Below are 288,358 nucleotides of genomic sequence, written 5' to 3'. Positions count from 1 at the left end.
TTCACAAACACACTCCAGCTGTTGTTAATGATTGTAATTTGTCTCACTCAGTGGTGACATGATCGTGAGATTGATTAGCATTTTTGAGTTAAGTGTATTCAGCTTAACACTCAAAAGCTCCTGCTTTCACATGTAGAAGTTACAGTTTGCAATCTCCCTATGTCAGGTCCTGCTGAGGGATGAAGCATGTAAACCTTTCGCAAACTTTGCCATAGCACAAGTCAGTCAAAGGCATATTAATGGGTGATTGGATGTCTGGTCATCTTAATAAACATTGGAATGAGTGGAGCAGAATTGAGTGAGTGATTACTGGGAGCTGTCTTATGCCTCTGAATGCATGTTGGATCAGCACATGGCACTCATTGGACCTATTTTGAACAAGATTGAATAATGTGGATCAAATGAGCAGGAAGCGTGATTTATATCATGATTGCCATGTATGAATTACACAATACATGCCTATCTTGGAGCCCTTAAGAGCCCAGGTTGTTGCACCAGAAGTAGCCAAAAGTCCAACACATCCCACGCTTTTCATGTCAGTGCTTTGAAAGCACCAGCATGTACAGATCCCAGCTGTGCTCTTTGACCCTCCGCATTACACCATTATGAAACACAGCTTTGACTCAGAAATAATAATAATTTTCTGCCACCTTTCTTTCCTCTTTACTACAAAAGGATTGTGTTTTGCTGGAAATCATTCTCTACAATTTTAGATTTTAAGGCATAAGCACATTCAAATTATAACTTGGCTATGTCATTGAAATATCAGAATGATAAACAAATTTCTTATAGGGCTAAGCAAATTTTTTAAATTCTGTAACAAGTAATTAAATTTTACAGAAACATACAGGTGAACAAAGAACACTGTCTCGCAATTTATTTAAAAACCAAGAGAACTGCAGATGCTGGAGATCAGAAACACAACAGAAGTTGCCCAAAATATTAACTGATTTCTCTCCACAGATTCTGCCAGACCTGCTGCGTGTTTCCAGTAATTTCTGTTTTTGTTTTTCACAATTTATTTGTCTAACGTTCAATTTCACACTAAAAATCAGGACATGGATGAACATACCCCCATTATATGATGAACTAACTTGCCATTTAGTTCATTTGTTGTTCTTGTTTTGTGTAAATTGGTTGTTGTGTTGTCTACATAACAAGTGACTGCATTTCAAAAGGTTTTTGAAATAGATAGCTGGGAAGCACATCAGGCATCCTAAGGAAATGTGATATAACCACAAGCTCCTTCTTTCTTTGTAGCATAGCATGAATACAATACAAGTATATTTGGCATTCAGCTATTGAATTTGGCTTTATCCTTTGGAATAAGGATTACAATATCCTCCTAAGTTTGTCACTCAATTCCAACTCATTTAATTTCCTGAAGGTTCGGTGGCATTTTTTCTTGAATCCCCCAAAATTGCCAAGGCAATAGATTATATAAAATCTATTAATATAGATATATAGGTAAGGTGGAGAGCTATGAAGAGTAACAACACCAAAAATAGATTAATTTTCAATGTTATGAGGCAATGAACAAGCATATGTATGGACAGACTCAGAAAGTAACTGAAGAATCTGATCTAGTCAAAGTCACCCTGCAATACTGATCTCAGTAGTTTTGGGCCATATTTTTCAATTTGACCGCTGCTCCTTTATGAGTACAGTGTGATGTGTACTGTGTAGTTGTTCAATTGTTCAGGATTTGATGAGGAGTCTGGTTACCAGTCTATGTTCCCTGTGCTTGATCAGCTAAGCCTGATTGGTGACTGAAAAGATAAGTAAAAGACACAGAAGCTTCTAGAAACTGAGCTGGACAGCACTTTAGACCTTTGGTAAAACTCTGTAGTTTTTGTCACCGTAGAAACTAGTGTAATCTCTGCGCGATTTTGCGATTAGTAAAATATATGATTTATAATTAGGAGAAGGTTCCTCATATTTGAAAGAAACACCCATAACGTTTCTTTTGGTATAATTAAATTTTTATTCATAGGATGAGATCATTGCTGGCTAAATCAACATTTATCACCCAGAGCACAGTTAAGAGTCAACCACATTGCTGTGGATCTGGAATCATATTTCGGTCAGACTACATAAGGATGGCAGTTTCCTTCCTTAAAAAGGACATTAGTGAACTAGATGGGTTTTTCCTGACAATTGATTTGCAGTCATCGTTAGACTCTCTGGATTTTTGTTGAATTCAGGTTCCTCTATCTGGCGTGGCAGGATTTGAACCCAGGTTCTCCAGGACATGAGGAGAAGGTGAGGACTGCAGATGCTGGAGATCAGAGTTGAAGAGTTAGGTGCTCAAAAATCACAGCTGGTCAGGCAGCACCCCGGGAGCTGGAGAATCGATGTTTCGAGCATAAGCTCTTCTCCAGGGCATTAGCTGGGTTTTCCAACTAACAGTCCAGTGGTTACAGCACTAGGCAGTTGCCTACCCACAGTTTGCAATTTGGTTTGGAGGAAGAATGCAGAATGGATGTTTCAGGATTTGAAAGAACCAGGAACAACACAAAAAAAATTGTAAGAATAAAAAAAACTTTGATGTCATCAAATTGGGCTCTGGGTAGTGAACACTGTGACTTGACTTAGGTGTAATTTGCTGTCACCAATCGTCTTCACCAAATATTTTCTAATATAACCTGCAACTAGTGGGAACTGAACCTAAATGTCCTGTCCCAGAGGTAGGGTCACTACCACTACACCACAAGAGCCTTAAAGATGTTTTAATCAACCCGTTCTGAGACATTACGACACACCGCTGGAGCAGGAGGGTATTGAACTTAGGTCTTCTGGTTCAGAGGCAAGGACACTAACCATAGAAACCCCCCTCTTTTCTATGCTGAGTCTGAGGGCCTCTTTAATTATCAGTAGTACAGGATAATCCACTGGAGAGTCTGACCAAGAAGGGGGCATTTGCTTCACATAACAAGTTGTAGTTGATTGCATGATAGCAGTAGGTACAGATAGGATTAACTAGTTTGATATGTTCACATATATCAGAGCCTTGTCTGTCTTCATCAGGACTTTTTGTTAAACTGCTCAATTTTCCACCCATCTGAGTGATGGTCAGCAGATCATGTGGAACCCAATGCAACCAGAACATTAAATTTTCAGAACAATTATCTTATACAACTGGCCTATAAAATTTACCTTGTACCAGGGAACACAGGTTTCCAGGGACAAATGGGTAATCATTAGGTCCAGCACTGTAATGTTGTATTAATACATAGGTATATGTCAATTGTAACCTTCAGTGGGAAATTGCAGTGATTATAAAAACAGATGGGTGTCAACCAAAACTCATTTGATCCCCCATACATCTAGTTAAGACATAACTGTAATAGTAAATCTAAGCTAAAATCTGCAACAAAACAGGCATACAAAATAAGTGAAAAAAAAAATGTTCAAACTGTCCAATCCTGGTCTCTATAATTAGTGAAAATTAGTAGGTGACTGACCTAACAAGGGGTTGCCAATATGTCCACTGGGGAGATGGTGGTTAAATGGGATTATAATCTGGTAACCTAAAGTAATGCTTGAGGGACCGGGGTCAAATCCAGCTGGAGGACTTTAAATCTGATTAATAAAGCTGTGAAACTGAAGATTAATCTCCGTTATAGTGATAATGACCAATTGTTGTAGAAACCTATCTAGTTCTTGAACATCCTTTAGGGAAGGAAATCTGTTGTCATGCTTGATCTAGCCTACATGTGAGTCCAGACCCACAGTAAGGTAGTTGAATCTAAAATTACCCTATTCAATCCTTCCATTAAAGGACAACTGGGCAATAAATGCTGGTTTTGTCAGTGACATCTACAGCCCATGAAAAAAAAAGGAAAATATAATTTTTTTTTAATCCATAAGATGAGGGCATTGCTGGCTGTGGGTATCATTGCCAAGGCTATCCGTCCCTTGTCACTCTTGAGGAGGTGGCACTGAGACACATTCTTGAACTGATATCTTTCACAAGGGCATCACTGATCAGGAAGGGAATCCTTGGTAGTTCTTTTTTCTCTTGCTCGTATCATCCTATTGAGGTCAACACTTTGAATACAGACCAGATTCAAACCTGGGGTGAACAGTTGACTTATGCATCAAAGTATAGTTATTCCAACTAAAAATAGACAACAGCATTGTAGTGGGAAAAAACAAGTTTTAAAGATGTGTGTTTCTTGTTAAGGTGAAGATTTTCTTCTGTTTGCAATTATTTCATACGATGATGGCTTCAAATTATGAAAAATCTCATGTACATCACTTAAGTATCATAATTCAAACAAATGGTTTTGTGTATTAATTTGACTGTTTATTGCAAGTACCATAATGCTCTCTCTTCTTCCCCAATTAAAGTACTGGAGACAGTGAACATGTCACTTTGAGATCTGAGCGAGAGCAAATGCATGGCTGTCACAACATGGAAGTTTACAAATTCCACCCAAAACACTTTATTTACTGTGGGATAAACCTTTTACATACTGGCCCACCTTGACTTGGCACGTATCTATCACATTGTAACCATTATGTTGACACCAATAGCTTAAAGGAAGTGACTATGGAGGTAATGGACGCATTGGTAATAAGCTTCCAAGATTCGGGCAAAGTCCCAGACAATTGGAAAATTGCCAAAGTCACACCTGCCATCAAAAAGGGAGGAGGTCAAACACTGATTAACTATAAGCCAATTAATTTAACATCTGTCACTAAGACTCTATTAGAAAGCATTACTAGTGCAGCATTTAGAAATACTAAATCATGCAGAGTCAACATGGCTTCATGAAGGAAAAATCATATCTGACAAATTTATTAGAATTCTTTCAGGAGCTAACAAGCAGGATAAATTAAGGAGAAACCAATTAATACAATATATTGAATTTCCAAAAGGCATTCGATAATGTACTGCACGTTAGGCTAATGAACCAGACGAGTTTATAGTGTTGGAGATAGTATATTACCTTAGACAGAGGATTGGCTAGCTAACAGAAAACAGTGACTTGTGATATTGGGGACATTTCCAGAATGGAAACCCATAACTAGCAGTGCTGAGGCAACAATTATTTACAATGTATTTTAATGATTTGGATGATGGAAGTAGATGCCACAAATACAGGTGGGAAGGTATGTAATGAGGATGACACAGAATAAAGAGGGGGATAGAAAGAATAAGTGAGAAAACAAATCTTGGGAAATGGTGTATAAATGGGGAACAGTGAGGATGTGCACACTGACAAAAAAGGACAGAAGTTGAATATTATTTAAATGGAGAAAGATTGCAAGACATGACAGCACAGAGGGATCCTGCGTGCATGAATCAGAAAAAGCTAGGTATTCAAGTATTACAGGTAACAGTGAAGATAAATGGCCTTTATTTCAAAGAGAATGCTGTATACAAAATTGGAGACTTTGCTAAAACTATGTAAGTAACTAGTCAGACCACATCTACAATACGGTGTACAATATTGGTCCCCTTATCTGAGGAAAGATAGATTAGCATTGCAGGCAGTACAGAATCATTTGGTTGATTCCAAAAATGGAAGGATTTTCTTATGAGGAGAGATTGAGTAGGTTGAGCCTGTACACTTTGGAGTTTAGAAGAATGAGAGGAGACCCTGAAACATAAGATTCTAGTGGGCGGCACGGTGGCACAGTGGTTAGCACTGCTGCCTCACAGCGCCAGAGACCCGGGTTCAATTCCCGCCTCAGGCGACTGACTGTGTGGAGTTTGCACGTTCTCCCCGTGTCTGCGTGGGTTTCCTCCGGGTGCTCCGGTTTTCTCCCACAGTCCAAAGATGTGCAGGTCAGGTAAATTGGCCACGCTAAATTGCCCGTAGTGTTAGGTAAGGAGTAAATGTAGGGGTATGGGTGGGTTGCGCTTCGGTGGGGCAGTGTGGACTTGTTGGGCCGAAGGGCCTGTTTCCACACTGTAAGTAATCTAAGTAATCTAATCTAATCTAAAGGGGCTTGACAGGGTAGCTGCAGAGAGGTTGTTTTCCCCTTGTGGGAGAATCAGGATCTCAGAATAAGGGGTCACCCATTTAAGAAGGAGATGAGGAGGAATTGTTTTCTTTTGGAATGTAATCAACCTATGTAAACTGTTACCTCACAATTGTTGGGTTTACTATGTTCAAGGTTGAGACAGACAGAATTTTAATCAGTAAGGGAATCAAGGGTTATAAGAATAAGGCAGGAAAGTGGAGTTGAGGATTGTCCAGTCTATGCCTATGCCTATGGTCTTAGCTACCTCCATCTATTTGGACATTTTTTTGATAAATGTCAGTGCCTGTGCCATTCTTCATTTATTTTCTGCTCATCCGTGCTATCACCTGGAAGCATGGAGTCATTGTAGAAGTGTGCTGACAAACCGTAGCCATCTCTCCTGCACTTGTTTCAAAATCACGATGTCAGGAAACAGGCTATGGACCTTGACAACATTCTGGCAACTGAAGACCATGAGCTCCAAAATATGCTACACCCCTAGCTAAGCTGTTCCAATATAGCTACTATATTGGCATCTACTCAACATTGTGGAAATCTACCCAGGTATGTCCTGTTGACAAAAAAAAACAGGACAAATCCAACACGGCCAATTGATGCTCCATCAGTATACTTTCAATCATCAGTGAAATGACGGCTAAGGTCAACAACATAAGACCATAAGATTATAGGAGCAGAATTAGGTCAATTAGCCCATCAGGTGATTGATCATGGGTGACTGATCATGGGTGATAGGTTTCTCAACTTCATTCTCCTGCCTTCTCTGCTTTATCTCCCTCCTAACAAAGCACATACCTATCTCTCTCACAAGCGATTTGGCTGCCACAGCCTTCTGCAGCAATGAATTCCATAGACTAACCACTCTCTGGCTGAAGAAATTCTTCTTCATCTCAGTTCTAAAGGGTTGAACCTTCATTCTGTACCCTTGGGACCCAGTCTCTCCTACTTGTGGAAACATCTTCTCCACGTCCACTATATCCAAGCCTCTGAGTATTTTGCAGGTTACAATCAGATATCCCCTTATCTGACTAAACTCTATTGAGTACAGCAAAACAAAGACAGAAAATTATTTTACAATGACAAGAACCAGACACTTTTCCCTCAAACCCAGAGACTGTACATTACGAAAGCAAATTGAAAAATGCACTCAAGTTCAAAAGTTGCCATTGTTGAGAACTGGAGTCAACAACTAAACAGGTGTGGTCTCAGGTTTAAAATCAATTACCTCAGAGACTCTAAGAATGCAAAATACTATTAAACTACACAGCCTTCATTTTCCCTGTTTTATTTCTTTAATAACTATGTGGTTATTATTATGTCTCGTGGCCAGTATACCTTTAAGAGACATGCTCATGATATTGTCACTGTGTCATGGCATATAACGTGAGCATATAAAGATCTCATACTCGATCTTACTCGCAGTCATAGAATCAAAGAGATATACAGCACAGAAATAGACCTTTCGGTCCATGCTGACCAGATATCCCAACCCAATCTAGCCCCACTTGCCAGCGCCCGGCCCATATCCCTCCAAACCCTTCCTATTCATATACCCATCCAGATACCTTTTAAATGTTGCAATTGAAATAGCTGCCATCACTTCCTCTGGCAGCTCTTTCCATACACGTACCACCCTCAGAGAGAAAATTGCCCCTTAGGTCTCTTATATCTTTCCCCTTTCACCCTTTTGTTCTGGATTCTCCCACCCCATGGAACAGATTTTGTCTATTTATCCTATCCATGCCCCTCATGATTTTATAAGCCTCTGATGTTCCAAGGAAAGCAGCCCTAGCCTATTTAACCTCTCCCTATAGCTCAAATCCTCCAACTCTGGCAACATTCTTGTAAACCTTTTTGGAACCATTTCAAGTTTCACAACATCCTTCCAATAGGAAGGAGACCAGAATTGCACGCAATATTCCAGAAATGGCTTAACTAATGTCCTGTAGAGCAGCAACATGACCTCCCAACTCCTGTACTCAATACTCTGACCAGCAAAGGAAAGCATACCAAACGCCTTCTTCACAATCCTATCTACCCTCGACTCCATTTTCAAGGAGCTTTTAGCATGACACCCTACTTTGAATATGTGTTTCCTTGTAATAATTAATAATTGATATTAACACACTTCAGGATTTGAAAGCTGTAATGTTTGTGTATAATAGTTAGCAGTAATAAATATCTATTTGATTAGCATTGCTTCATGCACTCAGATAACCTGCTGGAGGTAAACGTATGTGTTGCGCTTGTAACTACTTTTGTTTCCCCCTCAGGGTTAGTCGATAACACAATCCTTTATCTTTCATTTAAAATTACCTGGTAATGGGCTCCTTGATTTTGATGGTTTTGATTTTTTAACTGAAATGTTTTAGCTGCATGGTAAAGAAGTAGTAAAATATTGATTGTGATTGACCTAAAGGGGAGCCAACATAACCGATTCTCACCTGGAGGGAATTATGCCCTTGCAAAAGAATCCAGTTTACAGTTTTGATTTTGTGAAGAATTAAAATTAGTGGAAACACTCAACGCAGATTAATGCACTTGGAAGGTTGGGCTAGTTTTGCATATGGGACTAAATTTTAGTATGACATTTTTATTTAACAACTACAAAGTGCTGCAGAAAATCAGATTGCACAGAGTCTAATTTGTGTTTGAAATTTTGCATTTGGCTTTGTACCAGTTGTAGTTTTCAGACGAATTTTGGTAAAACATTCTGCTCAACCAGGTAGAAATTCCAGGACATAAATTTCAAGCATTGGACACCTTACTTCAGGATGTCAAGTCTGAGAAACAACGCAGAGGAGATCTCAGGAATAAGGGGCTTCCATTTGGAAGGTGGATGTGAGCCACTGAGGCTCTTTTCATTACATGGATAAAGGCTTAGATGAATCTGAGAGAGCTGTGAAAGATTATCATGAATTTTGATTAAAAAGTTGTGAAAGGCTATTTCTATTAGAAAGTGAGTTAGTAACTAAATTGGCTGATTTTCTTTGGAGCACAAAACAATTTTGCACCGTTCTACTTTAATGTCCTATAACCTTTTTTTTTAAATGAATGAAAACAGGTAGAGGCATTGCCATGGTGGCAAAGTCACAGATGTAATAATCTAGAACTCCAAGTTAATGTCCGAGGGTCATGTCCAAATATAATCATGCCTGACGGTGAAAGTTGAATTCAATAAAAATCTGGACTGAAAAAGCTTGTCTAATGGCAACAATGTAACCCCTGTCAATCATTGCAAAAACTCATCTATTTCACCAATAACCTTCAGGAAGGAAATCTGCTGGCCTATGTGGCTTCAGTTCCACAGCAACATGATTGATTCTTAACTACCCCTTAGGAAATTACAGAGGGGCAAGAAATGCTGGCTGAGCCAGTGATATCCACAACCCATGATTTAGAGAATGCACATTTGTTTTCTGAATGTATACTATATTTTTCAACATACAAAGGAATTTCAAACAATTTTGATGTGGAGGTGCTGGTGTTGGACAGGGGTGGACAAAGTTAAAAAAAAAAATCACACCACACCAGGTTATAGTCCAAGTTTATTTGGAAAAACTAGCTTTCAGAGCGCTGCTCCTTCATCGAGTAGCGGTGGAACAGGATCATAAGACACAGAATTAATAGCAAAAGATTACTGAGTCATGCAACTGAAATGAAAAATTGAACAAACTTAGTTTGCTGTTAAGTCTTCCACCTTTTAGAATGAGTTGCAGGTTTTGGTTCATTAAAACGTAAATCCCAGAACTTCTTTTAACTCACATTCGAGACAATTTAAGGTTTTATAAAAAAAGGTGACATCTGTATTTCCTGAAAATAGAACCAGTCTGTCTCAGGATTGCAATACAGATAGACTCTAACTTTACACCATTAATGCATTGTATGAGTTGAGACGTCACTTTTTTAAAAAAAAAACTTAAATTATCTCGAGAATGTGTCTTAAGAAAAGTTATGGGATTTACATTTTAATGAACCAAAACCTGCAACCCATTCTAAAAGATGATAGACTTAACAGCAATCTAGGTTTGTTCACGGTACAATTGCAACATTTAAGAGGCATTTGGATGGGTATATGAATAAGAAGGGTTTGGAGGGATATAGGCCGGGTGCTGGCAGGTGGGATTAGATTGGGTTAGGATATCTGGTTGGCATGGACGGGTTGGACCGAAGGGTCTGTTTCCATGCTGTACATCTCTATGACTCTACATCATTTCAGTTGCATAACACTAATCTTTTACTATAAATTCTGTGTCTTATGATCCTGTTCCACAGCTACTTGATGAAAGAGCAGCACTCCAAAAACTAGTGCTTGCAAATAAACCTGCTGGACTATAACCTGGTGTTGTGTGGTTTTTAAACTTGAAACAATTTTGGAACTGACTCCAATGGAAAAAATATAAAGCTCATTCCCTATGAAGGGCTTATGCCTGAAACATTGATTCTCCTGCTCCTCAGATGCTGCCTGACCAGCTGTGCCTTTCAAGCACCACACTCTTTGACAAAGAATATAAGAAGAAAGACAACTCATGTAGCCTCACGGATATCATCACTGCTGCCTGGTTATTACTACACGGTTCCTGATACCCTTAAGTCATTACATTGTTAATTCAGTCCTCAGAGGCATCTCTCAGTTATCAAGAGACTAAACGTTTTGCTCTTTTAGCTCAGTCAATGTATTGAGTCAATTGTAGACTATTCTATAATATATACTCTATTAAAATATGGGGAGCATCAATTAGCTCTTGGCTGGACAGTTAGTTTGCAATATAAAATAAGGCCAACCATGTGGGCTCAATTTCCACACCAGCTGAGGGATGAACCTCCCTCCTTCTCAAACTGGTTCCTCACCTGAGGTGTTGGTGACTGTTACGAAGGGAAGGTTAACACCCCTCTGATAACTGAAGCACTCAGAAAGCTCACCTCACCTTGTTAATCTGATAAAAGAAATGTGAAGAGTGATATAACTTACCTTTTACCCTCAATCTGTTATAAGAGGTGTGGTGAGATGAAATGAAATCCGCTCACGCACTCTATAATTAACAAGTAACTATTTATTTATCTAACTCCAACAATGAACAAGTTAGCAGAATTACTAACAAACTAAACAATCTCTCTCTAACTACCTATTCCCAAATACAAGTTTCTAATAGTATGCTCTTCCAATAACACAGGTCCCACTTATATAAATACAAGTAATAAGAAAACAATAAATTAAAATTTAGTTTGTCAAAGTTCACTCAGTGTTTTCTTGAACTTTCTGTATCATCTTCCTCTGTCCAACATACCTTCTTAGTCATTTTCTGGTGTCAAGAATATTATCCAAGAGTGCCATACATCTTTATAAATAGATTGTGCTTTTATTGTTTTTTTTTCCTGAGAGCTGGAAAGTCCTTACCTCTTCAGATGGCAGTTGACTCTCTCTCAATTTTCAAAATGCCCACTTCGTTTATATCCTCGATGACCTATTAATTTCTTTACAATCAGATTGGTTGCTGGTAGTCAAAACCATCAAGGTCTGAATGTGATAGGTTTTCAGTATCTTAGGGCTCAGCTTAAATTAATTGGCTGACTCAAGCTAGTTACGAAAACAACAAAACATGCCTAAAGTTTTCCAAACACACAGCCAATTGTTATATATTTCCATTTTAGAATTGTTTGTGTATCAACAGCTGTTTGCAGACCCATTTTTAAAAAATCTCCAAGCTTTGAAAAGCACGTATTCTCTCAAAGGGACCACACACTCTTTCCTTCTATCATTTAAACAAACAATTTCTAGCTTCCTGCCTTCCACTTCACAAGTACTCTACACAAATTCATAACAGTGACCTCAGGTTAAAGTGCCACCAGTCATTTGTCTCCAATGAGAGAACAGTAATTGTCTAGTAGGACAATGATGACTTTATTATATATTATAATTAATGGAGATTGGAGGAGTGAGGCATTGAGTTAGAGGGTCAGCCATGATCATATTGAATGGTGAAGTAGGTTCAAAGGGCCAAATGGCCAGCTCCTGATCCTCTTTTGTACGTTTCTATTCTCGCCTTCCTGAAAACTCCAGGAAGTTACATCTTTACGATTTCAGTCAGATCTTTCGGGTCTCCCAAAGCAAGAAGGTTTGGCCTCTTTTTAACCAGTTTCAGGCAGTTCTATGCTCCCTGTTACCTTAGCTATTAGTCCTCAGTATTTCCAACCTCCTGATGTTTCTGTCAAATTTCTACATATCTTTCATTGCAGAACTCATTCTCCTTGGCATTGCAAAGTTAGATCTTGTGACAATTGTGTCATTGCTAGCATGTTTGACCTATAAACATGCACAGATTAAGAACATAAATCCTTCCTGCGTTCAGGAACAAGTAATTATACGTCAGGTCACACAGCACTGTTCAATCACAATTGTCACAGATGCCTAAGATTCTTGTAAAATTCTCTCATTACACTCTAATTTGGCTCACACCCAAAATATGCTGAAGAAAGTTTTTTATTTCATTACATGCAACTTGGAAGAGTTTAGTGTTGAAAAAGAAACTGGCCAATTGTCGTTGTTTGAAATGTGAATCCTATTTTTAAAAATGGACAGATATGGTGGGGGCATCTAGGTTTTGCATTGATGCACAGCTTATGATGCCAATTTTCTGGTGAGGCCTCAACTAGAGTATTGTGTTCAATTCTGGGCAGAATACCAAGGATGTGAGGCTTCAGAGTGGGTGCAAAATAGGATTGCCCAGATGGTACCAGGGATCTAAATTGTTCTGCTTAGAGCAGAGAGAGTTAAGGGGATACTTTATAGTGATGTTCCAAATGGTTTTGATAGAGCAGAGTAAGTAAGGAGAGATTGATGGAACTAGAGAATGCACTTGTCAGGTAATTGACAATAGAATTACCATATTGGAACAGTTAATTAGTAATAGCTGCTATTTCTATCATTCTGTTAAATTTTCTAGTAGAGTTAAGTTATTCTAACTCCTTCTTTCTTTTGTTGTATTTTAAACCATAGTGTTTGAATAAATTGTGGTTTGCTTAACGTGGAGTAGTCTGATCAATTGAATTACATCTGGAACACAGCACCTAACATGTACTTTTAAAATAAGAAAAAATGAGGGTGTCAGCTACCTTCTTAAGTTATTTTGAGGGGATCCAGCTTGATCCATAATACACCCAATGAGTGAATGTTTCCTGCATCATCTCACTTGTTTAAAAGCTAATAGCCACCACACACTGCAGCAGAGACGAACTTCAGAAAACAGAGGAGAACCACCTATACAACGTATTCAAGAAGAACGGATATTCAAATAATGCAGTGCGCAGATTCCTCAAGAACAAACCATGACAAACCACAGACCAAACACAGCCAGAAACCCTAACCACCTTACCATACATCAAAGAAGTTTCAGAAATGACAGCCAGACTACTGAGACCCCTTGGAATCCTAGTAGCACACAAACCCACCAACACTCTCAAACAAAAACTAACAAACTTAAAAGACCCAGTACAACCCATGGACAAAACCAACGTCATCGACAAAATTCCATGCAAGGACTGCCACAAACACTACGTAGGACAAACAGGAAGAAAGCCACCCGGATACACGAACACCAGTGAGCCACAAATTGACAGGACCCTCTCTCCCCCGTAGCCCTACACGGATGAAAAAAACCACCATTTCGACTGGGACAACACATCTATCCTGGGACAGGCTAAGCAAAGACATGCCAGAGAATTCCTAGAGGCCTGGCACTCCAACCACAACGCCATAAACAAACGCATTGATCTAGATGCCATCTATCAACCCCTCAGAAAATGAACAGGAAATGACATCACCACAAACCCCAGGAACCCCATCCAGGAGAAAGATATAAATAGAAAGCAGGAGACACTTCGCTTTGCTTCACTTGGAGGTCGCCACTGATGATGTTACCGAGCCAGGTAATGAAACGTCTGGATATCAAACCTACAGCTCAGCGAGCAAACCTACACCCTAAACCTCAACCTGAGCTACAAACCTTCACAAACCTTGCAAATCTCAGTTATTGAATATTATTCAGCCTATTGATTTCTGAATATGTTGGGACAAAGTGTTGAGTCATCAAATAGCAGCTAATTGAGTGAACACCAAATGGCTTGGTGTGACTTTTAAATGCTTAACTTTAAAAATATAACAATAGAAAATGCTGGACTGCGCGGCATAGTTGGTAAGTGAGAGAGATCAACATTGATAAAAACAGAAAGCTCTGGAAATACTTGCAAATTTAAGCAGCATCTGTGAAGAGGGAAACAGAGTTAAGGTTTAAGGTCTGTGTCCTTTAATCAAAATAGGCCATATCGCCAGGTTGGATGGGACCCTAACTCAGATAATGACTTACTTTCCACTCTCTCCCATTATATTCTGCTATTTTTGAGCACTTTTTTAAAATAGATATTTTTATTAGAAATTTAACATTTTTACAAGTTTACAAAAATAAACAAAACTCTCAAATACAAACATTGATATACAATTAAATCAAATATACAATAGCCAAAATTTAACAAAAGAAAAAAATACCGAAAAAGAAAAAAATACAAAACTCAACTGTCTACTAATCTAACCTACAACTAACCAGAGTGTATATTTCAGTCTCTTACATGCTTGGAATGTGTTAACATCAGATGTAATAAAACCCATATTCGTGCGGGATTTCTCTCCTAAGGGGCCCCAGACCAGCCAGGTTTGTAATCTCAATTAAATAAAAGCCCTTGTTAGGATAGCCGAAATATCTGTATTTATGTAATTCAAGAAGGGCTGCCACATTTGATAAAATAATTCGGTCTTTTGGTGCACCATATTTGTAAGAAAGTCAAGGGGAATACATTCCATAATTAATCTGTGCCAATTTGAAAGTCCAGGGGGGCCCTCAGCCACCCAGTTCACCAAAATATTTTTCCTTGCACAGAAAGAGAGAATAGAAAATCATCTCTTCCCGTACATGTCCAGGGAGGGAAAGTTTGAAAAGCCCAAAAGGAGAGATACAGGGTCCACTTTAATTTCCGTTCCTAAAATTTCTGTCAGGGTACTTGCTACTTTAGTCCAATATCTACTGATCTTATGACAGGTCCATAGGCAATGTACAAGAGTGCCCACCTCTATTTTACATTTGGGACACATTGGAGATGCTCCTGCCTTAAATTTTGCCAATCGAACTGGTGCTATATGGGCCGTATGAAGTATCTTCAGCTGGATAGCCTGGGTTTTGAGCACTTATGGTTTTCATTCTCATATGAAAATACCAAATGACTGCACAGGTTAATGCAACAGTAGGCTGTCAGCAACAGAACTGATAGGTGAGTAATTTTACTTTCTGCTTTATGATCTCCAGTTCAAAGTAAACAGTGTGGAAGCAGTCTTAAGGCATGGCAAGACAGCTCAGCAGTGTGGAATGCCTGTTCTTAAAACCAGGCAGACAGAATGGGAATGGGTGACCTAGTTGGTCTAGAGAGGCAGATATTGGGGAAGTCCCCTGAACCCATCTCATTCATTAGCCTCTATTTTGAATATCAGTGAGGGCAATGGGCTCATTAGAGGATTGTAGAGACAGCCATGTTCATGGCATAAAAGTGCTCATCTGCATAGTTGGGGTAGGAGAAAGAAGTGTATAAAGAAGATAGTGGTAGGTGAACCAATAGTTAGGGGAACAGACAATCCTGTGTGTATCACTCTAGGTAAGACACCAGGGTGGTATATTATCTCCCCGGTGACAGGGTCAAAGATGTCAGGGCATTTTTCTGGTGGAGGATCATGAGCCAGAGTTGGCATCAATAATATTGGTAGGGGGGATGAGGACCTAAGAGTACAATTTAAGGAGGTAGGCAAGAGCCTGAAAAGTAAGGCCTCTAAGGCAGTAGTCTCAGAATTGCTGTCTGTACCACACGCTCATGAGCATAGAAATAAGATTAAGTGAATTAACTTGTGGTTGGAGAGAGTTTGCAGGAGGGAGGGCTTTCAACCTCTAGGACCCTGGGAGCTGAATAAGCAGGACAGATTTAGCAGAACTGGGACTAATAACCTCATAGGGAGATTTGCAAGTGCTGTTGGGGAGACTATAGAGTAGCTTTTCAGGTGGGTGGGAACCTAAGAGGGAATTCAGATAGAATAAAAATAAAGCTGATTATGGAAAGTACAAAAGCTGTAAGTGAAAGTGGAAATCAGAAGAAGCAAACCCGACAATCAAACAGTGTCATATTATAGAATGAAAGAAAAGAATTAAAAACACTCTATCTGAATGCAAGCAGTGTTTATAACAAGATAGATGAATTGATGGCACCAGTAAAGAAAAAAAGAAGTTCTATTTTGAAGATGTGGCTACAAGGTGAACAAAACTGAGAACTGAATATTATGGGTATTCGACATTTAAGAGGGAAAAGCAATAACGAAAAGGGAGTGGGTGGTGCTGATTATATGGGGTGGTAGAAGTTATTAGGAAGAGGGGATCTCTGAATGGAAGAAGAAATTGTAGAATCTGGTGGAGCTAAGAAACAGCGAGAGATAATGAACATTGGTAGGAGTTGTTTTTGGTGTGGGAATGCAGGGCATGGTACAAATCAGGAAATTGGAAGTGTTTATAGTCATGACAATGCAATAATCATTGGTAAATTCAATCTATATATAGACTGGGTAAAGCTAATGTGGTGGATGAAGAATTCCTGGAATGTGCTTGAGATAATCTTTGGAGCAATGTGTTCAGGAACCAAGTAAGACATTGACTATTTTAGATCTAATATTATATAATGAGAAATGGCTCATCAATAATCTTGTAAAACACACTTAAGGGAATAGTGACCATAATATGGTAGAATTTTCTGTTAAGCTTGATAAAGGTGGAGTTCAATTTGAAATTATGGTGCTAAATCTAAACAAGGGTAATTATCAAAAGAAAAACACATTCAAAGATTTAATAATAGATAAGCAATAGATGGTATTTAAGTAAGTAATGCTTGCCTTTCAGAAAACATAACTCGTTTAAGGCAGAAATGCCTAACAGGAAAGAAATGTACTATGGCTAACAAGAAGATAGTATTAGGTAAAAGGAGGTACCTTATAAAGTTCATCCACAAATTGTAAACCTGAGGCTTGGGAGAATTTTAAAATCCTGCAAAGGTGGTCCAAGAAATTGATCAAGAAGGAGAGAGTAAAATATGAATGCAAGATAGCAAAAAACACAAAAATAGTTTGTAAAAAGGAATAGGTGGGTAAACACAAATATGGGCTGAGGCAGGAGAATTGATATTAAGAAATTGTGAGAGTACTGAAGGAGGTGCATGCAGAGATAATGGATGCATTGGTGATCATTTCTCAACATTTTATTAATTCTGTAAGTTTTAAATGCAACCCCACTGTTTAAGAACAGAGGAAGAGTAAAAATGGAAAACTACAGAGCTATTAGCCTGACAACAGTAGTAGGGAAAATATTGGGATCTATTATAGAGGATGCGATCATGGATATCTAGAAAATAATTGTCTGATAGAACAGAATCAACTTGGATTTAGGAAGCTGAAATCATATTTACTAATCTGTAGGGGTTTATGAAGATGTCACTAACAGAGTCAATAAGGGATAACTGGTGGATGTCGTGTATTTGGATTGTTGGAAGGCTTTTGATAAGGTTCAACACAGGAGGTTGGTACACAAAAGTAAAGCCTATGGGGTTGGGGCTAATATATGAGCATGAATTGAGGATTAGTTAACCATCAGAAAGCACACAGTGGGAATAAATGGATCACTCTCAGATTGTCAGACTGTGATGAGTGGGGTTTCACATGGATCAGTGCTTGGGCTCCAGCTGTTCAAAATCTCCATCAATGATTTAGATGTGGAGGCTAATTGGATTATTTCCAAGTTTGCAGATTGGACAAATTTAGTGGGAATGTGAGGAGGATGCTAAAACACTTCAAGGGGATTTAGGCAGACTGAGTGTGTGGACACGAGCATGGAGGTGGAACATAATCTGGTTAAATGTGAGGTTATTGAATTTGGTAGGAGGAGGATTGATGGTGCAGAGTATTTATTAAATGGTGAGAGATTGAAAAGTATTGATGTCCAAAGGGACCTAGGTGAATTGGTTTATAAGTCACTGAAAGTTAGCAGGCAGGTACTGTAAGCAATTCAGAAGGCACACAGTATGCTCACTTTATTGCAAAAGGATTCGAGTAGAGGATCAAATAAACCTTGCTTTAGTTGTAAAGAACACCGGTGAAACTGCACCTGGAGTATTTTGAACTGTTCTGGTCCCCTTGTCGAGAGAAGGATTAACTTGACAAACAGTAAGTGCAACAGAGGTTCACTAGATGGATTCCCGCGATGGTGGGACTTCTCTGTGAGGAGGTTAGGTCTGTATTCTCAAGATGTTAGAAGAATGAGACGTGATCTCTTAGAAACTTAGAATCATAGAATCCCTACAGTGTGAATCAGGTCATTTGGCCCATCAGGTCCACACCGACTCTCTGAAAAACATCCCACCCAGACCCACCTCCCTACCCTATCCCTATAATTCTGCATTTCCCATGGCTAACCTACATAGCCTGTGCATCCGTGGGCCCTAGAGGCAATTTAACATGGCCAATCCACCTAACTTGTACATCTTTGGACAGTGGGAGGAAATTGAAGCACCTGGAGGAAACTCACACAGACACAGGGAGAATGTACAAACTTTACATAGGTAGTCACTCGAGGATGGAATCGAACCTGGGTCCCTGGTGCTGTGAGGCAGCAGTGCTAACCACTGAGCAGCTAACAAATTCTAAAAGTGATAGTCTGAATCGATGAAGAAAGGATGTTTCCCCTGGCTGTGATGTTTAGAACTGTCTCAGAATAAAAGGGAGGATATAACAGACTGAAATGAGGAGGAACATTTCCCCCAAGGCTGTAGAAGCTCAATAATTAAAAACTTTCCAGACAGAGATCGATAGATTTCTAGTTACTAATGGCATTAACAGAGATGTGGATAGCACAGGAATATGGTGTTGAGATAGACAATCATCCATGATCTAGACAGAGCAGACTTGAGCGACTGAATGGACTCCTCTTGCTCCTATGTTCCTTATCCATCTGTGAAGTCAAAGCATTGTTCCAGTACGGCAGAGCAAGCCTATGATTGCTGAGCATTTAGCAGTCTTAATTGTGCTTAATTACAATTGAACCCAATTATAATAACATAGTGACCACACAACAATGATCTTGTCACACATAGGCAGAGAAATTCAACTCCATGGGGTCCATTTGTTGGCTGAAAATTTAGAGATTAGAGAGAGGAATCCAACCTCCTCCAGAAGTGCACTGGTTGCTAACTTGGATCGGCATTGTTCTGAGAGAGACAATTGGCACACATAAGTCCATGAGACATAGGAGCAGAATGCTCCATGATTCAATAAGATCAGTGCTGATCTGATAATCCTCAACTTCATTTTCCTGCTTTATCCTTGTAAGCCTTGCTTCCCTTTACTGATTACAAATCTGTCTCAGCGTTGACTAACTACACTGAACACAACCTTGACAGCCTTCTGTCATAAATACTTTCATAGATGAACAACCACCTGAGAGATAACGTTTCTCCTCATCTTTGTCTTAAATGTGCAACTCCTTTACTCTGAGTGTAAAGGAGTTACTCTCCTTTACCCTGTGGTCCTAGACTCGCCCACAAGGGGAATCAGCCTTTCCTCATCTACCCTGTCAAGTCCTCTAAGAGCCTCATTTGTTCAATAAGGTCAACTCTCATTCTTCTAAACTCCAATGAGTAGAAGCTCAAACTAGCCAACCTCTCTTCATGAACAAACCCCTCCAAATCCAGACTCATCTCTGTGACTCTTTTCTGGACTCCCTCCAATGGCAACATATTGTTCCTTAGATTTGAAGACCAAAACTGTTGATATCATTGAAGGTATAGTCTGACTCATGCCTTGTATACTTTTAGTAAGATTTCCCTATTTTTATAATCTGTTTTCTCTGAAATAAAGGCCAACATTTCATTTGCCTTCCCTGTTACCTGATGATCTTGGATGCTAGATTTTTGGGATTTATGTGTAATAACTCCTCAAATTTCAACTATACAGGACATTAGTGAGGCCAGTTTTGAAATACTGTGTACAATTCTGGTCACTCTGCTATAGGAAGGATGTTGTCAAACTTGAGAGGGTGCAGAAAAGATCTCTAAGGATGTTGTTGGGATTGGAGGGTTTGAGCTGTAGGGAGGGCTGAATAGGCTGGGGCTTCTTCCTCTGGATTGTTGGAGACTGAGGGTGACCTTGTAGAGGTTTGTAAAATCATGACGGACATGGCTGAGGTGAATAGCCAAGGTATTTTCCCCAGGATGGAGGAGACCAAAACCAGAGAGATGGGTTTAAGAGGGGAAAGATTTCAAAAAGACCTGAGGGGTAACTTTTTCCTGCCGAGGGTGGTGTGAGTATGGAATGAGTTGCCAGAGGAAGTGGTGGACACTAGTACAAAAACAGCATTTAAAAGGCATCTGGATAGGTATATGAAAAGGAAGGGTTGAGAGGGATATGGGCCAAATGCTGGCAAATGGGACTAGGTCAGATTGGGATGCCTGGTTGGTGTGGATGAGTTGGACTGAGTGGTCTGGTTCCATGCTGTATGACGCAATAACTCTAAATCCCTCTGTGTCGCAGCTTTCAGAAGTCTTTCTCCACTTAAATAATATTCAACTTCTCTATTCTTTCGGCATAAACTCACATTTTCCCATCTTCTATTTCATCTGCCATGTTTTTACTCTCTCACTTAACCAGTCTACATCCCTCAGTAGACTCTTTGTGTCACCCTCATGACTTGCTTTCCCATCTATTTTTATGTCATCCACAAACTTGTCTTTAGTACGTTGACTTTTCTCACCCAAGCCATCTATATACATTGTAAATAATTGTGGGACCCAGCACTGACCCCTGTGACACTACACTAGTTTTAGATTGCCATCCTGAAAATGCCCCTCGATTCCAACTCTCTGTCTTCTATTAGCTAGCCAGTCTTCTATCCATGCTAATATACATCCCCGACACCATGGGCTCTTATCATATTAAACAGCCTAATTGTACTATCTTATTGAATGCCTTTTGGAAATCAAAATATAGAATGATTTATTACTGTAACTTGCATTTTACAGTGAATAATACAGTAAACTACAGTCCAGCACCATTTTAAACAGTTTAAGAATAAAAAGAGTAAATGGTATAACTGAAATAGAATCCTCCACCACCTTGCTACTTGCACCGGACACACCAATATAGGAGTCGCCACACTTTAGGTGCCAGCTGGCCCACATCACCGTTGCAATGGAGTCCCATGCTGAATCCATACTCCCTCCTCAACCAGGAGTCCACTGCCAAAGCTGCCTGATTGGTAACCAGGACACCCTGCTCTCAGCCTACTGCAACCGCAGCTAGGAATTCCCAGCTCCACGACAGCCCTTGATGACACCAGGAGCCCCTGCTCTGGGCGTATCATGCTATAGCCGCTGCTGTTGCTGCCTTACCAGGGCCAGGAGTCCCCACTCTGGGCCTACTGCGACCAGGAGTGCCTGGCTCAGAGTCCCATACCAGCCACAGGTGTTGCCTTGCTGATGCCACCGTCTTGAAGAGTCTGCTGCTGGTACCAATCTCAATGAGGAGGCATGTCTGCTAACGCTGATAGGAGGCTGTTTTATATGATATCTACTGGCTCCCCTCTATTTAGCATGCTTCTTAATTCCTCAAACAATTCTAATAAAACTGCCAGTTGTAAGATTTATTAGCAATTGATTATCAACAAGGTAGATTTTGTGTGTCATATCCTGCCCAATTGTTTCAGTTCTTCATGATCTAGTCTTTATTTATTGAAAACCTCAATGGTCATGTCACCTGCAAGATGTTCAGCAGGTTGATTAATTAGTCTGCTTTCACAGACTCCTCCCTCTCCTTACTTATGGTCTTCTGACCTTTCCTCGCCTTCGTTTCTCATCCTGCCTTCTCTGCTCTCCATCCCCATCCATTGGTGGTATGATGGCTCAGTGGTTAGCATTACTGCCTCACAGGACCAGGGGCCCAGGTTTGATTCTAGCCTCAGGTGACTGTCTGTTATGGAGTTTGCACATTCTCCCTGTGTCTGTGGGGTTGTCTCTGGGTGCTCCGGTTTCCTCCCACAATACAAAGATGCTCAGGTTAGGTGAATTGGCCATGCTAAATTGTCCATACTGTTCAGGGATGTGTAGATTAGGTGCATTACTCAAGGGTAAATGTAGAGGAATGGTTTTGGGTGGGATACTCTGTGAAGGGTCAGTGTGGACTTGTTGGGCTGACAGGTCTGTTTCCACACTATAGGGATTCTAAGATTTTTCTCCCATCCCCTCACTCCCCACCATAATCCCTGTGACCCCATTCTGTGACCCCAACTCATAACTCAGAACAGAACTCTAAGTCAGCTGACCAAAAATCTGGTTAGAATATTAGCTTGCTGCCAACAGGGGCCATGTCAACTGGACCTTAGCCCAATCTCTTAGGGTGAATCTTACATTCATACAGTCCATTGCTCAGCTAAAACCAACACTCCCAAAATTTATGCGAGCCTGTGATATTGTGTCATAAGCATCTCTGAGGAGCTGTGTTCCCTCCATGATTTATAATGCTCAGTATAGAAACAAGATATGCACAATATCCAGGCTTGGGCTGACAAGTGGCAAGTAACACTCATGCCACATAGGCTATGACCATCACCAATAAGAGACAATCTAACCACCACTCCTTGACATTCAATGGCGTTTCCATCATTGAATCCCTCACTATCAACTTCCTGAGGGTTATCATTAACCAGAATCTCAACTGGACTCACCAACAATGGCTGAAAATGTGTTGCTGGAAAAGCGCAACAGGTCAGGCAGCATCCAGGGAGCAGGAGAATCGAGGTTTCGGGCATGAGCCCCTCACCAACAATGGCTACAAGAGCAGATTAGAAGTTAGGAATACTGCAGTGAGTAACTCACATCCTGACTCCCCAAGGCCTGTCCACAATCTACAAGTCACAAGCAATGGGGCGCTTCCTACTTGCCTTGATAAGTGCAGCCCAACAACACTCAAGAGGATTGACACCATCCAGGACAAAGCAGCCCACTTCACTGGTACTAAATCCACAAACTTCCACTCCCTCCACCACTGAAGCTCAATAGCAGCAGTGCATGCTATCTACAAGATGCACTACAGAAATTCACCAAAGATCCTCAGACAGCACCTTCCAAACCCACAACCACTTCCATCTAGAAAGACAAGTGTAGCAGAAATGTGGGAACATCATCACCTTCAAGTTCCTCTCCAAGCGGCACGGTGGCACAGTGGTTAGCACTGCTGCCTCACAGCGCCAGAGACTCCGGGTTCAATTCCCGCCTCAGGCGACTGACTGTGTGGAGTTTGCACGTTCTCCCCGTGTCTGCGTGGGTTTCCTCCGGGTGCTCCGGTTTCCTCCCACAGTCCAAAGATGTGCAGGTCAGGTGAATTGGCCATGCTAAATTGCCCGTAGTGTTAGGTAAGGGGTAAATGTAGATGTAGGGGTATGGGTGGGTTGCGCTTCAGCGGGAGCGGTGTGGACTTGTTGGGCCGAAGGGCCTGTTTCCACACTGTAAGTAATCTAATCTAATCTAAAGCCACTCACTAAACCTGCCTCTGCAAAGTGTTTGGCTTAATGGCAGCATACTGTTAGTGGAGAGAACCATTTGTGGGCTTACTGAACAGAGGCAGCTTGAGGCAGGTTGCTTCATCTGTTGCTCAAACTCTTGATTCACGTCCTTTGACGACAGAAATAAGTAATAAATGATTCTCTTTCAGTTATACCATTTTACTCTTTCTATTTTTAAACTGTTCAAAATGGTGCTGGATTGTGGAAAAAAGTGGAAGCCTTTCTCTGTATGTTACTGTTTTATTCACTGTAAAATGTACAGATTATTGACAGAAATTGTTGTGTTCAATGTTGAGTCCAGAATGTTGTGAAATGCTCAGTTGTAGGCTGTGGTGCTGTTCCTTGGGTTTGCATTGTATTTGTTGGAACATTGTAGGCCAAGGACAAAGATGGCAGTGTGTGTGCAAATTGGAGAATTCACAAGCTCTGAGGCAATCTTGCAGGAGTGTCCTGAGCGGTCATCTAATCTGCTGAACCCAAACTGGTGGGAGCAAAACAACCCTAACTTTTCCAACTTCTCTCCGTAACTGAACATCTCCAACCCTGGTCACATTGGGGGCAGATTTCTTCTCCAGCCTTCGCATGAAATAGAAAGAAACACATCACCTTATGAATAAAGCAACATTGCAGAAAGATTGTCTAGTAAGCTCAATATAAACCACAAGCATCTCCATTAAAGGTTTGTGAATAATTCATATGGGCATAAATTATGTTTTTAAAATAAATCAGGTTCTTATTTGTTTATTGAAATGCATTGAAACTATTTATGTTAATGGAATATTAATAAGGCTACAGTATAAAAGTTCTACAGATGTCAAGCCCATGCATAAAATCACCTTGCAAAGACAGCAAAGTACAAGTGGCTATGTAAAGCTGGTTAATCAGCAACAGCCCCTCAGCTTGGCTTTTTCTCCTGGTTTTATAATCCACGCTGCCAAAGTCAGTCTATCAGTATTACACTTGCTGCATTCTTACCTCAAGGCTAACTAATGAAGGCCCATTTGTTTGCACACTTTGTCCTCCCTCATATCCCATTTTCCGTGGATTCATAGCAAGATTGGACACCCCTCATGTCACAGTCATGACCATCCCTGTGTTGCTCTTTATTTTTTGGCTGAGTGTAAATGTTGCTGACAAGATCAGCATTTTACCTGATGTCTAACATCCCTTAAACTGAATGGCTTATTAAAATTGGATATTAGATCAATTAAAAGAGCAGTTAACAATTAACCAGTGCTCCCAAAATTTATGCTGAGCCTGTGATGCTGTGTTATATGCAGCTGTGGGGAGTTACAATCGTTCCATCCTTTGTAATCCACAGTATCAGAATTAAACAACAGCATCACAGCGCAAAAGGGTGTCAATCAGCAAGTCATGCCCCTGCCAGTGCACTCTCCAAGAGGAATTGAGCTAGTAATGCTTCCCCACAGTCCTCTGTTGTTGTTTTCTCTTCAGACAATTTCCTTTGAATGCCTCAATTAATCCTGCCTCCACAATGGCTTAACGGCAGCATCCTGCTAGTGGAGAAAACCACTTGTGCTGTTGGTCTGGAGTCGTGTGGTCATCAGATTTCCTTCCCTGAAAAACATTAGTGAACCAGATGGGTTTTTACAATGATTGACAGTTTTCAAGTCCATTTCAGGATATAGTTGAAGAGCTTCAGGGTAGAGGAGATGATCTGGGAGTTGCACCAATTCCAGACTTGTTAATTCATTGAAGTAAATTCCAGTAGCAGCTGTGCTGGGATTTGAACCCATGACCTCACGCATTAACCCAGACAGTGGGATTACTAGGCCAGAGACACTACCACTATACCAACATCTCTCTCTGGACTGTTAGACAGACCATTGCTGGGAAAATCAGACTGCCGGCACATGGGAGAGCTCAGCTCAGTTTCAACCAGAGTTTCATGTCAAGGACCATTGGTGGGAGCCACTTGAGATTTCTGGTGCTTGTTCCCCAGTGGCAGGAAATGAAAGCATCTTGTGAGGTTTAGCTTTCTGCTTCCATGGGCATGTTTCCAGACTCTGAAGCTGCTTTTACAGCCACATTTTATTTGAGAAAGTTAAGTTGACTGTATCCATCCACTTTGGCCTGATGACTACACTTTACAAAATGACCTTTGTAAATGATCATCTTGTTTCAGAATCTGAGAATTGTGGATTGAAAAGCTTTAACACGTAATCTAGATGGACACTCCAATGCAGTACCTGGGGAGTGCTAGAGATGAGATGTTAAACTAAGGCTGTCCTCCCAGTTGGGAGTAAAAGATCCCGTGGAATTATTCAATGAAAAAGCAAGGGATTTTTCCTTAGTGTCTCACTCATTATCTATCCCTCAGACACCATTAAAGCTACAGATGATTTCATCAATTATCATATTACTGTTTGTTGCAGCTTGCTACGCATGACTTCACAGTTTATTTCTGATGTTACAACAGTGATTACCATAAAGCACTTCAACAGCAATTATAAGTGCTTCATTCATTCAGAAGTACTTCAAATATTTAGAAGTACTTCAACTACAAGACTTGATCAGTTGTACTATAAACACACGCTAACATAGTTTTCAGAATGTACTACTCAAAGAAACGCCTCTTAAGAGTACAAACAGATGGCCCCTACGTGTATGTGCTCTTCCAAAGGGATATCTTGATAGGCACTTTGTTTTTTTAGTGCTTTACCATTTTTAAACGCAGGACAGTGACACCAAACCACCTGATCCCCAATTTACTTTGCTCTTGAGATAAGGGTTAACACTGTGAGACATAGTCAATACAAAAGCACCAAGTCCTGGGCTACCGCAACGATTTGTTTACTCCACAGACACTTGGAAGCCTAAAATGCCTGGCACTCAATAACTTGGCTCTTGTGTACATTTACGCCTGTGGGCTCTTGTTTCTGAGCCACAAGGTTGTAGATTCAATTCCTGCTCCAGAGTTTCAGCACAAAAATCCAGGCTGACTCCTCCTGTATGAGGGAGCACTGTATGAAGTGTTGGCTTTGAAGTGAAAATTAAAATGAAGCCCCATCTACTTGCCTGGGAACGATCCCATTTTATTACTTCAGAGATGAGCAGCAGAGTTCAAAGCAATGGGTTGTCCAACTGTCCAGAGAGAGATGTTGGTATCGTGGTAGTGTCTCTGGCCTAGTAATCCCAATTCTATCTATTTGTCTGGGAAAGATCCCATTGTGTAATTTCAGAGACAAGCTGCAGAGCTATCCTATTAATACCTTAGTAAAGTTCTAGCTGATGTTACTACCAGACAAGTCGCTTCCCAAACTGACATCTACCTCAGTACACCAAATTTATTTGTTCAACTAACTTGGTCATCTCCCACTGAAACATAAGCACGACAGCCTGCAGATTTGATTTTAACAATAAAGTGGAAGTTTAATTCACAAAAGAAATGAAGATTTGGTAGGACAAACCAAACTACTTGTGTATAACACAATTTGAAAGATTTCAAAACAAAATCCCATCTATTCCCAACATCATCACTTCACAGTCCTCAACTATCAGAGAGTTCCTTTTTCTGTCACATCTATAGATTTGACTCAACCATTCCTTTCAATTCCTGATCTTGAGAGCTCAATAGTTCTCTTTTCTTGATTATTCACAAAGCATAGAATGTTGGCCTTTTCACAAGGGAGTTTGATTGAATAGTGAGAGAGTGGTATTCCAGATGTATAGGTCCTTGGCCAGACCACATTTGAAATGATAGGCACTGAATCTCATGCAAGAAAGGGTACACAACACATTTCTGTCAGGTAAGGGGAGCATCTTGTATTCCTGATAGAAGTATATAACATTATGAGAGGAATGGAATGGATGGATATTTGGAGTCTCTTTTCCAGAGTGAAAATTCCAAACAGCAGGGGGCATAGACTAAAGGTGAGAGATGAAAAGTTTAAAGGAGGTGTGCGAGGGAAGTTTTTTACACAGAGGATGGTAGGTGCCTGGAACGTGCTGATGGGGAAGTGGAAGAAGCAGATACAATAACAAAGTTTAAGAGGCCTTTAGACAGACAAGTGAACAGGCAGAGAATAGAGGGTTACAGACCACGTGCAGATAGATTAGTTTCGAATGGCATCATGATGCGCACAGACAGGGCTTGTTCCTGTGCTGTATTGCTCTATGTTCTACCTTCTTAAAAACTTTGAGCAAATAACCTAATGGACTCTGTAGTGCTGAGATGTGCTACACTGTTGGAGATGAGATGCAAAGCCAAGACCAGTGATTTTTTTGTTGTTGTTGCATTTGTGGGCATTTCCTATTGATCCTTTTTACAAATCTGCCGAGGATGTAAAGTTGGAGACCAGGAAAACTCTGCGTTTGACCAACAGCCTCTGCCGGAATATATTGCTCTCGTCAGGAAACTGGATTGAAACTTTAGATTGACTGGGACAAGGTATGCCAACACTGTTTTTCTAGTGATGTCTCCAGCAAGGGCGACACGGTGGCACAGTGGTTAGCACTGCTGCCTCACAGCGCCAGAGACCTGGGTTCAATTCCCACCTCAGGTGACTGATTGTGTGGAGTTTGCACATTCTCCCCGTGTCTGCGTGGGTTTCCTCCGGGTGCTCCAGTTTCCTCCCACAGTCCAAAGATGTGCAGGTCAGGTGAATTGGCCATGCTAAATTTCCCATAGTGTTAGGTAAGGGGTAAATGTAGGGGTATGGGTGGGTTGTGCTTCGGTGGGGCGGTGTGGACTTGTTGGGCCAAAGGGCCTGTTTCCACACTGTAAGTAATCTAATCTAATTCTGTAGATAGTAGGCAGTGACCTTGCCCACCATTGCATGGCTTACTGGCATTTATGTCCTGGTTCAAATGAAGAGCAGACACATGGGAGATGTGCCAAGGACATCTGCACCATAAAATAGGACTGAGCAGGAAACAGAATGAGGTGCTGACCAAACGATTGAGAGAAATCCAAAAGAAAGCAAGCAAGAGAAAGAGAGAGAGAAAGTGAGAAAATGAAAGAGAGAAGGTATGAAAAAGACAAAGAGAGAGAGTGAGGGAGAAAGAAAAACAAATTGGGCACTCATTTGACCCTTGGACACAGCCATTTCTGTAGGTTTTGAAGGATAGTCACTATTACAAAGTTAAAAGTACATGTTATAATATTATAACATGTACATATTACAACAGTCTGGACATCCTCTGAGCCTCAGCTGTCACTGAAAATTCTCCGAACGGTCAAGACATATGACATGAAATATTTAAAGGCAGGTATATGTTAATGGTAATATGTTACAATTGATGATATACGCAATAATGCAACTCTATCGAGATCCAGAACAGAAGAATTGTACTGGGGTGCTGTCAACAGCACTCTTTTAATGAGAATGTGAGTAAAGCATTTAAGAAATTACTGTGTATCTGACAACAGTTACTTTTAGAGGATCAGAGAATCTGTATAGGTGGAAGGAGGCCATTCTGCCTATCCAGTCCACACCAATCCTCTGAAGAGCATCCCACCCAGACCCACCTCATCCCTGTAATCCTGAATTTCCGATGGTTAATCCACCTCACCTGCATATTCCTGGACACTATGGTCTATTTAGCATGACCAATACACCTAACCAGCACATCTTTGGACTGTAGGAGGAAACCAGAGCTCCCAGAAGAAACCCACACAGACATTTTAGAAATCTGGAAAAAAGAATCTTATGAGGAGTGTGAAGCTGATGCTGATTGTTAGGGGAAAGGTCTGTCTGGTTAATTAATCCCCCTGAGGCAAAGGAATTTGCTATCTTCACTAGGTCTGGCCGAGGTGGGAGTCAAGACCCACACCAATGAGGCTAGTTGTTAACTGTCCAGGAAATGAAATGGGGTCCTCAGTTCAAACACTCAAGCATTCTAAGAATGTGCAAATTCTGCACAGACAGTGGAGTGAAGCAGCAGTGCTGATCACTGAGCCATTGTACCACTCTAAGTTAAAAGTGAAACCAGATATAGCACACTCAGATTATGAGCAGTTTAGCTGATGAAAGCAAGAGTGCATTACAGACAGCCAACACCAAGGACAGGGGCAGAATCCATGAAGGTGGAACAATACAGAACTGAGTCCATGGAAGTAGCACAATCCATGTTGATAGTAATACAATATTAGCATAAATCAGGAAGCTCAGTAAATATGAAAGGGAGAAAAGACTAGAAGGGTGCTGGGAAGGTTGGATGAAGAGGTGTGGCAGGATATTCACTTGGAGCATAAACTCCGGCAGAATGGCTGTATCTGTGTTCTAGATTCAACATGATTTCATAAAACATCAAAAATGTGAAATTTTATGAAGAATGTATGTTGCAACATAATCTGAGGAAAGATCTAATTTGAAGGACAATGTTTCAATGATTTAGTTAATTTTCCTCGTTAATACTTTTTTGTGCTGTCATTCAACATAACTGACTACATTTTTCTCCTAGAGATGTGTTAATTGTGCTAGGGTATCATTGACTTGTACATAACTGAGTAAAATCTGAAAAAAACACAAGGAATATAGAATTTCTCGACAAAATCACTGAAGTCCATAAAAGCTAGGAGATTGAATGGTGACCTTATAGAGGTTTACAAGATCATGACAGGCATCGATAAGGTGAATGATAAAGGTCTTTTCTCTAGGGTGGGGGATTTCAAAACTAGGGGCATATTTTTAAGGTGAGAGGAGAAAGATTTAAAAAGGACATGAGGGGCAACTTCATGTGGAAGGAACTGCCAGAGGAAGTGGTGGATGCAGGTATAGTTATAACGTTTAAAAGACATTCGGACAAGTATATGAATGGAAAAGGCTTGGAAGGATATGGGCTAAATGCAAGTAGGGGGGACTAGTTTAGTTTGGGATTACGGTCGGCATGGACAGGTTGGACTGAAGACTGCTCTCAATGTATATGACTCTGTAAAAAATGTAGGAATTCGGAGCTCATTTGGCCCATTGAACCTACTCTGTTAGTCAATAAGACCATGACTGATCTGTTTGTGGCCTAATTTCCACTTTCCTGCATACTCCCATAATCTTAACAAAAATTGTCTAGTTTAGCCTTGAATAAATTTAATGGCCCAGCCACAAATACTCTCAGTGGAAGAGAATTCCGAATGATTTTCTGAGAGAAGCGATCTCCCTTCGTCTCCATTTAAAAGGACGCCCCTTACTTTGAAACAGCACCTCCTAGTTCGAGATTCTCCTGTGAGGGGAAACATCCTGTCAGCATCTATCCTGTCAAGGGTTATTTCAATAAGGTCACACCTTAGTTTGTCAAACTGCAATGATACAGATCCAACTAGTCAACCTTTTCTTGTTAGCAACTTCCTTTCCTCAGGAATCAGCTGATAGTGAGCCCTTTGTAACTGTCCCTAACGCAAGTATTTCCCTCCTTGTATTATCCAGGTCACATTTCACAATCCCAGTAGTCACATGATACTACAATAATGGAATTGCTGACCAAACATTGTAATCAAATGCTATCAGTCTACAACATAACTGAAAATGACATGAGAAAACTCTAATGATGGAGAGGCTTGGGAACTATAGGTCTAAAGTCATGTTTTTCTTTCCCAGTACATGTCACGTTTCATATTACACATATGGTGTATCACAAAATGTTTCTTACTGAAAGAAATTTTTCCAAGTTTTATTTGACTGAATCAATACTAACTTCTTCCATTAACTCCTTTGGGTGTCTGCTCATAGATTAGGCACTCCCACAGTGACATATTGTTTCCACATCTTTGTTGCATGGTTATATATCTCTTAACATATAGCTATTTGTAAATTCAAATGTAAAATTTAACAAACCAGATTTACTTCAGCAAACTAAAAGCACTCAGGTTAAAAAGCAAAACTTGCAAATGCTGATTGGCTTAGCTTGCAGGAATTAAGAAAGTTCATTTTTTTGTTTATTATAGGACTGTTTTTGGGACTGTTACATTGTTGCATTGGGAATGAAAAACCTCATTCATGGATGGAGATAATTTTGTATTTGTTGCGACTACAGCATTCACAGAGGACTTCAGCATTGCTCGGACAAGACAGCCAGATGATGATAGTTAACAGTAATAACAAAACAATGAAAACTATTTTTTTTAAACCAATGAAATACTGCTTTAAGTAAGGGGCAAGTCTGAGACTAACAAAAGCAAATTCTTCATGACACAAATAGTAGTTAATACAAAGACAGATGAAAGAGTACAGGAGATGTTCTTGGATTCATTTAAAAACCAATTGGATTTTGTAATGCTAAGACTATGGTTTATTGTAGCATAATGGAGAGAAGCCGAGTTTAATGGCCTATCTTATACATAATTATCTTGCAATCATTTCATTAACAGTAGAATCCTTTTTATTGCTGTAAGTGTTAGTCAATAGTTCAACACAACCAGGCAGTGATATGTGGAATTGGATGATTTGGAAATGCTCACATTCCCTGCAATTAGCCCTACCCCAGCTCAGGACAACACTCTCACAGACCTGCAAAGGACCTCTACTGTTCTTCATCCACAGAAGAATCCATACACTAAACAACAGTTCTTCTTAGCTTTATCAGAAACTAAAGACAGTAAGTACCAAAAAATGACTTGCTGCGCTTTTCCAGCAACACATTTTCAGCAAATGCCTATCTATCCCTAAAATCTTGAACACTCTTATGTAACCACTCCAGCTGATGGTCATGTCAGATCCTAGAATGAAATCTAGCTTAATGAACCATATTTTATTTTTGTTTTTAATCAGGTTATCCTTCACTAATCTTGAACACACTTGTGTTACGATTCCAACTGATGTTTTTACTGGATGCAACAGATTCTAGACAGCAATCTGGCTTGATGAACCCATATTTTATTTTTGTTTTTAATGAAATGATCCTTTGGTGAAACACAAAATGCAACACTGTAGAATTGGTTTTAAGAGACAAGAAAGTTTATTATGCAAAAAAAGGATAAAATACAATAAATTAAACTTTTTATATATTTAACAACACATTGAAAGACTTTAGAGCATACAGTAAAATAGAATCTCATTAAACTCAACAACACTCCTTTATAATTTTCATATCAGAGAGACTTACTTTCATTTTCATAAAAAGAGAGCTCAGTTTAAATATGAATTCAATTCTCTTTCTTGAGAATCTGGTGTTCTTTTCCTGGATCCTTCAGATAGTTGAGCCTATACTTTCTCAGTTTCAAATAACATCTTCAGGGTTTTAGCCAAACACTTCTGGTCTGGAACATTTACACTAAACTCCTTACACTGAGGTGACCGCTTTCTTAATAATTCCACAACTACCTTTTTTATCTCAGGAGAAACTGTTTTACAAATCTAGGTTCAGCTAAGAATTCTGCAAACTGCCCTGAACTGGAAAGAAAAAGATTTTCCCAAAGCATGTATACTTTCTTTGAGCTTGCCCCTAATAAAAATCCAGAATCTTTCACCTGAAAGCTTAATACATTATATATCTTACAATAAGATATCCTTTATTCTGTACTCGAAACCTCTCACTTTGAAGGAGAGTTTACCTTTTTCACTGCCTGCTGCAATTAGAACTCTATTAAGTCACCTCTCAACCTTCTTTTCTCTAACAAGAACAGCCTCAAGGCCCTTAGCCTTTCCTCGTAAGACATTCCTTCCATACCAGGCAACATCCTAATAAATCTCCTCTGCACCCTTTCCAAAGCTTCCACATCCTTCTTATAATGCGGTGACCAGAACTGTACACAATACTCCAAGTGTGGCCATACGAGAGCTTTGTACAGCTGCAGCATAACTTCCTGGTTCCAGAACTCAATCCCTCTATTAATAAAGGCCAAAACACTGTGTGCCTTCTTAACAACCCTGTCAATCTGGGTGGCAACTTTCAGGGATCTGTGTACATGGACACGGAGATCTCTCTGCTCATCTGCACTCCCAAGAATCCTACCATTAGCTCAGTACTTTGCATTCTGATTACTCCATCCAAAGTGTATCACCTCACACTTGTCCTCATTAAACTCCATTTGCCACCTCTCAGCCCAGCTCTGCAGCCTATCTATGTCTCTCTGCAACCTACTATATCCTTCGTCACTATCCACAACTTCACCGACCTTAGTGTCGTCCGCAAATTTACTAAACCACCCTTCTAAGCCCTCATCCAGGTCATTTATAAAAATGATGGACCCAACACTGACCCTTGCGGTATGCCGCTAGTAACTGGACACCAAGATGAACATGTTCCATCAACTGCAACCCTCTGTTTTCTTTCAGCAAGCCAATTACTGATCCAAACTGCTATGTCTCCCACAATCCCATTCCTCCGCATTTTGTGTAATAGCCTACTGTGGGGAACCTTATCGAACGTCTTGCTGAAATCCATATACACCACATCAACCGGTTTGCTCTCATCTACCTGTTTGGTCACTTTGTCAAAAAACTCAATAAGATTCGTTAAGCACGACCTACCCTTTACAAAACCGTGCTGACTGTCCGTGATCAGATTATTCTTTTCTAGATGGTTATAAATCCGATCTCTTCTAACCTTTTCCAACACTTTACCAACAACTGAAGTGAGACTCACTGGTCTGTAATTACCAGGGTTGTCTCCACTACCCTTTTTGAACAAGGGAACCACATTTGCTCTCCTCCAGTCTTCAGGCACTATTCCTGTAGAAAATGATGATTTGAAGATCAATGCCAAAGGCTCGGCAATCTCTTCCCTTGCTTCCCAGAGGATCCTAGGTTAGATCCCATCCAGCCCAGGGGACTTGTCTATTTTCACACTCTGCAGTATTTCTAATACCTCTTCCTTGTGAACCTCAATCTCTTCTAGTCTAGATGCAAGTATCTCTGTATCTTCCTCGCCAACATTCTCATTTTCTATAGTGAACACTGTCGAAAAATATTTATTTAGTACTTCCCCATCTCCTCTGACTCCACAAACAACTTGCCACTATTATCCTTGATTGGCCCTAATTTAACTCTCAGCATTCTTTTATTCCTGACATACCTATGGAAAGCCTTAGGGTTAACCCTGATCCTATCCGCCAACAACTTCTCATGTCTCCTCCTGGCTCTTCTGAGCTCTCTTTTTAGGTCTTTCCTGACTTCCTTGTAACCCTCAGGCGCCCTAACTGAGTTTTCACATTTTGTCCTAACATAAGCCTTCTTCTTCTTCTTGACCAGGGATTCCACTTCCTTAGTAAACCACGGCTCAGGCGTTCTATATCTTCCTCCCTGCCTGACAGGTACATACTTATCTAGGACACACAGGAGCTTTTCCTTGAATAAGCTCCACATTTTTAATGTGCTCATCCCCTGCAGTTTCCTTCCCCATTCTACACTTCCTAAATCTTTCCTCATTGCATCGTAATTTCCCTTCCCCCAGCTGTAACTTTTGCTCGGTGGAGTACACCTATCCCTTTCCATCACTAAAGTAAACCTGACAGAATTATAATCGCTGTCCCCAAAGTGCTCACCTACTTCCAAATCTAACACCTGGCCAGGCTCATTACCCAGTACTAAATCTAAAGTGGCTTCGCCCCTTGTCGGCTGTCCACATACTGTGTCAGGAAGCCCTCCTGCACACACAGGACAAAAACTGACCCATCTATAGTAGTGATCCCAGTCAATATTTGGATAGTTGAAGTCCCCCATGACAACTACCCTGCCTCTCACTCCTATCGAGAATCATCTTTGCTATCCTTTGCACGTTAACTTCCAGCGATTGGTGCATGAGGACACCCAGGTCTTGTTGAACATTCCCCTCTCTCAATTTATAGCTGTTCAAATAATAATCTGCCTTCCCATTTTCACTAGCAAAGTGGATAACCCTCACATTTATTGACATTATACTGCATCTGCCATGCATTTGCCCACCATGCATCATCCTGTCTGAACCAAACTGCAACATCTCTGCATCCTCCTTACAGCTCACTGCTCCATCCAACTGTGTGTCATTCACAGAAGGAACTCTTAGTAAACAGGTTTGAGTCTGCACGTAGGTTTTTCAGGAGCATGCCCTTGAGTATTTTTATTCAATGGTTCAGTTCTGAAGGCTGGCTCTGCAAGCAACATTTCTTTTCAGCATCTGCCGTGACGATGTTAATTAGATGTTCATATTTTCATAGATATGAACTGTTACGGTCTCTTATAGTCCCTTTAAATAATTTTAGACTTTGCATAATTCATTTAAGAGAGGGTGCTGGTGAGGAATAATTATTTTGCCCTTCACTATATTTTGCATTAAATATACTACAGCAATAGTTTTCAGCTGAGTGGAGAGAGGTGTGATTACGGATGTAGGTTAATGGAGATATAGTTACTAATTGCACGCAGATCGAGGTCTCAGAGAAAGCTTACACAATGAGACCTCATTTCAACTCAATTAAATTGATTTTCTCTCATTTTAATTCAGTATAAGTCTCGATGTAATAAGGCTGCATTTAAATAAACATAATAGAGTAACTGGGCATCCCTTTAACATACTCAGTCAAATCATTGATCTCATGCAAACCAGGGAAAACACAGAATAATGATCAATGTAATATTACTAGACAATAAACATGAGCTGTGATATCTCATGCAATGTGGAGGGAAATAAATCTCAATATCATTTGCTGTTAAGATTCAATGACACAGTACTTCATCTGTTCTGGTCACACAGCTCAATCTTTCTTTCCCATGTGGCCCTTTCAAACAAAAAAAAAACAACAGTAAGTCATGTTAGGTTCTAGAGGATTGCACAATGTGAGCATTTTCCAAGGAATTAAAGCAAATCTGAGGTCGAGACAGATAAACCGTTCAACAAGTTACCAGCTTGGAACAAACTGCAAATTGTGAACTGTCTTACTTTTGGTATTCAAAGTGTCAAAAATTATGAAAGAGGTTTAAATGCAGTGATGAAGGAGAAACTAGCTGCACTGACAGGAGGATCAGTAACCAGAGAAAAGGTAGAGACCTAGAAAATTAAGAACAGGCCATTCAGCCCTTCAAGCCTTCTCTGCCATTCAATATCATCGTGGATAATTGTCTAACTCAGTAGCCTCTTTCTGTTTTCTCCCCATACCTGTTGATCCCTTTAGCCCTAAGAACTATATTTAACTCCTTTTTGAAAGCATTTAATGCTTTGGCCTCAACCACATCTTGTGGCAGTGAATTCCACAGGCTCACCACTCACTGGGTGAACACCTTTCCTTTCACCTTACTTTTCAAGTTTGGGCAGCGGGAGCAGAGAGCGGAAGAAGCAGTGCCTGCTGGGAAAGTAAGGGTTTCAATAAAGGGACCTACCATCGTGTGCCAGTGGCCTTTTCGTGTTTGGGCGGTGGGAGCAGAGAGCGGAAGAAGTAGAGCCTGCTGGGAAGGTAAGTGATTGTTTTTTAAGTGAGTGCAATCTAAACCCGAGATCCTACCCCGTAGGCCTCCTTCCTGTCCACCTCCTCTAACCTCAATAAGAGTCTGTAGACTCGATAAATTTTTAAGGTTTTCTCTTTTTTTTCTCTTCCTTTGTTTGGTCCTGTGTGGGCTTTCAGAGTAGCAGGGTATGGATGTTAGGGCAGTTGCATGTTCCTCCTGCAGAATGTAGCGAGTAAGAGACACTTCACATGTCTCTGCCGACTACATCTGCGGGAAGTGCACCCAATTCCAGCTCTCGAAAACCGAGTTAGGGAACTGGAGCTGGAGCTGGATGAACTTCAGATCATCCAGGAGGCTGAGGGAGAAATTGAGAGGATGTACAGGGAGGTGGTCACTCCTCAGACACAGGATAAGGACAGCTGGGTTACTGTCAGGGGGAGGAAAGGGAGCCAATAGACAGAGCAAGAATCACATGTGGCCTTTCCCCTCAGCAATAAGTATATCATTTTGGATACTGTTAGTGGGGAGAGCCTACCAGGGGTAAGCCATAGTAGTCAGGTCTCTGGCACTGAGCCTGGCACTGTGGCTCAGAAGGGAAGTGGGGAGAATAGAAAAGTGCTAGTGATAAGGGATTCAACAATTAGATGTATAGACGGGATTTTGTGGTCAGGAATGGGACTCCTGGAAGGTACATTGCCTCCCAGGTGCCAGGGTCCGGGATGTCGCCGATCAGGTTTACAAGATTCTGAAGGGGAAGGGTGAGCAGCCAGAAATTGTGGTACATGTTGGCACCAATGACATTACCAGGAAAGAGATTGAGGATCTGAAAGGTGACTACAGGGAGCTAAGATAGAAGCTAAAAAGCAGGACAAGTAGAGTAGTGATCTCAGGTTTGTTATCGGTACCACAAGATAGTGAGGTGAGGAACAGTTAGTGAGTGCAGCTTAACACATGGCTTTGCGGCTGGTGTAGGAGGGAGGGCTTCAGATACCTAGACCATTGGGATGTCTTCAGGGGAAGGTGGGACATGTATATGAAGGACAGGTTGCACCTGAACTGGAGGAGTACAAATGTCCTGGGTGGGAGATTTGCTCGTGTGATTCGGGAGGGTTTAAACTAGTTTGGCAGGGGGGTGGAATCAGAGCTACATATCTGAGGTGGGGGGGAGGTAGTTGTAGATGAGGCAGTGACAGAATGGAGTGATGAACTTAGAACATGGATCAGTACTGGGGACTATGATGTTGTGGCCATAAAGGACTTGTGGGTTTCACAGGGGCAAGAATGGTTGCTAGATATTCCAGGGTTTAGAAAATTTAAAAAGAACAGGGAGGGGGATAAAAGAGGAAGGGTGTAGCATTGCTAATTAGAGAGTGCATCACAACTATAGAAATGAAGGTTGTTGAGCAAGATTTGTCTACTGAGTCAGTATAGGTGAAAGTTAGGAAGCATAGGAGCAGCCACCTCATGGGGGTTTTCTACAGACCCTCAATAGAAGTAGAGAGCTTGAAGATCTCACAGGCTGGTAGATTTTGGAGAAGTGCAGACATAGCAGGTTGTTGTTATGGGTGACTTCAACCTCCTCAGTGCACATGGTTTGGATAGAGCCATTTTTGTCAGGTGTGTTCAGGAGGGTTTCCTTACTCAGTATGTAGATAGACCGATGAGGGGAGAGGCCATTTTGGATTTAGTGCTGGGCAATGAGTCAGGGCAAGTGTCAGATCTCGCGGTGGGAGGACACTTTGGTGGCAGTGACCACAACTGCCTCACATTTACCATAGACATGGAGAGGGAAAGAAGAGGTTACTATGGGAAAATATTTAATTCGGGAAAAGGAAATTATGGCACTATCAGACAGGAGTTGGGAAGTCCAGATTGGGAGCAACTGTTTCACAGAAAGGACACAACAGATATGTGGAGACTGTTTAAGGAGCAGTTGTTGCGAGTGATGCATAAAGTTGTTCGTCTGAGACAGGTAAGAAGGGGTAAGATTAAGGAGCCTTGGATGATGAGAATAGGGGAGCTTCTTGTCAAAAGGAAGAAGGCAGCTTACGTAAGGTGGAGGAAGCAAGGATCTAGTACAGCTTTAGAGGATTACAGGCTTGCTCGGAAGGAGCTCAAAAATGGACTGAGGAGAGCTAGGAGGGGACATGAAAAAGGCTTGGCAGGAAGGATTAGGGAGAACCCAAAGGCATTTCACTCATAAGTGAGGAATATGAGAATGATCAGGGAGAAGGTAGGGCCAGAAAATGTGTTGCTGGAAAAGCGCAGCAGGTCAGGCAGCATCCAAGGAGCAGGAGAATCGATGTTTCGGGCATGAGCCCTTCTTCAGAAGATAGGGCCAGTCAGGGATAGCTAGGGAACTTGTGCGTGGAGTCTGAGCAGATAGGGGAAGTTCTAAATGAGTTTTTTGCTTCAGTTTTCACTAAGGAAAGGGACCTTATTGTGAATGAGAACTTTGAGGAGCTAGGATGCAGGCTTGACCAGATTGAGATTGTGGAAGTTGATGTGCTGGAAATTTTGGCAAACATTAAGAATGGTAAGTGTCCCGGGGCCAGACCAGATTTATCCTAGGTTATCCAGGAAGCAAGAAACGAGGTTGCTAAGCCACTGGCGAAGATCTTTCCTTCCTCACTCTCCACGGGAGTCGTACCGGAGGATTGGAAGGAGGCAAATGTTGTTCCTCTTTTCAAGGAGGGGAATAGGGAAATCCCTGGCAATTACAGACCAGTCAGTCTTACATCTATGATCAGCAAGATTTTGGAAAGAATTCTGAGGGATAGGATTTATAAGAAAGAACAAAGAACAAAGAAAATTTACAGCCCAGGAACAGGCTCTTCGGCCCTCCAAGCCTGAGCTGATCCAAATGTACTGTCTAAACCTGTCAGTCAATTCCTAAGCATCTGTATCCCTCTACTCCCCACCTACTCATGCATCTGTGCAGACGCATCTTAAATGAATCTACCGTGCCTGCCTCTACCAGCTCTACTGGCAACGTATTCCAAACGCCCACCACCCTATGCGTGAAGTATTTGTCACGTGTATCCCCCTTAAACTTTCCACCTCTCACCTTGAAAGCATGACCTCTGGTTATTGAATCCTTCACCCTGGGAAAAAGCTTGTCTCTATCCACTCTGTCTATACCCTTCATGATTTTGTAAACCTCAATCAGGTCCCCCCTCAATCTCCTTTTTTCTAGTGAAAATAGACATAACCTACTCAACCTCTCTTCATAGCCAGCACCTTCCATACCAGGCAACATCCTCATAAACCTTCTCTGCACCCTCTCCAAAGTGTCCACATCCTTTTGGTAATGTGGTAACCAGAACTGTACACAGTATTCTAAATGCAGCCGAACTAATGTCTTCTACAATTTTATCATGACTTGCCAGCTTTTATACTCAATACTCCATCCAATGAAGGCAAGCATACTATATGCCTTCTTGACCACTCTATCCACCTGTGCAGCAACCTTCAGGATACAATGGACTTGCACTCCCAGATCTCTCTGCCCATCAACTTTTCCCAAGGCTCTTCCATTCATTGTATAATTCACTCGAGAATTAGGCTTGCCTAAGTGCATCACCTCACATTTATGACTATTTGGAAAAACATAGCCTGATTAAAGGCAGTCAGCATGCCTTTGTGAGGGGCAGGTCATGCCTCACAAACCTTATTGAGTTCTTTGAGGAGGTGACAAGAGAGATTGACGAAGTTTGGGCAGTGGATGTGGTGAATATGGACTTCAGCAGGGCATTTGATAAGGTTCCCCATGGTAGGCTCATTCATAAAGTCAGGAGGTATGGGATACAGGGAGATTTGGCTGTCTGGATTCAGAATTGGTTGGCTGAGAGAAGGCAGAGAGTGGTTGTATTTGAAAAGTATTCTGCCTGGAGGTCAGTGGTGAGTGGCGTCCTGCAGGGCTCTGTTCTTGAAGGTTGTAGCTTCAAGTTCCACTTGAGACATTTGAGCACAGAAATCTAGGTTGACACTCCAGTGCACCAATGAGGGAGTATTGATGTATGTGAAGGTTTGCTGCATATGAATTAGCTGCCACATTACCTACTATACAAAGTGGAGACATGTCAAAAGCGGTTGTAAAGCTATTCAGAATGCCCTGAGGTGGTGAAAGGCCTATATGGGTGCACTCTCGCTTTTGTCCTTCCCCATAGCCTTGCAGTAATTCTTTTCTCTGCAAGTGTTTATTGATTTTTCAAGTGTGTTCCTGATAATAACTTTTATTTATTTTATGAAGTGTTTTCTATGTTACATTTTGTGGGCTTACAGATCAGATTTACACTTATACATTGGGGAGATTGTAGAGTGGTAGCAATGGTAGAATTCGAATTCAATTATGAAATCTGGAATTGAAAGCTTGTCTCAGGAATGGTGACCATGACGACCATTATCCATTGTTGAACAACAAGTTGTTGGGGTTTGAATGCCATAATGGCAGAAGGTGAAATTTGAATTTGATGAAAATCTCGAATTTTAAGAAAAGCTATTCTAACGGTGACCATGTTACCATCAGTGATTGTCATAATAACCCATCTTTCACAAATAACCTTTTGGGAAAGGAATCAGCTGTCCTTATCTGGTCTGGCCTACATGTGACTCCAGATCCATATTAATATTTTAGACTCTTAACTGCCCTCTGAAATGGCTGAGCAAATCACTCATTTCAAGAACAATTTAAGAAGGGTAATAAATGATGACCTTACCAACGATATCAACATCCATTGAAAGAATTAAAAAAAACACAAATATAAATTTACAGTAAATGAAACTGATATCAGTATATATAAACAAAGCAAACACTGGAATTAGTTAATATCTCAACAGCGGGTCAAGTACAAATAATTTATTTCCAATGACCACACTTGTAATATCCTTGACTCCTGGTCCCATCCTAAAAGCAAATTAGCTTGCATGTACGCATAACCTTTAATGTACTGAAATCTCCCAAGAGGTCATTTCTTTCACAGGGGTATGTTTAAGCATTTTTAAGGCAGAAGTGGTTAGGTTGTTGATAAGCAAAGGGGTGAAAGATTACAGAGGTAGGAATGAGATGAGATTGAAGTCAGACTAGTCAGGATTGTATTGAATGGTGGGACAGGCTTGAAAGGCCGAATGGTGTACTTCCAATCCAAATTGACATGGGGTGGCACAGTGGCTCAGTGCTTAGCAAAGCTGCCTCACGGTGCCAGGAACCTGGGTTTGATTTCAGCCTCAGGCGACTGTTTGTGTGGAGTTTGCACATTCTCCCCGTGTCTGCGTGGATTTCCTCCAGATGCTCTGGTTTCCTTCCACAATCCAAAGATGTGCAGGTCAGGTGAATTGGCCATGCTAAATTGCCCATAGCATTCAGGGATGTGTAGGTTAGCTGCATTAGTCAGGGGTAAATATAGGGTAGCAGGATGGGTTTGGTTCGGTTACTCTTTGGAAGGTCGGTGTGGACTTGTTGGGCCGAAGGACCACACTGTAGGGATTCTATGATGATAAATGTACATATCTATGCTGATGTGTATCAAACAAATCGCGAACATATAAGGAGATGTTGGGACGATTAACAAAGGCTTGGTCAAATAGGTCGCTTCAAGAAATATCTTAAAAGAAAGTGTGATGAAGAATCAGAGAGGTTGAGGGAGGGAATGACATATTTTAAGCCCATGACAGTTGAAGGCACAGCTGCCAATGGTGGAAAGGAGACATTAGGCATGTGGAGGAGACCAGATTAAAATGCAAAGATTTTGAAGATTGAGAGGTAAGGAGGCAGTTACAGAAATGAGCAGCAGCCATAATGGAAGGATTTGCAAACAAGGATGAGACCAGAAGGTAAATATAGCTGAGTCCAGGAATGATAAATGAATGGGGCCTTGTTGTTTTTCATTCATGTGATGTGGGTATCACTGGCTGGGCCAGTATTGATCTCCCATCTCTAACTGTCCTGGAGTAGATGGTGATGAGTTGCCTTCTTGAACCACTGCAGTCAACATTGTTTAGATACATCCACAATAGTTCCAAGGAGGGAATTCCATGAATTTGATGCAGTGATAACAAAGGAATAGTGATACAATTCCATGTCAGGATAGTTTGCGACTTGGAGGAGAACTCATAGGTGGTAGTGTCCCCATGCATCTGCTGCTCTTGTCTTTTTTGGTGGTCGAGGTTCAGGGGATGCTGTTAAAGGAGCATTGATGGATTGTTGTGGCGTTTCTTGTCGATGGTACGTACTGCTGATAAAGTACCTTAATGGTGGATGAGTGAATACTGAAGATGTGGACAGGATGCCAGTCAAGTGGGCTGCATTGTCCTGGATGGTGTCAAGCTTCTTGAGTGTTGTTGGAGCTGCACCTATCCAAGCAAGTAGGGTGTCTTCTATCACACTCCTGACTTGTGCCTTGTAGATGGTGGGCAGGGTTTGAGGAGTTGGGAGGTGAATAATGTCCAGTCTCTGATCTGTTATTTTGACTTAGGATTAGAAATCTACATAAGCATAAATCATCTGATTTTTCACAACTTCTATATTTCTCTGTCATTTGAAATGGGGAAATCTACCACAAATAGTATATATGCTGTTGACACGTAAGCTTGCTCAATACCTTGTGCATTTAGACCAAAGTTAGGAAGTTCCAGGATTTGTAGCCAGTGGATGTTAAGGAACAGTGTCAGGATAGTGTGTAGCTTTGGGGAAACCTGCAGATGGTGATGTTACCATGCATCTGTTGACCTTTATCCTTCTAGATGGTTGTGAGTTTGGGAAGTGCTGGTGGACGAGCATTGGTGAGTTACTGCAGTGCATCTTGTCGATGGTACACACTGCTGCTACTATGTGTCAGTGGTGAAGGGAATGGATTTTGAGCGTACTGGGTTGGGTGCCAATTAAGTGGGCTGCTTAGTTCTTATTAGAGCTGCACTCATCCAGGCGGATATCCCTTCAGCCTCTGACCTGTGTTTTTTGGACAAGTTTTGGGGAGACAGGCTGTAAGTTAATTGCCACAGAATTTCTAGCCTCTTGCCAGCTCTTGTAGCCACTGTATTTATGTGGTCAGTCTGGTTCAGTGTTTGGTCAATGATAACCACCAGCTTGTTTCTAATGGGGCTCCATCAATGGTTGTACAATCCCACGTCTGGTCATATAATAGGGGCAAGGCCATTGCTGAAATAACTGAAGATCGTTGGACGTAGGACACTACTCTGAGGAACTCCTGTAGTGATGTCCTGCAACTGCAATGATTGACCTCCAGCTCCACAATCAATTCCCTTTGTATAATTGCAACAGTGGAGAGCTTGCTTCCAATTTCCATTTATTTCAGTTTTGCTACAGTTCCTTGATGCAATACTCATTCAAATGCTACCCTGATGTCAAGGACTCTAACTCTTAACTCACTTTTGGAGCTCAGTTATATTATCCCTATTGGGATCAAGGCTGCAATGAGATTGAGAGTTGAATGGTCCTTGTAGAAACCAAATGGACAATCAGTAAGCAGGTTATTCCTCTGCAAGTGCTGCTTGACGGAATTGTTGATGAACATTTATTTTGCATTCCTAATGATTGAGCTTGAATAGGGGGGCAATAATTGACTGTGTTGGATTTGTCCTGATTTTTGTGCATAAGGAAAAAATGGACAATTTTCCACATTGTCAGGTAGATGCTAGCGCTGTAGGTGTATTTGAACAGCATGGATGGGGCTGCAGCTAATTCTGGAGCCCAAGTCTTCACTGCTGTTGCTGGAATGTTATCGGGGCCTGTAGCCTTTGCAGTGCCACTGTGCCTTTCCAAATGACACTGAAGTTGCAGTTTATTCAAGCAAATGGACAATACAAGTATGTACAACTTGTGCAGAATACTATCAGGTTAAGACATGAGGTGATCAATCTGAGCTTCGGCATTTCTGTTCTGTCACTGGGTTCCTGACCCAGGACTACTTCCATGAATGTTGATCCTGGGTCTCACCAGCGTTCAATGTTTTGGCTGGGGTTAAATTTTATTTCTAAGATCCACCCTTGGTGCACATTTATCTTCAGCTGACACATTTCCACATACTTCTGTTGCCATCACCTCCAGATGTTTCTAGGACAAGTTCCTGTTTCCATTGTTCAATGATTTTGTCATGCCAACCTAACTCTAACCTTCCTAACACTGACCTTAACACTAATCCTATCAGGGTTTCAATACATTGTCAGAGCCCAGTTCCTGCTTCTTGCACATTTGGCATGACTTCACAAAAATTGATCAAATTACCCACAATTCCTATATCTTGTTATATTATTCAAGTCCTTGAGTCCACAATGTCCAGTGTATCCAGCCATTTCTTGATATCACATGGAGTGAATCGGGTTGGCTGAGGCCTGGATTCTGAACTATTGGAGACTTCTGGAGGTTGAGATGGATCATCCACTCAGCACTTCAGGTTGATAATGGGTTTGAATGCTTCTGCCTCCTTTTTTTGCATTGATACACTGGGCTTCCCCCATTATCAAAGATGTGGATATTTGTGGTACTTCCTCTAGTGAGTTATTTACATGCCCCAGCATCATTCATGACTTGATGTGGCAGGACTGCAGAGCTGAGATCTGATCGATTGGTTTAGGATTGCTTAGCCTGGTCTAATACATGCTGCTTCAGCTGTTTGGCATACAAATAATTCTGTGTTGACACTCATATTTAGCTATGCTCAGTGCTGCTCTTGGCATGACCTCTGCATTTTTCATTTAACCAGGCTTGATCTCCTGTTTGATAGTAACTGTAGAGTGACAGGCCATGAGGTTGTAGATTGTGTTGGAATTGTAGGTTGTGTACGTTTTTTTCTCTTGTTAATGCCCTCACCATTTTCTGCAGACCTTATTTAACAACTATGCCCTCTAGGACTCAGTCAGTCAGTGGTGTAGCCAAGCAACACATGGTGGTAGACACTGAAGTCCCCATTCAGAGTACATTCTGTGCCCTTGCTGCCCTCAATGTTTCCTCCAAGTCCTGATCAACATGGAGGAGTTCTGATTCATCAGCCAAGCAGTTAGGGGTGTTCGATGGTAATCAGCAGGAGGTTTCCTTGCCAATGTTTGACATGATGCCATGAGATTTAATTGGTTATGGAGTTAATGTTGAGGGTCTGTAGGGTGACCTACCCCTGACTGTATACCACAGTCCACAGTGCTGCCACCTCTGCTTTGTTCCTCTGCTGGTGGGATAGGACACATCCAGGGATGGTAATGGTGGTGTCTAGGACTTTGTCTGTAAGGTATGATTTGGTGATAATGACTCTGTCAGGCTGTTGCTTGATTGGTCTGTGGGAGAACTGTTCCATTTTGTTACAAGCCCTCAGATGTTATGAAGGAGGACTTTGCAAGGTTAACAGAGTTGTGTTTGCTGTTATCCTTTCCAGGGTCAATGCCTGGTGACCCAACTGGTTTCAATCCTTTGTAGCAGTTTGGTTGGTTTACTTGACCTTTGGAGAGTTAGGAGGCAACCACATTGCTGTGCAATGGGGTCACATGTTGGACAGACTGGGTTAGGGTGGCAGATTTCCTTCCCTAAAGAACAGGTTTTCCCTGACAATTGACGATGGATTCATGGTCATCAATACATTCTTAATTCCAGTTTTTTATTGAATTCAAATTCCACCATCTGCCGTGGCAGGATTCAAACCTAATCTCTACAACATTACCTTGGACTCTGGATTAATAGTGTAGCTATAAGACCATAACGTGATTGTCTCCCTGTTTTTCTGACAAAGAATAAAATAGTGCCAGGGGATCTTTTCCATCCACTCAAACAGTCATAGGGGGATACTCATTTAATCTGAAAGATGTTGCTTCTGATGGTACAGCATTCCCTCAGGACTGTATTGGAGTGTCAGTCCTGGTGTTTGTGATGAAATGGAAACTGAACCCATGGAAGACGGAAGCTATTTAGTCAATTTTAGCTCATCCCTCCAAAATCCCAGCTGGTCTCCTGTTTAAATCAACTTACTGTTCCAACCTCTGATTCTATCTCTTGACCATGTGTGTGTAGAAAGCTCTAGCATGACTCTTAAAACTGCTCTGACTTGGCACATATGTCCAGATCATGCAGTTAACTTCCAGGTAATTTTGCACATATACTTGTTTGATTCTGTTTGAGGAGACAGCTAATTTTAAGGCTCCAAAGCAGCAGGGGGGTCATTGATGTTTCCTCGTGGATTTGAACATGCGAACATATATCCAATCATTCGTATGGTTAAAAGGTTTTTTTCTTGTTACGATGTGTTCACTTCAAAGTTTAGCACCTCCAGCATGTTCCTGACTTTCTTTCCCTGGTCTCCTCTGCAGTACTTACAACATTGGACCAATTCCTTTGTGACTCATTGGCCAGAACACTGCACTGTTTAATCGTGATTTCTTTTGACTTGTGTTCTATCGCTGTAGTGCTAATGTTTATCATTGATCATGTTGACTGTTGCTCTGGAGTGGTTGGACATGTTGGTGTAGAAATTTGATAAGGCAATGTCCATTTTATAGGCATGAAATAGGTGTCTAAGTGCCCAATATAGCAAACTTCAAAGAACAAAGAAAATTTACAGCCCAGGAACAGGACCTTCAGCCCTCCAAGCCTGTGCCAATCCAAATCCACTGTCTAAACCTATTGCCCAATTCCTAAGCATCGGTATGCCTCCGCTCCCCACCTACTCATGCAGCTGTCTGGACGCACCTTAAATGAATCTAACGTGCCTGTCTCTACTACCTCTTGGCAACATGTTCCAGGTATCTACCACCCTCTGTTTAAAGTATTTTCCGTGTGTATCCCCCTTAAATTTTCTCCTCTCACCTTGAACACGAGACCCTTCGTTATTGAATCCCTCACCCTGGGAAAAAAAGCTTATCTCTATCCACCCTGTCTGTACCCTTCATGATTTTGTAGACCTCAATCAGGTCCCCCCTCAATCTCTTTTTTTCAAATGAAAACAATCCTAACCTATTCAACCTCTCTTCATAGCTAGCACCTTCCGTAGCAGATAGCATGTGCACTCCAATTCACGATGGTAGTCCCTTACCCACTATACTTGATTCGGTTCCGTTACATTAGTCTGACCTGAATTCCGAATTATTGACAAGCTTCATTCTCACTTCACATTAAGGGCCCTGATCTCCATTTTGTTCCTGTGAAATTGGTTTGCCTCAAAGTCTGAATCCCCATGTGATAAACTCACTCAACAACTCATGGTGCCAACAGTGAGAGAGGGCTATTTGGCAAAGGGAAAAATAATTAATAACATTGATGCATTCAAATGTAAGTTTATGGTTGGTTTGCATATTTTAAGCTGTTGGAGAACTGGCCACTTGATTTCTGCTCTGATGGTTTCTGTTGTGGTTAGACTTGTTTTCACTACAGTTGTATGACTGATATGGGAGGTCTGGAAGATCTGCCTTTTAAATTTAGACTTAGACTTAGATTTTATTGTCACATGTACTCAAGTACAGAAGTACAGTGAAAAATTTATAAGTCACCACACATGATGCCATCTTAGGTATAAAGGTACCAAAGTACAAAAAAAGCTTATTTACTAAGTAGTAAAAGAGAGAAACAAAGTTAAAAAGTTAAGCATTACAGACCATCAGAATAAGTAGAAAAATAAAGAAATAAGGTAATAGCTAACATTAAAGTCCTTCTTAATATAAAGTAGAAAAATAAAATAATAAGTTCAAAGTTTTCGGCTGGAGGATGAAGGAAAGTACACAGTAAGGCAACTAGAGGGCAGGGACATCTGAATAAGTTGGAGGTAGTGGGCATGGAAAGTAATGTTCAGGAGACCGTATCTGTAGAGGGGTCTTCACCCAGGTTCAACATTATGAAGGAGCTCAGTTTGAGGAGTCTTCACCACTATTGTGGCTCTATATGTGAATTAAAGCTATTGCTCAGGGAATGGACAACACTGTCAGTGGCTTCTGAGGATACCAGAGCCCTTAACTTCCATGCCACGTGCGGTACCTATATGCACAATTCCACTAGGGAGGGAGTTCTAGCAGTTGATCCAGTGACACTGAAGGAACAGTGATATATTTCCAATTCAGGACGGTGAGTGGTATCTGCTGGGGACATTGGGTGCAACATTAATACTGTTTGACGGATAAACATTGGTCAGATCTCCAGAATAAACTCCCTTGTTTGTCTTGAAACAGTGTTATAAGTTTTCTTTTACATCTAGGTGCATCACAGTGTGGTTTGGCAATTGCTCTTTCCAAGATCTCAAGAAACTACAGAGAGAATCATGAACCCAGCCCAATCCATCACGCACACCATCTATTAACCCCCTCAAACTTCCTGTTGACCCAGGAAAGCAACCAACATAATCAAACACCTCTCCCACCTTGGTCATACTCTCTTCCACCCTCTTCCATCAAGCAGAAGATATAAAAGCTTGAATACACATACAAACAGATTCAAGATCAGCTTTTTCCCACTGTCATCAGACTTTTGAACAGATTTCTCAAATGTTAATTGATTAGATTAGATTACATTATAGTGTGGAAACAGGCCCTTCGGCCCAACAAGTCCACACCAACCCACCGAAGCACAACCCACCCATACATTTACCCCTTACCTAACACTACAGGCAATTTAGCATGGCCAATTCACCTGACCTGCACATCTTTGGACTGTTGGAGGAACCCGGAGCACCCAGAGGAAACCCACACAGACATGGGGAGAATGTGCAAACTCCACACAGTCAGTCGCCTGAGGCGGGAATTGAACCCGGGTCGCTGGCGCTGTGAGGGAACAATGCTAACCACTGTGCCACCATGTCTGATCGGTCTCTCTGCACCTTCTCTGCAGCTGTAACATTCTATTCTGCAGCTGTAACATTCTATTCTGCAGCTGTAACATTCTATTCTGCAGCTATAACATTCTATTCTGCAGCTGTAACATCCTATTCTGCATTCTGTTCTGCTACCCCGATGCACTTTGTATAATACAATCTGCCTGTATAGCACACAAAACAACAACTTTCATTGTAGCTCATTACATGTGACAGCAATAAATCAATCGATCAATCAATACATTTACCTGAAAGGATGGATGGTTTAGGATCTCATCAAAAAATAATACAATGTTCCCTCAGTTATGAATGGACTAATTTTAGATTTTGTGCCTGAATTATGTATATTTCGGTATTAAATAATTATTAGTTTCAATTAAAATCCAACTTTAATTCAGTAGAGCAGGGTCAGATTACCTACCCAGGAAAATACTTGGCCTATTGTCCCCTGCTGTCTCTTTGAAAGTGCTATCCCATTTGTCTCATTTCCCTGCATTATCTCCATGACTTTACAAATGCTTCCTTTGCATATGTATACCCAATTTCCAACTTCATATCTATGGTGCAGAATGGAAGAGATCTCGATCAGCAAACATGGGAATAAGCTTATTCCCAGTCAAAGTTCAGTCCTGAAGAAGGGTTATGTCCGAAATGTTGACTCTCTTGCTCCTCAGATGCTGCCTGACCTGCTGTGCTTTTTCCAGCACCATGCTTTATCAAATCTGACTCTCCAGCATCTGCAGACCCTATCACAGGGATAAGCTGCTTGTTCAAAGTCTCCTCAACTACAGCAGTAGCCTATCAGAGGAGAAGGTAGCTCAAGAATATTGAAATCCAGCCCCTCAAAAAATAAACAATCAGTTGATTTTAATACAGCTCGCACATGCCTTCTTGAAGACAATCATTAGTCAAATTTCTTACGCAGAAGTGCACAACACAATTAACCAATCAGAGTTCTCTAACAATACAGCACTTTTTCCCCTGACGTCAAGCCCCTGGTGAGTTGAACTCAATACTGGGAAAAACAAATCAACAGCCAAGTGCCTCTGGCTCTGACTTACTCAACCACTGAAGGGAAAGCTTTGTCTGATTTGGAACTCAGCTTTCAAGCCCAAATTTGTCAGGGATCACCTTCATCCATCTCCAGAATATCACCTACCTCTCCCACTACTGGTTAAAGAACCCTGATGCACCACCAGATCTGCTCAAGGATCAGCTTGTTTAAATGTTGTCCTTTTCAACTCGTGTCCAACAAATCTCAGAAATCATTAACCTTTCCCTCGTTCAGTTTCACAGACGCTGCAGCTCTCCTAAAAAAGCCAGTTTCAGAATCTTTATTTTTACACCATTTCCTGGCACTATGCCCTCTTATTTAAGGATCTTTTATTGAGCATGTGATCATCTGTTTGCTCCCTGTATTCACTAGTGATCACTGAAAGCTGATCTTGTGACTATCACCACCCTACCCTCTAGAATTCTCCACATAAAGCATTTGTCCTCGCTTCTTGCCTTCACAAGACTGTGAATAATCAGCCTTTTTGACTTGCCCGTTGGTTTTTCCATCTCCAACTAAATGCCCTCCCTTGCTATTTGGTGCCTATTTCTATCCAATTAAGCAATCCTAAGTGAGGCGGGTTCTTTAAATAGAAGTTGTTGTTTTTACTGCAACTCCCAATAGTGTTTCATTCCATGGCAACAGAATGGTGTCACTCTGCAGGCCGTACAACATTCAGTCACTTAGTTGCAATCATTTCATGTACTCTATTGTTGAATCTCCAATGCCATTTAGATACTGGAATTAGACAAATTGTCTGCTCTTGATAATTCATGCTCCTGCTGGCTACAATCTGGTCTTAAATCATGCAGTACCGCAAATTGACTGATGAAACTAAAATGACAACATAAAGAAAAATTACAAAACTAAAACACCAATTGTTCAAATTAATCAACATTTTGAATTCATAGAACTAGACAACACCTATAACTCTTGGCAACCTTCCTTTTTTGTAATTTGCTGTCTTAAGTGATAGAACTAACTTATGATGTTATTGTATGTGGTTGGGTGGCTAAACGTAGAACCAAAATAAAGCATATATATCACATAAACAACTAGCACATGTCAATGTCTCACCAACAGCTACTATGAGGAAGCTGTGGCCAAGTGATAATCCCTAGTTTTTCAGGGATCCTTGACTAATGTTTGGGGACATAGGTTACCATAGTAACTGATAAAATTTGAATTCAGTAACATTAAGGCAATCATATATTCTAATGGTGAGCATGCAACTATTGTTAAAAACTGAAATGGCTAACAAATTCCCTTTCGGGAAGAAACCTACCATCTGACTAACATGTGAATCCTACCCACTGAATTGACAAGCCAGTTTGGATAAGGGATGGGCAAAATCTACTGATCTTCAATGAATCAAAAAAATGTAATCGTGAGTTATAAGGTTGTCGGGTTCAAGTGACATTTCCGAGACAGGAGCATATCGTTTAGGCTAGCATATTGAGGAAATATCACACAGAGGGAATGATGGATTTTCAACAAACATTAAACTGTCTGCCTTGTTGTGGCATTACTTAAGCATGTAGATCAGACTGGTGGCCAGCTCAATATTTACCTATCAGCCAACATCACTCAAAGGTTACCTGATTATTATGACATAGCCCTATTTGGGAGCTTGCTGTGTACAAATCGGTTATCATTTTCCTGACAATAAAGTGCTTTGGAATGTTCCTGAGATTGTGAAAACCACATATAAATGGAAGTCCAAGTTTGTGACGATTGCTGGAAAAGAGTAAGTAAACATAACTGCTGTTCCTTAAGTACTGAAAACCAATGTTTGAGACAACACTTACATATCCTGTGTTCAAAAACAAATTCCAATAAACAGAGTGTGAATCAATTAATCCCAACAGCTGTCAATGCAAGAGAAGAATAATTTATACCTTTTAAAGGTGAACTGAAGACTTTGTAAGCTGGCAATTAGGGGAAACAAAATAAATTATCTTTCAAATTGCTGTGTGTGGGTGCTAATGACATTCTGCAGTGTAACTATGAGTATACTATAGTGCAGCAGATGAATTCAGAATTTAACCAATCACTAACCAAAAACAGTGTAGCTGAGGCAAGCATGAAACCATGAGAACTGTCTATGCCAATGCAAATTTCTCAGGCCGCTTTATACTGTACAAATCCAGTGGGGTTAAATGTATGACCTCTTGATCACAATCTGCACCTCCACCCCATCATTGTGTAATCTAATTTACAGAAGAATAATGGGACAAATGAATCATCAGTGCAGCCAGAGAAAACACTGCGCAGGAAGGGGAGATAGTCATCATTGCTGTAAACCAGTAACCTTCCCACTTGTTTTGCATCGATATGGGCCCCCTATTTGTTGAAGAAGAACTGGTCCTATACAATGCCTGAAAGTGGGAATGCTTTTAGAGTCATACAGTCATAGAGATGTACAGATTGGAAACAAACTCTTCAGTCCAACTCGTCCATGCAGACTACATATCCCAAATGAATCTAGTTCCATTTGTCAGCATTTGGCCCATATCCCTCTAAACCCTTCCTAGTCATATACCCAATCAGACATTTTTTAAATGTTGGTGCTGGAAAAGCACAGCCAGTCAGGCAGCATCCAAGGAGCAGGAGTCCCTGATGAAGGGCTTATGCCCGAAATGTCGACTCTCCTGTTACCTGACCTGCTGTGCTTTTCCAGCACCACACTCTTGACTCTGATCTCCAGCATCTGCAGTGCTCACTTTCTCCCACTTTTTAAATGTTGTAGTTGTACCAGCCTCCACCACTTCCTCTGGCAGCTCATTCCATACACACACCACCCTCTGTGTGAAAAGTTCGCCTCTTTAGGTCCCATTTAAATATTTTCCCTCTCACCTTAAACCTAAAAGTTAAAAATCACACAGCACCAGGTTCTAGTCCAACAGGTTTAATTGGAAGCACTAGCTTTTGGAGTGCTGCTCCTTCCTCAGGAGCTCCTTCATCAATCACCTGATGAAGGAGCAGCGCTCCGAAAGCTAGTGCTTCCAATTAAACCTGTTGGACTAGAACCTGGTGCTGTGTGATTTTTAACTTTGTACACCCCAGTCCAACACCGGCATCTCCAAATCATGACCTTAAACCTATGTCTTCTAGTTTTGGACTCCTCCACCCTGGAGAAAAGACCAATTCATGCCTCTCATGATTTTATATACCTCTGTAAGGTACCCCTCAGCCTCCGACACTCCAGGGAAAACAGCCTCAGTCTATTTAACCTCTTCCAAGAGCTCAAACCCTGGCATTAGTTCATAATTACCTCCAGAATTCTGAAAATCTGCCTCCTCTGTAGAGATCCACACCAAATTTCCTTTATGTCTAACTAGTCAAAACTAAAGGAGTCTTTTGTCCAGAACTTCCTTGGACCCACATCTGCTCCACTGCTGTGTCTACGTTGGACATATGTTGCTAATAAGGTAACTGTTATGGCTCATTTAGGAGCTCTACCAACTCTGGCTCAAAAGATCTGAGCACATAATCCAGGTCGACATGTCAGTGCAATACCAAAAGGGGGCTGCACTGTTGGGTGCCATCTTTCAGATGAAACATTAATCTTATGTTCTGTCTAGCCTCCTGGGTAAATTTAAATATATTTGGAATTAGTTTGAAGAAGATCAGGGTATCCTGGTCAATATTTATGCTTTAAATGTATCAATAACACAGACCTAACAGGCCATTATTTCGATGCTGTTTATGGGACCTAGCTTCATGCAGACTGCTGTGTTTCCTCCATTACAATAGTGACTACAGTTCTGTTTCCTTTCTTTGTAAACGTGGTGTAAGTAAGCGTTTTCACACTTATTTGTACCCTGCAATGCATTTAGAACATCGCACCCCAAGACATCTTTAGCATTTTCACAAACATTTCAAGGTCGGGTAGCCATTGTCCCAGAGTTGTTTAGAGAGAAACAACTGGTGCAGAGTTTAACCTGAGGGTCATCACATGTCAGGTGAGGGGCAAAGTTGAGAAGGCAGGACCATCATGGCATACGAATTGATCTCATGCTGTTGTCATCGCTCTGGATTGCAAACCAGCCATCCAACCAACTGAGCTAACCAATAACCCGTGGATGATGCAAAAAGCCCAGTGAAACCATTTTGCTCATCTCATATTGCCAGGGTGCAATTTCACACGCAGTCTGATTCCATCAATCAGGAATGAATCCTCCTGGAAAACTCAAAGGGAAGTAAAAATAAAGGAAAAAAAACCCTGGGAAATTTCTCTCTGACCCCTGACAGCACTGAGACATTGCCTGTGGAGGTACATTCCTCAATACTCACTCACATTCAGCATGTGGTTGTGTTGGTGGAGTTCAGAGGCTCATTCAGTTACTTTACAAATGCTGTCACTCTGCCAACACCTGTGGATGTGTACTGTAAGCTGCGACTCTAGGATTGGACTCATCAGCAACACAAGGATCCACAGAATTCATGACCAGTGACATTGAATTTGTTGGGTGGATGATCATACTCATTAGCGAAGAATTGCTGCTGCTTACGAATCCTTGCAGTATGAATCCACAGCTGACCCCCACAAAATTTGTCATTCCACAAGAAGTCAAGGCCACGTGAGGAGAATTACCACCTGACATCGAACAAAGTTTTATGGTTATGTAACATCAGGTCATATTCATTGATACTCCCTATTATATTTAAGCACATCTATCCACATTAACCAAACCCAAAGCTTTTATCATTTGATCAACCTCAATTAAATATCATGTAAATCTGTTGGTTTTTAAATTCTAAGGAGAATTGGATGTACTCAGGGATTGACATTTCTAACACGCTAGGCGGAAGTGGGTACTGCAGATGCTGGGGATTAGAGTCAAGATTAGAGTGGTGCGGGAAAAGCACAGCAGGTCAGGCAGCATCTGAGGAGCAGGGAAATTGATGTTTCAGGCAAAAGCCCTTTCATCAGGAATTTCTAATGTGCTGCAGCACCTGCAGAGTAGCCCTTCCATCATTTGCTTTTTTATTCAGATCACCAGTTCTTGTATACATGCTTGTCCGATCCCTGCTAGGACTTCAATATCATCCTCTAGATAAAGGGAATGAGATTTGAACAAAATATCCCAATATTCCAATATTTCTTATTTGATCCACCTTGTAATATGTCCTAACACTGGTCGCATTGGTGACATTTAGATTAGTTTCCCTACAGTGTGGAAATAGGCCATTTGGCCAACAAGTCCACACTAAACCTCCGAAGAGTAACCCACCCAGAGCCATTCTCCTACCCCCCGACTAATGCACCTAACACTATGGGCAATTTTAGCATGGTTAATTCACCTGACCTTTGGATTGTGGGAGGAAACCACACAGACACGGGGAGAATATGCAAACTTCACACAGGCAGGAATCAAACCTGGGTCCCTGGCGTTGTGAGGCAGCAATGCTAACCACTGAACCACTGTGCTGCCCATTATGCTATAACAGCCCTGTCTTTTTCACACTTAGCACCTGTGAGGATATAACCTTTACCTGTTGGTCCTGCAGACATGCATAATAATTTATTGATGTATGTCAAGTAACATGCTCATGTTGCAACCATCCTCTCTCTATCTCAATCACTGTGAGAGCTGTCTGTAATTTTTTTTTTACTCATGTAAGTACTGAAGCAGCTTGGACCCAAGCAGACCTCTGAGGCATAAGATTCCCACTTCAGGTCTTGGATATAAAACTCAAGGTTGACATCACACTGGATGGGGTACTGTCTTTCAGAAGCGGTATTAACCGAAAATTTAGTCTGACCTCTCAGGAGGATGTATGGCATTACTTCCAAGGGGAGCTGTCTTGGACGATACACTTAACATCATAAAAACAGATTACCTGTCCCTTACATTAAAAGAGTGATGACACTTACAAAATATTTCATTTTCTGTAAGTTTGTGTCCTGCAATTATGAAAACTGCGATACAAATGCAAGTCTTTCTACTGCAAATTGTAATGGCTTAGATTTTGTGATGATGGTGAAACTGAGCACTTACTGTCATTATTCCGCAGAAATTCTTGAGCTCAGACACATGGGGCTGAATCTTATGTTTATTTCTTTAAGCGTTGGTTGGGTTTTTCTCCATGAGGCTTAGCAAGATATCTTACCTTATCTGACGAAAAATGTTTCATGAACTACTTACCCACCCTTCTGGTGTTCCCCTCTCACCCGAATCTATCCCCATTCTACCACTCGCTCTTCCTGGAACAGCATGCCACTCACCAGACAACTGCCAGCATCTCTGACACAAACCAATCAGCAGCCTGTTGCTGGTCGAATCTTCCTTTGTGTACTCCAGGTGCCAGCCCATCTGCAGGCAGCCTCCCCTATTGCTTGAGCAAAGCAGCAGTGTAAACATGACTTCAGTAACATGCCTTTTTAAAAAGTGGAGTAATTCCTTCCTGCTACTTTCCTTTTAAGCCAATCCTTTTCCTACTTCAGTCCAAAATTAAAAGTATAATAAGGTGCAGAGTTTACACCAGAGCCATATTTAAAAGGCCTGTATCAAAGTGCCCTGACTATTCTGTCTGGCAGCAGATAAATAAAATGATATAAATAAATGACGTTGAACAAGGAGAAAGTGGCAACTATGATTCTCCAACAGGGACCTGGAAGTCTTGGTGGTCAGGGAAGAGGGCCATCCTTTATCTGGAGGACCAGCAGAGGGCACCCACACCACTGGGCCCAAGCAGCCTAGTCAGATGTTGCCACCTGGGTCAGTGTGTCCTCCATAGTCTGGAGGACTGGATAGCAGTGCCATGTGATGGTCAGTGAGCATCTTTGCTCCACCAGGCTCAATATCACACGCCTCCCTTTGCCACATCACACTCTGTGACTGTACCCACCTCCCACCAAGGCTCATGCTTTGCCACCCTCACTATTACCTGCAACACTTTCCTCACTTGCTCTCGGTCACTTCCATCAGTGTCCCACATCACTAACCCTTCAAGGTATTTGAGCTGTTGACTCATTCACCCAGGACACCTCACTATCTTTCAACCACCTGCACCAGTGCTAACACCCATTTCGCCTCACTCCAACCCCTCCTTTCTCTCATTCCAAGGGCAAATAACCAATAACTGGGCAGAATGGGTGGAGGGGAGCCTGACATCACAATCTTTATTTTTCTATGAGGACAGAATCCTATTCCTCAAAAGGGAAAACACGGACAACTCCAGCAGCAATGCTGAGTCATCCATATCCCACCAGTATAGATAGAACTTCTGTGGTGAGTAACTCACCTGCTGACTCTCCAAAGCCTGTCCACCATCTATAAGGCACAACTCAGCAGAGTGATGGAATACAGTACTCTCCACTTGCCAGGATGAGTGCAGTCCCAACCACTTGAAGCTGGACACCATCCAGGACATGGCAACTCCTGCTTGATTGGCAGTAAGTCCACAAACATCCACTCCCTTCACAATCAACACCCAGCAGCAGCAGCGTGTACCATCGACAAAATGCACTGCGGAAATTCACCAAAGATCCTCAAACAGCACTTTCTAAACTCACGCCCACTTCCATCTAGAAGGACAAGGGCAGCAGGCACTTGGGAACACCACCGCCTACAAGTTTCCTCCAGGCCACTCACCATCCTGACTTGGAAATACATCGGTGTTCCTTCACTATTATTCGGTCAAAATCCTAGAATTCTCTCCCCAAGGACATTGTGGGTCAACACACAGCACATGGACTGCACTGGTTCAAGAAGCTCTACTACCTTCTCAAAGGCAACTAGGGACAGACAATAATTACTGTCCAGCCAGTGAGTAATGAAGTACCATGGGTAAATAATAAAATAAAGCACTCCTCTTCATTCCACTGTTGTCACAGTCGCCCCTCTCTCAGTATCATTCATTACACATCACTTCTAACCACTGGTCGGCTCATCTTCTATTTGTTTTTATTCACTCATGCTGTGTGGGTGTCACTGGCTAGACCAGCATTTATTGTCTATTCCTAATTACCCAGAGGGCAGTTCAGCATCTGAAATGCCAACACCCCACTTCCTGTCTGGACTGACCTGATGGCGTGAGTGCGGCCTGCCCTGTTGAGTGACCTAACCAGACAACCCTGGAGAAGTGTCCAGAGTGCTGACTGATGTGGTACATGTCACTATATTCTCCCTACCCCGGAACTGGCTGCTATGGAACCACAGGATGGTTGTAGCTTTCTCCCGGACTGCAGAGGCACAGAACCCCACCCCACCCCCGACCAAGAAGATCCTGTCTGGTAGCCAGTCCCCTGGACTGGTATGGGAGATGCCCTGCACTGACTGTGCCAGGACCCCTGACCAGTGGATGCCTCTAACATGAAGACTGCTCCCATTAGATTTAGAGAGCTGGATGCCCACTTGCTGCCCATGCAGTGTGGTTGCTGTGTAGGCTCTTGGCACATTGTGCAGTGTGAGGATTGATGTAGCAGGACACTATACAGCTGAGAAGTGATGAGCAGCAGAGAAGGCTGCCTGGTGAGTGTACTAGCTGGTGTGGAATAGAAGCACAGATACTGTGAACGTGCTAAGTGAGTGAGCACGAGGAGACCAAGTGAGCAGCCTGGTCCAAACTGTGAGCTGGTGACTATCCCTGTAGTGTCTTTCAATGCTATTTATCGGTGCGACCTGAAAGGTGGGTCTCAACTTTGAAAGTGTTCTGTCAATGGATGGGAGAGGTGCCGCAAAGATCCTGAGGCCATGGGTGAGAGGTGCATGCAACTGGTGCTGAAGCATGGTGGGCCAGTAGTGAGCTGAACTCTCCAAGTATCTGCTGTGACCTCCAGATAGAGAACACTTGGTGCCTACTTTACTTGGATAAGTGATAGGACAGGAAGTGGCATATCATGAGGCAGAACATGATATTAAGAAGGCCATTAACAGGCAATAATCCCCCCTCACAGCTGCCTTGATGCTCAAAAAGAGGTTCAAAAAGTTAAAAGATGCCTCAAGTTACTTCTGACATTGAGATAGTCTTTGCTGGACTTACCTTGTGATCTACCACATTTCTCAACATAGTCCATATCATTTAGGCTTCTTTAAGATTCTGCCCATGCAGAATGAGATGGAAATTCAGAAACTGCACTCAGCGAGTGCACAATATATTACTCTCTACTGGGGCTGCTATGTTAGTTGCCACAGATGTCAAACTCTATCACATGGAGAGCCATCATTGCTCTATTGTCAAGCGTGGTAACCTGGGGAAAGTTAGCTCCTTGTTTAATGTGGTATAACTGGCTTTTAACTGAGTAGTAACTTCATTACTACAATCCTTGGATTCCCTCCCTAACAGCAGCTCAACCCACCTTCTTCAGGGCAACTAGGGATAAGCATGAAATGCTGGCCCAATCAGTGATGCGCAGTTTCCATGAATGAATTTTTAAAAATTACAGCCGAACACCTTCATTGTCACTGAAAATCTAATTTTCAATTTGTGGAATGTCAGTTGACAAAAGGAAAAAAAACTTTTTTAATCAGTCTTGATTTTCATTTCTAGCTTCATATAATCATATGTTTATTTTGCTTTCAGCACATTTAAAGGCAAAAAAAACTGCACATACTGGATTCCAAGGTAGACAAGCAGGAGTCTGGAAGAACACAGCCAGCCAGGCAGCATCAGGAGGAAGAAAGGTCAATGTAGTCCTGACGAAGCGTTAAGCCTAAAACGTTGACTTCTCCATCTCCTGATGCTGCCTGGCTTGCGGTGTTCTTCCAGCCCCCTGCTCGTCTAATCTACATATTTCAGAGGTATTGCTGGACTTTAAGTGTAGAATCATAGAGACATATAGCAAGGAAACAGACTCTTCAGTCCAACTAGTCCACGCCGACCATGTGCTCAAACTAAACTAGTCCCACCTGGTTCGTCCCATATTCCTCCAAAACTTGTTTATTCATGAACTTATCCAAATATGTTTTAAATGTTGTAACTGTATCTGCATCCACCAGTTCATTCCACGTGCTAACTATTCTCTGTAAAGAAGTTGCCCTTCATGTCCTTTTTAAATCTTTCTCCTCTCACCTTAAAAGGATGCTTTTTAACCTCAATGAGAATACATAAATTTAATTGGCTGCGATTTGCTTGCCAAGATCACAGTTCCTCTTGCCACTAGATTTAATCAGTTCTTGGAAAAGGCAAAATCATGCCACAGATATATCATTCAGCATGTTATCCTTTGAGGTCAGAGGTGAACTTTTGTGCCTTGTTTCCAATCACAAAATCCAACCAATAGTTACCAGGTTTGCCACTGACACCCACTGCAAGAATAATACTGCATCAAATCTTACCTTTGTTGTATTGAAAGGTTGTCCAATTTGGAAATCCCATTCTCTGCAATAAGGAACTCATGTTTAAACAATCTACTGGAGTCCTTTGAACCAGCAACATGAGCTATGGATGAACTGGTGCTCTTCTTAGGAGTTATTGTAGAAAATTAAAGTTCAAAGACTAGAGGATAAAATATTGGTATTTAGTGGATAACAGGAAACCAAGACGAGACATAAACAGATCTTTTCCTGGTTTGCCTGGCTTGCTGTGTTCTTCCTGCCTCCTGCTTGTCTAATTTGCGTATTTAAGACATAATGTTGGATTTAAAGTATAGAATCATAGAATAATACAGTAATGAAGCAGACTCTTTGGTTCAGCTAATCCACACTGACCATGTGTTCAAACTAAAAATGGTGCGCCACACGGATCAGTGCTGGGAACTCAACTCTTCATAAGTTACATACATGATTTGGATGAAGGACCAGATATTGTTGCCACAGATACTGTTGAGGAGAAAGTGAGGACTGCAGATGCTGGAGATCAGAGTCGAGGGTGTGGTGCTGGAAAAGCACAGTAAGGCAGGCAGCATCCAAAATTTCCTGATGAAGGGCTTATGCCCGAAACATCGATTCTCCTGCTCCTCGGATGTTGCCTGACCTGCTGTGCTTTTCCAGCACCACAGTCTCGACCCACATATACTGTTGACACCAACATAAGAACACAGGTTGTGAACAGGACATAAGGAGGCTACAAAAGGATGGGTTGTGAGTGGTGTGATGATACTGCTCCTTTAACAGGGTATGTTGTCCTTTTTTTCAAGAGGGTTTGTAAAAGGCAGAGGTTCTGATTTGTCTGGGATTAAGGCCTTTGCTAATGGGTAACAGATATTGCCTAAGGCATCAATTAGGGAAAAGGTTTTTAGGTTGTTCAAACAAAACACTTGTACAATGGGAGTGGCCTGTGCTCCCAGTTCAGGGACCTCTTTCTGGTTTGGTTTGGGGTTTTAGCAAGCAGTCTGTTCAAAGCTGCTGGTGAAAGAAAGCTGCTGATAAAAAAGGTCCCCTCATTCAACAGACGTTTCTGGCTGACTCTCTCTAACACCTCTCCTGTGAGAACTTGTGTTTGAACCTACCTTTTTTGCCAAGGGGCGTGGTTATAGGGATGTTGCAGGAAATTGAGACAGTTCCTTTTTGTTAACTTGCAGGGATATCATGTGGGTTGGGTTTTCAAATATATGTTATTCAAAATTCTGTCTTCTTTGGCTAGCATTACATTTGGTTGTGTAGAAATAAATTCCGTTCGACATAAAGCCAAGTGGTTTTACGAGCTGCATCATTCCTGGAATATCCACCTTACATCTGCTGAAAACAACTAAAAATGTTAAGGTCTGGGCTACCTTCTTGACATGTTTTGAAGGGGTCCAGCCTAGTTTACAACAGTGGGCAAACATCTGGTAAGTGGAGCATAATGTGCGATGATGCAAGATTGTCCATTTTGGTATGAAGAATAAAAAAGAAGCATATTACCTCAGTGGAGAGAGAATGTAGAGTTCTAAGATGCAGTGAGATCTGGGTATGCTAGTATACTGGTCTGTCAAGTAAGTAGAGGGAACTGAATACAAAAATGGCAGGTTTTATTTCAGTTATATGGGGCACTAGTGAAACCACAGTCGGAGCATCGTGTACAGTACTAGTCATCCTATTTAAGTAAAGTAATAAATGTATTGGAGGCAGTTCAGAGATGTACCAGCTAATACCTGGAATAGACAGGTTGTCTTAAAGGGGTAAAAACAATGACTGCAGATGCTGGAAAGCTCGTTGGATGCTGCCTGAACTGCTGTGCTCTTCCAGCACCAGGTTGTCTTAAAGTCATGGAGATGTACAGCACCTTTCAGTCCAACTCGTCCTTGCTGACCTAACCTAATTTAGTCCCGTTTGCCAGTACTTCGTCCATATCCCGCTAAATTTTTCCTATTCATATACTCATCCAGATGACTTTTAAATGTTGCAATTGTGCCAGCCTCCACCAGTTCCTTTTCTGATGAGGAAATGTTAAAAAGGCTACGCCCCCACCAATGCCACTCATCTGCATTCTACCGACATGCCCCCTACAGATCCCACTGTCACTATCCCCGCCCCCCAGAACCCTGAGGGGAACACCACACCTGCTCATGACTCCACCCCCATTCCCCCCACCACCACACCCACTCCAGTTACAGGCTCCGCCCCCACTCGCAGCTCCACACCTACACCAGTTCTCAGTCCCCAGCCCTGCCGAATTTTCACCATCCCTCCAGACCTCCCCCTCACTGAGGACGAACGATCAGTCCTCAGCAAAGGACTCACCTTCATCCCCCTCCGCCCACACATCAATGAATTTAATACACGCCGTGACATCAAACACTTTTTCCGCCGCCTCTGCCTCCGAGCTTACTTTCACAATCAGGACTCCCGTCCACTTTCCGAGGACCCCTTCGCTCGCCTCCAACACACTGCATCCACCTGGACACCCTGCACTGGCCTATTACTTGCCCTCGACCTCTTCATTTCCAACTGTCGCCGGAACATTAACCGCCTCAACCTGTCGTCCCCCCTCCCCCACTCCAATCTCTCACCCTCACAACGCGCAGCCCTCCAATCCCTCTGCTCCAATCCCGACCTCACCATCAAACCAGCAGATAAAGGGGGTGCAGTGGTAGTCTGGTGCACTGACCTCTACACCACTGAAGCCAGACGCCAACTCGAGGACACCTCCTCCTACCGTCCCCTTGACCATGACCCCACCCCCCATCACCTCCCAGACTGTACAGAATCTCATCACCTCAGGAGATCACCCACCAACAGCTTCCAACCTCATAGTCCGGGAACCTCACACTGCCCGGTTCTACCTCCTTCCCAAGATCCACAAGCCTGACCACCCTGGCCGACCCATTGTCTCAGCATGCTCCTGCCCCACTGAACTCATCTCTACCTACCTCGACACTGTCCTATCCCCCCAGTCCAGGAACTCCCCACATATGTTTGAGACACCACCCATGCCCTCCACCTCCTCCAAGACTTCCGTTTCCCTGGCCCCCAACGCCTGATCTTCACCATGGATATCCAATCCCTCTACACCTCCATCCGCCATGACCAGGGCCTCCAAGCCCTCTGTTTCTTCCTCTCCCAACGTTCCCAACAGTACCCTTCCACCAACACTCTCATTCGTTTGGCCGAACTGGTCCTCACCCTTAACAATTTCTCCTTCGAATTCTCCTACTTCCTCCAGACCAAAGGGGTAGCCATGGGCACCTTTATGGGCCGCAGCTATGCCTGTCTCTTTGTTGGCTATGTTGAACAGTCTATCTTCCACAGTTACACTGGCACCACTCCCCAACTCTTCCTCCGTTACATTGATGACTGCATTGGTGCCACCTCGTACTCCTGCAAAGAGGTTGAGCAATTCATCAACTTCACCAACACATTCCACCCTGATCTTAAATTTACCTGGACCATCTCTGACACCTCCCTCCCCTTCCTGGACCTCTACATCTCCAGTAATGACGACCACCTTGACACTGACATTTTTTACAAACCCACCAACTCCCACAGCTACCTGGATTACATCTCTTCCCACCCTACCTCTTGCAAAAATACCATCCCGGATTCCCAATTCCTCCGCCTCCGCCGTATCTGCTCCCAGGAGGACCAGTTCCACCACAGAACACACCAGATGGCCTCTTTAGAGACCTCAATTTCCCTTCCCACGTGGTTAAAGGTGCCCTCCAATGCATCTCATCCACATCCTGCACCTTCGCCCTCAGACCTCACCCCTCCAACCATAACAAGGACAGAATGCCCCTGGTGCTCACCTTCCACCCTACCAACCTTCGCATAAACCAAATCATCCGCTGACATTTCCGCCACCTCCAAACGGACCCCACCACCAGGGATATATTTCCCTCCCCACCCCTTTCTGCCTTCCGCAAAGACCGTTCCATCTGTGACTACCTGGTCAGGTCCACGCCTCCCTACAACCCACCCTCCCATCCTGGCACTTTCCCCTGCCACCGCAGGAATTGCAAAACCTGCACCCACACCTCCTCCCTCACCTCCATCCAAGGCCCTAAAAGACCCTTCCACATCCATCAAAGTTTTACCTGCTCATCCACCAATATCATTTATTGTATCCGTTGCTCCCGATACGGTCTCCTCTACATTGGGGAGACTGGACGCCTCCTAGCAGAGTACTTTAGGGAACATCTCTGGGACACCAGCACCAATCAACCACACCGTCCTGTGGCCCAATATCTCAACTCCCCCTCCCACTCTGCCGAGTATATGGAGGTCCTGGGCCTCCTTCACCCGCTGCTCCCTCACAACCAGACGCCTGGAGGAAGAACATCTCATCTTCTGCCTCGGAACACTTCAACCCCAGGGCATCAATGTGGACTTCACCAGTTTCCTCATTTCCCCTTCCCCCACCTCACCCCAGTTCCAAACTTTCAGGTTAGCACTGTCCCCATGACTTGTCCTACCTGCCTATCTTCTTTTCCACCTATCCACTCACCCTCTCCCCGCTCCCGACCTATCACCTTCATCCCCACCCCCACTCAACCATTGTACTCTATGCTACCTTCCCCCACCCTCCTCCCTGACCTATCACCTTCATCCCCTCCCCCACTCACCTATTGTACTCTGTGCTACTTTCTCCCCACCCCCACCCTCCTCTCATTTATCTCTCCACCCTTCAGGCACTCTGCCTGTATTCCTGATGAAAGGCTTTTGCCCGAAATGTCAATTTTCCTGCTCCTCGGATGCTGCCTGAACTGCTGTGCTTTTCCAGCACCACTAATCCAGAATCTGGTTTCCAGCATCAGCAGTCAATGTTTTTACCTACGCTTGTTATCCACTGGAGTTTAAAAGAGAAGGCAGTAATTTGATGGAATCATATAAGATTCTGAAAGGTATTGACAGGGGAGGTGTGGAGAGAAGTCTTCTCTTATGAATGAATCAAGAATTAGGGGTCATGTTTTAAAAATCAGAGGTTACCCATTTAAGACATGTCTGAGGTGAATCTTTTTCTCTCAGTGGGTTGTGAGCCTTTTGTTGGCAAGCAACTGTGGGCCCAAAATTGGACATTCTAAACTGACCCACAGCTGGGGAAATTGGGCCTGACAAAAAATTGGCCAAATTAAATCAAACAGCAGCCAGAGGCTATCGGCCACAGAGAACAATGGAAACTAAGATCAAAGAGATCACAGAGTTCAGGGGGAACCAGTTATAACCAGCCTGAGGTTGTGCATTGGAAAGGTTTCTATTGGAGACTTCCTAGCACCATGATTTCCAGCCAGTGCCTGAGGTCATGCATTTTAGACTTCCTTGCATGTCAACATTGAAGGGTGTTGGTATATTCCCATTGGATGCTTTTAACCCCACTCACTACCCTACTGGCCAGAGGCCACAGAACATTCCATAAGGTCCGGGCTGTTGGAAATAAGAACACACATCTGGACGGCCCCCCCCGCCCCCCTCAGCGAAGACTCAAAGCAAGACTCACGGCAGAAGACCATATTGGCAACCCAAGAATACCCAGGAGAAGATCCGCCCTGACCCGAGAGTCTCAACTATGAGGAAGAGAGCCAGTCCTATGCTGGAGAGGATGGAGATTACAATGATCCTGTTCAAACATATGGAGCATTTTGGATAATATCCTTCCTCAGATGGGTAAAGCAAGATAGAGAATAAATATGGTGGGAATTTTGGAAATGGTGTTTTTACTAAGGAATATTTTGTTAAATAAAAACCAAGCTGAACCGCATACCGAAGTCTATGACCCTTTGCCTGCTTCATTGAGAAGAGCACTTGGGGAAAGTGTTTTTAATTCATAAACGAGTTAAAGTGTTGAAAGTACAGACAACCCACACTCTGGACTTCTCTTCCTGAAAAGATAGTGGAAGAAGAGTTTGTGAAAATTTTTAAAGCAGAGATGAATGGATTCTTGATTGGCAAGGGTTCTTGGGGTTGGATGGTGAAGCGATTCTAATGAGGTCAGTAAGGTGGACCTCATAAAATATGAGTTCCCTGATTGTGGCTGTCAATCTGGTCAAATCAGGTAGTCCTGGCTGACAGATATAAACAGGAGTGTCAGATATCCTGGGAGCCAGCTCTGAGCTAACTGGCCAGTGTCACGTACTATGCACGTGTAAATAAAGGGTGGCTTGGAGATGGAATACTGGCCTTTGTGGAGTTACTTCAGACAGGACTGTGGATTTGAGGTTACAGTCACCATGATCTTATTAAATGGCAAAGCAGACTTGAGGGACTGAATAGCCACCTCCTGCCCCTTGTTTCCACATTTCTAAATACATCCTGGACGTGATAAGTAACTGGACAAAATGAAATGTTAAATCTGACCAAATGACTCGGAATTACAGTCCCAACATCAGGTAGAACAGCAGGCAACTGATGAATTTAAATCATTTTATTGGGAGCAGCTTTTCCACAATATATAAATATATTAACACACATGAAAAATACAACTTCTAAGGCACCCAGAAAAAGTGTTCATACACTAATTACAAAAGCAGTAGACAGTTTGTGTAGGGTTTCTGTCTTGCACGAGTTAGTCATCACACAGATCAGAATTACCTGGTAGTTTATAGAACATTTAGATAATCTTCAGTAAGAAAAAGGGTGCCCACACCAAAAACAGATTGCTAACATTTTTTTAAATAAACACAGCCCCCATTTACTTACAAAAAGTCTTTTTAAAACCCCATTGTGTTCTGCTGTGGGATAAATACATTTAACAAGTTTCTGACAAAACACACAGCCCCTACAGGTTCCGGATGCATTATTGGTCCTTTTAGCGAAGGACATTGTCATCGGAAGTGTCCCATTTTCTTCACAAGTGACACAGATTATCCAAAAACTGAACTTCAGGTTTCCTAGCGGTAGATGCACAATGGTTTTCACACGTCAAATGCTTTGTAATTTGAATAAAATCACAGCTTGGCAAAAAATATTCACAAAATGAACAGCCTTTTTCTAAATTAAAAGTGCGTGAAGGTCCAAACACGGCACAGTTTTGCTTTAAATGAAAAAGCGACAAACTGTGTTTCATAAACATCGAAAACAATAATATATTGGCACAAAGCATTGAGGTGACAGAGGCAGTCAATGTAACACCCAAAACTGCGATTTCGGGACAATGGACTCTCCAGAGAAGCATACCGTCAGGTTTTGGGTAATCATGTATAAAAGAAAGTTCATTGTTTGAAAAAATAGATATTGCCTTGCAGATTTACCATATTTCCGTGATATGGTGTACCAAACTCGTCTACATAGTCACAGAAGCAACTTGAGCAAAGGTGATGATCAAGTGTATTTATGTCTCCACAAAACCACCATACAGTCTACTCCATACTTACAAGGTGTAGATACCAGTGAATATTTAGAAATAAAACACAGCAGTTAATAATGAACACACTTCAGAGTGTTCAACTCCCTTCGACATGCCTTCCGATTTTATGTTAGTAAATACTGTATTTGCGCCAGTACCCACACATAGGCCTTCCTAAGCGAATAGACACCCATGTATTTTTGCACAACTAAATTTAAACCAACAACTATTTAGTGAACTTTTCTCAATTTTAGTGACATAAAAACCATATCTTCTTTGTAACATACTCCTCTGAGTCACTTAACAACAGCACATACACTGTCTGATTCGTGCACTTTCTTTAAATAAATAAGCAATGACAAAGAAATCACTACTATTTTAGAACATGGAATATGACTAATTGACTTTGGACCGTAAACTGGTCTATGACAGCAGTCAACACCAGAAGGTAGGTTTTTGTGGTATTTCGTATTGAAAAAGAACAACCAGAATATTCCTTCTGTACACGTATTGTATTTGGTATACAAACCCTGCTTGTATATTTTATGCTTCAAAATGGAGCCCTATGTGATAGCATCAAAACTGCAGTCACAATTAGCTCCTGCATGGCTGACTTAGGTAGTTGGGATCAATTTAAAAATAAAATGTAGGAATAAACGTTCCCAATAAGATTCTCACTCAGAATCCCAAATGTCTACAAGAAAAATGTTGTGATCCATTAAATCTTAATGTTCATATAGCTGTAAGACAATAAATACGTAAAATCTTCAGTCAACTATCTGGAGATTGAATTTTCTTTTGGAAAATAATTATTTAAAAAGCTACTACATGAAAGCTCACAATTTAATGTTTCTTACCCCCTGTATTTCCTCAAATGTAATGAAAATCTACATCAATGAAAGGCTTTTGTCTCATGAAGCTACCTACAAGCCCCAGTGAAAAGAATAGTCAATTTTCCCCAATTGCTACCCACCCCGGCTCCAGCCCTGCTAACTAAATTAATAACAAACTGAGTCCAAACATACAACCGTGACATGACTCGTCCTTACTTTTGCTGTGGTTCAGGAGTGAAAGGATTATCTACGACTCATTCCTTTAAGTGTTATTCACAAGCACAACATTCTACATAAATTTGGTAAATAGGTCTAGTCAGTTTGAGGTGGGACAATATTAGGAATGTTAAGTACAACAGTAAAAAAAACAAAATCACATGGCATAATTTGAATATGAGCATCAAAATATTTGAAAATGCATGCAGTGATGTTGCATCCAATGTATACCCATTTGGGTAAGTTTGACTGAACATGTCAGTGCTTATCAATGACATTTGCTGGCCTATCTGTTCTGCTTGCAGCACTAAATCCAATTGCTGATGCATTTGCCTTCTTAAAATCAGGTAGATTCCATCAACTCCCTCCACTGACACTGGAATAATGGACAGTAGATTTAAGTCTTACAGTGGCTTCAGACCTCATAGATTTTTTCCTGCAGGTAGCTAAACAGGGAATCTAGTCCTTTTGAGGAACTCCACAGTTGCTTTAACATCTGGCATTCCCTCTCATTCACTTGTTCCAAGGCAGTTTTCAGGAAGCTACGTACCAGACATTTTGATTCTTCAAGGACCTGAAGGTGAAAAGAACAATGCAGGGTCAGCATGGTAAACAACATACCATTCCTCAGCAATTATAACCAAAATCCAAATAAAAAGACTTCTGAAATAAATACCAAAGGAGATAGTTTTTTGACTTGTTGGGTGTAATGACTTGTTAAGAGGAGGCAATGGCCTAGTGGCGCTATGCTGGACCTGTTAATCCAAAGAGGAGAAAGTGAGGACTGCAGATGCTGGAGATCAGAGCTGAAAATGTGTTGCTGGAAAAGCGCAGCAGGTCAGGCAGCATCCAAGGAACAGGAGAGTCGATATTTCGGGCATCAGCCCTTCTGAAGAGCTAGATAATATTCTGGGGTACTGGCTTTGAATCTTGCCACAGCAGATGGTGGAATTTGAGTTCAGTAATCTCTCGAATTAAGAATCTAATGACGACCATGAATCCACTGTCGATTGTTGGAAAAGCGCATCTAGTCACTAATGCCTTTTAGGGAAGGAAACTGCCATCTTTACCAGGTCTAGCCTGAACGTGACTCCAAACTCATAGCGACGTGGTTGTCTCTTAACTGCCCTCTGAGAAATTAGGGATGGGCATTAATCGCTGGCTGAGCCAGCGATACCCACATCCTGTGAATGAGTTAAAAAAAAATAATGTGGTGGATCCCTGTTTCTGATCAAACAGCTGACTTACAATGTCAGTTTTACCCTCGTTTCAAATTTAATTGTCTACTCCAAACTCTTTTCAAAATGGCAGCTATTTCATCAACTCTGAGGTTTGGTTCGAATCCAATCAAACTAGAAGACTACCCTAACACAGATCGTGTGTCAGCAAGCTCATTATGGGTGCAGAATGTTCCTGGCACATGTACAGTTTCCACTAATCTGCTACTTCCAAAAGCCATCAATGCTGCATTTGGAAATCACCCTACTTACTCAAAAGGGGGCCCAACTTAATCCCATAATTCATGGTTGTCTTCATTGCAAGAGGATTTGAGTTCAGGAGTAGGGAGATCCACTGACAGTGATACAGAATCTTTGTGAAACTTTAGCTCGAGTTTTGTGTGCAGTTTTGATTCCCTACTAAAGGAAATACTTTTTACTGAAAGGCTGTGACAAAGGTTTACTTAGGCTGATGATGTAGATGGCAGGACTGTCTTTTGAGCAGAGACTAGTTTAGATGGGCCTATATTCACTACAGTTTAGAAGAATGACTAAGTGTATCAAATTCAAACATGACTGGACATGTAGGAAGGATGTTTTTCCCTGTTTGGGAAGTCTAGAACTATGGGTCACATGGCGTAGGCCAGTGAAGACTGAGATGATGAAACATTTCTTCACTCAAAGGCAGGTCAACCGTGGAATTTACTATTCCAGAAGGCTGTGAAGGCCAGGGCACTGCATTCATGAAAGGGATTGATAAATGCTTTGATAATAAAGACAAATGGGGAGAAAGCAGAATTATGACAACCATACAGAGGCCCAGCGATGATCATATTGAATGGGTGGAACTGGCTTGGATGGTCAAATGGTTGAGTACTGCTCCTAGTTTCAGCTCCAGCACTGCCAAATTCAATCAAATAAGATTGACTCTTTTATCTTTAAAAGCTGCATCAAATTTCTTCAAGTAAATACAGAGATTGGACTCAGCTATTACAGTCTAACCTCAAAGAGTTAGAAAGCTGTGTGTTTCTACCCACACTAGGACTTGAGCGCATAAATGTTGTCCTTTATTCCAATGCAATTAAAAGGGAGTTCTGCATGGGTAGTTCTGCATGGGTAGAGCATTCCATACCCTTACTACTCTCTGAGTAATTTAGAAATTAAAACTGTTTCAGGTGGAAATAAAAAGTTTACCTGCTTTAGGTGTCCTGGACACAAAATAATGCGGAAATCTAATCTGCTCCATTGGTCCACTCTTCTAACAAAGCATTCCTTTGCCATCTTGACCAACATGCATTAAGTAACTAGCTGCTCTGGAATAGATTAACTGGGTGAATTAACTGCACAGAGGCTAGTATCCCGTCACTAAGTCACCCTTTGTTTACTAGTGCACAGTACGCTGGATGTAGCCTGCCGGCTGGGAGTCAGTTCCCCTGAAGTGAAGAGATTCTAAAGTTTGTCTGTGTGTGTGTGGTTAACTTATTTTTCTGGCTAACCAGTTTTAGTGATGTTAGGACATGTCAGGACTTGAACCCAGCCTGTTGGTCCAGGGTTAGGGTCATTACCTCTCAACCAGAAGGGGGCCTATCCTCTGTGCATATATTTTTTTCTTTTTTTGAAAAAACAAACACAAACAAACAATAAAGAAACATCCTCTGTATATACTGGTCAGCCAGGGCATCCAGATTGGCCTGGGTTAACGCCCCCAATCATGGATCTCATTGTCAACAAGATCCACCTGGTTCCAATCACTACACTGGGCATTCAGTTTACATTGTTTATGGGATACTCGCTGTGAAGTGTTTTAGAAATGCTGAGAATGTGAAGAGCACTAATTACAGTACATGCAAGTCTTTTTTCAAGGGTTGTAAATCTCTGAGAAACTAGGTTTTCTTTCAAAGTATAGGCAGATGCTCATTTAAACTTCAAAGAAAATGTTCAACTTAACAATTCTTCTTCAGTTCTTCATGTATTTGCCTGTGAAACCATTTCAAATTCATTTGTGTCTCCTCAGCTGGATAGGTTGGAGGAGGTTAGAACATAGAACATAACAGCGCAGTACAGGCCCTTCGGCCCTCGATGTTGCACCGACCAGTCATACCAATCTGAAGCCCATCTAACCTACATTATTCCATATACGTCCATATGTTTGTCCAATGACGACTTGAATGCACTTAAAGTTGGCGAATCTACTACCGTTGCAGGCAAAGCATTCCATACCCTTACCACTCTCTGAGTAAAAAGAGAAGCTTTGATGAAGGTGCTTAAAATCACAAAGTCTCTGGACAGAGCAGACAGAGGGAAAGTATTTCCATCGGATGAGGGTCTTGAATGAGAAGATTTTGAGTTCAATGACAACAAGAAGAATTGTTTTTTTTTGAACACAGCAACGAGTTATGATCTGGAATGCATTAGGAGTTCAGTAGAGGGAGATTCAATCATGGCTTTTAAACTCTCCAAGCATCTTAAGAGAAAATATTTTCAGGGCAAATAACTGCTGAGCTCAAGTGGTAACACTCTTGCAGTAAATTTGTGGTTTCAAGTCTCTCTCCAGTTCCTGCGGCTGATTCTGATGAGCAGCACCGAGGGAGCCTTTACTGGAGCAGTTATCTTTCAAGTGGGAAGTTAAATCAAGGTTAACTTATTGTAAGTGGATGCACCCATTCCCATGGCACTATTCATCAAATGGAGAGATTTCCTCTATAATGCTTGTTGCCTTGCATAGAGAAAAGGCATAGTTTACTAGCCTAATCCAATGGGAACCCTCTCAGCACGGTCACTCACGAAAAAGCCCATTTAGTTCACTAATTTCTTTAGGGATGGAATCCTACTGTCCTTACCCAGGCTGACCAACATATAACTCTAAACCACACAGCAATGTCGTTGACTCTTAACTGACCTCTGGGCATTTGCCACAGGCAATAAATGCTGGGCCTAGCCCGTATTGCCAACGAGCCCATGAACAAATTCAGAACAAAAAATGACTATGGGCCCTGACCACCTTCTGGTTGCAGTACTAAAAACTTGCTCTCCAGAACTAGCAGTGCCCCTACCTAATCTGATCCAATACAGTTATGACATTCACATCTCCAAAATCATGTGGGGGTTGTTTTAGATGCCCTGTACTCAAAATAATGCGGAAATCCCATCTGCTCCATTTGTAATGTTCAGCAAAGTGGTGGCAGGCATCATCAATGAGTGCTGCCTGCAGTATTTGTGCAGCAATTTGTTGGTCAACAATGCTCAGTTCAGGTTCCAGTATGGCGTTCAGCTCCTGATCTCATTACAACCTTGCATCATACGGGAACAAAAGATTCCAGAAGGGAGGTGAGCAATTTCCTTTGACGTCAAGGCAGCAATTGACCAAGTGGGCACCTAGGAGTCTTAGTAAAGATGAAGTCAATGAGAATCAGGGGTTAATCCTCTACTGGTTAGAGTGGTAACTACCACAAGGTAAGATGCTTGTGGCTGTTGCCGAGGCAAAACATCTCAGTCCTTGGACATTGCTGGAAAGGTTCATTTTTCCAAGTAGCATCTTAGACGCAACTAACTTCAGCTGGTTCATCAATGATGTTTCCTCCATAACAAAATCAGATATGCAGGTGTCCACAGAGAACTGTTCAGTATCATTCACAACTTCTCAGAAACTGAGGCAATATGTGTCCATATACAGAAAGATCTGGACAACATTCAGGCTTGGGTTCACTTGTGGCAAATAACATTGGTGCCCGGAAATAACCACCTTCAATACGAGATAATCTAATCAACTTGCCACGATGTACAACGTCACTACAATCACTGAATGCCCCCGCAATGAATGGCTTGGGCTCACCATTGATCAGAAACTGAACTAGACTAGCCACAATAAATACTGCGGCCGACAAGAGCAGGTCAGAAGCTGGGAATGTCATGGTAAGTAAATTCATCGCTTGACTCCCCAAATGCCTGTCCCACCATCTTTATGTACAAGTCAGGAATGTGATGGAATTCCCTAGAGGAATGTAGGTCTAATAAGACTCAAGAAACATAACACCATACAGAACAAAGCAACACGCTTCACTGACATCCCATCCACCACTTTAAGCATTCATTGCCTCTTATTACTGGCACACAATGGCAGTAGTGCTACAAGATGCACTCACCAAGGGTCCTTCGACAGCACTTTCCAAACTTGCGACCTAGAAGGACAAGGACAGCAGATGCATGAGAACACCACCACCTGCAAGTTCCCTTCCAAGCTGCTCACCATCCTGATTTATAACTACATTAAAAATCACACAACACCAGGTTGTAGTCCAACAGGTTTTTATTGAAGTACTAGCTATCGGAGCACTGATCCTTCATCAACTCCGAAGGCTAGTACTTCCAAATAAAGCTGTTGAGGACTATAACCTGGTGTTGTGTGATTTTTAACTTTGTCCACCCCAATCCAACACCAGCACCTCCACATTATAACTATATTGTCATTCATTCACTATTCCCGTACAGCATTGTGGGTCAACAACACCAGTGGGTCAAGGTAGTTGCTCACTATCACCTTCTCAGGGGCGCAGAAAAACAGATGCAGTGACTGCATCTCATGAATTAATTTTTTAAAATCCTGACTTATCCAGCATGACTGGAAATAGCCACTTGCCTTATTTGCTGCATGTGACATTTTACAACGCATAAAACAGCTGCCTTGAAAAACATGTTGCTGAATCTGAATGCTTTGCTGTAGACCGAAGGTCCTACATTGACACAGGTCATGTGTATGTGCCATGTTTTTCAAACCTGCACTTAGTTTCTAGTTGATGTACTTTTGTGAAAATTAAGCTTGAGCTGATACCCCAGGAAGCCACATAAAGACAGTCAACTTCTGATTACAAGAGCTTCACCCATATATCAACAACACATTGTTATGGATTAAATTACTGAGAGAACATCATAAAATCTGATTAGCTACTTCTAAATTATGAGGCACCCAACAATGTATTTGAGAAAGTTAATTTTCAGCAATTCCTTGATTCTGTGTGATGGCTGGGGCTGATACTTAGCCAGTGCATAGTTAGCATTGACGTGGCAATGCCAACTGGTGAGTGCTGCGTAAGGAAACAGTAATGGAAGGGCATGGTGTTCATGTTACATTGCTTTAGCCCATTCAATTAATGTCTAAGAAAGTTTGTAGGTGGAGACAGAGGCCCACATTTGCACCAGGAAGGAGAGCATATCTGCCATGGTGGAAAATCCAGAAGTTGGTAATCACAAGACATGCCATTGAACCCGGCAGTTCAGTTGCCGGGAGGGTTTGGGGGTGAGACATTTTTCATTTGGGTCCAGATCCCTGAGACTTTTGGCTATTTAAATTATCAAATTACCTCCAATGAAAAATTTGCAGTATATTTGGTATCCTGCAAGGGGCGGGGGAGGGATGGAGTTCAGGGATCTATTGGGGGACAGTAGGTAGATTACCTTTGAGACTTAACTACAGAGCAGGTTGCCTGTAAATGGTGTAGAAGTCTAAATTGTCCAGCTTATCAAAAAGTGTCATCCTGTCAAGAACTGTGCCTAGGTACCTTTGTACCTAAGATGACATTGTACATGGTGCCTTATAAACTCTTCACTGTATTCATTTGAGTACATGTGACAATAAAGCTAATTCAACTCAATTCGTGTCAACCGGTCAAGAAGTCTCAAAATATGTGTTGATGAATGACTTTTTTTCCAATAACATATAACCTATAATATAAAAATGTAATTGTGAGAAACATATTTTTGTTCCCAAGCATATAGGTATGCTCTGGAATTCTTTTGTCTATTCATGGGATATGTGCAATAGATGAAGCAAGAACTTATTGCCCATTCCTAACTGCTCCTGAGAAGCTAGTGGTGATCTGCTTTATTGAGGTGCTACAATCCATTTGGTGTAGGTACACCCATAGTGCTGTCAGGGAGGGGGTTTCAGGATTTTGACCCAATGACAGTGAAGAAATAAAGAGATGCTCCAAGTTAAGCTGGTTAGTGGAATTTCCAGTTGGATATTTTCCCATGCATTGCCTATCCCTCCCCTTCTAGTTGGTGGAGATTGCAGCTTTGGAAAGTGCTATCTAAGGAGCCTTGGTGAATTGTTGCAATGTATCCTATAGATGGTACACACTGCTGTCACTGTGCATTGGTGGTGGAGGAGGTGAGTGCTGAAGATGGTAGTTAGAAAGCCAATCAAGGGAGCCACATTGTTTTGGATGGCATTGAGCTTCTTAAGTGTTGGAGCTGCACACTGGGGTGCTGAATGAGTTGGAACGGTCAGCAAAAGGAGAATGTGGTGGGTGAGAGGTCAACACTAAGTTGTTAGAGGGTCATGAGAAGCCATGGGAAAGGGGGATAAGGTTGCATGGTTTGGCATGGAAATATAGGGAGTTATGTGAGGGTAATTTGAGGAGTGAGGGCTTCAGAAATGTTTTATTTTTCTCCACTTTGAAGAGAAACATATCCTTTTGTATCTCTGGAACACCTTCAATGGAGGTCAGGTAATCTATATAAAACCAGCGTCGGATTTATGTTGCTTGACTGATTTCCCAAAGTATAATTTTCACAATGTAACGCCGAAGTTTAACTGTTTATTCAATATTCGATGATATAAGGTATTAAGCATTTGAGTGAAATGTTTATTCACATAAACGACTTGCTTAAGCAACTTCAATGTACTTTGCATCTTTTACTTCTTTTCCAATAGTGATATCGACAATATACTGGCAACTTCCTTTGCTACCAGACGGCTCCTGATCAATGAAGAGGCAGGATAATAGGTGAGTTGGCATGGAGAAGGGTACGAACACAGTAGGTCAAGCAGCATCAGAGCAGAGTCGACATTTCATGTTCATCAGGGTCCCGAACCAAAACATTGACTCTCCTGTTCCTCTGATGCTGCTGGCCTGCTGTACTTTTTCCAGCTCCACACTCGACTCTGACTTTCCATCATCTGTAGTCCTCAATATCTCCAAGTTGGAGAAGGGACAGGCAAAGGCTGGTAGGTGGGAAGATAAGATTTTGAACTAAGCTGTCTTTGGAGCTAGAAAGACCCATGTGTATGAGAGGCCAAGAATGTTTGATAGATTGGCATAGGGTGCTTGACGGAATCAGGGAGACAGGTAACTGTCAAAGGAAGCATGAGGAGCCATTGTCAGATAAGAAGTATGAATGGGTCTTGGGAAATAAGTAGTTGGCACAGGAAGAATGAAGGGTCAGTGGGTGTGGAGAAGGTCATAAGGTGGTGGGTGCAAGTGCATAGGTTATCATGGATAGGGTACAGGGAGTGAGTGGGTGAGCATGGTGGGGGGGGGGGGTTGATGTTTTCTGATTTCATTTTTATTTTAAATCTTTGAACACAGCACCTCAGGCAACTTCTTTGGCTCTTCCTGCACTGTGCAGCCTAACTCCCCCTTCCCAGACTGAAAATGAGCAATATGGACAGTGGCTTTAAAAGTTGGAGTTCATGGAACCTGAAGGTCTCCTATCTCCAATCCCAGCCCTGGGAATATAAATTGGTTTCTACTCTAGGTTTCGAATGCAGCAAGTAAGTCTCTACCAACTCCATACGATCCCTGGCAATTCAACTGTAGTTGGAATTATTGCTCGCATGCAATAGCCCTTCTAGGTATCTAAAGACAGTGCCTCTTCTGTACATACTCTGTGGTGGTGTATCCCTTCCCTTGAATCACTAGATAGGCCCAAGCTAAAACAAAGAAGAATGAGGGTTGGTGGCAGTAGACTTTCTCAATCAGGAGAGCTGGCAAATACCATTAGCTACCACAGGTGGTCATCGGGAAAAATACTACAACGAAGGCAAATGTCAGTTTATTGGTTGATATCTTATATCGCAATATTTCCAAATTATAAATCAATCTACAGAGGAACCTCGATTATTGGAATGTTGATTATCCAAATTTCAGATTATCTGAACAAGATTGCAAGGTCCTGATGCATGGCTAAACTGTGCTATCCAGCATTTGATTATCCAAACATTCGATTATCCAAACAAAATACTCCTCGCCCATGTTGTTCAGATAACCGAGGTTCCTCTGTACATGTGACTGCACTGTGCTATTTCCAAGATCGATTTGAGCATCAGTGCTCACAGTGGAGAAGGACATGGAACATATAGAATGTGAGGAAATAGATGGTCACACCTTGAAAAATGTCCATATTACAGAGGAGGAAGTGTTGTCTTAAAACACATAAAAGTGGATAAATCATGAGCCTGATATTGGTGGTAGGCAAATGATTGGAGGGAATCCTGAGGGTCAGGATTTACACATATTTGGAAAGGCAAGGACTGGTTAGGGATAGTCAACATGGCTTTGTGCATGGGAAATCATATCTCACGAACTTGATTGACATGATTTGGAGATGCTGGTGTTGGACTGGGGTGTACACAGTTAAAAATCATACAACACTCAGCTATAATCCAACAGGTCTATTTGGAAGCACTAGCTTTCTGAGCGCTACTGCTCAACCACCTGATGAAGGAGCAGCACTCCAAAAGCTAGTGCTTCCAAATAAACCTGTTGGACTATAACCTGGTGTTGTGTGATTTTGAACTTGATTGAGTTTTTTGAAGAAGTAACAAAGAGGATTGATGAAGGCAGAGTGATGGACATGATCTATACGGACTTTAGTAAGGCACTTGACAAGATTTATGACACAAAGCTGGGTGGCAGGGTGAAATGTGAGGAGGATGTTAGGAGAATACAGGGTGACCTGGACAGGCTAGGTAAGTGGTCAGATGCATGGCAGATGCAGTTTAATGTGGATAGATGTGTGGTTATACACTTTGGTGGCAAGAACAGGAAGGCAGATTACTACCTAAATGGAGTCAAGTTAGGTAAAGGGGTAGTACAACGAGGTCTAGGTGTTCTTGTCAATGAAAGCAAGCATGCAGGTACAGCAGGTAGTGAAGAAAGCTCATAGCATGCTGGCCTTCATAACAAGAGGAATTGAGTATAGGAGCAAAGAGGTCCTTCTGCAGCTGTACAGGGCCCTGGTGAGACTGCACCTGGAATATTGTGCGCAGTTTTGGTCTCCAAATTTGAGGAAAGACATTCTGGCTATTGAGGGAGTGCGGCGTAGGTTCACGAGGTCAATTTTCAGAATGGCAGGACTATCTTACGCTGAAAGATTGGAGCGACTGGGCTTGTATACCCTTGAGTTTAGAAGGCTGAGAGGGGATCTGATTGAGACGTATAAGATTATTAAAGAAGTGGACACTTGAGGCAGGAAGCATGTTTCCGATGATGGAAGAGTCCCAAACCAGAGGACGCAGTTTAAAATAAGGGGTAGGCCACTTAGAACAGAATTGAGGAAAAACGTCTTCACCCAGAGAGTGGTGGGTGTATGGAATGCTCTGCCCCAGAAGGCTGTGGAGGCCAAGTCTCTGGATACTTTCAAGAAAGAGTTGGATAGAGCTCTTAAGGATAGTGGAATCAAGGGTTATGGGGATAAGGCAGGAACAAGATTCTGATTGAGGATGATCAGCCATGATCACAATGAATGGTGGTGCTGGCTCGAAGGGCAGAATGGCCTACTCCTACACCTGTTGTCTAATGTCTATTCCTCATGGGAGACCGGTTAGCAAGGTTAGATCTCCTGAAATACAGGGAGAACTAGCCATTTGGATACAGAACTGGCTTGAAGGTAGAAGGTAGTGGTGAAGGGTTGCTTTTCAGACTGGAGGCCTGTGATCAATGGTGTGCCATGAGGATTGGTGCTGGGTCCACTGCTTTTCGTCACTTATATAAATGATGTGGATGTGAACATAGGAAGCATAATTAGTAATTTTGCAGATGACACCAAAATTGGAGTTGTAGTGGACAGCAAAGAAGGTTACCTCAGAGTATGACAGGATCTTGATCAGATGGACCAATGGGCTGAGGAGTAGCAGATGGAGTGTAATTTAAATGCAGGCAATCTGAAGACATATGATGCTCTCTTTGTTTCACGATATAATTTTGGAGCTGTATAATTCATTACATTCTAATCCTCATATCTCTGAATACACTTAGTTACGATTAGCACAGTTAGTTATTACATTAGCATATTATGATAAGCTCTCTCATTACCGTGTATGTGCTGATGTACACTTGCACTGCCTCAATTTTATCAATCTTGCTGTCATTTGCAAGTCCCTCCAGAGATTTATCCTCTTTCTGAAATGTCCTCCAGTCCTACAACGCTTGGAGATTTCTGCTTTTATTATTCTGGCCTCTTGCACATCCCTGATTTTAAACACTCCACTATTAGTGGACATGCCTTAGCTATCTTGGCTGGATACCCTAGAATTTCATTTCCTGAACCTCTTGATCTCTTTACCTTCTCTTCCTTGAAGATGCTGCTTAAAACCTATCCCTTTTCCCTCATTTATCCTTCTGTTTGCTCAAGGTTTTCTTAAATAACGTCAACCGTGATTTCTCTTCACAGATGCTGCCAGACCTGCTGAGTTTTATCAGCAACTTTTGTTTTGTTAAATAACATTCCTTGAAATGTCTTGGGATATTTTACTATATAAACACATGTTATTGTTGCTACTTCACTCGCGTTTCGCTATTAGAAGTCTTTTAGCATCTATTTCAAATGGTCCTAATGCCTTAAATCGACCATTATATAAAAAAAAATCAGAAGATAATTCAACCATATTCACCAGAAGGTCCCTTAGTGGATTACCAGATTGTGTTGAAATGGATGATCTTGACTTTTGAGGAAAGGCTGAGGGACTTGAACTGTTTTCATTAGAGAGAAGAAAGTTGAGAAGAGACTTAATAGAGACATACAAGATGATCAGAGGATTGGATAGGGTGGACAGTGAGAGCCGTTTTCCTTGGATGGTAATGGCGAGCTTGAGGGGACATAGCATTAAATTGAGGGGTGATAGATAGAGGAAAGATGTCGGAGGTAGTTTCTTTACTCAGAGAGTAGTAGGGGCGTAGAATGCCCAGCCTATAACAGTAGTAGACTCGTCAATTTTAAAGGCATTTAAATGGTCATTGGATAAACATATGGATGAAAATGGAATCGTGTACATAGATATAGATGGGCTTCAGATTGGTTTCACAGGTTATTTACAACATCAAAGGCTGAAAGGCCTGTACTGCGTTGTAATGTTCTATGCTCTACGACTAAGTTGTAGTTCAGGACATTGTCTGAGGTATCGTATTCGAGGGAAGTGAAAACTGGCTCATTTCTTGCTTCTGGTCTCGGGTCCAGTGCATGGGATTGTCAAGGCACTTAAATAATCATGATTAACTCTGCTTAGTCTCCATGGCAAAACCACTCACAGTTTAGGTGTCAATGGCCATATTGAGTGAGAGTCAGTGTTTTAACACCTTCAGGAGAAGAAGAAGATCAGTAACACTTGGTTGGAAAAAATACACTTGTGCTCACTGTGGCTTTCCGACAGTTTCAGAGAGGAAATATACAAGAAGGTTTTCCTGAGGCACTGGGTTTGTGGAAAGGCTATTCAGAATTTGCCCAATGCACACAGATTAAGTTTCAGGAGAGGTGAGAATATTGGAAAAAATACAAGCAGTTGAAGTCTGTGCTTTATAGAGTCATACAGATGTACAGTACGGAAACAGACCCTTCAGTCCAACCCGTCCATGCCGACCAGATATCCCAACCCAATCTAGTCCCACCTGCCAGCACCCGGCCCATATCCCTCCAAACCCTTCCTATTCATACACCCTTCCAAATGCCTCTTAAATGTTGCAATTGTACCAGCCTCCACCACTTCCTCTGGCAGCTCATTCCATACACGTAACTACCCTCCGTGTGAAGAAGTTGCCCCTTAGGTCTCTTTTATATCTTTCCCCTCTCACCCTAAACCTATGCCCTCTCGTTCTGGACTCCCTGACCCCAGGGAAAACACTTTGTCTATTTATCCTATCCATGCCCCTCATGACTTTGTAAACCTCTATAAAGTCACTCCTCAGCCTCTGACGCTCCAGGGAAAACAGCCCCAACCTGTTCAGTCTCGCACTATAGCTCAAATCCTCCAACCCTAGCAACATCCTTGTAAATCTTTTCTGAACCCTTTCAAGTTTCACAACATCTTTCCGATAGGAAGAAGACCAGAATTGCATGCAATATTCCAACAGTGGCCTAACCAATGTCCTGTACAGTCGCAACATGACCTCCCAACTGTGGTACTCAATACTCTGACCAATAAAGGAAAGCATACCAAACGCCTTCTTCACTATCCCATCTACCTGTGACTCCACTTTCAAGGAGCTATGAACCTGCACTCCAAGGTCTCTTTGTTCAGCAACACTCCCTTGGACCTTAACATTAAGTGTATAAGACCTGCTAAGATTTGCTTTCCAAAATGCAGCAGCTCGCATTTATCAGAATTAAACTCCATCTGCCACTTCTCAGCCCATTGGCCCATCTGGTCCGGATCCTGTTGTAATCGGAAGGTACCGCTCTTCGTTGTCCACTACACCTGCGATTTTGGTGTCATCTGCAAACTTACTAACTGTACCTCTTATGCTCGCATCCAAATCATTTATGTAAATGGCAAAAAGTAGAGGACCCAGCAGCGATCCTTGTGGCACTCCACTGGTCACAGGCCTCCAGTCTGAAAAACAACCTTTGCACCTACAAATTTCAAGCAAAGACATCTTCTTGTTTGTGACACTGAGACAAAACATTTTGTGTTCAACCCTCTCTAATTTCTAAGTGGATCACTCATTTGTGTTTCTGTTATACAGACTGTAGTATTTCTAAATACCATTTGATGTTCTTGTTCTTGCATAAAAAATAACAATCTTGAAATTCTTTTCAGTCCTGAATTTGACAGAGATTCAAAGACATAATTCCATCCATGTCTGAACAAATTCTTGCACAGTACACCAATAAGACTAAAGATATAGATGGATCAGCACACATTTTCATATAACTTGACAACAGAGCAATAAATGCATCCTTCACCAAGTGTTTTATTGCTTAATCTCGTGTTGTGAGTGCACTGCATTATAAGATATGAAAACCAGTGCAATCAATTCAAAAGCCACCATCAGGGAAATTTGATCTTTGTAAGGAAGCTTTACTCCTTTAATTGAATCAATTTTTAAAGCAAGCTCAAAACATCACATCAGTCTACTTACTATTTGCTTTCAGGTTATTCCTGAGTGACAAGGACAATGGGCAAGGTGGTAGAAATCTCACCCTTCCCCATTCTCTCCTTCCTAAGTGTCACATCTACTTTCTCAGGTTTGCTTCTTATAAATTCTGAGAAGTCACACAACACTAGGTTTCTTGTCTAGCAGGTTTATTTGAAATCACAAGGTTTTGGAGTGTAGCCGGTGAAGTAACAGGGAAGCACCCAGACACAGTATTAATGGGAAGAGGGATCAAGGGCAGAGAGATCAAAAGATCATACAAAGGGTGTGAATGGCATGTCGAATAGTAAGTCTCTGCAGGTGATCAAAAGTGTCAGACGTTATGAGTAAAGGGCTACGCGGAGAATGCGGGTAAGTGGAGTTGAAATGCCCATCAGCCATGATTGAATGGCGGAGTGGACTCGATGGGCCGGATGGCCTTACTTCCACTCCTATGTCTTATGGTCTTATGCCAACAGCTGAATAACAAGCGAAGGGGTGACCTATAATCTGATTGAACGAGGCAGAGAGATAATTGCAAAAAAATTAAAAACAAGGTGGTGCTGGAGACAAACCAAATGACTGGAATAACATGATAACTATAAAAATTGCATACTAAGGGTCTAACCAAACTAGTTAGGTTAAAAATCACACAACACCACGTTATAGTACAACAGGCTTAATTGGAAGCACTAGCTTTCGGAGTGCTGCCCCTTCATCAGGTGATTGTGGAGTTTTATACTCAGTCTTATACTCCTGCACCACCTGATGAAGGAGCAGCGCTCCAAAAGCTAGTGCTTCCAACTAAACCTGTTGCACTCTAATCTGGTGTTGTGTGATTTTTAACTTTGTCCACCCCAGTCCAACACTGGCTCCTCCACGTCATGGCAAACTAATTAAGGTAGAGAGATCATCACAATTTATCAAGGTGATGGTATCAAAACAGGACAGTAAGGAAGATTTTACAGATACAGAAGAGTGCGGTGGAGTCACATGTAGTGCAACATGAACCCAAGATCACTCCACGCACACCATTTGTACGACCTTTTGATTTCTATGCCCTTGATCTCTCTGCCCATAAATTCTGTGTCTGTGTGCTTCTCACTCACCTCACCTGATGAAGGGACTATGATCTGAAAGCTTGTGATTTCAAATAAACCTGTTGGACTATAACCTGGAGTCATGTGATGTCTGATTTTGTCCACCCCAGTCCAACTTTGGCACCTCCACATTAAACATTTTGAATGTGCGCCTATTACTTGACTATCAGGGTAGACAAGCAGGAGGCTGGAAGAACACAGAAAGTCTGGCAGCAGCAGGAGGTGGAGAAGTCGACATTTTGGGTGTAACCCTTCTTTGGGATTGGGGGTGGGTGTAAAGGGAGCTGCAGTTAAAGGGGGCGGTGGGGACTGGATGGTCCCCACCCCTTCGCTTGTTATTCAGCTGGTTGGTCGATGGGAGGGATGAATTCGGTAGCTAGCTGAGAGAAAGGGAAGGGTGGGGAACGGGCTGGGAAAAGAGTGGGGGATGGGCAAGGAGGTTATTTGAAATTAGAGAACTTAATGTTGAGTCCTCTGGGCTATGGCTACCCAAGCGGAAGATGAGGTGTCGTTTCTCCAATATGTGGCAATGCTGGAGCCCAAGGATGGTCATGTCGGAAAGGGAGTGGGAAGAGGAATTAATGTGGATGGTGGCTGGGAGGTGAGTTCGGCCTCTGCGGGCCCAGCTGAGATGCTCGATAAACTGTTCCCTTAGTTTACGTTTGGTCTCCCCAATGTAGAGTAAACCACATCGGGAGCATAGGATATAGTAAACTAGGTTGGAAGAGAGGCAGGTGAACCTCTGTCTCACCTGGAAGGACTGTTTGAGGCCCAGGATGGAGGTGAGGGGGATGGTGTACTGACAGGTTTTGCATCTTTTCTGGTTGCAGGGGAAGGTACCTGGGGGTTCTGAGGGGTTAGGCTTTGAAAGCTTGTGATTTCAAATAAATCTGTGGCACAAACCAAGGATTGTCGAAGGGAATGGTCCTTGTGGAAGGCAGGGAAGGCTGGGAGGGGGAAGATGCTCTTGGTGGTGTCGGTGAGAACAAAGGGTCTCTGTCTTTATTGTATTTGGTGGGGGGGAGGTGTAGCGCAGTGGAACGGGGAATGGAGGTGGTGCGACAGAGGGCTGTTTGGATGGCAGAAGGGGGGAAAAGCACTGTTTGAAATAGGTGGACATTTGGGATGCTTGTGAGTGGAATGTGTCCTCATCCGAGCAGATGTGGCGGAATGGGAGAATGGGATGGAGTTCTTGCAGGACACTGGGTGGCAGGAGGTGTAGTCCAGGTAGTTGTGAGAGTCGTGGGTTTATAATAAATGTCTTTCTGGAGACTGTCACCGGAGATGGAAATGGAATGGTCAAGAAAGGGGAGGGAGGTGTCTGAGATGGGCCAAATGAATTTGGTGGAAGTTGTGGTCGAATTTGATGAACTGCTCCAGATCAGCCTGGGTGCAGGACATTGCACTGATGTAGTCATTGATGTAATGGTGGATGATTTGGGGCACAGTGCCTGTGTAGGTACTAAAGAGGGACTGTTCGATGTAGTCGACAAAGAGGCAGGCGTAGCTGAGGGCCACCGATGTGCAAAACCTGCAGGCACACCATCCCCCTCACCTCCATCCAGGGCCCCAAACAGTCCTTCTAGGTGAGACAGAGATTCACCTGTTTCTCCTCCAACATAGTTTACTACATCAGGTGCTCCGAATGTGGTCTTCTCTACATTGGGGAGACCAAATGTAAATGAAGGGAACATTTCGCTGAATATCTCAGCCGAGCCCATAGGGGCTGACGTGACCTCCCAGTCACTGCACATTTTAATTTCCCTTCCCATCCCTTTCCGACATGACTGTCCTTGGCCTCTTCATTGCCACAATGAACCAAATCGCAAATTGGAGGAACAACACCTCATCTTCCACCTGGGCAGCCTACAGCCCGGAGGACTCAACATTTGAGTTCTCCAATTTCAAATAACCTCCCTTCCCATTTCCCCGATTCCTTTCCCAGCCCCATTCCCCTCCCTTCCATTCCTCTCAGCTACCTATCGAATTCATCCCTCCCATCAGCCAACCAGGTTGACCCTCTGCCTGTCTTCACCTAACCCCAACTCACCACCCTGCCCCTCAAATCCCATTTATCTGCAGCTCCCCTTCCACTCACCCCCCAGTCCAGAAGAAGGGTTACACCCGAAACGCGACTTCTCCACCTCCTGATGCTCCCTGGCTTGTTGCATACTTCCAGCCTCCTGCTTGTCTACCTTAGATTCCAGCATCTGCAGTTTTTTTTGACTCAATTACTTAACTACCAAGCATGGCTGTATATTCATGCAGATATACTGTTGTCTGAATGATGCAGAATATAAAATTGTTGGAACACCAGATAACTTCAGGAAAAGAACAGCCAACTTCAAGATGCATGCTGTCAAAGTGATTTTCCGTAGCTACAGGCTGGGTTATCCCAAAATCTGTATGGAATAAGCAAATGAAGTTCTTATAAATACGTGCCAAAAGCGAGCAGGCACAGGATATCTATGTACCAGTATATTCTAAATTGAGTATTGTTGGGATGAAATATCTTCATTTAATACTATGTGAAAAACTGGAAGGTATTTTATTATGGATACTTTATTATTGATTAAATTGCATTTTTAACCGAGGGATTTAGTCAATAGCTTAATGTGGACTGTGAGGTTTCTGCTGATTACAGAATTTCAAGTAATTTTAGGGAAATAAAAGGTTTATGGTTTTCAATTGCTGGAAATCCTATTTCTGGAAGAGACTGTGGGGTCCTGTCCTGATGGTTGATCTTACAACTCTTTCTGGTATCGATTTCTGTTTCAAAGACCCATGCAGTCAGAAGGAAGGCATCTAAAGCTCACAGTAAACCTTCAAGCATCTCTCAGCTCTTCTGGTTGAAGTAATTGCTAAACTGACAAAGGTTTCCATATTTCTGTACTTTGATTATCTTGCAAACTGTGACCACTCTCCCAAAGACTTGGAACCTGTTCGATTTTCAGCCAAACCAAAACTTGCTTGGAAATCCTTCCATCGGTCTGTGTTTGGCAGCAATTTGATTTTGTTAACAAGAGGTCGGCTCGCTATGGGGTTTCATCAAATTCCAGTCTTTATTTTCAGACGGTCGGCCGATAAAGGCTTGTTTCAATGCATCATTTTTGAAGAACTTTGCTGCATTTTGTATTGTTTATCTCTTTGTGTTGGGATTAAATGGAAATACAGTTCTAATTCTGGATGATATATTAGTTGTTAACCAGCTTCACCACTGGTTTTATGAGTTTGCTTTTGAGTTTACTCAAGAAACCTGATGAAAGTCTTTTTTATTGTGGATAGTAATACCAAAGGGAAGCAACTGGCCATTTTGATGACTGAATCAAAACAGTGACATTAGTGATGTGACTTGATCCTCCTGTCCTATTATCACTCTGTGAGCATATGCGTCAGATTGAAGTATAATATCTGTCTGTTTCTTGTCTGTACAGAAAAGGGCCATGAGAAGCTTGGGATGAACTAGCTTTTACATCGCAACAATTTTTGGTGCATGTGTAAAATTCAAATTGGAATTTGACAATCATAATTTGAAACCAGGAACATAAATCTAAATGTAAACATTGGCTTGTAGATGAGTTATAAATAGTTCATCACAATTTAGCATAAGCCCCAATTCTTTAAGAGGTTGTTTGAGACATTTTGAGAATTTTTAGGAAAGCCTGTCTATTTCTGATTGATATGTTCCCATTAAGGCAGGTAATTGGGATTAATTCTACTTACATCAATTGTGGTGTGTCATCATCATCACCTTTATCATAATTCAGGCCGCGAGGTGACAAATAATTCATGGCTCACTGCACTAATGGATGTTGGCTTTATTAAGTTGAATTGCTGATGTATTACTATTTTTGTGTGTGTTGTAATATTCTATTACAATCTTACTTTTCAAGGGCACATGGATTTTGGGTAATTTTTTGCACAGAACGTCCTTTAGTTGATAAACTGAATTCAAAGGGAAAAGGATATTTAGGTGGTAGTTACAAGGTTGTAACGCAAAGCAGGGATTTGACTAATTATAGTAAATGTCAAGGTGCACCCAGTCTGTCCTATTAAAGTAATTTAATCTGCATTGCGTCCTTGGACATCATACAAATGATTGTCACTTAAATTAAGAAAGTCTATTTCTACTCTGGACAGGTAATTCAGCCAATGTACAAGACTTTCAACTCACTTCTAAAATTAACTCAAATATTGTGTTGGTGACCTTGCACCTGGGTGCTCTTTCTTCAATGCCTTATCTTGTAACTACACCAGCCCAGTATCAGACAGTTAACTGAAATAACATCAGATCATTATAATTCAGTTAGCTGTAACTACACCAGCACATTATAATTCAGTTAGCTGTAACAATACTAGCTCATTATAATTCAGTTGGCTGTAACTACACCAGCCCATTATCAAACAGTTAGCGGTAACAACATCAGCTCATTATAATTCAGTTAGCTGTAACTACACTAGTTCATTACAGACAGTTAGCTGTAACTACACCAGCGCATTATAATTCAGTTAGCTGTAACTACACCAGCTCATTACAGACAGTTAGCTCTAACTTCAACGGGCCATTTTAATTCAGTTAGCTGTAACTACAATAGCTCATTATAATTCAGTTAGAGGTAACTACAACAGCTCATAATAACAGAGTTAGGTGTAACTACACCAGCTTATCATTTAAGTTACCACTAACTACACCAGCTCATTATATTTCAGTTAGATGTAGCTACTATAGCCCACTATTAGACAGTTAGCTGTAAATGTAAACATTCCTGATGAAGGGCTTTTGCCCGAAACGTTGATTTTACTGCTCCTCGGATGCTGCCTGAACTGCTGTGCTCTTCTAGCACCACTAATCCAGAATCGGGTTTCCAGCATCTGCAGTCATTGTTTTTACCTAGTTAGCTGTAAATCCACCAGCCGATTATAAACACAGTTAACTGTAACTACAAAAGCCCAGAATAATTCAGTTAGCTGTAACTACAACAGCTCATTCTAAGACAGTCAGCTGTAACTACACCGACTCATTATGTGACAGTTAGCTCGAAATACAACATCACATTATAATTCATTTAGCTGTGACTACATTGGCCCATTATAAGGCAGTTAGCTGTAACTACATCAGCCAACTTTAAGACAGTTAACTGTAACTACACCAGTCCATTGTAAGACAGTTAGCTGTAACTACACCAGTCCATTGTAAGACAGTTAGCTGTAACTACACCAGCTCTTTACAGAGTTAACTGTAACTATAGCAGCTGATTCTAATTCAGTTAGCTGTAACTACATCAGCCAACTTTAAGACAGTTAGCTATAACAACACTAGCCCATTATCACATAGGTAGCTGTAACTATAACAGCCCATTATAATTTAGATAGCTGTAACAACACCAGCTCATCATAAGACAGTTAGCTATAACTATAACACTGCATTTTAAGATAGTTTCCTGTAACTACACCAGCACTTAGCTGTAACTGCACCAGAACATTATAATTCAGTTAGCTGTAACTACAGCAGCCTATTAGAATACACTTTGCTCTAAATAAAACAGCTCATTATAATTCAGTTAGCTGTAACTACAATAGCTCATGATAACTCAATTAGCTGTAACTACAACAGCTTATTAGAAAACACTTAGCTCAAAATACAACAGCCCATTATACTTCTGTTAGCTGAAACTACACTGGCTCAATATAATTCAGCTAGCTGCAACTACAACAGCTCATTCTCAGAGAGTTAGCTGAAAATACATCAGCTCAATATAAGGCAGTTAGCTGTAACTACACCAGCTCAGTATAATTCAGTTAGCTGTAACTACAACAGCTCATTCTCAGAGTTAGCTGAAAATACATCAGTTCAATATAAGACAGTTAACTGTAACTACACCAGCTCATTATAAGATGGTTAGCTGTAACTACAGCTAACCATTAAAAGACAATTCTCTGTGACTATAGCAGAGCATTATATTAGCTAAAACTAGCCCAGCCCAGTTAGCTGTACCTACACCAGCAGATTATAGCTGTGACTACAGCAATCCATTATAAGACAGTTAGATCTAACTTCAACGGCCCATCTTAATTCAGTTAGATGTAACTACACCAGCTCATTATAATTCAGTTAGATGTAACTATAATAGCCCACTATTAGACACATAGCTGTAACTACACCAGCTCATTTTAAAACAGTTAACTGTAACTGCAACAGCCTATTATAATTCAGTTAATCGTAACTACAACAGCTCATTATAAGACAGTCAGCTGTAACTACACCAGTTCATTACGTGACAGTTAGCTCGAAATACAACATCCCATTATAATTCATTTAGCTGCAACTACACCAGCCCACTATAAGACAGTTAGCTGTAACTTCAACAGCTCATTATAAGACAGTTAGATGTAACCACAACAGCTCATTCTAAGACCGTTAGCTTCACCATTCCATTATATGACAGTTAGCTGGACCTACACCAGCTCATTACAGACAGTTAACTGTGACTATAGCAGCTGAATATAATTCAGTTAGCTGTAACTACAACAGCTCATTATAATTCAGTTAGCTGTCACTACACCAGCCCATTATAATACACCTAGCTGTAACTACACTAGCTTATTATAGTTCAGTTAGCTGGAACTACAGAAACCTATTAGAATACACTTAGCTCGAAATAAAACAGCTCATTATAATTCAGTTAGCTGTAACTACACCAGCTTATTATAGACATTTAGCTGTAACTACACCGCTGATTATAAGACAGTTAGCTGTAACTACACCAGCCCATTATAATACACCTAGCTGTAACTACACTAGCTTATTATAGTTCAGTTAGCTGGAACTACAGAAACCTATTAGAATACACTTAGCTCGAAATAAAACAGCTCATTATAACTCAGTTAGCTGTAACTACACCAGCTTACTATAGACATTTAGCTGTAACTACACCGCTGATTATAAGACAGTTAGCTGTAACTACATCAGCCCATTCTCAGCCAGTCATGACTACTATATAAAAGCAAGCTTTTGAGAATTTTTGATTTTACTTTCACTTGCATATCTCCTAAAGGAGAACTTATTTTACTTTCTTTACACGGAAGTTTTCATAATTCACTCTCACCATCTCCAATCCCTGGTATTATTTCTTGGTTCAATATGCCTGCTGCTGTTATACTTTATCCTCAAGATTTTGCTTTTTGTACTTTCTGTCTCAGTATTAGATGGATCTACATTGCGCCAATTTTATCTTTCTTGTTAGTTCAGCTAATTACAGCCTTATTACAAGGAAATAACAACTAATATCCTCCTATCATTCCCACAGTCTCTCATTCTTGCTCCTTTGAAAAGATATTGCTGGTACTCTGTAAATCCTGCTTTTATAGCTTGTTGTTACTGAGTGGGAAAATATTCTTTTGGCTTATTTTGTTTATGACTCTGGTAAAAAATCTTCCATCAATTTCTTCCATTAAGTCAGTGTTTCTAATTTTTAAGATTTATTCATTTCCAGGACATGGGCATTGCTGGCATGTCTAGCATTTTTTCCCCAGTCCCCACTGCCCTTGGGAATGTAGTGGTGCACCACCTTCTTGAACCTTGGCAGCCTGGTGATGAAGGCACTCCCACTATATTGCTGGTGATGATGAAAGAACAACAATATATCTCCAAGGCTAGATGGTATGTGAAGTGGATTCATACTCAGATTGATCCAATCAATCACTGTCTTTCTTGTCATTTTAATCCAGGGTGAAAGTGATGGGACATTATTTTTGACCACCTTAACGATACTTTCCTTCTGCCCCATTGATCAGCGAAACCTATCCACTCTCTGACCATGACTCCCCTCGGCATTCAGGCTTCCACATTCTCCATACACATCACTTTTCTCTGGATGGGGAATTTCAATAGCTAATTTCAACTTCCTTAGCCTCCTGAGGAGGTAGAGGCACTGCTGTACTTTCTTGACCGTACTGTCAACGTGGGTAGGCCAGGACAGATTATTAGCGATCATCACTCCCAGGAAATTTGTTGGGGAAGGGGGTGAAAATTTGATTTTATTTAAATTGTTCACAAAGACTTTTCATTATCTCTCAGAACACTAATCAGCACCTAATACATTTGACTTTTAATCAAATCCTCTTCAACCTTTTGGATTGACTATTTTGTTCAACACCAAATCAATCCTGGCTCTCTTACAGAAGCTGCATTCAGAAAGCAGAATTTTTTTTCCTTTGCAAACATTTCTTTTCACTTCAAAATCCTCAATGCTGTGTAAAACTCCTGGTCTACCTGAGACCTGCATACCTTTTTCTAGGCTGCAGAGATTCTTCTAACATCTTTCCCGCACCCTCAGCACAGGACGGGTGAGAAGCCATAACCTCACTCCTTTTTCTCCCAGAATCTTAGGACTATGAGTTTTCTAATTTCCATGTACAAGCCTCAAACTTAAAAAAAAATCCACGAGATCTTTACAATCTCAACAGGGTACCATTCATTGGTCGTTCTCTCCCAATTAGCCTGACTCAGTTGGTAGCACTCTAGTCTGAGTCACACAGTTCAATAAAGGTTCATCTATATTGATAGTGGGTCTGTCCTATGAAAATTGAGCAAAATGGTCCTGAATTGTTTGATGTTTCAAAGAATGAGAGGTAATCTCATTTAAACCAAGAAAACTTGATTTGACTTATTACTGTCATGTGTACCGATGTAGAGTTAAAAGTGTTGTCTTACATGCTTTACAGGCAGGTCATACAATACCAGTGCATCAGGTTAACAGAACAGAGTGCAGGATACAGTGTTCGAGCTGCTGAGGAGGTGCACAGAAAGCTTAACATTAACATTAAAGAGGCCCATTCAGAAGTCCGATAACAGCGGGGAAGTAGCTGTTCTTGAATCAGTTTGTACACGAATGTTCATACATTCTGCCCAACAGAACAGGGTGGAAAATAGTATAATCAGGCTGGGAGGGGTCTTTGATTATGTTGGTTGCTTTCCCAAAGTAGGGGGAGTTATAGATGAAGTCAATGGATGGAAGGCTGGTTTGTGTAATGGATTGGGCTGTCTTCACAACTCTCTGTAGTTTCTTATGGCCTTGGGAAGATCAGTTGCCATCCTATCCACCTGCGATAGGATGCTCTCCGTGGTGCGTCCATAAACATTTGTCAGAGACTTTATGGACTCACTACATTTTAGACAGAAGGCAGGAGGTTCAAGCAGCATTTAAACACATTGCTGAGGCTGATATTTCAATAAAGGACTGAGGGAGTGTTACAATACTGACATTGCCATCTTTGAAATGAAATGTGGAAAAGTACCATCTGCCCAGTCAGGTGAATCAAAACTGATCTTGTGGTGTGATTCATTGTTGAGTAGGAAGCTTTCTGATTGTTTATCGATATTTACCCCACCGCTAATTTCATCAAACGTATTTGTGGGACCTTTCTCTGTGCTAACTGGTTGCTGTGTTTGCACAAATAGCAACAGGAAAACAGTCCTCTGTAAATGCTTCGGCCTTGCACATTATCAGGCGCTTTGACAAAAGGGTCAGTTAAGACTCGAAATGTCAGCTCTTTTCTCTCCTTACAGATGCTGCCAGACCTGCTGAGATTTTCCAGCATTTTCTCTTTTGATATCAGGCTTGCTTACTTGGACATAAAGGTAAATCAGAATTGAACCAGTCACTACTCAGGATCAGCTGATGCAAGGTTCAGCTCTTGTTTGGCCTATCAGTGAGGATCTTGTTACTTATAGTTAGCTTTTTAAAATGAATAAAAAGCTTTCCAATTATGGGATCTGCACTTTTTTTAAACAGTTACCAAGGGCCAACCAGGATTTTGTAAACTCAAATTTGCTTGAATGCACCCATCTAAACCATAAAACTGGTTGTTAAAGTGAAAAATAAACTTGCCATTGCACTGCACGATGCCATTTCTTTCACGCGTAACATTACTTCTTGACTAAACGTTGTTGGCCAGAAGACCTGAGACACCAGTCCCCTACTGCAGGCTTCTTGTGCAGTTAACTTTCTCCCACAAAACAGCATTTCATTTGCCTGAAAGAGGAAGATACATTTTTTTAATGTTCGCCCAGAATCTTGCTTTAAAAAAGAACTTCTGCTGCATTTTCATAAAGGCACAACGTTAGTAACGACACACAAATAGTTTCAAGAGGCGCAGTACAAAGTTAGAACACAAGCCTTGAGATTAAAAATTATCGCGAATGTTCACAATCTAAGAATAGAAACAGAAAGAAATGCTTGACTGCTCAGTCCCCATTTTGAAGTAAGGTGCTGGCTCTGTGTTCTGGTATTATTTTTTGATACATCATTTATTCTTCAATACTTTATTCAAATAACCATATCACATACAAGCCTAAGCATGCCTGCCTTCTATTTTAAGGTGGTTCAGAGGCATCACAGCCTAACAACAACAAGGTGAATATTCGCTTTAAATGCCAAGGGCCTGATGTGAATCGTAAGGCTCCTCCTGCTGCTCCCTCCCCATGTCCCCAATCAGAGACCGGTACCTTATACAAAGGAATAGGAAACCAGGACCTATTGGCTTCACCTCCCACCAGACAAGTCAGTGGATACACTGGGGAAGTTGTGTGCATTTGGCTTTGTATATGTTTGGGGTTTCTTTGGAAATGACAGGAAATGACATCACCAACCCAAACATATAAATAGAAAGCAGGAATTATCAGCAGTCCTTCCCCGAAGGCCCACTGAAGATGTTACCTAGTAGGGTGATGAAACATCTGGAAATGAACCTTCCAGCTCAGCGAGCAAACCTACATCCAAGGTATCATGTCACTGGAGAAGCCCTGTATCAAGAGAAGTGCTCAGAGTGTATCAGAGGGGACAAGAGGGGAAGAAAAACAGGTACAGCAGCAAACTGCACACAGTTAGCTTGGTCTCCTGGTGGGCAGATAATCCAATCTGCTGATGCTTCTCCCTTCACTGTTGTTCCTCTCATGTGGACATAAATATTCCCGTGATACTGTTCTGAAACCCTGGTGTCTTGGCCAATATTTACACCCTAAACATCATTACTACTTAGTCATTGCGCATTGTGAAAATTGTTTTTCACATTTCCTTGTATTTCAAAAGCACCCCAATAGTTCTAATGAAAACTCTGAGGTTGTAAAAGGTGCTCGATAGTATCACACCTCACTGAGATTGCGCATTGGCAATCAAGTCCTACTAATCTCAGGGTTTTTATAGAAGTTAAATTTTATTTTATTATTGAAATATGCGGAGTTCCCAATTTACCTGAGTCTGTTTGACAGGTGAAGAGAAAACACTGACCAGCTTTCTGAACTTAACACGGATTAGTACTTTGTACAGAAAATGACATTTAACCATAGGTAAACTATGAACAGTTCGTATAAGTCTACTAGTTAAAACTCTAACCACCTTCTAAAACACCACAATAGACATATACAAACAGGCAAAATAAACTAGTTTCATAAGTGAAGGTACAGGAAAAAACTGGGGAAGCAGATATACAAAGCAATGGGCCAATTTTTGGAAAATGGGATTAGAACAGTTAGGAGGCTATTTTTGACTGGCTGAAATGCCTTTTTCTGTGCTTTATATGACCTCTCTGATGCCATGACTCTAATAGCACTAGTCCTCAAGATTCAATGGAGTTCTCTAGTTCCATAAGCTTTATCTTTGGGTTCTTTCACTTTTTCACATAAGGCACGGACTGACTAGTTCACAAATTACAAAGTCTCTAACTTTCTGGTTAAAAGCAAAAGTTTGCAACAACTGTTGGGATAAAGTAACAATTGGCTTTTTTTGGGCAGTTTACTGGAGATAAAAACACACCATCTCCCCTTCTGGAGGTCTGAGAGCTTCTTTTTGTATCAGCCATACTCACAAGCTGTTCAGCTGCCTACAAGCCAATCAGATAATTGTCATCAGGCTGGTGACCTTTGACATCCACGATTGGTCTAAATTCCTCAAACCAATAATTAATCTGTTGCCGACTGAGTCTCATTCTGTACATGCAACCTCGTGTCGTGCCATCTCTCCTACACCAACCCCCACTGCTTACAAATCAAGAATGTAACTCACAAAGAGTTCCAGTACCTCGCTGTTCAAAATTCCAGCAATTCCTCTGTTGCAAAACAGCCCTTTTCTCAATTTACACCACAGTAAAAAGTAAAAGAAAAATACATGGTTGTTAAAATAAATGCAGATTATTCTTTCTTTTATCTTGAAGTATGGAGATAAGTAGATCAACGACGAGAATTTTTGCTTCAATTTTGCAGGGAGCTATTTTGTAGCTGGAACACTACTTAAGAGACACAGCCTAAAGGCTTTGAGGCAACAGATACAAACTTTGTGGAAGCACTTCTTTGTGGTCAGTAACTTCAACTGGTAACGACACCCAGGAGCGAGCAGCTTTTACAAATTTAAGGTCTTGCCATAATTCTTGGGTAAAGCAGTGCTAATGATTCCTATAAACAATCTAAATGTTTTATATTACAAGGCTATTGTGTATTGTACAATACTTGACAATACAACAGTATGATCTAGCAGTACAACAATACTATCCCTCAGTGATCTGAACTAGAGTTTTGTATGCTTTGCTTTAGCAGTTTTGGCAAGGTCACCAAGATGAAAAGAAACATTTTTGACAGACTTTACATATTCAAATCAATATGATTTGCTTCTCGGTAATAATACAAAATATTAAATACGCTGTGCCTCTTCAAAGCAGAGCATTGTCTTGTTCAATTGAAACTGGATAACTCTTGATGACTAATGAACAGTTATTGTTGGTTTTTTTAGTATCTGACTAGCCTTCTGCTATAAAACTCCACAGATCTTGCTTACATCTCGGTCTCCACACCTTCCAATATTCATTATGAGAAAGGGATTAAAGGTTTTCCAACGATACATCCGAGGTATTGTTTTAATAGGTTTGGGAATTGCTCATAAATCACTGTCCATTATGAACCAACAACGAAGCTTATCAATAAGCATTCTATTCTTGCAAGAATAGTGAATGATTTCAAACACAACACTTTAAACGTAACCAATTTTTCCCCTAAACTCTAATCTGTGAAGAAATAGTCAAAACATCTTGAAATGTGACACTTGCATTTGACCACTTTTTTTTCTGTCAGTTGGGAGTTTGACATATATGGAAGCCACATGCCAAGAGTATTGTCAAACCAGACTACGGTTCATGCTTGCTTGCTGCACACTCTCTCCAGTAAGGAGACAATGCACTTGTGGAAACGGTTGTCTTCATAACAGTCCAGATCAGAGTCTTGTAACCTGCAGCAAAAAAGCCACATGACAGAGGTCTAACACGAAACTAAGTCATGGGAATTTTTAAAAAAATGTTGGCACTGAAATGTTAACCGTAAGGACATAGAGATAGGAACAGGAGTAGGCCCTTCAGTCCCTCAAGCTTACTTCACCATTCAATACAATCATGGCTGGTCTCATCTCAGCCTCAACTCCATTTTTCTGCTCATTCTCCATGACTCTCCAACCCATTACTCATTAAAACTCTGTCGATATCCTCCTTAAATTTACTCAGCACCTCGGCATCCACCACATTCTGAGGTAGGGAATTCCACAGATTCATGACTCTGAGACAAATAATTTCTCCTCAGCTCTGTCTAAATCTGCCACCCCATATCCTACAACCATGACCTTTTGTTCTAGATTTTCCCACATGAGGAAACATCTCCTTCTACATCTACTTTCTCGATGAAGGGCTTTTGCCCGAAACATCGATTCTCCTGCTTCTCGGATGTTGCCTGACGTGCTCTGTTTTTCCAGCACCACACTCTCGACTCTGATCTCCAGCATCTGCAGTCCTCACTTTCTCCTTCTACATCTACTTTGTCAATCCTCTTTAGCATCTTAAATATCTCAATGAGGTCTTCTCTCATTCTTGTAAAGTCCAGAGAGTGTAGGTCGAAACTGTTCAATCCCTCTTTGGAAGAGAATCATTATGTTGAACTTTATTATTTCAAATGATTATTTTCATGAAAAACCTCTTTGTGCTCCAAATGAACCATTCCTAGTGTTATGGCCACAGCGTGGTTATAGATAATGCCTTTCATTCAGGGTAAAGGTTCTATATATTGACAAATATTATTGTCTGATACAATGAACAGTTCTGAATGTGTGGCCAGAATCATTTTATTGGTCAACAGGTGAAAAGATTATCTTATTTCTATGCGCCCTGTTAAAGAGTTTATTTCAAAAGTGACTTTACTGACAAAATTATAGTAAAACAAAGCCAAAAAAGGTCTACAATTCAAAATCAGGTTGATTTTAATTTCGCTTTGTTTTTAAACTGATAACTAAATTCAACACTGACTTTTTACATGTTTACATTTACATTTATATTTACACTGACAAATTACATGTACTACCAGAGACAGTTGGCAATCTGAAAACTGTCTTGTTCAGAAATGCTGAATTTTCATCTTGCTCTCCCGAACAGATATGATTTTTATGCAACTTTTAAAAATGAAATATGTTCTTCTGGTGTAAAGGAAAAGATTGCTGGGCCCTGTTCTAGATTAAAGAATGTTATACATTAGAATGGGCTACCATTGGTAACAATGACCTTTGTCACCCTCCTGTCATTGGAAGCAGACAGGTATGCTGTATATCTGCCGGCTTAGCCAGTATTGCTTTGAACCTATCCTCCGAGGTCCATGCACAGTAGTGACTCCTGGACCCTCTGACTGGTTGTGTGGCTATGCTACCTCAAGGGAACGTTACTTTCAACTGGTATTTATTCCACTTGCACTGGTTGGTCCAATCTCCTTTCCCTCAGCACCTGAAAGGTCTGTACCATGTCAAGATCAAGAGATAATGCAAACGTGAAATAGAGATAAGGCAAGTATTTTGATCAGCTAACTCAAGATCAGAGATTAGGTGGAAACACACAGTAGGTAAAGGCAGTGTGTGCAGAGGGGATAGAGACATTAACACTTCAAAGGTGGACCCTTCACGAAAGCATAAGGTGGGAAACAGTAAGTACACGCATTTTTACAATTAACAAAACAGGTTATTTCCTTAAGCCGAGAACTCACTAGAGCGACTCCCATTATCTGCGGAAAGGTGTACGATGAACATCCAGCAGGCGTCAGACGTATAGTTGCGTATGGAGTTTGGAACCATGCTTTTTCACTGGCCCACACAATGTCACAGAGCGGAAGAATAGAGGCTCCCAGTCCCAGAGCTGGCCCGTTGACTGCTACAACAATGGGTTTCTTAAACTGAATGAAGGCATTCACAAAATCCCTAGAAGAAAAGAGAATGCAGCAAAAAAGAAACAACCATTAGTGAGCAGTAACAGATCGTTCCGGATGAGCTCAGCATTGTTTCTGGTTAGTCTGGGATTGTAGATGCTGACTGCTTCCAGTCAGCCTCACTGCAGTCACCACATTCTCATTTCAGATCAGTAATGAAATGAAAGGGAAGCAATTTTAAACTTCAAACTATATCAACTGCAGACTGGATAAAACACAGAAGCAGGCGATTTGATCCCTCCTATCTATATTTGCTCTTCACAAGAATAACTCAGCTAGTCCAATGCAGTCTTGATGGCACTGCAAATTCTCCCTCTTCAGATGATTATCCAATTCTCTTCAGAAAAGCATGATTGAGCCTGTCTCCACGACACTCTTGAATACTGCGTTCTGAACCCTAACGACTCACGTGTAACAAAAGACTTCTCTCAACTCATCTTGGGTTCTTTTGCTATTTATTTTAAATTGGAGCCCTCTGGTCCATGGGGCACTGATGGGAACAATTTCTCCCCATCTCCTCTGTCCAGATCCCTTGCAATTTTGTGTAACTCTCTCAACCTCCACTTCTCAAGTACAATAGCTGCAGCATCTCCAACCTCAACCCTGGAAACACTTTTGAAAATCCTGTCTACAGCCTTTGGTGCCTTCACTCCATTCCTACAGGATGGCACCCAGAATTAGGCACAACCCAATGGAGGCCAAATCAATGCTTTATATTTAGATTTCCTACAGTGTGGAAATGGGTCCTTCGACCCAAAAGTCCACACCGACCCTCCAAAGAGCAACCCACCCAGACCCATTCCCCTACACTTACCCCTTCACCTAACACTATGGGCAATTTAGCATGGCCAATTCACCTAACCTGCACATTTTTGGATTGTGGGAGGAAACCGGAGCACCCGGAGGAAACCCACGCAGACACGGGGAGAACGTGCAAACTCCACACAGACAGTTGCCTGAGGCGGGAATTGAACCCAAGTCTCTGGCGCTGTGAGGCAGCAGTGCTAATCACTGTGTCACCGTGCCATCTGGGTGGGTTGCTCATCGGAGGGTCAGTGTGGACTTGTTGGGCCAAAGGGCCTGTTTCCACACTGTAGGGGATCTAACCTAAATGTTCGGAACAACTTCCTTTTGTGTCCGACACCACTGTAAAGCTTAGGATTCCATTTGCCTTCCAAACCTTCTGCTGAATCTCCTTTAGCATTGCACCCCTGATTTTATATCATTTCTTCCTATTAAAATATGCCACCTTATACGTCTCTGCACTGAATTTCATCTGCCATGCATGCACTAATTTACCAGATTGTCCCTGTCCTCTTAAAACCTATGATCCCGCTCATGGTTAATCTGTGCAAGTCCAAAAGATGACTGTTCACTATTATTCCGTTCCCTGTCAATCAGACAATCTCCTATCTGTGCTGCCACTATCTCTTTCGTTCCTGGTATTTTCACTTTGCTGACTGACTTGCTATGTGACTACTTATTAAATTCTTTCTTGGAAGTCCATGTACACCACACCAGCCGCTTTATCTTCTTCAACTCTCTCTATCACCTCTCTGAATTGTAAGTGCAATTCAGTTGAACAAACATAACAAAACCACACTGGCTTTCCTGAAATGACTTACCAAGTGATTGATCATTCTGGCCCTGATCATCATAGAGTCATTCAGCCTGGAAACAGACCCTTTGGTCCAGATCGTCCACACTGACCAGGTTTCCCAAACTAAACCAGTCCTATTTGCCTGCGTTTGGCCCATATTGCACTAACCAGTCCATAGTTACTGGGATTATCCTTAACGCCTTTTTTGGATAAAGGCATCAGCTGCTGGGGGTAGCCTGCCAAAGGGAATATCAACTGCTTTGCAAGCATTTAACTAGTATTTGCCTATTTTAGGCTGGAGCTGGGATTTCATTTAAACACACTATGAACATAGCCGGACAGGTGATGTCAAACTGTCCTTTCCCTCATGATCTGAAGAACATGGTAAGTCATTTGGTGGGCGGCACGGTGGCACAGTGGTTAGCACTGCTGCCTCACAGCGCCGGAGACCCGGGTTCAATTCCCGCCTCAGGCGACCGACTGTGTGGAGTTTGCACATTCTCCCCGTGTCTGCGTGGGTTTCCTCCGGGTGCTCCGGTTTCCTCCCACAGTCCAAAGATGTGCAGGTCAGGTGAATTGGCCATGCTAAATTGCCCGTAGTGTTAGGTAAGGGGTCGATGTAGATGTAGGGGTATGGATGGGTACGCTTCAGCGGGGCGGTGTGGACTTGTTGGGCCGAAGGGCCTGTTTCCACACTGTAAGTAATCTAATCTAATCTAAACATGTCAAGAGATAAGGCAAACATGAGACAGAGATATTTTCATCAGTTAACACAAGATGAAAAAATAGAGGGAAGCACACAGCAGGTAAAGGTAGTGCCTGTGGAGATAGCAGAGACATTAACTCTTCAAGGCCGGAGTCTTAATCAAAGCATACACAGATACAGGCGTTTTTACAACTAATGATTAGATTTGACAAAGAACTTTGAGTGAATCCCATTATCTCCTGGATGCTAGCTGAATTACTGTTTACAGCTTGAGCAGCCTCACAGAGTCATAGAGATGTACAGCATGGAAACAGACCCTTCGGTTCAACTCATCCATGCCAACCAGATATAGAGTCATAGAGATGTACAGCACGGAAACAGACACTTCGGTCCAATTCATCCATGCTAATCAGATATTCTAAATCAATTTAGTTCCATTTTCCAGCATTTAGCCCATATCCCTCTAAACCCTTCCTATTCATATACGCATCCAGGTGTCTTTTAAATGTTGTAATTATACCAGTCTCCACCACTTCCTCTAAAACCAACCTCTGCATGAAAAATTTGCTACTTAGGTCCCTTTTACATTTTTGCGATCTCACCTAAACTATGCCCTCTAGTTTTGGACTCCTCCACCTCAAGAAAAAGACCTTGACTATCTGCCCTGTCCATGCCCCTCATGATTTTATAACCCTCTATAAGGTAACCCTTCAGCTCCCGACTCTCTAGGGAAAACAGTTCCAGCCTATTCAGACTCTCCTTATAGCTCAAACTCTCTAACCCTGGCAACATCCTTGTAAATCTTTTCTGAACCCTTTCAAGTTTCACAACATCCCTCCTATAGCAGGGAGACCAGAATTGTGACCAAAAGTGACCTAACTAATGCCCTGTACATGACTTCCCAATTCCTATACTCAGTGCACTGACCAATAAAGCAATCTATCCTATTGACCTCCACTTTCAAGGAACTATGAATCTGAACTCCAAGATCTCTTTCATCAGCAACACTCCCCAAGACCTTCCCATTAAGTGTAGAGAGTTTATGAGCTGGAGTGTGAACTCCAGCAGCTGACAGATCAGAGAGGGTCCTAATTTGAATCCTGCCATGGCAAATGGTTGAAAACGAATCCAAAAAATCTGCAATTAAGAATCTAATGACTGTGAATCCATTGCCAATTGTCGGGAAAAACCCATCTGGTTCACTAAATGTCCTTTACAGAAGGAAACTGCCATCTTTACCTGGTCTGGCCTACATGTGACTCCAGACCCACAGCAATGTGGTTGATTCTCAACTGCCCTCAGGGCAATTAGGGATGGGCAATAAATGCTAGTCTAGCCAAAGATGACCTCATCCTGTGAATGAATATAAAGAAAAATGCTATGGGCTCCTTATTGAGGCTAACTATGCAAATCTGTCTTTTCTCACTGATTAACACCATACCTTCCTGAGGAACATCCTTTATTTTTTCCTTTATACTGCATCCTACTGTGCGGTTACTGTTAGGGGGCCTGTCCACTAGTCCTGCATGTGCTATGAAAATGGAGAAAATTGGTGAAGGCACTATACTTGGATTTCCGGAAGACATCTGTTAAGGTGGCTTTGGTGGAAAATAAAATCTCCCAATGCAGGGGTAACACATTGGTTGGTAATTCCTTTTATCCTACAGGTTGTTAGGAAACTGCCATAACCTTCTTTGGCCCAAGTGTGATTCCAGACCCACATAGTGTGGTTGACCGTTAAGGGCCCTTTGGGCAGTTAGGGATGGCCAATATATGCTGACTCAGCTAGCGAGGTCGGCATCCTGTGCATAAATAATAAAGGAACGCAAACCATGTTTGAGAATTGCTTTTAATAGCTCGAGTTAAATAAAAGATAGGTGGAAAAAAAAATCCTCATTTGGAGTCCATCAGGTAGAACAGATGGGAAGCTTAATTTAGACAGTATACAAAAATGCAGATAATTAAAATGTGCATAATTCAACAAATTTCACCAACAGGATCAACAAAATTGATGACGTAGGAAAAGCCTTGCAGGTTTTGAACCGGTGATGGAAGGCCACGAGTAACTGGCTGTGGATCCTGCTGACACACTTGGCAAAATGTCAATGATCAAATTGGGAGGACACTGAAACACAGGCCAGCTGCTTACTCAGACACAGTGACCTTAACAAATTATACTATAGCCAGAAATTGCATTGACTGAGCATTCTACCTGAAACATTACTCAACCTTCAGATATTGGCTGGCAAACGACTCATTCCCGGGATATTGTATTTCAAATTCGCAGCACTCACAGGGTTTATTTCTTGTCTTTTTTGCTCAGGATTATTGATGATCATATTTCTATATATTAATACACAATAATTAAGAGACTATAGTTTAATATGGTTTCTTACAACCACAAAACTAGGGGGGCAACTTGCGTAAACAGTTGCTGACCAGTTCAATCCTTTGAAAGAATTGGAGTTCCATCCAAGTACAATGATCTAAGTGGCTCTCTCGAGATTTTCCAAAGTCAAAATCTTACTAACTTGTTTCGTAACTTCTGCACTCCACCAGAATAAATAACAGACTCACAGTCACAGAGATGTACAGCATGGAAACAGACCCTTCGGTCCAACTTGTCCATGCCGACCAAATATCCCAACCCAATCTAGTCCCATTTGCTAGCACTTGGCCCATATCCCTCCAAACCTTTCCTATTCATATACTAACCTAGATGCCTTTTAAATGTTGTAATTCGACCAGCCTCCACCACTTCCTCGGGCACCTCATTCCAAAATCCGCACCACCCTCTGCATGAAAAAGTTGCCCCTTCGGTCTGTTTTAAATCCCTCACCCTAAACCTATGCCCTCTAGTTCTGGACTCCCCCACCCCAAGGAAAAGACTTTGTCTATTTATCGTATCCATGCCCCTCATGATTTTATAAACCTGTATAAGGTCACCCCTCAGCCTTCGATGTTCCAGGGAAAACAGGCCCAGCCTATTCAGTCTCTCCCTGTAGCTCAAATCCTCCAATTGCCTTTCCTAACAATGTTACCAACTTCAGTCTCAACATTTCCATTCCTAAGTATTCAATTAGCTCTTTTAAAAGTAGAGGCTCTGAATAAATCAATAAACATTTTCATGGAAGAGACTGGTTCAACTTCCTACCTTTGATGGACTTCCTTCGCCATTCACAGATTTCTGCTCTCTGCGAATGATGAACAGAAAGTGTGCACATGGGTAAATTTTTTGGAATGTTACTAATACATTCCCCCCCCCCCCCACCCTCTTTGGTTTAACGTCCAGCTCCATTTTATGGATATTTTTAGTTAAGCTGTTCAGAGATGTCATGGCACACCACTGGGGCAGGTAGGAACTTGAACCTGGTTTCCAGAAGCAGAGGTAGTGACACAACCACAAGAGTCAGAATTTTCTTTTTACGTTGTGAGCTGAACATGTACATTGAATCCTGGCTGGACATTTATTAAACATTAATCTGTTGAGAAGTGTTATGACATCTCTGGAGGACAAGTGAGACTGGAACATGGACATGCTGGCTCAGATACTAACACTGCACCACAAGACTGTAAGCTCCAATTTATGTCGAGCAACAGAAAGTACAGGACTATATCCCTTTAAGGCTACAAAAGCAACTGCTTCCAAGTAAATTTTGGGTGGGGTGATACAGATAACAAGTAAGAGATTTTCATTCTTATACTTAACGGTTGTAATATCTTTCTTTTGAAGAGTGACTCAGAAAGTTTTGTGTGACTAGAACTACAATGGACAGGAAATGTATGATACATTGTTAATGCAAGACCACCAGGTGATCCTAGCGACAATTAGGTTGAAACAGCTGCATGAGCTGAGGGCAAAATAAATAGCAAAAATTACCCTGAATGGAGTAATGTATTCTGAGTGTTACAAGGTCAAAATAAGTTTTTATTTCTATTCACCCAGGACTCAAAAATAACTAGGAATACAAAATAGCAAATTAAACAAAACAGCGAACAGCCTGAAAAATTATTCAAATTTGCAGATGTTCTGACCTCAAAAATGCATGAAGTAGAAAGTACTGCAACACCAAATACTATAAAGCACTGTCATCCTGTAACTTTATGTGAATTTTGACTTTCTTGATAAAAACCCATATCCTTGAAAAAGAGGACCGTGAAGATAAGAAGCCATTTACTGAGGCTACATACAGCAATTGTGAAATTGGGAAGTGATGGAAACATGCTTATTTACTTGCAGTGGGCAAAGAAAATATTTTTACTGGCCTGTAAATTCCCACAGGAACTGATATTAGTATTATCCTTGGAAGGAAAGTTAAGCCCAAGGAGAGTACACTTTGTTCCAAGTACTCGCTCCCCATTGTGTAAAAAAATAAACAAAATGTTCCTTGACATTTTCGTTAAAAAAAGTCAAGTTTTACAACCAAACGGTTTTGTGTTTCATTGCTGCATTGTGGAAGGTCACTAGGGCTCTGTTAGCTACTGAATTCATCTTAAGACGCTTGTGGGGAACAATGCACGTTTGACCACTCCACGAGGGTATCATGTAAATGCTGTCCCCCTTTTAAATCAAAAAGAAAGTGCTACATGGTTGATTAGTAGTCCTTAAATAATGTCATCCTGCTGAGTCAAAGTCAAAGAAAGCTTTTATCACAATTTAGCAACTCTTCAGTATAGACTTCAAACTTTTTTGTTCTTTATAACTATAATAGAATAATTTTGTTCCACAAATGTTTTCAAAAAATCCTCCTTTTCAGTCATGCTCATTCCTTGCATGAAGTGCCTCACCCACCAGTTTATATAGATAACAACAGTGCTTTGGTGTTAGAAAGAACTGCACTTGTGGAAGTCTTGCAATTATTCCACCACTTTTAAGTTGTTTGACTAACCACACAACGTGTTCTCAAATAGTTGCAGTGGTTCTCTAAAGTTATCCATTTAACAATATTCCATCAAGAAATGCATTCTATGGTGATAAAATGTTATTCTTTTAATTGGACTGATTACAGTTCATTCAGACTCTGGGTGAATAACCACTGTTTCCTCACCACCACCCCCACCCCCACCCCCCACCCCTCCCACCACCACCTCTTCAAAATGGTCCTCTCAAGAAAATAATAGCACGAGCAGATTTACCTGCCAGAATAATTATAACAGTGCCCTCCACTTCCACAATGAACAGGAGCAAGGACTAGTGCAATGTGAAGAAAAAGTCTAACAGAAATACAGATCAATAAAGTCAATCCTGCAGAGTGAAGACAGGTATGGAATCAGGCTAATTTATTCTGGTCAAGTTTTTTTCCTATAGAATTACACAGAATATGCAGCAAGATGTCAACCAGCCCAACCAAGCTGTGTCCCAATTGGTCCTCCTCCCATCCTTTCTCATTTAATTCTATCAACATAATCCTTTATTTGTTCTTCCCTCATTTAATTATTCAGCTCTTTCTGAAACAGAGAGTCATACCGAGTGCAAAGGAAGATGGTTATGATGATTGGAGACCAATCATCTCAGTCCTGCAATGTCATTGCTGGGGTTCCTCAGAGTGCCATTGTAGGGCCAACTATCTTCAGCTCTTTCAGCAACACCTTCTATCCATCATAAAATCAGAAGTGGGAACATGGGTGTTGACTGCACTATTTGTGATTCCTCAGATACTTAAACAGTTTGTGTCCAAATGCAGCAAGACGTGGACAACCTTCAGGCTTAGTGTTGGAAAGCGGCAAGTAATATTTGCATCACACAAAAGGAAGATAATGACCAACTCCAACAACAGACAATCAAATAATCTCCCCCGGAATTCAACGGCATCATCACTGTGGAATCCAGCCCTATCAACATCATACTGGGAGCCATTATTGACCAGAAACTTATCTAGATTAACCAGATTAATATAGTGGCTGCAAGAGCAGGTCAGAAACTGGGGATATGGTGGCAGAGTAAGTTACCTGCTGACTCTCCAAAGCAAGTCAATCGTCTCGAAGACACAAATCAGAAATGTGATAGAATACTATCCACCTATCTGGCTGTGAAATACCAACACTACTCAAAACTCTTCGCACCAGCCAGAACAAAGTAGTCTGTCTGACTGCCATCCCATCCAGCATCTTCCACATTCACTCCCTTCATCACTGAGGTAGAAAAGTAGCAGTGCCTACCATGTGTAAGACACACAACTCCTACTCAGCCAGCAATGTCCACAACTATGATCAGATTAGAATAAAACAGAATTAACAGCAGGAGTATGCTGTTAGTCCCTGACGTCTGCTTCACCATTTGATAAAAGGATCTGATCTGAATGTGGCCTCAACCCACTTTATTAGTAAACTTTTACATTCTGACTCAGGAATTGATCACTGTTTTAGAAATGTTCTATGACCTTGTCGTCACTGTTTTCTGTGGAAGGGAATTCCACTCTGGACCGCACACAGAGAATACACATCTCTGTATTAAGTGAGAAACATTTTATTCTTAAACTGTGTCTCTTGGTTCTAGTTTCTTTGACAAGAGCAAACATGCTGTTAGCATCCCAAGTCCCTTCAGGATCTTACATAACTCTACAAGTTCACCACTTATTCTTCTTCCTAGCCATATCGGATATTAAAGATAGTAAGTACCAAAACCTTTCATGTATTTACCACCACAGTCTGGATTCCTCAACCGTTAAAGATTCTCCTGTTCCTTTGATGCTGCCTGACCTGCTGCGCTTTTCTAGCAACACATTTTTAAGCACTTATTCCTCTGGTCAAACCCATTTAATCTTTCCTCATATCATAAACCTCCCCCTCTCAGCCAAGTGAATCTTCTGTGAGTTTCAAATTTAATAACGTCCTTTCTTAAATAAGTAGACTAAGACTAGTTTAGTTTGGAATTATGGTCGGCATGGCCTGGCTGGACCAAAGGGTCTGTTTCCGTGTTGTAGAATTATGTAGTTTCACTACTGCCCAGTGTAGAATATTTCTACTTTTATATTTCATTCTCCTCGCACTTAAATGAAAACATTCCATATGCTTTCCCTATCACTTGCTGAACCTATCACTGTTTTGTGATGCATACACCTGGATACCCAGATCTCCCGGAGTTCTGCTATCTCCCTTCTTTTAAATCATATACAGTTTTTCTGGTTTCCTGTCCAAATGGATATGTTCATATTTTCCTAAATTATAATCTCATCTGCCAGATTGTTGTCCACTCACCTAACCTAACTACAAATCTTTGCAGACCTGTCATACTCTCTTCACATCTTACTTTCCTAGTTATCCTCGCCTTTTTGGCAAAGTTAACAACTATACATGCAGTCCCTTCTTCCAAGCCACTGACACAGATTGTAAATAGTTGCACACACACAATGCTGCATATGTATTAAAATAAAACAGACATCTGAAACACAACAGAAATTGCTGGGGAAACCTAGAATTTGAATTTGGTTTATTGTCACATGTACTTAAGTACAAAGTGCAGGAGTACAGTGAAAAGTGTACAATGTTGCCATCTTACGTACAAAGTACTTCGGCATAAGTCTTAGGTACTAAAATAAATTATGTATAAAAATAGATAAATGAAGAGAAAAGCTAGAAGTTCTACATTACAGTTCTTCATTGTAAATATTAGGAAGATAAAGGAATAAAGTGAAAAGATAAACATTACATTGCCTCTATAGGCAGCAGTCTCTCCACGTTGTGGGCTCTCCACGTGCGGTCTCACTCACCCAGCAGTTCTGGCAGTATTTATGGAGAGTGAACTGTACCTATAACTCTGCGTGCATACACTGCCTATGATTGGCTGTGAAGAAGGTGATTACAAGGATTCAGTCAACATGTTGGTCTGCTAAGCAACATCTTTTCTCCCCTACTCAAACACTACCTGGATGTTACTACACTGACCCCAGTAGCCATTAAGGGAACTGCAGTGTCCAGCTCTCTTGTGGCAATGAACAAGTTTGGATTTCAGGACAAAACCGCTATTCTTCAGTTAGAGCAGATGTCAGGAATGTGATACTTGTTCTCTGGCCTTGGGGAGTTCACTCGCAAATCTGCCTGGGCTACCCCTCCCATCTTGCTGGCAGCAGACTGATAAAACTCTATGCCACTGCATGAGTTAATCTTGATTGACACTCTCATGACCACACCTTTCCAAAGAATCAAGGAGGCAATGAGGCCAGCAAACATGTGTTTAAAATGAGTTCAAATTTGCCAGATATCCAGTGTTACTGGTACGCCATTGGAACATTGATTCGGGAGAGACTGGCATTCTGAGCTCTGCGCTGGTTTCCCACTGCCAGTTTCACATTGAGGTAAGTGTGGTAGTATGTGTCGGCTAAGCCAGTGTCAGTTCTCAGGCACTGCAACTCAGCACGGCACAGGCTTGAATCCCCTACGTCAGCTTCATTTGCTCAATACCATCCAAAGGGTTATGATGACAATGTAAAAATCCAGTTTGGCATGAATCCATATCAAAAACCTGTCCACCTTTGCCCTAAAAACATTCGACAAGGAAGTCTCAACTGCTTCACTGGGCTGGGAATTCCACAGAATCACAACCCTTCAGGAGATGAAATTCCTTCTCAACTTCTTCTGAAATCACACCATCTTTTGTGGGAGCTTGCTCTGTGCAAAGTAGCAGCCACATTTCCTACATTACAATAACAACTGCACAGCAGAAACTACTTCATTGGCTGAAAAGCATGCTGGGATGCCCTGAGGCCATATAAGTTGCTACATAAATGCAAATCTTTATTTCTGTTGAAAGCAATGGAAATAATTTATTCTTTTTTTTTGGTCGAATATGGTACAGCACTACTTTTGTTGGAGAAAGCTCTTCCTCATTTGTAAGAAGAATAAACATGATAACGTAGGTTAAAGATGACAATGGGGAATTACGTGATCATGAATTTATACCTCATTCACAAATACCTTCTGAATGTCTTTTGAAGGAGGTGGAGGTATGGGAGGAATCAGAATGCAAGTTGTTTCCAGGTATATTTTCACAATTGGCAGTCAAATAAACTTTTAAAACAGAGTCCTTCTGTTCCACAATGATAATGTTAAATTATTGTGCAGCCCTGCAAACCAAATGACAGGGACAGCCATCCAAAACTTCACTACAGTCAATCAGTCATTCTTCGTGGAGGGCAGCGTGGTGGCTCAGTGATTAGCAGTACCAGAGACCCGGGTTCGATTCCACCCTCAGGCAACTTGTCTGTGTGGAGTTTGCACATTCTCCCCAAGTCTGCGTGGTTTTCCTCCGGGTGCTCCGATTTCCTCCCAGAACCCAAAGATGTGAAGAAGGAAAGGCGGGAGTTGGGCTTGGGAAGAAGAAAAAAAAGGGCGGCACGGTGGCACAGTGGTTAGCCCTGCTGCCTCACAGCACCAGAGACGCGGGTTAAATTCCTGCCTCAGACGACTGTGTGGAGTTTGCACATTCTCCCCGTGCCTGTGTGGGTTTCCTCCGGGTGCTCTGGTTTCCTCCCACAGTCCAAAAATGTGCAAGTTAGGTGAATTGGCCATAGTGTTAGGTGAAGGGGTAAATGTAGGGGAATGGGTCTGGGTGGGTTACGCTTCGGCGGGTCGGTGTGGACTTGTTGGGCCGAAGGGCCTGTTTCCACACTGTAAGTAATCTAATCTAAATTGCCTCATTGTGTCCAGGGATGTATAGGTTAAGTAGATTAGTCATGGGAAATGCAGGGTTATGGGGATAGGGTAGGGTGGTGAGTCTGGGTAGACAATAGACAATAGGTGCAGGAGTAGGCCATTCTGCCCTTCGAGCCAGCACCATCATTAATTATGATCACGGCTGATCATCCTCAATCAGTATCCTGTTCCTGCCTTATTTCCATAACCCTTGATTCCGCTATCGTTGAGAGCTCCATCCAACTCTTTCTTAAACAAATTCAGAGACTGGGCCTCCACTGCCTTCTGGGGCAGAGCATTCCACACATCCACCACTCTCTGGGTGAAGACGTTTCTCCTCATCTCTGTCCTAAATGGCCTACCCCTTATTTTGAAGCTGTGACCTCTGGTTCGGAACTCACCCATCAGTGGAAACATATTTCTTGCCTCCAGAGTGTCCAATCCTTTAGGATGCTCTTCAGAGTGTCAGTGCGGACTTGGTGGGCCAAATGGCCTGCTTGCACACTGTAAGGATTTTCTATTATTCTTTCATGGGATGTGGATGTCACTCAGAAGGTGGCATTTCATGGCTATTGCTAATTGACCTTGAACTAATTGGCCTGTGACTTTGTTTCAGATGGTAACTAAGCTCCTGTGAAAGCATGTTCCAAAGCCATGACCACTTCCGCCTACAAGTACAAGGGCAACAGATACATTTGAACACCACCCCCTGCAAGTTCCACTTCAAGCCACTCACTTGGGAATATATCACTGTCCCTTCACAGTTACTGGGTCAACCTCATTGAACTCACTCCCCAAAGGTCGAAGGTAGCTCACCACCACCACCACCACCTCTTCAAAGCTAATAATGGATGTGCAATAAATGCTACTCCCCCCAGCAATTCCTCCACATCACAAATAAGTAAAACTAATGTTTTTGAAATCACATGCTGTCCAAAGTTTGTGAAAAGATTCACAGGAGGGTCCCAAGACTGACAACCAGAAGCGGCAGATTCAAACCACCACAAATGCCGGAGGAAAGATCACAGAAGCGCTTCACAGGAGGCTCCCAAGCACTGAGGATGTCACCTAGACAGGAGACGAAACGTCTGCAACACAAATTCCCAGCTCGGTGAACAGAACCACAATCACATGCTGTCCAAATTTTCTTCTCTAAAGCACACTGGTGATCCAGATCGGGTTTTAAGACAGTCAATGTTAGCATTCATAGTTAGCATTACTGAGACTAGCTTTCAATTCCAGATTCATTATTAAATTGAATTTAAATCCCGCTAGCTCTTGAGGGATATTTGCACCTGTGTCCCCAGAGTTATTCAGTAGCTCACTGTACTGTTTCTGAATGTACAACTTCCAACTTCCCTTGCACAAGTTGGGTTTGATAAAAGAAAAATAGGCAATTGCTATTCTGCTTTTTCGAAAACAGAATGCCAGAGACACTGACCCATTGCAAATCACAAAACTTTGGATTCCAACAAGCCAGATAAAAACAGACAAATAAATCTGTGGAAGCACGAGAAACCATCATTTCTGATTGGTACACACACGTGTGAAACTCTTCAGATGTTTCTGAGATGGTACATCAAAATGCAATTACCTGTTCTGAAGCAAAAACTGCCACCAAATTTTACAACCAGAATCTCTCTGGAATATACAAATGTGTGTATAAGACAATACTCTCCTGAAGACCAGCTGAGACGTTGATCTGGAAGTGGTGCACTAAGTCCTGCAAAAGTGAGTATTCCTGAGAGTAAATTGACAGTGTGATAAAAGTGCCCGATTATGCAGCATTGTAGTGAAGCAGTCTGAGGAAAGTGTGTGACAGGCACCAGCATGGCGAAGCAATCAAGGAAGATTGTCTTACAGGCAGCATCACAGTGAAGCAGTCTGGGAAGAGTGTCCTGCAATCAGCATCATAGTGAAGCAGTCTGGGAAGAGTGTCCTACAGGCCGTATCACTTTGAAGCAGTCTGGAAAAACCTTCCTACAGTGAGCATCATGAAGCAGACTGGGAAGAATGTCCTACAGGCAGCATCACAGTGAAGCAGTCTGGGAAGGGTGTTCTACAGGAAGGTTTTCCCAGACTGCTTCAGAGTGAGGCTGACTGTAGGGCATTCAGCCCAGACTGATTCCCTGTGATGCTACCTGCAGCATACTCTTCCCAGACTGCTTCACTGTGATACTGCCTGTAGAACACCTTTCCCAGACTGCTTCACTGTAATAATGCCTGTAAAACACTTTTCCCAGACTGCTTCACTGTAATACTGCCTGTGAACACTTTTCCCACACAGCTTCACTATAATACTGCCTGTAGAACACTTTTCCCAGACTGCTTCACTGTGATACTGCCTGTAGAACACTTTTCCCAGACTACTTCACTGTAATACTGCCTGTAGAACACTTTCCCCACACCGCTTCATTGTAATACTGCCTGTAGAACACTTTTCCCACACTGCTTCACTGTAATACTGCCTGTGAACACTTTTCCCAGACTGCTTCACTGCGATGCTGACTGCAGGACACAGTGAGGTCTGCAGATGCTGGAGATCGGAGTGGAGAGTGTGTTGCTGGAAAATCATAGCAGGTCAGGCAGCTTCCAAGAAGCAGGAAAATCAACATTATAGGCTGGAGCCCTTCATTGTCCTGCACTTAGCATCATGAAGCAGTCTGGGAAGATTGTCCTTCAGTCAGCATAGTGGTGAAGCAGTCAGGGAAGAGGGCCCTACAGTCAGCATCACAGTGAAGCAGTCTGGGAAGAGTGTCCTACAGTCAGCATCACAGTGAAGCAGTCTGGGAAGTGTTTCCTGCAGGCAACATCATGGTGAAGCAGTCTGGAAAGCTTGACCTGCAGTTGACATTGCAGTGTAGATGTCTGGGAAGAGTGATTTCTGGAGGCTGCATCACATTGAAACAGTCTGGGGAGAATGTCTTGCCATCAGTGTAGCAGTCTGGGAAGAGTGTCTGGCAGGCAGCATCACAGTGAAGAAGTCTGGGAAGGGATTCCTGCAGTCAGCTTAGTGGTGAAGCAGTTAGGGAAGGGGATCCTACAGGCAACATCACAGTGAAGCAGTCCGGGAAGTGTGTCCTACAGGCAGCATCACAGTGAAGCAGTCTGGGAAGAGTGTCCTACAGGCAGCATCACAGTGAAGTGTCTTGCTGGCAGCATCACAAAAAGTCTTTCATTTTATTTACTGATGAGAAACTGCTGTTCGGGATTCTCTGAATCACTCATTGATAAATTTGAAAAGTGTCTTCTCAAGGTGCAAGTAACACGATTACACCCATGATAACCACTGAATTAAATGGCCACAATGTGGCCCTCACAATCTATCCAGTCAAGCTTCAGGTAAATATATACTCCAATATTTAACTTCCATGAGCTATCCAACCTTTAAAAGTCTCTTAGCTTGACAGCTGTACGGGTGTGTGTGTGTGTGAGTGTGTGTGCGCGCAGAGACACACTCTCCCTAATTATAGGTTTAGTCAGAAACTGAGCAGCATTCGTCACTCAGCTGTCATTTGTTGATTTTCAAGATTCAAAGTGTGAAATTCCGGGAGGGGGGCGGTGGTGGAATTATTCCGATGGAAAGTGCTGATCTTCAAACTTTCAGAGGCCTGTCAATACCTTGGATTTGAGGCAAGGTTTCAGAAATGTGCCCAAGGAAAGAAACATAAAACATTGATGGGAAATTCCTTTTCGATACTAGATGATCTTATACCTTCTGAATCCACATCAGTCTTTGAAAGCAATTGATTATGCCCTTTTTTAAAATTCAAAATATCAAATGCATTTACTAAATTATGAATGAGTGAATGAGTGAATAACCTAATAGTTACATAGGTTACAGATTTACAGTAAGAAAACCTTTAACTAATGAATTAATAAAATCAGCGATCATAATCCTACCAGCTAATCGTGGCTCCGATAAATTATTGTTTTAGATCGGGTTTAATAGCTCATTGTAAATGCACTAGTGTATAAAGATTCAACGTTCAAAGCATGAGTTTCAGGGGGATTGTGAGGAAGAAATATTTCGCACTCTGAGTGATGATGAGTTGGAAGTCTCTGTCAATGAGGGTAATGAAAGAGGAGATAAAGGAACCTAAAAGGGAATTAAGGGATTGCAGGAAATAAATTTGCAGGTTTAAACCAGCGAATGGGATTAACTGCATGGTTCTATGAAGAGCATGTCATGTGCTGAATGTCCCCCATAATGACAACAGGATACTTAGAAATGTGTTTCATATTTAACCAAAATACACAGGTCTCACAGAACGTTACAGTTGTCACATCTTGTGAAATTCTTTTATGTCTAAATGGATCTTCCAATCTCCAAAATACAAAGAAATCTCTACTAAATCACAAGATGTTGTAGCCGAAGTAGACTATTCAGCCCATCAAGTATGCGCTCCCATTCAACAAGAACATGGCCAATTTGATAATCTTCAATTCCTCTTTCCTGCCATTTCCTCCCCCGAAACCTTTGATTCCCTTAGTGATTAAACGTCTGTTGATCTCAGCCTTAAAAATACCTAATGACCCAGCCTCACAGCCGTCCGCAGTAAAGAATTCCACAGATTGACTACCCACTGAGAGAGGAAATTCCTCCCCATCCCTCTTAAAAGGGCGATCCCTTAAATTCCTAATTGGAAGTTGTTTTGAAGAATTGTACAGCACAGCATGAGGGCCACATGATGTCCTCTCCGGATTATTCTCTGCCTCAATGGCCCACTTGAAAACCATGTGACAGCTAACTGGTAATTCTGTCTGGAGATTAGCTGAGTTTTAAAGAAATGTCGATCACAATCAGAAAAACAAGAAGATCCATCATTTTAGCAGTAACTTTTCTAAACGCATAGTCGATGTCATTAGGGAGTTTTGAATTTACAGGGTAAAACAAAGGAGCTGTTTATCTCAGCCATCTCCCACCCACCAAGATCCACACGAGTTGAATGATATAGAAAGCCAAAAAAGCACAACAGTATTCTATCTAGTAAGATTTGTTTGGATTTGGATGTAGTATTGGCACTGCAAAGAATCAATAAGTTATACATCTATCCTGGCCGGGTTACATTTTGGAATGCAAAATGATATTAGATTTTCTCCATTGAAAGGCTCTTCCTAAAGAACCCACAGGACATTCTTTCAACACAATGCAACTCAGACTTGTATTAATAAACCGTGACATACTGTGCTATGACATACACTGTCTAATGGATATGGTCCATTGGGATATTCCTGCCTTAAAGACACTGATGTGCTGCCACATAAAGTAATGGAATATAATTAATTGGGTCGAATACTCATAAAATACAAATAGTAACTCGAGATTACCACAATGACTCACAGGGTGAGTAAAATGTAATGCGTAAAAAGAACTAAATGCGATCAATTGATGAATGAACGCCAGGGAGCATGCACGTCATCTTTTTATTTCTGCTTCATTCTTTCATGATTTGGGGTATTGATACAAGGCCAGCATTTGTTCCGTAACTGCCCTTGTACTGAATGTCCTTTAGAGGCAGTTAAGACATTCACATTGCTGTGGTGTGGAGTCACAGGCTTCCTTCTTTCAGGGGCAACACCGAACTAGATGGGTTTTGTCGATGATAATTTTGTGGTCTGCTTTACTGAGATTAGCTCTCGATTGTCATTTCAGTAATAGAATTCAAAATCCACCAGCTGCCATCATGGGATTTGAACTGGTGTCCCCTGGGTCCTTGGATTACCATCACTGTCCTATTGTCATATGAACAATAAATGAATTTAGGGCTCTGAAGCAGGGGTAGGTCCCATGAGCCTGCATGAGCATTCTATATGACCATGGCTTGTCTGACTACTCCACACTCCTTTCTATTCACAATCACCTTTTATATCCTTGCTCATTAAGAATCTAACCACCTCTGCCTTCAAGCTAATCAAATGCACAGCTTCTACAGTCTTTTGAGGAAGAGTTACAAAAACTCCCAAACCTCTGTGAGAAAACAAATTCTCCTCAATTCTGTCCCACATTTCTGAATTTATAAATTGTTGTTTTGAATTATCTTTAGGGCTAGAACATTTTCACTAGCTGTTTTTAATTGTCAGGAACACATGAATAACAAAGGTTCTGGGTCTGTGTTCCCTAAACATCAGAAGATTTATGAGGTTACCAAATTGAGGATTTGACAGGGTGGCTTTTTTGTGGTGGAAGATTCCAGAACAAGGATGCATTACTGAGATCGAACTACACCACTCGGGGGTGATGTCAAGAAGCACATTGTCACACAGGGGGCTGTGGATACAGAGAACTCACCACCTATCCTCCCCTAAAAGCTGCAGAATCTGGGGTCAATTGCGATTAATATGTTTCACTTGGTAAAGATGTTCAGAGGTATAGACAAGGTACAGAACAGAGCTGGATAGATGGAGCTAAGAAACAGATGAGCAATGTCCTGAGAGAACATGTTAGAGGGACAGAAGAACTTTTATAATTTTCATCAGGTTTATTTTACACAGAACTTCTCCAATGTCAATGATTGATTGCGAAGTGTACCTTGTACGAACAGAAATACAATTATTTGTCTTTCAGAATATTTTATTACCCTGCACTTACATGTTCCCAGACGTCTCCTGTGGGGTCAGATTCTGCAACTAATTTTAAATCAATTACACTAGATAGTCTGCCTTTATTAATGACTTAGATGAGGGAGTCGAAGGGTGGGTCAGTAAATTTGCAGATGATACAAAGATAGGTGGAGTTGTGGACAGTGAGGAGGGCTGTTGTCGGCTGCAGAGGGACTTAGATATGATGCAGAGCTGGGCTGAGGAGTGGCAGATGGAGTTCAACCCTGCCAAGTGTGAGGTTGTCCATTTTGGAAGAACAAATAAGAATGCGGAATACAGGGTTAATGGTAGGGTTCTTGGTCAGGTGGAGGAACAGAGGGATCTTGGGGTCTATGTACATAGATCTTTGAAGGTTGCCACTCAGGTGGATAGAGTTTGTAAGAAGGCCTATGGAGTATTATCGTTCATTAGCAGAGGGATTGAATTCAAGAGTCGTGAGGTGATGTTGCAGCTGTACAGGACTTTGGTTAGGCCACATTTGGAGTACTGTGTGCAGTTCTGGTCGTCTCACTTTAGGAAAGATGTGGAAGCTTTGGAGAGGGTGCAGAGAAGATTTACCAGGATGTTGCCTGGAATGGAGAGTAGGTCGTACGAGGATAGGTTGAGAGTTCTCGGCCTTTTCTCGTTGGAACGGCGAAGGATGAGGGGTGACTTGATAGAGGTTTATAAGATGATCAGAGGAATAGATAGAGTAGACAGTCAGAAACTTTTTCCCCGGGTACAACAGAGTGTTACAAGGGGACATAAATTTAAGGTGAAGGGTGGAAGGTATAGGGGAGATGTCAGGGGTGGGTTCTTTACCCAGAGAGTGGTGGGGGCATGGAATGCGCTGCCCGAGGGAGTGGTAGAGTCAGATTCATTGGCGACCTTTAAGCGGCATTTGGATAGGTACATGGATGGGTGCTTAATCTAGGATAGAAGTTCGGCACAACATCGTGGGCCGAAGGGCCTGTTCTGTGCTGTATTGTTCTATGTTCTATGTTCTAAAGGTTGTAATTTGGCATAATCCCAGCTCATTCATCCAGTAGGTATTGTTTGTTCCTCTGCATTTGGGTAGTTCTTAATTGACAACAGTTTTAATGCCTTTGCAACCAATAGGTTTAATGTTTTGACTACTCTGTGTAAAATAGTTCCAGGAAACCATCCTAAATAGTTTGTTCTGCTAGCTCGAATTAGCTTCAAAGGCCTCTGTCCCTTCCAGTCTGTGTAATCTTCCCGAGCCCAAAAAAGGTCCCTACTCTCCACCAACTCCTGTCTCCTGTGCATGCCTGACTTTAATCACCCACGGGTAAAAACAATGACTGCAGATGCTGAAAACCAAATACTGGATTAGTGGTGCTGGAAGAGCACAGCAGTTCAGGCAGCATCCAACGAGCAGCGAAATCGACGTTTCGGGCAAAAGCCCATTCCTGATGAAGGGCTTTTGCCCGAAACGTCGATTTCGCTGCTCGTTGGATGCTGCCTGAACTGCTGTGCTCTTCCAGCACCACTAATCCAGTATTTAATCACCCACTACTGGTGCCCTTGCCTTCAGCTTCCCAAGCTCTGGACATCCCTCTCAAACTCTCATCCTGCTTCTTTAAGGAGCTTCTTAACCCTTAGCTCTGTGGCAAAGCATTTTTTTTCTCACGCATTGCTCATCAAGATTTTGGATTTGTCTTTTCCATACCTCGTTGTTTTTTGTGTCTATAAATGAACTCTCTCAGTTGCAAACTTAAGCCACTCCAGTATTTCTCTTGACGTTTACTGTCGTCCTATCCTCTGATCCTCTTTTCTGAGCTGCTTCCAGGTGAATGTGCCAGATTGTGACAAATCTGGAACAGTACCCAAGGTGTGGTCCGACCAGAGTACAGTACTGTTAGGTTTTGGCACATTGTCCTCTGGTCTGTACTATGATTAGCTTTATTGCTCAGCGTTCTATTTATATATTGCAATGCCTCACCATGATTGTGTTAAGTGCCAAATCTACTAACACTCGTTGACTGCTGCTGCTGTTCTTTAAATGGCCCTTTGGCTTGTACTTTGAGCTGAGGTAAGTGGAATACATGAGGATCCAGGATCCATCCATTGTTCTTTGTCAATGCACTAGTGTCCACCTGGCTGGCAGGTTCAAGGCATCTAAATGCTTCTGCAGAGACTTGATAAATGACGTCAAGAGGTTGCGTCTTGAGTTCAAGCTTCTGCTGAGCTAGTCCTACTTAGTAAGAGTGAATTACTGTGAATGCTGGCGATCTGGAATCACTGAAAAAACCCAGTAGGTCTGGCAACATTCATGGAGAGTGAGAAACAGAGTTAATGTTTCAAATTCCGATGTAAGTCTTTCTCAGTACCACTGCTACTTAGTGCCTTGCCTGCTCACCGGCCATTTTGGAATATTAGTTAAACAAAAAACCCAGGATTCTGCGTCCAAGTAAGCAAGACAATCCATGACGAAAATACGCATAGATTTACTTGCTTGACACAAGCATGGAGCTGGTGGCATGGTGTTAATGTCACTAAACCAGTTATCCAGAGTCTGAGGGTGAACACTCTGAGCATACAGGTTCAAAAAGGGTGATTAAAGTCAGGCATGCACAAAAGACAAGAGTTGGTGGAGAGCCGGGAACCTCTGTGGATTGGAGGATATCACAGAGACCGGGATGGGTAAATCCACAGAGGCTTTTGAAGCTAATGGCAACTGATGGAATTTCAATTCAATTAATTGTTGTGAAATTAAATCTCGTCACCAATGAAACCATGGGAAACCTGCCTTCCTTATATGGTCTGGCCTACAGGTGACTCCAGATGCACAGCAATAGGGCTGACACCTAAATGCCCTCTGAAACAGCCTGCCAAATCACTTCATAAAAGGGCAAGGAGTGACAGGCAAGAAATCCTGGCCTTGGCAACAATGCCCAAGTGCTAAGAAACGAAAAAAGGTTTGGTGATCTGATCAAAGTCTTCAAGATAGTAACAGGAAAATATGGGATAGATAAAAATAAACTATTTGCACTGGTTGGGTATTCTGGAACTAGGGGGCATGGTCTGAGAATTAGGGCCAGACTGTTCAGGAGAAATGTTAGTAAACACTTCCACAAAGGGGGTAGAGGTTTGGAAATCTCTTCTACAAATGGGAGTGGATGCTGGATTAGTTATTAGTTTTAAATTTGAGATCAATAAAGTTTTGTTAAGCAATGGTATTAAAGGTATATTGATCCACAGGCAGGTGTCTGGAGTTAGGCACACATCAACCGTGATCTCACTGAGTGTTAGAACATGCTCATGGGACTGAATGGCCTACTCCTGTTCTTATGTTGGAGGCAAAAGAACTTCAAACGCTGAAATAAAATAGAAAATGCTGCAAATGTATAACAGATCTGTCAAGTGCCTGAAATGTGTGATCACCCTTCTGGGTTTTGACCTGCTGAAAGATGAACCTGCTTTCTCGCTGTTTTGGTTGAAGATTGCAGTATATTGCGTGCTGTATGGTTCAAATCATTTCTGCAACGTGCATGCAGTTCAAATACACAGTCTTTTCACTGTTGACAAAATACCTTATTGATTCTGCAATCCGATTGCTTTCTTTCCTTCTGTCACTGGACAACCTGCCAATTAGGTAGGAATAGTCTAGGCCGCTGCAGAACACGCTCCCTACAGCGCTAAGCAGCAGAAGCTTGCTGTCATCAGCTGAAGCATTACCGAGTGCTCTCCGCACCTCCTTCATAATCTGAAACGACAACAGTAACATGCAACTATTTTCAGCAATAACAGATGGGGAACGGGCAACAAAGCTTTAGAAAACTTCCATTCCTCTGCATCTCTGGCTTTAACAAGGACCCAAGTCTAAGTTGCAGAGTCTGGCTAAACAGTCCTTGAAGCACTGATATTAACAGAGAAAGCTGTTGCGGGCATAAAGCGAGTGGTGGTTGCGGGTGGGGGGGGGGTGCGGGGTCTTAAGATAAATCCATGCTGACTTTCCCAGAAAGTGAATGGAAAACCGAACACCCAATGGAACTCTGCGCTTTATCTGTAAGCCATTTTTCACGCTACATGTGTTTGACATAGGAAATATTTACAGGAGACGTATTAGCTGTCTGTCATCCTGCAGTTATACCATTGGTACTATTTTGCACAGCAAAACCTGGGAGGAAAGCACATCATTTATCGGGTTACTTAGAGCTTTCGAGATCAGTGAGATCTGAAGCTGACAAAATGTATCCGATGGCAAAGGGCAGAAATGTAAGATAGAAATGAATGGAGAGGCCTCAAAAGGGAAAGGTGAAGTTGCCATCAACCTAGCATTGGGTGCCTTACTCGTTGGAGGGAGGACTAGTGGTGGTTTAACCTGAGGGTCACTATGCTTGAGGTGAGGGGAGAGATTGAGAAGGTGAGTCCTTCATGGCAATTTCAAACAGTACACCACTGCACCCACAGAACTGGCATCAATCGGCATCACAAGCCAGCCAGCCAACTGAGCTAACCAATCCTCCAGTAACCTCAAGTGCAAGTGCAAAATGGTCTGGACAAGGAGTTTGACCAAACTGTTCTCAATTGTGCATATTAACGGGGTTTCCCTGTATTTCCATTAAAAGTTACCGCAGTGAAGCAAGGCAACTTTGAGGAAAATCACCTCCAAAATTGGGCCCAGCAGCCAATCTGATTGACATAAATTCTTAATTGAGCAATAGCTACATAAATGCAATGGTTAGGGCTTCCCCAGACAGTCATTAGAATGCGCAGTCATAAGTTTGACACAACGTTGGGAAAAGGTAGCGAGTGATTATTTAAAGTAGAAAGTAAAAACACTGCGGAGAGAAAGCATAGGGCAGTGAATAGTACAACACAGTACAGGCCCTTCGGCCCACGATGTTGTGCCGAGCACTTATCTTAATCTAAGGTCACCCTAACTCCTCAATTTGCTGCCATTACTCCATTCCTATAATTTTCAGAGAACAGTACTGAACATCGCAGTGAGAAAAGACACTTATTTGGGGTTGACAACTGGCTGTGCCCATTTCGTAAAGAAGTTATGTTATTGTATGGTGAAACAGACTACCTGACTGGAGTCTTTGCCTTTATTTGGCAGAACACCCCCACGAGTGCCTACCTGTCTTGTGATTTATTGATTATAGTACAATCCCACATGTGTTGAAATTGGTGCAGAGATAGGGCAAAAAAAAAGACCCATCAGGAGGAGTGAAAGGATGACGTTTAACTCAGACTCATTGCACTGCAATACCAACCGGCTGCTGAGATTTCAGTAGTGCTTACAAATTACGTCATGCTTTACAATAATGTCAACAATATAAGGAAGCTGTCTACTTTAATCTCAAAGAAATTGTGCTGCTCTTGGGACAGCTGTCTAAGCAATGAGTCACATTCTAAATAAAAACCCAGCATGCTTCATTCTTGGTTGTCTCTTAACCTTTGGTTCCCCACTTAATGGACAAAAGGTGTTTCTTATCAGCTATTTTTCTGTCAATTGTTTTCTCATCAATAGTCAAGAACAGCCAAGTAGTGGTTGGTAATTCAAGTATTATCAGAAAAAAGACAACAGTATAAAAATGAATTCAACTATTCATTAATTTTATTAAAGGACCACATTTTATGGCAGTGATATGATCTACATGAGTCATTAAAATGGGGTAATTTTATTTTTATTGTGAGACCCGCAAGGTAAATGATTCAATGACAACATTAATTTATATAGCACCTTTGATGTTGCAAAGTATCCTGAGGTGCTTCACAGAAACTACATGGGATATAGGGTCACATGACCAAATGCTTGGTGGGTTTTAGGGGATATTTGAGAAGAGATACAGGAGAGAGATAAAACGGCAGAAAGTTTTAGGTGAGCAATTTCAGACCTTAGGGCCTCGGCAGCCAAAGATGGCACAATTAAGATTGGGGATGGGCAAAAGGCCAGAATTGGTATCTTTACGACTGACAGAAAAAGCCAATAGTTGTTTACCTACTGTGGAAAGGTTAACTGAGCAGTGTTTATATATTACTAAGGTAATACAGAGTGCTCATGAATACATCGATTCACTCTTAAAATTGCCCAAATACTGCATGAGCTTTAATGAATATACAGCAAAGAGTCCGAAAGAATATATGACTAAATTATTAAGGTCAGCACTTTACGAGTGTTTGCTTTGGGTTAGTACAGTTCAAACCTCTGAAATAGAAGCATGGAAGTTAAACACCACTATTTACTGTGTAATTTCCACACAAAAAAAGCCAAGGAGGAAAAGGAAATTTTGAACAGCAAAAGCATGAATGGTTGGATTGATTATGACATAAAGCTGCCATCCCTCCTCCAAGAGATGCAGCAGGCATAGCAGGACGTCACTGAGATGGTCAATGCAAACTCCCAAATCTACAAGATTCAAGTGGAAGGTGAAGGGCACTCAAGAAATGGCAAATCCAGTGTGACAAGAACTAAAGTAATTGGAGCTGGAGTAGGCTATTCAGCCCCTCGTGCCTACATTCAATAATACATGGCTAATATACTATAGCTGTGACATTTTCCCAAACTATTCCCCCAGTCCCAAAAACTTTAATCCCGAATATGCCCAGCAACGGCAAACAAGGGTCCTCCATGGTAAAGATGCCCAAAGTTTAACAGAATTTGGGTATGCATGACAAATTCTGGCTGAGACAAGACCCAGTGAAATTTTACTTCTATCTTACTTGCACAGGCAAGCCAATAGGAGGGTGCCAACCAATACAATAATGGCCTTGTTTTTCATTCATTTGTGGGATGTTGGTGTTGCTGGCTGGGCCAGCATTTATTGCCCATCCCCAATTGCCCAGAGGGCAGTTCAGCATCAACCACATTGCTGTGGGTCCTTTGTCACAAGTAGGCCAGACCACGCAAGGATATTAGTGAACCAGATGGGTTTTTCCAAAATTCAACAATGGTCAACGTTACACTCACAATTCCAGATTTTTTTTCTATTGAATTCAAATTCTACCATCTGCCATGGTGAGATTTGAATCCAAGTCCCCAGAACATTACCTTGGTCACTGGATTAAGAGTCCAGCAATGACACTACTAGCCATTGCATCCTCTAAGCTTTGAATATTTAGCATGAATGGAGATGGTTGTAAATGAGATAAGTAACATTAACTGCATATATAGAAACATACAACTTAGTGCATACTAGGTGATGTGGGCCTTGATCCTGGTTTCTCATTCAATCATATTATGGGTAATCTGTTTGTGTTTCAAACTCCATGTGTGAGTGGCATGGTGGCTCAGCGCTTAGCACTGTTGCCTCACAATGCCAAGGAACTGGGTTTGATTCCAGTCTTGGACTACTGTCTGTGTGGAGTCTGCACATTTTCCCTGTGTCAGTGTGGGTTTCCTCTGGGTGTTCCAGTTTCCTCCCACAGTCCAAAGATGTGCAGGTTAGGTGAAATGGCCATGCTAAATTGCCCGTAGTGTTGAGGGATATGTAGATTCGGTACATTAGTCAGGGTTTAGAGTAATAGGGTAGGGGAATGGGTCTGAGTGGGTTACTCTTTGGAGAGTCAGTGCGGACTTATTGGGCCGAAGGGCCTGTTTCCACACTGTAGGGATTCTGTGATTCTGATCTGTCCCCTATAACCTTTGATACACTTTCCGAACAAAAATCTAACGATTCAATGACCCTGCCTCCATGCCTTTAACACCACATTTGCACCTTCTGATTTTCCAGCTGGATTCTGTTAATATGAAGAATCTAAAAAACATTAGAAAAAGGACCTTGTTTTTATAATGAGGATAAGATCACCCCATTGCACTTCACATGGTTTCAAGTACTTATTTTATCAAAAGAATGTCATCATGCCATAAACAAACTCATAAATGAGGTAAGCTACCCCATGCTTGTAGATGATGCCTTTGGGTTGAAGAACAAGTTTTATGTTTGAGAGGATTAGTTTTTCTGGTACAGCTGAAATGATTAATTATTCTGAATGGACGATTTACTAGGTTCTTAGTCACAAGAATCTATATCTGAAAGGACAGTCTTAAGTTAAAGTGTGGATCTTAAGTTAAAGTTTGTTTAAAAATGCCTAGGCTGTGATATGATGTGGAGATGCTGGTGTTGGACTGAGGCGGACAAAGTTAAAAATCACATGACACCAGGTTATAGTCCAACAGGTTTATTTGGAAGCACTAGCTTTCAGAGCGTTACTGCTTTGAGTTACCTGATGAAGGAGCAGTGCTCTGAAAGCTAGTACTTCCAAATAAACTTGTTGGACTATAATCTGGTGTTGTGTGGTTTTTCACTTAGGCTGTGATAATGCAGTACTTTCCATGCCACTCCTATGAAACTTCCCATCCCTACTGAGACCCAGTGGACTCTTTAAAGTTTTAAAATACAAACTTAAAATATCAGTTTCAACATGAGTGGAAACAAGACACAAGGAGCTAATAGTCTTCGAAATATTAAATAGTCTTGGAAATATTAAGCAGGTCACTGGTGTTTATAGCAGGAAAACGTATGGAAGAACTTATGAGGGCAATATAATGACAGTAACAAAATGGACAGAAGAGATTGGGATTAGGTGTATTTTGCTGGCTCTGTGTTGCTATTCTGATGTCATTTTTATGTGATTTGGTGGTAGACTGCATAGAATGTAGAGATCAGAGGTAGAACTAGGAACTAGGAGCACAAGTAGGCAATTCAGGCCCTCAAAATTGCTCTACCATTTACTACAATCATGGTTGATCTCATCTCAGCCTCGATTCCATTTTCCTACCTGCTCTCCATAACCCTTCAACTCAGTACTAATTAAAAATCTGTCCATCTCCTCCCAGCATCCACTGCACTCAAGGGTTGTGAACTCCACATAAGAACAATGAAGAGTTGTGAGTAAAACACTGTATGTTATACTGATGCTCAAAATGTGAACTGCAAAGTACCTGAGCACACATGCTGCATTGCATTGTGTGGTGTCTCATCGAAACCTTAGTATATAGAGTCATAGAGATATACAGCATGGAAACAGACACTTCGGTCCAACCCGTCCACGCCGACCAGATAACCCAACCCAATTCAGTCCCACCTGCCAGCGCCCGGCCCATATCCCTCCAAACCCTTCCTATTCATACACCCATCCAAATTCCTCTTAAATGTTGCAATTGTACCAGCCTCCATCACATCCTCTGGCAGCTCATTCCATACACGTACCACCCTCTGTGTGAAAAAGTTGCCCCTTAGGTCTCCTTTATATCTCTCCCCTCTCACCCTAAATCTATGCCCTCTAGTTCTGGGCTCCCTGACCCCCAGGGAAAAGACTTTGTATATTTATCCTATTCATGCCCCTCATAATTTTGTAAACCTCTATACGGTCATCCCTCAGCCTCCAACGCTCCAGGGAAAACAGCCCCAACCTGTTCAGCCTCTCCCTGTAGCTCAGATCCTCCAACCCTGGCAACATCCTTGTAAATCTTTTCTGAACCCTTTAATGTTTCACAATATCTTTCCGATAGGAAGGAGACCAGAACTGCACGCAATATTCCAACAGTGGCCTAACCAATGTCCTGTACAGCCGTAACATGACCTCCCAACTCCTGTACTCAATACTCTGACCAATAAAGGAAAGCATACCAAACGCCTTCTTCATTATCCTATCTACCTGCGGCTCCACTTTCAAGGAGCTATGAACCTGCACTCCCAGGTCTCTTTGTTCAGCAACACTCTCTGTACAAGTTTGTGAAGCATGAAACCTCTTTAAAATCTAATCTGTGTGATTACAACTGATACTTGTATACATAGGTGTTTAAAGTAACAAAACAATTTAAAAAGGTCCCACATAAGCTGCAAAAAACACCATACACAGAAAGGGAAAGGAGAGGAATTATACTGATAGATTGTTCGTGGAAAATGCAATGAATGGGAAGAATGCATTACACTTGATTTGTCCATTATGTTGAATACTTATGTGCCATCATAGTAAAAGAATGGAAATCAGAAGAAAAGACAGCATTTTAGGCAGTGTACAGCACAGTGCAAATGCTCAGCTATTTTGCATAAGTGGAAAGTAAATTTAAATTTGTTTTGGAATTAATTGCTGAGATTTGACATGGCTGGGGCAAGGCTGACATCTGTTGTCAATCCTTCGCTAAGGTCTGGTGATCATGAAGGGTGCTATAAAAATACAAGTCTTTCTTTTCTCAAAACGTGCTCACATCCCATGAATGAAGGACACCTGTAAACATGGAACCATGGGGTTTTCAGCATCAAGCTGTTTTGCCAAGGTTTACAGCATGGAGACAAGCTCTTCCATCTAACATGTCAATGCTGCCTAGTTTTCACAACTAATCTTGTTCCATTTCCCTCTGTTTGGTCCATATCCCTCTATACCTATCCTATCCATGTACCTGTTCAAATGTTTTTTAAATAAGTTAACTTGTACTCACCTCCACCACTACCTCTGGCAGCCTGTTCCAGACACTAACCACACTCTGCGTGAAAGAAATTTCTCCTCTGGACCCTTCTGTATCTCTCCCCACTCACCGAAAACCGATGCTTTCTAGTTTTGGACTCCCCTACCATGGGGAAAGCTGTTAGGTATCTATCTTATCAATGCCGCTCATGATTTATAGAGATCTAAGGCCACCCAGGAGAAAGTGAGGACTGCAGATGCTGGAGAGCAGAGTCGAGAGTATGGTGCTGGAAAAGCACAGCAGGTCAGGCAGCATCCGAGGAGCAGGACAATTGACATTTCGGGCATAAGCCCTTCAGCAGGAATGAGGCTTGTGGGCCAAGGGGGTTGAGAGATAAATAGGAGGGGGTGGGGCTGGGGGGGAAGGTAGCTGAGAATGCAATAGGTAGATGAAGGTGGTGGTGAGAGTGATAGGTCAGAAAGGAGGGTGGAGCGGATAGATGGCAATGATGATAGATAGGTCAAGAGGGTGGTGCCGAGTTGGAGGCTTGGGACTGGGATAAGGTGGGGGGAGGGGAAATGAGGAAACTGGTGGAATCCACATTAATCCCGTGTGGTTGCAAGGTCCTCATTTCCCCTAATTTCCCCTTTCCTCCTAAGGTAACCCGGCCATCCTAGGTATTAATTTCATAAGCACTCTCTGAACTGTTTCAGATGTAGGATTGGTCTGAAAGGAATTTACAGCCACAAATTTTCAAATAACGGTCATCTTAATAACGACCAACTCAGTGCTTGGCCAGTGATGCCCACATCCTATGAGCAAATTTTCAAAGAATGGTGGTAAGATATTTCAACAGATTCCTTGCAAATATGTGTTTCTGCGTTGGTTACAGCAGTCTTGTGTGTGTGCACGTGCATGTGCGAGAGAGAGAGAGAGAAAGCACAGCAGGTCAGGAAGCACCTGAAGAGCAGGACAGTCGATGTTTTGGGCTGATGTTTTCATGCTGATTGCGGTTCATGCCCAGCCAACCCCCTAGGAAGACCAAATTAGGGTCAGCCAATTCTGACACACTCAGCCTCTCAGAAGAAAATGAGGCAGTTGAACGAGGGAAACAAAGAGCATTGCTAAAAGCACATTTAGCATTTCGAAGAATGGAACATGGACCGACAGAACTGGGAATTACTTGGGAGGCAGGCGGGTGGAGGAGTGGGATTATAATTGGGATTTTGAAATTGACAGGGTTCAAGTTGAGGCCTGGACCAGAACTCTTTGGTTCAACAGGAGGCATTAAATAGGGATGGCAGTGACACAATGGGGAATGTCAGTAGATTTCACAATCCAGAACCCCAGGCTGATGTTCTGGGTATGTGGGTTCAAATCCTACCACAGCAGATGGTGCAATTTGAATTTGGTAAAATTAAGAACAAAGAGCTGTCTTAATTGTGACCATTGTTATAAAAGCCCATCCTTCCAATCAGGAAAGGAAATGTGCTGTGCTTGGCCAGTGGTGCCCTCATCCATTGAGTAAATTTTCAAAGACTAGGTGAAAACCTGTCCAGGATGAAAAGTGATAGATTTGGAAAAGAAGTAAGAAAACACGACATCACAGACAGGGTTTAAAGCTTTTGGAAAGCGTATGAAGAAATACAAGTTGATTTGATCTCAGAATCACAGAATCGTTAAATTACAGCATTCTGCCCTGCATCGATTCTGTTCCCTACTGCCAATCTCCTGCCTTTTCCCCAAATCCCTTTTCGGTCAAACTGGACAGGTATCTTGAAGAGGAGCTCATCATCAGGTGAATGGAAGTTGAGAATATCCCACTACCTGGGTTCATAAAACAAACAGTAAATGCGAGGAAATGACTGGAGGAAAAAAAACCCAAACTTTTCAGTGTTTGACTGCTGTGTTCAGATTTCGACATGGCGAAACTGTATTTAGTAAGACTTAATTTATTAGGTTAGATGCTGGCTCTCTGTACACATTCAAAAGGGCACTGGACTAGTTCCAGATTGGGACAGTAACCGCATCATATGAAGAAGTTCACGGTCTTTATAAATAACATGCATGTGATCTGCTGGACCAGTTTCAATCACTGGTGCTGGGCTGGGAAAGGAATGACTCTGAATATTGTCTTCTTTTATTGCTCCTGAATGTTTTCTCCCGCCAGAAAACTGTGTGGGTGGGGAGGAAGAGAGTTTGAGAAGGAGGGAGAGGGCTGGGAGGGGAGAACTCTTTACTTGTGATGCTCCTACTATCACAGTGTGGGACAACCTGATGGTAAGGGTAAAATCACCCCCTTGTTTATTAATTTACTCATTAACATAAAGATGGAAATCAATGAAGTTTATGTTAATTGTGTCTTTTATCTTAACTTATTCAAGAAGCATAGTAATTTGTAGCATTGCGCAGGTCTCTATCCACCCACACTCCCCAACCCTTGCAAAACGGAGATTTGATCACCCATCTATACAGTCATATACTAATTAAAAATAGCGTGTTATGGGCCTTACCTCGGGTGTTAATGAATTGTTGTCTGAAGTTTGGCTAGAGAGCAATATATGTGTAAAACCATCTTGCTTCCTAACAACAATGTCCCTGAAACGATAGTTGCTTTCATTCTGTCGTACACTGCATCTGAGCCGTTTGTCAAATACATAGTCTTCCTTGTCTTCCACAAGCTTCCTCTTCACAGAACATGGCAGGTTAGCTTGTCCATTGGAAATCCCTATTGAAACAGAATGCGGTGAAGTGTCAGTCTGCAAAATGAACAATTCCATTTAGTCAATGAACATTACTGTTAGCAAGCATGGAGCAATCTATTTTTAAAATTATCTCAAAGACGGAGGCATGTTTAACTGAACTGTTTGCAAGTTTGCGTCCTGCTGCTTGCAATAATTAAAAATGTTCATGCAATCTCCCAGTATGTGCACATCAGTGAACACTGTAGGATAAAGACCGGCGTTGCCCTGGGGGAGGGGGAGTGGGGGAGGGGAGAAGCTGAATGACTTGGTGTCATTGTAACACCAATACTTATTACATACCTACTCCGTTTACCAAAGGAGAATCGGCAACTGATCCATCCTCTGCAAAGTCCTGCTCTCCCAGGTCCACATTCACTTCCTGTTGCCTTGAGGTATTGTCAAACTGTAATGCATTTTTGCCATGTCTAGCATCCCCATTCTGAAATGAGTTATCAGTCTTTCTGTAAGGCATAATCTGTACTCCACTCGCAGTTGTTCTGTAATGCACTGTTTTAGTAGCGATGATTTTCTTGGGCTCTCCAGATGTGTGCTTTCCATCCCTCCCTATTGTACCCCGCTTTTGTTTTTGATGTGCATTATTAGTCCGCTTTCTTCGTAATCCTCCACCCTTCCCCTTTGTGGATTCATAGGCTCTCAGTGGAGAAGTTCCATGATTGTCCCTTAAGACCTGTCTTGGGCTATTTCCCCGTTTCCCTGATTTAGTTCGCTTTTCTTTGGAAGCGTTGAGTCCATTAAACTCATCAATAAATTCTTCACAATGCAGGAGGTGATGTTCTGGCTCCCAAGTGTCTTCATTACTTCCATAACCTTTCCATCGTATAAGGTACTCCCATTTCCCTTTTTTATTTTTCCTTTTATCGACAATCTTCTCTACCTATTGGAGAGAAAAGGTGCTGTATCAGTTATTGCCATCATTTCACGTCAACCCTGAGGAGCTTTGTGCAACCTTCCTTGTGTAACTTTCCATACTGCTTAACTAAGCATTGACAATTAACCTTTATCAATCAGAGACAATAATTCACATAGAGGTCTGTCCTCTCCCCAGTAGTTTTCTCTACTGTAGCATAAACAGAAATGTAGATGTGTGTGAGTATACACAAAGGGAAAAAACACTTTTTCACAAGCAAGCTCTGAACCTTCCTTTTCACCACAAGGAAGATTCTTTCCAATTGGTTGGAAGACGTCTGGAATCTGAAATGTCGAACCGAATCTAGCATTTCTCATTTTCATGGGGATGGGCTGTGGTTCAGGCATGTGTGGTTTATGGAGGGAGCTAGCTACATGGATGGCCACCTGCTTCAATTCAAATTGGACTTGGGAATCACAGCTATCTGAAAGTTGAAGTGTGGAGACTGGCACAGGACTGCTCTCAGTGCATTCTGTTTGGACAGTTAGGGTAGCTCCTTGGGAAAGGTAGGTCATCCTCAGGATATCATCTGAAGACAGCTTGAAGAGAGGGGTCAGGACTTCTTTGGGAGGGTAGGGTGTCAGGTATTCTTTGTGGTGGTGGTGGGGTAACTCAAATACCTTTTGGGATCATTAACCGTGCAGCAGATTATGAAGAAAAGGTGCAATAACACTGGAATTACCGACACTGTCAAGAAGTATCGACTCATTTTATAGATGTTTACAAAACTATGAGGGGTATAGATAAGGTGAATGGGGTTATCTTTTCCCCTAGGGTGGAGGAATTCAAGACTAGGGGGCATATTTTTAAGGTGAAAGGAGAAAAGTATAATAAAAGATGAGGGGCAACTTTTTTTGTGTGAAATGAACTTCCAGAAGAAGTGGTGGATGCAGGTGCAGTTACAACGTTGAAAAGGGCCAAGCGCAGGCACGTGGGACTAGTTTAGCTTGGAATTATGGTTGGCATGGACTTATTGGACTGAAGGGTCTGCTTCCATGTTGTATGACTCTACAGCTCTAGGTGTTAAGAGATGTCAAGAGGTGTCCAGAAGTAGCAATAAGTAATTGAAGCAGTGTTAAAGTAGTTAAGCCCAGTCAAACTATGTGTTTTTTTATGAATTGAGTGTTTTTCACAGTATGTGTCCTTTGCAATAAGAAAACAAAGTACTGGAAGTTTATTTTTCTCCAGTGTGGGTCGATATTTGTGAACACCAGTTGAGTTGACAAGGTAGGTGGAGGGAGAAAGGATGGTAGATGGAAGTAGGTGAAAGTAGGCACTAAGTTGGCAGAGGGGGTAGGAGTGGCCATGGATATAGGTCGAGGAGCATGTGGTGTGAGGTGAGGGTGAGGTGTGTCGGGGAATGAGATGGAATCAAGCAGGTATGAAGGTTGGAGGGCTGGAATTGGCCTGACTCCCACTCCAGGCAGATCCCCCAAACAGAGAGTGGGCAGTGCGGCCTGTCATTTTTGGAAGTCAGATAGCCGGAAATTTTCCTGCCTCTGTGCGTCCAACCCAGGAATGACAAAAGGGACAAGAGTTTTTAACTCCAATTGTTCTAAAACATTTCAAGGGCGATGGAATCCCCAGATCTTTTGCTTTTCCTGAAATACCAATAATTTTTTTTTGCCTGCGGTGAGTATTCTTCAAACTCTATCCATACCTCCCTCTTTTGTTTCAATGGACTCTGACTTCCTGCAGAAATGTCATGGCACTATAGCCTTCCCCTCGATGGAAGTCCAAACCCAAACATGAACTTGAGCTCAAAAAACTAGCTCAGCTTCACTCAAAGGCTGAACTCAGAGTGGACCAAACCCTTCATGTACCGTTCACCTTCAAACTCTACTTCCTGCCCATGGCCCTCCTCAACATCGTACATCGCCTGCTGCAAACCACATTTTAGTCACTGACCTCCTCCCTTTCCACTTCAGGAGTAACGTCTTCACTAAGAATGTGGTCAGAACCGTAGGAGTTGAGGCAAACAGAGGAGGGGAAGCGAGATAACCACATTGGACAGAAAAAGAGACGGGAAAATATGTTACTGAGATGAGGTAAACAAAGGTGGGTAGGGGAAGCTCAGATGCAAGGTAAACCCTGATGTGGCATTTGTTTACAGAGAGCAAAGGAGGTTTGCATTATATAGCGCCTTTCATGACCTCAGAATGTCCCAAAACACTGAAGACACTCCATGAAGAGAAGGTGCACCAGTGAAGTGGCTCTTTGGCAGTGGAGACAAGGGTACACCATGCAGAGTTTTGTCATTGTAGAAAGACGTGCACCCTCAATCCAACTCAATGATCCACCCAACCACAATCACACAAGTCTAAATATGAGAACAATGCTACATTCCTCAATTTTATAGTAGATCACCTTAATAAGCACAAATCTAAACAAAGAAAACAAAGCAGCAAATCCAAACCCTTATGTGTCTACAATGGGTTCCAGTTTGTTCAGTGAACATCTCAAAAGGCAGGCCAACTATTTTAACTCTGCCTTCAGGGTGTCACTGTTGCGATGGATTCCTGTTCAGGCCTTGACTCAGTTTGATCGGTACAATTGCTTGTGGGACAGGAATGACTGCGGGCATGGGATGAAAACGGTATTTCCAGAGAGTGACACTGAATCCCATTGGCTCCAGAACCTAAAGTGGTTTTCAATGGAAGGGCAGGGGGAATGGGAAATCCATTCCCTTTGAATTAATTTCCATAAAACCTCTTGAGGAGTTTGCTAAAGGGCTAGGTGGCGACTTTTGAAGCTTCTGAATCTAAGCAGTCTACTGCGTATTGGTACAGCTGTGGGGTTCAAAGCAAGCATAAGTTAAAGACTTATTTTTAATCATACTGCATCATTGTGTCAGGTTCTGTGCTTTGACACTCATTTGTTGATTTGGCCTCTTCTGGTAGTGCATGGAGACTGCTGTCTTATTTGGTTGTCTCCCTTCTCCCTGCAAGACAACAACAGACCCCAGCATGGCTTGCCACTCAAGCACTGCAGTTAGCTCCCAGGTTCTGGTAAATCTCAGTGCTCCGCTATCTTCTTGGAAGGTCTTGCCACTTGTTGAGGGCACTCAACACTTCTTGACAGCTCGTCAATTTGGCAAGTTCCAAGGGATTCGGGCCATTTCTGCACAATTGCCTGCAGTTAACAAACTCAAAGGGCATCAGATTGGCCATGCCTCTTCCTCCGCCCCCTGAAAAGATCTCTCACTCACATCCCCTAAGGGATATCCAAATATCCAGCCTCATGAAAGAAACCTCAACCCCCACCAAAAGGTCTTTAGATTTGAAGATCGCACAGTATGAGTGATAAATGTGTATATGGGATTAGGCTGTGGAGATTATCCAGACCACAAAATGAAATTCAAGCCTATGGTGCTTAAACAAAATACAGATAAATGAGGTTTTTTTAATGCATAGCCATGAGTGAGGTCCAGGAGCTAATATTCACATATGAGAGCAAGAAATGTTTTCTCAGTACACATATCTGTCAGGACAAAGTTAGCAATAACTTGTCAAATCATAAAATCTAATAAACTAACTTGGTTTGAAGGTGACCTAGTGGAGGTTTTCAAGATCACATGAGATTTTGATACCAAGTAGATCAAAGTTCACGTTGATGAGTGAGTCATTAACTAGAGATTCACCTAACCTGCAGATGTTTGGACTGTAGGAGGAAATCCAGGGGAGAACATACAAACTCCACACAGACAGTTGCCTGATGTTTGAATCAAACCCAGGTCCCTGGCGTTGTGAGATAGCAGTGTGAATCACTGAGCCACCATTTTTTCTGAAGATGAAGATGAAAGCTTCTGCAATCAATAATGTTTTGAATAGGAAGACTCTTGAGGATGAGGAATGTACAGGGTGATGGATAAAGTACAACGGTTCTTTCACAGAGCCAGCAAATGGATGGCAGGCTGAATATACGAAACAGAAAATAATATACAGAAGCACAAATAGGCCATTTGGCCGCTTAAAACTGCTCTGCTATTCAAAAGGATCATGGCTAATTTGCACCAAGTCTCAATTCCTGATTTTTTGCCAGCTTGTGCTAACTCTCAACTCCCTACCTCCTCTTGAAATACTTTCAGTGATCTTGCCTCCGCACCTTGCCTTAAAAGAAAAAAACTGCAGTTATAGCAAGGGAGATTCAATCTTGGCCTTCAAAAGGAAATTAGGTGAACGCCACGAGAGGAAACAAAATTGCAGGGCAACAATGAAAGGCCAGGGGGTTGGAAGTAGCTGTGCTGCCCTTGCACAGATGCTACACAGCTGTAACACACCGATAATTTATCTGTGAACTGAAGAGAAAAATGACAGGGGGGAGGGTGACACTAGGCACATGGACACACAAGATGGCTGCTGAGCCATCAGTTGGCCAACTCGACACACAAGATAGCCGCCAGATCACATTATGGAGAGAAACAGCAGAGCAGATATAGACACTGCCTGGGGCCACCAGAATGCCAGCACAATGCACTCACAACCCAGTTGATTCGTTTAAGGCGGGTGGGGGAGATAATACACATGAGTAATGAACACTGCCCGCCGAAGTGTCTGGGTCTAGCCAACATCTCTTATAGAAATGCTAACAGCTTGATACAGACTCAATACAAAATGCCAGAGCTACAGTAATCGTCCTTCTCTGGAAGAGCGATTAACGCCCATAACTACAGCAATGGATTTCCGTGCAGACATTGAAGCTGACAATGTCTACACTGAAACTGACAGTGACCATGCAGAAATTAACAAAGGCTGCGCTGAAACAGACAAAGCCTATCAAAACTATCAACAATTCTGCAATAATTGCCATAAACATACCATGTTACAAAGACAATAATCTCATCACTGACCTAATGTATCACAAGATGTATAAAAGTGTCTTGACATGTGCTCCGGGTTGAGAGAAGACTCCCAGCTGACCACTGTGCTGTTGGTGTCTTTCTCTCCCTAGAGCTCCAGTATTTCCTTGTGCAATAAACTCTGTCAGTGAACCTGATTCTGACTCTGAGAATGGTGTTTTTCCCCACAACAGAACCACACTGTAACAAATTTATCACTGAGGGATAGAATATGAATTAAATGAAGACCTTTCACAGTTTATGTGAGAATAACAAAGGCCACTGATTTTCAGTTTTCGTATAAAAATAGACAATTGCAGAATTCAATTCCTTAAAATACGGGCCATGTAATATAAAATTATCATTTATTCAGTCAATGGTCTTGACAATATAGTGAATGATCCAAAACAAAGACAGAAGTCACTGGAAAAGCTTAGCAGGTCTGACAAGATCTGTGAACAGGAATCAGAGTTAAAGTTTCGGGTTCAGTGACCATTCCTCAGAGTGATCCAATTTCCAGGCAGCACGGTGGCTCAGTGGATAGCCCTGCTGCCCCACAACGCTAGGGACCCGTTGTTTGATTCCAGCCTTGGGTAACTGTCTATGTGAAGTCTGCACATTCTCCAGGTGTCTGTGTGGGTTTCCTCTGGGTGCTCTGGTTTCCCCCCACAATCCAAAGATGTGCAGGTTAGGAGAATTGGCCATGCTTAAATTGCCCATACTGTTGAGAGATGTGTAGGTTAAGTGCATTAGTCAGGGGTTAATGTAGAACAATAGGGTAGGGGAATGTGCCTGGGTAAGTTACTCTTCGGGGGTCAGTGTGGACTTGTTGGGCTGAAGAGCCTGTTTCCACACTCTTATGATTCTATGTGTAAGGAGGCTACAAGGTGCTATAATTTTGTAAGAGATTCCTCAAAACACAAATCCTAATCTTTTCCTTCCCCCTTCAGGGTCCAAAGGATGTTACAGCACAAGGAGAAGACCATTTGGCCTATCATGACTAGCAACCACACTCCCCTCTTTTTCCACAGCCTTGCATTTTTCAGTTCAGTATTTTACATGTTTCAATGAGATATATGATTCTGTTACTTATAATTTTCCTCACAAATGCACTTGGAACAATAACCAAGATTCAATTAACATCATCTATTTACTACTGCTGAGGTTATTTCAAAAGCTGGTAGAACACAACAAATTAAATGATAAATAGATATCCAAACTTACCCCAAAACTGATTCCACACAAGGGCAATTATAAATTGTTCCTGTATTTATTCATGAGCACTACTTCCTCCTTACCCTAAGTAGATCATTTGGTTAAATGGAAATTATATGGCCTGCACTGCAAGAGGAATAAGATCAGCTACAACTTATGGCTGATCTGATAACTAAACAATACAAATAGTGACAGGTTAGAATCTGTTGTTACATAGTTTATTCATCCAAGTGTTAAACTGCATTTGAATTGTTTTGAGTTGTCACTTAATCTGTTGAATCCTAAGAATACAGGATAGATAGCAAGCACTGTAAACTCGCTGATTCCAAAAGCATGTGCACCATTTCCTAAAGTCATAAAACAATTCTATATGCTCAGCAGCCAACCCAAGGTAAAGAAAAGGTGCAGCATTTGCATAGTGTCTTTAGCAATCTCAAAAGTTATTCAGTCAACAACCAAATTAAGCACAGTAAGATCCCATAAACCACAGAGATTAATTAACTTATCTGTTTTTGGTTTTGGCAAAAATATTGGTCAGAAAGCATGTTCCCTCACAGCTTGCAACCTATTACCAGTCTCTCCATCGCAAACATTCCCACAATTTTATTGTATACATTGCATGATCCTGTTGGAGTCAAAAAAGGTACTGATGCCTACTATATATTTTTACACTACAGCATGAAACAAATGTCAGCTAGCTATACTTTGATACATTCAATTCCCTTTTAAAAAGAGCTATAGTTTTTGCTACATCATTGCTTCTGCTAAAATATTCTAGACCTTAAAAATACTGAGTTAAAAAAAAACTCCTAATACTCTCTTCTTTTGATGTAAACTTGAAACAATTTGTTTCCTAGTTGTTGAGTAACCAACACATGTAAGCAAAGATGTATTGATGATTAGTATTAGACAAGTCAGACAGACATCAGGATGGACATGTAAGTTACAGTGTTGTGAAACTAGCTTTCCCATACAAGATGAGGTAGAACATGATAGAAAGGTACAGGTAAAAACAAGGACTGCAGATGCTGGAAACCAGATTCTGGATTAGAGTGGTGCTGGAAAAGCACAGCAGTTCAGGCAGCATCCGAAGAGCAGGACTAGAACTGAAATTCATTCAAGTCAATATCAACTCTTACTTCCATTCTGAAAGGTCACTCTAGATATTAGTGGACATGAAAGCATCAAAGGAAGAGTATTGTTGCCCCATGGACCAGAACTAGTACCATTCTGTTCCTGAAAGATCTTTCTGCCTCTCCTTGCTCACTGTAACTATGACATGCACTGAAAGGACAGAAGATAAGCACTATTTAAAAATATCACTTTCTTGCAAGATCTGACTAGGAGGACAGGGAATTGCTAGTTATGCCTGTGTGGTCACATGATGTGGAGGTGCCGGTGTTGGACTGGCGTGAACAAAGTCAGACGTGACATGACAGCTGGTTACAGACCAGCTCATTTGAAATCACAAGCTTTCGGAGCACTGCCCCTTCGTCAACGAAGTAGCAGTGCTCTGAAAGTTTGTGATTTCAAATAAACCTGTTGGACTATAACCTGGTGTCATTTTACTTCTGACTTTGTGCAGTCACGGGAAAAGGGTTTGATAGATAACAGTCTATCAGAGAGAAAGTAAGGGCTCCAGGTACCAGAAGCATCAATTTCGCCCAGCCAAGGTGTCTCTTGTGTCTCTGCAACCGAGGACTTGGGTTCTAGTGCTACTTATCCATCACATGATGCTGGATGACCAGATTGAGAGAAACTTGAGGTCTCATTGCTGCTCCTAATGTAGATCGGGGTACATACCCAGGCCGTGCCCAGCATCAGTAGCACTAGTGAAGTACTGGCTTCTTTCTTACGCCAATGCCACATTCAACACCTCCACCCCTGCCTCAGGTCTGGGGAAAATATTCAAGGAATGGTAATCTAACCATCCCTGTATACCACCACTTGGGACAGACAGGCCAAGAAAGGTCAACACAAATCACCACGGTTATATTCATAGAGAGACAGGCAGCTAAGCCATAACCACAAGGCCAGTGGATATGAAAAAAATGGCAGAATGCCTGCTGCTTTCACCTCAACAGAAGTGAAACCTTGATCCCTTCGTCAAAACAACACTGAGGGTTATATTCTAGTAATATTACCGAGGATATTAATAATAGTAATATTACTAATGTTAACCTTATGGGTAACCCTGAAAATTACCTCATCTTCAAAACTAGTCCATTAGAGATGTTTATTTCTTTAAGAACAAAATGAGCATGGCCACACTACGAACAACTGATGGAGAAAGAAAGCTCAGAAGGATTTGGTGGTCAAATCACAAAAAGCTAGCATCCAAGTTCAGCATAATAGGGAAGGTGAGTGGAATGTTGGACTTTATTTCAAAAGGGAATGGAGTCTAAAAATAGGGGAGTCTTGCTATTTTTAGACTGCTTTGACTTTTGAAATAAAGGCCAACAAAACTATACAAGGCACGACTGAGACCACACCTAGAATACTGTGAACAGTTCCAGTTGCCTTATTAAAGGACAGCCACATTCGCATTGGAGGCAATCCAGAGAAGGTTCACAAGGTTGGTCCCCAGTATGAAGGGACTGTTTTCTGAGGAGTGGTTCAGTAGGTTGGGCCTGTACTTACTCCAGCTTAGAAGAATGAAAGGTGATCTTATTGAAACATTTAAGATTCTTAGGGGATTTGACAGGGTAGATGCTGAGAGATCCGCTTGTGGAAGAGGCTAGGACCAAGATTGTAATCTCCAAATAAAAGGTGGCCCATTGAATACTGAGTTAAGGAGGAATTTCTTCTCTGAGGGTAGTGAATCTGAGAAATTCTTTACTGCAGAAGGCTATAGACGCTGAGTCATTAAGTATATTCAAGGCCGAGGTAGACAGATTTTTAATCAGTAAGGGATGCACAGGTTACGGGGAATAAGGCAGGAAAGTGGAGCTAAGGATTCTCAGATCAGCCATGATCACTCTAAATGGCAGAGCACTCAATGGATTGGATGGTCTATTTCTAGAATCATAAAATCCTTACAGTGTAGAAACAGGCCAACAAGTCCACACTGACCCTCCAAAGAGTAACCCACCCAGACCTATTCCCCTACCCTATTACTCGACAGTTCCCCCTGACTAATGCACCTAACCTACACATCCATGAACACTATGGTCAAATTAGCATGGCCAATTCAGCAAACCTTCACATCTTTGGACTGTGGGAGGAAACTGGAGCACCCAGAGGGAACACACGCAGACGAGGGGAGAATGTGCAAACTCCACACAAACAGTCACCCGAGGCTGGAATTAAAGCCAGGACCCTCGCTGTGAAGCAGCAGTGCTAACCAATGAGCCACTGTTCCTTATGGTCTGTTTGTGAAACCTGACTATATGTAAATTGGACGCTACAAAACAGGAAGACACTTCAAACACAATCAATTGAATGTGAATTACTTTGAATATAAGATCCTAGTACCCTGACCCTTTGTCCCAACTGTGTTGAACTTCTACATGAACTGACCCTTCCTGCTCCAACCAAATATCTCTCAATTACACTAGTGAGCAAAGATACATCAATCCCAGCCCTGAATTACCACTGCCCACTGGGACACTGAAAGTCAAGCACCCACAATCCTCTGAGAAACAATTTCTCATCATCTCATTCCTAAAACATAAGATAAATGACTCCCAGTTCATGACTTAGACAGGCAAGGAGAGTGGGCAGATGGAACACAGTATGGAAAACATGTGAGATTATGCACTTCGGTGGGAAGAATACAGGTGTAGACTACTTTCTAAATGGGGAAAGGCTTCGGAAATCTGAAGCACGACGGGGCTTAGGAGTCCTAATTGAGGATTCATTTAATGTTAACATTCAGGTTCAGTTGGCAATTAGGAAGCTAATGCAATGCTTGCATTCATTTCAAGAGGCTAGAATTCGAGAACAATGATTTATTGCATAAGACTCTCATCACATCACATTTGGAATATTGTGAGCAGTTTTGGGCCTGCATCTCAAGGAAAGATATGCTGGATGTGGAGGGGATCCAGAGGAAGTTAACAAAAATTATCTCAACTAGTATATGAGGAGCGGTTGAGGACTCTGAGTCTGTACTAAATGGAGTTTCAAAGGATGAGGGGGGTGATTTGATTGAAACTTACAGAACACTGAGAGGCCTTTATAAAGTGGAGAAGATGTTTACACTAGTCGGAGAGACTGGGACCTGAGGGCACAGCCTCAAAGTGAAGGGATGACCCTTTAGAACTGAGATGAGCAGAAATTTCTTCAGCCAGAGGATGGATAGTCCGTGGAATGCATTGCCTCCATAAGCTTCTGTGTAAAGTAATTGAGCGTCCTTAAGACAGAGATAGATAGGTTCTTAATTAGTAAGGGGACTAAAGGTTATGGGGAGAAGGCCGAAGAATAGGGTTGAGAAATATGTCAGTTATGATCGAATGGCAGTGCAGACCCGATGGACTGAGTGGCCTAATTCTGCTTCTATACCTTATGGTCTTCACAGACAGGAGAAAAGTGACTCAGCATTTAGTACGTCAAGCTCTGAGAGTTTCAATTAAGTGATTTCTTAACCTTTTTAGCTCCAGAGAATATTGGTCCATTTTATCAATGAGTTCTCAAATATCAACGCCCTCATGAGTCTCATAAACCCTTCTCTGTACCACTGAAACAAGTCAAGAAAACCCAAGGTACGGTCTCACCAAAGTCTGATAGGAAACAGCTTTGCTTCCCAAATAGGACATTTGTGTGGGATGTAGGAAAAATAGTGTTACTTCTGCAATTCTAATTACTTATACAAAGTAAATGAACTCACACCAGTGTGTAATTGTTTTAGCCAAGAGCTGAGTCAACAAGAATGGAAACTATGTGGAGGAAATACATAATTGTTTTTGTATTAGCTAAAATTGTATGCAAGAATGAAACATGACTGCAAAACAATGGTAGACATTACAGGCGAATAGATAAGATGTTGTGAGGGGAGGAAGTTAAGCTAGATATGCCTGTACAAACAGCAGGTATAAACATGTTCCCCACTTCTACAGAAACACAGGAACAAACCCCAATTAAAAGGGTCATAAGGATCAGTATGGTAGGGGAAGGAACAGATGGAGGGAGTAGATAATGGTGAAGAAAGAATATGCCTAACAATGACTTACAGCGGGATGAGGTCAAACGGCCTTGTAAGGCCAGAAATAAGCATTTTGTCACCAACAATGCTGGATAATAAACAGGGGTAATGGGTGCCAGTCTTAGGGAAGTGGAAGATGTAAACAGGGGAGGAGCAATGTAAAACAAAAGAAACCAAATTATATAAATGTTGTGTATAAATTGAATTTGGTGTGTGTGTATGTCCCTTGCCTTGTAGACATTGGACATCACACCCTCTTGCAAGAGTAAAATAAAGGACACTACTGATTCAGATTTTGTCTTGGACTGCAATTTATGAAGTGTGTGAGCTTTGTTTCTCACATTTGCATCTTAAGTTTCTGCATTTTCTTTATGCAGACCCTTGAGCATCCTCTGGTTACCATTACCGAGAAGACATAGCAGCAGAAGTAGACCATTCAGTCCATCACGTCTGCTCTGCCAATCAATGAGCTCATGACTGATCTGATAATCCTCAGCTCCTCCCTCCCTCTTCAGTAATTTCTTGATAAATATGTGCTGAACTTCAAAACTGTCCTCAGGCTTACTCCAGTTTTGGCAATATTGTAGGTCTGTGCTTTTAACGTCATGTAATTTTTCTTCTATCTGTAGTTAGGCATGGCTTTGAGACATCCTCAGGATAGAACAAGATTCAATTCAAACACAAAAGGGTTTCCTTCAATGAACTGGAAACAGAGCTGTAATAAACTACTCATCTGGAGAAAGTAGGCCATAAAAAAATGGAGGATGATCTAATTTGTGTCACATATGCATCATAGATGCATCAGCCTGAACAGATCAATAATAAAAGCAGGTGAAATTGAAATGATGATGCGCATCTACTTCCATTGATGCTGCTTTTTATGGGTTACACTGTCATCGAGCCTAACACCCAAATGATTCGTAGATTAGACTCTCTCTTCGAGCACCTTTTTGCTAAGAGCTCACCCTGTAAGAAACAAGACCAGTCACTCAAGATGAAGACAAAACAAAAATAAAATTAACTATATCCATCATTTGTAAACACTTCTGTTAATACTTTCATTGCAAAAGGATAAGTATCCCTCTCTGACCTGCCCAGTATGACAGGTAGCTGGATACTGAAATCAGCAAACCTCCTGAAAGTTTTGAAAAGATAATTTTTTCAATTAATTCATGGGATGAGGACATTGCTGGCTACATCAGCATTTATTGCTCATCCAATTGACCAGAGATCAGTTAAGAGTCAACTGCACTGCTGTGAGTCTGGAGTCATACGTAGGCCAGACCAGGTAAGGATGGCAATTTCCTTCTCTAAGGACATTAGTGAACCAGATAAGCTTTTCTGACAATCGACAATGGATTCTTGGTCATCGTCAGATGCTTAATTCCAGATTTTTATTGAACTGAAATTCCACCATCTGCCATTGCAGGATTTGAACCTGAGTCCCCAGAACATTACCTAGATTAACAATGGGCAAGTTAACAAGCCAACTGAGATGATTCTTGGAAGACAATTGGCATGAGCAAGGGTGAGATTCAGAAGGTCGTTTTTATAAATAATTGTGTGGAAAAGGCAGGAAGGAGAGTGGTCATATCTTCTAAGTGGAATACCTTGTGTGCATTGGGAGCAGTCACTACACCACACCACAAAATGCTCTTTGCCCCCTCCCCACATCCTGCCAGCTTTTATTCCTCCCTACCTGGCTACACAGCATATTGCTGTAGAGTGGTATTGTTGCTCATAACGTGGTAATGCATCAACTTTCCGTACTGCAGTTACAATCACCAGGGAAGCAATAGAATCATAGAGTCATAGAGATGTACAGCATGGAAACAAGTACTCAGCAAAGAAATGGAGATGTGTACTGACAAGTCTCTGGATCCAAGTGGACTTCATTGTCAAGTCCTAGGAGAAGTAGTTCATGAGGTAGTGGATGTGTTGGTGCTAATTTTTCAAAAATCACTAAAAAGCATTGATTTATCCCATCTTTTAAAAGGAGGGAAGGAGGGAGAAAATAGGAACTTAACATTTGTCATGAGGAAGGCATTTGAGTCAGTCAATATGGAGGTTTTGGTTGCGTACTTAGAAAAACTCAACGTAGTTGGGACAAGGTTTTCTGAAAAGGAAATCATGTTTGACCAATTTGTTACAGCTTTTGATTGGAGCTACATGTGCTCTGAATAAAGGGGAGCCAGTAAACATACTTCACTTGGTTTTCCACAAGGCACGTGATAAAGTTTCACAGAAAAGGCTATTGCTCCAAGTAGCAGGCCATAGTGTAAGGGTTTACACAGCAGCACATATAGAAGATTGACCATTCCTGTACTTACAAAAACTACGATTTATTCCAAATAACCACTGATTCTAACCACTGTTAAACAACTAGATACTGCTAACATATACTCAACTAGCTAAAACTCCAACCCTCAACATCCAAACACCACTACCCACCAATCCACAACTAGTCACAACTCCATAAACCCACAGCAACCTGTTGCTGGCTGAATCTCACTTTGTATATGCCTGGTGCCAGTCTGTCTACAAACACCCTCCTTCACTATTTGAACAAAGCAGCAATGTAAACATAACTTACAATGAGCTTCTTTAAAGTTTGCTTTTTAAAAATAGAATATTGGCAGAAAACAGAGTCTGCATGAATTAGTCAATTCATGATTCGCTGGAAGTAACAAGTGAAATCACGCAGGGATTCAGCTTTTTACAATTTACATTTATGACTTAGATGAGGTGAAGAAATGCATGGTAGCTAAATTTGCTGATGACCCAAAGAAAAGCATGTTATGAGGAGTATATAAGGAGATTGCAAATGTATATAGATATGTTGAATGAGAAAGTAAATATCTGACAGATGGAGTACAATGCTGGAAACCATGATACTGTTCACCTTGGAAGGAAGAATACTTAAATGGAGAACAACTGTAGAATTATGAGGTGAAAAATGAGCTAGATTTCTAGTGCTTAAGTGAAGAAAATATTGCAATGCTGCTACAGCCCTGCAAATAAAAGTTAATGGAATGTCAAACTTTACTAGGAAAGGAATTGAACATAAAAGTAAGGATGCTATGTTTCATTGATGCAGGACATTAGTGTGACCCACACTTTGAATACACTGTGCAGTTTTGAGCTCCTTGTTTAGGATGTTAGTGTATTTGAAGTGGTTCAGAGAAGATTTACTCAATTAATATCTAGAACAACTAAGTTGTCTGATGAAGAAAGGTTGGATAAACTCAGCCTGTTTCCACTAGAGTTTTGGAAAAATGAAGTGTTGTGTGGTTTGATAAAGCCACTTTGAGGCTTTGTTACAGTTATTATAGAAGAAAGTGAGGACTGCAGATGCTGGAGATCAGAGCTGAAAATATGTTGCTGGAAAAGTGCAGCAGGTCAGGCAGCATCCAAGGAGCAGGAGAATCGACGTTTCGGGCATGAGCCCTTCTTCAGGAATCCTAGTTATTATAGACTTTATTTGACAGATGTATGCTGGCAGTCAACCATCAAGGCTTCTCTCTGAAACATAGCTTAGATTCCCTACAGTATGAAAACAGGCCCTTCAGCCCAAAATGTCCACACCAACCCTCTGGAGAGCAACCCACCCACAGCAATTCTCCTACATTTACCCCTGACTAATGCACTGAACACTATGGGCAATTTAACATTGCCAATTCACCTGGCCTGCACATCTTTGGATTGTGAGTGGAAACTGGAGCACCCAGAGGAAACCCACGCAGAGAACACGCAAACTCCACATGGACAGCTGCCCAAGCCAGGGATCGAACGCGGGTCCCTTGTGATGTGAGGCAGTAGTGCTAACCACTGAGCCACCGTACCACCAAGAATACTGATCATGATGATTCATAGTCTTATTTCTCACATTTCAGTGCAATTTTATTATTCATTTGCCATCAACTATCTGAGACCTTAACATCATATATTATAAATAAAACAGGGATAGACATGTTCAGCAGACAACCCTTCCATGTTGTCATTAGCTGTGGGGACAACAGTTATCACTATGAGCCTAATGAGGTCTCCTACTTATCCCCTCATCGCCAGAGATTCATTTTCATGCTGTGAAGTTCATTCAGTTTTAAAAACATACATTCTTAGCTAGGGCTCCCATATAAAGTATTTCCTATACCATAATGTTTACCATATTGGTTACATTTCCCATGATGTCTAGAAAAAAAACCCTCACAGCTACATTTGGCTATACTTAGACTTTAACATCAATTTCAATCAATTGTCTCACTTTAGAGGGGTGACTTGTCTCATGCATCACTGGGTAAAAATTAAGCCTTTTTTTCCCCCCAGAGTCATCACTGAACTTAAACATTTTATCAAAGTACACCAAGTCCCCACTTTAACTGTAGAGTAGACCCAGGGTAAACAGAAACACTGATCAGGTTTCTGTACTTTCAAAAACTACTGTTCATTACAAATTAATACTGGTAAACAGCTATGAACACTGCCAATTAAAACTCTAACGTTCTTTTCTTCTCTGTTCTCTTTGCCTCAATCCACAACTAGTCACAACTCCAGAAACCAATCAGCAACCCGTTGCTGGCTGAATCTCACTTTGTACACCCCTGGTGCCATTCTGTCTACACCCCCTCCTTCACTGTTTGACAAAGCAGCAGCGTAAACACAACTTACAATGAACTTCAGAAGTTGAATTTTTAAACGTTTAGCAATTCTTGCTTCAGTCCCTTGCTGGAAAACAGCTCTTTCTCTGTTTCAGTCAAACACACTGTCTTCACACTTCACTGAGGTATACAAGATCCTCAATGGCTTTGACAAAGTAAACCTTGAAAGGGCAGTTCCTCTGGCAGGTGAGTCCAGAACTAGGGATCACTGTTTAAAAGCTGAGGGATCATCCAATTTTTCTGTCAGAGAGTTATGTGATTTTGGAACTCACTGCCCTAGAAGGCAGCGGAGGCACGAACATGGAATATTTTTTAAGATGGAGATAGATTGATTTTTGTTAGGCAGAGGAATCAAGGGGTAAGATAGGAATGCTAGCGAGTTTTGAGAAGATTTGTAGCTCAAGTGGAGATTCTGGATGTAGGTTTATTCGCTGAGCTGGAAGGTTCATTTTCAGTTTGTTTTGTCACCATACTAGATAACATCTTCAGTGAAGCAAAAGTGGGTACTGCAGATGCTGGAGATTAGACTCAAGATTAGAGTGGTGCTGGAAAAGCACAGCAAGTCAGGTAGCATCCAAGGAGCAGGAAAATCAATGTTTCAGGCAAAAGCCCTTCATCAGCAAAGGGCTTTTGCATGAAACGTCGATGTTCCTGCTCCTCAGATGCTGCCTGGATTTGCTATGCTTTTCCAGCACCACTCTAACATCATCAGTAAGCCTCCAGATGAAGCACTGGTGGTATGGCCCACTTTTTATTGATGTGTTTAGGTTTTCTTGGGTTGGTGGTGTCATGTCCGGTGGTGATGGCATTTCCTGTTCTTTTTCTCAGGGGGTGGTAAATGGGATCCAAGTCAATGTGTTTGTTGATAGAGTTCCGGTTGGAATGCCATGCTTCTAGGAATTCTTGTGCATGTTTCTGTTTGGTTTGTCCTAGGATGGATGTGTTGTTCAAGTCAAAGTGGTGTCCTTCCTCATCTGGACGTAAAGGTACTAGTGAGAGTGGGTCATGTCTTTTTGTGGCTAGTTAATGTTCATGTATCCTGGTGGCCAGTTTTCTGCCCGTTTGTCCATTGTAGTGTTTGTTACAGTTCTTGCACAGTATTTTGTAAATGACATTAGTTTTGCTTCTTGTCTGTATAGAGTCTTTCAAGTTCATTAGATGCTGTTTTAGTGTGTTGGTGGGTTTGTGGGGTACCATGATAGCAAAGAGGTCTGAGTAGTCTGACACTATACAGTGTATTCAAAAAGAACGGGTACCCAATGAACACAGTCTACTGATTTCTCAGCAATAAACCCCAGCAAGCAAACAAAACATGTCCAGAAACCCTAGCCACTCTCTCCTTCATCAAAGACATCTCAGAAATGACTGCTAGACTACTCAGACCAGTGTTTCATCTGGGGGCTCACTGATGATGTTACCGAGTATGGAGATGAAATGTCTGAAAACGAACCTTTCAGCTCAGCAAGCAAACCTACATCCATGGGAATGCTGTCTTCGAAATGTAGACAGATCAATAATGATCTGATTGAATGGCAAAGCAGGCTTGAGGGGCTGAATGACCCACGCTTGATCCTAATTTTTACTTTACTAAATGTGTATGGTCCTTCTGGTGGAACAGCTAGCAATAGGCCCCCACATAAAATTCATTCCGAGACTATTCATATATTACATTATGGGGAACTCCATTCTGTCGTCAGCTCTCTACCAAAAAGATGATTAGTGAGACAAGATGGTTCAGGCTTATAGACTGTATGAGTCAAACAAGAACATAAAATTAACAATTTAGAATTGTGGTTTATAATAAAACAGAAATGAATTGACTTCTGAGATTACAGGGTTAAAACTGTTTAGAAGTCAACAATGCCAAGAAAGTTTAATACAAAAAAGACGTCTGATAGTATAAAATTGGAAAAATACCAAAGGTGACTGTTTTGATTAGATTACATACAGTGTGGAAACAGGCCCTTCAGCCCAACAAGTCCACACCAACCCGCCACCCAGACCCATTCCTCTACACCTAACATTACAGGCAATTTAGCATGTCCAGTTCACCTAACCTGCACATTTTTGGACTGTGGGAGGAAACCCACACAGACACAGGGAGAACGTGCAAACTCCACACAGACAGTTGCCTGAGGTGGGAATTGAACCCAGGTCTCCGACATTATGAGGCAGCAGTGCTAACCACTGTGCCACCGTGCCGCCTGTTGTCACAAAGCTCCGGCCAACTATAAATATTCCTGAATAAAACAGCAGTAACTGCTACTGCAACTGCATCAATACTTTAAGATAATAACATTGTAGAATCTAGTGATTGCTGGTGATTGACCTAGAACTGTTAATACTTGATGTGTAATCAAATGTCACAGCCAATTACGAAGCCTTCATTACCCAGAATATGCCTTGAAAAAGGTTTAACTTTTCATTATAGTGCACTCAGCTAGTTCATTTCAGCACCACAGAATGGGACACTGCACTTTTTCCAGTCGGTAATAAAGGTAAATGTCACCATAAAATAAAACACAATGGAGAAATAAAACACAATATAATCCTCTTTTACCATCTGCAGCCCTAATGACCATTTACAACACAGTCTGAGTTCGTTCCATTTAGTTCTGCCTGCATTGCTTCTTTATCCACCAAAATACCAACCCTGCTCTCCACTTTTAAATCAATTTCAAAAAAACACGGTTTCTACTTTTGTTTCATTTAGCCATTACTAACTCCCCATTTGAAAGCTCAAGGTTGAGAGTTTCACCATGATAGAGTGAGTCTCCATCACTAGGAGAATGGCAGGAGATGTCAGTGACCCTGGACCCTGACATTTAGCATTTTCATGGGAGAGCTCAGGAGCCCATGTCGTTGTGGTCCAAATGGGGGTCAGATATCCTTTTGGGGCTAGAATGTCAGGTACTCTTCAGAAAGGAGTTAGGAAGCCATTTGTGGGGTCAGGTACCCTTTGGGGTTGCTAATTATAAGATAAAATGTGTATAAAAGGTGTCTCAACCCCTTCGAACAGCCATTTCTTTGAAAGAAATGTGAAACCTGTCGAATTTGTCAAGATCTGTTGCACAGCACTAAACTGTTCAAGATGGGTCAATATGTCTCAAGAATGTCAAGAGGTTTCAAGCTTGTTGAGATCTGTCAATAATTGTCAAACTTGTCAAGCACTGCCAAGACGTGTGAAGATCTGTCAGGTAGTGTCCAACTTGTCAAGAGTTCTCAAGGAGCGTTGAACTGTTCAAGACCCATCAAAACCTATCAGTAAGTATCAACATATATAAAAAAAATCGGTCAAAAAGTGTCACACTTAAGAACTGTTAAGAAGTGTCAAGATATGTGGTTGGTATGCTTTCCTTTATTGGTCACAGTATTGTGTACAGGAGTTGGAAGGTCATGTTGCAACTGTACAGGACATTGGTTAGGCCATCTTTGGAATATTGCATGCACGTCTGGTCTCCTTCCTATTGGTAAGATGTTATGAAACTTGAAAGGGTTCAGAAAAGATTTACAAGGATGTTGCCAGGGTTGGAGGATTTGAGCTATAGGGAGAGGCTGAAAAGGCTAGGGCTGTTTTCCCTGAAGTGTCAGAGGCTGAGGGGTGACCTTACAAAGGTTTATAAAATCATGAGGGGCATGAATAGGATAAATAGACAAAGTTTCTTCCCTGGGGTGGGGTAGTCCAGAACTAGAGGGCATAGGTTTAGGGTGAGAGGGGAAAGATATAAAAGAAACCTAAGGAGCAACATTTTCACGCAGAGGGTGGTACGTGTATAGAGTGAGCTGCCAGAGGAAGTGGTGGAGGCGAGTACAATTGCAACATTTAAAAGGCATTTGGATGGGTATATGAATAGAAAGGGTTTGGAGGTATATGGTCCGAGTGCTGGCAGGTGGGACTAGATTGGGTTGGGATATCTGGTCAGTATGGACAAGTTGGACCAAAGGGTCTGTTTCCATGCTGTACATCTCTATGACTCTATGACTTCCCAAGCAGTGTCAAAACAGTAAAAATATTTTGAATGCATGTTCTTTTCTCAACTGAGTATAGTCTGCAATAGAGATTTTTAAAAAACTTAGATGAGTTGGCATGATATGTGAAGACAGAAAGGGTGACGTGTGGAAATAAGAACTAACTTGGAAAAAGGGTAGAAGGTGCCATGGTTAGAGAGACATGGGTTAGCAGAGCAAGCGGTAGCATTCATGGGACATGTATGGGAGTGAGTGGAAGTGAGGTATGTAAGTGGTGACACAGGGAGGAATGCTTTCGATTTGAGCCTTTTAGTTTAATATTTGGACAGCACCAGAAACCCGAGGCAGGCTTTCCATGCAATCAGCCTCAAGACCCAGCAACCTACTAGGTTACTCAGAAAAACAGAAATTGTTGGAGAAACTCGACAGGTCTGTAGAGAGAAACAGTAAGCACTTCCAATCTGGTGGCTCTTCTTCAGAACCGTACCGGATTACCCGATCTGACTTCTGATCCAGTATGACTCATCTGAGAACCCACAAAGGGTCTGCAGCTGGCCATTTCTAAAGGGCAGGCTCACAGAGCTAGGACTTTTCCCATCTCTGCACATTTGAAACAGGAACAGAACTGGGGCCTGCAATGATTATAATGAGTTTAGCCAGCTGCACCTCTTAGAAAGTGAGGTCCCTGATTGGTCCAAATTAACACCCAATCAGAAGGCCTTGGCTGACATATACAGAAGGGTGAGTGCTTAGAGATACTGGCACTCTGCTGTCCGACTATAGTCCAGGACTGCTCATGTGTAATTAAATGGTGACCTGGTGACAGCCTCTGTGGAATTACTTCAAGGCCAAGTCTCCACGATTCCCATTCTTGAGCACCCCTCCTGGACTTGCATTTCTGAATACAATATGAAATACTGACAGTATTCTGACAGTAACTCTCTTCTCAATCATAACATTCATTCTTTCTATACTCCACCAACCCTACTATGGTCAGTGCACCTCTTCACTGTTCTGTCTTTCCCCTCCTAACCTCCAAATATATCCACACTCCTTCTGCATCATTTAAACTCACTCCATTGAAGTCTAAGTCCAGTCAGTTTCATGACTCTTTAATTTCCTTCTTGTTATCTCCCTCTTATAATATTCAGGCTTTCAAAACGTGTCCTACTTTCCCGATTAATTTGTCTTCTTTCTCTTTCATTAAAACCTTGCTGGTATACTCCGCATAACACCATAACTCTGCACCTTGCTTTAATCATTTAGAAGAACACTTGCATCAAAGGATTATGACACAAAGCGGATTATTGCACTCCATTCAACCTTTGAGACTTGGGTCCTGATCCAAGTCAAGTTCATCAACAGAAATAAATCTGTATTCCCCAGGTATCCATTACCAGCCCTAATGACTAGTGGGTATGGGAGAAATATCTGGCAAGTATCGATAAATTGCACAAGACTCCCCATAATTCAGTAGAGAGAAACTAAAATAGATGAAAAGGACAAAAATGTGCTTTTTTTTCTAAATTAATACTGATATGACAGCAGCAGTAGTGAATAAGAGTAAAATTTGCTTTATCTGACATGCATGGGGATTGGGTGGTGCCAATACTTAACCCATTGCAGTTTGTGGTAATAGTGGAAATCAAACAAACGTGTCTTGGCATAGATTACAATTTGCAGATGCTCCCAGCCTCCCTTTTAACTCTTACACTATAAACAGTGCGGGGGGGTAGAGGTGGGGGGCAAGTATTCCAGCCTGCAGTTCTTCTACAATTCACTTCGGATTGATATGAGCATTTACCATTTACAATAAAGATACAAGTTGCTGCCTGGTTGATGTCCTCAAGGTGATACAGATATTCTGTAGACACGAATGAGTCACCTACAACATTCCCCATGTATTGTTAAACTTTTTGGCATGGTGAGGAGATACAGCTACAATTCATCAGCAGTTTCTCAGCTTTCATTGTTGTCAACTACCTAGTGATTAAAAATACAAATGACAATTTGTACAAAATAGAACAAGGTAAACAAGGGAAGCACATGTTAGAACTACAATATTACAGCATAATAAAATGAGCTAATGATCACTTAAGTGATCCATAATTAGGGGGACAGATAGTATCCTTTGCAAGCCGGATCGGGAGTCTCGCATGGTGTGTTGCCTGCCCGGTGCCAGGGTGCGAGACATCTCTGACCGGCTTGAAAGGATATTGGAGCGGGAGGGGGAGGATCCAGTTGTTGTGGTCCACGTTGGTACCAACAACATAGGCAAGACTAGGGTGGAGGACCTGTTTGGGCATTACGAAGCACTAGGCAGGAAATTGAAGCACAGGTCCTCAAGGGTCATAATCTCCGGATTACTGCCCGAGCCACGTGCCAATTGGCATAGGGACAAGAAAATTAGGCAAGTAAACACGTGGCTAAGGGATTGGTGTGGGAAAGAGGGATTCCACTTCATGGGGCACTGGCATCAGTTTTGGAACGGGGGGATCTGTACCGTTGGGATGGTCTCCACCTGAACCGATCAGGTACCAATGTTCTGGCGAAGAGGATAAATAGGGTGGTCAGTAGGACTTTAAACTTCTGAGTTGGGGGGAAGGGAAAGTGAAAGCAACAGGGAGTATGGAGGTAAATGGAAAGATAAGCAGCAGGATAGCATGTTTCCAGGCGGATTTAAAATTGAGGCAGACTGAGAATGCAGAAAAAAGCAAGGATAACTTAGGACATATGACTTACAACATCTCTAATAAGGAAGTTAGCATTAAGGCACTTTACCTGAATGCTCGTAGCATTCATAACAAAGCCGATGAATTAATGGCACAGATAATAGTGAATGATTATGATGTAGTAGGCATCACAGAGACTTGGTTACAGGGGGGTCAGGACTGGCAGTTAAACCTCCATGGTTTTTCGACTTATCGAAAAGACAGAGAGGTGGGCAGAGGGGGTGGAGTTGCCTTGTTAGTTAAGAACAAAATTAAATCTATGGTATTGAATGACATAGCGTCGGATGATGTGGAGTCTGTGTGGGTGGAATTGAGGAACCACAAAGGCAAAAAAACCATAATTGGAGTTGTGTACAGACCTCCTAACAGTGGTCAGGACCAGGGACGCAACATGTACCGGGAAATAGAGAAGGCATGTCAGAAAGGCAAGGTTACATTGATCATGGGTGACTTCAATATGCAGGTGGACTGGGTAAATAATGTTGCTAGTGGATCTAAAGAAAGGGAATTCATGGAATGCTTACAGGATGGCTTTTTGGAACAGCTAGTCATGGAGCCCACAAGAGAGCAGGCTATTCTGGACCTAGTGCTTTGCAATGAACCAGACTCTATAAAAGATCTTAAAGTAAGGGAACCCTTAGGAAGTAGCGACCATAATATGGTAGAGTTCAGTCTGGAGTTTGAAAGGGAGAAGGCGAAATCTGATGTAATGGTGTTACAGTTGAATAAAGGTAATTATGAGGGCATGAGAGAGGAACTGACTAAAATAGACTGGAAGCAGAGGCTAACCAGGAAGACACTAGAGCAAAAATGGCAGGAGTTTGTAGGTATAATTGAGGACACTGTACAGAGGTTCATTCCCAAGAAAAGAAAGATTAACCGGGGAGGGATTAGACAACCTTGGCTGACAAAGGAAGTCAGGAAATGTATTAAAGAAAAAGAGAGATCCTATAAAGTGGCTAAGAACAGTGGGAAATCAGAAGATTGGGAAGGATACAAAAGCAAACAGAGGATAACAAAGAGTGTAATAAGAAATGAGAGGATCAAATATGAAGGTAGGCTAGCCAGTAATATTAGAAATAATAGTAAAAGTTTCTTTCAGTACATAAGAAACAAACGACAGGCAAAAGTAGACATTGGGCCACTTCAAACTGATGCAGGGAGCCTAGTGATGGGAGATAAGGAAATAGCAGGAGAACTTAACAAGTACTTTGCGTCAGTTTTCACAGTGGAAGACAGGAGTAATATCCCAAAAATTAAAGGGTGTCACCGGGCTGAGTTGAGTATGGTTGCCATTACGAAAGAGATAGTGCTAGAAAAGTTAAAAAGTCTTAAAATTGATAAATCTCCTGGCCCCGATGGGATACACCCTAGAGTTCTGAGAGAGGTTGCTGAGGAAATAGCAGAGGCATTGGTTGAGATCTTTCAAGAGTCACTGGAGTCAGGAAAGGTCCCGGACGATTGGAAGATGGCTGTAGTAACCCCCTTGTTCAAGAAAGGATCAAGGCAAAAGATGGAAAATTATAGGCCAATCAGCTTAACCTCGGTTGTGGGTAAAATTCTAGAATCCATCATTAAGGATGAGCTTTCTAAATTCTTGGAAGAGCAGAGTCTGATTAGAACAAGTCAACATGGATTTAGTAAAGGGAGGTCATGCCTGACAAACCTGTTGGAATTTTTTGAAGAGGTAACAAGTAGGTTAGACCAGGGGAACCCAGTGGATGTGGTCTATCTGGACTTTCAAAAGGCCTTTGATAAGGTGCCACACGGGAGACTGCTGAGCAAGGTGAGGGCCCATGGTGTTCGAGGTGAGCTGCTGGGATGGATTGAGGATTGGCTATCTAACAGAAGGCAGAGAGTTGGGATAAAAGGTTCTTTTTCAGAATGGCAGCCGGTGACGAGCGGTGTCCCGCAGGGTTCGGTGCTGGGGCCACAGCTGTTCGCATTATATATTAATGATTTGGATGAGGGAACCGGGGGCATTCTAGCGAAGTTTGCCGATGATACAAAGTTAGGTAGACAGGCAGGTAGTACTGAGGAAGTGGGGAGACTACAGAAGGATCTAGACAGGTTGGGAGAGTGGTCCAGGAAATGGCTGATGGAATTTAACGTGAGCAAGTGCGAGGTCTTGCACTTTGGCAAAAAGAATATAGGAATGGACTACTTTCTAAATGGTGAGAAACTTAATAAAGCCAAAGCACAAAGGGATCTGGGAGTGCTAGTCGAGGATTCTCTAAAGGTAAACATGCAGGTTGAGTCTGTGATTAAGAAAGCGAATGCAATGTTGTCTCTTATCTCAAGAGGGTTGGAATATAAAAGCAGAGATGTACTACTAAGACTTTATAAAGCTCTGGTTAGGCCCCATTTGGAGTACTGTGTCCAGTTTTGGTCCCCACACCTCAGGAAGGACATACTGGCACTGGAACGTGTCCAGCGGAGATTCACACGGATGATCCCTGGAATGACAGGTCTAGCATATGAGGAACGGCTGAGGATACTGGGGTTGTATTCGTTGGAGTTTAGAAGATTAAGGGGAGATCTAATAGAGACGTACAAAATAATACATGGCTTTGAAAAGGTGGATGCTAGAAAATTGTTTCTGTTAGGCGAGGAGACTAGGACCCGTGGACACAGCCTTAGAATTAGAGGGGGTCATTTCAGAACGGAAATGCGGAGACATTTCTTCAGCCAGAGAGTGGTGGGCCTGTGGAATTCATTGCCACGGAGTGCAGTGGAAGCCGGGACGCTAAATGTCTTCAAGGCCGAGATTGATAGGTTCTTGTTGTCTAGAGGAATTAAGGGCTACGGGGAGAACGCTGGCAAGTGGAGCTGAAATGCGCATCAGCCATGATTGAATGGCGGAGTGGACTCGATGGGCCGAATGGCCTTACTTCCACTCCTATGTCTTATGGTCTAAGTACCTCCCATAATAGTCTCAGCAGAGATCAAGACCAGAGACAGTGGGAAGCCGCAGACAGCATGAAAAGTCATTGTAAAATATGATTAAAGACCTTGGAATAATTCAAGGTCGGTAAAAAGGATCCTGAACTTCCAGTTGCCTGCTCTTCCAGCACCACTAATCCAGAATCCCTGCCATTTCAACACCTCACCGTGTTTCCTGGCCAACATCTCTGCCTCAGGCTTGTTGCAGTGCTCCAGTGAAGCTCAGTGCAAGCTGGAAGAATAGCACCTCATTTTCTGCTTGGGAACTGTTCAGCCTTCTGGACTCAATTCCAAGTTCAACAATTTTAGGGCTTGGGACACCACCTCCTATGTCCTCACCCCAACCCCCACACTCCAGGCCTTGTTATCATATGGTCTGCTGTTACACACAACACATTGTAAACCACTGACAGTCCCCATTAGTAGCCATTCTCCTAGGCTGACTGTTAGCCACTCCTTTCGTCAGTCCAACTGTTCTTCTATCTCTCTGGGCTCTATCTCCACCTATTGTTTACTCCTTGCCCCCCCCCTCTCCCCCACCCTTTCTTCAGTATAAAACAAATGTTTCCTAGCTACCATTAGTACTGAGGAAGGGTCACTGGACCCAAAATGTTAACTCTGCTTTCTCTCCACAGAGCTGCCAGACCTGCTGAGCATTTCCTGCAATTTCTGTTTTTATTTTTGATCTTCAGCATCTACAACACTTTCAGTTTATGACTAAATCATTGGTTTATGACTAAATAACAGCACAATGTCCTTGAATGTTACACCATCTTACAATACTTTCGAATTGATGCAATTGCCTAACTTCATTTAGGTTGTTCTCAGGGAGTTACATTTCAAGGGCCTGAAAAACCACAATGGATTACTTAAAATGTACAAACATAAATAATCAGGTGTTATAGGCTGTTACCTGTGGAATGGCATTTAGTCATTAATACTTTCAAAACACTATAAAATGTGCCTCTGTTCTCCCGCACAGCTGTCTAATTACCAGCTTCTAAACTCTTACTGATCAGAGTGCCTGTTGCTTTAATCTTGCCAACGCGTTAGCAGCCTGTCAAACAGTATTAACACACAATGCTCTCACTGACAAATCAGGCTTCTGTTTCGTGACATGCTTACTTGAGGTTTCAATTTCTGTTGCATTATCACCTGCATCATCATCACTTTTATGAGTTAATCACTTTATCACAGACCTTTCCCTTCCGTCGCTTCCCTATCCAGCTTTATCCTGACTCCATACTTGCTTAAAAACTATTCAACACTATCATCCTCCAGCTCTGAGATCACCTGAAACTTTGTCTCTATTCCTCTCCTGAGAGGCTGTCTGACACAAGCTGACTGGTTTTACTTTTACTTTTTATACACAGTTATGCAGATTCTCTGACACATTTATTTCTGTCCATGAAATGCAGGCATCATACCTCATTATATAATAGACATTTACTGGTGGTAAAGTTACAGATGGTGACAATTCCTGAGTGAGATGTTGCCTTAATGCCACAATTTGACAGAAGCTCTAGTGGTGGACAAAACACTACTCAGGCTTCAATTCTGAAGGAGATGGAACAGTTCATTGACAGAAGACTTCAGCTTTGAAAACCATTATATGGAATTTTACAGCACGGTAACAGGCCACTTATTGTCTCCTCCCAACCTGCTTTGTTTTGCCCAATTTGGATATCCTTTTATTCTCCCCTCTCACATGCTCAGCTAGCTTCCCATTAAATGTATCTGAATGACAATGAAATCGTGACATGTCAAAGTCAGACAACTTGAACACCACCAGAATTTTGAGTTGTCAGTCATTCCTGAGAGTGGAATTTCAAATCCCATTGAGTAATGTCTGTGATTAAGCTGAACCTTTGCAGAGGTTACTCTGAATTAGCTAACTTTGGAAAGGGGCAATATTGGATCAGCTTCCTTGTTAAGCCACTTAAGCGTTCACACCAAGCCATCACAAAGTACTTGGAGAGGAAAAGCTCAGACAGGTTTCAAACTTAAAAGAAAAAGGTAGAAAGATTCAGAAAACTTTCCAAGCTGGTGCTTTCTTTTAAGTGTGTAACCTGTTCAAATGATTATCTGGCTACAGTCAGTGGAGAAAGTGACTGGGGAATATACAAGGGTTTTGCTGGAAAATGCTTCAAATCTTTTTGCCTTTGGTGTTAAACTTGCAACCAGTCCAAAAGGCAGAAAGAGTCATAGAAGCCTCTGATCTGCAGGAACAGAAAGTAGTCAAGAAGGCCAATAGCTGCTGTCCTTTATCATGACAGGTTTCGAACACAAAAATAAGGATGTGATGCTTCAGTCACATCAGGCATCAGTGAGGCCACATCTTGAATCCTGTGTGCAGTTTGGATTTAAGGAAGGATGTTAATGCATCGGAAGGGGTTCAGAGAATGTTTATTAGATTGATACCTGGAGGGGGTTGTCTTAGTTAGATTAGGTCGGACTTGTTCCACTGCAGCTCTGAATGCCTTGTCGAAAGTTTATTAGATCCTGAATAGTTTTGATAAGATGAGCGTACGACGTTTCCTTGTGTCGGTCAGCCCAAAATGATGAGGCACTGTTTTAAAATCAGGGTTCCCCTTTTAGAGCAGAGACAAGGGGAATTCTTCTCTCTCAGAGACTACTGCAACTTTGGAACTCTCTGTTTCAGAAGACCCAGGAGATGGGATCGTTAGATATTTTTGATGCAGAGGTGGATAGATTCTTGCTGGGCAGGGGAATCAAAGATACTCCAGAATGTAAGTTCAAAACTCACATGAATAATAAAGCAGCCTCGAGGGTGTCCTCTACTCCTATCTTATTCGTCTGTACGTTAGTTCAATACTGCCATTGCCCCATTCGCTTTCTCGGCTGTCAGTTGTGCGGTTGTGTGGCTGCCCCCTCAGGACCAGCTCATATATAACAAAGCTTTACTCAGTTCAAATCCTGCAGGGATTCCAATGTAATTTGACTTTTTGAGACTTTACTGTATTTGTCTTGCATGTTGGAGCAAATTCAACATTCTCACCAGTTCCTTGTTGAGAGACATTTCTCCTGAATTCCTTCTTGGATTCATTAGTGGCGATCCAATATTAATGGCCTCTGCTTTTTGACTTCCTCACAAGTGGATACATCTCTTGTATGTCTATACTGTCATACCTTTCTGAATATTAAAGACCTCCAGCAGGCCATCTCCCAACCCTTCCTTTTTCTAATACTGGAATATTAATTTAGCATTCACGGAATTTCATAAATGAAAGATACATTGTGCACAAACAACCTTGGATCTTAGTTGAAATTTCGGCGTTTGTGCAGTGTTCCTCTTTCTTATAAAACATGGACATGAAGAGAGTGTTATCAGTTTCAGCACACGGTGCATTAAATTGGAATTCATGCTTTGGAGTTTTCAAAAATAAGATGCATTCATCCCATCCTACACACTGTTTTAAACTCAAGTACTTTACTTTGTGGCTGAAGCTATGGATACTTCAGATAAAGATAAAAGGAAATACTGCTTTTAATAGCATTGCTGACAAAAAGAGACATACTGTTGAAGCTTTTTGTTCTGCATTCATCAGGACAGAATCACAAGAACACCACATCTCAAAGGGAGTAACAATTTACATGGCACAAGAAGATGGTGCTGATTGGTTGATAAATGGATTTCGATTGGTGGAGGCATTCCCTCAATGCACCAGAAACAGTTAACTACCAAATTTGTCCACCAATCAACACTAGTTTCCCACACAGTATAAAACTGCTAGTCCCTTTGAGATTTGGTGTACTTGAATCTGATGAGTGCAGACAAAAAGCATCAACAGCACGTCTCTTGTTTTCAGCAATATGCAAAGTTTGCAGTTGCAAGCAGCTAGTAAAGTCAACTGAGGGGCATGATCTGATAGAAGTTTACAAAATTATGAGAGATATGGATAGAATAGACAGTGAGAATCTTTCTCCCAGGGTAGAAATGTCAACTACTAGGAGACAGAGGTGTAAGGTAAAAGAGAACCGTTTAAAGGAGATGTGAGAGGCAGTTTTTTTTTTACACAGAGGGTGATAGGTGCCTGGAATGTGCTGCCAGAGGTGGTGGAGGAGGTGGATACAATAGCAAAGTTTAAGAGGCATCTTGACAGATACATGAATAGGCAGGGAATAGAGTGAAAAGGGCCATGTAGAGGCAAAAATGTTACTATTTTAGAAAGGCATTACATGGTGGTACAGTCTTGGTGGGCCGAAAGGACTGTTTCTGATCTATACTGTTCTTTGTTGTTCTAAATCAGTAAAAATGTCAAAAGTCCCACAACACCAGGTTATAGTCCAACAGGTTTATTTGGAAGCACAAGCTTTCGGAGCACCGCTCCTTCATCAGGTAGTTGTGGAGTATAAGATCGTAAGACACAGAATTTACAGCAAAACTTTACAGTGTGGTGTATTTGAGATTATTTGGTGAAAAAGTGCTAGATTGTTTGTTAAGTCTCTCATCTTTTAGAATGACCATGTTGGTTTCAGTTCTTTCATATGTAAATTGCAAAACTTTTTGCAAAGGTTACATTCTCAAGTGAACTTAACAATTGGTGTCAAGTCGGCCCAGGTAATGCATTTAAGATGTGAGCTGCTCTGTGTGAGACTGTCTGTGTCACAATGGTCAGACTGATTCTAATCTAAAAAAACAGATTTACAGAATCTTAGATGAATTCATACACTTTTTGAGCAAAGTAAAATGTAATTCTGCAAGTACAAATTCACCCCATAAATTGATATGTGTATGTGTGCATGTGGGTGTGTGTTCGGGGGTGGGGAGGTGGTGGGGGCTTAGGAGTGTCCATGAGAGTGTATGTGTGTGTGTGAGTGTAAAGGGGTATAAGTCTGTGAGAGGGGATATGTGTGAGAGTGTGGGAGTGTACGTGTGAACATATAAGAGAGTGTCTGCGTGAGTGTATGGATCTGTAGGAGTATGTGTACCTGAAGGAATATGCGTGTGTGTGTAGGAGTGTGCGTGTAGGAGTGTGTGCGTGTAGGAGTGTCTGTGTCTATGTGTGTGCGTGTATGTGTGTGTGCAGTGCAATGGTGTCACCTGTAGTGTGACATGAACCCAAGGTCCTGGTTGAGGCCATCCCCATGGGTACCAAACTTTGCTATCAGCCTCTGCTCGGCCACTTTTCGTTTTGCTTGTCCCGAAGTCTGCCTTGGAGGACGGTCACCCAAAGGTCTGAGGTCAAATGTCCCAGACCACTGAAGTGTTCTCCGACTGGGAGGGAACACCGTACAACCTTGTCACAGTAGATGCTGCAAGACATGTCAGAATGTCGACATGGACACCACCATTACACATGGGGACACCTCCCACCATGTACATGGCAGATACTTTTGCAACTCAGCCAATATTGTCTATCTCATATGCTGCAGGCAAGGATGCCCTCAGGCATGGTACATTGGTGAGACCAAACAGAGCTACAGCAACAGATGAATGGATACTGCACAACAATCAGACAGAAGTGTTCCCTCCCAATTGGAGAACACTTCAGCGGTCTGGGACATTCGAACTCAGACCTTCGGGTGACCGTCCTCCAAGGTGGACTTCGGGACAGGCAACAAAGAACACCGGCTGAGCAGAGGCTGATAGCCAAGTTCAGTATCTACGGGGGATGGCCTTAACCGGGACCTTGGGTTCATGTCACATTACAGATGACCCCAATGCACTACACACACACACACACAGACACACACACACACACACACACACTCCTACAGACCATACACTCATGCAGACCCTGTCTCATATGGTCCCACATGAACCCTCTCACAGACTTATACCTTTTACACTCTCACTCATACACACACTGTCTCACAGACACTTATGACCCCTGCCACCCCTACCCCCCACACACCCCGTGCACACATACACATATCAGATTGTGGGGTGAATGTGTACTTGCAGAATTGCATTTTATTTTGCTCAAAAACTGCATGAATTCATGTAAATCTGTTTTTTAGATTAGAATCAGTCGGACCATTGTGGCACAGTCTCACACAGAGCAGCTCACACCTTAAATGCATTATCTGGACTGACATGGCAGCAATTGTTAAAGTTCACTTGAGAATGTAACTTTTCAAAAAGTTCTGGGATTTACATATGAAAGAACTGAAACCAACATGGTCATTCTAAAAGATGAGAGACTCAACAGACAATCCAGGTCTTTTTCAATATGTAATTTCAGTTACATCACACTGTAAAGTTTTGCCATCTGTTTCTTAACGATCTTATACTGCACAACCATCTGATGAAGGAGCAGCACTCCTAAAGCTAGTGCTTCCAAATAAGCCTATTGGACTATAGCATGATGTTGTGTGATTTTTAACTTTGTACACCCCAGTCCAACACCAGTGTCTCCAAATCATAAACCAGTAAAGGTAGCCCTGGGACAACTCAAGTGAGTAGAAGTGGAGAATCTGTGGAGATAATATAAATTAAGATTTACTGATTGAGATAAGCAGATCCCAATCAATGGATGCTGCATGGAATCTTTACTGAGCATAAAATCATTTCACAAAACCCAGGAGATGGACTCAAATCAAATAATGAGGAGAAAGTGAGGACTGCAGATGCTGGAGACCAGAATCGAAGAGTGTGGTGCTGGAAAAGCAGAGCAGGTCAGGCATCATCTGAGGAGCAGAAGAGTCAACGTTTTGAGCAAAAGCTCTTCATCAGGAACCATTCTTGATGAAGAGCTTATACTTGAAACATCAACTTTCTTGCTCCTCGCATGCTGCCTGACCGGCTGTGTTTTTCCAGCACCACACTCTTCGACTCCATCAAGTAACGGCTGGGCATCGGACATGGGGTGCTGTATCACACCCTCAATTATACTGGCATGAGGCAAAACTCCTTTTCTGTGCTTTGTTACATTTGATGGATGAGCTGTTGGCTCAAAATCAGGCTGGTAACCGAAGGTAATTTCCACTGGGTTGGGGGGAGGGGTAACATTAAGGTCAACTGCCATTTATATATCACCTTAACAAAGTGGAACAGCTCAAAGTGCTTCACCAAAGTGGTGGAGGCTGGTACAATTACAACATTTAAAAGGCATCTGGATGGATATATGAATAGGAAGGGTTGAGAGGGATATGGGCCAAGTGCTGGCAAATGGGACTATATTACTTTAGGATAACTGGGTGACATGGACGAGTTGGACTGAAGGATCTGCTTCCGTGCTGTATATCCCTATGTCTGTGTGGAGTTTGCACATTCTCCCCATGTCCGCATGGGTTTCCTCCGGATGCTCCGGTTTCCTCCCACAATCCAAAAATGTGCAGGTTAGATAAATTGACCATGTTAAATTGCCCGTAGTGTTCAGGGTTGTGTAGGTTAGGTGCATTAGTCAGGAGAAATGTGAGGTAATAGAATAGGGGGAATAAGTCTGGGTGAGATAGTGTTTGGAGGGTCAGTGTGGACTTGTTGGCCTGTTTCCACACTGTAGAGATCTTCTCTTCTTCTGCAAACCAGAGCTTATCAAACTTAATCTGACAGCAAACCATAAAATAAAGGATTATGACAGATGATTTAACTCTTGGACAGCAGCACCTTAAAACAGAAGTAAGGAGGCAGAGAGGTTAGAGAAAGAATTCCAGAATTTGGGACTTGTACAAATGAAGGAATAATGGCTCATGGTGGAAAGTCAGTAATGTTCAAGGAAATGGAGCAGCATTGAGAACTCGAGGGATTAGATTCCCTACAATGTGGAAACAGGCCCTTCGGCCCAACCAGCCCACAGCGACCCTCCGAAGAGTAACCCACCCAGACCAATTTCCCTCTGACTAATGCACCTAACACTATGGGCAATTTAGCATGGCCAATTCACCTGACCTGCACATCTTTGGATTGTGGGAGGAAACCCATGGAGACACAGGGAGAGTGTGCAACCTCCACACAGACAGTTGCCTGATAAGATAGGGAGAGATATATGGCCATGGATGGATTTGAACAGAAGGATGAGAATTTTAAAACTACTATATTAATATATAGAGTACAGCTCTCTTCAGACAGAAAGAAACATGTATACAACAATGCACTTGTTTTAACTTAACAAAATAAGTGATAGATATTTCCTGGTTCATTTTTCAATACATTGACCAATCGGGGTCAAACTGCTTGGTTTAGAATTTAAACAAAGCCTGGAAGGTAATTGTCAATCATCATTAACTGACACATTTTCTGTTGTAACGCCTCTGCCAGTCAAAGTCCACCTGCCAGCCAATCAGCACTCTCCACTTATGCATTACAAACAAAGCTTCTCCCCTCAAGTTGGTATTCTTGTGAATTGTCCTGACAAGTGTAAGATAAAAAGCTTTGACAAAATACCTTTTCTCAGCAAAGTTCAAGCTCTGTGCAGCCAAGCAACAGTTTTATGGGAGTTCACTAAACTGAACTGGTTGAAGGTGTTTGATGGACAGCAATGTTCTGCTGAATAGACTCATGTTTCATGTTTTTTTGCGACATTGATTGCAAAATATTGTGCCAAAGGAAAACCTACATCTGTGAAAAAGTTAACCTATTGAATTTGCGTGCTGTCATAAGCCAAAAATGTCATCTCTTAACACTTACAAACATGACTACTGTAGAGTAGCCCAACTCAATTAAAACTTGAAGAGACATGCAATATTAGATAGCTTTGTTAGTTTGCTTGACTTAGCATGATCACTAGAAGGTCCGGTGGTTGAACTTAGCACACACTGAAGGAACATTTATTAAAAACATTTTTATCGGAGCTGTTCTCACTGTTCTACTTACGGAGCTATTTGCACTGAACTTAATGGCACATTTAGTTTAATTTGTCTACACCTAAGCAGTGTTTAGGCTCCCCATGAGATTCTTTCCCACCCTATTTCATTTAATCCAGTCAGCACACTATTCTAATCATTTCTTCCTCATATACCAGCTTCCCCCAAATACCCACATGCTTTCACAGCATTGATTTAGATTGCTGGTTACTGTGCATCAGCTCTGAGAAAGACCAAGAAAATGATAATTAATTGACAAAACGGCACCCCTCCCACACCCCCATCACCTTCGGACAACAAAATATTGAGGATGCAGACCCCATCCTCCATCGAGGAGACAAAATACCCAGGGAGGCTGATGCAGAGATTGATGTCGGACATTAAAGCAGTATTGGCCCTCCAGCCAGCCCTTGCCTTCCAACATGGTTATGATGCTGTGACTCTCCATCTCTGCACTAGTACCAGCCACAAGCCATAGTCTGTAAGACCTGAACAGCAAATGTATCACGCAAGGCAGACGTCTTGCCTATGCGGGATGACTTGGAGGGAGAACATCAACAATGAAGAAGTCTGCCACACGAATGGTCAGGGGCATTGACAGGATATTATGACGGAGGGATTGCTGAGATGAGCTGGCTGTAGAATGGGCTAAGATTAGATTGGTGCTGGAGATGCATAGCAGGTCAGGCAGCATCCGAGGAGCAGGATAATCAACTTTTTGGGCAAAAGCCCTTAATCAGAAATGAAGGCTTTTGCCCGAAACATCGATTTTCCTGCTCCTCGGATGCTGCCTGACCTGCTGTGCTTTTCCAGCACCACTCTAACCTTGGCTCTGATCTCCAGCATCTGCAGTCCTCACTTTCGCCTAGTAGAATGGGCACTGCCAGGTGGAAAAACAACAGGAGGCCAGTCAAAGAAATCCTAGTGAAGCGCAATTATGCAGCACTTTCAACAGTGCAATGCCACTTAGATTGCAGCCAAAGAGATTCAGGTGAGCAGGCACCACTGAGTATAATGTTGCTGCCCATTGCACCACATGGGATGAGAAGGACTAAGTTCTAAATTGGACAGTGTACAGTCTTGGTCTCCTCGAGACCAAACATACAGGAGACCGGAGAATGTGCAAGAAATATTTATAAAAATGAGATCAAAACTGTAATGTTTACGATTCTGAATTCCATGTCCTCTTAATCTTCTCTGCTCTGATGAGAACAATTGCTGTTTTCCTGGTGTCTCCACACAACTGAAATCCTTCATTCCTATCTAGTAAGTCCTTTTTGCTGGGTAAAGGGGTTTGTCCTGAATTGTGTTTGAAGTTGTGATCAGTAACTATGTTGCATCTACAACTCTTAATTTTCAACTTGCCACATCTTTTCTACACCTAGCCTATCACAGTCATAGAATCACAGAGATATACAGCATGGAAACAGACTCTTCGTCCAACTCGTCCATGCGGACCAGATACCCCAACCCAATATAGTCCCATTTGCCAGCACTTGGTCCATATCCACCCAAACCCTTCCTATCGTACTCTTTGGTAGTCTGGAATAAAAACCTCTTACAGACAGTTAGAAGGATGTTGCCAGGGTTGGAGGATCTGAGCTATAGGGAGAGGCTGAAGAGGTTGGTGCTGTTTTCCCTTGAGTGTCAGAGGCTGAGGGGTGGTACGTGTATGGAATGAGCTGCCAGAGGAAGTGGTGGAGGCCAGTACAATTGCAACATTTATAAGGTATTTTGGATGGGTATATGAATAGGAAGGGTTTGGAGGGATGTGGGCCGGGTGCTGGCAGGTGGGATTAGATTGGGTTGGGATATCTGGTCGACATGGACGGGTTGGACCGAAGGGTCTGTTTCCGTGCTGTACATCTCTATGACTCCATGGCTATTCATGTACCCATCCAGATGCCTTTTAAAGGTTGGAATTGTACTAGCTTCACCACTTCTTCTGGTAGCTCATTCCATACACACACTGTGTGAAAAGGTTGCACCTTAGGTCCCTTTTAAATTTTTCCCCTCGCACCCTAAATCTATGCTCTCTAGTTCTGGACTTGCCTCCTGAGGGAAAAGACTTTGTCTATTTATCCTATCCATGCCCCTCATGATTTTATAAACCTCCATTAGGTCACCCCTCAGCTTCTGATGCTCCAGGAGAAACAGCCCCAGCCTATTCAGCCTCTCCCTGTAGCTCAAATCCTCCAACCCTGGCAACATTCTTGTGTATCTTTTCTGAACCCTTTCAAGTTTCGCAACATCCTTCCAATAGGAAGGAGACCAGAATTGCATATAATATTCCAACAGTGGCCTAACCAATGTCCTGTACAGCTGCAACATGACCTCCCAACAGCTGCAACATGACCTCCCAACTCAGTGCTCTGACCAATAAAGGAAAGCATACCAAACACCTTCTTCACTATCCGATCTACCTGTGACTCCACTTGCAAGGAACTCTGAACCTGCACTCCAAGGTCTCTTTGTTCACCAACACTCTGCAGGACCTTACCATTAAATGTATAAGTTCTGCTCTGATTTGCTTTTCCAAAATGCAGCACCTCGCATTTATCTACATTAACCTCTATCTGCCACTCCTCAGCCCACTGGCCCATCTGATCAAGAACTTTCAAAAGCTGATTGGGGGAACAGATGCTCGCAGGTAAAAGGACAGTTGGAAAATGGGAAGCCTTCAAAAATGAGATGGAGAGTCCAGAGACAGTATAATCCTGTTAGGTTGAAAGGAAAGGCTGGCAGGTGAAGGGAATGCTGGATGACTAGAGAAATTGAGGTTTTGATTAAGAAAAAGGAAGCATATGTCAGGTATAGACAGCAGCGATCGAGTGAATCTTTATAAGAGTAAAATGCAGTAGGAGTATACTTAAGAGGGAAATTAGTTAACCTTCATTTTGAAGATTTCTATTAACATCCTTCTTTGCCAGAGAATAGAACCCTAGCCTGCTCAGTCTTGATCAATAATCCCAGAACTTTATTTATCCAGTGTTCAAACCTCTGAGGACTACGTGATAGCAACTTCGAAAACTGGAAGTCAATGGCTGGAACCTGTGAGTGGCTGTGCAACTTAGAGGGAGCATTGGTCTCAATCTCCCAATGACAGCTGAAATCAGGTTTGCATCTTCCCTGGGGTCTTTATATCCATTTTCTTAAAGGGCACAGGGCTCTCATTTAAAGAATTTTGTTCCCATACTTACTCATTTGGCTGAGGTTAAAATAATGATTGAGATTAATTATTTGCATTGCTCTTGCATCTATCCTCAACACTTTCAGATCTTCCATCATCTCTTGGGTGTTCTTAAAACATACAGACACATGAACAACAAATAAACGCCCTCATATAAAGTCAGAGTCATACAGCATAGAAACAGATCTTTTGGTCCAACTCATATGCGCTGACCAGACATTCCAATCTGACATAGCCCCATTTGCCAGCATTTGGCCCATACCCTTCTAAACCCTTCCTGTTCATACACCCATTCTTTCAAATGTTGTAATTGTACCCACCTCCATCACTTCCTCTAGCAGCTCACTCCATTCACACATCACCCTCTGTGTGAAAAAGTTACCCTTTTTATATCTTTCTTTTCTCATTAAACATATGCCCTCTAGTTTTGGACTTCTCTACCCTAGGGAAAAAAAAGAGCCTTGGTTATTCACCCTATCCATGAAACTGATGATTTTAAAAAAACCTCTATAAATGTCACCACTCAGCCTCCAATGCTCCAGGGAAAAAAGTCTCAGCCGACTCAGCCTCTCGCTGGAGCACAAATCCTCTCGTCCAGGCAACATGCTTATAAATCCTTTCTGTATCCTCTCAAGTTTAACAACATCCCTCCTATAGAAGAGTGAGCAGGACTGTATGCAGTATTCTAAAAGTGGACTCATCAATCCTGTACAGTGCCAATACAACATCCCAACTCCTATACTCAACAGTTTAACCAATAAAGGCAAGCGTATCAAAAGCCTTCTTCACCAGCTTATCTATCTGGGACTCCACTTTCAAAGAACTACACACCTGTACCTCAAGGTGTATTTGTTTGGCAACACTCCCCAGGGCATTCTATTTACTGTACAAATTCTGCCCTGGTTTGCCTTATCAAAGTGCACGACCTCACATTTATCTAAATTAATCTTCATCGCCACTTCTCGGCCCATTGGCCCATCTGATCAAGGTCCTTTTGTACTCTGAGATAATCTTCTTCACTGCCCACTACACCATCCATTTTGGTGTCATGATCAATGTAATTCCTTTACTTTTTGTTTGGAGATGGTTCCACCTGCACTGTTGAGGTTCTGGATGTAAGTTTGCTCGCTGAGCTGGAAGGTTCACTTCCAGACGTTTTGTCACCCTACTCGGTAACATCTTCAGTGGGCCTCAAGGGCGAAGCACTGTTGATAATTCCTGCTTTCTATTTATATGTTTGGGTGTCTTTGGGTTGGTGATGTAATTTCCTGTGGTGACGTCATTTCCTATGTTGACATCTTTCCTGTTCTTTTTCTCAGGGGGTGGTGGATGGGGTCAAACTCGATGTGTTTGTTGATAGAGGTCTGGTTGGAATGCCATGCCTCTAGGAATTCTCATACGTGTCTCGGTTTGGCTTGTCCTAGAATGGATGTGTTGTCCCAGTCGAAGTGGTGTCCTTCCTCATCTGTATGTAAGGATACTAATTAGAGAGGGTCATGTCGTTTTGTGGCTAGTTGACGTTCATGTATCCTGGTGGCTAGTTTTCTGCCTGTTTGTCCAATGTAGTATTTGCTACAGTCCTTGCACGGTATTTTGTAAATAACATTAGTTATAAACTCTTGCTGTTCAAAGCTCATTCTGCTGGGCTCCAGGATAGCTGGGAGGCGAAATGCGGATTAACTAAGCACTTCAGTGAAGGCCTGTATTCTTTCCGCATATTGTAAACTGGCCTATTTAGTGACCACATTAACTACTCCCTGCCTTCCTGCTTTCATTGCAAGAAACTAGTTTTGGAAGAGAAAGATCGAAGACTTAACAACATGGAAGCTGTAATGTTTTGAAAATTGTACAGTGCATTTTGCCAACTTAAGTTTACAATACATACATGTACCAATAGAGGGAGTCTCTTAGGAAGACCTATGATTAATGGCTAATGCAATTCAATGTTTAACAGGTTATACACTTCAACTGTAAATATCTCTGGCTGAATATAAGAACTTCACACAGGCCAACACGGTATCACACTTCAAGTAAACATAAAAACATAAAATGGAAATTTAAATATCAATAAGAAACATTTAGAATGTCAACCATCATCTACTGGAGAGGGAAAGAGAAACAGAATGAAGATTTCATGTCTCCTTTTTTTTTAATCATTCTGATGGAAGGTCATCCCTTGAAACATTAACTTTGTTTCTCTGGCCACAGACAGTGGTCATACACTGAGCATTCAGAGTCTTTCTGATTGATAAAATTAGCTGCCAAACAACTCCCAGGAATTTTTTCTTCAGTTTTTCAGAATAAAACTGTTTCAGTGTTTGCATGTAGTCTGATATTCAAGCCAGGTCTGAGCCTCTGATGATCTCAATCACTTCGTTCAATCTTGTTTCTCTGCAGCATTCTCTTCCAATGATGCATACATTCTGACATGCGTTATAACCTCTGAGTAACACAAAGGCACATGTATTCACTGTCATAACAGTAAAAATTACTCATTTCAGAATACTGAAGAGTTCTGGAATTTGATCTCCTGCACCAGTAAATATATAACATTTTTAAAAATTTGAATTTGAATTACTCAGCCACTATAAATCAGTCAGTAGCATAGTTCCTACATGATTTCAGCACCTATAGACAATGTGACCAGGTTGGGTGGAGGAAAGGACAAGTGGATGACTTTCAGAAGCCATGCCCTTGTCCCCATCCACATAGCCCCAGTGTGGGGCAAAAGAAGCCCTCCATCACTCAGCAGGGCAGGTAGTTTACCTTGGTATCCCAGTTGGAAAGCCAGCCATTTTCCTCATCCATCAGGAAGGCTATGAATTGGCCATTTAAAGGCCTTGCTGCTGGGAAGTCCCCAGTGGGCCAACTTACCCAGCACTTAATTGGTGAGGTAGCAACTGTGTGTATATGCGTATGAGTGTAATGGGGTATAAGTCTGTGACAGGGTGCATGTGTGGGAGTGAGTATGATTCTGTAAATCCCACTTTAGAAACAGAGTCAGTCTGACCTAACATTGGGACACAGACTTTCACCTCACACCTTAAATGCATTATCTGAGCTGAGATAGCATGATTGTTAAAGCTATCTTGAGAATGTAACTTTAAAAAAGTTATCGGATTTACATATGAAGAAACTGAAACTAACATGGTCTTTCTAAAAGATGAAAGACTTCAGCTAAATTTGCTGAATATTACATGACACTGCAAACCCGCTATAAATTCCGTGTCTTATGATTCTGCTTCACAACCACCTAATGAAGGAGCAGTGCTCTGAAAGCCAGTACTTCCAAATAAACCTGGTGAACTATAACCTGGTGTTGTGTGATGTTTAACTTTGTCCACGCCAGTCCAACATGGGCCTCCAACTCATTGTTTGGTAAAATATTTAAAAGTTATTTGTTAAAACAAGTATTGCAGCAGCAATAAAATGTCACTTAAAACTCCAATTGAGAACTGATCACTTTTGATCGGTAAGAATTGCTGTTACGCAGAATTGCATTGAACGCACAGAATAGATTAACAAAATGATATTACAGCTGTGGCACAGAAGGAGACTATTTAGTCCATGATGTCTATTTTCCTCGTGCCACTCTGCTACCTTTTCAGAGTACCCTTGCACATTTGTCCAGTTCAGATTACGATCCAAATCCTTTTTTAAAAAGGTGCAGTTGAACTGCCTGCTCCATAATCACAGACAGCACATTCGAGATCCCAACCCATCGCTATGATAAAAAAAAGGTCTCTCCTCGTGTTGCCTTGTGCCAATTAATTTTAGTTGGTGTCCTCTTATTAGTGATACTCCCATCAATGGGTGCAGCTTTTCCCAATACTTCTTTCCAAACTTCTTTTTCTGCTTTCATTGTGTTGGCATCACAGACTAATGAGCCTCATTCCTGATGAAGGGCTTTTGCTCGAAATGTCAATTCTCCTGCTCCTCGGATGCTGCCTGACTGGCTGTGCTCTTCCAGCACCCATACTCTTTGTCACAGATTAATATCCATATTCTGCCAATATTGATATGGGTAGTCTGAGCTAACAAGGAGTCAGTTGCTGAAATGGTACTCCTAATCATGAAATCTTACAAATGAAAGTAATCTAAAGCTGGATCTTGAGGATTCAAGTGATGGGGCTGTAATTATTTCCATTGGCAACTTGTTCTACTGGGATATTCCATTTTTGGGAAGAAAAAGTTTTGAAGTGCTGTCTTTTAAAACAAATGGTCTTTATGGTTTATCTAAGTGGCTAACTTGTGTTGTGTCACTGCCAGAAGCACTGGGTTCTTGATTCTATCAATACTATGAGAAAGATGTTCAAGATCTTTCGATTTCTTATAATTTAATTTCTAAAACAGAGGCAGATGGAGTCTGGTTACAGGTCTGTGAAGGTGACTTGTTTTTAAAAAGGTCGGAAAGTCATCTTAAACAGTGACCTAAGTACATTATTTCCAGGAAAGCATATGCTTCAGTTAATGCATAGCAGGTAATACCTGGGATGTTAACTGATTGAATGCTTGTGCTGCTGAGTTTACTGACAAACAGAGAAATGCACTGAGGGCCACTAGTTTCCATGTTGTTTGCAGTTTAGAAGCATCTGGTTTTCAATTCTGGAGAACAATTTCCCATGAGCACAAAGGCTTGAATTTGTCAAGTTGCCAAGCTTTGTATGCAAGTTTTCAAGATGTCAGAACTGACAAAGACAAAGGTTAGGTAACCTGAACTGGAAATAAGTCACAAAACTGCCTCAGCATTCCAAGGAGGAAAACTGGTCAGTTATGTAAGAAATTAAAGTATTCAAATAGTAATGATATCTATTTTAAGAATGGAGTAGCTGTAAGAAGATCCTGCTGAGAAACAAGTTGGAACTTTGCTTTTATGTTGTCACAAGTAGCTTGTGTAATAAACTTGTGTCCTTTTGTTAAAGAACATTTCCATCCTGGTATGAATATATTTCAGGTACTAACCATCAGAGTAAGCAACTGCAAAAATGAACATTATAATATATCAAACAAGGGTTCACTCTGGGACCTCAATAATGCACAAGTTTTATGAAATAGGGTCAGATCATTTTTCTCCCTCCTTTGCTTCAGTGACTCCTGTTTCAAATCTTCGATCAAGGATGTGACCCTGGGGTATTGCTCCACTAACCCATGCAGTATCATGCACGACATCCAGAGATAACAGAGATATGCCATTCCTGATGAAGGGCTTATGTCCGAAACATTGATTCTCCTGCTTCTTGGATGATGCCTAACCGGCTATGCTTTTCCAGCACCACACTGTTCGACTAACTTCAATAACTTGCCTTTCTTGCCAGATTACATACCACACACTCCAGGACTAGTTAAACAAATATCTGGTAAGCTGTAACTCTAAGGTTTTTTGTTGCAATGCTAAATATTCCTCCTCAGAAATCTGAGAACGCTGTTTGTTATGGATGTCATTAACTGCTGAATATGGACTCCTGACTGACAATTGTTTTTTTTAAGATGAACCCCCAGGTATAGCTGTGTATTTCTCTGTCAGACAATTATGTTTACTGAAAATAAAGCTATCCATAGGTGGATTCCTGTAATGCACATGACGTACGCTCATTTTGGTATTGAATGCAATCTCCCATTGGTGCCGCCATTTCTGCAAATCCAGAATTGGAAGGATCTTGAGTTTTCTTTTTATAAACTTGTTGGAAAGATCATTTGTGTATGCCAAGAAGAGTGAAGGTTGCAACACTGTCTCCTGGGGCTCTCTGGAGAGGACAACTTCCCCTCCACTCACTACTCTTCGTATGCTGTTGGATTGTGTACAACAATGTCCCCAGGATTCTACCAGAGTGAAGTCTGGACAAGAACTTTTCCATGAGACATTTTGTCAAAGCATTTTGAGAAATCCATTATCATCACATGAGAAAACCTCTTTCAAAGCTTGAAGTGAGGTCATCAACAAGTCTGTGTTTCAGTCGATCAATCAGAAACCATGCTATGTACCAGGATATATTGGACTTCAAAATTCTTCGTGATAAGGAATTTTAAAACTTGGCTTATCAGATGTGGGCACCATTGGCTAGATCAACATTTCCCTAATTGGCCAGAGGGCAGTTCAGAATTGCTGTGCGTCTGGAGTTACATGTAGGCCAGACGAGGTAAAGATGGTAGATTTCATTCCCTTCAGGGCACTAGTGACACAGATGGGTTTTTTAAACAATGAATCAATAATAGTTACATGGTCACTATTAGTTCAGCTTCTCATTGAATTACCCCAGAATATTAACGTGGGGTTCGGGATTACTAGCCCAGTGACATTACCACTACATCACCAGCTTCCCTTAGAATTAATGATATGCTCAAGTAATTATTAAATGCCTCTGGTGAGAGATAAGTCTCCAGTTTTCTGGCTAACTGCTATCTCCCATTTCCATCTACAGATGTTAGTTTGTCTCTACTGATGCACGACATAGCTGGTGTTGATTAACACTTCAAAGACATGATTCCAATCAGAGCCAGTTCATCAGCTGCTAACATTAAAATCCATGGAGGCGTTTCCTTGGGGCCCAGAGTTTTCTTCACATGTACGTGCAATAATTTCAAAAACACCCCGTTTGCTTATAATTAGCTTAGCATGTTTGGTAAGTGGTCACCAACATGATTCTGAACATTTCTTTCTAAGTCAAGATTTGACCATCTTGCCCAAATGCACCTACTCTCATCCTTTTATCACGTCTATTTCTCTTCCTTCATATTGTATACTTAACTAGCATCATTCAAAATACATCGACGATATTTCCCTTAACTTCTCTTCGTGGTAGTGTGTTTCACAATCAAACTATTCTCTGGGTAACGGCATTTTTTCTGGATTCCCAACTGACTTTGTGGGTGACTCTTGCGGTACTTCAGGCATCTAGTTGTGGTCACTACCGCAGAAGCAACCCTTTTTCCATATCCAAGCTATTAAATGCCTTCATAATTGTAATGACCTCTATTAAGCTTGTTCAGTCTTGAGGGGGCATGTCATCACTGCAAATCTTTTTTTTAGTGCCGCTATGTCCATTCTGTAATGCAGAAGCATAATAAACATAAACAGAACAAGCCAAAATAAGTGTGGTGCCTGTTTTGTGATTATGCAAAATGAAAGCTCGTGGGATGGGGGTGGGGTGGATAGTGTACTCATATGGATAGGAAACTGGTTGAACAACAGGAAACAAAGACTAGGAATAAACAGGTCTTCTTCTGAGTCACAGGCAATGAGTAGTGGGATACTGCAGGGATTGGAGCCTGGACCCTTTTATTCACATTTTATATTAATGCTTTAGATGAGAGAATCAAATGAAATATCTCCAAGTTTGCAGATTACGCAAAGTTATGTGGGAGGGTAGGCTGTGAGGAGGATGCAGAAATGCTTCAAGCTGAGTGACTAGGCAAATACATGACACTTGAAGTATAATCTGGATCAAGTGAGGTCATCCAGTTTGGCAGTAAAATCAAAAAAGTGGATGATGATCTGAATGGTGATCGAGTGGGAAAGGGAGAGGTGCATTGAGACCTGGGTGTCCATTGAGAGGAAGCATGCAGGTGCAGCAGGTGGTGAATGGTATGGTGACCTTCATAGTGAGAGGATTTGAGTACATGAGCAGGAATGACTTACTGCAATTGTACAGGGACTTGATGAGCCGAGAGTATGGAGCTGGAAAAGCACCGCAGGTCAGACAGCATCCGAGGAGCAGAAGAAAGGAGGAGGCCGAAACGTCGATTCTTCTGCTCCTCGGATGCTGCCTGACCTGCTGTGCTTTTCCAGCACCACATTCTTGACTCTGATCTCCAGCATCTGCAGTACTCACTTTCTTCGAAAGACTTGTTTAAACCATATCTGGAATATTGTGTGCAGTTTTGGTCTCCTTATCTAAAAGGATGTTCTGACTAAGGACGGAATGCAGTGAAGGTTTATCACACGGATTTCTACCACCTTTACATCTGAAGACAGACTGGATCAGATTGGACTGTATTCAATAGAGTTTGGCAGAATAGCGGCAGGGGGAGGGGGGGGTCTCATAGAAACCTATAAATTTCTAACATGACACAGTAAACAAAGGAAGGATGATTCTGATGACCAAGAACCAGGGATCAGTCGACAAGTACGACATCTTGGACAGAGATAAGGAGAAGTTTCTTGATCCAGACAGTTGGCAGTCTGAGGAAGTGTCTATCACAAAAAAGTTGAGGACAAAACAATTAATTGTTTTTGAGAAGGCGATACATGTACATCCTAGGGGTAAAGGGATCAAACAGTGCGAGGTGAAACTAATCAGATAACTACCAACCTCCGAAACCACCAACTGTGATTTTGTCTTTATTAAACACCATCACAATCTCATGGAGAGGAAGAAATTTCTTGTTGGACTATTTTGGTTGCAACTAAATATTATTAAGTAGTAGTGTTGCTGAATATGTAGAAAAGCAATTATTCTGAGTAGACAGCATGTCAATCATATGTATTAAGTTATGACAAAAATCAGCCAAATACTGACTGAAAAAGTAGTTCCTAAACAGACTTTTCAATGGGAATATATTTAATTTCTTTCTCACGACGTCCATTTTAGCTTAAATTTCTGACTGCCAACAAAATAAAAATATCACTGCCAAATATGACAGCTTTATTAATAATTCTTTCAATCACAGTGTTTTGCTACTGTTCACAAAGATATTCACTCAGGAATAATCACTGTTGATGCTCCTGTTTGTGGGATATGAAAACCGTGATGGAAATCATAGAAATAAGCATCAAATTCATTCAAGGAAAGAAAATAGTCACGGCTACACTAAAGATCTCCCTCAGATAAATGCAATGAAAGCTAACTGGACTATCTTTACAGTGAAAGATATTTCAAACATCCCATTTATATGAAAGAACACAGGGGAGAAATTATGTACCATCACCATCACTAGAAAGTAGTATTAGACAAACTTATGGGGATAAAGGCAGATGAATTCTCAGGCTCGGATACTTTTCATCCGAGGATGCTGAAAGAGATCAGTACAGAGATAGTAGATGTGCTGATTGTAATTTTCTAGAAGTCCTTAAATTCTGGAGAAGTCCGGAAGATTGGAAAACTGCAAAGTGACATCCCCATTCAACAAGGGAAACAACGGGTAACTATAGATTGACTAGCCTAACATTTGCTTTTGGAAAAATGTTGGGATCATTTATTAATGAAGTAATAGCAGCACATTTGGAAAACCATAATCAAATCAAGAAGAGTCAGTATGGCTTAAGAGATTTTCTGAGGGAGTCTCAACCAGAACGGATAGAGGGGAACCAGCATGTATATAATATTTAGACTTCCAGAAGGAGTTCAACACAGCATCTCACAAAAGGTTAAGCTGTAAGAGCCCATGGTGTTGGAGAAATTAAACTGGGTTGGTTAGTGAATTGACTCATGGGCAGGAAAGAGTGAGTTTCTGCCCATAAAGGGTTCTTTTTCAGGTTGGTGACCCACGACCAATGGGGTTCCATGGGGATCAGTGCTAGGACTGCCACTCTTTACAATATCCATGAATGACTTGGAGGAAGGAAAGGAATGTACTGTCGCCAGACTTACAGTCAACATAAATATACAATGGAATGACAGGTTACAATGAGAGATATAAATGAACAATCTACATAGATACTGACACATTAAATACAAAGGAACCTCGATTATCCGAAGAACACGGGTAGGGAGTATTTCATTCGGATAATCAAATGACAGATAATTGAGGCTCCTCTGTAAATGGGCAAAAAGTTGGAAAATAGTGTACAATGTGGGAAACTGTGAACTTGTTCATATTGGAAGGGAAAACAAAAGAACAGTATTATTCAAATGGAGATACACTGCAACACGAAAGGGACTTGGGGGCACATTTCCCCCAAATCACAAAGCTAGAGCACAGTTGCATCAGGTAATTAGTAAGGCTAATGCAATATGGGCTCTGAATTCAACGGATTTGGTGTTTAAGAGTAGGCAAGTCTGACTGCAACTGTACAAAGTGCTGGTGAGACCACATCTGGAGTACTGTGTGCAGTTTCATCCCCTTAACTAAGGAAAGGTGCTATTAGATTGGAGGCAGTCGAGTGAAAGTTCACCTGGAGGCTCCCTGGTATGGAGAGATTGTCTTATGGGCAAAGATTAAACAGATTGGGACTTTACTCACTGGTGTTTAGAATGAGAGGTGAGCTTATTGGAAACATACAGGATTCTTAAGGAGCGTGACAGAGTAAATGCTGAGAGAATGTTTTGCTTCATGGGAGAGTCTAGAAGCAAAGGGCATAGTCTCAGGATAATGGGGTGCCAATTTAAGATTGAGATAAAGAGGAATTTCTTCTCTCAAAACATTCAGAACATTTGGAACCCCTTGCCACAGAGAGATATGGGGGCAGAGTCTTTTTGCATATTTACGGGTGCGATAGATAGATTCTTGATCAGTCGGGGATTCTTGATGCCTGGAATGGAAGGTTTAATCTTTGTGAGAGCTTTAATATGAGGTGTTTTTCTCCCTTTCAAATTCAACATAGGTTTGCTCAGGCTGACTTCTGAAATTTCAAAACCTTAGGCTATATGTTTCAGGAACTAACTTATACATGTTGATTCAGAGTAGCCTTTTTTACGGTGATGTAATCCATTGAAACTTCCTCAGACAGACATGCTTAAATCTCATGCACTCTACCTGTCAACCTGCTCTGTGTGGGGCATGTCCAATTTTCTTTGGACCACTTCATTTGTTTTGCTACGTTATCAAACAAACATACACGAATGCTTCCACACCCTTTCCCTCAAATTTCACATTGTGAAATACTCTTTTGTTTAAGTTTTAATACTTCGCCAGTATGTTAATTATCTTTACCTTCTTAGCTTTTGCAGGAAATTCCAGCTTTAACCTATTTGCTAATTCTAGTAGCTTAGTTTTAGTTAAATCTTGTGAACCAGTCAGAGATTGATCCTCCACCTTGAAGCAAGTTCTTGCTTCTCAGTACTTTGGTTGTCGGGTGCTTTAATACATCTGATGGTTGGGGAAGACCTTCTATAAATACCAGTCTTTTCATGGAGATGTACTTGCATTATGGTGTAATTTGATGACATGTTCCCTTGTTTCTTCATTCCAGTGATTTACACAGTAATCTAATTCAGTTTAATACTGCTTTTATCACATTTTGCAGTGGTCATATTGCTATTATATTGGATTCTTTAGAACATGGAATGATGCAGAACAGGAACAGGGTCTTCAGCACCATGTCTGTTCCTACCATGATGGCATTCCAACCCAGTAAGACCATAAGATACAAGAGCAGAATTTTGCCATTCAGCCCAATGAGTCTCTTCCACCATTCAATCTTTGCTGTTGTGTTTGTCAACCCCATTCTCTTGCCTTTTGCCATTACCAATCAAGAACCTATCTACCTGACTTAAATACACTGAAGAACTTGGCCTCCATAGGCCTCTGTGGCCCTGGTTTCCTCCCACAATCCAAAGCTGTGCAGGTTAGGTGAATTGGCCATGCTAAATTGCCTGTAGTGTTCAGGGATGTGTTAGTTAGGGGTAAATGTCGAGTAGTTGGGTAGGGGAATGGGTTTGGGTGCGACACTCTTTGGAAGGTCGGTGTGGACTTGTTGGGCCGAAGGGCCTGTTTCCACACTGTAGGGATCCTATGATCCTAGATTCACCAACCTCTAGCTGAGAAATTCTTCCTTATTTCAAAAAGAAAGTTGTTTCTGGCACTTAACTTATTTTTTCAAATACACAATTGCCAGACTTTCTGAGGCTATCAGTGCTCCGTTAGGATTAATCAGACATTAATGTCTAGTTTCTAAGCATGCACAATTAACTAGGGATACCCAGACATTTCCCTCTGGGTTAAAAAGGAACAGTTACAAATAGGAGCAAGTATACAACATTTTATCCCTTCAGCCTTCTCTACCATTCTGTAAGATCATGGGTGAACTGATTATGGCTAGATCTCTACTTTTCTACTTGACCCCTGATAACCCTGGTCAATCCATGAACTCCTGCTAATTTCTCTACAAGTTTTCCACTCAGTGCTGATAAAGGTGAGTCATAAAGATGTACATCATGGAAACAGACCCTTCGTCCAACTCATCCATGCTGACCAGATATCCTAACCTAATCTAGTCCCATTTGCCCATATCCCTCTCAACATTTCCTATTCATATGCCCATCTGGATGCCTTTTAAATGTTATAATTGTAGCCCCCTCCACCACTTCCTCTGGAAGCTTGTTCCATGCATGCACCACCCACTGTATGAAAATGTTACTGCACGGGCCCTTTTTAAATCTTTCCCCTCTCACCTTAAACCTATGCCCTCTAGTTTTGGACATCCCCACCCTGGGGAAAAAGCCTTGGCTATTCACTCTACCTGATTCACCCTTCATGATTTTATAAACCTCTATAAGGTCACCAGTCAGCCTCTGATGCTCCATTGAAAACAGCCCCAGCCTATTCAGCCTCTCCCTGCAGCTCAAATCTTCTAACCCTGGCAACATCCTTGTAAGTATTTTCTGAAATGGGTGAACGGGCACCTATTAAAATCCCCAAAATAATCAGGACTTATCCAGTCAAGCATGAAGTAATTTTTAACATCACATCCCTTCATAATTTAATTATTATTGGCTATTAAAATTTGTTATTGTTTTCACTCTCTCTCTTTTCATCCTTATTTTGCTCCCCCTCTTTATTTCATTTGGCACACTACTGATGTGGCTTTGAATAAATATTTTAAACTATACTTCCTGGTTTAGGCTCTGAAATCTCAGAAAGCATTCTTTAAGGAAAGTATACAGTTCTTCGTCCTGTTGACGCAGATTTCCTGTTGGGAGCACCATGCTGTTATTTCTCTCTAACTGTCGCAAAACAGGTAACAAACAAGCACATAATTTTTGTAGGCAAGTGTTAGGGTAATGAATAACTGGCACCATTCATTTACCACTGATCAAGAACAAAATCTGGATCTATGACTGAAGGATTAATGGAAAGTGGTACTGGATGACTGAACGGAGAAAACAGCAATACAATGGAACAGATGAGTGACTAGAGCTGGCTTCTGATTACCACATTAACATCAAGGTGTCAATAGGGACTGCAAACTCTGGAGGTGGTCAAATAAAAGATCGCCTTAGGGTGACTGCTCCTCCAGTCTCACTCCATCTCCTGGTCATCTGGTGTTGATATCCAAGGCCTGAAGTCTCTTGAAAAGTTCTGCCCTCACTCAAGTCTCAAAATAATATTGACAGAAATTTTCTAAATTAATTCACTGATTTAAACACATTAAAGTAGTGCCGTGACCTCAGCTGATGGTAATAATACGAGACAATTCAGAGACCAGAATTTTTATTTCGGTTTACCAGAGAGTCAGTCACTGAAGACAGCTGCAAGTGGCTGCCATTGTACTTTGAACAAAGTTTTTTTCACATAAAAGAAAAACATGAACTAAATCACACTCTACAAGAACCACTGGATCAAAGGTCAAAAAGAATTCATCTTTTGCCCCAGCCATAGTCTTACAGATGGTCAACTTCAATGAATAGTCAATATATCTTTACACTAAAGCTTCTTGCTTAGCTGGCATGGTGGATACCAGTTTCCTTTGAACAAATTCTGTGCATTCACCAAATGCTATTTTCTTCAGTTCATGTATTCCTCAGACACCTTAAAATCACAAATTCAGCTTACCTTATTATTTATCCTGAGATGCCTAATCTCACACTTCCAGTAGTCTTGCAGGCCATCCTTTTCTTTTTCAACGCCTTCTGCTTCTATAGCTTTCTTCCCGCTAAGGTTTGAGCTTATCAGAACTTCACCCTAACCCTGACAGCTCTTGTTCTGAACTTTTTGTCTTTGCATGCATCTGATTCTGGTCCCCTCTCCCAATTTCTCTGGATGATGGAGCTCAAGTCAGCAAACACATCTTAGCAATCCTCTCCCCAGGAGACTTGTTGGGCATTTAGCTTAAATCACAAGATTTCCCATCCACGTGGTTTTAAATTCACTGTTTAAACTGACCATCCGACCTTATTAAAAAAAATCAAGTCAAACATTAAATGAAAACTAAAATCCATTTTCTTCCACTATAAAACCCAAGTTCCCAAATAACGATAACGTATTATTATGAACTGTCATCACATTAGCATCTGATAACATACTGGATTCTTATTTTGTTACACCTGAGAATATCCAGCATAAATATTTTATAAGATCAATTTCACAGCAGGTCAGTTAATGCTTTGTTGCATAAGGACAGAAACATTATACCATGTAAAACATCGTGCATTATTCTTTTGCTAAAGAGGGGAACAGTGCATCTCTTTAAAATTACAACATCCAACTATAGTGCAGTCACTAATCAGAGACAAGTTAAGATGGAGCAGATCCAATGGGAACCTTACCATTCTCTCACAATTTGCCAAGGAAAATTCCACACCCTTAAGAGTTCTCTTATTTCTAGCTAGAAAGTGCTACCTAAAAAGCCAATTACACACTACCGACTTTTGTGTACTCCATGAGATCTGATTCAAAACATAGTATTTCCTACAGCCTTGCATCAAACAGGAATAATCCAGAGGAAGTTTACATAAAATACCAAATTGCACTGTACTGTTCAGATATGACAACTACACCTGGGCTGTATTGCAAGTAGAGAGATTATCCAATAAATTTATAATGCTGGAATATTATGATCGCTGGCAGAAGTCCAGACTGTCTGGTTGGCAACAATGTGCAAAAAAAGGACAGACAAATGTCTCGGTCTCTCCCTGTCTTCTGTTGTACCTCTATATTGTGGCACGTAACAATTGGGTTCCTCATAGTTCCAGGTACAAGCTTCAGAGAAACTCATGAGGTATTTGGCTTCTAGATATGAATTGCACAGGCCAACCAGCACATGCAAACACCCAGGTGCTAATGAACCAAGCTCCCAACTCTGGTCAATTAGCCTCATTGCCTTGTAGAACCCCTACATCGATTAAAGCCATGGGAGGAAGTCTGAGCCAAAATAAGAAACAAAGTAGAGCTTAAAAAGATGAATGCCTTAATATGTGATCTTTCTATCAACCCCTGCAACCAAACCAGTGTCAAACATTGAAAGGAGACATCTAGAAGGGTTGCTATGATGATAGGGTTGCCCAAGGTCTCCATTAGTTTTCACCAGGCTTGTACCTCAGACTGGATACTGGTTTTGCTGCAGAGAGTTAACACATTATTTGTGTCTGTCGTCTCTTGAAGTCCAATCTGATTGGCATAGAAAACAAATGCTCTGAGCTGTCCCAAATAAACTTTCACATTCCACTGGTCAGTTACCATCCAACTCAACCTGGCAGCAAAACCTGGCCAGTTGCTGGCACACTACCATGGGCAATTAGAACTTGAGTGTCTGCTCAACAAGCAGATAGAAGAGACCTTACCTGGCAAACAAACAGAAGGATTCAGGCTTTTCAAGGGGTAAATTGGAAGACCATGCCTAAAGGGCTGCAACAAATCATTTGTTTACAAGACCAGAGAACAGCAATGATCAACAAGGTCCTTGACAGATTGAGCTTTCACACTGAGTGTCATCCTTCCTGAGGGAGCAGAGTAACTAATGAGGAAAAACATAGTATTCATCGGGCACACTAAGTGTTTAGAGAGCATGCGTGAGCAAGTCGTAAATTTTGTTGCAAGGAGCTTGTTGCATTTCATGATAGAACTTCCACCAAACGTTTAGAAGGTGCTTCCTCTATTGCACTGAACAGGATCAGTAAATTGTGATAACTGTGTGCTGCAACACTGTGCTCCACTCCACAGCATGAAAGACCTGTTCTGTGGAAGTGCTTTACTCTTCAATCAGAATTCCAAATCAAAACCTTCGACCCACTTGGAAACGCTAAAATAGATGTGGACCACAAGAAGATAAAAGAACAAAGACTGAAGGTACCATGAGCTGGTCCTACTGTTTTTTTTAACCTCAGAATAAACCGTGAAAACATTTCCTGAAAACAAATATTCATTCATGGGATGTGGGTGTCACTGGCTAGCCTAGCATTTATTGCCCATTTCTAATTGCTCACACAGCAGTTAAATGTCAACCACATTGCAATGGGTCTGGAGTCATGTGTAGGCCACACCTGGTAAAGATGGCATTCTCCTTCCCTCAAGGATATTAGTGAACCAGATAGGATTTTTGTGACCAACAATGGTTTAATGGTCATCATTAGATTCCGAATTCCAGACATTTACTGAATTCAAATCCCACCATGAGACACGGCACAATTCAAATCAGGGTCCCCAGAATATGACCAAGATCTCTGGCTTAATAGTTTAGTGATATTACCACTAAGCCATCACCTCTCCTCCAAATAAGTAATGGTAAAGTTGCCATAGTCCTACCATTCCAACATCCAAATTCTGAACAATGGCATTAGCCAAATTTGCTCACCAGCTGACATGAATTGCATTTTGAATATAGGTGTGCAGCAGATCAGGACACAAACCTTTTATATTTTAAAAGGAAAAACTTCAGAATGTCCATTTAATCAACATCAGCTGCACAGCCTACCAAGGAACAACAGTTCCTTAGCTCCATTGTGCATTCCTACAGATTGAAGAAAGAAGGTAGAACTTGTACCTTCTTGTTTTATGGGTATAACAGGATGAATAACCTCTGTCCATCTGGAAACTGGTCCATATGGCCACATGACAATTCGTGGAATGGTTCTTTGCCCAAGACAATGGCATTCAAAGTTCTTGCACCATCACAGTTGACGACAGGCCTCCATTGATCTTCTGTTGGTTAATTTGGTTCATTGATCAGAAACAATTTTGACATCAGACTTGTGTAGCTAACAGTCCAAAATTATCAGAGTGTATCCAAGTGCACTGAGCTGTTTCTGCACCTTTGGGTCTACGGGATAATCAATCTTTTCCACACAAATGATGTGAAGAAAATGATTTTAAAAACCCCAAATAACTGTGGATGCTGGAAATCAGAAACAAATCAGAAATTGCTGGAGAAACTCAGCAGGTCTGGCAGCATCTGTGGAGAGAGAAACAGAGTTAATGTTGAGTCCAAAGGCCTGAAGAACAATTCTGAAGAAGGATCAGTGGATTTGAAATGTTACTTCTCAAAAGATAAATCTCAAGCACAGAACATTTCATTGGCTTTTGCACAACCATAGAATGGAAGGTGGATGCTTTCCCAAGAATTTTATAAATGGCAGAACAGACAGAATGAGAAGCAATTAAAGCACCCAAAAGTTCCACTCCAACACAGATTTTCACAGCTGGCTGCAGTATTCTCTAATCCTGGAAAATTTCATTTCACTAATCTCCTTTTGAAATATCACATGCAAAACAGATTAATTTCTGCTTGATGGGAATAACATGTAGGTTGTATCATTTTGATGATGACAGAGAGAGACAGGCACAGAAGGAGCAATTTCAACCTAATATACCAGGTGAGAAAATACAGCATCAGTTTTATATCACGTGCAAGCACATCTCATCAATTTTAATAGACAGCAACTAGGCCAGGGTTAAAACTAACACTGTAGACAAACTTGTCAGCTCACAGAGTAGTGGGATAGGATGAAATTGGACAAGATATAAATTCTACTTGATCTTATTGGTTTTCAGCTGGTAGGTTGAATAATGAGAATTAGGGAGACAGATAAAAGTAATAGACAAGTGGAGGAAAGAAGTTTAGTGGGCGGCACGATGTCACAGTGGTCAGCACTGCTGCCTCACAGCACCAGTAGACCTGGGTTCAATTCCCTCCTCAGGCGACTGGCTGTGTGGAGTTTGCACATTCTCTGCGTGGGTTTCCTCCGGGTGCTCCGGTTTCCTCCCACAGTCCAAAAATGTGCAGGTTAGGTGAGTTGGCCATGCTAAATTGCCCGTAGTGTTAGGTGAAAGGGTAAGTGTAGGGGAATGGGTCTAGGTGGGTTGTGCTTTGGCAGGTCGGTGTGGACTTGTTGAGCCGAAGGGCCTGTTTCTACACTGTAAGTAATCTAATCTTAGTTTAGAAATAGTGAGGTATAGACAGAGATAAATAGTGATAGATTGGTAAACAATGAGTGATACAGACAAGAAGAGTTAGAAGAGTTCAAAATTGAGTGTGGGCTTGTAACATTAGAACATCTGTCATAGTAAAGAGTTGAGGGAATTTTTGTTAACATCGATAACGTAACCTCTCTCAGCCAACAGGATGATCGCCTCCAACAAAGAGGATGTTCAGTCTTTAAGCATATTTAGGAGTGAAATCAATAAATTCATGGACACCAAGGAGTTTGCAGCTACAGGCAGAATAATGGAGTTGGTGCTGATCTTCAGGAACAGTAAAGCAGGCTTGAGGAATTGGATGAGTTGCTATGGAGATAAAAGAAACAATTGCATGGCAGACCTATTAGAGTCAAGATTAGAGTGGTGCTGGAAAAGCACATCAGGTTAGGCTGCATCCGAGGAGCAGGAAAATCGACTTTTTGGGCAAAATCCCTTAATTCCTGATGAAGGGCTTTCACCCAGAACGTCGATTTTCCTGCTCCTTGGATGCTTTCAGTACTTGTGTTAGCAATAGCTTAGATAAACTCCATGGACCTGAGGGAATAACAATAAAGGCTGACATTCTTGTGCAATACTGAGGACATGCCGCACTGGGTCAGTGCTGAGGAAACATTGCACTGTCAGAGGGTCAGTGCTGAGGGACACTGTACTGTGGGAAGGTCGGCATTTAGAGAAACTGCACTGTCAAAGAGTTAGTGCTGGGTACCACTGCAGGGTCAGGGGTGCCGACGTTTGAGTGAGATGTTAAATTGAGGTCCTGTCTGCCTGTTGAGGTGGATGTAAATAATTCCCATGATACCATGTCAAAGAGGAACAGGTGAATTACCCCTGATGTCCTGGCCCATATCAGCCCTCAATTAACATTAGAAAAAAATTACCTGCTCATGGCTGCAATTACTGGGGGAGAAATGTCGGTGGAACATGGATATTAGTCTGTGATGTAGACACAACCAAATACTATGTACAGTCGTGTACAAGTCCAGTGTTTAAGATTAACATTCTTACCCAAAACGATGGTACTGGCCTCTACACAAGTAATAGCTTCAAAGGGTTTAGTTCTCCCTTCTCTGTCTCGCTGTTGCAGGATTTCCAATTTGGAATCTTTTCCTACCAAGACCACCCCAAGCATATCACAAAAGAAGCCTTCACGTGTGATGATACGTGCAGTTGAACAGTCACCTTCAGTGACCTTTTAGGAATCCATCAACAAGTGAGTTTTGCAACAAGGTGAATTCAGTGGCCAATCTGTGGTTTTAACACAAAGAGTTTGGATCGACCCATTACTTGAGTTTAGACAGTAGAAGAACTTTTCTTCATAAAAAGAGAATTTTGTTACGCATCTATACTCTTTGACAAACGTAGTAGGACCTCATAAAAATTCTAACTTATGTTACAGTTTCATGGCCAGAGAACAACACTCCAAAGCGCTAATGACAACTTTCAGGTCAATAAAATATAAAAACGATCCCATTGGCATAAAGTCAGTCCTTCTGAAATAAAACACCTCGTTTTAATCCTGCTGATCTGGAACAAAGAATTGGAAGATGACGATTCAAATGTTAGTGCAGTTTCTCAAAGGATATCACGTACACTCCCGGTTTATCAGCCTCAAATATTAAAACTAGTTTGGGTTAAAATCATTATAATTATAACCTTTTGGAAATGTTTGTTGGCTACATTAGAAAATGGAATTGAATATCAGTGTGGTGTTCATAAAGAATTGTGGAAAGTATTAGCACTTAGTAAAATCTACCCCATGACTTATAGAACATGCAGAATATTAAAATCCAATGAGCTGGAAAGTATTATAGATATGGAAATTTAAAAATATGATTACAGGAAATGATAGCTCTCCAGTTCAGCTATTCCCCATGGAATCTGTAAGGCTAACATATTAAATGCAGCCGAGCAATAGAACAACTCAAACTTCAGCTTTGCAAGTTTCATGGTTCTGTTTATTGGTCAGGAGATTAAAAAGGCAGAATTGTTTTTTAATAAAGGATAAGACGCAAGTGACACGAGCACTAAGAGGGATTTGGGGGTTCATCTGCAGGTACCATGGCAATGTTACTATATGCATCCACAGGAAGTAGAAAGAAAAATGATCTGTTACTTTTAATTACAGGGCAGCTTGAGTGTCAGAATAAGGAACTCTTCCTGCCATTGCACAGGGATTTCAGGAAGGCCACACCTGGAATTCTGGTCTTTGTTTTAATACCAGGATATACTTGTCTCAGAGGGGGTTGCAAAAGAAGTTCACAAGCTTGACTCCTGGGTTGAGGAGGATGCCTCAAAACTGAGCCTATACTGTGCAGAGGAGGAAGAGGTGGTCTTAGAACATAGAACATTACAGCGCAGTACAGGCCCTTCGGCCCTCGATGTTGTGCCGACCTGTCATACCAATCTGAAGCCCATCAAACCTAACATATTCCATGTACGTCCATATGCTTGTCTGATGACGACTTAAATGTACTTAAAGTTGGCGAATCTACTACCGTTGCAGGCAAAGCATTCCATACCCTTACTACTCTCTGAGTAAAGAAACTATCTCTGACATTTGTCCTATATCTATCACCCCTCAATTTAAAGCTATGCCCCCTCATGTTCGCCGTCACCATACTTGGAATCAAATCATATGAAACCTTTAGAGAACTTTTGATGTTAGATGCGAAGAGGCTGTTTTCCCCAGGCCAGGGAGTCTAGAACAGGGCTTCCCAAAGTGTGTGTGTGTGTGTGTGTGTGTGTGTGTGTGCGTGTGGTGGTGGGGGTCGCCAGCTGTAATTTCGGGGTTGAGAGTTCAGAGGCAGCAATGGACCAATGGAGTACTTTCCCCTCCCCTCCCTCAACCCCTGCAGTCTTTTCTCATTAGGTAACTGGTCTCTCCACCTCTGAAAAAAAAAATGTCAGGCACCCTGAAACTCAGCTCACCTCCTTCCACTAGGGCTGACCGAATGGAGAAAACAGGAGGGGCCCCTCAAATTCTCACACTCTCCTTGGATCCTCTGCCACTTCCTGCTTTTCTGTGCTCTATTTTGTACCAAGGAGGAAGAAATCTATACATTTGACAAATGGACTGTATCCACGAGATGAATGTAAAACATTTGCAGAGGGTCCCTGTGATTTTCTGACATCCAGCACTCTGGGTTCTTTTAACCTCCTAGCAACCATACCTGCTCACCTCTGGCAGTTAAAATTCTCCCCCTGTTACTTTTGGTTATTGACTGGTGCTTCCTAATTCTTTTCCCATGTTGCCTCCGTTTCAAGGCCTGAAAATTGTCATCAGCCCTCAGTGAGAACTGTGGGGCCACAGGGGGAGGCAATAAAGTGGATTTGAGGCCACAGTCAGATCAACCATAATTTTATTGAATGATAGAGCCACACATGAAGCCAAATAGCCTACCTGTTGCCTATCACCATCACCCTCAACCTCCATCTACCTATCACATTCCAAACTTCCTTGCCCCCGAGCCCTACTCCCTCCCATTTATCTCTCAGCCCCTTTGGGCACGCTACCCCCCCCCCCCCCACATTTTTGATGAAGGGTTTGTGCCCGAAACATTGACTCTCCTGCTCATTGGATGCTGCCTGACCTGCTGTGCTTTTTCAGTGCCATTGAACTCCAGCATATGCAGTCCTCACCTTCTCTTAGCCTACCTGCTGCTCCGATTTCACATGTTCTTAAATGTGAAGCGCGAAGCAAATGCAGTGGCTGGGCTAAATGTTGCTGACAAACACAATGCTGAAACGTTTGGATTCCCCATGTGCTTCTGGGTCAAGAGGTGGGACAGGAAGTTCAAGTTCAGCTCTTAGATGCAGGATAAATGAAACGGTTAGAAATGTCTTCACTCCAAAGGTTTTAGATCCATAGAATTCTTGACATCAAAAGACTAGGGATACTTTGCTAAGGAGTAAATTTAACATCGCTTAGCTCTGTCTGTCTATCACATGGTGATTATGATGCTTGGCACACAAGTAGGTCCTGGGTTGTATCTTCACCAGGTTTAGGTATGGCTGATGCTGCTCCTGATATGCTCTCTTCATTGAACCAGGGTTAATCCCCGGCTTAATGGTCATGGTGGAGTGGTGCGTGCCAGGCCATGAGATTGTAGATTGTTGGCAAAACTACACTTTGGCTGCTATTGATGACTCAGAGCACATCTTGGATGCCTAAACTGGAGTTACTTGACCTATTCGAATTCTATCCCATTCAGCACAGTGATAGTCAAGAGTCAAGAGTAGCTTTATTTGTCATTTCTACCATATACAACTGATACAGTAAAAATGAGACAGCGTTCCTCCAGGACCAAGGGTGCTATATAGACAGCATAAATTACATGAGAGGACAGTCATACAGAGGGCAGCATAAAGTACATAAGAAAAGTGTGTTGTCTTGCGTGTTTTGAAGTAATTCCTGACAAGACAATGGGCATGGTGATGGACAAATTACAATGTAATAGTGAATGATCATTAATAAATCATTGTTTTAGAAACAATTTTGAAAAGTCGTGCAAATAATTTCACATGGGAAAGCGTCCGATCATACTGTGTTAAGGAGCCTGATGGCTGGGTGAAGAAATTATTGCAGTTTGGCCGAGAGAGACCGAATGCTCCGTTATCTTCTGCCCAATGGCAGGAGGCAGAAGAGTTTGAGTGAGGGTTGTGTGGGGTCTTCCACAATGTTCTCAGATGCAGTGTGTGGGGTAAATGTCTGTAACAGAGGGAAGAGAGACCCCGATGATCTTCTCAGCTGTCCTCACTATCTGTTGTAGGGTCTTACAATCAACGGCGCAATTCCTGAACCAGGCAGTGATGCAGCAGCTCAGGGTCCTCTCAATGATCCCGCTGCAGAATGTGGTGAGGATGGGGGAGTGGGGGGGCTTTTCTCAACCTATGCAGAAAGTAGAGATGCTGCTGGGCTTTCTTGGCTATGGAGCCAGTATTGAGGGAGGCGAGATTTTCCGCCAGGTGGACGCCAGGGAATTTGGTGCTCTTCACGATCTCCACAGGGGAGCCATCAATGTCCAATGGAGAGTGGTCACTCCATACCCTCCTGAAGACAACAAGCATCTCTTTAGTTTTTCCCAGTCGACGTGACTGAGGGTGTCATCAATGTGAAGGTGGGACTTTGTCAACACACATAATGTGCAGTGGTCATTCTTACCTTACAATACTGTCATGGACAGATGTATCTGCAGCAGGCAGACTGGTGAGTGTGAGATCAAGAATGTTCATCCTCCTTGTTGGTTCCTCACCATCTGCTACAGGATTAGTCTGATGGCTCAGTCCTTTAGGACTTGACCAGGCTAGATCAGTAGGACTGGTAAACACCCTCAGTGAACCTAGAAATGATACAGCACAGAAGGGGGCCATTTGGCCCCATCTTCCCATGCCAACCCAAAAACACCTAAATACCCTTTCTAATCCCATCTCCCTTCATATCCCCAGCCCTTGGTACCACAGCTTACAGCACTTAAGGTGCCGACCCAAGTACTTTCTCAACAGAGAGTAGGATTTTTGCCTCCATCACCAACTCAGGCAGCGAATTCCAGACACTGACCACACTCTGCATAAAAATGTTTTTCCTCTAATCCTTCTGCCACTTAGCTTGAATCTATGACCACCTGGCTTTTGAACTCTCTACCAAGGGAAACAGGTTCTTTTGTCTACTCCCTCAACCCCACAGAACTTTGTATATCTCAATCACGTTGCCCCTCAGCCTTCTTATTCTAAGGAAAACAACTCCAATCTCTCCTCGTAGCTACAATTCTCCAGCCCCAGCAACATCTTCTCTGCATTCTCTCCACAACATTTACATTCTTCCTGTGATGTGGTGACCAGAACAGCACACAATATTCCTGTTTCATCATTATATCCCTACTTTTGTACTCTGTGCTTTCTTCAAATGCCATCCAATATGGAACCTGATGTGGAGGAGCTGGTGTTGGACTGGGGTGGACAAAGTTAAAAATCACACAACACCAGGTTATCATTTAGCAGGTTTATTTGGAAGCACTAGCTTTCGGAGCACTGCTCCTTCATCTAGCTACCTGATGAGGAAGCAGTGCTCTGAAAGCTAGTGCTTCCAAACAAACCTGTTGGACTATAACCTGGTGTTGTGTGATTTTTAACAATATGGAACAGTATGATTCATCAGCTTGAGAGGAGATAGGGGATCCGAGGTAATCGGTAATCAGCAGGCAGTTTCCTTGCTGATATTTGACCTGATGCCGTAAGATTTCATCAGGTCTGCAGTCAATTTTGAGGATTCTCAGGACAAGTTCCCCTCCACTTGCATATCACAGAACCACCACCTCTGCTGCATCTGTCAAGCTGAGGGGAGGGGATATACCCAGGACGGTGATGGTGGTTTGTGATATTTTGTACGAGGTACAATTCCATGAATGTGATGTGTGCCATTAGCTCCTCAATAAGAAGGCCTCTCCCGGGTCAACGAAGCAGCGCGTGTCATTGTTGTTTCTGATGCCAGGTGATCTGTCTGGTTTCATTTTCTTTGAGATTTTCTGGCGATTGAAACAACTGAAGGGATGGTTCGGACATTTCAGAAGACAGTGCAAACTGAACCACACAGTAGTGAGTCTGGAATCACACTTGGAATCATACACAGTTTTCTTCCATAAAGGACATCAGTGAACCAGTTTTTAATGACAATCGATGATGGCTTTTATTGCTTAATTGCAGATTTTGACTGAATTTAAATCCCATCATTTGCCATGATGGGATTTGACTCATGTCTCCTGAATATTACCTGGGTATTAATGGCACAGCAACATTACCACTAGGAGATCAGCTCTCCTAATTATTGAACACAAAATTAAGAATAGAAAATAGGTGCAGGAGTAGGCCATTCGGCCCTTCGAACCTGCACCACCGTTCAATATGATCATAGCTGATCTCAGTATCTCATTCCCACTTTCTCTCCATACCCACTGCTCCTTTTAGCTGCAAGGGCCACGTCCAGCTCCCACTTGAATATATCTAAAGAACTGGCCCCAACAGCTTTCTGTGGGAGAGAATTTCCACAGGTTCACAACTTTGAGTGAAGAAACTCTTTTTCATCTCAATCCTGAGTAGTTTATCCCTTATTCTTGGACTGTGACCCCGGAGTGTTGCTGAACAAAGAGACCTTGGAGTGCAGGTTCATAGCTCCTTGAAAGTGGAGTCGCAGGTAGATAGGATAGTGAAGAAAGCGTTTGGTATGCTTTCTTTTATTGGTCAGAGCACTGAGTACAGGAGTTGGGAGGTCATGTTGTGGCTGTACAGGACATTGGTTAGGCCAATGTTGAATATTGTGTGCAATTCTGGTCTTCTTCCTATCGGAAAGATGTTGTGAAACTTGAAAGGATTCAGACAAGATTTACAAGGATGTTGCCAGGGTTGGAGGAATTGAGCTATAGGGAGAGGCTGAACAGGCTGGGGCTGTTTTCCCTGGAGTGTCAGAGGATGAGAGGTGACCTTATGAAGGTTTACAAAGTTATGAGAGGCATGGATACAGTAAATAGGCAAAGTCTTTTCCCTGGGGTTGGGGTGTCCAGAATTAGAGGGCATAGGTTTAGGGTAAGAAGGGAAAGATATAAAAGAGACCTAAGGGGCAACTTTTTCATGCAGATGGTGGTATGGAATGAGCTGCCAGAGGAAGTGGTGGAGACTGATACAATTGCAACATTTAAAAGGCATTTGGATGGGTATATAAATTGGAAGGGTTTGGAGGGATATGGGCTGGGTGCTGGCAGGTGGGACTAGATTGGGTTGGGATACCTGGTCGGATTGGACGGGTTGGACCGAAGGGTCTGTTTCCATGCTGTACATCTCAATGACTCTATTTGGTATATGCTTCCCACATCTAGCCTGTCCAGTCCTATTTGGATTTCTATGAAATTCCCCACTCATTCTTCGAAATTCCAGTGAGTACAAGCCCAGTCGATGTAGTTTTTCGTGTGTCAGTTATGCTGCCCCAGGAATCAGTCTGGTGAATATTCGCTGGACTCTGACAAGAGCAAGAATGTCCTTCCTCAGATAAGGAGACCAAAACTACACACAGTAATCAAGGTGTGGCCTCACCAAGGCCCTGTACAACTATAGCAGGACATGGATATACTGGATTAGTGGTGCTGGAAGAGCACAGCAGTTCAGGCAGCATCCAACGAGCAGCGAAATCGACGTTTCGGGCAAAAGCCTTTCATCAGGAATAAAGCCTGATGAAGGGCTTTTGCCCGAAACGTCGATTTCGCTGCTCGTTGGATGCTGCCTGAACTGCTGTGCTCTTCCAGCACCACTAATCCAGTATTTGGTTTTCAGCATCTGCAGTCATTGTTTTTACCTTATAGCAGGACATCCCTATTTCTACATTCAAATCCTCTTGATATGAAGGCCAGCATGCTTGAGGGTTATAGAGATCTTACTGAATGGTTAGGGTCTCCTTGGGCTGTCTAGCCTGCCACTGCTCCCACTTCATTCTTATTCCTGTTCCAAGTTTCTCTTCAGTGGTCCCCAGCTGACTTTGCATGGACTGGGGTCAAGCTACACAGTCTGTAATGTAATAACATACCTCTATAGAGAAATGGGGCTATAGCACACACTGAACTCTAACGATAAGGAGAGAGACATACACAGAGACATACACATTGACAGACCACTAGCAATCAGCATGCAGAGAAGCATGAAGTCAGAATGCAGCATCATTCCCTTTTACGCTGGTCACTCAATATCAAGAGGGAGACAATTCAGGTTGAATTGCAGCAGCAAATCCAACATGCTCAGATAGAAACGGAGACGCTGATGCAGCAGATGTCAGCTAAGATTAGCACAAAAATAGGTCAGTCACATTAAATATGTTTAGGCATGTCTGACTGAGCTACAGAGAGAAAGGATGAGAAAGCTGGACAGATCAAGTTACCCTATCTTTCTCATAAATTTTGGATCATGCTTTGAAATTACTTAAATCAAACATTTTAGGCACAATCCTTACAGATCTGGTCTCCAAGGTGGGTTAACAACAAAAGTGATAAACCAGAGAAAGGGACTTTCATAGATATCCCCATCCTCAATGATGGGGGAGCCAATTCAAATCACTCCATGTCACATATAGAATTGACTGCGGATACTAGATATAGCAAAGGCTGTGGACACACTTGGGAACTCTACAGCCTTCTGTCTCAATATCGAGTTCAACAATTTTAGGGCTGGAGGCACCTTCTTCCATATCCTTACCTTAACTCACACACACATTCACATGGTTATCGCAAAGTCTGCTACTACACACCACCCATCGTTAACCACTAATTGCCCATTAATAGCTATTCATGCTCCCAGGCTGATCGTTATCCACTCCTTTGTCTTGCCCTGTCTGTTCTTCCCTCTCTTTGGAGTCTGACCCTTCCCCCAACCCTTTATTCTATACACACACACAAAAAAACTTCTTCCTAGCTACCGTTATTTCTGAGGAAGGGTCACTGAACCAGAAACATTAACTCTGATTTCTCTCCATGGATTCTGCCAGAACTGCTGAGCCTTTGCAGCAATTTCTGTTTTTGTGACTCTACCATTGAACCTAATGGGTGACTGACAGTCACTGTTAGAAATGATGCCATGTATCCGAAGGGAGAAGGTACCTTTGACCCTGGTGAGTCCTAGGAGACAATGACTATTTTCCAACATGGATGGTGAACCTAAACTTAAAACAGGTGCAAGAGAGATAATATTTTGTGATCAAGTAATGATTTAACTTATTCAGAAGCTATGAACTATCTGGCGACATACCAGAAAATTAGGATGTCAGCTTCACTGAAAGATTTTTAAAAAAATATTTTATTTCCTTAGCTCACCCGAGATCTTGAACAGAAAAACTGTCAACAGCAAAAGTTATCTGACAATTTATCAGAATTTGTTAACCAGAGAGAAATGTATCACTGAAACTGCAGGGGGATTTCAGACAAATTGTAAAGGGGATGATAAATCACAGATGTTTCAATTACTTTAAAGATATTCACTGTTTCGGTAAGGAAGATTATGATGATGGGATTTGCTAACAGGAACTGAACTCTGACGCAGAAAGCAACTAAAAGCTGGAGTAGAGGAAATCACCTCCCAAGAGAGGAGTCAAAACAGTCTGGATTAAAGTGAGAGATAAAGGAAGGGAATGAAAAAGGTGGAGGAAGGACAGCTGCTTCATCTCCATCCTCAAAAACACTTTACCAAGTGGCATAAGCATCTCCACAAAGACCACAAGCTTCTTCATGCATGACATTTCTGAACACATAATGGGTGAGGTTTCCAATCTAGGTCATTACAACATGCCCCACACCATCAGCTGCTGGCAGATCTACACTGACCTCCATCTGTTGCTGCTTGGAAATGCTGGCCGTACACAAGCTTGTGTTCTTCATACATTCAATATACAGAGGAATATCCAGCATTCAATTATTCAAATTTTGGATTATTCGGACAAGACTGCAAGGTCCCAATGCTTGAATAAACTGTGTTATCTGGCATTCGATTATCCAAACATTCGATTATGTGAACAAAATACTCGTCGCCCGAAATATTTAGACAATCGAGGTTCCTCTGTATACACAGGTACTGGCCATTAACAGGGGATTCATTTGTATCCCTGGAGGTAGGAATAAGCAGAAACACCACTGATTGGGTTGGAAGATGCATGTTCGTAAAGTGTATCATGGTAATTAAAGTCTGACAAAAGTGTGAAGGATGACTCCAGTTTCGTCCTCCATTACTTGACTTTCTGGATTTGAACGGTTATTCTTTAAACATTCCTGAAGGTCGACACCATCTAGAAAAAAGCAGCTCACTTGACTGGCACCACATCCACAAACATTCAGTCATTCCACCACTGACGATCAATAGCAGCAGTGTGTACTATCGACAAGATTTCTAAATCGTTAGATATAGATGCAGTGTAGGTCATTCAACCCACTGGGCCTGCCTTGTCTTCAGTGAGGTCATGGCAGATCTCAATCCTCAACTCCATTTTCCTGCCTTTTCCTCCAAAAGCTTTGATTCCCTTGATGATTAAAAGTCTTGTCAATCTCAGCCTTGAATATACTTAACGTCACAGACTTGGAAGTCTTCTGTGGTAAAGAATTCTACCAATTCACTACCCACTCAGAGAATAAATTCTCCCCATCTGTCTTAAATGAGTGATCCCTTATTTGACCTTATGGCCTCTGATACTAGAGCCAGGATTTTGCCCAGCGACAATGAAGGAGCATAGATATAGAGGATGTGCGAATTGGAGGGAGCTTGCAGCTGTTGCTGCTCCCATGCGTTTCCTGTCAGATGTCCTGAGGCAACACCTTTCAAACCCATGACTGTTTCCATCTAGATGGACAAGGGCAGCAGATACATGGGAATGCCATCACCTCCAAATTCCTGTTCACCCACTCTCCATCCTGAGTTGGAAATATATTGCTGTTCCTTCACTGATGCTAGGTCAAAATCAGAGAACTCCTTCCTAATAGCTCTGTAGGTCTATGGCATGTGGACTGCAGAGATTCAATCATGGTACAGTGGCTCAGTGATTAGCACCGCTGCCTCACAGCACCAGGGACCCAGGTTCAATTCCACCCTCAGGCGGATTCTCCCTGTGACCACATGGGTTTCGTGCCACAGTCCAAAGAGATGCAGCTTAGGTGGATTAGCCATGGGAAATAGCCCCATAGTGTCCAGGATTGTGCAGGCTAGGTGGATTAACCAGTGTAATTACAGGGATAGGGTGGGTCTAGATGGAAAGCTCTTCTGAGGGTCACTGTGGACCTGATGGGCTGAATGGGATTCTATGATTTTTCTATGAAGGAAGCTTGCTACCACCCTCTCAAGGACAACTAAGAACAAGCAATAAATGCTGGCCCAGCCAGTGACATCCATGTCCCTTGAGTAGAGAACGGGAACAAATATGGTGACTAATGTTCCAGCTCCATGCAAAACACCAGTGTGTGTTGAAACAACATTACAATAATTGTAACAGGGAGCAACTGACTCTTTTTCTCCCATTTAATACATTTCAATGAACAACCCTTCAATAATAGGTTTGGCCAAAAATGTGTTCTGCTTTTAACAGCTTATACTCATGAAATCTTGGTTCTAAAAGGACATTTGCAACTTTCAAGGATCTTGTGCTCCACAACTCAAGAATCAATTTTTTTTGTAACAATAGCTGTCCAAGGTTATTTTTTGTTAGGATTTATCTGCAAAAAAACCCTCAGGAGTCAGTCTAGGGTTAAAACAAGTCTTAAGTGTCATTTGTTGCAGAAGCAATGTGAATATTTTCTGACATCATGTATATAATGCTGACCATTCTCTTTTCGAGAAGGTATATAGACTGAAATGATGGAAGAATGGGGCATTGAAATACACCACTGAAATGAATCACTTGCGCTGAGGCTAAAAGCAGATTCCAAGAATTACAGAAAAGCTCAAGAACTGAAACAGCGACAACAACAAAAGGTTAATGAGCTGTAATGTGGATAACTAACCACGGCGTATTGGCTTGACCTGCATGGTGCATCAGGAGCTCCAAGATTAAATGTTGCAGCCTAACCTCAGCTTCTGCAAAGAAAATTAAACAACAAATGGCTAGGAATGTTTTGGAATAGTGGACACACTACATGAATTTCGATAAGATGGTTTGTTTACAATATTTAGAAGCTATGCCGAACGTCACATTGAGCTGCATCAGCATGAATTACATCAACTCCAAAAGTTTGGAAAATTTCACTGGCTAACTATAATATTCTGAATGGCCTCCAGCAAAGAGAACCAGCATCTGAATGCTGTACAACTTTCACATTGCAATGGTCATTGCAAACTTTACGACAAGGTTAGATGTCATAGAGCCATACAGCAACGAAACAGGCCCTGCGGCCCACCATGTCTGTGCCAACCAACGAACATCAAACTACACTAATCCCATTTACCTGCACGTTGTCCATAGCATTCTGTGCCCTGGCATTTTAAGTACTTATCCAGATGCTTCTTAAAAATGTTGAGAGTTCCTGCCTCCATCACCCCCTCAGGCAGCAATTTCCAAGTGCTCACAACCCACTGAGTGAAAAGATGTTTTCTCAGATCTCCTCTGAACCATTTACTCTTCAGGTTAAATTTGTGCCCTCTGGTTTTAGACACATCTGACATGGGGAAAAGATTCTCATTATCTACCCTATTTATACCTCTCCATTTTGCATACTTCAATAAGATCACCCTCCTTCACCTCCTCTGTTTCAAGGAAAACAAACCCACTCACTCCTCATAACTGAAACTTTTCATCCAAGGCAACATCCTGGTGAATCTTCTCTGCGTCCTGTCCAACGCAATCACATCCTTCCAGGTGAACTTGTGAGTTCATGTCTCTGTGGGTAACTTCAGAGCCTCCACGTATACAGTGTTCCATCCATGGTGGTCTAATCAAAGTTTTAATGAAGTTGTAACACAGTTGCAAAGTTCTGATACAGTGAAAATCATCTGTTAGAATCAGAGAAAACACAAGCTTAATAACTTGAGTGTATGATTAACCAAGAGCACAACTGCCTCACAGCAGCAGGGACCCAGGGTTCAATTCCACCCATGGGTCACTGTGTGGAGTTTGCACATTCTCCCAGTGTCTGTGTGGGTTTCTGCCAGGTGCTCCAGTTTCCTCTCACAGTCTAAAGATGTGCAGGTTAAATGGATTGGCCACAGTAAATTGTGCCGTAATGCCCAGGGATGTGCAAGGTTGGTGTATGAGCAATGGTAAATGCTGGGTTACGGGCATAGGGTTTGTGCAGACTTGACGGGCCAAACGTTCTCTACCTGCACTGTAGGAATTCTTTGATTCTATAAACTACAGCTCAAATTTCAAAGAAGTGTAGGTTCACTAACAGGGAGCCATCTACAGAGAAGTGGATTAAAATTGTGATAAATATGAAGTTAGCACTCTGCAAACACACATCAACAAGACTGAGAGAATGTCAAGAGAGAGATGCTGACAAGGAAGCATGGTCTGAAAAACGATCACTAAACAACTGCAGAAGTAATTGTCTCAAAAATGATTAGTTTGTCCCGATGTTAGCTTTGTGGCGTTGTCCAGGATGTAGGGAGAATGCTTGTGATTAGACTTCAAAGTGTCAATTATCAGACACGTCAGTCAGATGGTAAGATTTGTCTCATCCCCCGGCATGCCGATGTTTTGGTCACTTTGGTAACACCACTACAAACATGGTAATCATACGCGGAGAAAAGAACTGTTAAGATAAATGTTAAAATACACTATGCTGAAGAGGAAAGCTTGTGAGTTCACATCACTGTGGGTAATTTCAGAGTCTCCATGTGACGGAACATTAGGGCCAATGCAGCCAGGGAAATCCAGCTTTCCTTAAACAGAGTAGATGCCAAGGCCATACGATCAGTAGAACTGGTGAAGCTGAGATACTTCAATTCTTGCATCTACCTTCTACTATCTATGATTGCCAAGGCTGTTTCTACTCTCTGTCAGACTCTTGAAGAGAAAATGTACTGAAAACACTGCTGGAGCTTCAGCCAATACAGTCATACTGAAATCAAACACAAAAGAAATCAAATACGCACCCTCTTAATTGCCTTCTCCCGAGTAGTAAGAGATGGGCAATAAATGATGGTTTAGCCAGCGACTTCCACAACGCATGAGTAAACAAATATAAGTGCAGTTGAAGTTGGATCTTAACATTTTTTACACATCTAAAACAAACTCACTGTCTAGAAGGACTCTCATCAACTTTTACAGCTGCACCATAGAAAGCATTCTATCTGGATGCACCACAGCTTGGTATGGCAATTGCTCTGCCCAGCACCATAAGAAACTACAGAAAGTTGTGAACACAGCCCTGTCCATCAAACAAGCCAACCTTCCATCCATTGACTCCATCTACACTTCTCACTGCCTTGGATTGACACATGATGAAAGACTACATTGACTGGGTTTGTACTCGCTGGAATTTCGAAGAATGAGGGGAGGATCTCATAGAAACTTAAGAAGTCCGGATGGGACTGGACAGGCTAGATGCAGGAAGAATGCTCCCGATGTTGGGGAAAATCAAAGACCCCTCCCACCCACGTTACAATGTCTTCCAACCTTTTCCGTCAGGCTGGAGATACAAAAGCTTAAATACACATACCAACAAAGAACATCTTTTTCCCTGCTGTTATTAGACTTCTGAGCGGTGCGCTCAAATTTCAATTCTCCTATTAATCTTGCTTTTTACGCATCTTCTTTGCAACCGTAACATTACATATCTCACTCTGTTCAAATCACCTTATGACTCTTTGCAAGGTATGCTTTGCCAATATTGCATGCAAAACAATACTTTTCACTGTATCTAGGTACATGTAACAATAATAAATTAAATCAAATCAAGTAACTCTTACAATTAAACATCAGACACAGCTCCACTTTCCTGGATAGTGCCATTACCTGTAGCTCTGTCTTCCATACAGAATGACACAGAGTTAATGGAGTGAACCAGCAGTTATAGCATGAAACGACAAATTTTATGCCAACCACGATATTTACAATTGGGTTGCACAATTCTCTAGATTTGAAGTTCTGTCAGTTTGAGTATTGAGGGAAACAATTAAAAAGCACTGAAGGGGGAACTGCACAGTGCCATGCGATATTCTCATCGATCTGGTTTATACTTCATCTGGAGAAAATACCTACACAATAGTGATCATTTACTTCTCCCAAAAGCACACCAGCTACCAGTCAGTCATCGAAGAAATTCAGTGAACTTAACGCTGTGATAGGGAAAACTGGAACAGTCTTAAGTTGAAGGCTGCCTACATACTTTCATCTGTCTCACAAGAAATCTAAGCTACTTCTGGTATGTGCTGTGGCAGTTTATATCAGGATCCGTAAGACTGTATCAGATCAAAGCAATCATGCACTGTCTAGTTTATGTATGAGGCACAATTTACTGTAGGCCAAGAGGAAAATATCTTTGTAGATTTAGAAGCTCAATCAAATTATCTAGCAAGGAAACCAATATTCATGTGAAATAAAGCCTGTCGACAAGCTAACAAGACATGTCAGCTTTGATTTGAATCAAGTCAGACTAATGGGAAATCATTAACATGCATCTCTAATTTAGGTGTCACTTATTTTCCTTTTGTCTGAAGATAAAGACATCAATCCCTTCTTTATAGATGCCATGGCACTGCTGAACTGCCAGGTGAAATTGAAGATGCTTCCCCAGGTCGCCCTTTGGGATTGAAGCGGAGTTGCTTCTTCCATTTTGACGGGTATGAGATAGGAGGTAAGTCCATTCCATGATATCCATTGGTGACCATATATGAAAGAGACAGGTGCTGCTTGACCAGTTGGATAGATGAGTTGTTTGGAAGTTTGTGTACTTCCTCCGAAGCCTTGATTTGGCCTCTATTCATTCTTGATAGAAATTGCTCAAAGTGCTTTTATCCTTCCCAAAGAAGCTTTCTCCATTTTGGATGGTCATAATCCGGGGTCGATCATAAGACGGTGTGTTATTTAAACTCTTCAGGAATGCTTTGAGAATCAATGCTTCTGCTCTCCACCTGGGAGTCTCCAGAGTTCAGAGTACAGCAATGGCTTTTGGGGTCTGGTATCAGGCACATAAGTGACAGAGCTGGTGTTGAATGCCATGCTGCTGGCCAAGTTGGCTTGGAAGAGGATGTTGCTGCTGGATTGTCTTTCTTGGTACTGAAGCTTGCAAAGGTGCCTGCTGTAGGTCATCCAAATCTCCAAACCATACAAGGATCACACAAATTTAGATTCCAGTTCTCCAAACCTTTTCCTCAACTAACTGAAGGTTGAGTTAGCACACTGAAAGCAATGATGAATTCCGTCAACTACCTCTAATCGAGAAGAGGCTCCCATGATATGGAAAATAATCCCCATTTTCCAAAAAACTTCACTGTTGATGTCAATTCAAAGATTGGCAAGTTTTGCTCAGACAGTTGGTAGAGAGAGGACTTTAGTTTTCCAGATGTTTAGCAGAAGGCTTCGTTTCAGAGAAAGGGAAGCACACACAAGTTCGACGTTCAAAAGTGCAAGAATTCAATCAGTTTTTATGTCAATAGATGCACCATAGAAAGCATTCTATCCAGATGCATCATGGCTTGGTATGACAACTGCTCTGTCCAGGACCACAAGAAACTACACAGAGTTGTGAACACAGCCTAGTCCATCACGCAAACCAGCCTTCCATCCATTGACTCCATCTACACTTCTCGTTCCATATTCAAAGACCCCTCCCACCCTGGTTAGAATCCCTTCCAAACTCTACCGTCAGGCAGAAGATACAAAAGCTTAAAACACATGGGCCAACAGGTTCAAGAACAGCTTCCTGCCCGCTGTTATTGGACTTCTGAATGGACCTCGCACTTTGTCTCCCTTGCTCTGTTCTATTACCTTAAGCACTTTTAATGGTATGATCTGCGTACACTGCACACAAAACAAAACCTTTCACTGTACCTAGGGATATGAGAGTAATAAATCAAATCAAATCAGTTGAGTCAAGATTGGGAAGAATAAAGTCAGTCACCCTAAGCAGGTTCTTGATCCTGGAAAGTGTCTGGGTCCAAGTAGCACAGAGGCTCCATTCTCACTACAATTTCAAACTCATCTACAGCTTCAATGGCCTACATGAAGGGAAAGCACTAAAAAAAAATCCTTTCTCTAGATCTATGAAAAGTCAACCAGACAACTGTGCACGAACATTGCTGCAAAGGTAGAATTCTTGGCAAACAAGTCACTGAGAGGTGAAATGTGCACAGTACCTCCCAGCTGTCAGAATGGTTCAGAGAAAAAAAACACACATTCTTTGCATCAAGTGGCCAAGAAATGCTTCTTAAATCAATCTTGTGTAACGTTATCAACATTTCAAATAATCTTAAAAAAAGCAATAACCTCTTCACCCCAGTTAGTCAGTCAAGTTGTTGAACTGGATCTACAACTTACTTGGGAGGACACAAACATTGTTTGACACATCTTTGTTGCATCACAACACTTACATAATGGAAGGACTTCAGGAAGGAGGACCAAAGCTGTTCTGGGTTTAAAAACCAACACGCTTTTATTGTTGCTTTTGCTATTATTGAAAGTATGCTCCATAGCAAGGTCAATTCATGGAGTTGAAGCAGAAAATTCTCAGGAAATGCTCAGCAGGTCAGGCAGCGTTCACTGGGAAAGAGACAGAGTTCAGGAAGCTCAACGCTCACCAGAAGTGGAAAAGATCTGGGTGTGACACGTCTCAACAATGGGCGTTGGCAGGGCGAAGTGGAGGAAAGAGGCAGAGGACAGATCTGTGACGGGATGGAAAGTAGGAGAGGTTAAAATGACAAAAAAAAAAGATGTTAGTGCAAGACAAAAGAAGGTAGCAATGGTGCAAGGAAGAAAGGAACACAAGACTGAAAAATGACAAGGATGGCAAGAGAGGTGAGGAATGGCAAAAGCTAAGGAAACAAGGCAGATTTAAAAATCCCAAAATTAGTAGATGTTTACCTACTGATAGGGAAGGCTACAAAAGGCCCATAAATGGTGACACACCAGATAGTGCGAGCTATGAAAGAATGGGAAGCAACCTCCAAGAACCATAAAAAATGGCACAAAACATTTTGAGAGATCATATTCATAGAGCGTGGGGGGGGGGGGGGGGGGGAACGAAAATCAGCCAGGAGCAATACTGGCCCTTTAAGAAGTGCGAATGTGATAAAGGAGAAGGAAAACAATGAGGAAGAGTGAACAATCAAATGGAAAAATAAACTCTTTGCACTGGCATTTATGATTGAGGAAGAGGTCAGCCTGGCAGAAGAACTAAGAAAACTCATTGAGTCAGACACCAAGATTCACCTAAAATTAATGTAATGTAGAAAATAATAGCATCAAAAAGTGACACATATCCAGATCTAGATGGTTTACATCCAAGGTTTTAAAAGAAGAGGGTGTGCAGATGACCAGATGACATTGTATAAACCAGCTACAAGTGGTACTCAGTTGACATAAAGTGGAGTGGTTGAGCAAGATTCGTAGCTGAAACAGCAGTTTCCATAGTTTGCTGTTTGAAGTTAAACTAGCAGACTTCATTGAAGTAACTGCATTAAGATAACACACAAAGGGTCTTGCAGAATGTATACAATGGCCCCTTTGGAACAGAAGCAGATGCTTGTGCAGAGACAGATAAGGCACAGCTTTGAGGAATGCTGATAGAAGCCTCGGTACCAGCCTGGTCCAAAGTCTGTTGCTCATCATGGCATAGAAGGGAAAGGTCTGACCACACATTGATCATGCATTCACATAATAATTGAATGAATAGCTAAGAAGATAGCCAGTTGAAATGGCCTGTGTATCTGTACTTAAACTGCATGTTTCATTTGTTCAGCAGAGATCTCTCTGGACGGACCAGAGGCTCTCTCCCCACTGTTGTAAAATAATAAGCTCTTTGAAGATTAATGCGAATCTATGTATCGAATGATTCACTTAGACATTCCATCCCATCAACCTAACTTATAATCTGACAAATTTCTGAATTTAGGAATTCTGTATAAAGAAATCCAGTTCCTTTATTCTGGAAAGTTATGTCACTCTGCTATTTAAGCAAGGTGAGTGAGGCAGCCAATTATTTTGAATACATGCTGTCACAAAATTACAGAAGTCTATCATTCCGGACACAGCAACAAACACAGTGAAAATATTCAGCTAATCAGAGACCCAGCATGGATTTTGAAGCAGTAGGTGATACCTGGTGTATCTAACTGAATCTTTCGAAGAGGTGACTGAATTTGTGGACATGATAATGTACTTGGATGTTATTTATACAGATTTCCAGATAATTTCCCTCAGAAGAGACTGTTCACTGAAGTTGAAACCCATGGAACTGGAGGCATTTATTGAACTAACTGGGAAACTGGATGAGTGGAAGGAAGCATCTTTCAAATGGCAACTTTTCTCTTTCATTTCACACACTGGGTGTTTGGTCTGTTCACACCATTTTGTGAAGCAATGTATTTCTTTCCAAAGTGATGGCTGACTTTGTAGTTGTTTAGCACTCCGACACTGCAAATTCACAGACACCAGTTTGAGAGGTGTGTGCGGCAGACAGCAAGGATAACAGGCAAGTCTTGTCATTTGGCAGGATATGACTAAGTGTCCTGCAAAGACCTGTGTTGGAGCTTCAATTATTTGCCATATTTTATCAACACTTTGAGGGAAAGAGTATCATTTTATCCAAGGTTTGTCTTTGAGGCAAAGACTGTATTTTGGAGGCAAAAATTATTTATTGAAATCCATTACCCAGGTATCTTTAGAGATAAGAGTGAAGTCATCCACTTGGGATCCAAGAATGAAAATTCAAAGCACCGCTGAAAAGTTGAAAAACTTTAACCAGCAGAGGTCAAGGGGGTCCATGTACTAATACAGGTTTAAAAAAATGAGAAAAGCCCAATGGAATGTTGGTTCTTCAGACAGATAATGAGAATGCAAGATGTTAGCAATTACATTACAGCTATTCAAAATCTTGGCATCACATCGGAGAACGACGACACAGAGTATGGAGGGAATGGCAACATATTTACTAAAATGATACCCAGGAAGACTTGGATGCCGTTCACTTGAATTTAGTGTGTTAAGGAGTCATTCGATCCATGTTTTCAAGAGATTCAGCAGAATTGATTGGGTAAGTGGAGATATACCTTTTCTGTTGGTTCAGAAGTCTAGGACTAGATATAATATAAAAGATTAGAACAAGGTCTTTCCAAGTGCAGGTCAGAAACCCTGCTGTAGAGGAGGGTTGGTGGGGATGGTGGGGGTTGGGGGGGGGGGGGGGAGGTGGCAGGTATGTTTGTTGCTTTTAGCAAATGGCAGATGATCCTGGATCAATTGAACATTTTCAATCTAAGGGGGAAGCACAGTGGGTTCAATTCCTGCCTCAGGAGTTTGCACATTCTCCCAGTGTCTGGATGGGTTTCCTCCAGGTGCTCTGGTTTCCTCCTAAAGTCCAAAGATGTGCAGGTGAGGTGAATTGGCCATGCTAAATTGCCCATAATGTTAGGTGTAGGGGTAAATGTAGGGAAATGGGTTGGGGTGGGTTGCTCTTCGGAGGGTCGGTGAGGACTTGTTGGACCGAAGGGTATGATTCCACACTAAGTAATCTAATCTTGATTAGATTTTACCAAAATGCATTAAGGAATATAAACAAAGGAAGGTATATAGCTTAGGTTTCAGACCAACCATCATCTTGTTGAATGGAGACAGATCAGGATCAAGAGGCTAAATTGTTCCTTCTGTTCCTTCAAATGGCCAACATCAAAAAACGCTGCAGTCCAAAGAAGAAAAATGACTTCCTGACGTCGAAGTGAGCCCAGGGGTTTGATGTCAAGAACCAAATACCTGGAAACTAAGGTTCTCTTCCAATCAGCTGCCATTGTAGAACATCTCCAGTTAATTAAGATCAACAATGCAGACCATTTCCTGCTCCTTGGGAGCTTCCTCTCAATGAGGAGACTTACACCAATAAATTTATTGCCTTCAAATTTGCCAATCAGCTTTCAGCCAACTGGAGGAAGAGAGTGTTTGCGGGCTAGGATCTCAAACCAGGGTCTTGATTTTTATTTCATTGTCACGTGTACAATACAGTGAAAAGCTTTCTTTTGTCACCATGGAACAGTGCTGTTTTGAATAATTTAAGGAGAAGGAGAAAATATATAGATATAGTGTGAAGAGAGTCAGTCAGTCCTGGGCCAGCTCATCACCTTCAATGAAACCTGTGTGCCATTCCTCTGCCACCGCTTTGCCATCATCTACACCAGCTTCAATGAACACTGAAGTCACTGATCCTTAGGAGCTATCTTTGGCACTGGGTCAATACTCCACTGTCACTGCTTTGTCAACTCCTGTGTCAGACCTATCAATGTCACAGCAGCCGATTCCAGGCCCTGTGCTTGCTCTGGAAAATTAAGAAGGCTCTCGCTCTCCTCTGCACTGGGTCCGCTTGGGATCTGGGACATGGGCCTGGCTCAAGATCCATGTCCTGGGCTCTTGTGGTCACAGATGCTGTCCAAACCCAGGATATGGTAAGAAAGCTTTAAACGAAAAAGGAGGAGAAACAAAAAACGAAAAGCAGTCCAAGTGGTCAAGCTTCAACACAGGAGTCCTACTCTGTGCCACCTTGGACTGGAAACTTCTGTGTCATGGTTTACCAAGCAGCAGATGTCCCATGCTCCTCAATATTTAGGGAGCTTGGACAACTGACTGCAGGTACCTCAAAAGTACAACCACAGGTGCTTCTGCATCATCCTCCAAATCCAGAGGTAAGAAAGACATTCCAATAGCAGTGTCCTCTCCAAGGTCAACATATCCTGCAACGGATCAACATTCCCAGTAATTCTTAGACGTTTATGGCTTGTGATCGAACAAAATGGAGTAATTTCATCCAGGAAGGCTCTGAACAGATGCTTCACCATAAATGGGTAGAGGTAAAGTCAAGGCGTCTAAGAGAGAGCACAAACTTCTCAACATCCACCGCACAGTTCGGGAGAATTCTGCACTGGATTTAATCAATCACCCCAGAACTGAAGTCACTCTTGATTTGAATGGACTGCCAAATGCAGTTGATTCATAACTAGGCATGATGAGCAAGCCACCCCGTTGCATCCCATAAATCAACTAATCCCCACGTTACCAAGACATCTGTATGAAAATGGACTTGCCAATGACACCCACATGCTATGAGTGAATTAAACAAAAGCTGCGATCTGCAAAGAATTAGTTCAGTGGCCATGAACTGAAATCGTTGAATGCTATGAGTCCTGGAAGCTGTAAAGTGCTAAATCAAATGCTGGAGCAATGCTTTGAGGTTTTGTTCAGTTTCATTACAACAGTGTGGGAGGCCAAGAACAGAGAGGTCAAAGTGGGAGTATGAAGGAGATCGGAAATTTTCAGATTTCGAGTACCGCACCAATTTTTCAATTTTAATTAGAGGGACGTCACTTTCAGCAGCGGAGATAACTAAATTCTCATTGTGAAAGATGTGAAATGAGGTCATTTTTATAGTGATACCAAAATCCTTTTCTTTTGGTTTCAGACTACTTAGCTCAGTGTTTATACCCAAGGTGTTTTCAAGCAAGCACGTGAAACAGGTGGCTAGAGAACCTGACAGGTGGGCAGGAATATGGAAGAAAACTTGTCACAATGGGAAGTTACACGATCCTGTTACACGGTTACCACTGCCACCTTGTTTGCGTGACGACAGTTAAACCAGTAATGGAGCAAAAGCTAAAGACAAAGAGAGAACTGAAAATAGTCCACCTAAGTTGCTCCAGCTATTCAAGAGGGGTTTTAATTAAAACAAAAAAAAATCAAAATTATGACTAAAACATGAATTGCACACATTTTAGGTAGGGAACATAAAAGAATTGCAGGTATACCTCAACATTAATTCAGAATAGTTTCAACACCAGCGTGGACATTTTTTTTTGCATAGCACTTTTCCAACTAGTAGAACTTCAAGTCAACGATGTCTTCTGGTATTCCCCCCCCCCCCCCCCCCCCCAACACTAGGTCTAAATGCAGTGCTACTCTCCATTTACTGAACAAGGACGACTGAAGAATTCACTAAGCCAGAGTAAATCTCCAGGTCACACTGTACAAATTCTCTTGGCTGCACCACTAGATGAAACAAACCAACAAATCCAATTCCTGGAAGAAATTATTTTCATTACAGTTGCTGCTGTTCTGGATTTGAGATTGTAATTGCCGTGTCCTGCAGAGTTGATCTGAATTGTTTGAGGATGTTCCAAATTTAGCAGCAACACTTCATGGAGTTCATTGATGTAAATTTCAAGAATGAGCTAAAAAAAAAGCGCTATGCAGTCAGACTTCAATTATTTCCATGCATAATACTTTATTCAGATTATTAAATCAAGTGAATTGTAGCACTGCAAGAAAAGACGTTTTGATGAAGCATTTTTTGTTACAGTCAAGATCATTTGCAAGAAACACAAATGTAAAGGGGAACAACGTGCTCTTATTATATAGAGAAAAAGGTGTTGATTGTTTGGCAAGTGAACTCTGATTGGTACAGGTAGTGTCTAAATACAGCAGCAATGGATGACGACTGACAGTGAACTGCCAAGTGCACTTGCCTACCAGAATTCTCTTTTCATGCAGTGTAAACATAAGTCCCTTGAAACTGGTATTCTTGAAAACTGTCCTGATCAATGCAAGATGAAAAGCATTGACAAACTGTATCCTTTTTCAGCAAAACTCAAATTCTGTACAACCAAACTAATATAGATTGTAATGCACAGAGCTAAAATGTATCCAAAAACTTGATTAACACTACAGGCAACTAATCAGAAGATACAGTACAAGTCAGAACCAATTCCCAGAGCAGTGTTTTCTACCTTGAACTATTAGCAAGGAATTATTGACATTTTTCTACTTCTTAGTGAAATGAAATGCACAAGGGTCAAAACACTAGAACAAAAGGCAATCCCACTGAATAATGGTTTATATTTATAGTTTGCAAAAGGAGATAAAACATTAGAAATCATAGAACAATCAAATATCAATACTAATAAAATCAATGCATTAAATCAACTCTTTAGTGTTGCTCTGTTATCTTCAATCCATTTCTTTCTCTATCTTCCCCTATCTTTTGGCTGCCAAAAATACAACAACATCTTACACAAGGAAGAGAATTTTATTAAAAGTCATGTACTAAGAAATCCCCACTAACAATTTGGGAGGGGAGGTAATGACCTGTCTATATATTTATTTTAAAAATCAGTTTGGGTATCAAAAAGAATTATTTAGTGCAATTTTCTTTTTATTATTAGTTCATGAGTTGTGAACATTGATCAGTAGGCCAGGATTTATTACCACCTCTAACTGCCTGGGAGAAGCTGGTGGTTGCCTTCTTGAATCACTGCAGTCCTAAAAAGTGCTGTTTGTGAGGGAGTTCCAGGATTTGGACACAGTGACAGTGGAAAGGAACGGCGATATCTTTTCAATTCAGGATGGTGCACAGCCTGGAAGTGAACTTGAAGGTTCCGGTGTTCACAGGTATCCACTGTCCTTAACCTTCTACGTGGTAAAGGTTGTGGGTTTGGAGCGTTCTGTTCAAGGAGCCTAAGTTAGCCACCATGCATTATACCGATGGTACACGGTGCCATCTCTGTGCAATATTAGTGGAAAAAAAATGCATGCTTAAGATAGCGGGCAGGTGCCAATCTTGGATGGTGTCAATCTTCCTGGGTGTCATTGGAGCTACACTCATCCAGACAGATAAAAAATTCAATGATGATTCCAAATCGTGATGGTGGCCCTGCTTTGGGGGCAGGGGAGAAAACAGGAAAGGAATTATTCGCTGCAGGATTCTTAGCCTCTGAACTTTCCTGTAGCCACAGTATTTATTAGACAGCTCAATTCAGTTTCTGGTCAATGGTAAATCCTAGGATTTTGACAATGGGCAATTCAGTGGTTTTAATGCCATCAAGAGAAGTTAGATTTCCTCATGGTTGAGATGGTCATTCTCTGGCACTTAGGGGAAATGAACATCATTTGCAATTTATTAGCCCTAGTCTGAGTTGTCCATGACTTGCTGTATATGGACATTTACTGCTTCAGTATTTGAGCACTGACAATGGTGTGCATTCGTCAGTAAATATTCCACTTCTGACCTTACGATGGAGGGAAGGTCATTGATGTTGCAGCTAAAGATGGTTGGCCCTAGGACACTACCCTAAGGAACTCCTGCAGAGATGTCCTGGGGCCTGCGAGGATTAGCCTCTTACAATAATAAGCATCTTTCTTTGTGCAAGGTCTTCTGCACCCCTCTCAATTCCAGTTTTGTTTGGGGTCCTTGATTCACACTTGGCCAAACTTTTTCTGGAGATAAAAGGCAGTCACTCTGACATCATCTTGTGAACTCAATTCTTCTGTCCACGTTTGGACCAAGGCTGTAATGAGGTGAGAAACTGAGTGGCCCTGACAAAACCCAATGTGTGAGTGAGCATCTTACCGCTAAGCAAGTTAGCATTGTTGACAATCTTTCCATCATTCCGCTGATGTGGCTGTAAAAGAAACATTTACCTTCTGTGTGGTCATGCAATGAAAAGAAAGAGCACAGCCTCAAGAAAAACCCTACTGCTTCTCTATTTTAAATAAGGACATCTTATTCACAACCAGACTTCTGTTTCAGAAAAATCTGCCATAATTAATCTAGAAGCTAGTCCACCTTTCATACATTTTCAGAAATAACAAGTAGCTCCATTTTCATTGGCATCAGAAGTATTAATAATCTGAGTACAAAACCCACTTGAAATTTGATACTGTAATTGGGCCAAAATAATATTTTGCCACAAAAGTAACACAAAAAAATTTGACACAACCCAAGTTTTCACCCAAAGATTATTTTATTAAGTTATCTCACACAGCATACCTAGTGTTCTGTACCTGCTGTGGTAGGATTTGACTACCCGTATGTCTTCAACAGATAGCTGGATCAGTTCTTGACTGGGGTGAAGTTGAGATTATACAGAAAAGCAGATGAATGCCTGTGGAGAAGGCAGACGGTTCTGGAAAAACTTTCCCAAAGTAGCTTTGTCCCTTACTGACCCTGCGTTCTTCCTCGGTTAAAATTACAATGCTGGATGAGAAGGGTTTCAGTCATGATATTCAAGCTGTCATAGTGTGCAGGCATCTGCTCTCTTACTGCTTGTCAATTTCATATGTTGGTATTTCCTTACAAAATTACGCATGCCCAGTTCAAATTAACACTAGCGCAGCCCAGAACTGGGATCTCTGTACTTCTAAACGGAGGTGAAACATGAACAAACTGTCACTGACTGAGTTATGGAACATATAAACAAAAAGGCGTGGGTGACAGGCCAAAATCATTTCAAAAACAGATTATAAGAAACACCGGCCATTTTCTTTGCAAGTTCCATGCTGTGTTTACAGTTGACAAGCCATTGTGCAAAAAATGAACAATAATGGAGCAACACAACTTGAGGGTGAATTGAAAGTTGACCATTCACATATTCCACAGATTCTTTAGCTACCTTAAGTTGATTACAAATCTTTCAGCCTCATAAAACATCATTCACTTTTTGACATCATACAGTCACAGACAAAAGGTTCGCAGATAGCACCTTCTAAACTCATGACTACCTCAAACTAGATAGACAAGAGCAGATAGATGGGAACACCACCAGCTACAAGTTCCCCTCCAAGCTGACTTGGAAATATCACTGGGTCAAAATCCTGGAATTCCCTCCCTCAGGTCATAATGGCACTATCTGCAGCAAGTAGACTGCAATGGTTGTAGAAGGCAGCTCACTACCACCTTCTCAAGGGCAACTACAGATGGGCAATAAATGCTTGAGCCAGTGACACCCACATACCATGGGTAAATGAAAACTGAATGGAAACAATATTACTGAAAAAAATCAACAAGGTGAAAACCAATTTGAAACGATGAACCAGTTGACTATTTCTTAATGTATATTTATCTGTTCCTTTCACCATTGATTTCTGCTGGAAATATCTCATTTTGATTTTTTAAAAAGAAATCTTGTTTCTTTGGGTTTGTCATGGGTTTCATCTCAAAGGAGGCCTTGCTTTTCATCATCTACATCACTTCAATTGGTTTGTTTAGATCCTCCTTTTCGATTTATCCTTGAGGCATTTTCCAAACCTTCTGTATAATCCATCCTTGTATCTCCCTTCTGTAGGGAAGCAAAGTGCGGTGTTGGCTATTGCTGTCAATTCTAACCGGGTCATGTCGTGCAGACGCAATCTCTCCCCTTTGCAAATTGCTCTGGCCTCCAAAAGCAGCGTTCCACAGTCCTGGTCAATCATCTGCTGTTGCTTGCAAACGTTTAGATCAAGGCACCTTCCCTTTCGGCAACCGTGTGGTTAGAAGAACGATGCTGAGAAACCCCCAACAGTATCACCGGGGGGGGGGGGGGGGGGGTAGAATTTCGCAGGACTGATCCAATACAAATTGTACTGAAACAAACTGAGCGACAAACGAAACCAAACACTCGCAGGTACCAAAGGCGAGCACCGTCGAAATCCATGCAAATGCAACACTCAAAAGGCAGGTCTTACACAATAGGTGATGCAAACCGATGATTCCCCCAAAACTTCTTTGGTTTCAATTTCTTCCCAATTGGGTTTGCACCATTAAGATTGGGAGACACCGCCAGAAGAGATCGCCCCATTGAGCTTGGCAACAACTATCTGTGATGACAGCGGCACCAGTTTAAAGATGCCACTTTGGAACAAAAGGTCCTCAACCTCCAACCAACAGCCCCATGCAGAGATTCCCAATTCTCCACCCGGATACCATAACAGTTTGGTTTTTTTTAAACTGGGGAGGGGGGAGAAGGCACGGTTTGATGTTCCTGTCCGTGTGGTGGTGGGTAGGGAGTTATTTTAACCCTCCCACCCTCTCGCCCACAAACTTCCCACCGCCGCCCCGTCAATGTGAGAACGCTCGCCCGCTCTATTTCCACCGCGTTTCTCAATAGAGGCGGTCACACCGCCCCAGTCCCTTCCGTTTCATCTCACTCACTCACACATACAGACAGACACCCAAAAAAAGAAAATGCACTAACTTGTGTTGTGCATGGGAGAATAACTCACCCACCTTCTAAAAATGTACATCACCCAACACTGACAACACTGCCATGGGGAGGGTGAAATATGACTTGTCCTGGTAGAACTAACAGGCAGCCCTGAAAATACTACACAGGACCTCGGGATCTCACTATATTAAAATGCAATAGTAAAGGCAAGTAGGATTATTAATGATCAAACTGAGGTACAGACGTCCAGGGACCCCTGTAACAAACACGTCTTACGGGTTGCTAAATGTGACCAAGTAATTGAGGGGGGGGGGGGGGAAATAATGTGTGCATCAGAAAAGTGCACCCTGGTACCCCATACCTTGCGGTACGTTGTTTCAACACAAGTCTTCCAGGCTGACTAACGCGGGGGGGGGGGGGGTAGGTGTAAATACATCTGACAGCAGCTTTATGTAAGAAAAAAAAAAGAGAGAAAGCAGTGCAGAATAAAGAATGATAGAGATTTGAAACTCCCATCCACTCGGAGCTTCCTGCACGTTGATGCGAACGGAAAAGTCACTGGGCGTCCTGTCAATAAATGAGTGCGTGCACACTTCAGATCTGCTGCTGCACTCGATCCCTCTCCTAGCTCACCAACCTGGACTTCTCCTATCTCCCTACCCTTCCTCTCCCCTCCAGGCTCTTGCTCACTGTTAGGGCTGCACCTATCTGCCCCCAGACCCCCCTTCAATGCAACCGCTAACTCACTCAGCTCTTCCTCCCTCCTCCTCCCCTCCCAAGGCCTATCATCAAGCAATGCATTTAAGCATTAAAGAGAAAGCAGAACGACAGCGCTGCCATCCCGCAGCTTTTCAATTCTGTTTCGCCCTGTGTGCAAGAGAGGGCGAGAGAGAGAGAGAGAGAGAGGAGGGAGGAAAGAAGGGGGGGGGGGGGGGGGGGGAAAGCCAGCCTCGGAAGAGCTGCGGCTACTTTCAAACGCTTCCCCCTCGTGTTGTATCTAGTTGGGAGCCGGGGTCGAGGCGGGTGGGAGGGGGGAGGTGATCAGCGAATATACAGGGAAAAAAATGAAGAACAGTACCTCGTAGAGATCTCCTGAAGCCATCCCGCTTTGAGACCTGGTCGCTGCTTGCTGACTGCTGCTGTTTGTGGTGGTTGTTGCTGCCACTGCTGTTGTTTTAGCGGCCGGGTACTGAGTGCTCCTTTGCAGGCTGCTATATACACACATACACATACACACATTCACATACAGACACACACACACACATATATACAGGGGGGCTGAGTTAATGCGCAGAATCCGCCGCTAGCGTCTCTCTCTCTCTCTCTCTCTCTCTAGCTACAGTGTAACAGGAGGAAGTAACAAAACGCCCCATCCAATCCCGCGGCGCCTAACAAACTAACACGGCCGTCCCCACGTGCGGAAAGGAACAGGACAAGTAGCGAGAGCAGAGAGACATTAGCACATCTCTGGGAATGACTTACCTGGCCAAGGTCTCCTCCTCAACACCTGAGAACAGGAGGGGAAAAAAAACCCCATCTTCTTCCTTTCCAAAAACAAGCCATTCTCACCGCCAGTTTTCACAGAGGGCAAAAATTTTTCCAAATTTGCTAAAATTGACACATGTGCTTGCAAGTCACATGCACTACGGTATGCAACTCGCTGCTTTTTGCCATCAAAAATATTCGCAGTTTCTTTAAAAGACTGAAATATACTTTTTGCCTGAATGTTCTTCCAATGCTTTGGAAAGCAGATAAAACATTACAAACTTTTTATTAGAATGTTTTTGCTTTTTTCAAACAGAATCACAAAAGTCCCAGGGGTGGGAGAGCAAAAATATTCAAAAATTTTAATTCAGAGCATACTTTTCACTCATAATTTTTAAAGTTATACTCCTAATGGTTCCAGCAATTTGCCACAATGTCATAGAGAAAATGCTTAAAAATTTTAATTTCAGCAATGTATTTGAATGTGAAAATGCATTCCAAATAATTGTCCCTTTCTGTAATGAATGCACAATCCAACAAATGTATGCATGATGGTATGGATATTTGCACCATAGTACTTGTGACTATTTTAATATTAAGTTAGCTGGGCAAAAAAAAAATGCTTATTGAAATCAGAAAAGACAAACTGTGTGCAAAGTTTACCTCAGCACTTTAAAATTGAGATGTGGAATTCGAGCATTGGAATTGATATGCCTTCGGACCCAGCAAACAAAAGGTGATATTGAATAAATTTCAAATCAATGATTTCTTCTGGAAGATTAGAAGGTCTTATGTGATAAGCAACTTACACCAATAAAGCCAACTATATCACACATGACAACTGCATAATTGCTGGAAATGAAAAAGGTCAATGCGCGTCTTCAGCAATGAGAAATGTGACTATTATGTGAACCGTGATAAGTTGCCAACCAATGCAAAATAACCACAATAGCCGTCAACTGTGAAACATTGACTCTTTTTCTCTCTCCTCAGGTGTTGCTTGAACTGTCTAAGTGTCTCAGGATTTTGTGCTACCTTTTTACCAAGAGCTAATGGTGTAAACAACTCAAGCTTTCCTCCCAGGATTTCTAAAGTTCTCAGTTCTTTGAATTGAGCATGGTGCTTTGCACACCTGTGGCTTCCGAGGGATATTCAGATCCCTTGAGGTTCTTTTGCTTTACTTCTGAGTATTGCCTGACTGGTGGCCAAGTCTTGAAATTTCACAATGTGTTTAGCAGTCTCATTAAGCTTCATAGACCTGCATTCACCTGATAATTTCATACCTGCAGTGGTGCTGTTTTGAACAGATTTCTCCATACTTTGTGCACAAGTATTAACATAACAATTTGGCAATTAAGTCAGGCAGTCATGTGAGAATGCTCACAAGTTACAGTGAAGTATTGAAAAGCAACTGAGACAAAATCTTGGGAGCTTATATCTGTTTATGCTGGAATCTAATTTGCTAGTGAGAAGTGGATATAGGAGGTGCCACATTGGTGATTGGAATGGATGTTTTTTAGATTACGAAATGTAGGGGAAAAGCCATGGCAAAACAGCACAAATATTGAAATATTGAAAGTTCTCTGCAGCAAAGACAGAGAGTGCCAAAGGATGTACTGCCTACCGAGTGCCATGGTTCAGGTCATCTCCTCTTGGCTGGAGATAAACTTGGAGTGAGCGGGAAGGGTTCAAATGTTAAAGTTCGTACAGATGCCAGTGAAATAGATAGGACTTGGAAGGAGGTTCTGTTGAGGGATTATGAGCACTTTGGGGCTCAATTAGGAAGCAGAACTATAAAGTTAATAATCTCAAGCTTACTATCTGAGCCACTTGCAAATTGACATAGGTAAAGGAGGATTAGAAAGGTAAATGTGTAGCACAAAGATTGATATGGGAAAAATGGGTCCTGATTTATTGGATGCTGAGACCAGTACCAGAGAAAGAGAGATTTTGTGTGGGATGAGTTTCATTTAAACCAATATGGGAACCATTTTCAGGCAAATCGTCCAACTAGGGTTGTCAATAAGGCTTTTAACTTATTAATTAGGGGAGGGTCAAGTTTTGTAAAAATTAAAAAGAGATAAGAGGGCAGAGGTGTTGGCTCAAGAAGTGGTGACTGATAATGAAAGTTTGACTGTAAGGTACAGAAAATATCCACAGAAGAGTGCAGCAGAAATTAGAATCAGAATATGTAACAAGGATAAAAGCTCTTTATCTGAAAGAATGCAGCATTTCTAATAAGATTGATGAGTTGATGGCACAAATAAAAATAATTGAATATGACTTGCTAGCTATTAGAGAGTGGGGTAGTTAAAGAGTGGTCAGGACTGGGAGCTCAGTGTTTAACATGCTCCAGAACAAAAGGCAAAAACAAAAAGGAGATGTATTAGTTTTGTTTATAAAGGATGATATAAATGCAGTGGTAAGTAGTGATATAGATGCATTAGATGCATGGAATCTGGCTGGAAACAAGGTACAGGAAAAGAAAGAAGTCACAGCTGGGAGTTATCTATAGGCCTGTGAAGAGTGGTCTCACTGCAGGACGAAGTATAAATCAGATACAGTGCATGTGAGGACACTTCATTTATAATGTGTCATTCTTAATCTGCATATTGACTGGACAAATTAGATGGGGAAGGGTAAAATGGAAGACATGATTGTCGAGTGCTTTTGGGATTGTTTCTTAGATCAGTATGATCTGGATGTAGGTTTGCTCGCTGAGCTGGAAGGCTCATTTTCAGACATTTCATCACCCTACTAGGTAACATCTTCAGTGAGCCTACAGATGAAGCACTGCTGATGTTTCCTGCTTTCTGTTTATATGTTTGGGGTTCCTTGGGTTGGTGATGTCATTTCCTGTGGTGATGTCATTTCCTGTTCTTTTTCTCAGGGGGTGGTAAATGGGGTCCAAATCAATGTGTTTGTTGATAGAATTCTGGTTGGAATGCCATGCTTCTCGGAATTGTCGTGCGTGTCTCTGTTTGGCTTGTCCGAGGATGGGTGCATTGTCCCAGTCGAAGTGATGCCCTTCCTTATCTGTATGTAAGGATACTAGTGAGAGAGGGTCATGTCTGTTTGTGGCTAGTTGATGTTCATGTAGCCTGGTGGCTAGTTTTCCGCCTGTTTGTCCAATGTTGTGTTTGTTACAGTTCTTGCATGGTATTTTGTAAATGACATTAGTTTTGCTTGTTATCTGTAAAGGGTCTTTCATGTTCATTAGGGGCTGTTTTAGTGTGTTGGTGGGTTTGTGGGCTACCATGATGTCAAGGCAGTCATTTCCAAGATGTCTTTGATGTAGGGGAGAGTTGCTATGGTTTCTGCACGCATTTTGTTTGCTTGTTTAGGTTTGTTGCTGAGAAATCAGTGGACTGTTTTCATTGGGTACCCATTCTTTATGAATATACTGTATAGGTAATTTTTCTCTGCTCTGCATAGTTCCTCTGTACTGCAATGTTTGGTGGCTCATTGAAATAATGTTCTGATACTGCTTCGTTTGTGGATGTTGAGATGATTGCTTCTGTAGTTCAATATTTGGTCTGTATGTGTTGTTTTCCATGGGCTGTTTGCTTTACTGTGACATCTAGGAATGGCAGTTTGTTGTTATTTTCCTTCTCTTTAGTGAATTTTATGCCAGTAAGGGAATTTTTGATGGTCTTGAAGGTTTCCTCTAATTTGTTTCATTTAGTGATGTCAAAGGTGTCATCCACGTAGCAGACCCAAAGTTTGGGTTGGAAGATGTTACCTAGTATGGTGGTGAAACATTTGAAAATGAACCTTCCAGGTCAGTGAGCAAAGCGACATCCAGAACCTCAACCTGAGCTACAAATCTTCTCAAAAATTATTATGTGGTACAACCTATCTGGGAATAAGCTAATTTGGTTTGATTTGATTTTATTGTTGTCATATGTACTGAGATACAATGAAAGTATTGTTTTCCATGCTATCCAGGCAAATCATGCCTTACATAAGTATATCAGGGCAGTAGCACGGAATGCAGAAAATAGTGTTACAGCTACAGAGAAGGTGCAGAGAAAGATTAACTGTAATATATGCAAGGTCTGTTCAAAAGTCTGATTACAGCTGGGAAGAAGCTGGTCTTGAATCTGTTAGTATGTGTTTACAAACATTACAATCTTCTGCCCAATGAAGAGGATGGAAGACAGTATAACGTGTTAGGAGGTGTCTTTGATAATGTTGGCAGCTTTCCTGAAGGAGCTGGAAGTATAGACAGAGGCAATGGATGGAAAACTGGTTTTCATGATGGACTGGGCTGTGTTCACAATTCTCGCTGCATTTTCTTGTAGCCTTGGGCAGAGCAGTTTTGGATCTCGTATTATGTAAAGACAGAGGATTAACCAGAGATCTCATACTTATTTGTTTGACGGAGAGTTAATTCGGATCTAACACCATGTCCTCAACTTAAATCAGGGCAATTACAGAGGTAGGAAGACTGTCCAAAGTGGCCTGGGAAAGTAGACTAAAGGGAAGGTGAGTAGATGAGCAGTGGCAGGTAATTAAGCAGATATTTCATAATGCCCAACAAACATTAATCTGGTGTAAAAGAAGGATTTGATGAGAAGGATGAACACCCCTGGTTAACAAGGTGGTCAAGCATGGTGTCCAGTCAAAAACTAAGGCATACATAATGGTTAAAAACTGATAGAGAACCTTTTAGGAGACACCAGCAGATGACTCAAAAGCTAATAAAAAGGGAGAAAGTTGATTATGAAAGTAAATTGGCAAGAGATATAAAACAAACAGTAACAACTTCTAGGGTAGATAATAAGAAGGAGAGCAGCTAAAGTGAATGGGTACTCTTGGATGAGTGATTGAAGAATTAATAAGGGGGGAATATGAAAAAGGCAGATAATTTCAATCAAGATTTCACATCAGTCTTCACAGTGAAGAGGACTGTAAAGATCCCAAAGATATCAGATAAACAAGGTGCTAATGGGAAGAAATGTGTGTTAACAGTCTCTATCACAATGAACAAGTATTTGACAAGTTAATACGACTGAAGGCAGACAAGTCACCAGGACCTAATGGTCTACATACAAAGGTTTTAAAGCAAGTGGCTGCAGAGGTAGTGGAGACATTGGTTGAAATATTCCGGAATTCACTGGATTCCAGGGGGGTTCCAATGAATTGAAAAACTGCTAATGTGATGCTCCTATTGAAAAAGGTAGGCACGATTCTATAGACCAGTTAGCCGATGGCTGCTGTTGTGATGATATTAAAGTCATTATTAAGAAAGAAATAATGGGGCATTTTAAAAAGTGTAACATAATCAAACAGGGTTGACCTTGTTTGTGATAGGGAAATCATGTTTACTAGAGATGTTTGAGAATATAACAAGCAGACTGGGTGAAGAGGTAGTTGTAGTGTATTTGGATTTCCAGAAGGCTTTTAATAATGTGCCATATAAAAGGTCATTGCATAAGATAGGAGCTCACAATACTGGGAGTGATCAATTAGTATGGATTGAGGACTGACTAATGCTTAGAGGACAGAAAATCTGTATCCTTTTCATGTTGGGAAGATATAACTAGTGGAGTGCAACAAAGCTAAGTTCTAGGCTTAGTCACCATTTATATTAATGACTTGGAAGAGAAGATAGTGAGCAGCGAACCTAAATTTGCTGACAGTACAAAAATAGGATGGGTGTCATGATGAGAACATAAGGAATCTGCAAGGGAATATATGTAGGTTGAGTGAGCAGAAAACAAATTTAGCAGATGGAGCTTAATTTTGGAAAGTGTGAGGCCATGTATTTTGGTAGACAAATCAAAAGGCATACTGTTATTTAAATGAAGAGAGTCTCCAAAAAAGTGCAACACAGAGCGATCTGGGTGTTCTTGTCTTCAAAACACAAAAAAATTAACATGTGGGTGGAGCAAGTAGAATATAGAATCCTGGTAGTGCAGAAAGGGGCCATTTGGCCCATCAAGTCTGCACCAACTCTACAAACAGCATCCTACTCAAACCCTGCATTTACCATGGTTTATCCATCCAGATTACACATATCTGGTCACTACGAGGCAAATTAACGTGGCTAATCTACATAACCTGCACACCTTTGTGACTGTGGGAGAAAACCCACACATACATGGGAAGAATGTGCAAACTTCACAAGACAGTCACCCAAGGCTGAAATTGAACTCAGGTGCCTGGCAATGTGAGGGAATGCTAACTATTGTGCTACTGTGCCACTCCAAAGAAATTAAGAAAGCAAATGGAATTTTGACCTTTACTGCTAGAGTGTTGGATACCTTGTTACAGCTGTCTCGGGTGTTGGTGAGTCCATATCTGGAGTACTATATACAGTTTTCATAGAATCCCTACAGTGTGAAAATAGGCCATTTGGCCCAACAAGTACGCACTGATCCTCTGAAGAGTATCCCACCCAGACCCATTCCCCTACCCTATTACTCGACATCTCCCCTGACTAATGCACCTAACCGACACATCCCTGATCACTATGGACAATTTAGCATGGCCAACTCACCTAATCTGCACATCTTTGGATTGTGGGAGGATGTCAGAGCACCCGAGGGAACCTGCACAGACATGGGGAGAATGTGCAAGCGCCACACAGACCATCGCCCGATGTTGGAATCAAACCCGGGTCCCTGGTGCTATGAGGCAGCAGTGCTAACCACAGAAACATGGTGGTACTTTTATTTAAGAAAGATATACTGGCATTGGAGACAATTCAAAAGAGACTCACTAGATGAAGGGGGCTGACCTATCAAGAACAGGTAAACAGAATAGACTCCTATTTATTAAAGTTTCAACGAATGAGGGACTAACTTATTGAAACATAACAGATTCTGTGGGAGTTAGACAGGGTAGCTGTTGAGATGATGTTTTCATTAATGGGGGAGTCTCGACATAGTTCCAGAATAGGGGCACAATTATTTAAAACTGAGATGTGAAGGAGTTTCTTCTCTCAGAGGGTAGTGAATGTCTGGCATTCTCGATCCCAGAAAGTTGTGGAGGCTCGATCACTGAAAACATTTAAAGAGTAGGTAAAGAGATTTTATAGCATTGTGGGGCAAACATGGAGGCTGAATGGCCAACTCCTGCTCCTGTTTATATTTCTCTTATCTCCTTATGGATACTAGAAAAGTTAGGCATCTTAAAAAGCTATGGTTGCATGATGATACTAAAAGATCTGTTGTGCAGATTTAAATGAAAGGCTTGCATTTATATAGTGCCTTGCACAATCTCAGGTGAACTCAAAGTGCTTTTCAGCCATTTAAAGACTTTTGAAATGATATCTCCATTGTCGTAGAGAAAACATGGAAGCCAATTTGCAGAAAAAATGTCCCACAGCAACAATGTGACTAGGACCAGATTACCTGTTTTTTACTTAAAGCTAACAGGAAATACTGATCATCAACAGGATGAAAGGGCACGGTTTCTCTTTCTATAAAGATCTGCTGAGTATTTCCAGCAATTTCCATTTATATTTCAGACTTCCAGCATATGCATTCCTGTTACAGTTTTTGTTGATGTTGATTGAGGAATAAAGAAAGGTATTTACACTGGGGAACTCCTGTTTTTATTCAAATAGAACAATAGGACCTTTAGCTTGCAGACATAGGGGAATTATAAGCCAGAGAAACAAGGAAAACGTAGAAACTATAGCACTGAGGAGGCTACTGAGCTCATAATTTTCTCAAATTTCATTCCCTCCACTACCAACACACATGTGCTATCTACAAGATGCATTGCAACAACTCACCAAAGCTTTTCAAAAGCACCTTCTAAACCCATGACCTCCGTCACGTTGAAGGACTAGGACAGCAGATATAGACAAACAGCACTACCTGAATGTCCCCCTTCAAGCTAAACACGTTTGCTTCAGTATCGCTGGGTCAAATTCTTGGAACTTCATTCCTAACAACAATGTGTGTATACCCAAATCCCCAAAAGTCAAGTCACCACCACTTTCTCCAGTGCCATTAGGGATAGGCAAAAAATAAATAATAGAAGGAAGCCTGCATTTCTTCCGTTGTCAGCTTCTTGCTTGGAGTTATTTTATGCCTTTCTCCTTCTCATTATTGAAATAATGCGATGAGCCTTGCTTTCAATAGCAAGCACGATGGAATGTTTGGGCTTTAGAATTAAGAGAGCAAGGTTCAGTTGAGTAATCACTCTAGCAAAACATGACACTGTTGTAGATTGTATCATCTGTAATTCACACATAGCTTTACTGAAATTTATTAAGTTTCTCTCATTGAGTAGCTTAGAACCAGTTAACTTTATACTGGCCAATTCGTTCAGCAAAGGAGAAAAGAATTATTGACATGATAATGATGATTGAGGTGAGGACAATGATTGGGGCAACACTGGACTCTGTTCTAGCGTACAAGTTCACGAGAGTACAATGCATTGAAGTGATAGATCCAATAAGGTTTAATTTGTCCAACATGAGATCTAGTTACAAACTTCCAATAACCCTTCACATATTTGACTAAAACTTGTCATTTTCTTTCTCATTCATAACCATTTGGATTATAGGCTTCTACTGTTTGTTCTGCAACTTTCAGATCTCTGATATGCTGATTAACCAAGTAAATCTGAACAGACTAATCATGTATTTGTCTATCAGTCATAAACTTTTCTTCTAAAAGGACTATGACGTCATAGAAACTTAAATCATAGGAGGAGGCCATTTGTTCAATATAGCCTTTCTGACTTTTGGAAACAGCAGGTGATGCTGGAATTACTCATACTCATGGTTTATCAGCTGTCAGTTTGAAATATTGAGAGGAAAACCTATTAGGCAGATTATTACTGAAGGATAAGGTGATATTTTGGCAATTGATCATTTCGGAGTATAAAATACCAAAGCAGAAATAGGCTATTTGGCCCCTTAAGACTGCACTGCAATTCAAAAGGATTATGGCTCAGCCAAAATTCCTCACAACTATTTTCCTGCATTTTCCCATATTTTGTTTTGATGTGTTCATGGGATGTGGGTGTAGCTGGCTGGGCAGAATTTATTTCCTGTCCCTAGTTGCTGTTGAGAAGGTAATGGTGAGCTGCCTTCTTGAACCTCTGCTGTCCATGTGCTGTGGTTGACTCATAAAATTGTAAGGGAGGGACTTCAGAGATTTGGACCCAACGACAGTGAAGGAACGGTTGTTTAGTTTCAATATAGTATGGTAAGTGGCTTGGAGGGGAATTTGCAAATGGTGCATTCCCATATATCTGTGCCTTTGTCATTCTAGATGGAAACAATTGTGAATTTGGAAGATGTTGTCTAAGAATCTTTGGTGAATTTCTGCAGTGCATCTTATAAATAGTATACACTGCTGCTCCTGAGCGTAGATGGTGGAAGGAGCGGATGCTTGTAGATGTAATGTCAATCAAGTGGATTACTTTGTCCTGGATGGTGTAAAGCTTCTTGAGTGTTGTTGGAGCTGTAGCCATCCAGGCAAATGAGGAGTCTTCCATCACACTCCTGACTTGTGCCTGGTAGATGGTGGACAGGCTTAGGGGAGTCAGAAGGTGAGTTGATCAAGAATCTATCTATTTCCACCTTAAGTATACATAAAGATTGTACCTATGCTAGCTAGGAACAGCATGTAACTTAAAAGACCATATGAACATTAGATTTAGGAACAAGTGGAGGCAGTTCAGCCCCCCAAGTTTGCTTCGGTTTTCAATAGGGTTATGGCTACTCCGATATTCCTCACTTCCACTTTCTTATCTGTTCCGCACAACCCTTTGTTTCTCTACTGATCAAGTATTTACCCATCTCAACCTTAAATATACATGGAGATTCTGCGCCCTACAGCTCTCTATGGCAAGGAGTTCTAAAGACTCACAACCATCTAAGAGAAGAAATTCCTCTTCAGCTCAGTCTTAAATGGGTGCTCCTTTATTCTGAGACCATGCCATCTGGTCCTAGTCTCTCCTCATGAGGGGAAACATCCTCTCAGCACTTAACTTGTTAAGCCCCTTAAGAATCCTATGTGTTTCAATGAGATCACATCTCATTCTTTGAAAACACCGATGAGTAGAGTCCCAACCTGTTTAAACTTTGCTCATTAGACAATTTCTCCACACTGTTGATCATCCTAGTGAACCTTCTCTGAACTGCCTCTAATGAAATAATATAATTCCTTAAATAAAGGGACCAAAACTGCTCACAATACTCCAGATGTACTGATGATTTGGCTTTTATGTCAGATATTGACAGAAGTTGATTATGTCATCAGAGATGCGTTAACTGTTTGTGCATTGCAATTGCTAATAGTTTTACCCAGTTTGTACACAGTCCAAATAGAGTTCTAATTTCTATTTACATTGAACTATTACAACACGGCTGTAAACCCTTCTGCTAATTCAACCAAACACCCAAAAAAGCTCACCTCACATCGTAATCTGTTAAAGTGTGAGTGACAGAGAATTTCCAAATATTTAAAGAAAAAAATATCAATTTATTCTTTAACTGTGAAGGTGAACATTAAACAATAACTATTTACAACTCCAAGTTTCCTCCCTCTGAAAGGTTTGTTATCTACCTCCAGCTCCATAACAATATTCTGTTCCAATGAAAACCCATATTAAAATTACATCAACTTAATTTTCAAAACCAGACAGCAGCTGTCATCTCTGATGTCGATCTTCCTCTGGTAGTAGATCTCCCTGGGTCATCTTCAGTCTGCAGAGTTGTTTCATATGATAAAGGTACCTTTGATTGAGAGTATTTTGAATAGCAGTCTCTTGATAGATAGCCGTTACTCACTCTCTCTGGCTAACTCTCAAAATGCCGGCTTCTTTATACTCCAAACATCAGATTGTCAAATTGGTTCAATGTTGTCAAAATATTAAATTCAAATTTGGTTGGGTTTTAGTATCTTGGGGCATAATTTAAAGTGATTAGATTAAATTCAACTGGTTGTCAAAACATGGCAACCAAAACTCAGGTATTTGTTTCACAGCCTAATGTTACACTTTTTCAATTTTCCAGTAAACTCTGAGATTGCTAGTCAGTCACATGACAACCGCTTGCATTCAACTCTCTCTTAAAGGTACAGTACACACCTTCAATTTCATAACATGCCATTGACTAAATTCCTTACAGCGCTTAATGAAACACCAATTTTCAAATGTGTTAACATTCAGTCTGTATCGATGTGACCTTTCTGGGTACTGCCAAAGAAATACCAAGTATAAGACGAAGATCGTATACTGAGGAAAATGTGAATAGTCAAGAATAACTTTGGGATTGGTTATTTATTTGGTGTCTGAGCAACAGTCTACCTTGGAGCATGTGACAATTCCAGTGCCGTTTATAGCACAGCCCTGAGTGGCACATGTTCCAATTCTAGTTGGAATAGTTCTCCTGAATGCTCAGGCATTTATTGTACAGGTTTTAGGGTTCAGTATATAAGAGGCCGTTTTCTCTACTTTCATAGTGTTGGCTGACTGGATTCTGTCAACAACAACACTCCCAGCTCTGAATCAGAGGATTGTGGGTTCACGTTCCACTGCAGAAATGTAAGTACGTAGTCTGGAATGATATTTAGGTGTAGTACTGAGCGAGAGCTTTTCTGTCTTATAGAAACATGTAAAATTATGAAGGGAATAGATGAGATAGGAGCAAGGAGGATGCTTCCACTGGTGGGAACTAAACAAGGGAACATAGTCTCAAAATAAGTGGGAGCAAAGTTAAGACTGAGTTGAGGAGGAACTTCTTCATCCAAAAGGTTGTGAATCTCCGTAACTCCCTGCCCAGTGGCACAGTTGAGGCTACCTCGTTGAATGTTTTTAAGGCAAAGACAGATAGAGTTTTGAACAGTAAAGGAATGAACAGTTATGGTGAGCAGGCGGGTAAGTGGAGCTGGGTCCACGAAATGATCAGCCATGATCTTATTGAATGGCAGAGCAGGCTTGATGGGCTAAATGGCCTACTCCTGCTCCTAGTTCTTATGTTCTTATGTCTTAAATGACTTAGGGACATTTAAGCGACTGCTGGACATGCAAATTGAGGGGTGCGTAGGTTAGGTTATTTTATTTTAGATTAGGAATAATCCTCGGCACAACATCGTGGGCCAAAGGGCCTGTTCTGTGCTGTACTTTTCTATATTCTATGTCAAAGGTGCTGTCTTTATGGATGAAATGTTAAACTGAGGCCCCATTTGACTTTTCAGTTGAGTGCTAAAGAATAAGTGAGATTATTTCAGTGAAGAACATGTGACTTTTGGTGTGCTGATCAATACTTATTCCTCAAAAACATCACTGAAGCACATTAACTGCTCATGTATTTAATTTCACTTTGTAGAACCTTGCCATGCCTAAACTGGTTATCTTGCTTTCCAAATTGGAACATTGATTATAATTCCAAAGTACTTAACTGGTTGTAAAGTGCTTTGGGATGTAGTGAGATTATGACAAATGCTTTAGCAATGCAAATATTTCTTGTTTGATTGAACGTTGAACCTCCGAGAGATCTGTTTTCCACCATGTTGGTGTTGACAGCCAAAAGGTTCCTCTTTCAAGGAGACATCACTGTCCATTTATTTCTGTGTATGGCCAAATGTGCATGAGAAATCAGGTTGAATCAGTCACGGCAAAAGCAGAGGTGTTCGAATCAAGTGCCTGATCATGTCAAGAACAAGTAAGAGGAGATATTTTAATCCCATTCAACTTCCCACTGGAATTGTGCAACTGCGGAGCACCATTGTTCCTTCAATTTAGGAGTTAGGACTTGAAATTGCATATAATGCATATCACAAGTCAGAAAGGCACATCATTGACACCCAAAATGGAGGCATTGTCATATGAGCAAAGGCTGAACAAGTTAGGACTCTGCTCACTGGAGCTTACAGAGAGATATTAATTAGGTTAGATAAGTGGGCAACAAGTTAGCAAATGGAACATAATATGAAGCTCTACATTTTGGAAGGGAGAACAAAAAAAAATATTATTTAAATGGAGAAAACTGCACAAAGTTGCAACACAAACGGACTTGAACCTGTGTACAAAACACAGAAATCTAGCAATCAGATGCAGCAGGTAACCAGGAAGGCTAATGGAATGTTGTCCCTTATTTCAAGATGCTTAGCCTATAAGAGTAGGGAGGTCTTACTGCAACTGTACAAGATGCTGCTAAGACCACATCTGGAGTACTGTGTGCAGTTTTTGTTCCCTTAATTAAGGATATATATCACGTCATGGGAGGCAGTCCATAGAAGGTTTGCTTAGATGATCCCTGTAGGAGGGATTGTCTTATAATCAAAGATTAAATAGATTGGGACTCCAAACACTGGTGTTTAGAAGAATGAGAGGTGATCTTGTTGAGACATATAGGATTCTTAAGGGACTTGACAGGGTAAATGATGAGAGGATGCTTCCCCTCATGGGACAGTCTAGGACCAGAGGGCATAGTCTCAGAATAAGGGTCATCCATTTAAGACTGAGATGAGGGGGCATATTTATTTCTCTTGGAGAATTGTAAGTCTTTCAAACTCCTTGTTATAGAGAGCTGCAGGGGCAGAGTCCTGGTGTACATTTAAGGCTGAGATAGTATCTTGATCAGTAGAGGAATCAAGCATTTCAAGGATAACATTGGAAAGTGGAGGCGAGGAATGTTTGATCAGCCATGATCCCATTGAATCACAGAGCAGCTGAGAGACCAAAAGACCTACTCCTGTTCCTATTTCTTGCGGTCTTATATGACAGATTGTTCATGCTGTATTTCACCATCTGCACCCTCTCCAGTGTTGAGACGGTGCAACAAAGACTTACCAGAATGCTGTCTAGGCTGGAGAGTTTAAGGTAAGAAAGAAATTGGACAGATTGGAATTGCTTTCCTTGGAGCAGAGGAGATTGAGAATGGACACGACTGAGGTGTATAAAATTATGAGGAGCAGAGAAGGATAGACAGGCATAAAATGTTCCCTTCAGGGAGGAATCATTGATTAGTGGGCATGCATTGAAAGTAGGAGGCAGAAGGCTTCCAGGTGTGAAGAAAACCTTTTCTCACCCAGAGAGTTGGAATCTGGAACTCACATCCTGTAAGGTTGGTAGAGGCAGAAACCCTCATTTTATTTAAGGAACATTTAAACATGTGTTTATAAAGTTAAGGCAGACAAAGCTGTGGGCCAAGTGCTGCCAAATGGGATTAGAATAGTCAGCTGGTTGTTTTTGACTGGTGTGCAAGTGATAGGGTGAAGGGCCTTTGTACTATAGATGGCTATGACTCTATGTATTTTAATTTTATCCAGAGTTGCTTTCGGACAAAGTAGGTGAAAATGACTGCACTGCAAAGGATAGGCATTGATGAACGTTGCAGAAGTAGGAAGTATTTTGGAAAGTATTCTCTCAGTCCACTCATAAAAACATCTTTCCAAAGTTGCAGTGTTCTTGATTGGCCTCTGTGCTTGTTGTTCCTCCATTAGTTTTGCAGCATCAAACTTTTAGGCAGTGCATCGCTTGCTCTGACATGGACTGCAAATTGACCCTTCGTCCTACTTGACTAGGTTAAGTTGTTTTGCAAAGTTGTGAAGGATCCAGGCGTGATGATCATGGAGACTCTGACTGTCCCTGATTTGTGAGGGGTGCTGAGAGGTCGTTCTGAATTGCTGGTAGTAAGCTTTACAATGATGCATTGTAGATGCCTGGATTTCATTGTACCTAGCTTACAGAGAGGTATTGAAAGGTTAGGTAATTGAGCAACAAGTTGGCAAATGGAGTATAATGTGTGAAAATATGAAGTTCTTCATTTTGGAAGGGATAACGAAATAAAAGAATTTTATTTAAGTGGAGAGAAACTGCAGAAAGCTGCAATACAAAGGGACTTGGAGATAGTTGTGCACGAAACACAGAAAGCTAGCGCACAGGTGCAGCAGGTAATCAGGAAGGCTAATGGAACGTTGGCCCTTATTTCATTTGCTTAGAGTACAAGAGTAGGAAATTCTTACTGCATTTATACAAGATGCTGGTGAGATCACATCTGGAGCACTGTGAGCAGTTTGATCCCCTTATTTAGAGATAAATATCACTTCATTGGAAGCAGTTCACAGAAGGTTTGCTTGGATGATCCCTGTATGGAGGGATTGTCTTATAATCAAAGATTAAACAGATTGGTATTCCATTCATGGGGGTTTGGAAGAATGAGAGGTGATCTCATTGAGGCACATATGATTCTTTAGGGACTTGACAGGGCCAAATGCTGAGAGGATGTTTCCACTCATGGGAAAGTGCTGGACCAAAGCGCATAGTCTCAGAATAAAGGGGTCCCAATTTAGGACTGAGATGAGGAGGAATTTCTTCTGTCATGGGCTGTGAGTCTTTGGAACTCATTGCCACAGAGCTGCAGGGACAGAATCCCCGTGTATATTTAAAGTTGAGATGGGTGGATTCTTGATCAATAGAGGAATCAAGAATTGTGGGAAATTGACAGGAAAGTGGAAGCGAGGAGGTTGGAGCAGCCAAGATCCTATTGAATAGCAGAGCAAGCTTGAGGGGCCGAACTGCCTCCTACTTTTCCTATTTTTAATGATCTTTTGAGTTGCATGCTGTTCTAAATGGCATTATTATGGCATCCAGCAGAGGTAAAGGAGGAAGCTATGGTCTGTAAGGGCGAAACATTAATTGTCTTTGAGGCCTGAGGCATTTAATCTTTGAACAGAGGCCTCACCAGTCTTCAACTGTGACCATCAGGCTGGCAGAACCTGCTGTTATAACCACCCAGCTTCTCCTTTGACTCGACTCAATTCCTCCAAATCAAAGCTGTTGCCATGGAAATCTGTATAGGTCTTAGTAATGCATTCCTTTTTGTGGCTTACATGGAACATTCTTCACTTCAGTCCTACTCAATTCCTCTTCCTTTGTTTTCTCTGGTACATTGGTGATTGTTCCAATGTTGGTTGATGTCCTTACCCTGAACTGGAAAATTTCAACACCTTTCATTCAAATTTGCACCTTTCTCTCTCCTTCACATGGACCTTCTCCAACTCTTCCCTGCTTAGACTTCACTGTGTCTATTTCTCCAGCAACGCTGTTCATCATTCTCATGGCTACCAGCCATGTCCCCAACACATGGTCAGTGAACTGAATTTATAAAGATCGTTCAGCCCCCTTTTTGATTTGTAGAGGTTTACAGTGAAGTAGACTAGCAGTCAGGTTTTTTTTATGGAGGGTTAAAGGTTAGTTATTTCAAATTGTTACTGATGATCACTTAAGAATAAATATATAAGGTTATCAAATGAAAGCTATAGATACAAATAATTAAACAAAAACAGAAAAGACAAACAAATGCTGATAAGAATAAGACTCAATAAGTGTTTGTGATTTTTCATAGTGTCATAGAGGCATACAGCATGTATACGAACCCTTTGGTCCAACCAGTCCATGCTGAACATAATCACAAACTGAACTAGTCCCACCTGCCTACTCCTGGCCCATATCCCCCCAAACCCTTTCATTTCATGAGGAAGAGTCTGATAAAGGGTCACTCGACTCAAAACGTTAACCCTAATTTCTTTCCACAGATGCTGCCAAACATGTTGGGCTTTCCCAGCAATTTGTTTTTCTTTCTTATTCATGTACTTTTTCAAAGTATCTTTTAAAATTGTTACTGTGTCCACATCCACCACTTCCTCAGGAAGTTCATTCCACATGCGAACCACTCTTTGTGTAAAAACATTGCCCCAATGTCTTTTTTAAATCCTTCTCCTCTCACTTCAAAAATATGCCTGCTCGTCTTGAAATCTCCCATTCTGGGGAAAAGGCATCTACCATTAACCCAAACCCATACTGCACTTGATTTTTAAAACCTCTGTAAGGTCGCTTCTCAATCTCGTATGCTCCAATGCAAAAGGTCCTCGCCTATCCAGCCTTTCTTTATAACTCAAACCTTCCATACCTGGCAACATCCTGGTAAATCTCTTCTGAATCCCCTCTAGCTTAATAATATCCTTCCTATAACAGGGAAACCAGAACTGGACACTGTATTCCAGGAGAAACCTCACCAATGTCCTGTAAAACCTCAACATGACTTCCTAGCTCCTATACTCAAAGAACTAAGCAACAATGACAACTGTGCTAAATGCCTTTTTAACGACCTTGTCTATATGTGATGTACACTTCAAAGAATTATGTAACTGAACCCTTAGGTCCCTGTGTAACCAAGGGTCTATTATTAATTGTATAAGATCTGATCCTGTTTGTTATACCTAAAATGCAATGCCTCATATTTATCCAAATTGAACTCCATCTGCCATTTTCAGCCCATTGACCCATTTGATCAAGATCTCTTTGTAATCTTAGAGAAGCTTCTTCACTGTCTACTGTGCCACCAATTTTGATGTCGCCCCCAAAGTTACGAGCAAAGCTGTATAATTCTCATCTAAATCATTTATATAAGTGACAAACAAAAGAGGATCCAGAACCGATCCCTGTGGAACACTGCTGCTTACACGCCTCCAGTCTCCTTCTACCACCACTGTCTTGCCGTTAAGCCAAATATGTATCCACTTGGCAAGCTCAGCTTGAATCCCATGTGACCTAACTTTATTAATTAGTCTTCCATGCAGAACCTTGTCGAAGGCTTTACTAAAATCCAAGTAAACAGCCACTCCTGCTCTGCCCTCATCAATCTTTTCATTGAGGCTGTCTGTTTGAATTCCTTGTTGCAAAAGAGTTAACACTTGAAGTAAAATCCAGCAGATACAATGGCTCTTTGGTGAATTGTTGGTATTGTCTTGTGCAGGTAGACTTGGTAGGACAGCTGGTTTAGGATGGTTAATGGATTCTGGATCCTCATGGTGGCACATTTAGTTTTGATTTGATTTGATTTGATTTAATTTATTATTGTCTCGTGCTGAGATACAGTGAAAATAACTGTTTCGCGTGCTAACCAGACAAATCATACCTTACGTAATGTACATCAAGGTAATAGAACAGAATGCAGAATATAGTGTTACAGCTACAGAGAAGGTGCAGAGAAGAAAACAACTCTAATGTATGAGAGATCTGTTCCTGATAACAGTGAGAAGAAACTGTTCTTGAATCAGTTGGTATGTGTTTTCAAATTTTTGTATCTTCCATCCAATGGAAGCGGCTGGAAGAGAGTACAGCCGGGTTGGGAGAGGTCTTTGATTATGTTCTCTGCTTTCCCATGGCAGTGGGAAATGTAGACTGAGTCAATGGAAAGAAAGCTGGTTTTCAACATGGCCTGGGCTATATTCACAACTCTTTGTAATTTCTTATGGTCTTGGGCAGAGCAGTTGCACACCAAGTTGTTTTCTGTGGTGTACCGATAAAACTTGGTGAGAGTCATTGTGGACATGATGAATTTCCTTAGCTTCCTGACATCGAGGTACAGATTGTTGTCTTTGTACTACGCCACCAAGGTCTCTATCTCCTCCTTGTACTCTGTCTCATCTCTGTTTTAGATCTGACCCATTAGCAAATTTGTAAATGGAGTTCAAGTTGAATTTGGCCACCCAGTCATGAGTGTTTGAGGAGGACAGTAAGGCACTGTTATTTGCTGCCTAGTTATTTTCTATAGCAGACCATTTGTTGTTATGAGATGTCTCCCTCTTACACTGATGAGAGGTTTTTTAATACGATTCAAAATGGAATCTCTCTTTTGGATGTAGGTTTGCTCACTGAGCAAAATACCGTGCAAGGGCTGTAACAAACACTACATTGGACAAACAGGCGGAAAACTAGCCACTAGGATGCATGAACATCAACTAGCCACAAAACAACATGACCCTCTCTCACTAGTATCCTTACATACAGCTGAGGAAGGACACCACTTTGACTGGGACAACACATCCATCCTAGGACAAGTCAAACAGAGACATGCACAAAAATTTCTAGAAGCATGGCATTCCAACTGGAACTCTATCAACAAACTCATTGACTTGGATCTGATTTACCACCCACTGAGAAAAAGAACAGGAAATGACATCACCACAGGAAGTGACATCACCAACCCAAGCCAAAACATATAAATAGAAAGCAGGAATCATCAGCAGTGCTTTGTCTGGACGCTCACTGAAGATGTTAACCAGTATGGAGACAAAACGTCTGAAAATAACTTTCCAGCTCAGCGAGTAAACCTACATCCAGAATCTCAACCTGAGCTACAAATCTTCTCAAAACTCACTGGAATCACTATTTGTCTGTACAGTTTTGTATTATTAGCAGGTAATGTGCTCACTTGTTACAAGGTAGCCTTTGCAAAAAGCTGTCATGTTCCATGTTGCCATTTTGTAAACATTCCTTCTCCCAGTTGGTGGTTCTGTTCACTGCTGACCTTCTCACAATATGTCATCAATAAGATATTAATTTCATGGATGAGAGTCCTTAGATGCCTGGGATAACCCTCTGTAATCCTCTTTGAACTTGTTGCCATATAGTCAGGTGACTTACAGCAGCCATTTTGTTATAAAGTTGTAGAGATGCACAGCACAGAAACACACCCTTCAGTCCAACTCATCCATGCCGAGCAGGTATCCTAAATTAATATAGTCCCATTTGCTAGCACTTGGCCCATATCCCTCCAAACCCTTCCTATTCATATATACATCCAGATGCCTTTTAAATGGTGTAATTATACCAGCCTCCACCACTTCCTCTGGCAGCTCATTCCCTGCACTCACCATCCTCTGTGTGAAAAAGTTGCCCCTTCGGACCCTTTTAAATCTTGACCCATTCCTGATGAAGGGCTGATGCCCAAAACGTCGATCTTCCTGCTCTTCGGATGCTGTCTGACCTGCTGTGCTTTTCCAGCGCCACTCTTGACTCTGATCTCCAGCATCGGCAGTTCTCACTTTATTTTTAACCCTCTGCATGCAGGACCAATACACTTGGCAAAAATGCCTTGTGTAAGAGCGATGAACAAAATTCACATATTCCTTTTATACCATTCTTATCACGCACTCAAGGACAAGGGCTGGGAAACATTTGAGTTCTTACTTTCTCAGTCCCTTGCTATGGACATAACTGTCTTTATGTTTTCCTTAGCTCTTTTGCTGAATTCAACTGCTCGTAAGGCCAGGTTGAATGCTTACAAAGTTCAACAAAGCTGTCTCCTCGACTGCAGAATTCAGCAAAGTGTTTGCAAAGTTCAGAAAAGTATTAAATTTAGCAAAGCATTCTCTTTCAGATTTCACAGTAAATTTTAATTCTGTTAATTTTCCATTACAGTAAGCCATATGCCTCCTTCTCCACCCTGTCTACCTTTGCTGACACCTTCAGGTATCCATGGACATGTACACCAAGATCCCTTTGATCCTCAGTACTCCCTACCGATCCACTGTTCATGAGTATATCCTTCCCTTATTGAGCCAAATACAAGGTATCATCTCATAAAAATTGATTTGAATCTACCATTGCTCTGCCTAATTTACCATATGATCAATATCAGACTGTAGCATGAGACCAGCCTCTTATCAACATTACCACCAATTTTCATAGCAGTGGCAAACTTACTAATTATACCTTCTACATTCACATCCAAGTCATTAATCTACATAACAAACAGCAAGGGTCCCAGCATCAATCCCTGTGGTACACCGCTGGTCACAGGTTTCCAATACAAAAACAACCCTCCACCATCACTCTTTGCTTCCTATTTGCAAGCCAATTTTGGATGCAGTTTGCCAACTTGCTTCTGATACCAGCTTTCCATGTGGGACTTGGTCAACATCCTTACTGAAGTCCATATAAACCATATTAATTGCATTACCTTCATCAATATATTTAGTAATCTATTCAAAAAACAGGCAGGATATCCCTCAAACAAATCTGTGCTGACTATCAGTCTGATCAATTGCTGATCAATCCTGCCTTTCCAAGTATTGACGAATCCTATTCCTCAGAATTTACATAAATAATTTCCCAACCATTAATATCAGACTAACTAATCTGTAATTACCTCGCCTATCCCTGCTTGCATTCTTGAAGGAACTCCATTAGATATCTTCCAATCATCTGGCACTTCACCTGTGGCCAGCAAAGTATCTCTGCCAGGACCCCAGCAATCTGCTCCCTCACCTCCCATAACAGCTCCAGATAAATTTCATCAGGCACTGGAGGCTTATGCACCTTTATACCCACTAATACATCTAATACCTCCTTCTTATTAACCTTAACATGTTCTTCTACAATGTCATCATCCAAACTGAAATTCTCTGCTACACTGTAGCTGTTCAGTTGATAGAACTTTTCATACCTGGCGCTTTGATATATTTTCCTTTTATCTCAACTAAGATTTTGCCACCACTGTGCTGAATAGGGTAACTGATCACATTCTTCCCATTTATCACAGCTTTTCCTATCCTTTTCCTGATTTCCCAGAACCATAATATTGTTCTGTTTACCCTCACCTTCCACAATAGTGACCTTCACATTCAATAGATCGGCCATTTCCACCACCTCCAATACAACATCACCATCAAACAGACCCTCACCTCTCCTTTCACTTCATTATTTCCCAAGGGAAAGTTCACTCCACTATTTCCAAGGGAAAAGTAACCACTCTTCAATCGCCTCCAAAACTCTCCCCTTTCCATCGTATCCAATTCTGCAAACCCAGGAGATGGAAGATCCACCTTTATCTTCTCTCTCTCACTGTGCAGGGTCCCAGACACACCATCCAGGTGAAACATGTCCACTTGTCCTTATTATAGTGATGGTGTTGGGTTTTCTGGAATAAGGTCTGCATTAGGAGAGAGTATTTTAACCCTTGAGCATTGTGACTTTTAGGAACAGGTACGCAGCAGGCTTTTGGGCAATTTTAAACCAGAAAAAAAGATGGCATGTACTCACACACAACCACAAACACAATGAAAAGCATTCATTCCTTCATGCACACAAACAGATTTCTGTAAAGACAGATTTTAGAGGGCAAAACATGAAGCTAAAAGATGAACACATATCAAAATTGGTGTTAGTGATTGTTAGGCTGGATTCTGCTCTCCTGGCTGTAGAAACTGATTGATTGATTGATTGATTGTTGCCACATGTATTGAGATTAAGTGAAAAATGTTGTTTTACATGTTATGCAGGCAGATCGTACCATACAAAGTGCATTAAGGTAGAAAAAGAGTGTAGAATACAAGTGTTACAGCTGCAGAGAAAGAGATCAGAATTAACATTTGAGAGATCCATTCAAAAGTCTGATACCAGCGGGGAAGAAGCTGTTCTTGAACCTGTTTACACATGTATTCAAACTTTGATATCTTCGACCTGTTGGAAAAAGATGGAAGAGAGTATAACTGAGGTGCGGGAAGTCTTTGATGACATTGGTTGCTTTCCTGGGGCTGCAGCTGATATGTGTGATGGACTGGACTGTGTTCACTCTATAATTTCTTACCATCTTGGGAAGAGCAGTTACTATACCACGTTGTGACTCATCCAGAGAGGATGCTTTCAATGGTGCATCAAAAAAATGGTAAGAATCCCTGTGGACATGCTGAATTTCCTTAGCTTCCTGAGGAAGCAGAGACATTGTTGAGCAATTTTGACCGTTGTGTTGATAAACCAGGACAGTTTGTTGGTGTTTGGCATTCCCAGGAACTTGAAGCTCTTGACCGAACCCACCTCAGCATCATTAATACGGACGGACATGTGCCCTCCACTCCGCTTTCTGAAGTCAGTGGCCAGCTCCTTTGTTTTGTTGACATTGACGGAGCAATTATGCTACTAAGCACTCAATCTCTTTCCTGTACTCTGTCTCGGTATTGTTTGAGGTCTGACCTGCAACAGTGGTATCATCAGCAAATTTGTAAACTTGAAAGCCTCAGACGTGGGCTTCAGTAGGGAGTGGATCTACCAGTTCATCCAATCCAGAAAAAGTGTATTCCTTTCAGGGTGAAAGGAAAGGCTGGTAGGTATAGGGAATGCTGGATGACTAAAGAAATTGAGGTTTTGGTTAAGAAAAAGAAGGAAGCAAGTGTAAGGTATAGACAGGATAGATCGAGTGAATCCTTAGAAGAGTATAAAGGAAGTAGGAGTATACTTAAGAAGGAAATCAGGAGGGCAAAAAGAGGACATGATATAGCTTTGGCAAATAGAATTAAGCAGAATCAAAAGGGTTTTCACAAACACATTAAGGACAAAAGGGTAACTAGGGAAAGAATAGGGCCCCACAAAGATCAGCAAGGTGGCCTTTGTGTGGAGCTGCAGAAAATGAGGGAGACACTAAATGATTATTTTGCATCAGTATTTACTGTGGAAAAGGATATGGAAGATATAGACTGTAGGGAAATAGGTGGTTTCATCCAGATTACAAAGGAGGAAGTGCTGGATGTCTTGAAACAGGTAAAGGTGGATAAATCCCCAGGACCTGATCAGGTGTACCCTAGAACTCTGTGGGAAGCTAGAGAAGCGATTGCTTGGCCTCTTGCTGAGATATTTGTATCATCGATAGTCACAAGTGAGGTGCTGGAAGACTGGAGGTTGGCAAACATGGTGCCACTGTTTAAGAAGGGCGGTAAGGACAAGCCAGGGAACTATAGACCAGTGAGCCTGACTTCGGTGGTGGGCAAGTTGTTGGAAGGAATCCTGAGGGACAGGATGTACATGTATTTGGAAAGGCAAGAGATAGTCAACATGGCTTTGTGCGTGGGAAATTGTATCTCACAAACTTGGTTGAGTTTTTTTGAAGAAGTAACAAAGAAGATTGATGAGGGCAGAGCAGTAGATGTGATCTATATGGACTTCAGTAAGGCGTTCGACAAGGTTCCCCATGGGAGACTGATTAGCAAGGTTAGATCTCATGGAATATAGGGAGAACTTGCCATTTGGATACAGAACTGGCTCAAAGGTAGAAGACAGAGGGTGGTGGTGGAGGGTTGTTTTTCAGACTGGAGGCCTGTGACCAGTGGAGTGCCACAAGGATTGGTGCTGGGTCCTCTACTTTTTGTCATTTACATAAATGATTTGGATGCGAGAATAAGAGGTAGAGTTAGTAAATTTGCAGATGACACCAAAATTGGAGGTGTAGTGGACAGCGAAGAGGGTTACCTCAGATTACAACAGGATCTGGACCAGATGGGCCGATGGGCTGAGAAGTGGCAGATGGAGTTTAATTAAGATAAATGCGAGGTGTTGCATTTTGGGAAAGCAAATCTTAGCAGGACTTATACACTTAATGATAAGGTCCTAGGGAGTGTTGCTGAACAAAGAGACCTTGGAGTGCAGGTTCATAGCTCCTTGAATGTGGAATTGCAGGGAGATAGGATAGTGAAGAAGGCATTTGGTATGCTGTCCTTTATTGGTCAGAATATTGAGTACAGGAGTTGGGCGGTCACGTTGCTGCTGTACAGGACATTGGTTAGGCCACTGTTTGAATATTGTGTGCAATCTGGTCTCCTTCCTATCGGAAAGATGTTGTGAAACTTGAAAGGGTTCAGAAAAGATTTACAAGGATGTTGCCAGGGTTGGAGGGTTTGAGCTATAGGGAGAGGCTGAACAGGCTGGGGCTGTTTTTCCTGGTGCATCGGAGGCTGAGGGGTGACCTTATAGAGGCTTACAATACTATGAGGGGTATGGATAAGGTAAATAGTCAAAGTCTTTTTCCTGGGGTCGGGGGGGAGTCCAGAGCTAGAGGGCATAGGTTTAGGGTGAGAGGGGAAAGATATAAAAGAGACATAAAGGGCAACGTTTTCAATCAGAGGGTGGTACGTGTATGGAATGAGCTGTCAGAGGAAGTGGTGGAGGCTGGTACAACTGCAACATTTAAGAGGCATTTGGATGGGTATATGAATAGGAAGGGTTTGGAGGGCCAGGTGCTGGCAGGTGGGACTAGAATGGGTTGTGATATCTGGTGTGCATGGATGGGTTGGACCGAAGGGTCTGTTTCCGTGCTGTACATCTCTATGACTCTATGTGGAAAATTTGGATTAACTTCTTTGGCCCGCAGTCTTCTACACGCTTACGTATGAAGTCTGTAACAGTAGGGGCATACTCATTTAGGTTGGCCACTGAATTCCTGAGTATGGACCAGTCCATCCACTCTGAGCAGTCACATTGAAGCCCTTAAACTGCCTCAGACCAATACTGCACTACGTTCTATACCGGTTCCTCATGTTTCAATTTCTGCTTGTCAGCCAGGCGTACGAGCACAGCGGTGTGATCTGATTTTCCAATATGAAGATGGGGGATGGAGGGGTAAATGTCTTTGATGGTTGTGTTCAATGGTGAAGGATGTTTGGATCTCTGGTGGGACAAAAGACATGTTAGTGGTATTTTGTTAGCATGTCTTTGGCATTCCTGATGAAGGACTCCTGCCCGAAATGGGGATTTTCCTTCTCCTCGAATGTTGTCTGACCTGCTGTGCTTTTCCAGCACCACTTTAATCCTGACTCTGATCTCCAGCATTTGCAGTCCTCACTTTCACCCTGTTCTGAAGGTTAGCCTAGCTGGAGTCACTGGCTATGATGAGCAAAGCCCCAGGGTATTCTGTCTGAAGGTTGCTCGGAATGTTGCATACTTCATACACTTTTTACTTCTGCGTGGTGTGGGTTGTAGACCGCTGTCAGGATTTGGGGCAAAATTCTGGAACTCCCTGCTGAAGGGTATTGTGGATTAACCCTCATCAGGTGGACTTCAGTGATTCAAGAAGGCAGCTCACCATCACCTTCTCAAGGGAAACTCGGAACAGGTAATAAACGCTGGCCTAGCCACTGATATCCACATCCCAGAGATGAATGAACAAAGTAAAGGATAGTGAAGGTGAACTCACATGGCAGATAGTAGGGACAGCACTTTATGATAGTCTAGGACTGGGGAGCAGTGACTAGGCAGGGTCATTATGTGTGATCAGGAAGCAAACCCCACTGATCGTTGCCTTTCCTGAGTATGTTGAGCCATCCATTCAGTGAACTGAGAAACCCTTAGGTTGTGAGGAACAGTCAGGTATAGCAGGAGTGAGCCAAGTCTCTGGAAAACAGAGCATTCAGCAGTCTTCCAGTTCCCTTTGGAAGGTGAGTCTTACTTTAAGTTCATCCATTTTGTTCTGAATGGCTTGGATGTTTACTAGGAGTATGCTGGGGCCAGGGGTGGGATGGTGAGGGGGGTGGTTGGGACTTGCAACCCTGAAGTTTCGGTCTCACCTGAAGTCCAGTACGTCTCGCATGTTTCCTGGTTAGGTGGCTGCTCCTAGTCAATTCCATAAGACCATAAGACTATTAGGAATAGGAGTGGAAGTAAGGCCATTCAGCCCATCAAGTCTGCTCCGCCATTCAATCATGGCTGATGGGCATTTTAACGTCACTTACACACACTCTCCCCGTGAGAGGTGTCAGTGAGGGAAGTCTGCTGCTCTGGGAGGTACATGTGTGCTTCCAATGAGGTCCTGGGCACCTGTTGCAGCCCTGAGCATTCTGAGGCGTCTTGTGGCTGTTTCCATTGAGTCTCCTCCATGATGGGTTCAGCATTGGAAGTCGAACCTATTCAGTTGTAGAAACTTTAAATCTGAAAGTAGATTTAAGAGAACATTTAAGAGAATTCTGATAGACTTAGAATTGAGGTTTAGAAGAGCAGAACAATTATAAGAAATGAAAGAATAAATTTGCTGTAAACAGCTCGCAAAATGTCACCACGCTCTGGAGCCATCTTGAATTCTTGAAGTGGCCTCAGAATTAGACCTGGTATTTTTCAGACTGACTGGTTTCTCCCCGATGTTTTGAATCTAAGATTTGTTCACTGAAGACAGATTTCATACCCAGAGGAAATGCTTTCATTGTTCACTCAAAATGGGGTGGAAATTCAAAGCTGAAGCCTTTGTTACATAATGGGCAGAAGGGTGGGTTGTTCATGTCTACTCATGATTAAATGGCTGTTTTGTTAAGTATCACATATGGAGACATGTAGTCTGGACTTGAGTTTTGAGTAAGTACACAGCCTGCAGGAAGTGTAAATTCATAAGTAGTCTTGCTTTGCAAATGTCAATGCAAGAGAGGGCATTTCCACCCACCATCATTTACATTTTAAGAAATTCTCATAAGCATGTCCTGACATGAGTTAATCTGACTGAAAATCATAAAAAAGGTTTGCGGACTGTCAGCAGCCATGCTTTCGAAAGTTAATTTTAAAAAGTCAATGTTGACTGAAGTCTGCATCTTGAAAGCTAGAATTATGACATCCTTTCTGGGAATGATAGTATACAGTATTGCCTTCTCAGGCTGCAGTATCTTACATATTGAGGAGATTCAATGCGATGTTTGTTTTGAAGGATGCCTTTTAGTCTTGAAACATGACCCTAGAGCTTCAAATCTTTCATTGTTTTAATTCTTGGTTCCATTCCTACTCTGATCTCTATGTCCTTCTCCTCAAAACAAGGTAGCTCAAGGAATGGCATGTCAACATGCCTTCTGTCTCAATATTGAGTTCACCAATCTCGGATCTTAATTGAAGAGTGTGGTGCTAGAAAAGCACAGCTGGTCAGCAGCATCCGAGGAGCAGAAGAGTCAATGTTTCGGGCAAAAGCCCTTCATCAGGAACGAGGCTTGTGGGCCAAGGAGGGGGTGCGACTGGGGGGAAGGCAGCTGGGAATGCAATAGGTAGGTAATGATGAGGGTGATAGTATAGGTTGGAGAGGAGGGTGGAGCAGATAGGTGGGAAGGAAATTGGACAGGTAGGACCATTAAAAAGGGCGGTGCCGAGTTGGAAGGTTGGGACTGGGATAAGGTGGGAGGAGAGGAAATGGGGAAATGGGGAAATCCACATTGATTCCATGTGCTTGGAGGGTCCCAAGGCAGAAGATGAAGTGTCCTTTCTCCAGGCATTGGCATTGGAGGAGGCCTAGGATCTGCATGCCTTTGGTGGAGTGAGAGGGGAAGTTAAAATGTTCAGCCACAGGGCAGTGGGGTTGGTCTTGGCCATTGTCCAACTTTATTCGAACGGTCGCTGTCAAAACAGTTCAGCCATTGTCATTAACAGCTTCTCCATGCTCAGATTTCTCCTTCTTTTGTTCCAGAATCAAACCCTACTTTCAGGATTAAGCATCACCAGCCTTTCACCATATTGCAAGACCTTGTCATTCTGTCCTTTCTTTCCCTGTCCCCCTTCCCTTTATTCCATGTGCATTCAGACTTGTTATATCACAAAATTGTTCCACTCCTCATAAAAAAGGCAACTCTAATTTAGTGTCCTTCTCCACAACAGCTGTCTGACCTGCTGAGTATTTCTAGAACTTTCCATTTTCATTAGAGGAGACAACTTAACAATCACTTGCTGAAAGTAATATCTTTTAAGGAATGACTTAAAGGAAGAGAAAGAGATGGAGACCCAGAGAAATTAAACCAAGTGATAGTGACTATGACAAGTATTATTGAATGATGCCAAGTATTGACCAGAACAGGAGAACTCCTCAACTCTATTTTGAAGTAGAACTCTATTAATTGTAGATGTCCACTGGGGAGAGTAGTTGGGACTTTGATTTAATCTCTCATCTGTAGGCAGCACTTCCTATGGTGTACCACTTCTGGTACAATGGGATATGACAATGACAATGACAATGACAATGATGTAAATGCAAATGTTTGTAGAGAGGAACATGTAATGGAGCAGGAGAGAAAGACTGTTTTCGAGGGTTGTATTCAGTGTATTTCAGTGCTTTAAACCTAGGCAGGGGAAGATATGCCCTCAAATGGTTCAGTAGTAAAGATCAGGTAATGTTCAAGGACCTCTTCCATTTCATTGTTAATGCAGTACCTCTATAGTAAAGTAGCAATTGGGCTCCTATGTATATCATGAGTACCTGCTTTCCAACTGAAATAATTTAACACCTATCCAGGCAGGAGGTTTCACTGCCAAGTGGTAAGCCTGATGAATATAATCAATTGCTGATCACCAATCATTGATTATAATGGAATATTCATTCTGTGCTCACTTTCAGTTCCTGGTCAAGCAATGCCTCCATTTCTAAATTAGATAAAGATGGATTTGTTATTATATTGCTCATTCCGTGACTCAGGTTGTCGAAAGAGCTTTACAATCAATTGTACACTTTCAAAGTGTAGTCATTGTGCGTTGTAGGAAATGTTCACATAGATAGCAATATAACAAGTCAAAAATCAAACCACCCCAGGTTATAGTCCAACAGGTTTGTTTGAAACCGCAAGCTTTTGGAGCTCCCTGCTCCTTCTTCATGCAGTTAGGAGTGGGGGCTCTGAAAACTTCCAGTTTCAAATAAATCTGTTGGACTATAAACTGGTGTCATGTGATTTTTGACTTTGTCCACTCCAGTCCAACACTTGCACCTCCACAGTATGACAAGTTTAAAAATCACACAACACCAGGTTATAGTCCAACAGATTTAATTGGAAGCACGCTAGCTTTCGGAGCGATGCTCCTTCATCAGGTGATAGTGGAGGGTTCGATCGTAACACAGAATTTATAGCAAAAATTTGCAGTGTGATGTAACTGAAATTATACATTGAAAAATTGATTGTCTGTTAAGCCTTTCATCTGTTAGAACACAGTGATAGTGACTATGACAAGTGTTATTGAATGATGCCAAGTATTGACCAGAACAGGAGAACTCCTCAACTCTATTTTGAGTAGAACTCTATTAATTGTAGATGTCCACTGGGGAGAGTAGTTGGGACTTTGATTTAATCTCTCACCTGTAGGCAGCACTTCCTATGGTGTACCATTTCTGGTACAATGGGATATGACAATGACAATGACAATGATGTAAATGCAAATGTTTGTAGAGAGGAACATGTAATGGAGCAGGAGAGAAAGACTGTTTTCGAGGGTTGTATTCAGTAACATCTATATCTAAGTGTAAATATTATGTTACAATAGTGATGAGAGTGAAAGGATCTGGATACTGTAGGATAAGGACAAAAAAAGGGACGCTAGGCACTCAGAATTAGCAGCCAAGGAAGCCCATGCAGTTCCTCAGAGTGCAAGTGCCTAAGAGATTGTAGAATCCATGAAGAGACAAGCAGCAGGCAAGAGTCTGTGGGATCACACAATCCAAAGACTGAGCTACAATTGCTGAGAACATGGTTGCTGCAGATTGTCTCAGAGCCCCATTCATTAGTTCTGCACTGGACAGTTAGTCGTTAATTTTAAACTCGTCTCTGGAGTGAGACTTGAACCTGCAAATATCTGACTCAGGGTGCAGTTGCTACCTACAGAGCCACAGCTTCTCATCCTTCTAGTCAGATCCCTTCCTGATCCCTCTCAGACTAACTCTGGAACCTCCTCCAACCTTACAATCCTCAAATTTATCTGCCTTTGTCCAATTCTAGCCACTTTAGCAACTCTGATTTTCATGGCTCCATCATTGTTGGCTGTGCCTTCTACTGCCTTGGCTCTTAGCTCTGGAATTTCCTCTTTAAACATCTCTACCTCTCTCTCTCCTTTAGGAAACTCCTTAAATCTAACTGCTTTGATCAAACTGATGGTCATTGTCCTAATATCTTTTTATGAAGCTTGGAGCCATCTTTCATTTCATAATGCTGCTGGAAAACCGAGGGATGTTTCATTATTTAAAGATGCTATGCAGTTCCAAGTTGTAGTTTTAATACTAAATACTTAACTGTGAGGATCCAAACCATGACCAGCCTATTTAAGTACTTCCAGTACTCTACAGAGCCTGTTACACTACAATGGAATAGAACAATAAAAGCTTGCATTTATCTAGCAACCACTAATGTGGTAAATTCTTCCAAGGCACTTTAGAGGACCATTATCAGATAAAATTTGAGACCACACCACATGGAGATATTATTGTGATGATTTTCACTTTTAACAGAGAAAGGGTGTTGGTCACCAGCCATATGCTCTGCATCCCTCTCCATTTTCATTTCTCAGGTGGAACTTTGGACTGTGTGTAAAATGGATCCCCAGTGTGCCACTGCTGATTTAACACCCAGCAATAAAAGAGAAACTTCATCAGTTGCTTCACATTTGAGCAAATAGGAAATTAAACCTAAAACTAATTTATGATTTTAGAGAATTAATTGAACCTAAGTTAAGTCCAGTTCCTGAACCCAGAGCAATCCTAAAAACAGGACAGACCAACCCAATGAGCTTTCCTATGACTGGTGACTATCTTTATACCAGAGAAGAGATTAAGTTGTTAAGTTATTAGGCTGAAACAGGCATTGATAGTGTTCAACGAACACAACAGGCTAATGCCAACAGTTCAAAAGCTGCTGAAGCTATGCATCACAGCATTTTGTGCCATACGTCAGTTCGGAGTGTGATAGGCAACATTTCTCCTGCTGTGAGTCTCGTCACACCTCCTCTGTTTGCCTGAAACCTGTGCGCAGAAATGCAAACACAGTATTTGTGACCACTTCCTGTACCATATTTAACTATTTAACTCAGTCAAGGGGAACTGTTTGCAAACCGTTTACACATCTCATCCTAGCAACAGCAAAGGTGGATTCATAAAAGTTTTTGGCCGTCCTACTTTGGCCCCAGTAACATCTGCTTTGGAGTTCCTATGGTCAAAAGTCTGATAGCACTAAGGTCAAGGAGATATTAGGACAGGTGATTGAAGACTTTTCGGAGAGGGAGGTTTTTAGGATGCTTCTTTTAGAAGGAGAGAGATGTAGACAGGTAGAAAGGAACCCACACAGCTGAAGGGAGGGAGACCAATGTGGTAAAGAAATCAAACAAATGTATCTAGTTTGTTGTCAATATTGCTTTCTTCCATCTCAAATTGATTGCTGTTTATTCATAAAAGTCCTTCACCCTTAATTCATAAAAGCTTCACCCACATTTTAATGTACTGAAGACTGATTTTTTTCTAAATGTCTTCTTCATCAACTTCTCCTCCTTCAGTAATTACAATTTGTTTAGAAACCTATTTATTGCCTTCGATGAAGAGTATAAGTGCCCAGGCTTATCCTCACAATCTACGTTGAATCCTCCTGCCCCAGATCATCTACTTCACCATCTTTCCCCTCATTGTCAAATTCCTTCATGACTTCCTTCCAGGAAATCTTCCCTTGCCTGCATTCTTTCGTTCACCTGCCTATTGATTACTGTGTACTCCACAATACCTTCCTCGCCACTACCTGCGTGATCCTTCAGAGATTTTGCCTGATCTTTCTGTCCTTTTCCTGAACCACTTCACTCATTTTGATATCTCTCTCCATCTACTGAAACCTGTTAAGAACCTAACATTAAAGTGTTCAATCTACTGTTCAGCATCTATCTAACTGCTCCCGAGAAATTGTTTTGAATGTTCTTTTCCTTGAGAGGCACTACATAAAAGAACTGGCTAATATTGTTGCCACATCAATATTTCTTTTGTGTTTTAATTTGTTCTCCCTCGAATGGTCTTGCTCTGTGAAAGGGTAGAAAAGTGGGGACTATTTTACATCTAACAAAAGCTGCCTCTTGATTGTTGCTACTTTTTTTCCGTAGGGCAACAGTTTGCCATTAACCATCTATTATTCAATATATAATCTGCTGCCCTTTAAACAACTGGAGAGTGTGCCACAAAGGAGGGTTACAATGCTGAGTATATGGACCTGCACAACCTTACATCGCACCATCTTACAACACATGACTTGAGTAGAAAAATTGTATTTGCCACAGCATTAATCCTTCGGGTCAGTATCTTGGAACTCATCTTGTATTGTTATTTTCTGTATATCCAGCCCACAAACTGGCATACCTCAGTAACAAGGCAGGCTAGAAGCATTTGCTTAATCAGAGATGACAATAGAGTCCTGAGGAAACAGCTTCATTCATGCCTTGATGGATGTTTGCGTTGAGTGCGTATAACCAATCAATTAAACCACAATTTCAAAGCAGATTGGGCACAATCACTGAAGTTAATTTATTTCTAAAATGATTGGAGGTAAATAAATGACATCTTGTATGTCTTAGCTTGGAAGCCACGTTTGGTAGAACCACACCCATGTTAAACTATTTAGCAGTGGTTATTTAAAACAGAACACAATATTTTTCACTGTTTGCAGTTAACCTAATATCAACTAATTTTCCCATAACTGGTATAGAATGGGGTAGTTGATGCAACTGTAAATAATTTAACACGTTCAACAGCCCACAGCAAAAATACAAAAAGGCAGCAATTACTGCTCTTCTCAAGCGTTTTCTAATGGACATTACTTAACATTTGAGAACGGTTCCAATGGAAAGAAGTGTTTTGCAAAAATATCAAAAGTGTAACCAAGGAAACGTGGATGCTTTACTTTCAAAAGAAGTGCCCACAACACAGTCAATGGTTCAATAAATATTAATACTTGTTGAAACTTATTGGCACTAATTAGTTCCTTCAGAGATAGGAAATGAGCAAATGATCAACCATTGGAATAATTCAAAAACCATGCCAGATTTTAACCAATTATATTGCTATAAAAGCTAAATACTGCAGATGGAGGAGATCAGAAATAAAAACAGAAAGTGCTGGAGCAATGTAGCAGGTCTGGCAGTATCTATGGAGAGAGAAACGGCGGTAACATTCGAGTCTAATATAACTGTTTTGGAGCAGTCTGTATAATTCTTATTCCCATATCCAGTTCAAATAGTAACAACGTATCATATGACCCTGCTCCAAGGTTTTCTTTTCTGGGGAGAAGAATTAATCAGGATCTGCAAAACAAACCAGAGTGAAACCACGCCAGACTAGCACTTGTGGATTAGAGAAGCCAACTTTGGGACCAAAGTTTTTAATAAAATCTAATCACACATAAATCATTCATCACAGATTCCACATTCTTTAAAACTGTTTAGTTTTAATTTCCGAATAATGTTTACAAGGCTCACATAGAAGCATTATTGTCATAATTTCAAGTGTAAATGATATTCCAATTGCTGTTGGCTTTGGAATATAGCCCTTTGAGTGACTAGCATAGGAGCAACACACTCTCATGACATGCTGGAGGCCATTATAATGAATGTTTGAAAGCTTCTACAAGTTTTTTCAGATGACACATATGTGATTACATATATACATCCTGGGGTTCATGCACATATATTTCATACCATTACATTTATGATGTTTTATAAAATAGAAGCTTTGAAATTAAATTTTATGCTTACGATATAGATAGAATCATTCACAGAGCTGAGTAAACATTCCTACTCAGGGTGTTGACAATGAATCACTTATAAGTTGGACACTGCTGGATTCAGCATGCACTTTGTTTACAATTTAACATTAAAATACAAATATACAACCAGTGACATTTCATCTGAAATCTCCCATTTTGTTCTACATGCCTAGTGTTTAAAATCGCAAAGGTTTTAAATAGACTAAATAAGGGGAAATGCTGAAGGGTTGATAACCAGAGATTAGAGTTTGAAAGTGATTGGCAAGTGAGTCATAGGTGACATGATGACAAGGTTTTTTATACATGGGTGTGAATTTGGAGTACATTGCCTGGTGGGGTGATGGATGCAAATTCCTTAGCAGCCTTTAAAATAAGACTGGATAAATACTTGAAGGAAAAATAATTTACAGAGCTGTAGGAAAACAGCAGGGAAGTGGGACTAACATTTTTTAATGCAGTGAGTGGTTACGATCTGGAATGCAATGCTGGAGGCAGATTCAATCATAGCTTTCAGAAGAGAATTGGATAAGCACCTGCATGGGAAAAATAATTGCAAGGCTCGGGGGTAGAAGGGTGACACGTGGGACTAGCTAAGTCCATTTTATCTGCAGCAAGAATTCCGTCTCCACTAAGATTTGAACTTCTCTCCATCCCATCAGAATCCTGAGTGTTCACCATTATATCATGGAACCCATTTCATTGGATGGAATGCACTATGGGATATCCCGAGGTCATGAAAGGTGCAATGAAAATCTTCTGAAGATTTGCGTTCCATTTTGCATCCAACCTGTCCTGGGTTCTAGTCCCACCTGCCCAAGAGGTGTGTGTCATAACATCTCTCAACAAGTTGATTAGAAGGTACCTAGAATTCATTCTCACAAAATATCTTCAGATTGAAAGTTTTGTATGTATTTTAGTCCCAACTTTTAAGTTAATGAAGAATAAAGCTTCTCCTAATTAACATTTTCCTCATTCTGTATTTTGTCATAGAATTAGATGAATTGCAATAGTCGACTTGCTGCCCTGAAGCAGTTTCCAAAGAGGTTACAGGTGCTCAACGTGCTGACGTTTTCCTCACTGCCGTTGGACTAGTCCCAGATCCTGCTTGTTGCTGCTGTTTCACTTGGCAGCATTGCTGTGCACTGCGAGTGGCAATTGCTGAGCTCACAATAGTGTTTACTGGAATAGGAATTTCCCCAGATGGCACAGGGCCAACTTTCAGAAGCAAAGTTACTATGTCATGTAACAACCGGAGCCGAGGAATGTTATGAGGTCTTGTCCCATTTCCTCCATGGCTTTCTGGTCATCTTAGCTTTTCCTGAGTGCTTGGCAAAGATGGCTCTTGGCTGGAAGCCCTCCAATGAGCTTCTCTATGGTTTACAACATCAGAAAAAGACCGCCCTTCCCCCTCTCTCCCTATACCTCCATCCCACTTACTCCCTGCCCTCAATAGTGTCTGCATTTTACTTAAAACTATTCGTTCAAGTTATAAGTTTAAAAGTGCCCACACAGAGCATATTACTCATCTCTCCTCAGCCCAATGTTAGCACTGTGCTCTTTTGGTAAGCAGTAAGATTTGCTTTCCCGTCTTATTCAATTCCTTTGCCATTAGGGATACCCCTACTCTATTCTGGCACTTAAAAAAACTCACTTGCAATTGAAGATAATCTGTTCCAGTGTGCAGGTCTCTTTACCGCTGACCCCCAAAACTGTTAGTCTTCTTGAAGCTGAGTGAGCTTCAAGACTACACTCAGGATCCTGATAGCCTCTTAGATTTACTTGGCTGCATATTGGGTGCTAGACATAGACATAAATGTGACTCTTCACCGTCACCAGCCATCCTTGTTGCTTTTTCTAGAAGCTGGATCCACCATTTGACTACCTCTTTGCTATTGATTCATCCACTTTCTATAAACTTGGTTTTCTGATCCTTTGTCAGGATCTTTCAAAACAAATGTTGAAATGGCTTGATCTGCTCCTCCTGGATTACCTTCCTGTTCTAGGTTAACCTCAATCCATAGCTGTTTTTGGTTTGCTTCCTCATGCTCACTGATTCCACTCATTCTCCAGAACTCTTTTGTCCTCCTCTACTAGAACATAACTCTTCTGTTGCTTCATTAGTGACCTTCTCTCCATCATAAGATCTAGACAATATCCAGGCTTGTGTTAATGAGTGGCAAATAACATTCACATGACACAAATGCCAGACTGTGAACATCTCCAGTAAGAGACAATTTAACCACCATCCCTTGACAGTCAGTGGTGCTACCATCACTGAATTCCCCCACAGTCAATGTCCTGGAGCTTTTCATTAAGCAGAAGCCATGCGAGCATAAGAGGTACAGCTAGTAAGTTTGCAGATGACACCAAAATTGGAGGTGTAGTGGACAGCGAAGAGGGTTACCTCAGATTACAACAGGCTCTGAACCAGATGGGCCAATGGGCTGAGAAGTGGCAGATGGAGTTTAATTCAGATAAATGCGAGGTGCTGCATTTTGGGAAAGCCAATCTTAGCAGGAGTTATACACTTAATGGTAAGATCCTTGGGAGTGTTGCTGAACAAAGAGACCTTGGAGTGCAGGTTCTTAGCTCCTTGAAAATGGAGTCGCAGGTAGGTAGGATAGTGAAGAAGGTGTTTTATGCTTTCTTTTATTGGTCAGAGTATTGATTAGAGGAGTTGGGAGGTCATGTTGTGGCTGTACAGGACATTGGTTAGGCCACTGTTGGAATATTGCGTGTAATTCTGGTCTCCTTCCTATCGGAAAGATGTTGTGAAACTTGAAAGGATTCAGAAAAGATTTACAAGGATGTTGCCAGGGTTGGAGGATTTGAGCTATAGGGAGAGGCTGAACAGGCTGGGGCTGTTTTCCCCGGAGTGTCGGAGGCTGAGGGGTGACCTTATAGAGGTTTACAAAATTATGAGGCGCATGGATAGGATAAATAGACAAGTCTTTTCCCTGGGGTCAGGGAGTCCAGAACTAGAGGACATAAGTTTAGGGTGAGAGAGGAAAGATATAAAAGAGAACTAAGGGGCAACATTTTCACACAGAGGATGGTACATGTATAGAATGAGCTGCGAGAGAACGTGGTGGAGGCTGGTACAATTACAACATTTAAGAGGCATTTGGATAGGTGTATGAATAGGAAGGGTTTGGAGGGATATGGGCCAGGTGCTGGCAGATGGGACTAGATTGGTTTGGGATATCTGGTCGGCATGGACGGGTTAGACCGAAGGGTCTGTTTCCATGCTGTACATCTCTATGACTCTATGACTTGCCACATAAACAGTGGCTGCAAGAGCAAGTCAGAGGCATGGAATACTGAGGCGAGTAACTCACCTCCTGACTCCCAAAAGCCAGTCCACCATGTACAAGGCAATTCAGGAGTGTGATGGAATACACCCCACTTGACTGGATGGGTGCAGCTCCAAAAACACTCGAGAAGCTTGACACCATCCAGAACAAAGGAGCCCACTTGATTGGCACCAAGCCACTCCCTCCACTACTGATGCTCAGTCATACCTGTGTGTACTATCTATATGATGAAGATACAAGGGTAACAGATATATAGGAACACCACCATCTGCAAGTTCCTCTCCAAGCCCCTCATTATCCTGACATGTTCCTTCACTGTTGCTTTGTCAAAATCTTGGCTTTTCCCAAGAGTAGGGGAGTTCAAAACTGGCAGGCATTATTTTGAGTTGAGAGGAGAAAGATTTAGAAGGGACTTGAGGGGCAACACCTTCACACAGAGGATAGTTTATATATGGAATGAACGGCCAGAGGAAGTGGTAGGTGCAGGTACAATTGTAACATATTAGATTAGATTAGATTAGATTAGATTACTTACAGTGTGGAAACAGGCCCTTCGGCCCAACAAGTCCACACCGCCCCGCCGAAGCGCAACCCACCCATACCCCTAACCTACGGGCAATTTAGCATGGCCAATTCACCTGACCTGCACATCTTTGGACTGTGGGAGGAAACCGGAGCACCCGGAGGAAACCCACGCAGACACGGGGAGAATGTGCAAACTCCACACAGTCAGTCGCCTGAGGTAGGAATTGAACCCAGGTCTCTGGTGCTATGAGGCAGCAGTGCTAACCACTGTGCCAAAAACACATTTGGACAGGTACATGAACAGGAAAGGTTTAGAGGGTTATGGGCCAAAAGCAGGCAAATGGGACTAGTTTAATTTGGAAAACATGATTGGCATGGATGAGCTAGACAGAAGGGACTGGGACAACACATCCATCCTAGGACAAGCCAAACAGAGACACACAGAAAAATTCCTAGAAGCATGACATTCCAACCAGAACTCTATCAACAAACACATCGAGTTAGACCCCATCTTCCACCCCCTGAGAAAAAGAACAGGAAATGACATCACCAACCCAAAGAAACCCAAAAATATAAATAGAAAGCAGGAGTGAGCAGCAGTGCTTCGCCTGAAGATCCACTGAAGATGTTACATAGTAGGGTGACGAAGCGTCTGGAAATGAACCTTCCAGCTCAGCAAGCAAACCTACATCCAGAAACTGTTTCCATGCTGTATGCTCTATGATGCTATTTTCATCTTGAACTCATCAGGATAAATGAAAGAATGCCAAATTTCAAATTATGACAACAATTTATAGTATGGAAGATGAGGGTGCTCAGTGTTTGATAAGTCTGGTTGTTGCCATGGAGATAAGAATTGGGAACTATAGCCTCTTCAAATTCCCAGATCGATTCAAATAAGAAACAAAGAAGGCTTGAACATCTTCCTTTTGTTTGCAGAGAATGGAAATGGCAAATGAATGTGTGTCACTTTTAGCAAGCGCAAATGATTCAATTACAAACTTGACTGATTATTGTACCTTGAATTAGTTGTCAGTGTTGCTGTTGGCACATTATACAAAATTGTATTTTCTATAACTACATTTTCTGTAGAATTTGCACTTCCAGCAGTCTTTGCTTTAGCTCTTCAATATCTTCTTCAATCTGAGCTAATTAAAAAGAGGTTACTGAGTCATTTCAGTGGCCCTTGTGTTCCTTGATGACCCAGTTAATATTTACCAGTGACCTGTGCAGACATAATGGCTGGGCTTTTTAAAAAGAGGAGACAAGAACTGCTCAGGTCATCCTGAAGAATAGCATTCTGATGGATTTGTGAAAAATCAATCAACACAAATATTATTTCACTTATAATTATTTTAGATCAGGAATTGGTCAGTTTTGAAACTGTTTAGTTTTATGGGAACACATCCCTGAACTGCCTGTTGGATGCACCTTTTGTAGGCAGAGTCACAGAATCACAGAAGTCTACAGTACAGAAAAAGACCATTCAGCTATCATGTCCATGCTCATCAAAAACAAGCAGCGAATCCCATTTTCCAGCACTTAGCCCACAGCCTTGTACACCTTGGCATCACAAGTTGCACATCAAAAGACATCTTAAATGTTAGGAGAGTTTCTGCCTGTACCAACCTTACAGGCAATGAGTTCCTGACACCTTCTGAGTGAATGTTTTTTCTCACATCCCCTCTGAACCATCTGCCCTTTACCTTAAATCTATGCCCCTGGCCACTGATTCCTCCAGCAAGGGAAAAAGTCTCTTCCTATCTGTACCCATCATCATTTGATACATGTCAGTCATATTCTCCCCTGAAATAACATGACAGAGGCCAGCATCCCATCACCAAGGCATCCTTTTATTTATATGCAGAAAGTCTTTGAAACTGATCTGGCTACCTCAGAGCCAGCTCTCAGAGTGAACTCCTGACACTCCTGTTTATATCTGTCAGCCAGGGCTCCCTGATTGTACCAGGTTAATAGCCCCAATTAGGGAATTTGTATTCTATATGGGCCTCCCCAATACAATCACTACATTCCTCCCCCTCTGAGTCCGAGGACATAGGCTAGTATTTTTTGTAGTTCCTTCTGGTGGATTTTAGCACTGGGTCAGATTCCTCCAACTCTGTCTCTGATACAGCTTGCAGGTAACACACAGTAGCTCGCCTTTTGCACCCAAAACATCTTTGGAGAAATTCATTCCCCTCTCGAAGTGGCAAAGGCATCGAGGCGATGACATCCACTGTGTCCATCTCAGATTCTGAGATATCTTCAGCGCTTGGAGAGGGAGAACCCATGGGTCCTGGAAAACCAGAGTGGCTATCGAGGAGCCGGGCACATCGTACTCCCAGACCGTTTGAGGGTTGCAGCTTTCATATGGTCCGTGCGCTTGTTGAGGACTGTTGCACCTATCCAAGCTTTCCACATCCCTGGACCTGACCTTGTGTTGACCATGTTTTTTACCCATGCAGGGCCATTCCCATGGTTCATACTCCAAACTTCGCCCCCTGAAATAAACTTGCTTTCTTGCTTAACAGAGTCTTTTGTCTGGCATTGGCTTTCCGAATGCTGTTTCACCTCCACCCGCCAGGGTCCAGGAATATCAGATTTGTAAAATATTTTCCCCATTAGCAGCTCTGCTGGTGCTATCCCTGTAGTTGCACAAGGGTTGGTCCTATAATCAGATAGGAACCGGGACAGTTTGGTATCTATTGAAGTTGTAGGCTGCTTCTTTAAGCCTGCCTTCAATGATTGGATTTTTTTCTGCCAGACCATCGAATGATGGATGGTGTGGAACTGTCCTTAAACCATTCAACTTTAGGAAATACCCAAATTCCCTGCTGCTAAACAATGGCCTGTTATTCTTGACCAACACTTCCGGGAATCGGTGTATTGCAAAAGATGCACGTAGTTTTTTTATTCTCCTTCCCATGTTTGATGCATGAACTCCACACATGTCCATACACTTTGAGTGGCATCCACAATGACTAAGAACATTGAGCCCATGAAAGGACCCGCACAGTCAATGTGTAACTGAGTCCAGGGTTTACCCGGCCATTCCCACGAATGTGGGGGGAAGCTGGTGGCAGCAATTTCTGTCCTCGTTGGCACTCTGGGCCCTGTCCCACCAACGCAGCTATGTCTGCATCCAGTCCTGGCCACCAGACATAACTTCTTGCCAACATCTTCATTTTGGAAACCTTTGGATAACCCTGATGGAGTTCAGCCAGTATCTGGCAGTGACCTTTGCTCAGGACAATCGCTCTTGCTCCCCATAGTAACGTGGCAGCCTCCACCGTGATCTGGTCTCTCCGGGTCCAAAAAGATTTCAATTCTGGCTGTGACAACACTTTGGTTCCTCCATCACCACCAGCCCTTTCAGTTTTGCTAGGACCGGATTTTTCTGTTCCAAAGTCTGATACTGTCAGCTGTGACTGGCAAGTATGTCGAGAAAATTTAAAACTGTTCCAGAGACAGTACCACTGGCAATGTATCTGCCAGTGGAAGGCAGCTCAATGTATCTGCATTTGCTACTTGGCCTCCTGGACGGTGTTCCAACTTGTAATTATATGCACTTAGCATTATAGTCCATTGCTGAATTCGACCTATGAGCGGTACTGCCTTGCCTTCTTGAAGTAGACCTAGTAGGGGTTTGTGGTCTGTTATTATTACAAATTAACACCCATAAATGCATTGGTGGAACTTCCTGACTCCAAATATGACTGCCAATCCTTCCTTCTCTTATTTGGCATATTTACACTCTGCATTAGCCAAATAGGACACATACCCTATTCGACATTCCTCTCCATTGGACCGCTTATGAGCTAGTACCACCCCATACCATATGGGGAGGCATTGCAATTCAATACCAGATATTGCTTGGGATCGTAGTGTGCCAAAACCTTCCAGGATGATAGTTGCTTATTCAGTTACCTTACAGCTATGGCTTAGTTATATGGCCATTTCTAAGGCTGACCCTTTTTTTTAACAGCTGATGCAACGGTGGCAGGATGGAGACCAGATTATGTATAAACTTTCTGTAATAGTTCACCAGCCCAAGGAAAGACCCAAGCACTGGGACAGACGCGGGAGTTGGGGCACCTTTGATCACCCTTACTTTATCTTCAAATGGGGTAACCTGGTCTTGTGGACTCTGTAGCCCATGTAGGTCACTTGAGGTGCCTGGAGAACACATTTTTCCCTCCTAAGGTATACATCTGCCTTGCAGGAGTGGTCTGAGGACAATGTCCAAGTTCTCTAAGTGCTCCATATTGGTCTTCCTTTTACTTGTATTAATCTAGATAATTGGTGACTAGAATAGATCTTTTAAAATGTTCTCAATTATCCATTGAAAAATGGCACAGGCTGATGATGCCTCAAATGGCAGTCTCGTATGTTGGTACGAACCCATATGTATATTAATTGTAGCATACTTCTAGGAATCCTCATCTAACAAATTGCAAGTACCTATAGCTCATGTCCAGCTTCTTGAAGGACAGCTACCCCCCGCCCCCCCACCCCCCCTCCAACCACCCTTCACCAACTTTGTGTATAAATCCTCTATGCAAGGGATTGGGTATTTATCCAGCAGCGAACAGTTTTCCATTTGTTTAAAATCCCCACAAAGGTGAACCAACCCATCAGGCTTCACAATGGGCAAGGCAGGTGCTGCCCATTCCACAAACTGGACTGGCTTTGCTTTCCAGCCTTCTGATTTCTGCTGCTACTTTCACCCATAAGGCAAGTGGCACTGGACAGGCCTTGCAATCATCTCCTGGTCAACATGCACGGTAGCTTTGGCCCCTTTGATAGTCCCTAGATCTCACTGAGAAACCTCTGGGTATTTAACTTACACCTTACTCAGGCAGCCATTTTCTAATTGAAAAATGTTGAACCAATCAAGGTGAATCTTCCTCATAATAATTGCTGCAACAAACTTGGGCCCAAGCCTTTAACGACAATCAGTGCTAGCTAAACCATCTGCTTTCATGAGAGGCCAGAACCAAAGTTGTATCCTTAATCTGTGAACATTTCTTAGTATAGGTCTCTGTCTGGCTGAGGTCTTTTGTAAATGTAAGAGTTGGAATCCAGAAGGAATTTTGTTAAAAACTGGTTCTGCGATCACTAATACAGATGCACTGGTATTGCACCTCCATTAGAACTAGGTGACCATTTAACTAGACATTTATTTTAATTGGTTCTGACTTAGATGTTTGTCAGCAATTTAACTGTTCCAAACCAGATAGTGGTGGACTTTCCAGTGTGTGCATTCTCCTGAATCCCTTTCTCCATTTAGTTCTAGTGGGACTCTTCTGCTGTCTTGAGTCCATAGGACTACAATGGCCTGCCAGTCCAAATCCTAAAGAAAATGTTAGCCAATTGGCCGAGGCTTGGATTTGATTTAGGGTTTTGCTGTGGGCTGACCTAGAGTCCAGCTGTTCAGGATATGTCCTGAGTCAGGTTCTGCAATTGCCTTCAACAAGTGGTGTTCTCCAAACTCAGTCAGACTGGCAAGAGTGTCCACTTCCTTTGGAATACCCTGTAACTCATATGCTCCATTTGCCACATTTTCCAATGATAAAATTATCTGCCTGTTTGAAGTCCAGTTGGGCTTCAGCAGGTGGGTGCTTTTGCATAGTTACATCATTAATCCCATGTACTAAATAGTCTCTCAGCATTTCATTAAGAGTTAAACTAAAGTCACATACATGTGCCAGTTGTCTTAACCTAATCAAAAATCCCAATATGGATTCCTCTGATTCTTAAATTGCCAGCAAAACAGATAGCATTTCAGAATTATAAGAGATATGGAGTTGTAAAATTCCTTAACTAAATCCATCAATTACTGTAAGGTTTTAATATCTGGTGCCTCAGGAAAAGTTAGGCTCCTAATAACTGAAAAAGTAGCAGGAACACAAACTGTCAGGAGAATTATTTGTTGCTTTTCATCTGCCCCAATGTCATTTTTCCAGAATAAAAATGCATTATTTCCACAAACTGGGCCCAGTCTTCAATGGCAGAGTCAAATGAGTTTCCCAAATAACAGCACGATGCCATAAATTCTTACCCTACTCAAAGGCAACAATCGCAAGTGAATTTCTTCAGGACTATTCTTTACTCTTATTGTCACTGAAATAACTCCATGGTATTCTGTCACTGTCACCCATTATTTACACATACAAAATCCTTGATGCTGATCCAGCTTCCTCAGAGTATGCTCTCAGAGTGCACAGAACCTCTGACACTCCTGTTTATATCCGTCAGCCAGGACTCCCTAATTGGACCAGATTAACAGCCCCAATCAAGGAACTCATATTCTAACAGGCCCACCTGGCTGACTTTGACACAATTACTGCAATCAATTAATTAAAGCCTAAGCTGACTCCTTGTCTTTTCGGGTCTATCACACAAGGACAGAATATCTGGGTAAAAGTTTCAGTTGTCCATTCAGGTAAGAAATCCCAGTCTATCAAATTTCTCTTCAAGTCTAAAACTCTTGTGCCCAGGCACCATCTTGGTAAATCTCCTTTGCACCCGCTCCAGTGCAATCACATTCCTCCTGTAATGTGGATTCAGAAATGCACACAATACTCAAATTGTGGCCGAACCAACTTTTTATACAGCTCCTCCCTAATCTTCCTGCTCTTAAAATCTATGCCTGGGCTAATATGGGTGAGTAGTGAATATCCCATATACCACTTCATCTACTTGTCCCACTACCCAATAGACATGCACACCATGGTCCCTCTTATCCTCAGTACTTCCCAAAGTTGTCATTTATCATGTATTCTTTTGTTGTGTTTGTCCTGTCCAAGTGCATCACCATAGACATCTTTAGATTGAATAACATTTGCTATTGATCAGCCGATCTGATCAGCTGTCTATAACCTCTTCCAATCTAAGGTTATCATTCTTTCTATTTACCACTTCACCAATCTTTGTATCATTCATGAACCTATTGATCAGCTCACCTATTCACGTTTAAATCATTTCTGTATACCACAAAGGGCAAGGGCCCCAACACTGATCATTGTGGAACCCAACTGAACACAGACTTCCAATCACAAAAGATCCCTTAACCATCGCTCTCTGCTTCCTGCCACTCAGCTAATTCTGAATCTAATTAGCCAAATTTCCTTGGATCCCAAGAACTCTTATCTTTGCAATTAATCTCCAAAAGGGAACCTTACCAAAAGTCTTGCTGAAGTCCAAGTAGACCACGGCAAATGTATTGCTCTCATGTACTCACCTCTTAAAAATATTCCATCAAGTTAGTCAGGTATGACTTCCTCTTAACAAAACCATAATGACTATTCTTGATTAACCCCTGCTGCCCAAGTGCAGATTAATTCTGTCTCTCAGGATTGCTTCCATGTAGGTCATACTGACTGACCTGTAGGTTCCTGGTTTATTCTTTCTGTGGATTAGAATGCGATGATACCAACATGGTATCAAACACAAGCCTACGTTTGCTGTGTGTACCATGAATAGCAAGTTACTAGAAGATGTACCTGCTGTTTGAAATGCACACTGTTCAATCCACATTATAATTGTTTTTACAATTGAACTAAATCAAAATCTAAATTTAAGTACAAGAAAGGGAAGGTATGTAATTTCCCTTCCAATACTGTAAATTGTATGGAAGTGGGTTGCAGGAAGAATATAAATGAGCATGATGCAGCGAGGAAATATGATAAATACATTTCATTTACTTTAAAGAGCTACCAAAGTGAGAAATGCCAAGAATGTGGAAGAGAAACTAACTTCATAGTATGAACTGCATTAGGTTGACAGAATTACCAGAGATTTCGCTTGTCAAAGCAAACAGTTCTTGTCAGGAGTTGAAGTTGCTTTAGAAACAGAATTTTCAGTAAGCGCAGTCTTGTTTATCTCATTGGAAGTGACATCTGTTCCACTACCCTCCGACTGTGCTTGGCATATTTTAGCTTCCCATCAGCGTTATTGTAAATCCCCTCTCATTGAAGTGTATATGTTATTTAATTGCAGTTTTGCTCACAGAAAATGATGGACAATTTTCTGTTTATCCAGATCAGTGATAGGAGAGCCAAAGCTCTCCTGGATTTTAAAGGATTTCTCCAGTTTTGTGGGAATACCAGATTGCTTACACGTTGAGATACATAGACATCATGGAATAAGAAAGATGCAGTTCCTGGATTGGAAAAATATTATGTTATTTTTTAGAATGTGAACATCACTGGCAAGGCCAGTATTTATTGCCTGTCTCTAAAACCCATGAGCCACCTGCAATGTCCTTGAGCAGTTTGTTTACCCATTTTATGTTGGCCAGCAAATTTCCTCCTCGAAAGAACATTAGCAATCTGAATGGATATATTCCACTCCTATTCATTGAATTTAAATTCATTTAGCTGCTGTGGTGGGATTTGGACATATGTCTTTGGACCATTGAGGACCTCTAGATTACTACCCCAGTAACATTGCCCCCTATGGTCCTCTAAGATTATGACATCCTTACATTTACCATTGTGTTACCATCCTTTATTTATAGGAATATGCAAGTACCTTTTTTGTTTTTGTTGATTTCTAAGGATCCTATACATTCCATTAGAACCTTTGGTTCATGCTTCTGCCTGTTAGTTTGCCCAATGGTGAATCAATTTATATCTTTGAAAGCAATCAGATAAAACCATTTTATTAAATGTGCTCCTATTGTATTTCAATGAGCACAGAATAAAATCATTACTGGCGACTTTAAGTGTTTTCTCACAGTTTCTTGCTGTTTAAATATGTTTACAGTATACCTTTTCAAAACAGCAAGCAAGTGTGCTATCTATGGTTTGGAGTGATCATGTCCATGTGAGCAGCAGTCAAGTGCTAGCACATTTACTTCTGAATTATCAAGTCATTGAGTTCATGGCTTATTCTAGGACACAATCTCAGCTGATGTGTCAGTGCAGTATTGTTACAGTGCTGCACTTTTGGAGGGGCTATATTTTTGATAAAACTTTCAAACAAGTTCTTAACGCTTGTTTGGCTGGATGTGTGAAATTCTTTGGCATTGTTTGAATAGCATAATATAATAGCAATAGAGTATCGGGATTTATTTTAACAATGTCTGAGTCAAGATTTTTTACTCATCCACCTGCCCAGAATGTCAACAGTACAGTTGGGGAGTTGGTGATGCTACTGCTGCAATCCTTTCCCCATGCTATCAGGTCAGGAATTCCACCTTTCTGACCCAGGGATTATTGAGACATGGCAATACGATTTCAAATTGGGATAGTGTGAGGAGAACTGGCAGATACTGACATTCCTGTGCATTTGCTGCCCTTGTAGGCTTGAAACATGTTGTTACAGGAGGCTTGGTGAGTTGCTGCAATTAATGTGTTGTATGGCACATTGTGTGCTGGTAGTGGAGGGCGTGAGTGTTTAAGTGGTGAATAGCCTTGCAACAAAGAGTACTCATTCAGCAAGTGAAGAGTATACCATGACATTCCTGACATAGGCCTTGTAGACAGAGGAAAGACTTTGGGAGTTAAGATGAAAGTCAATCGTCACTGAGTGCCCAGCTTCTGACCTGATCTTTCATTGACCATATTTATAAAGCCATTTCCAAGTGGGTAACTGCTTCTGGTGAGGTTGCTTGCCACTTAACAACCGAAGTCTGATGTTGACCAAATCTCATCGCACTTGGGTGACAGATTGCTTTTTTATAGGGGGAATTTTAATGACCCTTCTTACTCTTGATATTATGATGGAGGGAAGGTCTTTGATGAAGCGGCTAATAATGACTGGGCCACTGATCTGAAGGAGTCATGCAGTGAAATCCTGGAGCTGAGATAATTAGGTTTCAACAACCACAACCATCTTACTTTGACTCCAACCAATGGAGAATTTTCCTCTGAACGCCCACAGACTTCAGTTCTTCGAGGGCCTCTGCACAGCATAACCAGGCATACCCTGCCTTAGTGTCAAAGTCAATCAATCCTATCTCACGTCCAGATTTCATTTCTTTTGTGATGTTTGGGCCAAGGCTGTAATGAGATCTGAATTTGAGTTGTCCTGGTAAAACCCATACTAAACATCAATGAGCAGCTTATTGATAGATGAGTACTGCTTGATACTCCTGTCAACAATGCCTTCCATCACTTTGCTCAATATTGAGAGTAGATGGCTGGAGGATTAGTTGTCCAGATTGGATTTGATCCGTGTTCCCTTAGCAAGACACCATTAGATGGTGTCTAACTCAATGTGTTTATTGATAGAAACACATCAAGTTAGACCCAACTACTACTCCCTGAGAAAAGGAACAAGAAGTGACTTCACCACAGGAAATAACATCACCACGGCAAATGACATCACCAACCCAAAGAAACCCGAACATATAAATAGAAAACAGAAATTTTCAGCAGTGCTTCGCCCGAGGCCCACTGAAGATGTTACCTAGTAGGATGATGAAATGTCTGGAAATGAACCTTCAAGCTCAGCGAGCAAACCTAATCCAACACCATTGACCAATTGCACACTTTGTCAGGAAGAAGCCAATATTACAGTTATATCAGAGTAATTTGGATAGGGGCATAAATATTCAGCATTTACAGCTCATTGTCAGGACCAGTAACCTGTGCTGTGTCAAATGTCTTCAGTCATTTCTTGATATTGTGTAGAGTGAATTGACTTGGCAAAACAAAAATCACTTTTGAAATGCTGGAGATCTCAGGAAGAGGTCAAGAAGGATCAGCTACTCAGTGCGGTAAAAACAATGACTGCAGATGCTAGAAATCAGATTCTGGATTAGTGATGCTAGAAGAGCACAGCAGTTCAGGCAGCATCCAAGGAGCTTCGAACTGACGTTTCGGGCAAAAGTCCTTCATCAGGAATAAAGGCAGTGGGCCTGAAGCGTGGAGAGATTAGTTGGAGGAGGGTGGGGGTGGGGAGAAAGTAGCATAGAGTACAATGGGTGAGTGGGGGAGGGGATGAAGGTGATAGGTCAGGGAGGAGAGGGTGGAGTGGATAGGTGGAAATGAGACCCACCCCCCCCCTCCTCTAGCTTATCTCTCCACGCTTCAGGCTCACTGCCTTTATTCCTGATGAAGGGCTTTTGCCCGAAACGGCAATTTCAAAGCTCCTTGGATGCTGCCTGAACTGCTGTGCTCTTCCAGCACCACTAATCCAGAATTGGCTACTCAGTGCATCTGGCTAAATCTGAATTCAAATGTTTTAGCCACGGCATTGTCATACATGCTGGGTTCTGCCTCCATTGAGGATAACAAATATTCATGGAGCCATTTCTTCCGGTTTTATATGTGGAATTGTCCACTACCATTCACAGCTGCATATGGCATGCCTGCAGAGCTTTGATCTGTTGGTATGTAGTCTTGTTAATTGTGTATAGAATCTGCCATCTAGCTTACATTTGGTCAGGCAGTATTCATGGACAGAGCTCTCCCTCCATGGATGCTGCCTGACCCACTCTGAGTTCCAGCATTTTTTATTTTCAGTGGATTCCAGCATCTGTAGTAATTTGCTCCAATCTAACCTACTTTTGTCTGGTGTTGTAACTAATGTGGGTTTTACCTCCAGCAGGATATTTTCCCTGATGTAGCAATGCTTATTTTACCCCACATTATGTGAGAATCCAGGCCTGAACATAGTCTTATTCAAAAACGCAAGATATTTATTACAGCTGGCTATTAAGTACAAACATTAGATTCAGAGTGGCACCAGTGTCTGAACTAATATTCGGTTAATAAATTACATCAGGACATCATGCTTTCAATAGACCATCATGCTTCAAGTGATGCGAGTTAAGATGGAGTATGAGATCTTTATATCCTCAGGTCACATGCCTTTGATGAAATGATGATATCATCAACATGTTTCTTAAAGGCATGTTGACATTCTGTGACCCTTAAAGGTATACTGATGGTGAGACATCATACAACATCTCCCTTTCCCAAAGATAAATCTTATTCTTTTGTTTGGTGTGTCATATATTGTTCCGAACTGGCCTCTGTACCAATCCAATGCAGCACCGTGATCAATAACATGATCAGGGTTTGACTGTATATTTAATAAACTTTGCTGGTATTCAAATATTTATATTTGTATTTCTAAATTGCAGTTTCTGCCCAGTGCAGTTTTGGTAATTTTTTTACCTGCTCGCTTGTTATGTATCTCTATCATTTGCCTCTGTTTTTGAAGAGGAATTTCCTGTGTCTCAGAATGGTTAGACAGTTAATTGCTGAGTAAAGTTTATTTCACTGAAATTGTACTGGGAATTGTAATCTTGTCTCCAATTGCTGTTGCATGAAAATGCAATAATGCAATGCAAAAATCCTGTTTTGTTGCTCAACACTTTATGATCATTTTAGTATATAAAATGCATTTTGCTGGATCATTTGAGCATTGTTAGTGTGATGATGATGTGATATGGCTCACTTTCCATTAATTCTCATGTTTAGAAATGTTTTGCCAGGGAGTTACTGTCCTTGCTCAGACATTATATGATCCAGGCTACTGAATAAACTGTAAATAGCTCTCATCGTGTTTGCGATAGTTGTGCTTGTTGTGTAGTTAATTCATTAAACAATGGGAAACTTAGAGATGTTGCCTGTCACAAGGATGTAATACTCCTCATGCACTGTGAATAGATCTATTGCTACTTTCATTCAAGGTCTGGCTGAAACATTGTCTGGATTAGAAGCTCCATCCACTGCTTGGGTTGATATATTGTCATGCCTCACCTGCATTCATGAGTCATTGAATATCCTGATTCATCTCAAGCCAGTACTTATTTGTGGATTCAATACTCACGAGTCCCCGGTGTGACACAGACATGATAATTTTGGTCCAATGCCTGTATTAATAGGAATTGTACACCCTTGAACATGACTTGTTATGATATGCCAAGTTCTTTTCTGTATGGCCAAATGAGCAAACCTTCTCAGACATTTCTTTAAAACAATCCGACCAGCGCAGGATAGTGATCTTTTATAACTCTTGTAGTTGCTCACCTTCAGGCAGTGGACAATCACAAATGTTCTGGCCAAGGTGTAACAGATCGACCTTGGGAATGTCTTCAACATCATAGTGTAGAGCATCAATGGGCAGATCAAGAGAAACATCTTTGTGTGGGTTGGGTAATCTGCTCAGCGTGTCAGGTATAATCAGCCTGGTTCCTGGCTTATATGTCACTTCAAAGCCATATCCTGGCACCTTGCCAAGTAGGTGATGCAAACCTGGGGGTGCACTGCTTAGCAGTTTGATTAGATTAGATTACCCAGAGTGTGGAAACAGGTCCTTCGGCCCAACAAGTTCACACCGACCCTCCGAAGCGTAACCCACCCAGACCCATTTCCCTCTGACTAATGCACCTAACAGTATGGGCAATTTAGCATGGCCAATTCACCTGACCTGCACATCTTTGGATTGTGGGAGGAAACCAGAGCACTCGGAGGAAATCTCCACAGACACGGGGAGAATGTGAAAACTCCACACAGTCACCCGAGTCTGGAATCAAACCTGGGTCCCTGGTGCTGTGAGGCAGCAGTGCTAACCACTGAGCCACCTTTTGCAGCATATCATTTCTAGATCCATATGATCTGTTTCAATGGTGAATTTCTTGCCGAATAAACTGTATAATACTATGTGCCACATCTAATGTCTTGTGTATTGGAATAGTTGGCTTGAGCAGATGACGGAGAATTTGAATCAAAAGCACTAGATCTCTCGTCACAAAAGAGAAACCCCTGGGCCTTTTCGTTATATACCTTCTTTGAAAATCATGTTGTATATTCTAACAAACAAGATTTTTCCGACAGAACCTGTTCAAGAGAATCAAAGTCGTATTCTTGGTCGTCTTGCCACACCTTCTTGAGCCATGGCCCACTGGGACAATCTGTTTAAACAAGTATGACCAGCCTGACCCCCTGAGTTCCTTATATACATATTCTCTCAGCAGAGAAATTGCTGGAAAACCTCAGCCGGTCTGGCAGCATCTGTGGAGAGAAATCAGAGTTACCATTTCAAGTCCAGTTCCTCAGAACTTCCTCGCAACAAGAGATACCTTATTTTGAAATGTACAGTGAGAGATTTAAAAATCTGATACAACAATGTGAATCCTCTTTATCCTGCAGAGTCAGCACTTGCTTAACGTCTTTCCCGGATTCAGGACAGACCTCCACAGGGGGAGTAAATAGACCCAAGGGGAATTTATTTAGCTGACATTGCGCTGGCACTTCCTGTTGTAAAATATTAATCCTTGTTATTGTGATGCTGCTATCAGTAGGTGAAGATTGTGGCCACGCTCAGCCTTGTCTTACTCATTACTGCAATATCGTCTGCTATACATAGTCATTTGTGTAGGGCTTTGCTAATTGAGACATCAAATGTCAACTAGTGGAAACGGTGTCCCAAATGACACCTTAAATATCGTAAATTCTTCTGTTAGACAGATAAGTATCCAAATTTTGCATCTAACTTTGAATGGAATCCTGCTCTGAAAAATTTAGGATTTAGTTCTTCCAACACTGGCTTTTTGTGCTGGTATGTTTTGAGTACGTGGTTGAGGTACCTTGGATCTAGGCACACTATTATATTGTCATTTTTCCTTAAGAAATGTGAAGGAGCTCCACTAATTTGTGACACCATTTTATTCAATGTCAGTCAGTTCTGCTTGAAGCTTCTCCTGAATGTGTATGTTATACTTCCCTGGAGGATCAATTAATGAGGTTGCATCATCCTTAACATTGCTGATCACATTTACACAATTTCACCTTGAAAACTATCAAGCTCTCAGGAGCTTGCTTGGAAGTAGCCCCCAAGGGTATGGTAAAATCTCCATAATTCTACTGAGAGACAACTGGTGTTGGCTTCACCTGAGGGCCACCACACCTCAGGGGAGGGGAAGGGTTGAGAGGGAGAATCCTTTATCGTAACTTCAGCCAGTACAGGAATTGAACTCACACTGTTGATATCATTCTACACCACAAACTAGCTGACTAGTCAACTGAGCTACCTAAGCCCCAACATTACCCATAGTCCACTAGGACAATTTGTTTGAACAAGTGTGAACAACACATCCCTTGAACTCCTGACATACATGTTCTATGGATCCAAATGGGTGTCGTATGAGTCATTAAACTCAATTACTTTTGTACAATGGAACCTGGCTGAGAAGAGAACCATTTAATTTAATCACTGTAAACAATAGACCTGAGTGAGGGCTCTTCAGCATAATTAGTACCTGGTATGTTTGTGAACGGAGGTTATGTGATAGCATGCTAACACTTTGTGCTAAAACTGCTCTTCCAAAGTCAAAATCAGACAGATCATGAGTTGGTAGTACAAGAAGATTTGTTCTCTCCCTCTCTCTCTCTCTCCCCCCCTCTCTCCCTCTCTCTCAATCCCTCTCTACCATGCACTCTCTCACTCTCTCCCTCCCTCCCATTCTCTCTGTCTCCCTCTCTCATACTCTCTCCCTCTAGCTGTTTCTCATTTGTGTGCCCTGCTCATTCCAAACATTGCAGGTATTGTCTTCAGCTGTTGATTTCAGAGGAAAACACAGACATTGTCTGAAATGACTTTGAATTGTCTTTGTGGTGTATCCAAAAAAAGGAATTACCAAACATAGCCTGAAAATATCCGATACATCAACCTACAGGATTTTGGACATAACTGATTCACTTTTAGGCTTTCTTAAAGGATTTAATCTAATCTCCCTCTCTATAACCTACTTACAGGTGTGTTTGAAACAAAAACAGAAATTACCATCTTTTAGGTGTAAGTTGGGTCAGTTTTTAAAATCAATGTTATCTATCATGTGATCAGAGCAATGAACACAATTTTCTTATCAAACTTACCAGAAAATCTGCTTGTGTGTGTGTGTGAGTGTCTGAGTGTGCGTGTCTGAGTGTGTGTGTGGGTTACAGTCACGAAGATGTTAACACAGAACAGTTAAATGCTCTCTAACTTGAAAAGCAAATTATTTTAAAACAGCTCATGTGGTCAAGCAAGAGGCAGGAAGAGAGATGGGACCATTTTGTCACCTCTCACCTGGTCATAACAAGGTACTGTATTTACCTTCCAAAAGGCATGATTGAATCTGTTCCATCTCACTTTCAGACAGTAGACAAGGCATCCCAGATCCTAACCATTTGTATTCTTTCATGGGCAGTGGCATTGTTGCCCATTCCTAATTGTCTTCTTACTGAGTGGCTTATCAGACCATGTCAGAAGGCAATCAACCAAATTGCTGGGGATCAGGAGTTATATGTAGGTCAGACCAGATGAGGATGGCAGATTTCCTTCTCTATTTGATTTGACTTGATTTGAGTTATGATTGTCACATGCATTGAAGCACTGTAAAAAACATTATTTTGCGTGCTAACCGGACAAATCATATCTTATATAAGTACATCAGGGTAACAGAAGAGAATGCAGAATATAATGCCACAGCTTCAGAGATATGCAGAGAAAGATCAACTCTAACATATGAGAAATCCATCCATAAATCTGACAGCAGCAGGGAAGAAGCTATTCTTGAATCTGTTGGTACGTGTTCTCAAATTTTTGTATGTTCTGCTCAATGCAAGAGGGTGGAAGAGACTGTAAAATGGGTTGGTAGGGGTCTTTGATTATGTCGGCTGCTTTCCTGTGGCAGCAGGAAGTGTACGTGGAGTCAATGGAAGGAAGGCTGGTTTGTATGAGGGACTGGGCTACGTTCACAGCTCTCTGTAATTTCTTGCGACCTTGAACAGAGCAGTTGCCATACCAACCTATGATGCAGATAGGATGGATGAACCCAGGCTGGATATTTGTCAAACATTGAAAGACAATATAAAATAAGGGGTACAATACTATGGGTTCAGGAGCAGAAGGACCTGGGTGTATATGTGTATAGATAATAGAAAGTGACAGAACAGGTACAGAAGTAAACCATACAGCATTCTCAGTTTTATTCATAGGGGCATAGAGTACAAGAGTATGGGGTTTTTCCAAAACTGATAATTCAGCAGTCACTAGTGTAGCACTGGGGCTCACTTTCAAATCCACATTTAATTAATTGATGTTGAATGTCATCAGTTGCTGGGCTAGCTCAGTTGGCTGGGTGGCTGGTTAGCTATGCAGAGTGATGCTAACATTCTGGGCTGAGTTCCTGCACCGGCTGAGGGGACCATAAAGGATTTTCCTTCTGAGCCTATCCCCTTGTCTGTGATGTGATGGTCCTCAGGTTAAAGAACCACCAGTTGTCTCTGTTTTTAATGAGAGAGCAGAACTGTAGCCTCTACTTTTATTCATTCCTCAAACAGAATTGATTCTTATAATGAATACTCTTAACAATTATTAAGAAGTTGTAGTTCCTCAATAATTTACTGATAACAATATCCTAGAATTCTTGAGGTGGGATTCTATGTATGTATGAATACTGGTTAGCTTTGACAGTTGTTTCTGCTACAAGTTAAAAATCACACAACACCAGGTTATAATCCAACAGGTTTATTTGGAAGCACTAGCTTTTGAGCACCACTCCTTCAATAGCCTGTAAATATGGTCAGTCCTAAGATAACTTTGCTGATATGAAATGACGCTTAATTGAGATTTAATCCAGTAACAAATTGACAATAGGATAAACATAGTAGAACCATGAACAGTTTCTCTTCATGATACCTCCGGTTCTTTTGTTGATTGTTTTAAATTATTATCCTTTGGTTCTCAAACATCTGGAAAAAACCATTTTGTGCACAGAGATCTCAGGGGACCGCATGCAGACAGCTCCAGTCACCGGATCCAGCTGAACTAACTGAGAACAGCAGGGTTGGGTTTTCACTCTGACACCAGAGAATAGATGACCTGAAAGCCTCTCTGTTCTTACGTAAAGGATTTGAAGCAGTTAGTGCTGTGCTAGTGGAACAAGTAAAGAGAAGCCACAAAAGTCTCAGAAATACAGAATTGTTACAATGCAGAAAGAGACCATTTAGTTCATTGTGCCTGTACGACTTGTTAAATGAGCATCATTACCTAATGTCAATTTTCTGCCCTTTCCCCTTACACCTTACCTGTTATCCAAATAACCATACAGTGCCCTCTTCAATGCCTCAGTTGAACCTCCCTTCACCACAATTCCAGGCAATGCATTCTATACCTTAACTACTTCCTGAGTGGAACAGATTTCCCTGACTTCACACTTGCTCCTTTTGCAGATCTCTTAAGATATGTGCCCATTTGTTTTTTGCTCCATTTACGAGTGGAAACAGTCTCTCCCCGTCTAACCTATCCAGCCTGTAAAATTTTGGAAACCTCTATTAAATCTTCTGTCAGCTTTCTTCTATTCCAGGTGATCAGTCCCAACTTTCTCAATCTGTCCTCATAACTGAAGTTCCTCACCCCTGGAACCATTCTCTTAAACCACATCTGCACTCTCAGATTTGTTCATATAACTTTTCTTGAACTCAGGTGTCAGTTAGAGGAAATTTAGGAGATAGTGATTATTTAAGTTTTCGGATGGTGGAGAATGACCTGCAACAATCCAGAATGAAAGCAATCAGTTGGTGGTGGGCAGACTTCAGTGGGGCAAGAACAGAGCCCATTCATTCCCTGAAGCTGCTTAACTTACTGAGTCCATTGACAAATGCATACTCTAACTATACAATCACAGACACCATTGCAACTGAGGAATATACCTTCAATTTTTAACCCTTTCACTTCAGAAAGTGAAACTTTAGGAAATAATAGAATTGTGAAGACTGATCTCATTTTCTATCTTCACAAGTAGCAATTATCCTTGCTTATGTTAAACCATCGTGTGTATTTTAGTTAATAACATTTTCAATTGTCCTTTAAATAATTTTAGCATAGTTCTGGAATAAACTAACCTTTGATCTTGTTTGAAGCATAAAGGTGTGCTGCTGGTTATTTTGAAATTGATTTGGAGATGCCAGCATTGGACTGGGGTGTGCAAAGTTAAAAATCACACAACACCAGGTTATAGTCCAACAGGTTCATTTGGAAGCTCTAGCTTTCGGAGCGCTGCTCCTTCATCAGGTGGTTGTGGAGTATAAGATCATAGGACACAGAAATTTGTAGCAAAAGTTTATAGTGTGATGTAACTGAAATTATATATTGAAAAAGACCTGTATCCTTTGTTAGATCTCTCAACAATTCAGGTCTTTTTCAATATATAATTTCGGTTACATCACACTGTAAACTTTTGCTATACATTCTGTGTCCTATGATCTTATACTCCACAACCATCTGAAGAAGGAGCAGCGCTCTAAAATCAAGTGCTTCCAAATAAACCCGTTGGACCATAACCTGGTGTTGTGTGATTTTTAACTTTATTTTGATATTGAATCTCTTGATAATTATATGTGGGTTGTAAGCAAACTATACAAAAGCACAGTTCATTGACCACTCTGAGGACACGCCTGTTGTGATAATATTGCTGACACTAACAAAAAAGGAAATCTGAAAGTCTCCTGTGAGCATATAAATAGTAGACAGATAGAAAGAGGAAGCACTGTGATAATGAGAAACTTAAAAAGGAAATCCCAGTGTGGAGACACAGGTCAAAGTTGAGGTACTAAATTAATACTTTCCATCTGTCTTTACCAAGGAAGAAGACATTGCCAAAGTCATAGGAAAAGCACTGGGAATGCTGGGAATACTCAAAATTGATAAGCCATCAGGCCCAGATGGAATGTGGTCTAGGTTGCTGAAGCAATCAAGATGGAAATTACTAAGGCACAGTCTGGACATAATCTTCCAATTCTTCTTGGATACAGAGGTTGCATCGGAGGATTAGAGAATTGCAAATGTTATATTGCTTTTCAAAAGATAGCTCCAGCAGCTATAAGTCAAATCAGTTTAATCCCAGTGATGGGAAAGCTTTGAGAATTGATTAACCTGGACAAAGTTGGACTACTTAAGGAAAAGCAGCACTGGTTTGTTGAAGGCATATGATGTTTTACTAACCTTATTGTCATTCTTTGATAAGCTAACAGAGAAGGTTGATGAGGACAATATGTTATTGGGGTGTACCTAGATATCCGTAAGATATTTGCTAAAATACCATTTTCTCAGCAATGGTGAACCCGATAGATCAGAGACAGTATTGATAACTAATTGGTTAAAGGACAGGTAAACTGAGTAATAGTGATTCTTCAGACTGAAGATCATAATATGTAGCAGCAGAAGCAGGCCAGTCTGCTCCACCATTCAATGAGATCACAGTGATTTGATAATCCTCAGCTCCACCCTTCTGTGTCTTTCCCCATAACTCTTGATTCTCTTACCGATTAAAAAGGTAAACTGTAAAGTACTCTGGAGTCTGTACGGGACCACTGCTTGGAATTTGGTGTTCTTTTATTTACTCACGGGATGTTGGCATCACCAGCTGGGCCAGTATTTATTGCTTGTCTTCTTGAATCGCTGCAGTCCAAAATGAAAACCGATGGAACACATGGCATCAACCTAGGCATCGGAAATGACAATGGCAAACACTTGAGTGTGCAGGTCACAATTTCAGAATATGCCAGTGACACAAATCCTGAAATATATTGAAAAGTGAAGAGGATGCTGATTGAATTCAGGTGGATATAGACAGGAACTGATGGACCAGTCAGTCCCATGGCTAATGAAATATCATTCAGAAAAATATGAAGTGATATATTTTGGCACGTTAAAAAACAGAGAAGTGGCAACATAAAATAAATCACACAGTTCTGTCGAGAGTAAGGATAGAGAGAGTTAGGGTGCATTTGCACAAATCATTTGAAATTATCAGGAAGGTTTTGTGAAAGCTGTTGAAAAATACCTGGACTTTATAAATATAGGAATGGAGAAAATCAGGAAGTTATGATGGACTTTAATAATATACTGGTTTACCCTCCATTGGAGTTCGTATCTAATTGGAGTATTGTGGCACAGAATCCTGCATCAAGTGACTCACCTTGTGACTGTTCAAAGACCAATTACAAGACACAGGTCCAGGTGTGATGGGATACTTTATACATCCTTGTTTGAGTGCAGCTCCAATAAAATCCATGACAAGAGACCTTAGAGTGCAGGTTCATAGCTCCTTGAAAGTGGGGTCACAGGTAGATAGGATAGTGAAGATGGCGTTTGGTATGCTTTCCTTTATTGGTCAGAGTATTGAGTACAGGAGTTGGGAGGTCATGTTGTGGCTGTACAGGACATTGGTTAGGCCACTGTTGGAATATTGCGTGCAATTCTGGTCTCCTTCCTATCGGAAAGATGTTGTCAATCTTGAAAGTGTTCAGAAAAGATTTACAAGGATGTTGCCAGGGTTGGAGGATTTGAGCTATAGGAAGAAGCTGAACAGGCTGGGGCTGTTTTCCCTGGAGCGTTGGAGGCTAAGGGGTGACCTTATAATTACAAAATTATGAGGGGCATGGATAGGATAAATAGACAAAGTCTATTCCCTGGGATTGGGGAGCCCAGAACTAGAAGGTTTAGGGTGAGAGGGGAAAGATACAAAAGATACCTAAGGGGCAACTTTTTCACACAGAGGGTGGTACGTATATGGAATGAGCTGCCAGAGGAAGTAGTGGAGGCTGGTACAATTGCAACATTTAAAAGGCATTTGGATGGGTATATGAATAGGAAGGGTTTGGAGGGATATGGGCCGGGCGCTGGCAGGTGGGACTAGATTGCGTTGGGATATCTGGTCGACATGGACAGGTTGGACTGAAGGGTCTGTTTCCATGCTGTACATCTCTATGACTCTATAACTTGACAGTGTCCAGGGCAAAGCAGCCCATTTGATTGGGACCCTTCCCACCACACAGATTGGTATCATCTACAAGATGTACCAAGACACTCGCCAGGAGTTCACTTTTGCACTTACCAGCCTCTACCACCTAGAAGGGCATGGGCAGTTGATATATGGAAACACCAACATCTGCTAATCCCCTCAAGTCAATTACCATCCTAACTTGGAAATATGTTGCTGTTCTTTTACAGTCACTGGGTTGAGATACTGAACTCTCTCCCTAACAGCATTGTAGTTGTCCTTGCCTCCCAAGGGCTTCAATGGTCCAAGAGGGCAGCTCACCATCATCTTATCCAAGGCAATATGCCAATGCCCCAAGAATTAATAATCAATTAATAAATAAATCCCACACCATTCATTCTGAAGAATATGAAGGAAGTATGTGCAGGAATGCTCTACAGGAAATATTTCAGGAATGTGGTAAAGCTGGCTGTTCACCTTTGAGCAGAGAACTGGGAGGAGATTTGACAGAGATCAAATCATGCTCAGAACATCAGCGTTCTAGATTAAAATAGATAAACAGAAAGTGTTTCCATTAGCGACAGGATTGAGACCCAGAATTAAGGTGATTGGCAAAATATAACCTAAGGTGATAAGAATAAAAGTTTTAATTAGTAATTGGTAGCAACTTGGAATGTATTGAGTGAAATGATGGTGGGGGCAGATTCAATAGTCACATTGAAAAGGAAGTTAAAAATGTGAAGGGTCAAAAGTTGCAGGATTATAAAGAAAGGGTAGAGAGTGGGACCGAGAGAATTACTTTTCCAGAGAGCCAACATGGACTTGACAGACTGAATGGCTACCTCTGCCACTGTGTTGTAACTATTCTATGATTCTGTGATTTTATGAGCCTTGTCCCCCTCTAACTGTCTCTTCCCAATTCCTTGCTGTTACCCTCTTTTACTTCTTTCCTCATGTGTGTATTAAGTCTCCAAGTAAAGTTTGAGCTATAGGGAGAGGCTGAAGAGGCTGGGGTTATTATTCCTGTAGCATCAGTGTTTGAGGGGTGACCTGAGAAGAATTTATAAAATCATGATGGGCATGGGTGTGGCGAATAGTCAAGATCTTTTCCCCAGGACAGGGGTGTCTAAAAGTAGAAGGCATAGGTTTAAGGTGAGAGGGCAAACATTTAAAAGGGATCTAAGAGCCAACTGTTTCATGCAGAGGGTGGCATGACCTGCCAGAGGTGGTGGTGATGGAGGCTGGTACAATTACAACATTTAAAAATCATTGGGATGGGTATATGAATAGGAAAGGTTTAAAGGGATGTGGGCCAAACGCTGGCAAATGGGACTGAATTAATTTAGGATATCTGGTTGGCATGGATGAGTTGGATCAAAGGGTTTTTTCTGTGTTGTACAGGTCAATGACCCTATGATTCTAAATATACTGTTTCGGGTGGCAGAAAGTTTCAATTTCTCACTGCTCAGCTTAGAAATTCTCCTTAAAAGTTTTATTTGCATCTCCAAGGCTATATTACAGTGATTTCACTGCATTTGGGGATTGGTCACATGAAGTAACAATTTCTCCACCTTTCAAACCCCTTCAGACATTTAGCAGCCTCTGTCTGGCTTCCCCAGGGTTTCTCTTTTTAAGGGAGAATAGTCCTAGACTGCTCAAACCCTCCTGATCATTGCATTGTCTCCATTTTGGCAACAAGTTTATTAATATTTTTTCCCTTTTATTGAACATCCTTTTAGTGGAACATACACCACATTACTTCAAGCGTGGTCTAACTAAGGTGTTACCGAAGTTCAACAGAGACTCTAAAATGAACTCCAATATTTTATTTTCTTGTTTTTTGTGGCCCTATCAATTTGAATTACTACTCTTATTAAATTATATGTCTGTAAAGACAGATCGGTTTGTTTCTTTGCTTGTTCGATTTTCTTGCCTTTGAATGAACAAATCCTCTTGCCAAAATAAACAATATCTCATTTCAAACTTATATCTTCTTTTGCTATGGCAAATTATTCTTACTTTCTCTGTTGTGTACATAGGATTACGTTATCCTTTCATTGTGTACACTGCGTTCCATGCTGTCCTGTTCTTCAGAGAAATGTAGGCAAATTCAGCAGGTGCAAAATAAATGACCAAAATGAGATGGATGAGAGATTTACCTTTGCTTTTGAAGCTACGCCCTTAGATTCCACCTCCAGTTGTCTATTTTTGTAACATCCATTGCAAATGGAAAAGGGTGGGGGCAGTTGGCATCATGCACTCCCAGGAAACTGGCCCACCTCCAGCTGCCTTGAAAAGACTTACAAATCCATCTCCAAGTTCACAACAAAATAGTTTTCCCCTGCACTGCTCCAGTGTTGTCTTCACTTCAGTGGTAGTATTTAACACATTTGTGACACATGCCATATTTGTCTGTTCAACATTTTTCTCCTGCTTGCATGAACTCCATGATGTTTCACAAATTTGGTGCCAGTAGATGATTTTTCCACTAATAGCAAACCATTACTTTCCTCAACATTTCCTTGGCTGTTCGAAAGTTTTCCTTTGGCATTTGTCCACCCAGCAATTCACATTTATCTTAAAATCCATTATTTGCAATCCTTGAAGCCATGCCTTGTATTTTGAATCTGATTTACATGGAATTTTATATACGCTTGCAAAATGAAAACAATCTTTGTTCAGCTTGTTTCTACAGTCAAAAGGGAGAATTGGAATTCAAATATCCATGAGTCTTCAGAGAATTGTGTTGTATCAAGCTGAAAGGGTTAATTGATATCATGAGATAATTGCCAACCATCAGGATATAAAGATCTATTCCTGGAAGTGCTAACCTGTGTCTAATCAGTTTATTGTATGTTTGAGTGTTCCAGATGTTCTTAAACAAAGAACAAAATAGCTAATGATAACCTGTATTTATTCTTAAGGTGAACCTGATAGTTTCTTACAAGTCTGTCATGTATCCAAGATGTAATGTAAATAACCATTAAGTACAATGAAATGAAACAGTACAGTTTGTCATGATAAGCCAGTCTTCTGACAAAGGCTTCTTTTGGGCTATTTTCCCCATATGGCGTCAGTATCTTGGATAAATGTTAATAAAAAGGATTAGTGGCAGTCAATTTAGCTGAGGTTTCTCAGCTACACCATTGTAATTGGCTGTTACCTGTAAATGCATAATAGTGGCAGCAGTAGATGACAATTTTATTCAGCTGCACCTTTATACCATGGTAACAGCAGGCAGGCATCACTGTATCATATATTATGCTAACAGTTCTCCTGAATAAATCTTCATCTCCACAAAAGCCACAGCTCTAAGGAGAAGAAAGATATGCTGTAAGCATGTCTCCTGTACCTTAAAACAGCAAGAAATAGTGCAAAATAGTGAAAAGAAAAGCTTCTGACTTTTATGTACAAAGTTAATAATCCCACAACACCATGTTATAGTCCAACAGGTTAATTTGGAAGCACTAGCTTTTGGAGCCCTGCTCCTTCATCAGGTGGATGTGGAGTACACGGTTGTAAGACACAGAATTTATAGCAAAGTTTACAGTGTGATGTAACTGAAATTATACATTGAAAAATACTTTGATTGTTTGTTAAATCTCTTATCTGTTAGAATGACCATGTTAGTTTCACTTCTTTCATATGTAAATCACAAAACTTTTTAAAAAAGTTACATTTTAACTTTTAAACTTTTAAACAATCAAGGTATTTATCAATGTATAATTTCAGTTACATCTCACTGTAAACTTTTACTAAAAATTCTGTATCTTATAACCGTGTACTCCACAACCACCTGATGAAGGAGCAGCACTCTGAAAGCTAGTGCTTCCATATAAACCTGTTGAACTATAACCTGCTGTTGAGTGATTTTTAACTTTGTAAACTCCAGTTCAACACCAGCATCTACAAATCATGACTTTTATGTACAGTCTGTCACCAAACTGCAAGGGGAAAAGCCCAACTCATAAATTTGTGGTACAGTGGTTGATGTCAAAAACTTGAAGCAAGTTATGTTCCTTTGAGGAAAGGAAAAATTCTTACATTTACAGGAAAGTTTCAGGGTGAGAAGATTAAATTGCTATATTTAGTAAATGAACATTATTAGGAGCATTTTAAATTATCATGAAAAGCTGCAAAATGTCTTTATAAAGAGGATACCCATTAAGAAAATTGTTAAAGTGGAATTATACTTTGACTAATTGGAGTGAGAAAATTGAGGATGGGAGAAGAGTTTATTGAAAATCGGTGCTTGAGGGACAAACTAAGTTTTATTGTACAACTAAAACTTTTCTTAAAGACATGATTGCATCCCAATACCCTTCTTTTAAATCAAGAATAACAGGGAAGGAGCAAAAAGGCACAATGATCGATATTGTTAGAAAGGCCATGAAAATTGCGAACAAATGGAAATGGCATTAATTATTAGCGTTTTCCTTGATTCCCCATATTAGATTTTTAAAACTATCTTTAAATGATTAAATTTTTGTTTAGTAAGGCACATAATTTTGAAACTTATGGATATCTTTTCAATGTCAATTAATGGAAAATGCCAAGAAAATGTCATGAAAAGAAACTAAGAACACAGTTTAAAGTATTCATTTGAACAACCAAGCTTCTTAATGATAAAGCTTTAGCAGAAACACATTTTCATTATCCAGTAATTAAGAACCTAATTGCAATATTTGATGGAAGACTTGGTGAGGGAGACAATATTTAATACAATTGACCTGATTGTACAATTCAACACATTGAATGGGAAAGCAAGCTGCAGCTACAAGTAATTTAAACATTCCTGCAACCTATCATCATCAGGATGCTCTTGTGATGCAGTGGTACCATCCTTACCCCTGGACTGAGCAGTCTTGGTTCAAGTCCTATCTGCTCCAGAGGTGTGTAATAACATCTCTGAACAGTTTGATTAGAAAAATAGGTTTAAATAAAAAATAATGTTATGACCAAAAAGCTATTGTGCCACAGTGATAAGGTCCCTATCTTTGGTCCAGGAGGTCTGGGTTCAAGAGTTGTGTAATAATATCACTGAGCAGGTTGATTAGTAAATGGGTTTAATGGAAATAAAAAGATTCATCAGCCAAAGAGCATAAAGAGAAATCTACATACTTTTGTGTTCAAATTCTACTGGCAAAAATCTAGCAAATGAACGAAGGGCAACAAAGGCTGTGTGTTGAGTTTAGGAGTTGGGAAGTCATGTTGCAGCTATAAATGACATTGTTCGTATCTTTGTGTCTGAAAAATGGTCAGTCTCATTGGATTGACAAAATAGCCAATGGTTGCATTTCCTGATGCTCCTGAACCTTGTTACTACATTCACAACCAAGTTAAAGCTTACACAAAGGACTTCGAGATGAGCTGTATTCTCCCAGCCAGCTCTGGACAAAGAAAAACATCAAAAACCATTGTACCAAAATGAACACAAATTTCTTTATGTTCATAGAGTCATAGAGATGTACAGCATGGAAACAAATCCTTTAGTCTAACTCATCTATACCAACCAGATACCTTAAATTAATCCGGTCCCATTTGCTAGCATTTAGCACATATCCCTCTAAATCCTTCCTATTCATATACCTCTCCAGATGCCTTTTAAGTGTTGTAATTATGTCAGACTCCATCACTTCCTCTGACAGCTCATTCCGTAATCGCATCATCCTCCATATGAAAATATTACCCCTTAGGTCCCTTTTAAATCCTTCCCCCTCACCTTAAACCTATGCCTCTAGTTTTGAACGTCCCGACCCTGGGGAAAAGGTCTTGGCTGTTAACCTGACCCCTGGCTGTCATGATTTTATAAACTTCTATAAAGTCAGCCCTCAGCCTCTGATATTGTAAGGAAAACAGCCCCAGCCTATTCAGCCTCTCCCAGCTCAAATGGTCCAACCCTGTAACATCCTTACAAATCTTTTCTGAACCCTTCCAAGTTTCACATCTTTTCTATTGGTACCTCATAATAGGAACTCAAACAGAGGAGGTACAGCTGTATTGATGGTTTAATGAGCTTTCAATTAGTACACTGAAATAGGCTATCAATACCTGAAATGCCCAACATTGTTCTTACTCTAAATTTGGGGCTGTTTGAATGCTTGAACATAAAATTCTGAGATTCTGAGTTGGTTGCCATGTGACCTCCAAAGGCAAAGCACGCTTTGGGCCATCCATTTCTGTCTGAAGAACTGTGGAATACTTAGCGTGATTTCAGAATTTGAATGAACAGTTAAGATCTTACAATGCATCAGGGAATTCTTGGCTGGAGTTAGGAAGTAAAAGAGGAAGTGTATTTATACATTAGTTATTACTGTATATAGCAGTGTTTGCTTTGTTTATATTTTTATATACAGGAAGTTTTGTTTTATTGAAAAATGTGAAATTTTGAGACAATTTCTTTCATTCACCTGGCCTTTTTCTCACTGCTGTTTGTGGGACCTCAGCACGTACAAATTAGCAATTGTGTTGCCTTGCATACTGCATGTGACTGGTTAACTCAGCTGGCTGGGTGGCTAGTCCACAACTGGCAGTGGTACCTAATACTGTGGGTTCACTTCCTGCATTAGTCAGGACTACTGCGAAATTATATCAGTTTCTACTTCTCTGTTTACCTGAGGTGTGGTGACCTCAGGTTAAACCACCAGCAGCCAACTCTCTGTCATGATGGAGCAGTCTAATGGTTTGATAAGACTTTGATGACTTTAGTAATTACAGATCATTCTACTATAAAGAGCATTTTGTTAACGCAAATTCTCTGTAAAGCGATTGATGAACTAGGGGTGCGGTTTCTAAAGCTCAAACTTTTAAAACGTGTATTGGCTGTAACGCGATTACATCGCCAACACTTTAAGTGCTGGTTTTAAAGTGAGTTTGTACAAGAACACAACCATCGCTTTGTAGAAGAACTGACTGTATACTTTAGAAGTACTAGTTGATCTGTAAAGATGACTGGAACATGCTGATGCTGCGAAAGGTGCTGCATGAGTGCAACTTGTCATCTTCCTTGCCAGTTGGTATCTTTCTGTTTCTCTGCAATTTTTTAAACTGGATTTTAGAACTGCTGGTTTGACGCACTCAAGTGGAGGCATGCTGTGCTGATGTTCTCTCTGATTTAATAGAATAAAGCCTTATCATGATTTGAGAGAGAATATTGAGTTATTTATGAATGTGAGTAGGGACCTTTTTCTTTCAAAGTGAATGCCTCTAACTTAGCATACAAAATTCAGAAACAAAGTATGGTTGAAAAAAAATCAATAAATTAATAAAATAATCCTTTATGGCACTTTTGGATCAAGAAACAATGCTGTGAGATAAAATCTCTCTCTATTAATATCAAACAATACAGATATTTTGTACAGAAAGAGGCCATTTAGATAACATGCCAACCCTAACTTCTCCAGTGGAACCACTTTTGCTCCATGTTCTTCAATGTATATCTTCTTTCCAATGAGTATTCCTTAGGAATCATAGTTGTTAATCAGCATGTGTTGTATGAAGAAAGAAAGAAGTTAAAATGCTGGGAATTTCCTTGAAAAAAACTTCCATTTCAGCTGTCACAACATGTCTAAGCTCTCTGACCAAATTTGATGGGTAGCAGCTAGACTTGACTGACCAGAACTCTGACCACTGTCTTTGCAGCTCTCTGAATGATGATACGCAATTCCCCTGAATGCTGCAGCTGGCCTTAAATGATGGACAGTGAACACTCCCTGGATTGTAATCAGGTCGATCCTATGGCATTATCATCCCAAGCAGATGACTGATGGTGGCCAAGACCTCAGACTATGTGCAGACTGTGCTTGACTGATAGTCCCAGAACCCCCATATTGACAATGGTCCTCTCCCCACCCCCTTGACTGGGACTAGCCTGCACTCACTTTTTGACATGGCCATTTGGTTGAATAAATGTGCAGTTTGTTTGCTGTGCAGGCAGCTGGCACATACGGTAGGTGGTAGATTGTGGTCTCAGTGTGTGCTGCACATAAGATGTGTCCACGACCCCCTGGACCCAGTCCCTACTGACAATAGTGACAAGCAGTCAGTCTGTGTGCCCATGTGAAAGACCACATCAGTACTGATAACCTTTGGCTCTGGCTGAAGTAAGGTACTGATGGTGCAATTGTGCAGGTAGGCGCTGAGTAAGTGAGCACTAAAAGAGTGAGCGAGTGGTTTTGAGATATAGTCTGGTCCAGTCCGTTAATTAGGTACATGTGTCTGGTGCACATAGTGTCTCTGCTGCAGTAGCAGGTAGCTGCCAGTGTGTCCTGAAATGTGGATATTTTGTGAATGACCTGCCAGTGGATTGGAAAGTTGCTTTGAAAGTCATCATGAGTTGGCAAAACTAAGATGCCCATGTCTATTATCAAGGGGTGCATACATCTAGCGCCCATGGATCATGCCTGAGATCCTGTTTTGTGCCAAACAACATGGGGGCACTTTGCAACAGCAGTGAGCTGAAGCTGCTTGTCGAAATTCCTTGACATCCAGTTTGTTTGGCGAGTATGGTAAGATACAAAGCTGAATACTGAGACATTTAAAAAGCAATAATCCCCTTTAATTCGCAAGGTGCTTCTGCCTAGCAAGACAGTCACCTCACCATTCGGTAACAGCATAAAATATGGAGTGAGAAGTTACCAATTTCTTGTCCAATTCTGCAACAAATCTCACCAAAGCTCACATCACGCAGAATTGTGTAATACTCCAATCCAAACAGGCAGGAGATCGGCACTGGGTTAATGCTCAGAGACCTGGTGCAGATTTGATGGACTTGAATGGTTTTCTTATGCACCATAATGATTCTGTAATTCTAACTGGAGATCTGCATAAACTCCCCTCCCAGACAGACACATGCTTGGGGGTTTCCATTGATCATCTGTTGACAGTACAGTGGTTGTTTTTGAGAATCACCAAGGAAATTTCAAGCTTTAGATTTTGAAGGAACTAAAGTTCGCTGCAGGGGATTCCCAATTTATGAACATCTGACTTATGAAAGCTTGTAGATACAAATGCGGTCCCATGCATGCTTTTAAAATTTAAAGACCTGATTTACGAACATGTCCTGAGCATTGTGCTCAGATCTGTGTAGAAATCAACTTGTGAACAGACTCCAAAACAGAACCTATTCTCAAACTGTGGACAGCCTGTAGTTTACGGAATGACCAAGACATGTTTATATATGGTATAATTTGATAAAAACAGAAACAAATACAATTTGCTTAAAGATAAAGGTCAGCAGATTCACACTAAGACAAAGTATTATAATCAAAGGCTATACATTTGCATGGCAAATGTCAAAGTAATATTGGAAGAATTCATTCACCCAAGGTGTTGAAATAGTGGAGTCAAAAACATTTGGGAGTTTCAAATTGCAGTTGAACACTATAATGGGAAATTTAACATTTTAAAATGATAGGCTTCAGTGGACCACATGGCCTTTACTCACTCTTGCCTTTACTAATACTATTATGACTTCATTTTAAACAAGTTAATGACTGTTTAAAATTCTATATAATGGAATTTTACCTGAATGCATTAACCACTGTGTCATCAAAGACAATTATGCCCTTGGAAATAATTATTTTTTATATCCATAAATTCCCTTTAAGATTACAGATTAAATCTCTTTCTCGCGGCTTTCCTAATGCAGACTTCTTACATCAACATTCTGATTTGATATGAATTTCAAACAATATTTCATTGTGTTTGTTCAATATTGGTAGGCATTTAACAAAAACAAACCTGTCTCCTGAAAGCAATAAACAGCCTGATTTTTTCAAAAAAATTGTACTTCAATCTGTTGTGATTTGGCAAATTGAGTCCTAGAATTTGTACACAGTTCTTGGTTGAAAACAGCTATGTGAGTAAGTTGTTAATACTCCCACATCACATTCTTGTGAAATCTTAAATCAATAAGGTTAATACTCAGGACTGACTTATAAAATGTCATTGACAAAACAAGGGGGCCTCATCAAAAATGGGAGAGAGACTTAGACCAAAACTAACATTGTTCTTCACACAAAAAACAACAAGAGATAGATTATCTGCAGGGATTTATTGAAGATAAGGAGGTTAACCCAAGCAAAAAAGGGTTTCTATATTCTCATAAGAAAATATGTTGTTAGACTTGAATAGGTTCGGAAAAGATTTATAAGGATGTTGCTGGACTGGGAGGGTTTGAGCTGCAGATATTGACCAAATAGGCTAGGGCTGTTTTCACTGGATCTTGGAGGCTGAGGGGATGACTTTAAAGAAGTTTACAAAATCATGAGGAGCCTGGATAGGATGAATAGCCAAATTAGGGGAGTC

At 41.6% G+C, this 288,358-nt stretch overlaps 1 protein-coding gene across 2 annotated transcripts; it reads right to left on the bottom strand.

The window, feature by feature from the left end:
* Positions 1-67,552: 67,552 nt before the first annotated feature.
* On the bottom strand, positions 67,553-218,284 carry LOC140496296 (chromodomain Y-like protein 2). Of its 2 annotated transcripts, XM_072595870.1 has the most exons (8): positions 218,044-218,284; positions 132,202-132,796; positions 131,671-131,885; positions 122,331-122,503; positions 100,040-100,250; positions 94,872-95,015; positions 74,897-74,932; positions 67,553-70,111 (listed from the first exon to the last, which is right to left on the bottom strand). In XM_072595870.1, exons 1-8 carry the CDS (start codon positions 218,194-218,196, stop codon positions 69,953-69,955), a joined length of 1,686 nt encoding a protein of 561 aa, XP_072451971.1. In that variant the 5' UTR covers positions 218,197-218,284; the 3' UTR covers positions 67,553-69,952. The 2 variants fall into 2 exon arrangements, with proteins under 2 accessions (XP_072451971.1, XP_072451972.1); XM_072595871.1 differs by lacking the exon at positions 74,897-74,932.
* Positions 218,285-288,358: the final 70,074 nt, after the last annotated feature.

Source organism: Chiloscyllium punctatum, chromosome 26, assembly GCF_047496795.1.
Source record: "Chiloscyllium punctatum isolate Juve2018m chromosome 26, sChiPun1.3, whole genome shotgun sequence".
Classification (NCBI taxonomy): Eukaryota; Metazoa; Chordata; class Chondrichthyes; order Orectolobiformes; family Hemiscylliidae; genus Chiloscyllium; species Chiloscyllium punctatum.
This window is presented reverse-complemented; position numbering and strand designations above follow the sequence as displayed.

What these genes read in the sequence shown, in the direction of transcription:
- LOC140496296 (XM_072595870.1), bottom strand. Translation starts at nt 218,196, where the DNA reads ATGTGTATGTGTGTATATAGCAGCCTGCAAAGGAGCACTCAGTACCCG. An exon ending in CTTCAGGAGATCTCTACGAG is followed by an intron (nt 132,797 to 218,043) that starts GTACTGTTCTTC and finishes TCTCTCCAATAG; the next exon opens with GTAGAGAAGATTGTCGATAA. An exon ending in ACAATTCATTAACACCCGAG is followed by an intron (nt 122,504 to 131,670) that starts GTAAGGCCCATA and finishes TTGTCGTTTCAG; the next exon opens with ATTATGAAGGAGGTGCGGAG.